Source organism: Pelobates fuscus, chromosome 2 (assembly GCF_036172605.1).
Source record: "Pelobates fuscus isolate aPelFus1 chromosome 2, aPelFus1.pri, whole genome shotgun sequence".
NCBI classification, from domain to species: domain Eukaryota; kingdom Metazoa; phylum Chordata; class Amphibia; order Anura; family Pelobatidae; genus Pelobates; species Pelobates fuscus.
This window is the reverse complement of record NC_086318.1, coordinates 102,790,261-103,078,618: the sequence shown is the minus strand read 5'-3', so window position 1 is coordinate 103,078,618 and position 288,358 is coordinate 102,790,261. Positions and strand designations below refer to the sequence as shown.

At 39.9% G+C, this 288,358-nt stretch overlaps 1 protein-coding gene across 3 annotated transcripts; it reads right to left on the bottom strand.

Annotated features, from left to right (window-relative positions):
• Nucleotides 1-148,503: 148,503 nt before the first annotated feature.
• NYAP2 (neuronal tyrosine-phosphorylated phosphoinositide-3-kinase adaptor 2) lies at nucleotides 148,504-276,112 on the bottom strand. Of its 3 annotated transcripts, none has more exons than XM_063442514.1 (8): nucleotides 274,890-276,112; nucleotides 265,277-265,520; nucleotides 196,987-197,285; nucleotides 190,032-191,123; nucleotides 169,468-169,680; nucleotides 167,233-167,336; nucleotides 165,403-165,423; nucleotides 148,504-148,955 (listed from the first exon to the last, which is right to left on the bottom strand). In XM_063442514.1, the coding sequence occupies exons 2-8, from the start codon at nucleotides 265,480-265,482 to the stop codon at nucleotides 148,728-148,730; spliced, it is 2,163 nt and encodes a 720-aa protein (XP_063298584.1). In that variant the 5' UTR covers nucleotides 265,483-265,520; nucleotides 274,890-276,112; the 3' UTR covers nucleotides 148,504-148,727. The 3 variants fall into 3 exon arrangements, with proteins under 3 accessions (XP_063298584.1, XP_063298585.1, XP_063298586.1); XM_063442515.1 differs by having other exon boundaries at nucleotides 265,277-265,515; XM_063442516.1 differs by lacking the exon at nucleotides 165,403-165,423.
• Between the last annotated feature and the right edge of the window lie 12,246 nt (nucleotides 276,113-288,358).

The window sequence follows — 288,358 nt, the reverse complement described above, 5'->3', positions numbered from 1 at the left end:
CACAGAAAAGAGGTGCACGCATAGGTCTTTATTCAGCTTGTTTAACATTTTCTGTGTCCTGATCGACGTTTCAACCCTGGCGTGCCTTTTTCAAGATCAACAAGCAAGTGTACATACACAAATATATAAGGATAAGTTAATTAAACTTACCAAACAGCAGTGTCTCATGAACCTGAAAGCATTCAGACCCGGAATTGAACCAGCAACCCATGTGATGTGAAGGCGTGTGTGTTCAAATGTTGTCATTGCTAAGCAACCAAGTAATTAACTCGATCGGTAGACAACCATAATAGGACTGTAAGGTTTGTAAGGGTCGAAACGTCCACCAGGACACAGATTGTTTGAATATACATTCTGGATAAAGACCTATGAGTGCACCTCTGTTCTGTGGTATATATATATATATATATATATATATATATATATATATATATATATATATATATATATATATATATATGTATATATATGGCCTAATACAAAAACACCATTCCTACCCAAATAGAGCCCTGTAATAGTCTAAATGTGTCCGGACAGTAGGTAGCCCCTTAAATCACATTACAGTCACTCCTCACTTATCAACTGGGTTTCGTTCTTACGACTCGGTCGTAAAACAAATTGGTTGGTAAGTGAGAATGCACTACGGAGCATTAGCACCAGTACAGGTCTATGTTTGGGGAAATTTCCCCGAACATAGACAAGCGCAGTAGAGCCGGGAATCCCTCAAATCTATGTTCGGGGAAAATTCCCTGAACATAGACCAGCTCTAACGTGGCAAATCCCTTGAATCCCCATGCTAGAGAGCTGGTCGTAAGTGTGAGCCATCGTAAACCAGGAAGGTCGTTAAGTGAGGACCACCTGTAGTATAAGTTTAGCTAGCAGATACACTGAAGCATCACTACCATAGAGACTCACAACTAAAACCTGCTACAGTACCCCCCAAAAAACCCTCACAACACCCTCACAATGTGAAGTTCAATAAATAAGAAAGAAAATGAAATGCGTTTCGGGACTAACAAGCAAATTCATCAGGAACCAATACAGGGTCAGCTGCACCTTGCAGTACCCTTTAACCAATCGATGGTCACTAAGTAACCATCGGTAGTAACACTCCTAAAGTGTCTGTCAAGGTTGCCTTGACAACTATGAATGTCTTCAAGTGCTTCTTGACTTTTCATATTAAAATGATGGGTCAGTGCATACTAACCTAATGGAACTTAAACCTAAGAGTCACTTTACCCCCTTTTTTTTTTTTTAATAACTTCCATGTTCTTGAACTTTTCATTGATTCGGTCTGCAGATAAATTAAAAATGTAAATATTGTTTGTCTTTTTGTGTGACCTAACAGTATTCTAACTAGAAAAGAATACCATGCTTTAGTCTCACCAAAAAAAAAGTTCAGGGAGATAACCATTAAATTATCAGTTAAAGTTGGTAATGTGATTGTTATGGATAACAGCAAATATATCAACATGGTCCATAAGGTAGTTGATGGTGATATGTATAAAGTACTTTAATCTGACCTCACCGGCGACATTTTAAATGAGTACAAAAGCTTCTTAATGAGGGCCACACTAGATGGTTGCTGTTGAGAGATGAATATGCATTTATTATTAATAGACGCCCTAGGATAGCAACCTTCTACTGCCTCCCTAAAGTTCAGAAGAGCCTAAGTGACCGTCATAGTTGACCAATTGAGTCAGGATATGACAACATGACACAGAATGGGAGTATATATATATATATATATATATATATATATATATTTGTGTAAGGGGCAAATAGCCGTATATGGAGTAAGGATCCAGCATAGGCGTAGGATATTATAAAGGGAGCAAGTCGGTTGTGGTGTGCCGAGACCGATGATACGGTAGGCCTGTAAATAAAGAGGGCCCACCAAGGAGTAAGAAAGTAAAGTAAATGGAAAGAAAAGAGAAAGTGTTGAAATGAGGAGTGGGTGGGAGGGTCATTCTGATGCTGACCTCAAGTGATATGAGTCAGGTAAGGGGTGTGAATTAATTTAAGCCCCTCCCACAAATACAGGCCAAACAGCCTTAATACTTGTGTAAGGGGCAAATAGCCCTATATGGAGTAAGGATCCAGCATAGGCGTAGGATAGTATAAAGGGAGTAAGTCGGTTGGGGTGTGCCGAGACCGACGATACGGTAGGCCTGTAAATAAAGAGGGCAAAATTTAATAATCAAAGATTTAATACAGTCAACAAATATATACAAATTAACCAAACATTTCCTTAAATGCATTAGAGTATAGTGGAAGGATTTTGAAGGTAGGAATCTAGGACCGAAAGTGGACACCATTTGTTGTGAGTAGGATCGTATGTTATCTCTACTGTTGGTGCATGTTGACTCGTTTTGGAATGTGGTAGAGCCAATAGGTAATGATATATGTGTTTACATAAGTGGGTTTGTTGAAGACAATGATCTGTCTGAGTGGTGGTGATGGTAGTGGATTCTCTGGCCTGAGAAAGGCATAGAAGGCAATGTGCATGGCTGGTAATGGCCGACTTGGTAGTATAATTGAATGGTTGTAGATCTAATAGGTCCAATAAGGATGAAAAGTTGGATGGCTATTGGTAATCTCTGAGAAGAACGTGAGGGAATGGATTCCTGAAAACCTCTGAGTATATTCTTGTCTGGTATGATAGCATAAAGTTATGGTAGTTTTGGCCATAGTTTATCCTGTGTTGTTGAATGCCTGTAAAATATATCATTAATGGTGTGTGAGATAGTTTAAGTTTAAGGTGGCAAAAAGAAGCAAAACCAAGGAGAAATGTTATGACATAGGTTGAGCTATGTCGTGTTCCAATGAGATTCTTTAAGCCAGGTGAAAAGCTGTGTTATGCGTTCTACAAGTATGGGACGGAAGTGCTAGGTGGGATAGTGCATGCTATGCTGCATGAGTATGTCTAATCCATGATTTTGTCTCTGGAACAAAAGAGTGTCCGTGACTGTATGGGTGGCTGTAGGAAGCGTATGATGAACATGCCTGGAATATAAACGAGACAATTGTCAGCAGGGATGTATACCCCCGCCTGGTACATGAAAGTAAAAGAAATGTGACAAGTGGCCAACCAAGTGAGTTCCCCAGAAATATCATGACCTTATGGATGATGAGTGGCGTTTGTTGATGATAGGACATGTGCTTAGTTGTCTGAGTAGCAATGGATTGATGACCCTGACCATGATTTACCACATGCCACAGCAGCTGCTACAATGAGGTAGATCCCCCAAAGGGGCTGAGGTCGTGGAAAAATTTCCAAACCTGGATGCCATGGCTAACAGCTCCAAAGCAATCGTTCCCAGTAGATCGCTGCCAAACCCATGTTAGACGCCACGTCTGACCATCTGGTTGGAGAAGTTTCAGACAATCCTGGAAGGAACATTTATGGGATAAGGGGTGCCCTCGAAGGCACAATAGGGACAGTAATCTATTCCCTCTCTCCCCTCACCCTACCCTGTAACATATTTGTCATTATTGCAGGAGTCTTTTTTCCACCATTGTTAGATATTTCATTTAACAGTCAGTTATATCTCCCTACCATAGAAGCTGACAGATACTTTTTGTTATATCTTTGGTTACATTCTTGCAGCTCTCCAGATACATAGTTGCCACAGAATAGTCAGAGGTTCTCTCTCCCTTTTCTGTCTACCATCTAGTTAGTATTCACCAATTTTTTTATGTCAGCTGACACTTTGATACTATACTATCTGACTGACACACCATTTAGTGATTTATGTTGTCTTCTGGTGATACTTACTACTATTTTTTCTGCAGTGTGGACCAGCCTCCACTATTTGTATTTTTAGTTATTTATTATATAGATTTTTTTGTTATGTCCATGTGTATATAGTACTATTAGTTGTGTGTTGTAGTCTGTCTCTTCTGTCTGTTGGGACCTTTTAGAGATTTAGACTTTTATTAAAAGTTAAGTTTTATCTTATACATATATTTCTTTAGTATTCCATTGTTATATAACATTGCATTCTCCGCCTCTCTTCTTTCTTCATGAAAAGCAGACTCCAGAGAATTGTTATTCAACAAGACCTTTGATGCTAATGTTCTCAACACAAAACTGTACGCAATCACTGCTTTATTCAAATCAAGGCTTTGTCTGCAGATCTAAATGCAGTAAGAAACTCTGTGTAATCTGGAGCAAGTGCTCTATCAGTATGGTGATTATTCAGGAAAAGCAATTCAGGAAAGCAATCTTGTATGTGTCAGTGTTATAAAACTGTGGGTTGATTTCAAAGTATATACCTGATTTAGGCAACCAGAACAAAGAATAAGAACCCCAACGTGGGCTACATCCTTGGTAGGGATTATACCACCTAAGTGTATTGGATTGAGCAAACTGTACTTTGCTCTTAAGCATGTGAGTAGGATTTTTTATATTTTTATTGTGCATTAGACTCCATATTTATGGTGTACACTATTGTGGTTGTATTTGTTCTTTTCAATATATATCCATGGAGAAAGATTATCTACACCTATATCCCTGAGTGGGGATCATACAACTTCACACGCTAATTTGGAGCCAAACGTACGGCTCCATTACATGTGAGTGCAAAATTTGGAGCTGTGTTTAAGCTCCATTTTTTAAATCTTTTTTATACAGTTTTAATATACTACACTATTACCGTATATACTCGAGTATAAGCCGAGTTGTTCAGCACATTTTTTGTGCTGAAAAACCCCAACTAGACGTATACTCGAGTCAATGTCTGTATTATGGCAATTTACATTGCCATAATACAGACAGGGGGCTGTGGGGGCTGCAGAGATCTTACTTACCTCTCCTGCAGCTCCTGTCAGCTCCCTCCTCCTCTGCGGCGGTCCGTTCAGCACTTCAGTCAGCTCCCAGGGTAAGTCTTGTGTGAGCCGCGGGGACATATTCATATAATAAAATAAAATAATATTTATAAAAAAATATATATTAAAATAATTAAAAAATAAATAATAATAAAATATAATAAATATTAATATTAATTAATTAATTAAACAAAAATCAAAATGCCCACCCCCACCAACACATACACAAACACACGCTGCATCACACACACTCACACTTCATTCATATACACACACTGCACACACACACACTACACACACACTGCACTCACACACTGCACTCATTATATACACACACTGTAAATATTCAATTAACAATTTTTTTAGGATCTAATTTTATTTAGAAATTTACAAGTACAAGCTGCTGCATTTCCCACCCTAGTCTTATACTCGAGTCAATACGTTTTCCCAGTTTTTTGGGGTAAAATTAGGGGCCTTGGCTTATATTCGGGTCGGCTTACACTCTAGTATATACGGTAGTTTATTCTGTTTTTTTCTGTTTGTCGTTACATATCTCCAAATAAGGACTATTTAGGAGCTGCACCTACCTCCTGCTTTAAACTACTGACAATGTATTTGGTTCCAGATGAAGGTGCTTGTTTGTGCCGAAATGTATATAACCTTTTTTAATTATTTCTTATGTGCTGTACTTTACATTATGAGGGTATTGTGAGGGGCTTCTCATGAGTACTATAGTAGAATTTAGTGGTGTGGGTCTCTATGGTATCTGCTAGCTGTCCTTGGACCAATGTAATATAAGGGGCTACCTACTATCAGAGCTATATTTAGGGTTTTACAGGTTTCTATTTGGGCAGGAATGTTCTTATTACATCTTCTGGTTTTCTAGCCTTACCTAATTCCTGTTGTAGCCATGTGTGGTCCTTATCCCCACTACCATGATATCTAACTATCATCTAATCCTAGCAGACAATACTCTGATATCTAGTTTTTGCTCTGTAGTGAATATAGGTTGGCAAGTGCCTTATTCTATTAGACAGTTTTGTGAGATTCATATTCGGCTAGTCAATTAAGATATATAGACTAGTGTTGTTTGTGTCAAGCTACTTAGTTAGCTAACATATTAGATACAATTTCAGCTGAACACTGTGTTACAATTGTGTTATCTATAAAGAATATAAAATAAAACCCTGTTTCTACTTATACATAAAATGTACGAGTTCCCTCCCCTGTAGAAATCCATGACTTTCTCACTCAAAGATTAAAAACTACCCTACCACCTAATGAGATGGCATTCCTGGATGACCCGATCACAGAGGAAGAATTTTACCATACGGTTAAAGGCATTCCCACAGGCAAGAGCCCAGGCCCAGATGGCTTCACAGGCAAATATTACAAAATTATGTCCCAGACACTAGCCCAACCATTTATCGAAGCCTTTAACTCACATAATCTCTCCTCTGCCATCCCCAAAGCCGCATTGGAAACAACCATTGCTTTAATCACCAAGCCAGGCAAAGATCCTAATAACTGTGGCAGTTACAGGCCCATCTTACTGATTAATATTGACTTAAAATTACTTACAAAAATTATGGCCACCAGATTACAACCTCTTCTTCCAGGACTCATACACAAAGACCAATAAGAATTTGTTCCAGGTAGGGAAGCGAAAAACAACACCACTGAAATCATACACCTGATGCATTGGGCACAAACAAACAAAGTTCAGAGTGTCCTACTGGCCATCGATAGTGATGTCGCGAACATGACATTTTCGGTTCGCGAACGGCAAACGCGAACTTCTGCAAACATTCGAATTTTAAAACCCACAGGGACTCTTTCTGGCCACAATAGTGATGGAAAAGTTGTTTCAAGGGGACTAACACCTGGACTGTGGCATGCCGGAGGGGGATCCATGGCAAAACTCCCATGGAAAATTACACAGTTGATGCAGAGTCTGGTTTTAATCCATAAAGGTCATAAATCAACTAACATTCCTAAATCACAATGGATATGGATTGACACCTGACAAATGACATAATGACACCTTGACATATGGATTGACACCTGTCCTCAGAGACCCTGATACACACTGACAGAGCAGAATAGGGACTGTTCCCCCTACGTAGGGTCACTTGGCAGATATGGACTTGGCAGATATGGATTGACACCTATCCTAAGGATCCCTGATACACACTGACACAGAGCAGAATAGGGACTGTTCCCCCTACATAGGGTCACTTGGCAGATATGGATTGACACCTATCCTAAGGATCCCTGATACACACTGCCACAGAGCAGAATAGGGACTGTTCCCCCTACATAGGGTCACTTGGCAGATATGGATTGACACCTTTCCTCAGGGACCCTGATACACACTGACACAGAGCAGAATAGGGACTGTTCCTCCTACATAGGGTCACCATTTTTAGCCCAAGGCAGTTCATCTCATCAGGCCTTTTTTAGTCGAATGTATCGCCCACTGTCAGTCCCTTCGGGATCCATCCCTCATTCATCTTAATAAAGGTGAGGTAATCTAGACTTTTTTGACCTAGGCGACTTCTCTTCTCAGTGACAATACCTCCTGCTGCACTGAAGGTCCTTTCTGACAGGACACTTGAAGCGGGGCAGGCCAGAAGTTCTATCGCAAATTGGGATAGCTCAGGCCACAGGTCAAGCCTGCACACTCAGTAGTCAAGGGGTTCATCGCTCCTCAGAGTGTCGATATCTGCAGTTAAGGCGAGGTAGTCTGCTACCTGTTGGTCGAGTCATTCTCTGAGGGTGGATCCCGAAGGGCTGTGGCGATGCGTAGGACTTAAAAAAGGTCCGCATGTCCTCCATCAACAACACGTCTTTAAAGCGTCCTGTACTTGCCGGCATGGTCGTGGGAGGAGGAGGATGACTTCCACCTCTCCCCCTGTTAGATTCCCGTTGTGCTGTGACATCACCCCTATACGCTGTGTAAAGCATACTTTTTAATTTATTTTGCAAATGCTGCATCCTTTCCGACTTGTTGTAATTTGGTAACATTTCAGCCACTTTCTGCTTATACCGGGGGTCTAGTAGCGTGGACACCCAGTACAGGTCGTTCTCCTTCAGCCTTTTTATACGAGGGTCCCTCAACAGGCACGACAGCATGAAAGACCCCATTTGCACAAGGTTGGATGCCGAGCTACTCATTTCCCGTTCCTCCTCAGTGATCTCAATGAAGGTATGTTCTTCCCCCCAGCCACGTACAACACCACGGGTACCAGATAGGTGACAACGAGCACCCTGGGATGCCTGTTGTTGGTCTTCCTCCTCCTCCTCCTCAAAGCCACATTCCTCTGACTCCTCTTCCTTACAATCCTCTTCCAGCGTTGCCACAGGTCCAGCAAGCAATGCTGAAAAGGCTGTTTCTGGTGGTGATGGTGACCACAACTCTTCCTCTTCACGCTCATCTACGGCCTGATCCAGAACTCTTCGCAGGGCACGCTCCAGGAAGAAAACAAATGGTATGATGTCGCTGATGGTGCCTTCGGTGCGACTGACTAGGTTTGTCACCTTCTCAAAAGGATGCATGAGCCTACAGGCATTGCGCATGAGCATCCAGTAACGTGGCAAAAAAAATTCCCAGCTCCCCAGAGGCTGTCCTAGCACCCCGGTCATACAAATATTCATTAACGGCTTTTTCTTGTTGGAGCAGGCGGTCGAACATTAGGAGTGTTGAATTCCAACGTGTCGGGCTGTCGCAAATCAAGCGCCTCACTGGCATGTTGTTTCGCCGCTGGATATCTGCAAAGTGCGCCATTGCCGTGTAGGAACGCCTGAAATGGCCACACACCTTCCTGGCCTGCTTCAGGACGTCCTGTAAGCCTGTGTACTTATGCACAAAGCGTTGTACGATCAGATTACACACATGTGCCATGCACGGCACATGTGTCAACTTGCCCAACTTCAATGCCGCTATCAAATTTGTTCCGTTGTCACAAACCACTTTGCTGATATCCAGTTGCTGCGGAGTCAGCCACTTTTCCACCTGTGCGTTCAGGGTGGACAGGAGTGCTTGTCCGGTGTGACTCTCTGCTTTCAAGCAAGTCAAACCCAAGATGGTGTGACACTGCCGTATCCGGGATGTGGAATAGTACCTGGGGAGCTGGGGGGGTGCCGTTGATGTGGAGCAAGACGCAGCAGCAGAAGAGGACTCAGCCGAGGAGGTTTTGGAAGAGGATGGAGTAGGAGGAGTAGAGGAGGTGGCAGCAGGCCTGCCTGCAAGTTTTGGCGGTGTCACCAACTCCTCTGCAGAGCCACGCATTCCATGCTTGGCAGCCGTCAGCAGGTTTACCCAATGCGCAGTGTAGGTGATATACCTGCCCTGACCATGCTTTGCAGACCAGGTATCAGTGGTAAGATGGACCCTTGCCCCAACACTGTGTGCCAGCCATACCATCACTTCCTTTTGCACAATCGAGTACAGGTTGGGGATTGCCTTTTGTGCAAAGAAATTTCGGCCGGGTACCTTCCACTGCGGTGTCCCAATAGCGACAAATTTTTGGAACGCCTCAGACTCCACCAGCTTGTATTGTAAAAGCTGGCGGGCTAATAGTTCGGACAAGCCAGCTGTCAGACGCTGGGCAAGGGGGTGACTTTGTGACATTGGCTTCTTACGCTCAAACATGTCCTTGACAGACACATGACTGTGGGCAGATGAGCGGGAACTGCTCAAGGCGGGAGACGGAGTGGCGGATGGTTGAGAGGGGGCAAGGAGGACAGCAGTGGTTGACGTGGCTGAAGATGCTGGACCAGGAGGAGGATGGCGGCTTAGAGTAGGCGTGCTGCTTGTACTCATGTGTTGATCCCATAGGCGTTTGTGATGTGCGATCATGTACCTACGCAAAGCAGTTGTACCTAGGTGGGTGTTGGACTTTCCACGACTCAGTTTCTTTTGGCACAGGTTGCAAATGGCATCATTGTTGTCAGAGGCAGACACACAAAAAAAATGCCACACTGCTGAGCTCTGCAATGACGGCATTCTGGTGGTGGACACAGCATGCGTTGATTGACGTGCTGTCGGACTGACCCCGGGTGGCGATGCATGCTGTCTGACTGTGCCACTAGCTCCTTGCGACGACCTCCCCCTGCTTCCAACTCATCTCCTCCCCCTCCTCTCTGTCTCCCCATCTGAACTTTCGTCCTGTTCTTCTTGTCGAGCGGGCACCCACGTGACATCCATGGACGCATCGCCATCATTAACCGCTTCACTTGTATCTGACAACTCAGAAAAGGAAGCAGCAGCGGGTACATCATCATCACACCGTACGTCCATGTGTGTAATGCTGCCTGCCTGAGACATATCCCTGATATCTACATCCTCTGGCAATAATGGTTGCGCATCACTCATTTCGTCAAACGGATGTGTGAATAACTCCTCTGACATACCAAGTAAAGCGACTGTGGTGCTAGTGTTGGTGGTGGCGGCAGGCGGGTGAGTGGTATCTTGAGAGGTGCCCGAAGCTAAGCTGGAGGAGGATGGTGCGTCAAGGTTCCGAGCGGAAGCTGTACAAGATTGGGTGTCCTGTGTTAGCCAGTCAACTAAGTCCTCAGAACTTTTCAAGTTCAGGGTACGTGGCTCTGAAAACTGGGCATTATTCTAGTGCCAAAGGGAATCACAGCACCACGACCACGATGGCCTGTGCGGGGTGGCCTGCCTCTGCCTGTCTTTTTTTTGGATTAGTGGTACTATGCGTGCAAGCTACTGTGAGACCAGATATTTGTGGCACTGTGCAGTGGCAGAGGTTGGCAGAGTACACGCTGTAGGCCTGACACACCCGCTTGAAGACAAGTAAGCTATTAGCTTACATTGAAAAACTTTTTTTCTTTTTAAAGGCACGCTATTGTCACACCAGATATGAGTGGCAAAGTGCACTTGCAGAGTTTGGCAGAGTACACGCTGAAGGCCTGACACCCGCTTTAAGGACACTGACTGCTATTAGCTTACAGTGAAAAACGTTTTCTTCTTTTTAAAGGCACGCTATTGTGACACCAGATATGAGTGGCAAAGTGGACTGGCAGAAGTTGGCAGAGTAGACGCTGAAGGCCTGACACCCAGACGCTTGCAGACAACTAACTGCTATTCAATCTATTACAGTGAAAAAAAAAATGTTTTTAAATACAAGCTATTGTGACACCAGATATGAGTGGTGGCACTGGGAAGTGGGCACAGTATCCACTGTGAGCCTGACACAGAAGCTGGCAGGCAGGCAGGCAGGCAACTGCAATTACATTACACAAAAAAAAAAAAAAAAAAAAAAAGCAGACTGATGTTCTAGCCCTAAAAAGGCCTTTTTGGGGTGCTGTCCTTACAGCAGAGATCAGATGAGTCCTTCAGGACTGTAGTGGACACTGAATACCCTAGCCTAGCTATCCATTTCCCTATCAAATGAGCAGCAGCTACACTTTCCCTCCTCTATCTAAGAATGCAGCTTCAGAATGAATCTAAAATGGATGCTGTACAGGAGGTGGGAGGGTCTGGAAGGGAGGGTCTGCTGCTAATTTGCTGGAATGTGTCTGCTGACCGTGAGGCACAGGGTCAAAGTTTACTCAATGATGACGAATAGGGGGCGGATCGAACCGCGCATGTGTTCGCCCGCCGTGGCGAACGCGAACACGCTATGTTCGCCAGGAACTATTCGCCAGCGAACAGTTCAGTACATCACTAGCCATCGATGCTGAATAGGCCTTCGATCGGGTGAGCTGGTCTCTAATGTTAACAACCATACGTCATTTGGGCTTTGGGCCACAATGCCAGGAGTGGCTGGCAGTGATTTATTCGTCACCCACAGCCCGACTGCGTATCAATGGCCAATTGTCCAACCCAGTCCTGATAACTAATGGCAAGCGACAAGGGTGCCCTCTATTGTCCCCATTATTCATCCTTGTTCTGGAACCATTATACAAGGAGTTAGAGATAACCAGCGGATCCAAAGTTTTTGAAACAAAGGGCACGAATATAAGAGCTCTGCGTTTGCAGACAATCTACTGTTCTCGATCTCAGACCCACTCAACACTATGCTCCTCATAATTGCAGAAATGGACAGATACAGTGTAATATCCAACTTCTAGGAAAACCTAACCAAGTGTGAAATACTCACTCTCTGCACAACCCCAGAAGTAGACAAACTCCTGCAACAAAGATTTAACTTTTCTTGGGCCAAGAGTTCAATTAAATATCTTGGGATCCACCTGCCAAAAAAGCTAGACCTGCTATACAAACTAAATTTTCTCCCACTGAATAGGGTCATTTCAACAGATACCAAATGTTGGGACAGACCTTGCTTCAGTTGGCTTTGTAAAATTAATATTCTTAAAATAAACGTCTTACCGCATATCCTTTATCTGCTACAGACTCTCCCTATCGAACTCCCGAAAAAATTATTTGACACACTCAGGGCGATGTCCACATCTTTCATATAGTCTAACACACACCCTAGAATAGCATATTCCACTTTAACCAGGAAATAAGAAATGGGGGGAGTGAAGCTACCTGACATTGACATGAACCACAAAGCCATTCATATGACAAGGATATATGAATGGATCAAGGAATCCCAAACTCAACAATGGGTTACCATAGAAGAATCATTCTCTGACATACCATTGCAGACGATACCATAGCATACAACCCATGAAGGAAAATCGGGGAAAGTATACAGACTCTACCACAACCAATCTTATTTGTCACTCCGAGATATGAGCAGAGCATAACAGAAAACCAATAAGTGAGTTGTTCACCATGACAACACCCACAGGCACTCAACAACTACACTACAACCAGATTACGCACTTCATTAGGAGCCTAGGTCTTCTACCCAAAGGAGACCGGGAACTCACAGAATTTGAACAGTTGTATAGCACCCACCCACTGGGTCCACCTATCCAACATGTACACACAAATACAAAACTCACATCCTCCTGTTCTCCCTCGGTTTGTGTCTAGGTGGACAGTGGAACTACACATAGACATAGCACGGGAACAATGACAAAACATTTTTATAAGGGTGCATAAAGCAACCACCTCCACCACGGCGCAAGAAAGCAATTACAAATGCCTCACGCACTGGCACTATACGCCCGTCAAGATCCATAAGATATATCACAGAACCCAGGATAAGTGCTGGAGATGTCTCCAAATGAAGGCACACCCGGCACACATCTGGTGGCAATGCCCAATAATCTTTTTAAGTTTTGGGAGTGTATCCACACGCTCATTCAGATAATCACAAACACAAAAATTCCATTCTCACCAGAATATTTCCTCTTTCTGACACCTCCACCTCACCACAGGAAACATGAGACAGTATTGATCTCTCAACTTATAATGGCAGCCACTCAGCTAACCCCCCTAAAGTGGAAACAGCTAAATCCACCATCCATTAGGGAATGGGTAGGGTCGAAGGAATGAAGCAGATGGAAGAAATTACAAATGCCCTATCAATTTTTTTTTAGCAAATTCACCAAAATATGGGAACCTTGGAATGCCTTTATGAAAGCAGGTACAGGGGCCCATTAAACAGTATCAGTCACATGAAATGGAACACTTGAGCTTATTCACACAGTGCATTGACACACACTTAAAGGTGGCTTGACACCCACAGGTGTACAATATTCCATGCACATAGTTAACGCAACAGGGACCTAATCAAGGTCCTACTAGTCTATGGTACCCCTGGGGTTTGAAAATTAACAAGATGATAATCTCTACATAGGCATATCAGAATACGGTGGGAGAGAGACAAGGTATAGCCTAAGGTACTACCACCTACTCCACAAGGTTGTTTTATTTTATTATACTACTAGAACATATTAAGAGTCAGCAAGAACCGCAGACTGAAATGTGTTACCCTCGTAATCTACAATCATCAACCAAAAATGTATTACGATGCAGTTAGTAAACGGAAAGGAAACTGCTAATATTATTGGATATGATTTTTAAGACACTTTTGTAAAATCACAAGTATGTTACACAACTTATTATGTTTTAAAAATCGTTGTTATATTTGCAAAAAACAAATAATAAATAAACGTATAAGTGCACTTAAACCGAAAGGGTAAAATTGTGGTAGAGTAAATGGTAGCAAAAATGCCTGTGTTACAAACCTGTTGCATCTCAAAATAGCCACAGTCATTAAATGGTTAAGTACAAAAACAGCTCATTTTGAAACAAGACCTAACAATCAATTTATCAGCCCTGGGAAAAAGAGATTCAGGTATGCATTTTCACACGCCAATGTGCTAAGTAAGCATTCACCAAATCTTTGAAATAAACTCATTATTCTTTAATGTTGGTCTTGCAGAGTATATGAAATTTAACCCCTAGTGTGAAACACATTTCTACAATACTGCTGATTAATACCTTGACATTGTTCTGCCTATTAACAGGTATCTTGTTCCTAAGTCTTTAGCATTTCTGACATTTCCTTTTGCTTTGAATCGAGTTAAGGATGTTATTAATTAATAGTTTATTGTGTTTTGAACAGAGAATTGAGTGCACAGTATTGTGTTACTTTTACATAGATATTTAATATCTGTTATCAGTACACAAAGTTCAGACTTTGCATTTTTTTTCCTGCTTATCTACTGCTTTCTTTGTATTTAGAACAGTTTCATCCCCTATGTTTATTAATCAAATAAATCCTAAAACAATATTTACTTGATATAGTTTCTTTTTGTAAGGAACTTAAACCACAAATGGAAACTAATAGAAGATTAAAATGACAATGTATTACTTTAAAAATAATTTATTCTATCCTACAACAATTTTACAAATCTGATATTTATTTAACATAAAAAGTAAAGTAAGGCTCCAGGCCAGGGGTCCTCAAACTCCAGCCCTCCAGATGTTACTAAACTACAACTCCCTTTGATTCTTTGAATTACATAGACTGCGAGAGAATCATGGGAGTTGTAGTTAAGCAACATCTGGGGGGCCGGAGATTCAGGACCCCTGCTCCAGGCAGTAGTTTATTTTAGTTGTCCAATCTATCTTAGCAAAATTACATTAAATGCTTTCATCTCACATGAAAATAAATAATCAAAATAATTGTTGTAGTGTTAAAAAGACATATAATGATTAGAGCTTTTTTATTAATTGGACACTCCACTGCCAAAATACAAAATAAAAATAATAAAATCGATACTTAGTAGATATAGCTCTATTTAAAACATTCTTGCATGCATGTATGCAATCTTCCATTCTGAGTGCATCTATCAACCACAAGCAATAGGGAAGCAAGACTTCCCTATGTATCTGAATGAGAAGTATGTGCAAGGCAGTTTCTCTGGGCAATTGCCTGCCTCTTGAGCTTAACTCTACGGAGCTAAACAACCAGACATGACACAGGATTTGTGACTAAATGGCTACTAAAAAGACTAGCCAACCAATTCACCAATTTTTGAATACACTGGGTTTGTACTTTTGCAAATGTAATACCATGATGGGGTCATTTTCTTTCATTGGGTGGCATATGCTCTCAAATACAATAAGCCCAGCAAACTAGCAAAATGTAATGTGTAAAAACTGAAATGAGCATGCTCTTTATGGTACCCGGTAACTTTCCATGGCAGCATGAAACCTGTACATGGGGCAGATTGTTGCATTCATGGGACATCATGAAGAACCATCACAATGGAATATCATCTAACTACCAACCAATCACTTGCCTCCCCACAATATGCAAGGTCCTATCAGGCATCATTGCCTCCAAGATCGATGGGTATATGAGTCAGGACATGAGCAATACTCAAAAGGGGATAGGAAACAACACCATAAGATCAAAACACCAATTATTTTCTGGTAGACCAATCAGTCATACAGGATTCTAAGACCAGACAAACCAGTCTGTGCACAGCCTGGATTGATTACAAGAAATTCTATGAAAAGGTGACATATACATGGATACTGTAATGCTTGGCTCTATAGAAGGTAAGCAAGACACTAAGAGCCAGCATCAAGAATCTGATGAGCAGATGCAAAACAACTATAGAAGTCACTGATCCACCTAATTTGCACATACTGCAACAACACCAGAATGTCATACAAACTAGATACATTTAGGTGGATGATAGCAAAAAGAGGGAAGATGATCAGGACAGAAGGTGTTCAAGTACCAGAGGGTCAAATATGAGATGAAGAGAACAGTTACAAGTACCAGGGGGTACCACAAACACGCAGTTATGAGGAAGAGGCACAGAGCATTCACAATTACAGCATGAAGATGGATCCCAAAGATGAACTGTTAATGGAATCCCTGAAACAACAACAGAAAGAGGATGATGAAAAGGAGGAGGTTCCATGGCAAGACAAACCTCAACAAGGTGTGACCTATCGGCAGATTGTGGATGTGGCTCACGTTCCAAAATCCTACCAGTGGTTGAAAAATGCAGGCCGAAAAGAGAGCACTGAGGCACTAATCCTAACAGCAGAGGAACAGGCACTCAGCACACAAGGCAAGACCCAAGATTCAGACTGTGCAATCCAACACATAGTACACCAGTGCCGGCCCATCCATAGGATGGACTGGAGCCATGGCTCTAGGCAGCACTTTTACAGGGGCAGCATTTTGCTGCCCCGGCCGTTAGGAGCCCAGGCCACCTCCGCTACATAGATATGCAGCGAGGCAGCTCTCTAATTTGGTGATTTAGGCGGATGCCTAAATCACCATATGGCAGACTGGCCTGGCGTCTTGCTATGTATGACGCTGGGTGTGGAACCCCTCCATTCAGCCTTCCGGGTGTGAGCTACAGACTATGGAATGGAGGTCTTGTAAGCTCACAGAGTGTTTCCGCACATTTCCATAGCAATGCTCTGACGGAGCTCGCAAGAACTCGAACACTTGGTCTGCAGCTCACACCCGGCAAAGCTGCAGACAGGACAGCGATCCCACTGGATCACCAAGGAAAGGTGTGTCAATGTTAGCATCCCCACACCATGTCCCCACAAATCACCCCCTACGGTCTACATCCCCACACCATGCCCCCACAGCCTGCATCCCCACACCATGCCCCCACAGCCTGCATCCCCACACCATGCCCCCACAGCCTGCATCCCCACACCATGCCCCACAAACCACCCTCCATGGCCTACATCCCCACACCATGCCACCACAAACCACTTCTCATACCATGACCCCACAAACCACTCCCCACAGCATGCCCCACAAACCACCCCAATGGCCTACATCCCCACACCATGCCCCCGCAAACCAAACCCCACACGATGCCCCCACAAACCACTCCATGCAGTCTGCATACCCACACCATGCTCCCATAGCCTGCACCCTCACACCCTGACCCCAACGACCCACACCATGCTATCCCAAGCCTGCCCTCCCACAGCCTGCTATCTCAAGCCTGCTCCTCCACACAATGCTGCCACACAGCCTCCCCCCCCACAGCCTGCACCCCCACAGCCTACTATCCCAAGCCTGGCCCCCCACACCCTGCTACCTCACAGCCTGTTCCTCCACACCCTGTCCCCCACAGCATGCTACCCCACACTGTCGCCCCCCCCAGAAACTGACCCCCACACTGTCACCCACACAGCCTGTCCCCACAGCGCCCCCCATACTGTCACCTTCCTACACACTGCTCCCCCAAACTGTCACCTTCCTACACACTGCTCCCCCAAACTGTCACCTTCCTACACACTGCTCCCCCAAACTGTCACCTTCCTACACACTGCTCCCCCAAACTGTCACCTTCCTACACACTGCTCCCCCAAACTGTCACCTTCCTACACACTGCTCCCCCAAACTGTCACCTTCCTACACACTGCTCCCCCAAACTGTCACCTTCCTACACACTGCCCCCTATACATTCACCTTCCTACACACTGCCCCCCTATACGGTCACCTTCCTACACACTGTCCCCCCTTACAGCCTACAGTTAAGAGGCAGGGAGAGGGGGAAAGCCTGATTTAATTTAAACTGCTCACTCCCCCCCAGCACTTATCCAACACCACACAGACACTACTACATACGCAGACACTACATCCACTACACTTTCGCTGCATCCGCTATGCAGACACTGCATACACCACACAAACACTGCATACACTACACAAAACACAGACGCTGCATCCACTTCCACACACACAGACAATGTAGTTAACACTACAACACTTCGACTACACAAACAGACATTTCATTCACTACACACACTGCAAAACATGATGGATGTTGGTGTGGCATGCTTTTGGCACAGGGGGGTGGGGAGCAGCATATTATCCTTGGACCCAGGCAGGACAATGTCTTGCACCAGCCCTGTAGCACACGGATACACTCAGAGGTCTCATAGAACACTGAATGGCCCCATTGTACACTAAGAGGCACAAACATGTTGCTTGGATTGTGCACTAAAATATCTGCACAGAATATGTGCACAGAATATCTGCACAGAATATATCTGGTCCTGCCTAAGTCATGATTGGAGATAACATAAAGAATAGTTGAGAATGACAGGGCTAAGATTCTGTGGGAGTTTCAGAACCAGGCAGACAAGCAAGTTGTGGCCAACCATCCTGACATCATGGTGATAGAAAATTAGAAGGTGGACACATAGGAAGGACTGAAAATTGAGTTATAAAGGATGTAGAAAATGAAGGCCCTAGTAGTCCCAGTTATGAAAGGAGGACTCAGGACTGTGGAAGTGGCTTCAGCAGATCCCAGCAGCCCACAAGAGTGCAGTTCTATTAACAGCTAAAATACTGTGCAGAACCCTCAGACACCAATCTTCACTGATAGATAGATAGATAGATAGATGCTATATAGATATAAATATTGGGACACACTTCTTAATTATTGAATTAAGGTATTTCAATCAGACCCATTGCCACAGGTGTAAAAAATCAAGCACCTAATCATGCAGTTACAAACATTTCTGAAAAAAAACGAGTCGCTTTGAAGAGCTCAGTGAATTCAAGCATGGTACTATGATAGGATGCAACCTTTGCAATAAGTCAGTTTATGAAGACCACAACGCCACAAAGCAGAAGACCACATAAAGCCACAGAGCAGAGGTCAACGAGTGCTGAGGCACATGATGCGTAAAAATCACCAATGCTCTGCTGATTCCATAGCTAAATAGTTACAAACTTCCATCAGTGGTGTAATTTGGATTTGTAAAACCAAAAAAACGTTACCTGCGCTCTGGCCTAAATCCCCATGTGCATTTAAACAAAATGGAGGCTCTTTAGTTTTATTCCAATGGCCATTTGAATATATAAGCTCACTAGCCACATCAAGGCAAGCCTCAATAGGTGAGTTCCTACACTAGCCATTAGATATGCTGATATCAGCCAAGAATCTCCAGTGAGACAGGAAGGGGTAAACCCTTTAACATTTAACCCTTTATAGGGCTTCTACACATACAATAAACTTTGCTGATATCAGACAAAGTGAGACAGAAAGGGGTGTTTTATAAACCCTTTAACATTTAACCCTTTATAGGTCTTCTAAACATTCAATACATTTTGCGACATGAAGGGGTGTTTTATAAACCCCTACATACTTTACCCTGAATAGGGCTATAACACATACAAATCACCTTGCTGGTATCAGCTAAAAGGCAAATTTCTCTAATGAGACAGGAAGGGGTGCTGCCCCTACATACTTGTAAAGTCTTAAAGGACCACTCTAGGCACCCAGACCACTTCAGCTTAATGAAGTGGTCTGGGTGCCAGGTCCAGCTAGGGTTAACTAATTTTTTTATAAACATAGCAGTTTCAGAGCAGTTTCAGCTCTTGCCGCGCGTGCGCATTCAGCCGACGGGGAGGAACGGAGGCGGAGAGGAGGAGGAGAGCTCCCCGCCCAGCGCTGGAAAAAGGTAAGTTTCCAGAGCCGGGCGGGAGGGGGTCCCTGAGGGTGGGGGCACCCTCAGGGCACTCTAGTGCCAGGAAAACGAGTATGCTTTCCTGGCACTAGAGTGGTCCTTTAATAAGACAAACGTGGGGAGGCTGGCAGCAATGTAACATAGCTGTGTGATAGGCACAACTAAATTTGCCCCACCAATTCATGTCAAGGCCATTTTTTTGACTGACAGACACACAAACACAGACACATATTCACTGACAGACACACACAAACAAACACACACACTCACTGACAAGACACAAACACACTCACTGACAGACACACACATTTTTATCATACACTCACCAATTATTAATATATATTTTTTACATTTAAAAGGACATAGCTCCCTCGCTGTCCAGCTAGAATATTAGTAGTTTAACACCCAGTGGGAGGCCCAAAGGTGGTCACCAGCTCTTGGGCCCCTCAGGACACAAGGCAAACCAGGCATTTGCCTGGGTGCTTGGTGCTGCGTTTTTGCTGCCCCTCTGAAAGTGCCACCCTAGGCAAATACCTTGTTTTCCTTGTGGTAAATACAGCCCTGACTTCCACTGGCATAAATTTCAACACCAAAACTCTGCCGAGTGGCAGAGCATGCAAACCTCACATGACTAAGTACAATGCCAAGTGTCAGATCAAGTGGTGTAAAGCACACAGTGACTGGACTCTTGAGCAGTAGAAATGTTTTCTGTGGGTGATCAGAGGCATCTCTCTAATTAGGCGGTTTAGGCGGCTGCCTAAGGCTTTGCGCTGGAGGACCCGACACCAAGAGGGGGCCCGGCGGCTTGCCCGGTATGCCGCCGGGTGCGAGGCCCCTCCTGGCTGCCCGGCCAGCCACTGCAGACACCGGTCTGCAGCTCCGCAGTGAGCAGAGGTGCAGACCATGTGTCTCACGAGAATTGGCCAATCAGAGCATTGCCGTGGATTACCACGGCAACGCTCTGACAACTCTGCGGAGCTGCAGACCGGAAGTAATGGCCACCGGATCACCAGGGAGCCCACTGGACCACCAGGAAGTAAAGGTAAGCTCTCACTCACCCCCCTCAGCCCCACCCTCCCACCACCACCCTCAGCCTAACCACCCTCCACCACCCTCAGCCTCACCCCCCCACCACCCTCAGCCTCACCACCACCCTCAGCCTCACCACTCCCCACCCTCAGCCTCACCTGCCCCACCCTCAGCCTCACCACCCCCACACCCTCAACCTCACCACCCCCCACCCTCAGCCTCACCACCCTCAGCCTCACTTCCCCCCACACCACCCTCAGCATCACCACCCCAACCACCCTCAGCCTCACCCCCCACCACCCTCAGCCTCACTACCCCCAACCACACTCAGCCTCACCCCCCCACCACCCTCAGCATCACCACCCCCAACCACCCTTAGCCTCACTACACCCCCACCACCCTCAGCCTCACCACCCCTGAACACCCTCAGCCTCACCACCCCACACCACCCTCAGCCTCACCCCCACCACCCTCAGCCTCACCCCCACCACCCTCAGCCTCACCACCCCCACCACCCTCAGCCTCACCATCAACCACCACCCTCAGCCCCACCCCCCTCAGCCTTACCACTCCCCAACACCCTCATCCTCGCCACCCCACACCCTCAGCCTCACCCCCCACCACCCTCACCCCTACCACCCTCAGCCTCACTACCCCACCACCACCTTCAGCAACACCACACCCAATCACCCTCAGTCTCACTACCCCCCACACCACCCTCAGCATCACCACCCCCAACGCCACCCTCAGCCTCACTACCCCCCACACCACCCTCAACCTCACCACCCCCACCACCCTCAGCCTTACCACCCCCCACCACCCCTACCACCCTCAACCTCACCACCCCCACCACCCTCAGTCTCACCACCCCCACCACCCTCAGCCTCACCACCCCCACCACCCTCAGCCTCACCACCCCCACCACCCTCAGCATGAATCACTTTTTTCTGTTTGGCTGATGGGCGAGTATGAGTTTAGTGGGTGCCAGGAGAACGTTACCTGTCTAAATGTATTGTGCCAACTGTAAAGTTTGGTGGAGGAGGGATAATGGCATAGGGCTGCTTTTCAGAGGTTGAGCTATGTTTCTTACTACCAGTGAAGGAAAATCTTAATGTGTCAGCATTCCAAGTAATTTTGGACAATGCTATGCTTCCAACTTTGTGGGAACAGTTTGGGAAGGCCCTTTTCTATGCCTTCATGACCTTGTCCCAGTGCACACAGCAAGGTCCATAAAGACATGGTTGGATGAGTTTGGTGTGAAAGAACCTACAAAGCCCTGACCTCAACCCCATGAAACACCTTTGAACTGAAATGGAGATTGTGAGCCAGGCCTTCTCATCCAATATCAGTGCCTGACCTCACAAATGCTCTACTAGATGAATGGGCAAACATTCCCACAGAAACACTCCAAAATCTTGTGGAAAGTCTTCCCAGAAGAATGGAAGCACATTTGTATGTCTATTTATTTAGAATGTGATGTCATAAAGTCCCTGCTGGTGTTATGGTCAGGTGTCCAAATACTTTTGTCCATATAATAAATAAATAAATAAATAAATATATACATATATACATGTGTGTGTATTAATGCATTTGCCTGTAATTGTGGGAGGGGCATGATTTCCATACTTAAAGGGACTCCTTACCTTGCTCCACACCGCTCTTGTTCTAGCGACTTGCATGTCCCTCCCACCACTCCCACTACTCAATCATAACCTTTTACAGGCCTACCAGCATACCAGCCTACCAGCATCATCGGTTCCGGCACACCTCAACCGACTTTTTCCATTCTGTATTACGCTAATATATATATATAATTGTATATAGGAAAATAAGGTAGTCAAGGTGTTCTAGATACAGCATTACAATCCACAAGATCTATCCGTTCAGTGATCATCAATTTGTCTCGACTGTCTACTCCTGACACACCATTTTTTTGGAGAGGGAGTAAATCAAATCACTGGAGAAAGTGACATTACGATTCAAGTTATGTTAAGGTGGTCATATTGATATATAATATAAAAAAAACAGCTAAAAAAGGATGAAAAAAGAAAATAAGATCATTTTCACAGTGTTATGATGTAAACACGTATATAAATAAATATAAGTCAATAGGAAGATCAGAAGTAGCTGATATTTTGTATCTTGTAAACAAGTTTTGTTTCCTCATCCCACTTTGATCCTTTAGTTGATTTGAGTTGCTGCTGGAGATGTAAATCCACCTCTGGCAGCATAATTTGCCGACCCAGAACGAGATTTTCAGGATAGTGGCTAATGTGAAAGCATGGCATACTGGTGACAAAGATTGCAAGATAATGTCTTAATGCCTTTTTATTTATAAGTGCAGAATGAGCAAATAAAAAATGTAAAATGTTTATTTACATTCAAATTTCAGGTGATCCTGACTAGCACATTTACACATGAATGTTGGTTTGTCCTACCTTAATATATATTTTACCAACTCGGTAGAGAATTGGTTAATCCATTTTGACGCATCTTTTGCAGCTGTTAATAAAGCCTAACATTCCTCCTCATTGCTTAGTGGACAATCCCTAAAGCCTAGTTGTAAAATGTGTTTATATCTGCTAACAGATATGTCTTAGCTATGCTATAGCTCAGGTTAAAGCAGAAGATCTCTCTAAAACTATTGAAATATGCAATAAAAAAGAATATAGTTACATTATATTTTCATTGTCTATATTATATAAACAAGATAGGTAGATATGTTTCCAATTGCTCTTGTATGCATGTTTATTGGGTCTATTAGAGTTATATATTAAACTCCAAATGGTAGCGAATTGAATTCCGAATGCAAAGTTGAGGTTAAAATAGCTACTCTGTGACAAAAGATGAGATGGAGAATCTTTCAGATCAGCTACTTTAGCTTAAATTGTGTCAAGTCAAGTTAATTTGCTTCCTTTCGGAATATAGCGAATAACCCTGCATGTGTCTATGCACATTGTCATACAGTAGCAATGCATGTTAGTGTTTAGAGAGTTCCATAACATGTCTTAACTGATAGAAAATTAAACATGTATGTTTATATTTTTATTATTGTGCACCGCAATATTTTTGTTCAGATAACAAACAATTAAGGCTTCTGGATATGGATTTCTAAACATAATATGGTTTTGTCCAGACTTACTATAGAATTCCAAATCCATGTATTTAAGATTCAAGTGAGACATCTAGAGGTGATTTTATGAATTTCAGTTTGAATTCATATTTTAACTCCTCATGCCATAAAATAATTTATTATTATATGTGTAAATAATGTTACTATGTTAATTGTATGCTTTGTCTGCTAACATAGGCAAAACATTTTAAGGGCTGTAGCTGGTCTATAACGCATTTTAGTGAGCCTCATTGCTAATAAAGCAATCTAAGATTTAATTTTACAATTAAAGGGATGTTGAATTAGAAGTTCATTATTGTTGTAAAATGCTATTTTTCAAAATTTGGGCTGATCTACTGAATTCTCGAACTATCAGCCGAAATGTCCCTAAATCATTTACCGAACGAATTGTGGAATTGATGAGCATGTTTCTTTTGTTTGTGATTTGTAAATCCACCTGTGGTGCCATAAAACAAAATTATTAATGAGTGATATAATTATTGATGGCTAGGGGACAGACACTAAACATTGATTTACAGATAAAGAGAGAAATGATAATATAAAATATAATATATAAATATAATTATATTTTTTACTGCTCTTCCTCTTTTTTCTGGTTACTTTTTGTCACTTAATCTGTGAATCAAATGGCTGAAAATTGTATATTTTGTTCTAACTGGCCTATTGTTGTGCACTTTTGATTTGTCTGATTCATTTTGGCCATTCTGAAATTTTACAATTTTTTTTAACAAAGTGTTTTGGCCCAAAACGATTGAACCTTCCATCTGACAGGCGTTCTCACCCTCCTCATTGAATCAAATTGGGGGTACTATCTGGCAACCCAGGCAGTGCCCCTGAAGCCAGTCCCACTGATCCAAGTCATGTGATTGTGATGACATCACGATCAAATGACTCGGGTTGGCCAGATTCCAAGACTGACTGCCCAAGTTGTCAGGCAGAACCTCACCATATTTATTAATTAAAATGACATAGTTATATATAAATAATACATAAATACAGTTGCAATTAATTGTTATATATATATATATATAAAATCCAGAAACACCTGCACTCCAGTAGCATACAAACTATCTGCCTGGTGCAATTTATTGCTGGTCCACAAAAGACACAGTAGTATTTTCAGTGATAGCACTTCAAGGACTTCCTTCACAATTGTAGTTAAAACTTAGCTTGTATTTCAACTTTGACAACATTTTTTGCAAAAGTTGACATTTCAGTTTACATAGTAAACTTTCATCAGGACAAAAGCCCTAATGAAAATTTTCGATGTAAACTAAAATGTAAACTTTTTTTAGCACAGGGTTTACTTTTGTATGTTTGCATTTGCATATGTAAAGCAGCAGCAACGTTACAATGCTGCTGCCCACCCCATGTTATGGTTAATAAGTTTGTAGGGGTTTGGAAAACTGCCCCTCTCTGTCTCATGAGATTTTGCCTTCTAGCTGAAAGCAGGAAGGTGAATTGTTAGTGCAGGACTCACCTAAGAGGTATGCCTTGACATGACAGGTGAGCTGACACCTAAATTTAACTAATGGAACAGCACAGCAAGAGACATGGGCATTGATAGAGCCAGGAGGTAGACATAGCAACCAGTTTGAATATTCTGGCAGTTGTGTAATTAAAGGGGTGGGGCTTAATAGGGATATATTTTGGCCATTTTATTCAGTGGCCATTTTAAGTACCTAAACTTACCTGTTAGTTGTCTTGCAGGCTTGTGTAGGCTTCTTCTTTGTTTTTCAGATGGATTCCATAGACGATTCTCTAAATGGTTTTCGGGCTGTCATGATGGAGAGTGCCTGGCTTCAAGAGAGGATCGGATCCCCAGGGCAATTGGGTGGGCCTGCGGCGGTTCCTGCATGCCGGCCCACGTGAAGGACAAGGCCTCCTCAGAGTCTGAGCCCCAGCATGGTGCCCTCGCAGAAGAGAAGAATGAGCCCCTTCGCAGGAAGAGTAGGCCCTGGTCAGGGAGGTCTGGAGGAGGACCGGAGCTTGTGACTGGACAGGTTCCAGGTGGGGGCAGCTTGTGGCACATGGAGAGTCCGGTGCAGGCCAGGAGCGGGAGACTCCATGACCCCATCTCCCTTGACGTGTTACGGAGAGCACCACTAGGATGGAGACCAATGCGGACGGCGCCACAGGCTCACATAGGGCTTCTGCGGCACAGGAAGTAACAGGCAGGCATTTGCAAAGGAGTATGAGTCCGGCTACTTTAGGCACAGCCCGAGCGGGATCAGAAGAGTGTGACATGAGTTAGCTCTGGGGAGTCAGTCTGCTGGCTAGTGGTGATGGGAGGTGTAATTCAGTGTGGGAGGGCAAGACAGGCCTCTTTCTGGGTATGGGCAATGGGACACCGGGTGTCTCAGGCCGGGGCTGAGGTGCAGAATCGTAACAGGGATGAGACCAGGGGCAGTGAAGACAGGCGGTCCATGGAGGGACAGCGCAGCAGGAATACGAACTCCTCTGTTTCTTATGACAGTATTGTTTTGTGCATGGGTCCTGCTGCTTCCGATCTTTGTGGGTGTACCTTGCAGTCATTTCAGTGGCTCTTTCTTTTGTGTTCCCATTGGAGGCAGAAAAGACAGTGGGACCTACCACTTGTCTCAGTTTTCTCGGGTTGGAAATTGATTCGGTCACAGGGGATTCTTGGTTACCTAGCGACAAGTACAGAAGTCGGTGGGTGCTGTTCGGGGGGGCCGTAAAGGTTACGTTGCGGGTGTTGCAGTTGCTGCTGCGAAGTCTCAATTTTGTGTGTTGGGTGATTTCAAAGGGTAGGGGTTTTAGTTGTTTCTTGGCCTGGACTACTTGAGTCAGGTACCCTCACCACTATATTCGTGTCATGGGTCCCATGAAGGAGGATCTGGGTGCTTGGAAGTCCTTTATGTGGGACTTTAATGGGCAGGTTTTCTTTCGGGGTCCTGCAGCTTTGTTGTGGGAGATTTATTTGGTTCACTGATGCTTCATGTGAGGTTTTGGGGTGTATTTGGCTGGCAGGTGAATGTGGGTTTTGGGGTGTATTTGGCTGGCAGGTGTTGTGCGGCTCAATGACCTGGAGTCGAGCACTCTGTCTTTTCTTGAGTTATTCCTGTTAGTTATGGTGCTGGCTTTATGGGACAGGGAAGTTATCTTCTTTACGGATAACATGGCAGTGGTTCACGCTGTCAATCGGTTGTCAGCGTCTTCTGTCCCAGTAGTGAGTTTACTTTGGCATTTTGTATTGTTCTGTACACCTTGTAATATTGTTTTTCAGCATGTGATGTGCCTGGGTTGCTGAATGTAGTGGCTGATACTTTGTCTCGTTCACAGTGGGAGTGTTTTCGGCTAATGGCTCCGGGGGGGGGGGGGGGGGGGAGCAGGGGGTGGGCAAAGCCTGTCCGGAAGAGATGTGTCGACTTGGGACGTTCTGCTTGGTGGTTTGATTATGAATTCTCTGGCACCTGGCACGTGGGCTGCCTATGTTAAGGTTTGGGGAGTGTGGGATGAGGCGATGGGTTGTGTTGAGCTTCCTCAGTTCATATGTCAGGCTTCTCCATCAGTGATTGATCGGAATCTGGAGGCTTTGGCTTTTCTTTTTAAGTTGAACAGGTGGAAGAACATTACAAAGCAATTTATGGTTCTTCAAGCGTTTTCAGATAGTTAAGAAGACGGTGGACACGAGGAGGCTGGTGTCTTTCGAGGTCCTTCGAGGTTTGGTGAGTGTTCTGCCGGGGGTGCATCTCCATATAAGGTGATTTTGTTTTTTTGTTTCTTTTGTGTGGGCGTCTATAGGGGCCTTTTAGATTGGCAAGCAGGTCAGCAGTAATAGGGCTGGTGTGGGTGGGGTCCAGTGACTGGATGTTGAATTGGGGTCGAATAAAGTGCCAATTCAGTTGGGCCATTCCAAGATGGATGTGTTTAGCAAAGGTTGTATAGTTACGTTGTTTTCACTGCCAGGATCTGATGTTTTCCCAATTTTTTGTACTGATAGTTATTTGGGGATTCGTCAAGGGCTTGAGGGTTCTGATGCATGCAGATGGTTCGGCGTTGTCTTGCTTTTAGTTTTTCAGGGTTCTGCGGATGGATTTGCAGTGGTTGGGCTTGTATTCGATGCAATTCGGGACCTATTAGTTTTGGATTGGTGCGAAAATGAAGCTTTGCGTCTGGGCTTTGTGGATGATCTGGTTAAGCAGATAGGTAGATGGGAATACATACTGTTTCGGTCGTACCTGAGGCCTGATCAGTTTGTGTAACTCAGGAGTTTTGAGCGGGTGATGTTTTCTGTGTCAAATGCTTTGTCATTTTCTCAGTTTTTGTTCTAGGTTGGGTGGCCTGGTTGGTAGGCCATTCTTACATCTATTGGGTGCAGAAGAGAGACATAGTTTGGAGACATGGAAGGCAGCTCTTGACATGGTGATGGTGGTGTGGTTGAGTTTTAGGGGTTTTGGTTGGCAAAGCATTAGTGGGCAAGCTTTTCGGAGGATAGTGTCATGGGTGGCAGTACGGAAACCGGCATCCCTGAGTGCCTGAGTGCCTGTGCAGGGTAACCACATGCCCCCTGGTGTTGAGCACCAGCGTTTGTGCAGCCACAAATCAAGACCCTGTTGCAGCTTAGTGTAAGCCTGAGCAGATGAATGCTGAGAGGTATCCAGTACTAGAAACAAGGCAAGACTAGGAAAGGCACCAAACATGAAAACAAGACAGAACTAATAGAACCCAGAACTGGAGCAGGACAGAAAGCAGAACCCAGAACATGTACACAAGACATGATGAAAACAAGAACAGGGCAGGACAGGACTGTACATGAACTGGGAATACAAGACAAAATAAAACAAGACAAGAGAAACAAGGCAAAACAAGAGGAGAAATAACTAAGTACTATATATGACAATCATGGGGATTTAGTCACATTTTATGATCATTGCATAAGCCTGCCAACAACGCCAATGTACCCCATATCTGGCAGGTCCTACTCTGCCTAATGTATACTAAAAGAACCATAAGAAACACATATATAGCACTTACCTGCAAGAAAGGGCAGAAGGCTTGAGCAGCTGCCTGCAGGACACTGAAACAAAAGGAATGATGGAAAACAAACAGATGTGGCAACATAAAACAAACATTTAAAGGAAACCTGGACACTGGGAATTCCAGGGACAGATTGCAGGAATGAACCCAGAAAAACCCAGCATAAAGAAAACCAAACATAGAATAGAAAACCAGAAAAACCAAGAAAAACTAAACAAGAAATGTAAAAGAGTACTGGATACCAGAAGCCAAGGCCAGACATCTCCGCAGAACATGGCATGATGTGACAGATAGAGGAGGGTCCCACTCCTGATGTGCTATTGATTCATGCTGGGGGTGATGATGTAGGGTTGGCCCCGCAGCGGGACTTGGTTTGTTATAGAAGAAGGATGTGAACCAGCTGAAGGGAGCTGGTTCCCGGGTGTGATGGTAGTGTGGCCCGAGATGGTCCCACAGTTTCACTGGAGGCACTCTAGAGACCCGGATGCGGTAACACGGTTGAGGCAAAATTAACAAGATGATGTCCATGTTTATTAGGAGGGTAGGGGGAGTAGCAGTGAGGCATTGGGAATTGGAAGGCATGCTTCCAGTATACTTCAAGCAGGATGGTGTGCATCTCTGAGATGTGGATGACCTGCTCAACCTTGGTTTTCATGAAGGGATTTACAGGACCCTGTTTTTGCTTGGTGGGGGGTGCTCAGGAGCTTTAGGAAGTCAAGTCCTGAGCTGTGGCGGGGAACGGCCAGGTTGAATTGGGCGGTATATGGACTATGAAGTGGGCATGTCTAGGTTGATTGTGAATTGTAGATTATGCTAGCTTTAGTGTACCTATAATCTTAATTTTATTAATGACAGGAGGCGAGTATTTGCTTAAGACTTTCTTTACTTAAGCTTCACAGCAGCACTTTTTTACTTAGTAACAAGGTAACCAATCAGAAAAAAGAGATAACAAGGTATATAAGTCCCTCCCAGTGATGTCATTTCCTCTTTCTGGCTGCGAACAAACAGGAACCGGAACAGAAGGAACCAGATGAGGAATTCAGGATGTCATACGAAAAGAGATGCTTGAGAGGGAAACAGGAACGTAGACTTGCGTTCTTGAAGGGTAGAGGTGAAGTTCGTGAAGGAACAGCAACTAGCTTTGACTTCTTAAGTGAGTTTTATGCTGAAACGAGAGAGCAGAGTCGAAACCAAGGATTAATCCGTGAATTGGACTTGGAAATCATGATAACCGGTTGTTATGCAACATATGTTATAATTTGTTACAACAGTTAACAGTTACTATACAGCATAGACAATAATAGCTGACCCCATGGAAGTAAGGTATAGTGTGTTCGTTCTAGCCTAGAACTTACCTTAGAAACTTACCTAGCGGGGCGAACCTAGGGTGGGAAAAAAACCGAAGGTAACAGTGGTGGGAAATACTCGCCTCCTGTCATTAATAAAATTAAGATTATAGGTACACTAAAGCTAGCATAATCTACAATTTTATAACATGACAGGAGGCTTCGTATTTGCTGTTTTAACGCTCCCCAAGGAGGGCTAAGGAAGCGTTCACAGCCGGACGAAAGTAGAAGTTGCGGAACGTCTGTTCTCGGGACCAGTCTGCAGATTGAAGAATGTCTCGAAGCGAGGCTCCTGCGTTGAATGCCCCCGATGCCGCCGCCCCTCTGATGGAGTGGGCTCCGAAGGAGGCTTCAATCCCGGCTAGGGAGAGTAACCACCTAACCCATCGGGCCAGGGTTGTGGATGACACTGGATTATGTGGCTGGACGTATGAGACCAATAGTTGGCTGGAAGTTGTGGAACGAAGTGGGGAGGTGAGTAATAAGTAACGAGAAAGAAGAGACACCACGCACAATTTTGGGTGGTTAGGAAAGTAAGGGTAAAATATAGAAGAAGAGTTCGATTTTGTTCGTCTGGACACGGAGAATGTGACACCCTCTGGGGAGAAATTGATAGCGTCATGGTCAAATGCTCGAACATCTGATATTCGTCTGAAGGACACTAAGCAAAGTAATAGGGTGAATTTTTCCGAGAGTTGACGGAGGGAGAGATCTTCGTTGTCCGGCCAAGTCTCAAGGAAACTGATCATGACATTAACGTCCCACAGATGGGAGTATTTCGGTTTGGGGGCACGAGCTAGTTTGATGCCCCGCAAAAGTCTACAAACCAGGTGGTCCTGGCCCACTGGAACTCCGTCTAGAGGAACATGGGCTGCCGAGATGGCTGAACGAGAAACGTTGATGGATCTGTATGAGCGGCCTAGATCGAAAAGATGAGAGAGGAAGTTCAAAATGTATTGTCTAGGGGCCGTAAGGGGATCGGTATTCCATTCCAGGCACCAATTGCACCAAGTGTTCCAGGAAGAAAGATAACATTTTCTAGTTCCAGGGGCCCATGAATCCCAGAGGAGTTCCTTAGATCTCTGTGATAGTTCTCCGAAGTGCCAGGTACCCCTGAAAGAGTCCAGGCTACAAGGTGGAGGTGGCCTTGCGTTATCATTGGATGAGGGTTCCCTTGAGGGTCTTCTAGGAGGTTTGGCCATGGAGGCAGAAGGAGGGGATCTTGGCAGGAGAGGTCCAGAAGATCCGGAAACCATGCTTGGCCCCGCCAGAGCGGTGTGAGTAATACAAGAGTGATCTGTTGTCTGCGAATCTGGAGGAGAGTTATGGGAATCATCGCAAATGGAGGAAAAGCATAGGCTCCCGTTGTCGGCCAACTCTGAAGGAAGGCATCTACCGCTAAACATTCTGGGTCTGGAAGCCAGCTGAAAAACCGTGGGACTTGAAAATTCGTCCGGGAGGCGAATAGGTCTAGGGTAAACGGGCCCCTGCATTTGGAGATGTGGAGGAAAACTGTTCTGTGTAGGCGCCAGTCGCTGGTGTCCCTCCAATGTCGGGAGAACCAATCCGCAGTGATGTTCGATTCCCCTGGGAGATATTCTGCTCGAAGTGTGATGTTGCGTTGGAAGCAAAACTCGTAGATGTCTTTTGTCACTTCGGAAAGGATGCGGGATCTGGCCCCGCCCAATTTGTTGATGTATTGGACAGCTGAGACATTGTCCATCCGAAGGAGAATACAGCAGTTCGAGAGGTGACTGGTCAGACTGCGAATTGCGAACGAGCCTGCGATTAATTCCAGACAATTGATGTGGAGAAAGTGTTCTGAGGTGGTCCACGGTCCTCCGGTGGAGGTCGTATGACAGGTTGCACCCCAACCTTGGAGGCTCGCATCTGATTCCACTACATAGTCCGGGGTGGGACCGAAGATTGCCTTGCCATTCCAGGCCGACATGTGACGGAGCCACCAAAAGAGTTCTTTCCTCACCTCTGCAGTAATCGGGACCCTCTGGTCGTATGATGGATGAGACCGGAGGAATTGAGCTTTCAAGCGTTGCATGGCCCGGTAGTGAAGGGGGCCTGGGTAGATTGCCTGAATTGAAGCAGAAAGCAGGCCTACAATCCGAGCTAAACCTCGAAGAGGTAAATCCTCTTGACGAAGGACTTTGCGTAGTTCCTTTCTGATCGCAGTTAACTTGGACTGGGGTAGGCGAAGAACACAAGTTGAAGAGTCGATCTCGAAGCCGAGAAATTGGATGACTCTGGATGGGGACAGTGATGATTTCTCTTGGTTTATGCTGAACCCCAAGGACTCGATTAATCCAGATGTGTAGTTCGTTTGTGAACGCAGCCTGGATGCGTCTTCGCAGAGAAGTAAGAGGTCGTCGAGGTAGATCAAACAACGAATGCCCCTTTCTCGAAGATGTGCGGTGACTGGTTTGAGTAGTTTGGTGAAGCACCACGGGGCGGAACTCAGGCCGAATGGAAGGCAGGTGAATTGGAACATTCGGTGGTGCCAATGAAAGCGGAGAAAACGCTGACTGGCTGGGTGTACTGGTACCGAGAGGTAAGCGTCCTTGAGGTCGAGGCGAGAGAACCAATCGCCTGGCCGTAGAATGTCTCTGAGGAGGTGAATCCCTTCTATTTTGAAATGTCTGTAGACAACGAAAGAGTTCAGTTGACGGAGATTGATTACTGGGCGAAAGTCCCCTGATTTCTTCCGGACTAAGAAGATGGAGCTGAGGAAACCTCCGTCTAGAGGAGCGAGTTGAATTGCTCCTTTTGTTTGAAGAGAACGTAGTTCTGAATCTAGAAGAAGGCTCTGAGACTTTGACATTTTTGGATATTGAGGAAAACCTGTTTGAGAAGGGAGAGAATGAAACTCTATGGAATAACCCTGAACTGTGTTCAGGACCCAGGTATCTGAAGACAGAGTCTTCCACATGTCTACACAGTGTGACAACCTGCCCGCATGATAAACAGTAAAAAGGTGAAGGGTAGGAAATCTCACCTGTTGGGTATCTGTTGCGTCCGCGGGATCTGTACCCTCTTCCTCTATCTGCCCTTTGGGCGTAAGAGCCTCTTGTTTGATAGTTGGGGAAAAAAGATGATGAAGTTGGGGTTCTCTGGCGTTGGTTTGTGGTCCAGAAACGGCTGACTGTACGACCCCTTGTACGGCCAGCCCTGCCAAAAACCCGTGAGGGTTGATAATGAAATACCCTTTTCATGGATGACTGCGCCTTGTTTAGCGTGGCGTATAGGTTTACATGCTTATGTAGTTCTTTAATATATGGTTCTCCAAACAATAGACCCTTTGCTTTGGGGCCCAATTCTTTGGTTCCCAAGTCAGCCAGCTTGGCATCCATACGCAGCAGCACTGCTTTTCTACGCTCAGTACAGAGAGATGTATTAGCATTGCCCAGCAGGCAAATAGAGCGTAGTGCCCATTCTCTAATCACAGATGGGTCTAGAGGGCCTTCATTAGATAGGGCTTCATCAGCCAGTAGAATAATTTTAGCTAGGGGTCCTAGGATATCTAGCATTTCGTCTTGGGTCAGGCGTAGGCTGCGCTCAATGCCCTTCTTTGGATCACGGCCCGATCTGGCCAGATATGTGTGGAGCAGCGTATCAAACTCTGGGGTCACCGCAACTCTATCCGGTAGAGTGGGTCTAGGACATTCTGCTCGTAGTTTTTTACGGATCTCCCGCTCTAAGGGTCTTCTGATCCAGAAGTGAATATACTGAGCAAGATGGTCTGGTAGTGACCATTCAGATGATCGGGGATATCTAATTTGCCTCGGGTCAAACAGAGGTTGGCCAAGCGCATCCAGGAAAGATTCAGCGTCCCCAGATGGATTCGATCCGGGTATCTCACTTTCAGTTGGGAGATCTCCCATGATGGATTGAGGGAGAGGAGCACCTTTAAAGGGTGCTTCGGGCCAGTCTTCCCCTTCATCTGAGGAGTGGTCAGCCTGCCATTCATCCAAGATGGCTAAGGGGTGTAGGTCGAAGGAGTCTTCCTCCTCTTCCAACAGCGTAGGCTGGATGGAGTGTTTCTCTCTAACATCCGCCTGTTTAGGGCGCTTCGCCGGCTCTTTCCCCTTACGTTTGAGTGGTTCAGGCCCATTCCCTTTCCAATAACGTTTACTGGGCTTGGAAGGGTTTCTATTTATGGAGTCGGAATCCTCTACATCTTCATCAGAATGCGGAGTTTCCGAAATTTTTGGCTCTTTAGAATCCACGGGCAGCACCCGAGCCAGGGCCTTTTCTAGTGAAGCAGCTACAGCTGCGTTAATAATTGCTTGCAAATTTTGGTCTTGATTTGAAGCCTCCATAGCAATAGTGTTGAAACCTATGGGGCAAAATAGGCCAGTGTTAGAATGTATTTAAAGGCCGTCACGGAATATTACAGTTTGTTATAATTCCACATTGCAAGCTGAAACTGGGGGTCACCCAGTAATAAATCACCTCAGGGAATACTTTTTCACACCCGTATAGAGGTATAGTGGCACAGACAAAGCGGGCCAATCATGGGCTGCATAAACAGACAGCAATCATATTTAATAGTTCATCAACCTTATACACATGAATTGTGTAAATTAGAGATGCATTAATCATAAATTATATATGTGGAATTGTTCAAAATAAGTATTTGAGAAATATGATTCCAGTTATATAGGAATAAATTGGTTTTAAATCCCAGTAAAACAGATGTAATATAAACTTATCCCCAAGGGGGAGCAAGACAGAGGTAAAGCTGTACCAGTATTAGTGGTGAAAACTTCCTTCATTAGTGAGGGAAATATGCAGGGAAAATATATATAACCTTAATAATATAAGTCAATGACGTTGATGTATTGAACTTGTGTAATGGAATCTGACCGCTGTGTAAAGCGGTATAATGGCCGCCGCACGGCCAGAGGAAAAAAGCAGATCGCGGCTCCAAGAAAATGGCCGCCGCGATCTCGCGCGTGTGCACTAGAGAGGAAGCCGTTTGGATCCCGCGGGGGAACGCGAGATCCAAGATGGCCGCCGTGCGCACTGAGGACCGTTGGAGGCGTTCTCCACAGTCCGAAAAGCCCGGGAAAACGGGGCGAGAATGCCGCCGAATAAAGCCGGGCTGGAGTGAAGGTAAAACGAAATTAAATGAAATAAAGAGTAAAAAACTTTACACAATAAATAAATAAGGAAATACTTAACAAAATAGTTATATAAGGAAAGAGAAAAAATATATAAACAAAAGATGAGTTTAGGAAAGTAGGTAGTAAGCTCAAAGGATAAAATAATATGTAAATAAATAACAGTGAAGGAGTATGACAGAAAAAATTAATAGATAAAATAATAGTAAAACCATAGAAACCCACAGAAGTAGGAGACAGTGGCACTCTGACCTGTACTGGTGTGAAGCAGCAAAGAAAGAGGAAATGACATCACTGGGAGGGACTTATATACCTTGTTATCTCTTTTTTCTGATTGGTTACCTTGTTACTAAGTAAAAAAGTGCTGCTGTGAAGCTTAAGTAAAGAAAGTCTTAAGCAAATACGAAGCCTCCTGTCATGTTATAAAATTAGTCACTGTTACAGTTGGTTTATAGGTTCGAGCTCGTCGGTCAGTTGGAAATGGGGCCGTTTAGTTGGCCATGTTAAGTTTCTGTCACAAGTTTGTGGTGAATGGGCTCTATATGCAGAGATTGTATATGGACACAGTCACTGAATTTAAGGTCTTTATTATAAAACAAATAAGTATATGAAAAACTCCCACTGCAAAATAGAAAAAATAGAAAGATAAAAAAATACTTTTTTTCTGTTCCTCCTGTTATGGGCAAATGCAAATATTACAAGTTTTAGAATGAAATGTTGTATTTCTTAAACTGTGTACTTTGTCTTTAACCCCTTAAGGACACATGACGTGTGAGACATGTCATGATTCCCTTTTATTCCAGAAGTTTGGTCCTTAAGGGGTTAAGAGATATTGCAAACTGACAAGGTGTTAGAAATGGAACATATTGTTTTTCCTAACTGTTTCTTTAAGCAATAACCTCAGTGCATATTATGTTTGCGCCATTTTGTCCCAGACGAATTACAATAACAATAATGCATAAACAAGCTTCAAGGCTATACTACGACTCTTTCAGTACACAATATACTGTGGTAACCCCAAGTTAATGGAACTTCCCCAAATCCGGGAATCTCCCACGACTGTGCACTTACGTCTTAGTATAAACAACAGATAAGCTATTCAGACTTTAAGATGCCATCTTGAACTAAGTCAGGAAAATTTCCATGACGTATGCACCCTTTAGTTATTACCTTGTATCTTTGCCAAATTAAGGGAGGTCCTAAATTGATTTAAAGTAGACAAGTTACTTTTTCATATATGAACTATGGTGACTCTAAAACGGAGACACCTAAGGTATAAATAGGTGTACTTTTAAATGTTAAGACACAGAGGAGAGACTTGGAGACAGACGCTGCTCCATCTTAAAATGACTGAGAGGCTGACATGATGACATGTTCAAAAGGGTATGTTAATCTATGAATGATATTTGCAAGCATTTAATTTCATCTTATAAACTCTGCTATAATGGATTTTATATGTCTATATTTATATTTTTATATAATAAATATCTAAAAGACAAAACTATTGCTTCCAAGACAATCCTAATTTTATATTGTATTCTCAATTATTTATATATTTAAATAGAGGATCTCTTACTAACTATATAAAATTATGGCTTAGATATCTGTATGGTTAGCCCTACTAAGTTCTATGCTTTAAGACATTATAGTGGTAAATAAGGGAACCGCCAGCGGTTACACTCCTTTGTCCCTCTATTGCTTTCTCTTTTGAACTGTGAATAAAATCATTTAGTGATGGTCACTTGCCATCAGTCATCCGTTTTTTCCAATCAATCATCTTTCTGCACCATTGATGGAATTCAGAATCACAAATTGAAACAAACTTGCTCGGCCATTGCACATATCGGTTGGTTCTTGATTTGGGTATATTAGGCTTCAGAGTTCAGGAATTCTACGGATCATCTAATCAGGCACTTTCCTTGACACATACATCCATTTATATGGGATACATGTCTCTACAATCCCATTACCCATTTGTATATATCTTTATATGTTCACAACCTGAAGGTAACTTGTAGCCCCGTCATGATTTGATGATGGGAGATGCATTGGTCTCTGCACATCCAGTTGCAGAGACCAGTCTCCTGTACTGTTATGTATCAAGGGCAGGGGAGGGCTGGCAGCCTTAGGCCTGGGGGGCAAAACCAGTCAAGTGGCCCATTGCGCCACCAAATCAGTTCACCATCCATGCCCACCTTTTTCTGGTTTTATAACGGATATTGATGTTATGCTAATCAGTAGCTCTTTGCCATACCCACTCCTTCACGGCTCTGAATTTCAATGTTGTCAGTGCACAGGCTGAGAATCTCTCAGCCTGTGCTCTGAATCACTAACTGAGCACCGGAACCACGAGGGAGAGGATATGATCTGACTGCACCTACTGCTGGTGCGCACCAGTGGACCACCAGCGAATCGTTTAAATTAAATATGCTGGTGTACCCAACTTGTGAGCTGTGTTGGCCGCCGGGCGCCTCTGTTGTCATGGCACCCTGCGTGACCGCACAGCTTGCCCACCCCAACGGCTGGCCCTGCTGACACACACTGATGTTACTACTTAGACATCCCTCAATATTAATACAGAGATGAGAGTAAACACCAATAAACTGTGGAAACAGAGCTGATCCCCCCAAATTTATAAAGGTTTGCTTAGAGGATTTATTCAAGATTAAATCATGCCTCCTCCTCTCTCCCCCAAGCGCTGCTCTGTAGGCTGGGAGGAAGTGAAGAGTAATCACAGTCTCCCAGCACAACGCTACCTGTGCTTGCAGGACGGCCAGCTGCCGCAGAACCTCTTTGTTTCCGTCTCTGCAAAGGGCTCCAGGCACTGCTTGTTGTGAGTGTGAGCCACTGTAAATTAGGGGCAGAGGGCACTTGCACTGCGGTCAAGACGGGTCTGGGCAGGAGGAGAGTGCAGTGCAATCAGTGCACTCCCCTCCTGTGGGTCACCAGTAGACTGGTGCACCTGCCGGTGCAAGGATTTTTGCCGCCCTAGACAAAATATAAATTTGCCGCCCCCCCCCATGTGACATCACAATGCCCCACCCATATGATCTGCCATATGAACTAACGCCAGTGCTGCACACAGTGTGTGTTTACATTAAAAAGCCTGCAGGGACCAGCTATAGACACCAGAACCACTTCATTAAGCTATAGTGTCCCTTTAATGTGAGGTAAATTATAGATTAGAAAAAACAAGAAACAGAGAGCGCTAGTACTAGATGAATGGCTAATATAACAACCAAAAGATATCTAGACAGTATATAAATAAATACCAATATCGATAGATAAGCTGCTAAAACAAAAGAAAATCCCAATTTCTAATAGACATGCATATTTGAAGTTTCAGCGCTTAGTAGATAATCCCCCTATTAGTAAAGAGGGTCTTAAAATAAGAAACAGTGGAAGAAAATATGTGTAACACTGTAAACCATATAAAGCTGAGAATAAATATGGATAAAGATAATAAATAAACTACAAAAATGAAAAAAGATATAAACTAAAGTGGAAAAAATCCAACAAATAAAAATCCAGAATCAAATGTGGGAAAATACCACTATTAAAAATCCAAAGTACGATAAAAAAAGGGAGATGTAAGTCCTGCACCAAAATCCTAATGTGTAGTGGAGAGTAGGGGTCCAGATATACGAAAATACCTTAGATAAAAGGGAAACAGAAACGGTATATAGTGTAAAACCGTAACACAATTTATTTAAATATAAAATCCCCCCCTACATAAATACTCTTACACGAAAAAAAGAGATACTCATCATATAGCAGACTGCTTCCATGCCCAGTAGTTTGTTCGAATGAAGCTGTGATTCCTCCAAGAAGACAGGAACTGCCCGGTGCACTCGGGAAAAAAATGTCTTTGATGCTGGCAGGGAAAAACAGCGGACTTGCGGCAAAAGCGGCTTGAGTTAGAAGCCGGTGAGGCAGAGAATGCTGCAGATGAAGTCTCAATAGACACCTGATCAACGCGTTTCGCCCCTACTACGGGGGCTTTTTCAAGATAGGTGTCTCATGCCTAGCTTGGCAGTTATATACCTTTGCCGGGCAAAAATTCATTTAAAATCTTAAAGGTATAGCTACAAGCAAATAAAAACTTTATCAACCAACATAAGCATTTCATATCAATTGAAAGGCTGTGACTTGAGATATACAAATAGCTGAGATGGTGATGTCTAAGCATCTTAACCCATGAAATCTGAAGTGTATCATAACAAAATTTGGAAAAATTACACATGTAACTTCTATGTGCCGTATTTCCAGTGTAACAACGTCTTAGTACATTTTCTATATAATGGCAACTAATGTATACTTCTTTTCTCCTTGAAGAGCCACAATATGTGGATACTATTTAAATATAGCGCTCTAATAACACCAACACTATAAAGTGTCCTATCAAGCTTAAAAACAAATGGAAAAAGATATATAATACATGCATAAAATAGAAATAAAATAAAATAGAATAAAAGTTAAATGTCTAATACAAATTAGGACCTAAGTGTTTGTGTATAACAGTGACTGTTGCGACAGTATCTGTTAGGCCATATTTAAATCCCAACAGTAGTAGGGGTGTATCTCCTAAACCCTTTAAGGACCAAAATCATAGAAAACGTTTAGATAGTGATATACAGATCACTATAGTATATTCATTAATTCCAGCTCTGCGTTTAGACCCCAGGGGACAAGGGTCTTCAAATTATAGATCCAGAACATTTCTCGATAAGTTAATATTCTACTCAGCTCTCCTCCCCTCCATGGCACTTCTAGTTTTTCAATGCCGCAATATGATAGGAGTGTGGGATCACGATTGTGATGTGTATTGAAATGATTAGAGAGTGTGTGTTTATCAAATCCTCTTTTTATATTATACACATGTTCCCTGAGCCTAGTTTTTAATGTTCTTTTGGTTTGACCTATATATTGGAGGCCACACGGGCACTCCAACTTATATATGACCTGTTTTGTATTGCACGTGATACAGTTCTTAATCTGGAATATTTGTTTGGTTGTTGAGGACTGAAAGGTAGTACAGTTTTTTCCTATCGTGCTTAATTTGCATATGTGGCAACTGCCACATTTATAGTACCCCTTTTGGCCATTTAAAAAATGATGGGATCTAGATGGTTTACTGTAACTATGAACCAATCTGTTACGTAACGTAGGAGCCCCCCTAAAAATGACTCTAGGTTTAGCTGGTAAAAGCGTAGCCAAAGCAGCATCTTGGCGAAGTAGGTGCCAATGTTTCTGTATGCTGTTTTTGATCTTATACGCCTGGGCACTATAGTTAAAAACTAGAGGACATAAATCTTCATTATTCTTGTTTGACTCTGCACTTTTTTGTTTCTTATGTAGGATGTTTACACGTTCTATATTTGTCACTTTTTCCAGAGCTGTATCCAGTGCTTTCTCGTCATATCTTTTTTCTATGAACTGATGTTTCACTTTTTGAAGTTGTTGGGTACATATTTCAGGGTCAGAACAATTTTTCTTGACCCTTAAGAATTGTCCAAAAGGGACGCCTGAGAGCCAAGTTGGATAATGGCAACTGGAAGTTAGAATGTAACTGTTGACGTCTACACTCTTGAAAAAGGTTTTTGACTTGAGGGTACTCTGTTGATCCGTATATAGGACCAGGTCCAGGAAGTCTATGTTACTGGAACTATACTTATATGTAAAGGATAGGTTGTATTCGTTCCTGTTGATATATGCCAGAAACTCTAGTAGTTCTGTTTCTCCCCCTCTCCAAACGAAAAAACAGTCATCAATGTACCGTCTATAGAAGACCAGGTTCGCCCCCCACTGGTGTCCTTGCCAGATGAACAAGTTTTCCCAGTATGCCATAAAGATGTTCGCATAGCTTGGGGCGAACCTGGTCCCCATAGAGGTACCATTGATCTGCAGATAGATGTCGTTACCATGCCAAAAGAAATTATTATTGAGTATAAAATCAATACATTCTATCAAGAATTCTACTTGTTCCACCAACATGGTGGGGTCCTCATAAAGAGTTTTTCTCACTGCTTTTAATCCCTGATCATGTCTAATAACAGTATACAATGACGTGACGTCGCATGTAACCATTATGTAATTCTGCTCCCATTGTAAGTTTTCAATATTTATAAGCAGATCCCCACTATCTTTTAAATATGATTTGGCCTTTTTCACAAAAGGTTGTAATATGACATCTATATACTGGGATAGGTTGCATGTTAAAGACCCTATCCCAGAAATAATGGGTCTCCCTGGGGGCTTTTCGAGGCTCTTATGGATTTTCGGTAGTTGGTAAAATACTGGTTTTTTGGGGTAAACCACCATAACATATTCCAGTTCTTTTTTATCCAATATATTTAGATAGCTACCTCTCTCCAATATGCTGAACAAATGTTTTTTGATGTCAGACGTGGGGTCTCCTCTTATCTGCTTATATGTGAGGGAATCATCCAAAATTCTCTTACATTCTCTGTTATAATCCTCAGTGTTTAGGACCACGATTCCCCCCCCCTTGTCCGCTGGCTTTATAGTGATATCTTTGTTGGCACTGAGCTCTTTAAGTGCTTTATTTTCCCATACACTTAAATTATGTTGGTGTTGGGCTACTTTTTTGGGGAGCTTCTCTATATCTGCCGCTACTGCCAGGTTAAAAGCTGTCATAGGTCCACTTATTTGATTGGTTGGACAAAAGGAAGACTTATTTCTCAGGGCTGTGTGTTGGAAGATAGTTTTCTCCGGTTTTTGTATCGCCGGGATGGGATTGTTTAAGAAAAATTTCTTTAAAGTTAGTTTTCTGATATATTTTTGTACATCTAGATATGCTGAAAAAGGGTCTGATGTGGTTGTAGGAGCATATTTTAAGCCTCTGTTAAGAACTTTAATTTGATGCTTAGATAAATTAACATTAGATAGATTGAAAATTCCCATTAGGTCTACCTTCTCATTTTCTTTTCTCCTGCGGTATCTCTCCCCCCCCCCTGCATCCTCTAGCAGGGGTCTTTTTTTGATATTTGATTGTTGGGGCTCTGTTCGGTACCGACTGAGGTATTTCCCTCTTGGTCCTAAAAAATCCTCACTGTCTTTGGGATATATTTGATTCTTAGGTTCAGCCTCGTGGTTAGTCTCCTCTCGGTTGAGTACGTCGAACCTATTATGAGAACGCCAATTCCGGGTGAGTTGATTTGCCCTTGGTGATTCTAACTGTCGGTTGCTCTGTGGTGTATTGGGGTTCCTTCTTTTATGGGTGACCCTAGTCCACTCCTTGTTATACACCCTCTGAGACTGAGGTGTGTGATATCTCTGTCTATGGTCCCCTCTTTCCATATGGTTATGGCCTGGTGGATTACTGGCAGTTTTATCATATTTGGATTTATTAGAGGTGTCGTATTTTTTGCCCCTTGATACATGTTTATAAGATCTCTCATTGGGGGTTCTCTTATAGTTCCTCACTTTATTTTCTCTAAAATCCTCCTGGTCCCTCTCAAACTTTTGTTTTTTCAAGGATATGGTATCCTCAAATGCAGAGGTCAACTTTCCTTTGATTTTGTCCATTAATTGTATGCACTCTGGTAGTGCCAGATGGGGAGACAACACTTCTTTTAAATTATTGATCTCCTCATCTAGGACCGCCAGCATACGTTTTCTCTTACATATAATATGGCTCATAAGCTCATATAAACAATGGTCTAAAATCCTGTCCCAAACAGTATTGAAATCCTCATCCTCTTTATCTGTAGCCGATTTCAGCATAATACGCAAACCTCTAGGGATAATGCGTTTTTCCCAGTATTGTTCTAGGGAGGCGATTTCTAGCTTCAGTTTCATTTCTTTAATTATAAGTTTCTCAAGCTGAAATACTTGTTTTCTCCAATGTGTGTCCTGCCTAATGATACATGCATTGCTATCATTATTTAAGGCAAGATCAATTTTACATTGTTCTCTAAACGTAAATAGGGACATGTTTGTATTGTACTGTGCAGCTACTCTTATATAGGGAAAAACAGAATACAAAAAACAAGAAACAGAGAGCGCTAGTACTAGATGAATGGCTAATATAACAACCAAAAGATATCTAGACAGTATATAAATAAATACCAATATCGATAGATAAGCTGCTAAAACAAATGAAAATCCCAATTTCTAATAGACATGCATATTTGAAGTTTCAGCGCTTAGTAGATAATCCCCCTATTAGTAAAGAGGGTCTTAAAATAAGAAACAGTGGAAGAAAATATGTGTAACACTGTAAACCATATAAAGCTGAGAATAAATATGGATAAAGATAATAAATAAACTACAAAAATGAAAAAATATATAAACTAAAGTGGAAAAAATCCAACAAATAAAAATCCAGAATCAAATGTGGGAAAATACCACTATTAAAAATCCAAAGTACGATAAAAAAAGGGAGATGTAAGTCCTGCACCAAAATCCTAATGTGTAGTGGAGAGTAGGGGTCCAGATATACGAAAATACCTTAGATAAAAGGGAAACAGAAACGGTATATAGTGTAAAACCGTAACACAATTTATTTAAATATAAAATCCCCCCCTACATAAATACTCTTACACGAAAAAAAGAGATACTCATCATATAGCAGACTGCTTCCATGCCCAGTAGTTTGTTCGAATGAAGCTGTGATTCCTCCAAGAAGACAGGAACTGCCCGGTGCACTCGGGAAAAAAATGTCTTTGATGCTGGCAGGGAAAAACAGCGGACTTGCGGCAAAAGCGGCTTGAGTTAGAAGCCGGTGAGGCAGAGAATGCTGCAGATGAAGTCTCAATAGACACCTGATCAACGCGTTTCGCCCCTACTACGGGGGCTTTTTCAAGATAGGTGTCTCATGCCTAGCTTGGCAGTTATATACCTTTGCCGGGCAAAAATTCATTTAAAATCTTAAAGGTATAGCTACAAGCAAATAAAAACTTTATCAACCAACATAAGCATTTCATATCAATTGAAAGGCTGTGACTTGAGATATACAAATAGCTGAGATGGTGATGTCTAAGCATCTTAACCCATGAAATCTGCAGTGTATCATAACAAAATTTGGAAAAATTACACATGTAACTTCTATGTGCCGTATTTCCAGTGTAACAACGTCTTAGTACATTTTCTATATAATGGCAACTAATGTATACTTCTTTTCTCCTTGAAGAGCCACAATATGTGGATACTATTTAAATATAGCGCTCTAATAACACCAACACTATAAAGTGTCCTATCAAGCTTAAAAACAAATGGAAAAAGATATATAATACATGCATAAAATAGAAATAAAATAAAATAGAATAAAAGTTAAATGTCTAATACAAATTAGGACCTAAGTGTTCGTGTATAACAGTGACTGTTGCGACAGTATCTGTTAGGCCATATTTAAATCCCAACAGTAGTAGGGGTGTATCTCCTAAACCCTTTAAGGACCAAAATCATAGAAAACGTTTAGATAGTGATATACAGATCACTATAGTATATTCATTAATTCCAGCTCTGCGTTTAGACCCCAGGGGACAAGGGTCTTCAAATTATAGATCCAGAACATTTCTCGATAAGTTAATATTCTACTCAGCTCTCCTCCCCTCCATGGCACTTCTAGTTTTTCAATGCCGCAATATGATAGGAGTGTGGGATCACGATTGTGATGTGTATTGAAATGATTAGAGAGTGTGTGTTTATCAAATCCTCTTTTTATATTATACACATGTTCCCTGAGCCTAGTTTTTAATGTTCTTTTGGTTTGACCTATATATTGGAGGCCACACGGGCACTCCAACTTATATATGACCTGTTTTGTATTGCACGTGATACAGTTCTTAATCTGGAATATTTGTTTGGTTGTTGAGGACTGAAAGGTAGTACAGTTTTTTCCTATCGTGCTTAATTTGCATATGTGGCAACTGCCACATTTATAGTACCCCTTTTGGCCATTTAAAAAGTGATGGGATCTAGATGGTTTACTGTAACTATGAACCAATCTGTTACGTAACGTAGGAGCCCCCCTAAAAATGACTCTAGGTTTAGCTGGTAAAAGCGTAGCCAAAGCAGCATCTTGGCGAAGTAGGTGCCAATGTTTCTGTATGCTGTTTTTGATCTTATACGCCTGGGCACTATAGTTAAAAACTAGAGGACATAAATCTTCATTATTCGTGTTTGACTCTGCACTTTTTTGTTTCTTATGTAGGATGTTTACACGTTCTATATTTGTCACTTTTTCCAGAGCTGTATCCAGTGCTTTCTCGTCATATCTTTTTTCTATGAACTGATGTTTCACTTTTTGAAGTTGTTGGGTACATATTTCAGGGTCAGAACAATTTTTCTTGACCCTTAAGAATTGTCCAAAAGGGACGCCTGAGAGCCAAGTTGGATAATGGCAACTGGAAGTTAGAATGTAACTGTTGACGTCTACACTCTTGAAAAAGGTTTTTGACTTGAGGGTACTTTGTTGATCCGTATATAGGACCAGGTCCAGGAAGTCTATGTTACTGGAACTATACTTATATGTAAAGGATAGGTTGTATTCGTTCCTGTTGATATATGCCAGAAACTCTAGTAGTTCTGTTTCTCCCCCTCTCCAAACGAAAAAACAGTCATCAATGTACCGTCTATAGAAGACCAGGTTCGCCCCCCACTGGTGTCCTTGCCAGATGAACAAGTTTTCCCAGTATGCCATAAAGATGTTCGCATAGCTTGGGGCGAACTTGGTCCCCATAGCGGTACCATTGATCTGCAGATAGATGTCGTTACCATGCCAAAAGAAATTATTATTGAGTATAAAATCAATACATTCTATCAAGAATTCTACTTGTTCCACCAACATGGTGGGGTCCTCATATAGAGTTTTTCTCACTGCTTTTAATCCCTGATCATGTCTAATAACAGTATACAATGACGTGACGTCGCATGTAACCATTATGTAATTCTGCTCCCATTGTAAGTTTTCAATATTTATAAGCAGATCCCCACTATCTTTTAAATATGATTTGGGAAACAGAACTACTAGAGTTTCTGGCATATATCAACAGGAACGAATACAACCTATCCTTTACATATAAGTATAGTTCCAGTAACATAGACTTCCTGGACCTGGTCCTATATACGGATCAACAGAGTACCCTCAAGTCAAAAACCTTTTTCAAGAGTGTAGACGTCAACAGTTACATTCTAACTTCCAGTTGCCATTATCCAACTTGGCTCTCAGGCGTCCCTTTTGGACAATTCTTAAGGGTCAAGAAAAATTGTTCTGACCCTGAAATATGTACCCAACAACTTCAAAAAGTGAAACATCAGTTCATAGAAAAAAGATATGACGAGAAAGCACTGGATACAGCTCTGGAAAAAGTGACAAATATAGAACGTGTAAACATCCTACATAAGAAACAAAAAAGTGCAGAGTCAAACACGAATAATGAAGATTTATGTCCTCTAGTTTTTAACTATAGTGCCCAGGCGTATAAGATCAAAAACAGCATACAGAAACATTGGCACCTACTTCGCCAAGATGCTGCTTTGGCTACGCTTTTACCAGCTAAACCTAGAGTCATTTTTAGGGGGGCTCCTACGTTACGTAACAGATTGGTTCATAGTTACAGTAAACCATCTAGATCCCATCATTTTTTAAATGGCCAAAAGGGGTACTATAAATGTGGCAGTTGCCACATATGCAAATTAAGCACGATAGGAAAAAACTGTACTACCTTTCAGTCCTCAACAACCAAACAAATATTCCAGATTAAGAACTGTATCACGTGCAAAACAAAACAGGTCATATATAAGTTGGAGTGCCCGTGTGGCCTCCAATATATAGGTCAAACCAAAAGAACATTAAAAACTAGGCTCAGGGAACATGTGTATAATATAAAAAGAGGATTTGATAAACACACACTCTCTAATCATTTCAATATACATCACAATCGTGATCCCACACTCCTATCATATTGCGGCATTGAAAAACTAGAAGTGCCATGGAGGGGAGGAGAGCTGAGTAGAATATTAACTTATCGAGAAATGTTCTGGATCTATAATTTGAAGACCCTTGTCCCCTGGGGTCTAAACGCAGAGCTGGAATTAATGAATATACTATAGTGATCTGTATATCACTATCTAAACGTTTTCTATGATTTTGGTCCTTAAAGGGTTTAGGAGATACACCCCTACTACTGTTGGGATTTAAATATGGCCTAACAGATACTGTCGCAACTGTCACTGTTATACACGAACACTTAGGTCCTAATTTGGATTAGACATTTAATTTTTATTCTATTTTATTTTATTTCTATTTTATGCATGTATTATATATCTTTTTTCATTTGTTTTTAAGCTTGATAGGACACTTTATAGTGTTGGTGTTATTAGAGCGCTATATTTAAATAGTATCCACATATTGTGGCTCTTCAAGGAGAAAAGAAGTATACATTAGTTGCCATTATATAGAAAATGTACTAAGACGTTGTTACACTGGAAATACGGCACATAGAAGTTACATGTGTAATTTTTCCAAATTTTGTTATGATACACTTCAGATTTCATGGGTTAAGATGCTTAGACATCACCATCTCAGCTATTTGTATATCTCAAGCCACAGCCTTTCAATTGATATGAAATGCTTATGTTGGTTGATAAAGTTTTTATTTGCTTGTAGCTATACCTTTAAGATTTTAAATGAATTTTTGCCCGGCAAAGGTATATAACTGCCAAGCTAGGCATGAGACACCTATCTTGAAAAAGCCCCCGTAGTAGGGGCGAAACGCGTTGATCAGGTGTCTATTGAGACTTCATCTGCAGCATTCTCTGCCTCACCGGCTTCTAACTCAAGCCGCTTTTGCCGCAAGTCCGCTGTTTTTCCCTGCCAGCATCAAAGACATTTTTTTCCCGAGTGCACCGGGCAGTTCCTGTCTTCTTGGAGGAATCACAGCTTCATTCGAACAAACTACTGGGCATGGAAGCAGTCTGCTATATGATGAGTATCTCTTTTTTTCGTGTAAGAGTATTTATGTAGGGGGGGATTTTATATTTAAATAAATTGTGTTACGGTTTTACACTATATACCGTTTCTGTTTCCCTTTTATCTAAGGTATTTTCGTATATCTGGACCCCTACTCTCCACTACACATTAGGATTTTGGTGCAGGACTTACATCTCCCTTTTTTTATCGTACTTTGGATTTTTAATAGTGGTATTTTCCCACATTTGATTCTGGATTTTTATTTGTTGGATTTTTTCCACTTTAGTTTATATCTTTTTTCATTTTTGTAGTTTATTTATTATCTTTATCCATATTTATTCTCAGCTTTATATGGTTTACAGTGTTACACATATTTTCTTCCACTGTTTCTTATTTTAAGACCCTCTTTACTAATAGGGGGATTATCTACTAAGCGCTGAAACTTCAAATATGCAAATTATAGATTAGTGTCACTAATAATATACTAGATTGCCTACTTACAATTAGATGAGGATGAGGATGGGCGGCAGTTTGGCTCCACTGGTCTGGTGTAGAACAGGACCTCTGGAGGCTGTTTGCAACTGTGGTCACAAAATTCAACGTTCTGGGAGAATTGGAAGCAGCTCCATTTTTTGGGGGCCTCTTACACAGCTCAAGGTCTGGGCCCCAGTGCCTGACGGTGAGTATGCCCATAAGGCCCACTCATAAGTCCACTTATATGTTCCACCCCCCCCATGAGCTCGCTCACAGGGAGTGGAGTGTGTAGGGGATGTGTTATGTGTTATCTAATATGTGTGCTTATGGTATGTAGTGTATAGGGATACCAGTTTGTGCAGGTGATGCAGTGTGTTTGTGTGTAGTGGAAGCAGTGTGTATTTGTGTATAAGGGATGTATTATGTGTTTCTGGTTGTGTGTGAGGGATGCATTGTGTGAATCTGTGTTTGTATGCATAAGGGATGCAAGGTGTGTGTCTGTATGTGTGTGCATTGAGTGTAAGAGATGCATTGTGTTTCTGTGTGTATGTAAGAAAAACAGTGTGTGTGTTTGCATGTGTGTGTAAGGGTTTGCATTGTATGTTTCTGTGTATGTGTGCAAATGATGCATTGTCTTTGTGTGTAAGGGTTGCATTGTGTGTGTTTGTAATGGATGCATTGTGTGTTTCTCTGTGTGTAAGGGAAGCATGTTCAGTTTCTGTGTATGTATAGGGATGCATTGTGTGTTTCTGTGTATGTATAGGGATGCATTGTGTGTTTCTGTGTATGTATAGGGGTGCATTGTGTGTTTCTGTGCATGTATAGGGATGCATTGTGTGTGTGTGTGTGTGTGTGTGTGCATAGTGTTAAAGAGCTCCCTGTCTTGCCCCCTGTCCTATAGAGCTGCCCCTTCTGTCCCTTAGAGCTCTCCCCTGCCCCTTAGTGGTCTCTCCTCTCCCCCACCCTCCCCTAGCGGTCTCTTCTCACACTCACCCACCCTCCCTGTGCTCTTCTCATCCCCCCTCCACCCTCCCTGTGTTCTTCTCACTCCTCCCTCTGTGTGTTCTCACCCCCCGTGTTCTTCTTACCCCCCCTCCTCCATGTGTTCTTCTTACTCCCCCCTTGTTCTTCTTACCCCCTTCTTCTTATTACTCCCCCCTTCTTCTTACCCCCTTCTTCTTCTTACCCCCCTTCTTCTTCTTAACCCTCCTACTTCTTCTTACACCTTCTTCTTCTTACCCCCTCCTTCTTCTTCTTACCCCTTCCTTCTTCTTCTTACCCCATTCTTCTTCTTACCCCCTTCTTCTTCTTACCCCCCCTTCTTCTTACCCCCTTCTTCTTACTCCCCCCTCTTCTTCTTACCCCCCTCTTCTTCTTACCCCTTCTTCTAATTACTCCCCACTCTTGTTCTTACTCCCCCTCTTCTTACTCCCCCTCCCCTCTTCTTACTCCCCCCTTCTTCTTACTCTCCCCCTCCCCTCTTCTTACTCTCCCCCTCCCTCTTCTTACTCTCCCCCTCCCCTCTTCTTACTCTCCCCTTCTTACTCTCCCCCTCCCCTCTTCTTACTCTCCCCCCTCCCCTCTTCTTAATCTCCCCCCTCCCCTCTTCTTACTCTCCCCCCTCCCCTCTTCTTACTCTCCCCCCTTCCCTCTTCTTACTCTCCCCCCTCCCCTCTTCTTACTATCCCCCTCCCTTCTTCTTACTCTCCCCCTCCCCTCTTTTTATTCTCCCCCCTTCCCCTCTTTTTACTCTACCCCCCCTTCCCCTCTTCTTACTCTCCCCCCTTCCCTCTTTTTATTCTCCCCCCCTTCCCCTCTTTTTACTCGCCCCCTCCCCTCTTTTTATTCTCCCCCCCCTTCCCCTCTTTTTACTCTCCCCCCTTCCCCTCTTCTTACTCTCTCCCCCCCCCTTCTTCTTACCCCCTCCCCTGTAGGTGGCCGAGCTGCACTCCGGTCCGCGGTCCCGGCCGGAGTGATAGGAAGGTGCTCAGTGTGCACCTTCCTGTCAGTCCGGCCGGGTACAGGAAACAGAAACTCCTGTTCTGCGCGGAACAGGAGTTTCTGTTTCCTGTACCCGGCCGGACTGACAGGAAGTGCACACTCAGTGTGCACCTTCCCATCACTCCGGCCGGGACCGCGGACCGGAGTGCAAGGGCCTGTTAATGGAGTGCATGGATTCATAACATCTTATTTCTGTGTTTATTATTAATATATTCTAAAACAGAAAATGTCAAGAAAACTATGACATTTCTGCAACTGAATTAGCAAAGATCAATGTAGCACCCTTGCAAGTACCACCACCAATTGTTGGAGATGACGTTTATTAAATTAAAATATATTTTTTCAATACATGGGATTGTCCTGGTCCTCAACCAAAAGGTTTTTGTGTCCCCAGAATGTTTTTATTTTACAGTATTCACTAGGTACATATGACATACTATCATCCTCAGTTGTTCCCTTGGTTTTAATTTGAAAAGTTTCCCCACAAATATCATGAGCCTTTATATGATATGTGTTAACTTACATGTATAATTATGTTACACAAGGCTGATGAATAAATCAGCAGAGGCAAGTAAAAAACCTAGTTACTTCTGTCATCTTATTTACTATGCCACCCCGTGATGCGTCGGTAATGGCGAAATTCTGTAATTGTGTACATGTAATAGGCCTTGAATACAACATTGAAATAAGTACCTATGTACACTTTTGAACACTTTTATAAAAGCCATTGGATAGGTGAAATGTGCTACTTGTATTTAAATATTATATAGTAATTAAAATTATATATATATATATATATATATATATATATATATACATACATATAAATATATATATATATATATATATATATTTTTTTTTTTTTTTTTATTAGTTAGCAAATCTAATAAAGTAGTTGTTTTTTAAATTGTATTCGGCGAAACCAAAACCTTAACCCTGATTGTTTGCGGAGCATTGGACCACATATTCCTTGGGTGGCAAAAATCATTGCCTGAGCGCTGTGTAGTTATCAATACCCTAGAAAAAGTGCAGAGGCGGGCTACAAAATTAATAAAAGGAATGGAACATATCAGCTCTGAAGAAAGGTTAACAAATTTAAACCTATTCAGTTTATAAAAACGTCGCCTGAGAGGGGATATGATAACATTATACAAATATATTCGGGGCCAATACAAACCATTGTGTGGAAATCTATTCACAAACCGGACTTTACATAGGACATGAGGCCACGCGTTTAGACTGGAAGAAAGAAGATTTCGTCTAAGGCAAAGGAAAGGTTTTTTTACTGTAAGAACAATCAGGATGTGGAATTCTCTGCCTGAAGAGTCCATACAGATGTTCAAACAGCTACTGGATGCATACTTGCAAAAACAGAATATTCAAGGATATAATCTTTCAATGTAGGGTAATAACTGCTTAATCCAAGGATAAATCTGACTGCCATTCTGGGGTCAAGAAGGATTTTTTTTCCTAGCTTGTTGCAAAATTGTGCTTCAAACTGTTTTTTTTTGCCTTCTTTTGGATCAACGGCAAAAAACAAATGTAAGGAAGGCTGAACTTGATGGACGCAAGTCTCTTTTCAGCTATGTAACTATGTAACTATGTAATTTGCTCCGTACTTCTAAGTATCTCTTCTATTTTTTATCAAACATATATTCGCTTACCTCTGACCTACTGTATCCAGTTGAAGGCCATTTGCACTATGGCACCTTAAAGGGACACTATAGTCACCTGAACAACTTTAGCTTAATGAAGCAGTTTTGGTGTATAGAACATGCCCCTGCAGCCTCACTGCTCAATCCTCTGCCATTTAGGAGTTAAATCCCTTTGTTTATGAACCCTAGTCACACCTCCCTGCATGTGACTTGCACAGCCTTCCATAAACACTTCCTGTAAAGAGAGCCCTATTTAGGCTTTCTTTGTTGCAAGTTCTGTTTAATTAAGACTTTCTTATCCCCTGCTATGTTAATAGCTTGCTAGACCCTGCTAGAGCCTCCTGTATGTGATTCAAGTTCAATTTAGAGATTGAGATACAATTATTTAAGGTAAATTACATCTGTTTGAAAGTGAAACCAGTTTTTTTTTTCATTCAGGCTCTGTCAGTCATAGCCAGGGGAGGTGTGGCTAGGGCTGCATAAACAGAAACAAAGTGATTTAACTCCTTAATGACAGTGAATTGAGCTGGGAAATTGCAGGGGAATGATCTATACACTAAAACTGCTTTATTTAGCAAAAGTAATTTAGGTGACTATAGTGTTCCTTTAAGATAAGAATACACCACATATCCTTAGCTGGATTATTATACTGCTCAGGCACATCTAGATCGAACTATCCTAGCTCTACAAACTGTGAGTGCAATTCCTTTCTTTCTTATTTTTAAACTGTCACAGTATATACTACACTATATATTGCTATATTTACTGTCTCCACATATTCTACTACTTCTGAAATCACCTCTACCTCAAGACATACACAAATGCGCTACTCCCTCTTTTTATCCTTTCGCACCTTGTGTTACCCTGCAGAGCATGCAAATTAGGACAAAAAGAACTACAAAGAATTTTACAAATGTGCACAACAAATAGCAAGCATTTAGTTAGTTACTTGGCTTTGCTAAAGTTTTAGATGGGACAGTTACTCTTATTTCCTCTCACGTATTTACAGACCTATATTGTTTATACACCTAATTTTAACCCACTTACTTTAGACTGTAACCTCATTTGAGGAACGTCCTTACCGCCTCGTATTCCTGTCAAGTCAAACTTTTTTTCATTTGAGATACCGCTGGCAAAGTTACCTGTCTGTAAATCTCATCTTCATTTTTATTCAATCTCACTCTATTGTACTTGAGTCATGAAGTCATGATAGAATTATGCAGAAGTTCATACAAGGTTTCAAACTACTACTACTACAAAACTTTGAGAAAAAAGTCAGATTTATTTTTTTTAATGAAATTTTCCATCAGGATGTGCATGTAAATATATCTTTGTCATGTTCACGGAGACACCTCATTTTTTTTCATGCTCGTTTCTAATCACGTTCATGTAAATTTTCCTTTTTCCTTTTTTATTTCTCAGATTTCAAAGACTTGATGTTTCAGTCGCAATGTACTGCTTACGTTATCCTGGCAAAAAGTGATAAACACGAATTCTCAATAGCGTCATTTCAATCCCTGGCAGTAATTTATACTCATTTTGCTATTTCAGATGAATAACTTTATCTCACTGTATTCCGGGCAATCTAGAAGCAGTATGTTAATATCAGTAGGCTTAGTGTTTTTTTTTTTTGCTTTGTTTCTGATTACTGATTATCATTTTTAGCAGTTAGTTAACTGCTATACAGTTATTCTATGATCACACTTATTTTACAGATAGATGTGTCTACTTTCTCATGGGTGGCCAGTCACAGTTTTAACGGTATTAACGTGATTTGTCTCGTCGATATCCTGGGATTCTTATTAACTATATAATTCTTGTGAAAGCCATTCTTATAAAAATTGATACAATAGTTTAGATATATTATATCATTTGGATACATAACCACAAATAAAAATTTCTAATAAGTTTGACTTAATCTAAAATAGTTCACAATTATCGCTTAGTTTGTAAGTAGGTATCACTTCAAAGAGGCACTCCACAACAATTCATTTTAATACATTGTATAGAAAAGACTTTTAAAATGATGCAAAAACAACCAAATCAAACATAAAGATAGATAAAACCGATATTCACTTTTCAGGCTCTTCTCTTTTGTGAAAATCCCTATACATTGCATTACTTGACTTGAGGTTTGCCCATACTTTGAATTAGTTTGACCAATAAGAAACCTCTTGTCCTAGCCTACAGAGTCTAAACTGCCAGACATGTTTAAGTACTGACAACAGAAAATTGCAGAAAAAGAATATATAGAATATATAATAGTACTAGGTAATAACATACTTACCATAACATAACAACTTACTATAAATCTATACACTTCCCGATTGTCTTCAACATTGTGTAGAGGGCTTTCTTTATAACCAGAATGACGTGTGCTCCTGATTTCTGAGAATTTAAATTTCCTGAAACTTTTACTGTACTTCCTGTTGGCATGTACAACTGTGTTATTATACGCTATAGTTCAGCAAGTAAAGACAGAAGGTGACCGTCAAGAAAGTAACATATTTGAATTAAAGGAACACTATAGTCACCTAAATTACTTTAGCCAAATAAAGCAGTTTAAGTGTATAGATCATTCCCCTGCAATTTCACTGCTCAATTCACTGTCATTTAGGAGTTAAATCACTTTGTTTCTGTTTATGCAGCCCTAGCCACACCTCCCCTGGCTATGATTGACAGAGCCTGCATGAAAAAAAAACTTTTGGTTTCACTTTCAAACAGATTTAATTTACCTTAAATAATTGTATCTCAATCTCTAAATTGAACTTTAATCACATACAGGAGGCTCTTGCAGGGTCTAGCAAGCTATTAACATAGCAGGGGATAAGAACATCTTAATTAAACAGAACTTGCAATAAAGAAAGCCTAAAAAGGGCTCTCTTTACAGGAAGTGTTTATGGAAGGCTGTGCAAGTCACATGCAGGGAGGTGGGACTAGGGTTCATAAACAAAGGGATTTAACTCCTAAATGGCAGATGATTGGGCAGTGAGGCTGCAGGGGCATGTTCTATACACCAAAACTGCTTCATTAAGCTAGAGTTGTTCAGGTGACTATAGTATCCCTTTAAAGAGGTGAAGCAGAGGATAGAAAACACAAAAATGAGATAAAAAAAATGCAGGTCATTTTTGAAGGCTAAAGCAACAAAATTCATAAAAATATGCATTATAAGTTGAACTTAATAAAATTTTAAGATTTAAGTGGGATCTCTCCAAATACTGGGGCTTCCACAACTTGCCAGATAAGTCGTCTCAAATTGACTGGAGTGCCCCTGTTGATCATGCTCTCCTTCTTCAAATTCTTCAATCAATTGTTCTCTGTGACTTTGTCCTCTTGTGTTTTTCCTCCTATCTTTCCCAACATTTATTCAGTGCCTCCTTTTCTAATTATACCTCCTTCCTTTGTCCTGTTTCTGTTGGAGTCCCCCAAAGGCTGCCCTTGGTCCCCTTCTATTTTCTCTTAATACTGCCTCTCTTCACAAGCTTATTACCTCACTTGGATTCCACTACCACCTGTACACTGATGACAATTAGATATATCTCTCCTCCCCGGACCTCTGCACTGCCTTCCTGCAATGTGTCACTGTTTGCCTTTCTTCCACCTCTGATTGGATGTCCTCCCGCTTTCTAAAACTCAATCTCTCTAAAACTGAGCTCCTTGTCTTTCCTCCTCCTAATACTGATACTCCTCTTTCTCTCTCTCTTCCAGTTAGTGGTATCCACATCAGTCCATCCTTGCAAGCGCGCTGTCTTGGTGTTATACTTGATTCTAACCTTACCTTTGAGCCTTAGATCCATTAGGTTACCAAATCCTGTAGATTCCATCTTAAAAACATAGCCCAAAGCTTGTCCATGCTCTAGTAATTTCTCGTATGGATTATTTTAACCCTCTCCTAATTGGCCTTCCCAAAAGCTATGTGACAAACTGCCTTTTGTCACTGTTTTTTTATGTGACCAACTGCCCTTTGCCACTGGCTTTTGGAGGAGCCTGGTTGCCAGCCTCCAGCCTTATAAATATGGCCCTGGGGTTTATGGCCCTTTAAAAACATAATTTAGGCATATTGGATTGTAACACACTTTTGCTGCCCCTTTAATTCCATGAGAAAATGTGCCTCTTCCCCTCCCCCTTTTTCCTGCCTACTGTTTGTCCCAGGGACACTGCCAGACCAGTTTAAACTGGCTGCTTTGTCCCTCCTCAATCTCTCATCAGCCCTTGCTAAACTTTTACCCCATGGCGATTTTATTCTCTTCGGATATATTGAGCGCTCAGATCCAAGCTATCTGGGGATAGGTTGAATGTGGGAGTTCTGTTCAGTATAATAGGAATTATGTATTCCCTGTATGTGGAGATAATTAAGTTACCAGACCCACTTAAGCCAATTATCTCAAGAATAGAGGAGAAGATAGACCGGCTGCACAGCCTAAATCTTTGGAACTGTTTTGGGCAGGAAGCAATGCTTGCAGTAGGTCAAATAGGACTTCCAACTAACTTTTGAACCACTGGACCAATTTGTATGATTTTGACATATGTTTGTATACTGCTTATGCTTGTTCAGAAAAAAAAAAGATTGTATGTATAGTTTTGAAGGTATAGATATTGTGTAAAAACTGTATATTTTCCTGCCTGTGATAATTACGTTAGCCCATTGTGTTTAGTAATTCCCAGATTTTACTATTAACATGACGTAAAGTCATGATTTTATTAAAGACACACAGAGGCGAGTATTATGCATAACTCTTTCTTTATTCCCTCAGCAGCAAAGATAGAGGAATATAAATATTATCAAAATGAAAGAAAAAACTGTATAGGTACACAGGCAACCAATCACATAACAGAGGAAGTGACTATAAAAGGCCTGTGTCTCCCACAATCCCACTCTTTCTTGCGAAAACCGAAGACCAGGGAACATAAACGATATCCCACTTGGCAAGAACAGGGAACAGGAACAAATCAATAACTTCAAGCTAAAAGAGAGAGAGAAATATGGTAATAACCAAACTCCAAACTGAAGACTTACCAAACAAACTGTCGGTTGCTAGCCAGGAAACTGAAACCTGTAATATATATATAAAAAAAAAGTATGATTAATATAAATTGTATCCAACCATGGATGCAAATCTAACGAACAAAGAGACCGCGTAGCCTCCAGATAAGCCTTTAGACAATCCACTGGACAGAGTGCCGGACTCCCTGAGCATCTAGGGTACACAAATGACTTATTTGTGTATCAAATAAATTATAGACTACGGTAAGTATATAAGATCTTACTATGGTAAAGTCATGAGAACTGAGATAACTAGTTAGGGTATATCTGCAATCTGAACAACCACATCTGTTACTTAGCTAGAATTCTTCTTATCCTCGGACAGTCTTTTTAAATTCTGCAACAGTTATACATGGGCTGCCAAAGTCTGTAGTCCATAAAAAAATATCATGCAAAAGCAAACTTCCTACCCTTATTTGTACTCTTTACATTCTTAACATTGTTAACGTCCTAAGCAATTATGTTGGTACCTTAGCCATCCTTTGTGTTCTCTACATCAGCACAGTATTACTTCTCACAAAAGAAGCAGCTTACTTGCTTGTTTAAGCATTTGCAATTTTTCAGGTTTTTACATTAGCACAAAGTGAAATCTTGCATTTGTCAATGTTATCAGAAGTGAGAAGACTTAGCTCTGTATGAGGCATTGCTTAGCACATCCACACTCATGCTGTAACTTTTGGCATTAAAAGAACTGACAGGTTTTAATTGGATACTGAATTCTACAATGTGTGTCCTTACTTGTCCTTTTTTGTGCTAAATTTAACCAAATGTTTTAACTTACTGCATGTCTGTCTGTGGACATTCCAGTCATATTACAGACATTGTTTGGTGAATTATTCCCTGTGGCAGGGCAGATGTTTAGACCGTTCAATCACTTTCAGCAGTACTTTTGCTGTATATTAATGTGATTGGATTAAACTATACCATCTGACATTTGTGTATAACATATATAGTGTACACAGATACAGTTTAACTGAAGCAGAATGTTCGTTGTTGATTAATGATAAAACATGTTACAATAATTTATAGGACAGATTTTTCCACATTATGCATCATAAAAATGCATGAGACCAACGTGTATTACTAGAATGAATACTTGGCTGTTTGTCTAATGCTGCTCTTGATTATTTCAATTCATATTAATATTGACATAAAACAAAGCCAATTCCTTTACTTTAGATATCCCCAAGGGAAGGGAAGCAATGATCACTAGGGGAAGATGGGTGGGTCACTGGTATTAAATCTTTCTTGGATGCTAAACTAGCAGATGTTTTCTACCAATACATCTTTATTGTTGTACATACAACAAAACACTTTCTGCCTTTAACCCCTTAACGACGAGTGACGGATGAGGTCCGTCACTCAGGGGAATGCGTTAATGACGAGTGACGGACCTCGTCCGTCACCCGTTAAAATTAACCCCAGATCGCCGCAATCGCGGCGATCGTGGGGTTAATGGTGCTCCGGTCGGCCTCTGCATTAGAGGCAGACCGGGAGCACAGGATCCGGCTGCCCCAGTACATGTGCCCACTCTGACAGTATGTCTGAGCGGGCACATGTGCTCTGTATACTCACCTCCGCCTCCCTGCACTTCCGGGTTCAGTGTGAAGTGCAGGGAGACGGATCAGTGTTGATCCTGCCCCCTGGTGACAAAAAAATTAAGTTTATTTAAAATCCCACCCCCCTTTACACCCCCTTTACCTATTTTAATAAAAAATGAACCCCTTCCCTGCCAATTGATCACTGACTACTACCTGTAACTAAATGAATTTATTTGTAATTACTTCCCTTAACCTGCACTAATTAGGCACACATTATTATTGCAAAAACTGTAAAAAAAATCAAACTTTTTCATTTTTTTTGCATTTTTCTGTATTTTTTTTTATAATAAATAAGCATGTATATATATATATATATATATATATATATATATATATATATGTTACATCAAATGAAAGCCCTTTCTGTCCTTTAAAAAACGGTATATAATATGCGTCGGTGCAATAAATTAGTCAAATGCAAATTGCAGTTGAACGCAAACAGCAAAAAATGCAAAAAATGCCGTTGTCATAAAGTGAAAGACAAGCTTCCGAAGCTCTGTCCTTAAGGGGTTAATTATTATTTTTATTATCATTATAAGACTCATGCATTCATATTCAATGTAAAAGAGGCAGAATTATTTACTCATAACCACATTCACAGTGGCAGGTCCCCTTACCATAATGTGACCTTAAATATATTTATATATCCTGTTTTTACCCCATTGTATTATGCTACAAAAAAATTCTGACATTTTGCAAATAAAGAAACTGTGGCCATTTTAGAAATACTTATTTTAAAATAATAATAATAATAATAATAATAATAATAATAATAATAATAATAATATAAATAAATAAATAATAGAATATTAAATGAAACCAAGATATTAAATAATTATAGTTTGGAAAACTAGCAGTTAAAGGGGCACTCGAAGCACAAAAATGTTAGCCTAATTAAGTGTTTTTGGTGTACAGAACATGTCCTGCAGGACGGAGCTTGATGGCAGAACCAAGCATAGGTATGTTAAATGAGCTCTGTGGCAATACAGTGAAAAGTGGTATTTCCCTGCAACCCAAACACCGACAAAAGTGACCCAATGACCGACAACCACCATGAACAAAAGCAAAGAAACAAAAATCGGACAGACCCAAAATGGAGGTCAGTATAGGGGATTTATTTCGACAGGCGCAAGGTGGGTACGGCCCCAAAATGGCCACCGACCTCGAGGGCTACTCTGACTCCTCAACGTATTTTTACCCAGATGAGGCAACAGGCAGCTTAACCCCTTAAGGACCAAACTTCTGGAATAAAAGGGAATCATGACGTGTCACACATGTCATGTGTCCTTAAGGGGTTAACCCCTGCAAGACCTCAACAGACAGCACCGAGTCCAGGAGAAACGGGACCAGTAACAGCAGTTATGTTAAAAACAATGTTGGGAGACTTACAGAGAATCCTCCAGGCGGACGTCGCGCAGCTGCGCACAGACCTCACAGGCCAAGTGGGCCGTATTGACGCAGTGAAAGCAACCTCCACTCGACAAACACAAGACATCACGGAGCTCAGACAAGAAATACAGGCACTTAACCAGCAGCAAGCCTAGAATGAGAAACACTTCACAGCAATGGAGGACGCAAGACGCCGCAATAATCTGAAGATCCGCTGAATCACGGAAGATATCCCTGCAGAGGAAATCCCGTATCTCCTAAGGCGGCTCACCGGAGCCTTACTGGCACCGAAACAAGCCAGACCCATCAGCTTTGAGGCAACATTCTGGATCCCCAAATCCCGGAGAGAGCCGGAGACGGTCCCCTGATACCTAGTAGTATGGGTCAAGAAGTTGGCCATCAAGATGGCGTTCCGCGCAGCCCTAAAAGGGTCTGCCACGTACAGCTTCAAAAATATGGTCTTGTCCTTTTATGCAGACCTGTTGGGTGACACCCTACAATGGCGCAGGTCCCTGCAAGCTTTCACCACACTGCTCAGAAACCACCACTGCAGATAACACATGACAAACAGGAAGCAACCACCCTGCGGCGCCCACCCAAACTGCCACCGGAGGGATTGCCAACCGCATTCACCTTGGAGCTGCCCACAGCCACAACAAAATCAAGATGGGACCCAGCGAGGATTGTCCCCTTCGTCCCACAAGAAGCAAGAAATACCGCGTGCGCGGCTGCCACCACATGAATGACGGACACCCATACTGAGATTTTTTCTTACAAGAAGGACATTAAACCAGCTGCGGTTCAAAATTGTTTATAAATTTATTTTTTGGAATTCCCATTTTAAGTCAGTCACTGGACTCACACCTGCTTTCGTATACCCAGGACATAATTGAAAACGAGAGAAATCTCAATGTATCTTTCCTGGTAAAATATTTTAGAAATAAATAATATGCCTCAGAACTCATTAGGCACACCCACGGTCATGCAAGGCCTCAGATTTCAAGACTCTCTGCCTCCGGCCACCACTTCACTCACTGTGATTAAATCTGCAGCTCGAGGTTTAATAAGTCCCTACTCAAAGTGGACAAAACCTTTCTTGCTATTGCTCTTTTGTTTTTTTAAATGTTATTACTAAGCCTTGTGACCTCATACATAACAAACCAAGCCCTATAGACATACCAATAATAACCACTCAACATGGACCAAGAAAAACCTTCTCTCAAGCAAAGCCCACGCACAACAGAACACTCGACCCACTCATGCTTGGGAGCAAGGTACAAATAAAGATTTTTTTTTTTTTTTAAAAGAACATGTCCTGCAGTTTCAGGGCTCAATTTTTTGCCATTTTGGAGTTAACTCACTTGTTTACTGTTTACTGTGACTCATATAGCCCACTTACACAGTTCATGAAAAAGAAGTCTAAATTGTTTTAGTTTCCCTTACTACAAATTGTGTTTAATTTCTCCTGCTCTGTTATGTGCCTGTGATAGCTTCACTGGCAGATCCAGGGGAGGGGTGGGGGGCTAACGGGGCAATTGCCCCCTCCCCCCCGAGATTCTCCCCTGCCGACTAGTGCATAGAGCGTTGCCACGGTTACAATGCCAATGCTCCAAATCTCGCAAGAGTGAACTCTAGTTCTGGAGCTATGGGCTAGAATTCACCTCACCACCACTGGGACCACCAGGGAATCCCCACCGGACCACCAGGGACTAAGAAATGTCCCCCTCCTCCCAGTAAAGGTAAGAAGGGAGGGGGGACATATATGTATTTAATTTTATAAATTCTTTATTTTTATTTTTATCAAACAGCTCCCCTACCCTCCTCACACACATTCACACATTGCCCCCCCACACACACATACACTGCCCCCCATACACACACCCCCCCATACACACACTGCCCCCACACACACATACACTGCCCCCACACACACACTGCCCCCCACACACACTCACTGCCCCCCCTCACACACACATACACTGCCCCATACACACACTGCCCCACACACACATACACTGCCCCCCCACACACACACACTGCTCCCACACACACATACACTCCCCCCATACACACTCTGCCCCCCCATACACACACTGCCCACACACACACGCATAAACTGCCCCCACACACATACACTGTCCCCCCATACACACATACACTGCCCCCCATACACACACTGCCCCCCCCCACACACACACATTGCCACACACACATACAGTCCCCCCCACACACACACATTGCCACACACACATACTGTCCCCCCATACACACACCATACACATTCACACATTGCACCACACACACACATACTGTCCCCCCATACACACACCATACACATTCACACATTGCACCACACACACACATACTGCCCTACACACACACATTGCCCCACACACCCTACACATTCACACACTGCACCCCCCCACACACACACTGCACCCCTCACATTACACCACTGCTCCTATGCCCTACTACAGTCCCATATCCCAGCAGATCCCAGGTAAGTTGTCAAACTGTTCTTAAACGGTTTGACTACTTACTCTGGGAGGGGGTCCCGGCACTCCTGGCACCATAACCACTACACAGAGCTGTAGTGGTTATTGTGCATGGATTATTTATTTAAATAATATAAAAGTGCCCCTCCCGAGATCAGTCTCTGGATCCGCCACTGCATAGCTTGCACGGCTTTCCTGTACGGGATTAAAGTTCAATCAACTTAACAGGAAGGAGTTTTGCTTGGGACTGCATAAACAAAATAATTGAACTACTAACTCACAGAAAATAAAGCAGAAAGGCTGCAGGGGTATGATCTATGCACCAAAACTGCTTACTTAAACTTAAGTTGAATTGGTGCTTACATTATCTTTTTAAATAATGACTTAGTAAATTGAGTGATCTAAAAAAATAGGTTTGATTGGTTGATGCTTAGTCTTGCTAGGCTACTGAGCACCGTCATTGTGTATTGTTGCTCCCTTAAGTTCAAGTGTCCCTGTTCCCTTAACCCTTCAGTGCAAAACATTGCAGTTTTAGAGAAACTGCAATGTTTATAATGTAGTGTTAAGACTTCCAAGTCTACCAGACAGCCACTAGAGGTGCTTCATGTTTTTTTTTTTTACAGAGTTTGACTTTATGAAATGATGCTGGACGTCCTCACACTTTGCATGAGGACATCCAGCATGTTGAAAACCACCAAAGGAAAGCATTCAGTCAATGCTTTCCCTTTGGGGAAGGTCTAACACACCAAGGAGGAAGAGTAGCCTGACCCAGCACTGGAACTTCTGGGACTGCAAAAGCAGAAGGGCACTGTAGTGTTAGAGACACAGTTTTGAATTCCTAACACTATTGTATTCCTTTAATACTGTGTTTTGATGTTTTAAGGTATAGCATTTTGTTTCATGAGTTTAAGGCAAACAATACCAACATCGTATTAAATTCACGTATGTTCATTTAGACTTTGGAGCTAAATTTAGGTTTTAATTTTAAGAACTATCTGTGTCTTGACAGTCTTTAAGTATTTAGAGTTTCTTCCCTGATAGAGGGTCGAGTGGCCCCTGGTATCTCTTCCGCTCATGCACAATATTTAATTACCTTGCAAAAGTAATTTTATGGTGTTAAAGGGTAAGTCTTCTTAACTACTCTTAAGACAAAGCAATCGTCACTTGAAATAAATAGGATTTATTTATGAAGATTAGAGAGCATGATCCTAATCCTCTTCTTAAGAATCTTCTGTCCTCACATGTCCTATATTCACTGTTATCTGCCTATCTGCCTATCTGCCTGTTACTACTATTATATATCTATAAACCATTGTCACAGACGACATAGCTCCAGTTATAATGTTAGTTTTTTTTAAACCAAATACTAATGCCTCTCTGTCATTTCTACCTGAGATGAGATCACCTGTGCAAACCAAATAACCTTTACCAAGCTAGGTGTATTATTATAGGATTACTCCAACCAAAAGATATTGTTTTCATAAAAGGCCAATTTCCACCTGCAGCCCGATACTCCTCTTCTGACGTCACTCCCCCAGTGAAAGGGCTGACAGCAGGAGATGGGCATCATGAGGGGCGATGTCTGTCACCAGTACGCTATGCATGCTGACATCATACATGAAATATGCACAGAATTAACATTAGCCGCCCAGAATCTTGCTCTTGAATTGCTAATGATGCCCCAATGACACTGCTGGAGGTAGATTTACACCTACGCAGCAGAAGGGCCAGACACTATGCAGACTCCAGACACTATGGCCACTTCATATTACTGAAGTGGTCATGGTGCTTTGAGCAATACCTTAACTGCAATTCATGTACATTTAACCCCTTTTGTGTTAGATAATATACCATAAATATCATCTTAGGGAGGAGTTTTGCCTCACCATTTGTTATAAAGGGGTTAAATTACAGTAAATGCACAATAAATGAATTTGTTCAAAAAAGATAATACAGTGTTCTTACAAATGGCTTATACAGTTGCATAGTAGCATTAATCTAGATTAAAAAAAAGACTTAAGTCTGTCAGGTCATATATTTTCTTTTATGCTGTTGATCCAAAACAGAAAGCAAAAATGTAGCTTGAAACAGTTGCCGACTGCGAAAACTATTCCGTCTTGATTTCTCTCTTGACGAACAAGTTGTTCCTATGCATTATATCCTTGAATTATATCATTATAGCCTTGAATTATATCATTATATCCTTGAATACTCTTTTTTTTTTTTTAATCACCTTAATTACATAAAATGCTATCAATTATCTAACCTCTCCAAAGTAGTTCTGGCCATGGTCAAATCTCATCCTCCAAAACTGAGAATAGAATATGGCGTATACTGCGCTCAAAAGTAATACGTACATACACCTCAGGGAGGGAGAGTTGGTAAATACCTCAAAGTAATAAAACAGAAAAAAACAATAATAGTGCAATACAGTATTATAAAGTGCAAAATCTTTGTTAAATGACTGTAGGAAAACCACTCACATAGGGTAGAGCTATATAAGAGCTCTGCTTTATTCCGCGTGGACGGTACAATCCCCGTCTAAGGATACAGGATGGTAAAGATGGTATTGATCCTCCAGATGCAAATGCAAATATAAAAGTGAAAGAGAAAAGCACTCTGATAGTGTAGTAAGTACTGTAAACCAGGATTATTAAAGAAAGTATTGTACTTACAATTGTAGAGCAAAACCTGCTCTAGTAATCACAGCATGGGTGGTACTATCCCCTCCTAAGGATATGGTGGCACCAGGTAGCCAACAGGATGTGGAGTGTAGGGTAAAATAATAAAAGATATATGTATAAGTAGAATAAAATTGACTATTTATTATAAATATAGCATATAAATATATGTAGGTACAAATGTCCAAAAAAAATGTCCCAAACAAAAAAAGTGTTCCTTTAAGTTTTGCAAAGTGTCTCCAAATAATCATCCATTGGGCCTTGGTTTTTTCCAGTATTTTAAACAAACTATAATTACTGTCAGAAGAATCTTTGCTTTACTACATTAGATTAAAATTATTCACCTAATTCTAAAACTGGGAAATAGCAAAGGTCTTAAATACAGCATTTTTGTGATTCATGCCAGATGAATACATGACTATTTAACACTATTTGATCGATATGAGTTTTTTTTTATTTAAGAAATGAGATTATAAATAATAAAGAATTGTTTCAGCCTGAGAATAGCGTGTAAAATTGATATTGACAGATTGGATTTCTGCCAAGGGTGCACATAAGTCTAGATTTTGTTTAATCCACTTAATTACACTCACAAACCTCCCAGCTTGAAGGTTAGCTAAGGACTTAATATATGACCATTTCAATGGTTTCATTACATTAAAATCAACCTTAAATCAGCATGTAACGCTATTTGTATATCAGCAGCCTACATTCTATCTCAAAAAACGAGGTGGAAAAAAATGTGTTTGGTAAAATTATTTTATTTAGTGTCAGTATATTATGGCTGTAGGGAAACGCCTACTACCGATCATTATATAAAGAATGAGCATTCTGTCTCGGGGGTCTAGAAAGGTATTTAGCAGCTTAAACAGCACATACTTTTGGAATTAAATACGGGTGCACAATATAGGTCCTGACCAAGCTTATTTAAAGCTTAACACATTTCAGTCAAATGGGTTCTTGTAATAATCTATAGCTGTAGATGTATATCAGTGACATGGTTGCATTACTTATATTTATAAATGGTGTTATATTTGTTATACATATATTCTGTGCATTATCCATGAACATTCTGTGCCAGCATATAGACCAGGTCTCAGTGAAATAATGGTGAAAGAATTGTCTGCATTATATACAACAATATGACTTTATTCAAGCATCTCTGTTGTTGATTGAACTTGTATTGCCCTTGGCATTTGGTGATATTTTCTGATATTTTCAATATTCTGCAGGTCATCCTCTTTAGGATATTCCACAATTCTCCCATGTACTCTTTATATATTCACATAACACATTGGCAAGTGAAAATTTAGCTCCAAAAGTAGAAATTCCCTGCTGTTGAGTATGCTATAACGTGCAGTGGTGAGGACTTCAGAATTTAATCCCGCCATATGCTTTAACAATAACTTTACTTTGTGACTATTCTAGTCTATCGTTCCTTTTTCTATTCACCACAATTCATTGCTTTCTAAGAAATAAAAACATAAATATTTGTTCTTTTTAAACCAACAATCTGCTTATAGCCGATATAGTGAGCGCAATGGAAAGGCAAACCAACACTACAAAATGACAAGCGGAACAACAGAGCTGCACTCACCTACTAATGCATACAACAAAAGGTGCAACTGGGACTAATTGAATCCAGTGCACACATATGTGTATCAGCGTCTAGTGAGTGCAGCCCTTTAACTCATTATGTATACAAATTTTGGGAGTCCAGATCATGTCTTGTAGCTTTGCACCCCTCCCTCTCACAGGTGATTCATTCCAGGGCCTTATTTAACCTTGCACTGCAGAGAGCCCTCGGAGGATAGATTTCCCAAGTCAATGGTTTCTATTACAAACGTCCAGAGATGAAAGTTTCTATGGCAACAACCTCTCCATCAATTAGTCCCACCCATATTTGTAATCAGACACACACTCACTGACAGTCATGCACTTTCACTGACAGACACACACTAACAGTCATACACTCTCGCTGAGAGAAACACACACTCACTGAATTATCACACACTGACAGACACACTGACACACTCTCAATGACAGAAACACACATTGACAGACACACCCGCTTACAGAAACACTCCCTGGCAGGCACTCAATCTCACTGATTTAAAAACACACTGACAGACACACAAATACACACTGATAGACACACTTACTGACAGACACACATTGACACACACACTGACAGACACACATACACACTCGCTGACATACACATTGGCACACACTCTCAATGACAGGCACACACTCTCACTGGTTTTAAACACGCTCACTGATCCAGCAGGGCAAATATATGGGAGGGAAGGATATATGGTCTGTATTGTGGGGGGATGAAGGAAGTAGTGTGAGGGGATACAGGCTGTATTGTAGGGCATGTTAAAAGTGCTTTACTGTGAAAATTAGGAACAGTATTGTGTGGGATAGGGGCTTTAGTTGGGGGTTAAAGGTAATTGTAACGGACCAGCTAGCACCCTGACTGGGCACCTCCGTCAACCAATGCCTCCTAGCGGACGCCGAGGACTATAAGCACCGCACCGGACACCATCAGCACCGCACCGGACACCATCAGCACCGCAGACTCCTCAACTGCCGTAGCTTAACTGGAATCTTGCCGTCTTCCTCCCACCTTGGACCAACCGCTGACATCCAGGACCGTGGAAAAGATCTCTCCTCCTGGAGAGCGTAACAGGAACAGCTCTTACAAGAGCTAGTGTTTATCCAAGGGTGTATAACGAGTATAGCAATCCCTGGTAGTGATATAGCAGCTCCCTACAATAAGAGACAGAACTCAGTATTGAGGGGGAAGAGGTCTGAAGGTTTATTGGTACAGGTTGAATCTATATACAATTCCTCAGGCCAGGGGAACATCCCCTGAACCTAATGGGGTACCGAATTGCAAAATGTACAGACCAATAAAAACAATGTAACAATGAACAACACTCCCACATACAGTAAAGAACCCCTCCCCTCTGCCTGTGATATAATTAAGGTAGTACCATAAGTACCCCAAAACACAACATATCCCCATAAATGTTACATCCTCTGATAGCTCTGATCTGGGTGAACATATCAAAATATCACCCAGATCACATCAGGGGTTCAGAAATTTTATGGAAGTCATATTTTTGCCCAGGTGAACCCAGGATTTCATTCCCAGAACAGTTCCATAGATTCACGGGTAAGTGCAGCTGGAGTATCGACCGGGAACCGCAAGGTTTTCATGAAGAAAGAAGTTCAAGGGCATTTGCGGCTAAGTCCCCCTAAAGTCTATTCGTGGTTTTAGCCCATGAGAACAAGATGGCCACAACCACGTGTTCGAATGTTGAATGGCGGCCACTTCGACTGTTAGGGAGTTCAAAGAAACATTTTTTAAAGTCCCAATAGGCACAATTAGGGTGTCTCAGCCAAAATAAATTAAAGGGGCCATAGTCACAGGGTAACAGGCTGGCAAGTAATCCCCTCCAAAAATGTCTTTCGTCACAGTAATATTGTGGGTAGAGTTGAGTGGAAACACCTGGATGTTCGGGTTCACCGGGTTCGGACGAACTTCGGCAAAAAGTTTGAGTTCGGACTCAAACTTGACCCGAACTTGACCTCGAACCCCATTGAAGTCAAGGGGGACCCGAACTTTTAGGCACTAAAATGGCTCAAAAAAGTCCTGGAAAGGGCTAGAGGGCTGCAAAAGGAAGTAAAATGATTTGCCTAAGTACTAATATACTTACCCAGTGGAAGAAGAATGTTACACTGTATACAATTTTGTATTCAATTTTAAATAAAAAGTATACAAACATAGCCAGGATTTAGCTGTAAGCATTTGCAACACTTACAACAATCAAGTAACACACATTCATATAAAATGTAAGTTACTTGGCCAGTCAATGTAATGACAGGAATGAAAAAGTAGATAACTCCCTAATTCCAACGGTATTAGAGAGCTATCTACTAAAAGGCTGAAAGACCTGCGCGGTGGGCCCTACATAACAATGAGGGGGGGACCTACTGTTCTCCCCCTGGCCCCCACCCCTGGGCGGCAGGTGGGGGCCATAAAGATAATGAGGGGGGGGAACCTACTGTCCTCCCCCGTGGACCCCACCCCTGCGCGGTGGGTGGGGGCCCTACATTACAACGAGGGGGGGAGACCTACTGTCCTCCCCCTGGCCCCCACCCATGGGTGGTGGGTGGGGGCCACAAAGATAATGGGGGGAACCTACTGTCCTCCCCCGGCCCCAACCTCTGTGCGGTGGGTGGGAGCCATAAATCACTGTGGGGACCTACCGTCCTTCGCCCCCGGCCCCCACCCCTGGGTGGTGGGTGGGGGCCACAAAGATAATGAGGGGGACCTACTGTCCTCCCCCCGGCCTTCACCCCTGGGCGGTGGATGGAGGCCATAAAGATAATGAGGGGGGGATACCTACTGTCCTCCCCCCCCGGCCCTCACCCTGGGCGGCAGGTCGGGGCCAAATATATAATGGGGGACCTACTGTCCTCCCCCTGGGCCCCGACACCTGCGAGGTGGGTGGGGGCCATGAATCGCAATGGAGGGGCTACTGTCCTCCCCGCAGCCCCCACCCCTGGGCGGTGGGTGGGGGCCACAAAGATAATGAGGGGGGACCTACTGTCCTCCCCCCGGCCCTCACCCTGGGTGGCGGGTGGGGGCCAAAAACATAATGGGGGGACCTACTGTCCTCCTCCTGGCCCCCACCCCTGCGCGGTGGGTTGGGGCCATAAATCACAATGGGGGGACCTACTGTCCCCCCCAGCCCCTGGTTGGAGTGTTCTTAGCCTAATTGCAGAGCGGGGCAAGGCTTTATAAGTGGTGGCTTTTTTCTTTTTCGGCAGGTTTTTTTTTTGCGCTCTGGTTTTTTATTTTATTTTAAGTTCGACGGGTATTATGTTTTTTTATTTGGCCTTTTTTGGGGCTGAAAAATTAAGATTTTAGAAGAAAGAAGGCATCACATGGTAAGTTTTATTTTTATTTACAGGTTAGTTATTTTATTCTCCCCTCACTATTTTTAGGGTGAGGGGGGTAGGTAGGGGATAGATTTTAGTTGGGTGGGGGGATGGGTGACTAAGGTTTTGGGGACTCCTAGTCACCTTTGAAGGGGGGGGGGTTGTCTTAGTGTCACGATTCTGGGAACCCAACACACACACACACACACACAAAAAAAGGTGCAGTACCGGACCTTAGAGTGGCCGGGCTAAGCACACAAAGAATAGTCAGGAGACAAGCCGAGTAAGGGGAACCAGAAGACAAAATAACGAGAAACAAGCCGAGGTCAAAGGGTAGGAGAAAGTCACAAAGTCAGATTAACAAGCCAGAGAGTACGTAACCAGAAACACAGTTCAGTAGCAATACTAGCAAGCAAAGACCACAACAGGGCAGGGAGGAACAGGAAAGGTAAGTATTTAAATCATAAGGTTACTTCTGATTGGATAATTTCCAATCAGAATTAATAATCACACGTGGGAGATATCTAAACCTCCCACTGTGATTGAGGCACTGTGCCTTTAACGCCGGGTCAGGTGACTGACCCCGGCGTGTAATATATTGGACAGTCTCCCAGCGTGCAGCGTCATGCATGCTGCCACTGGGGGACGTGGAGGAAGATGCGGGCGGCATCCGAGGCTGGAAGGATGCCGCTCGCCGAGCCCACGAGGTGGAGGGGACCGCGGACGGCTGGAGGGTGAGTACCACGAGCGGAGTGCAGCCTCCCCTCGCATCCGCCTGCGGGATCCCGACACTTAGGGCCCCCAACCGCCGCCCAGGGGTGGGGGCTAGGGGGGAGGACATTATGTCCCCCTGCACCAATTTGTATTTAGGGCACCCACCCACCGCTCAGGGGTGGGGGCCAGGGGGGAGGACATTGGGTCCCCCCTCAATTTTTATTTAGGGCCCCCACCCACCGCTCAGGGCTGGGGGTCATGGGGGAGGACATTAGGTCCCCCCTAATTGGTATTTAGGGCCCCCACCCACCGCTCAGGGGTGGGGGCCAGGGGGAAGGACAATAGGTCCCCCCCCCTTGTTGGTATTTGTGAACATCCCCCTGTCTTGGAACTATATTGCTATCCCATTTAATTTGTGTGGATTTGTATAATTTCCTGTCCGTACTTCCCCGTTCGTTTATTTTTTAATCTACCGAGCAAACTGCCGAACGGCCGGCCACCCAGAAGAGAAGTGTGCTGCTGGTTAACCTATTGGCCTCAATTAGAACATTGTGGTTAACTGCAGACACCTCTTAATTGAAACCGTATGCTGGGTGGTCGTCGTTCGTATGCCAACCATGAGGCGGCGGCCATCTTGGACGCATGAATGAACAGCTGTGTTCGACAACAATCTTATGGAACCCAAAACGGACACTTTTTCTCCTGAACACCGCTGAAACCGCCGACCTCTCTTCTTTGTCACGAACGCCGGTCCGTTCGGGACTTTTTATTTCACAAATGGACTTAACCCAAATATATGGAGCCCTTCGTATACCGAAAGAACAGTGTGAAAGACTTTGGCTCCATGGCGATTGAACTGTGTGTATTGGATTTTAACGCCATTCGGTAATCATGTGCGCTCAGATCTAGGCTGAGATCTGGCGATACGCTATATGTACTGAATACATTCGGTAGTTTTACAGTTATTGAATTTTATGGATTTTTATTGTATCCTGTAAAATGGCGTTTTGCCTCTCTCCATGGAGATAATTGGATTTCTTCCCAATTATCTCCAGGATAGAGAGGAGGGGTTTACTTGTACAAAGGGGAGTGTTAATGCCTGAGCCACTGTGATTGGCAACTATACTATACTTGTCCCAGTCTTCCATTTTATCCCCTAGGGGAGAGTACACCAGGTGGGAGACCTCCATAAATACCGGGAATGTAGCCCTCAAAAAAGCAGATTCCTGTTTTACCCTCAAGAAGGAGCTTGGTCTCGTGTTTTGGGGGGATTGCTACTTTGGATTATTCTTTTGCCTGTTCCAGAAGAGAAGGATTTCGTCTGATTCTCTATTCGGGAAATTGGAGTATTCGTGAGTTGCTGGTCCCGTATCAAGGAGAGAAGGATTTTGTGTATTTTTTCCAGTTCGGTGAATTGAAGTGTTCGTGAGTTGCTGTTCCCGTATCAAGGTGAATCCCTCATTCGGTATTAACCCACGATACCCGGGTTATACCGTAACAGTATTAAGGGCCCCCACCCGCCGCTCAAGGGTGGGAGCCGGGGAGGAGGACAATGGGGCCCCCACCCCCCGCTCGGGAGTGGGTGCCGGATTCTGGGTAGGTGTATGCAAATGAGCTCAACAAATAACTAAATTTTTGCCATATAATTACACTTTATACATGTATTCCTTTGAGTATGTGTCTGCTGTATACAACAGCTTATAAACACAACTCAGGAAAAGGAGCAAAGCCAGTGAACCACTCATGGACAGCTCATAAGCATGAGGTTGGTTACTGGATTGCTATGGAGGTTTGGCGTTACTTGTAAAGTACATACCAATAGATTTGTGGTGGGAAAAAAAGTGTGGCTGAAAACCCCTTCCACCTGAAGTAAGTGGATAGTTAATGCATTGCTAAACACAAATACACACACCAGTCAAGCCATAAGACTTGCTTTTCCCACAGATAATCTCACTTTAACAGTGCTCTCACTACTGCAAGGGATTCTGGGTAGCTGTATGCAAAGGAGCTATATATATATATATATACTGAAGTTCCGCCGGAGCTTAAAAACAGTTTTATTTGCTCAGGCATACGGGATGACATGAAATTTTTAACCTGGTTCAAATGCATGTGATTATAATGCTGTTGTGTGCTGGATATTGTTTTGCTTGTTTTTGATTGCTGGTATGCGCATCGAGACCCTATGGGTAATAAGACTGCGTTTCTTAAGAATTTTTAATAAATAAATAAATAAATAAATAATATATATATATATATATATATATATATATATATATATATATATATATATATATATATATTACACACAATACATGGCACAATGAGTTATGTGGCTGGCATAGATTTTTTTTCACAAGGTTGTTTTGTATCTCCAGTCTGGCCCTGCCAGGCAACAACTCTCTCCTTCCAGGCAGGTACCTTCCTTCTGCCTATTCCTCGGCAGCTCTCCTTCTAGGCAGGCATCCACAACTCTGTCTGTAATGTGATTTGCTACTGCCTTTACAAAGGCACGTGTAGCTCTCAGCCCTAGCTTTTTTTAAATGTCCCAGGCTACATGTACCATGCAACCAGCCAACAGGTCCAAAGACTCTACTGAGATCCGTGAAGAAATCCACAACGGACACACACTGCCAAAGGGAAATAACACAACACAGCTTTATTTTTAATTCAGGACTAGCTTATATGCACATAACATTAAACTTGCCGTGACAAGCTTAATATAATACAAATAACCAAATTATATTGGAAAACATTATAATAACATATTTATTAAGGGGATGGGGAATACAATAACGAACACTAAATATTTCTCCTGTCTGCATGAACCATATTATGCTAATCTTCCTAAATATTTAAACTACAGAGTCTTGCTATGCAAGTAGTGCATATAGTTTCAAACAACAGCAAGTAGTGCTACAAACAACTGTTGCAACTAACAGGCAACTAACAGGTGGCACTGCACATAACTGTATATAACTGTATATTTTCAAACAACAGATGGCATTGTACAGGTTCTACAGCCAAATCCTCCTAGTTAGTAGAAAGAGTCAGCAGGACAGGGAGAGAACACAAAACACAATATATTTTACACACCCTGCACCTATAATTGACATAGGGTGACTAAGACAGAAGTATAACCTGGGGACCTGTGGACCTTTATTAAGGACAACTCACACACACAAATATACAGTTTTAAATTTTACAAGGCTACTTTAAGTCACCTATCTTAGCAAACAAATATGGGGATTCAGTTGCAACATAAAGCCATATTGTGTTAAGCCCACCACTATGTCACAGTACCCCAATATCGGTGGGTCCTGCATTAATTTTAACGTGGGAGATTAACATGTTAACAGCAAAACTTGCCACTAAAATTGCTTTCAGAGACTCTGATCAATTTTATGTTTGATTGTGGCCACCTACAAAGGGGCACCTAAATTAATGGGGTCAGGTGCTCATTCCAAAAGGAATCTGGTCTGGATTCCCTAATTTGAATTTTGTATATATTTTGGTCTATACAGCAACACAACAGAGAAATGTATATTCCAGGTGTGCCCCCTCCCTCCAATTCCCCTTTTTTCTAGGTCCCCAATTAATAATGTATATAAACTAAATAGACTAAATATCTGGATGAACATCTATTCTTTTTTTTTTTTTGTCAATCTCTTTTTTTATTAGTTTTCACATTACAGAATACAGGTACATTGGAAAGTAGACAAATAGATGTACAACTTTCTTCACCGAGTTGTTGATGCTGCTGGTCATGTTTGAGTCCTTACTTGCAATGTAGGGAGAAAACTAATAGGAACATAACAAAGAGGGAGAGAAAAAGAAGAGAGAACATAACTTGTAAATTGCCATTACCACTACCCATCTCATCTAGAATGTTAGCTATGGTGTCTAAGTTGCTTTTCTTTTGATTGCGTGCTGGGCTCCTACAGGCCCTTGTGGTTTCCTTAGCCGGGTTTATCCCCTCCACCTCGACTTCCGCGGACTCTTCCGGTGTTGTCTGGTTTTCGAGGTGTGCTGGGTATTAGGTCATAATAAGGTCTGCTTTTCGGTTAGATAAGTGAAAGTCTGATGTCTAAAGGACCGAGGCAATTCTTGTGGTGTCTCCTACTGTGTTGCGTTAGTGCTATGGTCATGTCTGTGGGTGTTGTCTCAGTACCTTATGGTTCGTCATCCTGACCCACTTGCTCTCCTTCCTATTTTGGTTCTAACTGTCTCCAACCACCATGCCAACCAATCTGCTTTCTAGTCTGCCGTTCCGCCTCGGGAGCCAGGTTGAGTTATCTAGTTTAACCTGCAGTTAATAATGGGATAAAGACTTATCATTGTGGTTGGAGGGTAGTGTGGGTATGAGAAGTAGGACTAAGAATGTATGAACATCTATTCTGCGTAAAATAAATGCATTCACAGAGTAGGAATCTTTTAACCGCAAGATTTTTGTCAATCCACATAACTAATTCTAATTATGGGCATTCGTTTTTAGAAACACTTTAGTCTTTAGAAATACTACAGATATCTTTTTAGCTAGCTAATATGGTAGAGGTATTTCATTGAAGACCACCATTAAACCAATAGACACTAAATATAAGGTATTGCTGGTTACGTTAATCAGATTGCATTTGTAATACAATTAGAGCATGTGTATTGCAGTACTTCCATTCACCAGTGATTCTCTTTCAGCATGTGTAAATGCAGACACTGTATAGCCCTAAGTATGTCATATTGCATATATTTTTTATAGAATGTCTTAAATCATTTTTAAGGTAAACTTTCTTTCTTTGCATTACGGGTTTCTAGTACACAGACATGTCACTGCTTGTTATTCGTATCCTGGAAAGTCCCCTGGTTGTGTTTCTGATGGACTTATAATGCCATTGGGTTTTGTTTTTCCAGCAAAACAATCTGACATCCAGGAAATCGTTTTACTTTAAAGACATTCCAGGAGGAATCTCACAACAAGACAGGACAGCGCTAATACATGCACCTAAAGTGTCATTAGTCTATTAACATTCCTTACGTAAACCAGCAAGAGAAAGAATGTTTTGGGGAAATCCCAGTGATTGTACAATAATCTTATATACATTTAGACATCTAAATTCATGTTATGTTAAATAGGCGTGAACAACAAATGTACGGTGATTGGGCCACACATGGATTCCTATGAGAAAACATGAAACTAATCAGTAATTTCATGTAAAATGTCTGAAAAATGCTAAATATAAAAAAGGAGCACTAAATAAATTAAAATATTATTGCTAATATATTAACTTAAAAGTGTGTTAAGTTCCAATAAATGTGATTCCTGTAGAGGGATACTCAGGGCACCAATACAACGTTAAAGCATTTTATAGATTTTGGAATCATTAAAATGCTATATTTTTTTTTATTTTTTTTGCATGCTCAAACCTCGTGCTCAAATTTTGCATCACAGACCTGCCTCATTAGCCGCATCCCTCATGCCAAAAATATTTCCTAATCAAAAGTTTGCACACAGTCTCAGCCCCAACAACACTTGTTTTTAATTCACAACCTGGTTGCAGACAGTCAGAGGAACTATAAACAGGTAGCGATATGCCTTCCTTGGTGTCCTCTCCTAATGCAGGTTGCTTTCTAGTTTAGATCATTAGCAAACAAACAATATATAACACAACTAGAGCCTCAATAGTCCCTGCCAGAAGGAAAGTCTCCAAATAATCCTCCGCAAAGCAGCAAAATATACACTGTGTGTAAGTCAAATGTAAATTTATATGTGTTACTGGTACCTGGTGAATAACAATGATGGAGTCCTGCAGAGAGGATAAAAATTACTTTGCTCAAGGGCATAGTAAGTTACTGCAGAATGATTAAAAAAAAAATGTAAAAAGGTGCTTTATGCACCAAAACCACTTCATCTGAATTAAGTTTATTTTTTTGGTGCATAGACCATGTCTCTGTTGTCTGGCATTTCTTAGAAATTACAATGCTTACATTTTGCATAAATCTTACTTCTACCATATTGACAGCCACTTTATCATTTAAGACCTACGATTATTTTTTATTTTTCTTATACAGCTAAGGAACAAACTATCAATTTGCAGTTAAAGATTTAAGTCGATCCATGAATTTATGTTTCTAAGAAAGACAGAATGTGTGGTTTTACGTCCTGAGATAACTAATATAATACCTTGTCAATATATGGTTTTGTCTAAGGAACAATTTGTTATCCGTTAGTCTTGTAAAATGAGTCTCTTGGCGAGGAAACATCGAAGAGCCAAAAGCTGAAACTATTATTATAACCAAATTAGTTACATTGCTTCTTAGAACTAGATAGTGTATACTGAAAAATTAATAGTGTCATTTATATAGCAACATAATGGGGCATCTCCCTATTAACAGCAGCACTTACAATTGTATAAAAAGCTATTTAGTATTGAGAATTTGTAATTGTGACCTCCTAGACCTAGAGAATTGAATATAACAAGTTTTAGCTTCACCGCTTGGCTTTATTTCAATCCTCTACTCTTCTAATTAAATTAAACTTGGATGTATTAATATGTTTTCTTCATTTAGGTTCCTATCTCTTGATGTATTCAAATGCTCTATGCTATTTAGGGATTTTTTCAAGCCATTACATATAAATATATATTTTTTCTATTGTATCGGAAGCTCGAATATTTTCAAGTTTGTTTAGTATCAAATACTTATTCAAGTAATAACAACTGCATGACGATATAGGCACAATTTGTTCCGCGATGGATATTTTTCATTATTCAGCCCATAACTGTAGCCATTTTTTAAAATAATGTCATTTGTTTGGGGCAATTTAATCAAAATGGGACTTTGATATTTTCTTTTTACTATTCGTGGGGATTTTTTTTTCAGAAAGCCCCTGAACTTGAGTCTTATCTTGAAAAAGCCTCTTGAGAGAGGGCGAAACGCGTTGATGCAGAGAGAGGCTGGCTAAGTTCAGGCTTCTAGGACAGATCAGCGGCATGTGGCTTTGGCGTCCCTCCGCTCTGCAGATCACCCGTTCCGGCTGTAATCAGAAGACTGGCCAAGCTGAGAACATTGACTGCATGGTAACACTGCCGTGATATTGCTGATTTTGCTTATTTTGTGGTGATTGGACACAAGAACCACATGTATATAACGTAAGAGTTCCATTATGGAAAGGGTATTACATAATAAAGTTTTCAGTATTACACTATGTTTGCTTCTTTGTATCCTTGAAGGTATTCCAATTGTATACTTTTTTGTTTACAATTGGATACTATTGGATACAGGAGACATACTGTTACATTGGATACTGGAAGCACATACCTGGCTCCCTTGACTTCTTAATTACCTGTGTGATTGTGCACAAAGCATTGGAAAACTCTTATTATAACAGACTACAGTAAGACTTGTGTCACCTCTGATTATCTACCCAGGGGTTTATTCGCTAAGCCCTGACACTGATGTTTGCATTTTATGTTTGGTTGGAAAATGGGGAAGTTCCTTATGTGTTTAGCTGCTGATTCAGGAAATATTTTCATAGCGTTTGTAAGATTGTATATTTGGATATTTTTATGTGATCTCTTCTGTGATTATTTTTAGCCCCTAAACTTGTTTATTTATCTCCATCACTTAATTTTTCTCAACATAATCCATATCTAATGGCAGTGTTATAGAGTAAAATAGACCAACAATTAATTTTTTTTTAAAAAAATGTTTGGCATGTAATGTTTCCATCTAAAATACTTTAACATAATTTATCCTCTTAAATACAATACAGTTGAATCCAATGCAGCATGTATTTAGTGGAGATATCTGTGTAACATCATGGAGAACATTGTGTTTAATACCACTGAGGATTTCTAATTAAGTATATTTATTTCCAAAAGTTGTAAACAATCAAAATATCATATGAAGATTTACTACTTTGTATAATTTTCTCATGGGATAAAACGTTTCTTCAATTTTGGGGTCAAGCTATTTGAGGGAACTATGTGTAGGAGGCTGTTACATATTTGTTCCTTAGCAAGTAAAACAGTTAATCAAATTACAGTTCAAATAAACCAGTCGCACACAAGCTATTTAAAGTTGATTTTGGCTAGTCAATGTTCAAAATTAAACAGTCATTTGGAATGAATTGTAAATATACAGAGAAGAACATCTAACAAAGAGTGTGAAGAAATATAGCTTGGAAAAATCATTTCATTCTACTATAAGAATATTAAGACCTAGCAACAACTTGTGGATATGTAGCTGCTTCACAGTGAACCTCTGATATCTGAGAGTGTATGAGTAGTTTCACCTCTCTCAGCCAATCTGATGAAAAAGTGTATCAATGTTCAACATATCGGAAAGTTGTAGAATGCTAAAATGCTCCCTATTTTGTTTTTGGACTTAAAGGGATACTATAGTCACCAGGTCAACTAAAGATCAATGTAGTTGTTCTGGTGAATATAGACAGTCTATGCAGGCTATTTGCTGTAAACACAGTTCTGTTTTTTTCAGAGAAAACCCTACATTACATTACAACCTAGATATACCTACTCCTCAGATGGCTGCTAGAGGTGCTTTCTGGGGCAGTCCTGCACAGTATGCAGCACTGACATTCAGTGTCTAAACCCTCTGCATGCAAACACTGTATGTTCTTCATAGAGATGCATTGATTCAATGAGGAGATGCTGATAGGCCAGGGTGGCATTTGGCTCTGCCCCTGCTCCTTTGGGAAAGCATTGTGATTGGTTTATATAATCACTTCTGATGATGTCATCCATGGATGCAGAACAAAGGCAGAGTCAGCACCGGCAGACTGGAATAAAGGTAGGAATTTACTATATTTGGAGGGTCAAATGGGGGAGGGGGAGGTGGGCTAGGTAGTGTTTTTAACACTATAGGGTCAGGAATACATGTGTGTTCCTGACCCTATAATGTCCCTTTAACCCCTTAAGGACACATGACATGTGTGACATGTGATGATTCCCTTTTATTCCAGAAGTTTGGTCCTTAAGGGGTTAAATTTGAAACACTAATTGTAAATTTAAGTCCAGAAACAAAAATCACGTAGAAAAGCAATCAGTTCTGCAGAGGGCCTGGTGCAAGGATTTCTGCCGCCCTAGGCAAAGATCCATTTTGCCACCCCCTCATGTCACTCACTCACTCACTGACAGACACACTCTGACAGACACACACACACTGACAGACACACAGACACAAACTCACTGAAACACATGCACTCACTCACTGACACACACGCAGGCGTACACTCACTCACTGACAGACACACACACACACAGTCACCTACTGACAGACATACACTCACTCACTGACAGACTTACGTGCACTCACTGACAGACACACACACACACAGAGACACTCATTGACATACATACACTCACTCACTGACAGACTTACGTGCACTCATTGACAGACACACACAGACACTCACTGATAGACATACACACATATACACTCACTGACAAACACACATACACACTTAATGACAAACACACATACACACTCACTGACAAACACATATACACACTAAGACAATCACATATACACTCTTACTGACAAACACACATACACACTCACTGACAAACACACATACACTCTCACTGACAAAACATATACACACTTACTGACAAACACATATATACACTCACTGACAAACTTGCATACACATTCACTGACAAACACACATACACACTTACTGAGAAACAAACACATACAAACTCACTAACTGACACATACAATTTGTTATTTTTTTGACATGTTACTCCTCCCAGCCTCCATACCTTCGGGAGTGCTAGCATGGAGCCTCTACGTCCCTGTGGTCCAGTTGGGGCTGCTGTGCTGGACGGCGGGGCATACGATCAATGCAGGCACACAAGGTAGCTCTGATCTCCATGCTCTGCTCCCTCGCGCGCCTCTCATTGATGCCAGGTCCAGAGTAACGTCATATTCCGGTTCCGGCATCAATGCGAGGAGCTGAGCAGGAAGAGCTCAAGGGGAGAGTTCTCCCTTGCTGCCTGCCTCCATCCCAAGCAGATACTAGCCTTGGGAGGGGGGCAGGAGGATGAAAGGGGGTGAGGGAGGGGACCCAAGGTGGCCAGCCGGCCAGCTCCTGGCCCCCCTGAACAAGAGGTAGACAAGAGGTTGACAAGTTCTTCTCCATAAGCCTTTCCAATGCGGTGTCCAAATGAATGTATATGAAGGGGACGTTACATCACATGACTTCATATCCCCCTATTCAATATCCCACACAGCATCTGTATCCTGAAACTGCAACTATGAGGCTGAAATAAGGATAAGACAAAGGTTGTAGAAAGAAGAACTTTAGAAGGAAAGAAGGCTTTATGGAAAAGAGTGACAAATGGAAGCAGATATAAAGAAAAGGAACACATGGAGGAAGGTAATACAAAGGTAATAGGACAGAGAAAATCAGACACTGCCTTACATGACACATTGCATCCATAGACAGACATTGTCAATCCACAGCAGTACATCCTTACATTCACACAAAGACTCCACAATGCTACAAAATGCATATTCATTTAAACACACAGATTTGCTACATAGATACAAGCCCACAATCCCACACACATCCATACTCTACAAACACACTCCCACATTAACACACATTACTATTCTAAACAGAGAGAGACAGACAAGGGACAGGCATTTGCTTTTAGATGTAAAGCATGTCAGAAGTAATCTGTTTTGTTTAGTGAGATACTATCTTTCAGGGCGCTATGTTCCTCAATTACCAAAATGCAATTACATGTAATAAAAAAGGAGATTGCTTTTTTCAACTACTTCATGCCAACATTGGAAAAATGCAGTTTTAAGTCTGCTTTAAAAGACTGCTCCCTTCTGGTGTCAGTCTGACCCAGTAAGAGATCACAGTTACAATTAAACATTTACAATTTTGGATAATGTCCATAAAATGCTACATTTTTTATTTTTACTGTATCATCTTTTTTCCCTCATGAGATTGAGCGAATTAATTTTTCATATTCATAGGTGCTAGATAATAGAAACATAGAAACATAGAATGTGACGGCAGATAAGAACCATTCGGCCCGTCTAATCTGCCCAATTTTCTAAATACTTTCATTAGTCCCTAGCCTTATCTTATAGTTAGGATAGCCTCATGCCTATCCCACGCATGCTTAAACTCCTTTACTGTGTTAACCTCTACCACTTCAGATGGAAGACTATTCCATGCACCCACTACCCTCTCAGTAAAGTAATACTTTCTGATATTATTTTTAATCCTTTGCCCCTCTAATTTAAGACTATGTCCTCTTGTTGTAATACACTGTTTTTAGAGCTCATCAATGGCATGACCTCAAAATTACAATTTGTTTATACATAATCTGCAATTTGTATATATTTACAAAATGCAGTTAGGAAACAGTGCACACACAAATGGTTTTTTTGTTTGTTTTTTTGTTTTTTACCATTCTACTTAAAAATCACCTGTCTAAGAAAACAAATATTGGGATTCAGTTTCACGATATGGCCATATGGCATTAAGCCCACTACTATGTCACAGTACCTCAATATCAGTGGGTCCTATAGTAATTTTAACGTGGAAGATTAACATGCTAACTGCAATTCTTGCTGTTTAAACTGCATCCAGAGACTCCTCAATTTATGCTTTCCTGTGGTCACGTCCATAGGGAATCCCATAGTGGATGGGTGGGGTGCTCAGCCCAATGGGAATCTGGTCTGGATTCCAAATCTACACAAAAAAAAAATGGAATTGGGGTACACCTCTGGGATGGAGTGGATACAATCCTTGGAATTTTTTTGCTACGGTCTAGTGTGGCTGCTGTTATCTTTATGGTCATCTCAACTGCTCCCTTGCTGTTGCTTAGTGATGCTGGTGCCAGAGTGAAGTCATAACCCGACTGTCGGCATCACATGGTGCGAGGAAGCAGTGCTGAAAGAGCACAGACATCATCACTCCAATGATGCCTCCACCTCCATTCACCCCTCCGGATACAGCACATTTGGGCAGAGTAGGCACTTGTCGTATACTTTCAAAAATCATGCACAGCTTGATGTTGCTTAATGCTGTTAATTTACTGTAGATAAACAATGTATTCAATGTATCTAGTTGAGGTAGAGTGGTGTTTTCTATGCATTCTTCCTAAGTCACCAATGCTTCTCTATGAGAAGCACAGGATTAGACCAGATATCATCATAATGACATTGGGCAGATCACCTGTAATGATTAGAAAACAATGGTGTGACAAACACTCCTTTCCCTGGACATTTGCCATGAATTCATGGAGGAATGTAGAAGCTGTCCTCCTGCCCACCGGCTATGGGCTATATGCAAAGACTCTGTTCAGGAGTTCAATCTCCCCAACTGCCATTATTAGCTTCATGTGAATGGAACTGAAAGTTGGCTCTCTGGTGGCCAATCGCGTGAACCAAACCCATGAATAGTCCTAGAGGTACTTAGCCGCGACCGCTATGGAGCTAATTTCGGCATGAGGACTTTGTGGGTTCCCAGTCACCTCAGCGGGACTTAGCCGCGAATGTTATGGAACAGTTTTTGGCATGAAGTGACCGTGCGGTTCCCGGACAACTTGGTTTGCGGTTTTGAACCACTTTAAAATCCGCCAAGGGAGGGTTTTTGGAGGGATGTTGTCTGAGACTAAGGGGAACAAACGCTACCTAGGAGCCAGCCAGAGCACCCCGTATTGCGGCTGCAGGAGCTCCTGGAAGTTGACCGGCAAAAGCACCAAACACCCTGGAACTGTTTTGGGCACAGGACCATGTGTGCAGCTGGTCAGAACTTCCACACGGTGGTGTTTCCCCTTCACTGCATGGATCTGAGCGCTACTTGGAGAACTTGGGCACTCAGATCAGGACTATTTAACGATATATAATTTGTGGGGGTTCCTATTTGTTTTGTATGTAATTTTTATGTATTTTGATATTTTATGTTTTTATGCAGAGTAATTCTGACACAGGAATTTGTGGACATTTTGTAGGAGTGTTCTGGGCATGTTTTACTGCATCCTTGTTTTGTATATAAGTGGTCCATTTGACCATGATTAAACACATTAGTTTCTACCCTTCATCAGGTCTAGGCTTATGTTTGGGGAACTTGGGCTATAATCACTATTGCGCTTGGGGCTCGGGAGATTTATAACAAATATACTCAGCCGGAGTATCCCCAGCGCCAAGGAAGTCCGGCGCTGGAGAAAGGTAAGTGCTTAGGACACACACACTCTCTCACGAACAGACGCATACACACTAGCTAACAAACACACACATTTACTGGCAGACACACACTCAGTGACAGACATATATACTCACTGACAGACAGACACACACTCACTCACTTACAAAACACACACTCACTAACAGACACAGACTAACTAACACACTCAGTAACAGACACACACAGTAACACACTCACTGACACACTCTAACACTAACACACACACACTCTAACACACACACACACTCTAACACTAACACACACACAACCACACACTCTCTAACACACACACACACACACTCTAACACACACTAACACACTCTAACACACACACACACTAACACACACACACACTCTAACACACACACACACACACACTCTAAAACACACACACTAACATACACACACACGTTTTAAAAAAAAAAATTGCATCCCTCAGCCTCCCTACCTTTGGGAGTGCTGAGGGGATTCACTGTGGTCCAGTGGGGCTGCCCGGCGGCCGGTCCTGCGGGCAGGCTGGCTGGCTGGCGGGCGCACGAGGGAGCACTGTCCCCTGAGTGCTTCCTGTTCAGCTCCTCACGCGCCGCGTACTGATGCCGGAGACGGACTATGACGTAATCTTCTGGCTCCAGCATCAGTGTGGTGCGCGAGGGAGCTGAAGAGGAAGCACTCAGGGGACAGTGCTCCCTAACGCGCCCGCCAGCCAGCCCGGTGATACCAGGGCCAGCCTTAGAGCGACGACGGCATACATACCGGGTCGCATGGTGGCCCAGGTATGAACGCCGTCTTCGTCTTTGTAGTTAAGATCATTGGTGAGCCTGGGCTAAGATGTCAACGTGATGGGGTAAACAAACCATAAAGGGGTAAGTTCCCTAAGTAAGAAGGAAATAATGTAATTTATAAAGAATCAGAAGGACTGGGTGAGACCGGATAAGCACAGAACAAATTAAGTAACCAAAAAAGAGATGATCAGCCTATATTCTAGAAAGTGAGTTATGATTAAATTAAAGTTACAATTTATTCCAAAGGGAATATTTAATGCTGAGTATAATTATACCATTAATAAAATACATATTATCAGTAAAGAAGAAGGCTGATATGGTTAATATATGAATAAAGATGGAAAGTATAAAGAAATGGATGTGTTTTGGTGCCATCTTGTGCTGAAAATGAGAGTGAATATGAACAATATTTTTATTGTGGCCTTTTTGAAATGTTGACCGAGTATAAAAAGTAAAAGAGTGAGCAAAGTAATAAAAATAATACCAAAACAGCAAGCCTGTTAGGTAGGATTGATAGGAACATAATACTACCAGTATTTTTAAAATAAGAAAAACTACCACAACAAGAGGACATAGTCTAAAATTAGAGGGGCAAAGGTTTAAAAATAATATCAGGAAGTATTACTTTACTGAGAGGGTAGTGGATGCATGGAATAGCCTTCCAGCTGAAGTGGTAGAGGTTAACACAGTAAAGGAGTTTAAGAATTCATGGGATAGGCATAAGGCTATCCTAACTATAAGATAAGGTCAGGGACTAATGAAAGTATTTCGAAAATTGGTCAGACTAGATGGGCCGAATGGTTCTTATCTGCCGTCACATTCTATGTTTCTATGTTTCTATTTTAGGACATTAGCAATCGAGGGTTCTGTGGTTTTTAGGGAGAATCAAAAAGTTTTACTTTGAAACAATTTTTTTTTTATTCTTTTTTTTTTGCTGTGCAGGAGAGTACAATCAAGCTTGCCATACCATGACAATATGAGCAAGCAACAAACAGCATCTTAGCATTTGATAAAATTGCACAGTTTTTAAGTTATAGTAGACAAAAGTATCAGGCATATTGAACATTCCTAGCTGTTAAGCAGAATATGAGCTAAACATAGTTGAATGAGACAATTATGGCTAAACATATTGCAGAAACAAAGCTCTAAAATGCAGAAAACTAGCTAGACTTGTGGAATACTTGTAAATATGAGTTCACAGAAAGCATGTTATAGGCTAATTGTAGAGAAAAACTAAATCCATAGTATTACTATTTCCTGGCTAATCATGGCAGCATTTAACATATGGGTTAGCTCCTCCCTCCAGCCAATAGGACAGGAAAACCAATTAAAAAATAAAATTATCCCTGAGGTATAAGAGATCCCAGAAGACTAGATTCCTCAGTCTTTTTTTCCTGTCCTCCTAGAAATCCTGATAGTCGCTCCAACATACAAGGTTTTGCTAAGACATCGACTGATGGTACTCCAGACACTAGATCTTCCATGCTTCATGACAAGGAGATTTCACCCTCTGGCATATGCTCAAGATGCCCTTTCATCAAGATGGCCGTTTCAGCTGGCATATGTATTCCCTCCGATCCAGCTCATTCCCGCCCTTCTGAAGAAAATCTCCAAAGAACGATGCAAGATAATAGCTATCATCCCATTCCGTCGTCCATGGTTTCCCCTCTTGAAGAGTCTGTTGATAGACAAACCATGGGAAATTCCAGTCTTCTGGAATCTTCTGTCTCAAGGACCTCTAGTACACCCGGAGCCACACAAGCTGCGTCTTCATGCATGGCTCTTGAAAGGCAATCCTTAAGCGAACAGGGTTTTCCTGAAGAAGTTGTTTCCACCTTGCTACGTTTTCTACCTCCTCTACGTACTATAAGATATGGGGGGCCTTCGCGGAATGGCTTCATGAAGATGGGAAGGATTTAAAGTCACCTTCTATTTCCCAGGTTTTAGGATTCTTACAGGCTGGGTTGGATAGAGTAAAAATATATAGAATTTGTGTGCAATGGCGCTTAGAAAAGGTACAATTGTATAGAGCTGCTACCACCTAAAGTGCCGTCCTCTCACAGCTTGGCACTCACAGATACAATATGGTGAAGTTACTGAGTGTTATACACAACAAAACCCAGTGTAAGGTGGAGCGCTATGTAATAACTTACCCCCCTTGGGGTTCTCAGTAAACCTAAGGTGGGAGAAAAGTACAATAGTGTAGAGTATTAAGTACAGTCTGAGTGAAATAACCAAAAAATGGTTCACTCACGTGGTTCTGAGCCTAAACAGGACAGGCTCAGATCTCTCGAGCAGACGTGTCCTTAAGGAGACACGGACCCTTTAGAGGTTGGTTTTCTAAGTTTTCTCTCTGTGAAATATGTTAAAAAAACGAAATCTGGTGCAATAAATTCCGGATACCAGTGTGTGCAGATAGATAAATAGAACTGCTCACCTTTCATAGAGCCTCAGACTTGGCTCTAAGTTTTTCAGCAGATGTGTCTATAAGGGGACTTCAACCACCCTTCTTTGGTTGAAGCGGGAACTGTAGATGTAGACTTAATCAAAATCTCAGGTGGACAGATAATAAATAATAAGAGTATATTTATTGGTAAAAAATATTGTGTATAACACTATAAAAACAACAAATAATATATATATATATAGAAACAATGTCCAAACTTCTGAGATGATCCGAGACGCGTTTCGCCTGGTCGGCTTTTTCAATCGGTGTCTCTCTCTTGGTTCCCTATCTTCTTTTAAATGCTGTCTGTGGGTTTCATTGGTGGATAGTTTCGCGCCCTCCGGTTCCGGTTCAGCTGTAGTCATAATTGTCTCTCTTTCGTTCCGGTTTCGTCGCCCGGAAGTGACGTCGCGCTGGTCTCGTCGACCGGAAGTGACGTATCGCTCGTGCAAAGTCCTATTTCCTGATAAGTCCATTGGCGTCATTTTGTTTAATGGCAGCGATCTAATAGGAGGGTGATGCTCCCATAGGGATATAGTGCAGGAAAAATAAGGGCAACATAAAAACTAATTAGATCCAGATATAGCAGATATTGAATGTATCCAAATATTATAACGATCTTAAAGGTGCATTCTATTCTTAGGCATACAGGTACATATATGTTTATGTATATCCTTAGACAGTTATATTTCATCTTTATATTTAAAGTGCATAAAGGATTCTAGATTCTATATATTGAAAACGATTATAGTAGAAACCATAGTGAGTGGATAATAAAAACAATAAAAATCTGACACCTTCATGCTTGTAGTGCAAAAAGAGATTAAAAATACATGTGTAGAAAGGAATCTCTACCACATGTAGAGGCAGTGATAAAAGTGCATAAAAAGCTTATAAGAAATGACAAAGTTCGAAGTCATTATTAAGACCATGAGGTGTCAGTGTGTTCAAGTTAAAAATCCACCTCATTTCTAATTGCCCCAAACGTTTAATGAGATCCTCCCCTCTCCAGTTTGGTACCAGTTTGTGTATACCCATAAATTTCATATTATTTGGGTTTTTATCGTGTTTTTCCAGGAAGTGTGCTGATAAACTATGTTTTATAAATCCATTTTTAATATTTCTAATATGCTCCTGTATACGTACATTGAGGTTGTGGATAGTGCGTCCCACATAAAGTAAACCACACGGGCATGTGATGACATATACGACTTTTTTTGAGTAGCATGTAATTAGTTCTTTTATTTTAAAACGTTGTTTGGGATTTTTGGGATGGTTAAAAGTCTGTATGTGTCTTTTTGTATTTTCTGTGTTCTTGCATGCACCACAAGTGCCACATCCAAAGAAGCCTTTTGATTTATTTAGAAAGTGGTCTTGTTCCTTGGTTCTTATATGGTTATGTACTAAAGTGCGGTTTAAACTTGGTACTCCTCTATATACTATAGTGGGTTTCTCAGGGAGGATAGAGTTTAGTGTATCATCGTTTTTTAGAATGGGCCAGTGTTTGTTCAGAATTCTCTTGAATTGTTTACTTTTGCAATTGAAATCACAAACAAACACTGGTTCGTTTTTAGCTTCCTTTTTCTCCTTATATCTAATTAGAGAGGATCTCTTTTCTACTTTAACCTTGTCATAGGCTGTATTCAGCAGGTCTTCTTGGTATCCTTTTTCTTTAAAATTATCTAAGACAATCTGTGCCTGCTCGTAAAATGTTGTGTCCTCCGTACAGTTGCGCCTTATTCTAAGTAACTGAGCTCTGGGGGCATTGAGTAGCCACGGAGAATAATGGCAGCTGTTGTCCTGTATATAGCTGTTAACATCTACGATCTTAAAGAAGGTCTTAGTCTTAAGTGTTTGGTTCTCTACATAGATGTTAAGGTCTAAAAAGTTTACACATGATTTGCTATAGTTGGAGGTTAATTTGATTCCCCACTCGTTAGAGTTGAGGTGTGTAAGAAAGGTTTGTAGAGACTTTTCATCTCCCCTCCATATAAAGAACAGGTCATCTATGTATCTGCGATAGGTCACGAGGTTCGACTCCCATCTAGTGTCCCCATAAATGAACTCTTGTTCCCAATGGGACATGAAGAGGTTCGCATAGCTGGGAGCGAACCTCGTGCCCATCGCATTACCGCATGTTTGAAGATAAAAATTGTTCCCATACCAAAAGTAGTTATTGTTGAGGATCCATGTAATCCCCTCAACAACAAAATCTACCTGGTCTGGATGTAAGCTACGGGATTGGTCTAGAAATGTCCTAGTCGCCAAGCATCCTCTATCGTGGGGGATGATTGTATATAGTGAGGTTACATCTGATGTAACCAAATAAAAATTATCCTCCCATTTTATATTGTCAAGTATCTGTAATATACTGATCGTGTCTTTTAGGTAACTCGGGCATTCTCGTACTATCCGTTGGAGGTGTTTATCTATGTATAATGATAGTCTGCTAGAGATCGATCCAATACCCGATATTATTGGCCTGCCTGGGGGATTTGTGGCATCCTTGTGTATCTTCGGGAGGAAGTAAAATACAGGCACTTTGGGGTGTGAGATATTTAAAAACTCGTTTTCCTTTTTATTAAGTATATTTCTAGATTTTCCTTTTTCTATTAGTTGGTAATAGCTGTCTTTAATCTCATTTGTCGGGTCCTTCTTCAATATTTTGTATGTGTGTGGATCTCCTAGGATTCTCTCTGCTTCCTTATTATAGTCGGTATGTTCCAGTAGGACTATACCCCCCCTTATCAGCTGGTTTAATCACGAGGGTGTGGTCATTCTTAAAGGATTTCAATGCTGCCCTTTCTTGTAGTGTCAGGTTATGTTCAAATTTGTTAAGACTTTTAATTTTGTGGGTGTCTTTCATCACCATCTTTTCGAAAGTCACCATCTCTTCTGAGATGCATGACTTTGGAAAGAACTTGGATTGTTCTTTTAAATCTGTATGTGTAAATTCTGACTGTTCTATTTCCTGTATATTTGTTTCGCTTGGGTGTTTATTAAAAAAAATTTTTAAACATAGTTTCCTCTTGAATTTATTTAGATCGATATATATGTTGAATTTGTCAATGTCTCTAGAGGGAGCAAACTTTAGGCCCTTTTCTAGCAGTGTCCTTTGGGATAATGTAAGGGCTCTTTGCGTTAGATTGAAAATACCGTTCTTTTTAGGTTTTAGTGTCTGGTTTTCCTTTCTTTTCTGTATAAGGACTCCTCCTCTTTTTCCCCGTCTTCTGGACTCCTCAGTCTCTTTCCTGGGGATTTCAGTAAGGGTCTGTTCTCTTTGTGTTTGCCTCTTATGTGTGATATGAGAAAATCCTCTCCCTGTGGTGATCTTACTGAATGGTGGTGTCTGTTATGTGGATGATCCTCTCTAGAGGTTCGTGTGTGGTCTATGTGTCTAACCTTGTTGGCTTGGTTGTCTTGACGTGCGTTAGTGTTTCTCCTTTGTGTAGGGGTAATTATTCTATCGGTCCTGGTCGGTGTAATATGTCTTTTTACCATCTGTGCATACGAGGGTCGATGGCCTTCAGGTATGTTGTGAGGTCTATGTGTAGGCATTTTTGTTTTCTCAACTTCTCTTTGGGGTCTAGGTATGTAAGGTCTTGATACATAGTGTCTTATTTCTCTTATTTTCTTATGAGGTGTATATTTTACACTGTCATTTCTATATACTTTTTTGGGGGTGTGATCTACTCTATTACCCCATTCGACTAGTCCTTCTGTCTCTTTGGTGTTCATTATAAGACCTTACTTGTTTCTTAGAGTAGTCTAGAGTATCGCGATGATACTTCCGTTTTTTTTTTTTTTCGGTGTTTTGGAGGTGATTGATTTCTATGTCTAGTTTGGTTAGAGTCTCTTTTCGTCTTTTAACGATAAACTCCATGAGATTGAAAGAGAATCCCTCAAGTAGTTCCATCCATTCATCAATAAAATCATCCTCCTCTTGGTCAAAGGAGGGATTTTTAATGAATCTGAGGCCTCTAGGGGTGATTCTCTCTTTGATATATTTTTCCAGTGTGGCCACCTCCCACTTGATCTTTAGCTCTTTACTTAGGACTTTCTCCAGTGAAAATTGACAGTCTTGTATTTTAAAGGTTGTATCACTATTTACTGTGCTGGAGTTGGTCCCCTGGTCAGAGAACAAAGCATCAATGTTTTCCCCACATTTTTTTCTATTTTCGAAAAAAAAAATAAAAAAAAAAATGGAAGTATCATCGCGATACTCTAGACTACTCTAAGAAACAAGTAAGGTCTTATAATGAACACCAAAGAGACAGAAGGACTAGTCGAAGGGGTAATAGAGTAGATCACACCCCCAAAAAAGTATATAGAAATGACAGTGTAAAATATACACCTCAGAAGAAAATAAGAGAAATAAGACACTATGAATCAAGACCTTACATACCTAGACCCCAAAGAGAAGTTGAGAAAACAAAAATGCCTACACATAGACCTCACAACATACCTGAAGGCCATCGACCCTCGTATGCACAGATGGTAAAAAGACATATTGCACCGACCAGGACCGATAGAATAAATACCCCTACACAAAGGAGAAACACTAACGCACGTCAAGACAACCAAGCCAACAAGGTTAGACACATAGACCACACACGAACCTCTAGAGAGGATCATCCACATAACAGACACCACCATTCAGTAAGATCACCACAGGGAGAGGATTTTCTCATATCACACATAAGAGGCAAACACAAAGAGAACAGACCCTTACTGAAATCCCCAGGAAAGAGACTGCGGAGTCCAGAAGATGGGGAAATAGAGGAGGAGTCCTTATACAGAAAAGAAAGGAAAACCAGACACTAAAACCTAAAAAGAACGGTATTTTCAATCTAACGCAAAGAGCCCTTACATTATCCCAAAGGACACTGCTAGAAAAGGGCCTAAAGTTTGCTACCTCTAGAGACATTGACAAATTCAACATATATATCGATCTAAATAAATTCAAGAGGAAACTATGTTTAAAATTTTTTTTTAATAAACACCCAAGCGAAACAAATATACAGGAAATAGAACAGTCAGAATTTACACATACAGATTTAAAAGAACAAACCAAGTTCTTTCCAAAGTCATGCATCTCAGAAGAGATGGTGACTTTCGAAAAGATGGTGATGAAAGACACCCACAAAATTAAAAGTCTTAACAAATTTGAACATAACCTGACACTACAAGAAAGGGCAGCATTGAAATCCTTTAAGAATGACCACACCCTCGTGATTAAACCAGCTGATAAGGGGGGGGGGTATAGTCCTACTGGAACATACCAACTATAATAAGGAAGCAGAGAGAATCCTAGGAGATCCACAAACATACAAAATATTGAAGAAGGACCCGACAAATGAGATTAAAGACAGCTATTACCAACTAATAGAAAAAGGAAAATCTAGAAATATACTTAATAAAAAGGAAAACGAGTTTTTAAATATCTCACACCCCAAAGTGCCTGTATTTTACTTCCTCCCGAAGATACACAAGGATGCCACAAATCCCCCAGGCAGGCCAATAATATCGGGTATTGGATCGATCTCTAGCAGACTATCATTATACATAGATAAACACCTCCAACGGATAGTACGAGAATGCCCGAGTTACCTAAAAGACACGATCAGTATATTACAGATACTTGACAATATAAAATGGGAGGATAATTTTTATTTGGTTACATCAGATGTAACCTCACTATATACAATCATCCCCCACGATAGAGGATGCTTGGCGACTAGGACATTTCTAGACCAATCCCGTGGCTTACATCCAGACCAGGTAGATTTTGTTGTTGAGGGGATTACATGGATCCTCAACAATAACTACTTTTGGTATGGGAACAATTTTTATCTTCAAACATGCGGTAATGCGATGGGCACGAGGTTCGCTCCCAGCTATGCGAACCTCTTCATGTCCCATTGGGAACAAGAGTTCATTTATGGGGACACTAGATGGGAGTCGAACCTCGTGACCTATCGCAGATACATAGATGACCTGTTCTTTATATGGAGGGGAGATGAAAAGTCTCTACAAACCTTTCTTACACACCTCAACTCTAACGAGTGGGGAATCAAATTAACCTCCAACTATAGCAAATCATGTGTAAACTTTTTAGACCTTAACATCTATGTAGAGAACCAAACACTTAAGACTAAGACCTTCTTTAAGATTGTAGATGTTAACAGCTATATACAGGACAACAGCTGCCATTATTCTCCGTGGCTACTCAATGCCCCCAGAGCTCAGTTACTTAGAATAAGGCGCAACTGTATGGAGGACACAACATTTTACGAGCAGGCACAGATTGTCTTAGATAATTTTAAAGAAAAAGGATACCAAGAAGACCTGCTGAATACAGCCTATGACAAGGTTAAAGTAGAAGAGAGATCCGCTCTAATTAGATATAAGGAGAAAAAGGAAGCTAAAAACGAACCAGTGTTTGTTTGTGATTTCAATTGCAAAAGTAAACAATTCAAGAGAATTCTGAACAAACACTGGCCCATTCTAAAAAACGATGATACACTAAACTCTATCCTCCCTGAGAAACCCACTATAGTACATAGAGGAGTACCAAGTTTAAACCGCACTTTAGTACATAACCATATAAGAACCAAGGAACAAGACCACTTTCTAAATAAATCAAAAGGCTTCTTTGGATGTGGCACTTGTGGTGCATGCAAGAACACACAAAATACAAAAAGACACATACAGACTTTTAACCATCCCAAAAATCCCAAACAAAGTTTTAAAATAAAAGAACTAATTACATGCTACTCAAAAAAAGTCGTATATGTCATCACATGCCCGTGTGGTTTACTTTATGTGGGACGCACTATCCGCAACCTCAATGTACGTATACAGGAGCATATTAGAAATATTAAAAATGGATTTATAAAACATAGTTTATCAGCACACTTCCTGGAAAAACATGATAAAAACCCAAATAATATGAAATTTATGGGTATACACAAACTGGTACCAAACTGGAGAGGGGAGGATCTCATTAAACGTTTGGGGCAATTAGAAATGAGGTGGATTTTTAACTTGAACACACTGACACCTCATGGTCTTAATAATGACTTCAAACTTTGTCATTTCTTATAAGCTTTTTATGCACTTTTATCACTGCCTCTACATTTGGTAGAGATTCCTTTCTACACATGTATTTTTAATCTCTTTTTGCACTACAAGCATGAAGGTGTCAGATTTTTATTGTTTTTATTATCCACTCACTATGGTTTCTACTATAATCGTTTTCAATATATAGAATCTAGAATCCTTTATGCACTTTAAATATAAAGATGAAATATAACTGTCTAAGGATATACATAAACATATATGTACCTGTATGCCTAAGAATAGAATGCACCTTTAAGATCGTTATAATATTTGGATACATTCAATATCTGCTATATCTGGATCTAATTAGTTTTTATGTTGCCCTTATTTTCCTGCACTATATCCCTATGGGAGCATCACCCTCCTATTAGATCGCTGCCATTAAACAAAATGGCGCCAATGGACTTATCAGGAAATAGGACTTTGCACGAGCGATACATCACTTCCGGTCGACGAGACCAGCGCGACGTCACTTCCGGGCGACGAAACCGGAACGAAAGAGAGACAATTATGACTACAGCTGAACCGGAACCGGAGGGCGCGAAACTATCCACCAATGAAACCCACAGACAGCATTTAAAAGAAGATAGGGAACCAAGAGAGAGACACCGATTGAAAAAGCCGACCAGGCGAAACGCGTCTCGGATCATCTCAGAAGTTTGGACATTGTTTCTATATATATATATTATTTGTTGTTTATAGTGTTATACACAATATTTTTACCAATAAATATACTCTTATTATTTATTATCTGTCCACCTGAGATTTTGATTAAGTCTACATCTACAGTTCCCGCTTCAACCAAAGAAGGATATGTGTCCCCTTATAGACACATCTGCTGAAAAACTTAGAGCCAAGTCTGAGGCTCTATGAAAGGTGAGCAGTTCTATTTATCTATCTGCACACACTGGTATCCAGAATTTATTGCACCAGATTTCGTTTTTTTATCATATTTCACAGAGAGAAAACTTAGAAAACAAACCTCTAAAGGGTCCGTGTCTCCTTAAGGACACGTCTGCTCGAGAGATCTGAGCCTGTCCCGTTTAGGCTCAGAACCACGTGAGTGAACCATTTTTTGGTTATTTCACTCAGACTGTACTTAATACTCTACACTATTGTACTTTTCTCCCCCCTTAGGTTTACTGAGAACCCCAAGGGGGGTAAGTCATTACATAGCGCTCCACCTTACACTGGGTTTTGTCGTGTATAACACTCAGTAACTTCACCACTGGGTTGGATAGAGGTCTAAGTCTGAACACACTCAAGGTTCATTGTTCTGCTATCTCTGCCATGTCAGGTGTCAGATGGGCTGATAACCCCATAATAATACGCTTTATGAAAGCAGTTTTTAGGATTAGACCACCAATCCGGGCTTACAAATGTCCCTGGGATTTACCTTTGGTCTTACAGGCCTTGATGGAAGCCTTTCGAACCATTGGACGAAATCCCTATGTTATCCCAGACTCAAAAGACCCTGCTTCTATTGGCCTTGGTTTCAGCTAGAAGAATGGCGGACATAAGAGGTATTTCGGTAGAAGAACCTTATACCACTTTCTATCATGACAAAGTCATTCTCCGTCCCAGACCAGAATTTCTGCCTAAGGTGGTCTCTCCAAGAAATTGTTCTTCCAGTCTACTTTTAGAATCCGTCGAACGAGATGGAAGAAAAGTGTCACATGCTGGACCTTAAGAGGTGTCTTTTGATTAACATTCAGCGGACTAAGGCATGGAGGAAGTCTCCTCAACTCTTCGTTGTTCCTTTGGGGCTCCCGTAAGGGTGAAGCGGCCTCTGTTTCTACTCTCCATTCCTGGACTGTCTCCTCTATTTCGAGAGCTTATAAGGTCTGAGGAGTTCCCGTTCCAAAGAATATAAGGGCACACTCTACCAGATCGATTGCCACTTCATGGGCTGCAGAGTCTGGAGTATCACCAGAGAGCATTTGCAAAGCTGCTAATTGGTCTTCTATAGGGACGTTTATTAGTCATTACAAACTGGATGTTTCTTCAGATTCTAATCTGCAATTTGGCCTTTCGGTCCGAAATTCTTGTTCTTCTCAAAGCAAATAAAAATTTCTGAGCATCTATTCCCTCCCTGATGTATTTACTGCTTGGGTATTCCCCATATGTTAAATGCTGCCATGATTAGCCAGGAATAGGGAAAATGGATTCATACTTACCGTAATTTTAATTTCCTGGCTATTATTCATGGCAGCATTTGGGTTTCCCACCCATTTTTATTATGTCGGATCAGCTTGCTACTACACTGAGGAACCTAGTCTTCTGGGATCTCTTATACCTCAGGGATAATTGAATTCTTTAATTGGTTTTCCTGGCCTATTGGCTGGAGGGAGGAGCTAACCCATATGTTAAATGCTTCCATGAATAATAGCCAGGAAATGAAAATTACTGTGAGTATGAATACATTTCCCTAATAACACGCCAGAGATCTAAATAGAATAGACCACTGGAATGAAACAGAATATTGTGCAGCTGCACTACTGTAAGGAAACTCAAATATTATCAACAGAAAAAGTACCTATTTGCAGGGCTGAAAAGGTAGGTGGAACAAAATATTGCAGGCTACAAGCATATGCAGGTGACAATATATTGCATCAGGAACCGCCAACTTCCCAGAGTGGTAAGGGCAAGGTGTTGCCAGAAAAGTCTCCATGCATGTCTGCAGACTTATTCCAATGATGTACACTTGCCAGCATCAGGCCCCTATGGGAGCTTACTTCATCACCCCTGGTGCTTGAAAGCGCTCAATTGTTATTGTGTTTTCCCTTCCTCTGGGGCTATGAGGGACTGGCAATAGGGTGTCGCTTTCAGCTGCTGTGTCTCCTCCCTTGAGAATGCTGTAGAGAAGTAAGGCCTCTAGTGGCTCTTGGTCTACACTGGCCAGTGAAAAGCAGAGCAGACATTGGAGAGAGCTTCTTGCCTGTAGGGGGCTTTTCGGCCCTTCACGTCTTGCTTCCTCCTACTTCCTCCAAGAGACTATTGATAGTTTTTTCCACGCTCTCGTAGCTGTGCCCAGGAGCACCTGAAGATTTCCTCCAGCTGCAGTAGGCAGTAAGAAATTGAGTCTTTGAGTGTGATAGGCCCAGCTCCAAAGCACTTGGAAGAGGGACATTCACCATTTTGTGTTGATGAGTGCTGCTGAGACAGTTGATAGCTGTCCAGTGGGGACCAGGATAACCCCCGCCAGTCCAATGGAGGGTGAGTAGGAGTTCAGAACTGTGCACAGAGAGAGTGTAGGAGCGAGTAGAGCATCTGCCTCTTCCCAGCTCCAACTCTAGTTGACCACAGCGAGACTTTGACCTGTCCCTACTTTGAAACAATGTAATATCAGAAAGCATGTACTCGTCCTGTTAAAAACAGAAGAGAGAAAATATGTGACATTTTCCAGAAAGGAATAAGTGAGATCTGGTAAAAGAAAGTTATAGCTGAGTGTCATGTACATAGCTGGTACTGGAATAAAAAAATGTTCGGAACTTCGGCACTTCGGAACTTCAGAATTTCGTAATTTTGGCATTTTGGAATTTCGGGACTTCGCGACTTTGGCACTTCAGGACTTCGGATGTTCTCTTGCAGCCGCTTAGTAGGTAACTCCCTAATTCCCACAGTATTAGGGAGCTATCTACCAAAAGGCTGAAAGACCTAAATTGGTCTTTCAGCCAAATTTACTAATACTAAGTAAAAATCACCTAGTATTAGTCAATTCTGCCCCTACTCGCTAAAATCAGAGTTTTGTTATGAGTCAAATTACACAGCGTGGGAAAATTCCAAAGAACTTTCCCATGCTGTGTAAAATGACACAAAGCACTCTGATTGGCTGGATTTCAAGCTAACCAATCAGAGTGCTGTGACAGGTAAATGTAGAGACTTACCTGTCAGTCTCTTCATTAACCTTTCAGAGCACTCTGATTGGATGGCTTAAATCAACCAACCAGAGTGCTCTGAGACTAATTGCAGGGCGGGACACAGCTTTATTCGACCCTTATTCTAATTTAGGGCCCCCACCCACCACTCTGGGGAGGGGGTTGGGGGGAGGACAATAGGCCTCCCTTATTCTAATTTAGGGCCCCCACCCACCGCTCAGGGGTGGGGGCCAGGGGGGAGGACAATAGGTCCCCCCCTATTCTAATTTAGGGCCCCTACCTGCCACTCAGGGGTGGGGGCCGGGGGTGATGACAATAGGCCCCCCTTATTTTACTTTAGGGCCCCCACCCGCCACTCAGGGGTGGGGCCTGGGTGGGGGGCAATAGGTCCCCCCTTCAGGTTAGAAGCCCCCACTCGCGTGGCACGGGTGGGGGCTCGGGAGGCAGGACACTGTTTACTAGACATGCCCCTACTCGCGGTATAGCAAGGAGGGGCAGAATTTACTAATACTAAGTAATCAATTTAGGTCTTTCAGCCTTCGGTAGATAGCTCCCTAATACTGTGGGAATTAGGGAGTTATCTACGTATTCATTCCCATCCATTGACTGGCTAAGTAACTTACATTTTATATGAATGTGTTACTTGATTGCTGTAAGTGTTGCAAATGCTTAAAGCTGAATCCTGGCTATGTTTGTATACTTTTTATTTAAACTGGAATACAGTGAAACATTCTTCATTCTCCCAATGGGTATATTAGTACTTTGGCAATTCTGTGCTTCGGAACTTCGGCAATTTCGGAACTTCGGCAATTTCGGAACTTCGGCAATTTCGGAACTTTGGCAATTTGGAACTTTGGCAATTCGAACATTCTGAAGTATCCGAATGTCTGAACTGCCCGAAATTCGTCCGATTTAACATTCAGAACGAAAGGAATTGCATATGTCTAATATTGAGTACTTGTGTTGGTTTTATCATAAACTAATGTTACTTTACTTAATGTTACCTATTGCTTTTGGTACGGGTCACTGAATAATAAAATGGCATGCTGTGAACTGAACAGAAAAAAAAAAATCTTGAATTTTCTTTTTACTTTTGTACGGTTTATGTCCCCGTATAACCTAATAGATTTTCTTCATGTAAGTATATAATTAAGTTCAAGGTTACTTCAACTTTTGAATTCCTACTGCACATGCTCCACATTTCTTGGTTGATCTTTTAATCCTGAATGCCAAGTTGAACCCTTTGTTCTTCTATTAGGCATCTTTTATCTTCTCCTGAAGAATGTGTTGAATCTCCTGGGTGTCTCCTGCTCTTTGTTTGGACTTTAAAAGTACTTAACCTTTTACAAAACTATACTTCCATAGAAACAAAAATAAAACTTGTACAAAATGAACTTTGTAATTATGAACACAATAAAAACATTATTACAGTTATAATCTATATACAAAATATATTTCATCTTCAGAGGTTTGCATTGTAAAACAGGAATTGTATAAATATATTTATTGTACAGAAACATGTGTGAATCAGGTGTGTGATCTAAAGAAGCACAAGGCCATTGTGTTACTTTTTTGTTTTAAATGATTAAGAAAAGGGTTTTACATTAAACAGCAATAATTCAGTAAAAACTAAATATTATATGGTACAACAGACTATCAATAGGTATAACAGCATTCATGAGGCACAGACAATCCTGCAGTAGAATGCAGAATTCAAAAATAAAAAAAATGAGATAAAAATCTTTAAACATCTTTAAGATTTTAAAAAATTAGTAGCTTGGTAGTGTTGCCAAAATGGCATAGGATTTAGTTTAATGCCATAGCCTTAATATCGACTAATCTGATAGTAAATACAGAAAATGTATCCTTACTTTTTGTTATTTTTTTGTCCTGGCTATATTCTATGGCATCAGTGGGTAGATGATCCCCTCAGAGTTGATAAGTCAAGAAAAAAAAGTTAAAAGTATACGTGGGACAACCTGCACAGGAATCTCCCATAATATAACTGGCCTTAGTTTAAGAAAAGATAATATAAACATCCATTTGGAAGGAATCTCAATACTGCCGTGAAATATAGCCAGGAAGAGACATTTATTGTAAGTATGTATACATTTTCTGCTTGGTTACCTCTCCATAGTAATACTGAAAATATATAATACCCTAACAACTCTAGGGTTGGGATAGAAACCAAGGAGTCCAACTATCCCTAAAAAATCTTATAAAGTGATCTAATGCACTAGTGATCTAATCTATGCTTGGGGAAGTTTCCCTGAACATAGATTTGCAGTATTCCCCAAACGTAGACCTGCTCTCTTGCACATGCTCGCTAGTGCATCCTCACTCACCGGCCAATTCGTTTTACGACCGGGTCATAAGAACGGACCCCAGTCGGTAAGTGAGGACAGCCTGTATACGAAAAAGGCAGTAAGCAAAAATTATTTTCTATAGCATGATGTACTAATTATTAAAAGAGAAATTACAGTTTTTAGCTTCCATTAGATTACTCTCCCCAAACAGACCTTAAATTGCAGATCACGATTTACTTTTTATACATAAAACATAATTTAGCTTTGGATTAGGGAGTGCCAAGGAAAACCTGGCACTCCCACTGTGCACACCTATGTTTATAGTGCATATTTGAAATTCTGTGCAATGTGTTTTACATTCTTTCAGTTATTCTTTGGCACTGTTTGCTATCATTAACCATAAAAGTATACACTACGCAATGGATATATTGAAGCAAAGCCATCTGATTAGTACAAAACCTGTAATCAGCATACATCAACTACTCAATTCCACTGAAATTCTACAGGAATGCTACAGATCCAGTATATAATAATAATAATAATAATAATAATAATAATAATAATAATAATAATAATAATAATAATAATAATAATAATAATACATTTATTTTGAAAAACATAATGCTTTATAATTTTAAAAAATATATTTTTAATCTAGCAAGATCATATTTTTTTTTTTTTTTTTTTTTTTTTAATTCTTTATTTTATTCGTGCATAGCGTGAACAATCATGTTTGCACTGCCACAATAGCTGGTGCAAGCAAGTAAGTAAACATACATTAACATAAGAATGGCATTGAAATACATAGCACAGTTTTTTGTTTTTATAATCAAGATAGGAAACATGTTAACGATAGACATATAGACTTGAGGTGCCATGACAGCAGTGACAGTCATAGTGTGAACATACATCAAGATACTTTGTCATGTCATATGAGGAAATTGCTAATTTTATAGTCATGAGAAATCAAGCTTAACTGTGGGTTTGAACATTACATCTGGATGAATACGAGTTTAAGGAAGAGTAACGTATTGCTTGAAGCATGGTATATGCTAGGTAGGAGCTAAGTAGTGTTAAGAAAAATATACAATATAACATGCTCGGATTAACACTGGATATGTTATGCCACTGGCCTTCGGCATCAGCTATATATGCTTGGCAAAATGGGGCTCCCTGCATTACAACTGTAGCTAGCTGTGGTGTAAGAAAATTACTCAAGTCACGTGGGTAATAAATGAAAGCAAAAGAAGACAATGGAGCGTAAAAATTGCTCTGTGTGCCAGCTTGGCCAGCTGTGGTAAGTATCAGGCTAGGCTAGTTAAATATAATGCTGCTATGTGTGGCCTAGCATGGAGGGAGGCCTATGGCCGAGACAGACTCTGCTTTTGCGACTAACCGATGCCCATTTGTGGCTGTACATAGTCCCGGCCTGTAGAGAGCTGCAGTAGGGTTCTTCTTCTGTAGCCTTTGCCCCTGCTCAGTATCGCGGGAGAGTCTCTATGTTGTGTGGCCCCCGGTAGGTGTATCAGGGTATCCTCTGTGCTCTTTTCGGCCTGCCTGGGAGTCTGTCGCTGGTTTCCGCTGGTCTGGGCCGCAGATGAGGTTGATGCAATTTTCTTCCAAGTGCCGCGAGGATCTCGGATTGCCCGGCGCCTGAAACGGGTACCTTGTTTCTGAAGCCGTAGTCTGGGTATCTCGGTAGTAGCCGTTGTGGCCTTTTGCTCCCGTGGGTTAGTGACAGGGTGGGCTGGTGTAATTTCCCCGCAAGGAGGCCAGGCACTCCGAGGCCCCCGCCTCTGCTTGGTCTTCGATGTAAGTCTCTCAGTCTTGGACTGTGAGGGTAACATTTTAGCTTCCAGTTGCTGCCAAAATCTTTCGAATGCCTTATCTATGCGTTGCTGTATGTCGTCTGTGGAGATTGGCAGTATCAGCTCCTTCCCGTGCAGCACATGCCCCTGTTCAGGGAGCTCGTCCGCCATCTTGGGTGAGTGAGCCGGAGTCTCCATGTGGCAGGAGTCGGTCTGTTGGGTGCAGCATGAGTACTCTAGGCTGGCCAGTGGGGACCGGGATGACCCCCGCCGGTCCATAGGGGGGGGGGGGGAACCTTGAGTGATCGTCATACCGCCAGGCAAGGCAGTAGGAGAGCGGCCGCCTCTCCCCCGCCCGGTCGCTGGTAGGCCGCAGAGCCTCGAGGCAGAGTTTCCAGTGGCGGAGAAGCTCGAAAGAGGTATCCCCAGCATCACCGGCATGTCGTGAACACGCTTGGTCCTGCTCTGCGGTCGGGCAAGTTATCTGCTCGGGTGTTATGCCTTGTGCAAGATGTCGGTCGCAGGAGCCCATGTAGCACACGTCTTGCTCGATCAGTGGCCAGGCCCCGCCCCCCAATTTTGTGTTTTTTAACAGTCTACATAGGTTTGTTTTATTCAACAGTAGATGTTCTCTAAATGATTTGTTTTTCCTAATAAATTATGCTTTCCCTTTAATTGCTCATCTGATACAAGCGGTGGGCGCTTGGTCTGTGATTCATGGGCATTTGTCAGGTTTGCTGCTGTAGGTTATATAGGATACTGGAAGCAAATTTTATTTTCATCCATAAGCTTTTAAAATAATGGGATATGTTTGATTTCATTGAAAGGTCAAGTTATTTAATTATTAAAGCACTCAGAGTTTTCTAAATGCCTTAAGGCCATACATTTAAAAGCATTTTACGTACATGAAACAGGGTTAAATCAATGTCACTCAATCTTCATGCGCTTAATACCTCCTACTGATAGTGTACACCTTAATGCTGTAACAGCTTAGCAACTGAAATAAAATAAGAAAAATCTTGTATATTTACCAATTGTGTTATTGTATTTAATATACGTGTATACATATACGTTACCGTTATCTGCAATTATATTCTGATCTGGGTTCAATCTCTGGCCTGTAAATTGCAAAAATGAAAAAATTAAAGAAAATGTGCATATTCTAAAAAACAAAAACAAAAACAATAGTCACTTCTTTGGAAATTACGTAATTAAATAAAACGCTGAAACTCTCTTATAACTTGTGTTAACCTGTTTTTATGTAATGCTCTGATTTCTTTTAAATTCATGTTTTCATGGCAGGAGAAGAAACAGAATTTATTTTAATTTTCAGACCTCACAAATATATATTTGTTAAATATAGAAATAAGTAAACATAGGTTTAAAAATCCTGTCAAAGCTTTATTTCTCAGTCTCTGTCTGTACTTTGGCATTTGTCCTTACCGTCATATCTCATGGATAAAAGATTAAAGATTCCCCTTTATTTCTGGCACACTTATCTGAGATGGGGAGCAATCTCTATTCATATGAAGACAGGATTCATCCAAAACATTCTACTTAAAGGACCAGTCTACATCCATAATACTCCACACTTACATGAGTGAGGATTATACCATTAAAAAGACACTTCATAAAAGTGTGAATTTCTAAGATTATTATTAATGGAATGCTTCAATAGCTGTCAGTCAAACAGCCAGGGAGGTTTGCTTTCTGCTCCCTTGAGCTAACGGAAGTGGCAGTCACGCTAGAGCAAGTCTGTCACCCCCAGAATGCATTCTTCTCAGACCAGCATTCTTTCTGAATGCTGTGAGTGTAAGACAAAGCTTCAGAGGCTCATCCAGTACCAGTGGACTTAACGCGATAAGGCCCTGGGGAGATAGCGCAGCTAAGCGGACAAGGGCACATGTAGGAGTGTGGGGATAGATGCATGGGATTGGTTGGGAAGAATCTGTGGGTGTGATTATGTTCTGTGTAAGACAGTGTGGGGGAGGTCTTACCTCAGTGCCACTTGGGATTCGGGCCAGCAAACAGCTTCTGTCTCCAGCTCCTGTTTGCCTGGGCCTGCAGGTTACACAGCTTGATGGTTGAGGCTTCTGGCTTCCCTCAGGGCTGCTGCAGCGTGGATGGTGGCCGGCACCTGTGGGTACAATGGGCAAGCATTATTGAGGTATGGCTACCGGTGTGGCCCCCCCCCCCCGTGGCCTACCTCCCCCTGGAGCACCCCCTGTGGTCTCCCCTGCTGCCTCCCATGCGGTCCCTGCCCCTGGGGGCCGCAACAGCACTGGCAGGCGTTCCCACCCACCTGCCAGGCTCTTCCCTGATCCCACTACTCGGGCCCGGTTGATGAGGTGGAGCCCGGGCCCGAGGCATCAACAGGACCGCGTGTCTGGGGGCTCCAGACACGCGGCCTACCTCCAGTGGCTGTGATTTGCGGCCTTCTGCGGCCGCGCGCGTGGCACGGCCTTTTTGCCACGAGGCCTGCCACTGCCGCGCGGCCAGCCGCCTCCAGTGGCGCGCAGCCTGGTACTCCCAGGCCAGGGATGCGGCCTGGTACCGCCGCACGGCCTTCTGTTCCACAGCCACGCGGCCTATTGCTACAAGGCCGAGGATTCGGCCTGCTATCGCCGCGCGGCCTCCTGGTGCGGCTGCCGCGCGGCCTACACGTTTTTCTCCCTCCTTCACCATCCGCCCCGGCCGCCTGTGCTGGATTGCGGTCCGGGGCGGTGGGCGGCGGTTGAAGCAATCCGGGCGGCAGGCGGCCGCCCGGCAACAGTCCGGGTCCCCCCGCGGCCCGCGAGGTGGTGTGGTGGTGAGTAGGCCCTCGCGGGCCGCGCGGGGTACCGTGGTACTGCCGTTGGGGGTGCGTGGGGGGTCCCCTTGTGAGTCGGGAGCCTCCTCTGCCGGTGAGGAAGGCTCCCTGGGCTGTCTCAGCTGTGTCCTCCCCCCCTTTCCCCTGTTGGGCTGTCCGTTCCGCTGGGGGGCCCCTTGGCTGGTCCCCCCCCTCCTCTTGCCTGGTTTCCTCTCCACACCACCCCCGGTGGCCCCCTTTCCCCCCCCCCTTCATCTGCTCTCATTCCCCCTCCTGTTCCCCCTTTTCTGCTTTATCCCCCCCCCTCTCTGTCTCTCCCTGTCGGCCTCCCCTCTGTCCCCCCCCCCCTTCCTAGCCTGCCCCCCCCACCCTGTGTAGGTCACTTACCTCGGCCATCTCCTCTGGGGCGTGGGCTCTCATCTTCTCTGCTGCTTCTTCTCAGGATACTGCTGCAGTTCATGGACCGTCCAGCAGGTGGCGCCTGGATCACAGCTGAGGTCTTCTGTGGATGCTGGGACTGCTGTTTCTTCGCCTCAGCCTTCTGTGAGCGCAGTGCCGGGCTTGGATCGCCAGGCTGCGACCGGTGATTACGCTTCCCCCCTCCTTTTCGCGCTTCGCGTGCATACGTTGTTCCTTCCTTTATTCAGTCTGGTCCTCTTGCACACTCAAAAAAAAAAAAAAAAAATGAAAAAAAAAAAAAAAAAAGAATGCACTATAAATTGCCAACTGGAATAAATTATCCAAAAAAAAAAAAGAGAAAAGTAAAGTGCATACGACAAAAGTGCTATGAGACGGATGGGTACGTTTCTTTTTGGGTCCCGGGATTTGACTGCTCATATACATGTTTGGTTCCGTTGAGTAAGCGTTGGAATGGACTTCCTTCAGGTTTCGCAGCTCGATGGCTGTTGTCATTGGGAAGGGTAAGTTGGTTGAGGTTGGCTGTTTCATCGATAGGATCTGTGCAATTCTTGGATGTTGCAGGGTTGACTTTCTGCATCCTCCTGGGGTAGGTGGGATGCACGGGGTTATGGTTGGCTCCTACCAAGCTGTGGAAGTCTCTACCTACCTCTTTTGAAGTCTCGTTCCATTTTTGGTCCGCTTGGAGTTCCAGTGGAGAGTGGAGACGTCCAGCCGCCCAAGCTTATCCGGGCAGGCACTTGTTCTGGTGAGTTATTCACTTTGATCTTGTGAGTGCAATCTTGTATCAGCGCATTATCTTTTCTTTTGCGGTATTACACTATGTAATTTTTTTTTCTGTTCCTGTTTTAGATTATGTACAGCCGTATCTCATTCCCCTCTGTGTCTATGTATATGTTGTTAAAGGTCAGGAACTGGGCCACGACCTTGAGAGGCTGTTGTAACTACACCAGATAAGTGGGGGTATATCTAGATGCCATTGTCACTAATTTGGAGGTATCATATGTAGATATACTGTTTGTATTTTGTCCTAGCAAGCTGTAATGGGTTTCCAGGATGGTCTGTAATATACCGTTCCGATCGGGGGCGGTGCAGGGTTCCGTCATTTGCCTGTTTTCGTTGGGAGTACTGTTCCGTCACTGGGATTGTTCGGCCTCCTCCCCAGTTTGTTTCTCGGAGATGGGTTTTTCACCCCCGCGTCCATCTAGTTGGGGTGTTCCTCTTGGGGGCTCGACTTCCTGGATAAGGATGGTGGGGAATTCAAAGGGCATTTATTTTGGTTGGGGGCGGCTACAGACACCGCCAGGCTGGGCGTGCCTGCGCCGCTGGTTCAGAGGGCTCGAATGGCGGAGGTTCGGTGGTCTGGCTCCGGCTACGTGAAGGGGGTGTGGCTCCTCCTCATACGGGGTCAGCTGCCCCGCCTCATGGGGTACCAGGGGTTTTGTCATCCCTGGGTGGAATGACGTGGGTCGGTGGTGGTTTAGGACTTGGGTGCTCTTCGATCGGGACATGTTACGCATTCTGTTTCTTCCCTGAGGTTCCCAGGGGCTAGGCTGCGCCTATCGCCCTTTCCTGTTGGCAGTGCACTCCGCAATGTGAGTGCCCTGGTGCGCTGCCGTCGGTCAACAGAATAGATGGGTTTCTAGGTTTGTCATGGCCATGACAAAAATGACTAAACGTATAACGGACAAAATGAACAACTAAAACATGAACACTTCCAGTTCGCCTTTTGGGTTTGGCCAAAGGTGGCCTGGGTATCTCGAAGGGAGGGGTGCGCTTGCTGGAGGTCGGACTTGACCTCTGTTACTCTAGCGCTGCGTGAAGTGGTGGAACAGGCCATGACTGGTTGTGGTGGGGTCCCCCGCTGATTTAGGCGTAAAGCAGCGGGGTTGTGGCGGGGGTATGTCCTTGCCAATTGAGTTTGAGGTTACGTTTAAGTAGATGGAATGAGATGAACAAGTTTTTTAAGGTCTCAAACCTCCCCTGCTCTAAAGGTTTAACTTTAGGTTGCCTGAGGTCTCGTGCCCATCGAGCGTGGATAAGGTCGGCTGATGGCAGGCATTGGAAGGATTTTTATGATGAGGGGGGAGGTGAGAGGGAGTGATTAGGAACCACTCCATGTTTTTATTGGCAAGGACGGTTGGGTCACTGTATAACACTATGGGTGGAGTTATATATGTATATATGTTAATTTATGCTTATTTATGTCTAATGTTTTGGTTACAGAAAAGAAGAGATTTAATAAATAAAGTTATGGATGTGTTATGCAGTAATTTAGTTGTGATAATAAATGCTGTGGCCTGTTTCATCCATACTAAGTGGTCTGTCGTTATTGGGGGGTTTAATGGGGTTAGATTTTGTTCTAGGCTGCATCGTGATTCCCCACTACGTACATACAAGGCCCTGGGGAGATAGCGCAGCTAAGCGGACAAGGGCACATGTAGGAGTGTGGGGATAGATGCATGGGATTGGTTGGGAAGAATCTGTGGGTGTGATTATGTTCTGTGTAAGACAGTGTGGGGGAGGTCTTACCTCAGTGCCACTTGGGATTCGGGCCAGCAAACAGCTTCCCTCCCGCCCACCCTATACTATATTTTGTCGCAGCTAGCCGGGGGTATGTCCTTCCCAATTGAGTTTGAGGTTACGTTTAAGTAGATGGAATGAGATGAACAAGTTTTTTAAGGTCTCAAACCTCCCCTGCTCTAAAGGTTTAACTTTAGGTTGCCTGAGGTCTCGTGCCCATCGAGCGTGGATAAGGTCGGCTGATGGCAGGCATTGGAAGGATTTTTATGACGAGGGGGGAGGTGAGAGGGAGTGGTGATTAGGAACCACTCCATGTTTTTATTGGCAAGGACGGTTGGGTCACTGTATAACACTGTGGGTGGAGTTATATATGTATATATGTTAATTTATGCTTATTTATGTCTAATGTTTTGGTTACAGAAAAGAAGAGATTTAATAAATAAAGTTATGGATGTGTTATGCAGTAATTTAGTTGTGATAATAAATGTTGTGGCCTGTTTCATCCATACTAAGTGGTCTGTCGTTATTGGGGGGTTTAATGGGGTTAGATTTTGTTCTAGGCTGCATCGCGATTCCCCACTACGTACATACATGGCTGTGGTGTATGTTGGCTGTGACCTTTAGGCTAGCTGTGGACAACATACAGTTTGTCCTTAACCAGCTCCTGTAGTAACTGTTCAAGACATGCTGGAATGGACACACCTTTCTCTCTATCCCCAGTCCATGTTTGGGTTTTAGCCATGTTAGATGGATGGTAAATCAGGGATGTGTATATCAGAAAAAGGAATTGTACATGCATAATGTGTGAGTTGTGAACAATAAATATATGCTAGTTGTAACAGTGGCAGCAAGGATTTTAGGTTATTTTTTAGTTCTGTTTTCTGTTTGTAAGATCATTTTTAATCTTGCTCAGTTTGGGATGCTTCAACCCTTGTGTCTAAATCTTATATTCTGGTCTGCCAGGTTGGAGTGTTGCCCATGAAGTAAAGGTTGCTGTTTTCCAGACTGTTCTGGCTCAATATTCATATGGCATGCTGAAGGACCTGCTTTTTCCTGAAAAGCCTGCTTTGAAACCACTTGATAAATTTATTAAAACATACACAGATAATTACCAGCCCAAGCCACTGGAAATTGCTGAGATATTCAAGTTTTACAGCAGACACCAATCACCTGAGGAGGACATGAGAGCTTATGACATTGCCCTGTCTATACTTGCCAGCACCTGTTAGTTTGGGAACTTTTTGTCAGTTGTTCTCCGTGACATGTTTGTAGTGGGCCTCTATGATACCACAATACAGAAGCTGTTTCTGACATAGAATGGCCTTACTTTTATTAAAGCTATTGATATTGCTGTGGTAATGAAACTTGCTGCTAATGATTCTCATTTTATGCATGCTCATTCTAAACCCAAAGCTGCTTCCTTTAAGGCAGAGGATTTGTTGCAGACTATTATTGTCCCACCCAGGCCCTCAAAAAACTCCCAGAGGGATGTGAAAGGTGTGGTACCTCCTGAACCCCACTGTTTTTGCTGTGGCAGTATGACTCATAAAGCTGCAACCTGCAGGTTTAAAGAAGTGCAATGTTTCTACCAGTCTCCCATAAATTGTGCACCACAACCCCACACTCAGTGCACTTCAACTTATCATGGCAGCCTTCCACAAAAGCCTGGCAGTTTTAATCGTGATCCTTTTTTAGATGCATGCCAATATCTACAACATTATCTATGATTCAAAAGAATTGAAGATTGGCATTGTTTTAGAGAAGAAGCCTCTTCCAATTACATTGGATACTGGGGCTGCTGTTTTACACCCAGCCTCAGTATTGCTTCAAACTTATTCAAGAGAAATCGTATACCCTAACGGCATTGTGGATTTCTCTGTGTTTTGGTACACTATAATTTTGATAGAGAGGCCTCGTCATCATTAGGGCAGTCCGGAAGTTTAATATTTATCTGTATGATAGGCAGTTTGTGTTGGTCACAGACCATAAGCCATTGTTGTCATTCATCTGCCCTGATATAAGTATATCCACCACTACAGCTAATACTCTGACAGATGCTCTCAGTTTCACAGCAAAAAACATTGCTCAAGCAGGGGATTCAGATCCCCTGTTTCGCCAGTTACGTTCACTTATACAGCATGGCTGGTCTTGTAGCGTCTTGTAGCGTTTCAAACTTATATTCGTTGAAAGTGGGAACTAACAATTTATGTGAACTGCATCTTGTGGGGGTCCAGAGTTGTTATTCTAAGGAGATGGACATCTAGAATTTTACAGGTGCTGTACGAAGGCAATCCTGGAGTGGCATGGATGAAACAAACAGCTCAAAGTCATGTTAGATGGACACGTTTGGATAGAGACCTTGAAAAGTTTGTAGCTGCATGATTAGGGTGTGCACAATTGCAGAAGCCCAGACAAAAATGTCAAATACAAATGGTGGACTTGGCCTTCCCAACCTTGGTCCAGCCTTCACGTTGATTTTGCTTGTTCTGTCTGTCTTACCTTATAGTGATTGATGTCCACTCTGAATGGCCCAATATAATTCCTATGTCTCCAACATCATCTTCTATCACCATTAGGGCACTGGACAAACTGTTTACAACATTTGGTCTCCCAGAAAACATTGTTTCAGACAATGACCCACAGTTCACATCTGCAGAATTTGAAACATTTCTCTTACCAAAGCCCTATATCATCCAACCTCCAATGGCCAGGTTAAACGTTTTGTCTAAACATTTAAGAGTTATCTACAAATTGCCTTTACATTGGGCACAAATAAATCAGAGGCACTAGATGCTTTCCTTACTGAGTAACACAGCATACCTCATGCCATGACTGTTCTCCAACTGTTTCACTCATGGGCCGTCAGTTAAGAACAAAACTTGATTTTTTTCCACCTAGATCCCCTGAGTCAGACCAGGCAAAAATCAGAAGCTTACCAAGCTAAGATGTCTGCACACAGTTCAGTTCTCAGTCTGGTGCTACTGCCTGGACACAGAAAATTGGCCTGCATGCTCAGTGGCACCTAGCTGTGATTGTGCAGCCCCTCTCTTCTTGCTAAGTTTCTTTCAGGTCAGATGGTCAGATGATACATTGACCAACTCTGGCCAAGTTTTGTTAGCTGGCTGACCCTGAGACTGATGCAGGTGATGTAATTTGGCAAGGAGTGTGGCATGATTATTCTGCTGTGCCAGTTTTGCCTCAGGATTTCCATGATCAAGTGGACTTTTCTTCCATGAGCCCATCAACTCACCTCAGGACACTCCTGCCTCACATGTGCCCCCTCCCATAGCTGACAGGCCATCTGTGTCTTACCCGGCACCTGGACCATTGCTTTATATCTCCCATCATTCCCAAAAATGGCACATTAGCTCGAAGAGCTTGTGGTCTACAAGACAGTGATCCAGTTGCGGAGCCTGCAGAGACTAATTATTCCTCACATTATACTTGTTTCTTGTTCTCTGTTGTATATTTATTTTCTTTCTTTCACTCTGTTTGTTGATGTTGCTTTTGTGCTGTGGGAAAGAGATGTGATGTATGCTAGCAGTGACCTTTAGGCTAGCTATGCACAATATACAGCTTGTCCTTAACCAGCTCCTGTAGTAACTGTGCAGTAACTGTAGTTCAGCCTTCTTCAGATTTGTTTTTGCTGTTGATCCAAAAGAAGTCAACCCCCCTCCCCCCCAGTTTGAAGCACTTCCAATTTTGCAACAAACTAGGAAAAAAATCCTTCTTGACCCCAGAATGGCAGTCAAATTTATCCTTTGATCAAGCAGCTATTACCCTACATTGAAAAATTATATCCTTGAATATTCTGTTTTTGAAAGTATGCATCTAGTTGCTGTTTTAACATCTGTATGGACTCTGATAAAACCACTTCTTCAGGCAGAGAATTCCACAGCCTTATCGTTCTTACAGTAAAAAAACCTTTCCTTTGCCTTAGTCGAAATCTTCTTTCTTTCAGTCTAAACGAATGACCTCGTGTCCTATATAAAGTCCGGTTTGTGAATAGATTTCCACACAATGGTTTGTATTGGCCCCGAATATATTTGTATAATGTTATCATATCCCCTCTCAGGCAACGTTTTTCTAAACTAAAGAGGTTTAAATTTGTAAACCTTTCTTCATAGCTGATATGTTCCATTCCTTTTATTAATTTTGTAGCCCGCCTCTGCACTTTTTCTAGTGCCATAATATCCTTCTTTAGAACAGGTGCCCAAAATTGGACAGCATATTCCATATGTGGACATGTTAGGATGGACACTCCTCCATATATCCTCTCTCTCTCCTATCTTTGGGTTTCAGTCATGTTAGATGGATGCTACCCCAGGGATGTATATCAGGAAAAGCAATTGGGCATGCATAATATGTGAGTTGTGAACAATAAATACTTGCTGATTAAGAGACTGTATTCTCAGACATAACAATGGCCATACTGTGTAAGTGAATACCCATATTTTGTTTGCTAAGATAGGGGATTTTGAGTAGTCTTGTAAGATTTAAAACTGTATGTTTGTGTGTGCACTGCTGAAAAATGCACATTCTGGGTGTGCCATCCAACCCTACTTTTTTGGAATCCACACCTGATTCTTTTTAAATTTAGCTCCTCCACTATGGGTGCCCCGTTGAAGTTGACCATAGGAAAGTTTGAATTTGAGGAGAATCTCTGGAAGCAGTAAGTATTGCAGTTAGCATGTTCATTTCCCATGTTAAAAATTTGTATAGGACCCACCATTATTGGGGTACATAGTGGTGGGAGTAACACAATATAGCCATATGATCCACATATTTGTTTGCTTAAACAGGTGATCTTAAGTAGCCTTGTAAAATTTGAATCTGTAATTTGTGTGTGTGTGTGTGTGTGTGTGTGTGCACAATTACTTAATCTTTATTTTGTATATATTTGGTTTTGACAGCAGCACCACTACTGAGACATGCAAGTAAGTATTGCAGTTTGCATATCTATCTCTATTGGTTAAATTAGTGAAGAACCCACTGATATCAGGGTACTGTGACTTAGTGGTGGGCTTTCTTTAACTTTCTGTTTTGTCATTTGGTTGTCACTTAAAAATGGGAGATTAAATACTGTCTGTGAAAAGCTATTTGATCATTAAAACAATCTTACCATGAATTAGGATGAACCAGTATTAGATCTCACAATAATGTTGTATAGTGTCAAACATAATTTAAGCAATATAATATGTATAGTACCCATATCAAGAATTAACTTGTAAATAGTGTTGTCGCGAACCCGGAATTTTTTTTTACTTCAATGGGCAGGCGAATTTTAAAAACAACAGGGACTCTTTCTGGCCACAATAGTGATGGAAACGTTGTTTCAAGGGGACTAACACCTGGACTGTGGCATGCCAGAGGGGGATCCATGGCAAAACTCCCATGGAAAATTGCACAGTTGATGCAGAGTCTGCTTTTAATCCATAAAGGGCAGAAATCACCTAACATTGACACCTGTCCTCAAAGCCCAGCCCTGATACACACTGACACAGAGCAGAATAGAGACTGTTCCCTGTCCACAGAGACCATGATACACACTGACACAGAGCAGAATAGGGACTGTTACCCCTACATAGGGTCACTTGGCAGATATGGATTGACACCTGTCCTCAAAACCCCTGATACACACTGACACAGAGCAGAATAGGGACTGTTCCCCCTACATAGGGTCACTTGGCAGATATGGATTGACACCTGTCCTCGAAACCCCTGATACACACTGACACAGAGCAGAATAGAGACTGTTCCCTGTCCACAGAGACCATGATACACACTGACACAGAGCAGAATAGAGACTGTTCACCGTCCACAGAGACCATGATACACACTGACACAGAGCAGAATAGGGACTGTTCCCCCTACATAGGGTCACTTGGCAGATATGGATTGACACCTATCCTAATGATCCCTGATACACACTGACACAGAGCAGAATAGAGACTGTTCCCCCTACATAGGGTCACTTGGCAGATATGGATTGACACCTGTCCTCAAAACCCCTGATACACACTGACACAGAGCAGAATAGAGACTGTTCCCTGTCCACAGAGACCATGATACACACTGACACAGAGCAGAATAGAGACTGTTCACCGTCCACAGAGACCATGATACACACTGACACAGAGCAGAATAGGGACTGTTCCCCCTACATAGGGTCACTTGGCAGATATGGATTGACACCTGTCCTCAAAACCCCTGATACACACTGACACAGAGCAGAATAGAGACTGTTCACCGTCCACAGAGACCATGATACACACTGACACAGAGCAGAATAGAGACTGTTCACCGTCCACAGAGACCATGATACACACTGACACAGAGCAGAATAGAGACTGTTCCCTGTCCACAGACACCATGATACACACTGACACAGAGTGTCCGCGTGAAATAGGGCCGTGAGTAATGACGTCACGGGTAGCCTGCCCATAGTATCGCATAGGGTGGAAGAGCTGATAGGACATCTGAAACGTATTGGGATGGAGATGCTTAATTGTTCTCCAAAATGCTTGACACCACCCCATAGTGAATCTCTGCAAACTTTAATACCATCAGAGGAGGAAGAATGTGGCAGCCCACTGGGATTATTCGAAAAATTTCAAATTGATGATTTTCCAGACCCTGGGGTTGACATTAGTCCAGATTTACATCTTGTGACCCATGAGGATGTTCCAGGCACTACTTGTGAAATAAAGACAGATAATAAAGTGAATGATCCTTCTCCTTGGGACTTGCACCCTGTCGTTGAAGGTGGAGTAGGCAATGGCAAGAGCATGCTGTGGGTAGTCAGTGCAAACACTCTCTTCCCGGTGAATAATGAGGAGACTAACTATGATGACGTTATTTGCGTTGAAAGTAATGATGCCAGAGATCTTTTGAAACCATATGGAAGGAACGAATTGGTTAAAAGAAAGGCAAGAGACCACCTGCATATAGACAAGAATACGCATAAGAGAAAGAAGAGAACAGGTGAAAAAGAGAAGCTGCAGACTGCCTATCTGCAAATAGTTGAGTTATGTCCTGAAGATGTCCGTGTTACCACAGTGCAGACTCTGTTTGATACACTACTGAGGAGAGTCAGAGAAACCCCAGATCTTCACGTATTGGATGAGTCGGTGCGTGGAGTTGCAGAGAGCGTAGAACAAGAAATATTTAAACTTTTCCTGTGTACTGACAGCAGATATACATAGGGTCACTTGGCAGATATGGATTGACACCTGTCCTCAAAACCCCTGATACACACTGACACAGAGCAGAATAGAGACTGTTCCCTGTCCACAGAGACCATGATACACACTGACACAGAGCAGAATAGGGACTGTTACCCCTACATAGGGTCACTTGGCAGATATGGATTGGCAAATCCCTGACAAACAGCTACCACATGCAAGGAAGGCAGCAGGGGCGCAAATGACCCACTCCCGACGCGGGAAGGTAGTGACGACAAATAACAATACAGGACTCTTTAGAGGCCCTGTAATTGTAATCAGTCCACTTGAAATCCTTTAACTTTGATCAATTGGAGGGAAGTCTGGTGCAGAGCCACTGACCCATACGCAGGGCCAGCCTTAGGCCTTTGGGCGCCCTGTGCAAGAAATCTTCACCCTGTCACACCCATGTGCAAGAAATCTTCACCCTGTCACACACACACAGGCAGACAGCCATACACACGCACACACAAAACTGCGACTGACTAGGTTTGTCACCTCCTCAAAAGGACGCATGAGCCTACAGGCATTGCGCATGAGCGTCCAGTAACGTGGCAAAAAAATTCCCAGCTCCCCAGAGGCTGTCCTAGCACCCCGGTCATACAAATATTCATTAACAGCTTTTTCTTGTTGGAGCAGGCGGTCAAACATTAGGAGTGTTGAATTCCAACGTGTAGGGCTGTCGCAAATCAAGCGCCTCACTGGCATGTTGTTTCGCCGCTGGATATCGGCAAAGTGAGCCATACCCGTGTAGGAACGCCTGAAATGGCCACACACCTTCCTGGCCTGCTTCAGGACGTCCTGTAAGCCTGTGTACTTATGCACAAAGCGTTGTACGATCAGCTTACACACATGTGCCATGCATGGCACATGTGTCAACTTGCCCAACTTCAATGCCGCTATCAAATTTTTTCCGTTGTCACACACCACTTTGCCGATATCCAGTTGCTGCGGAGTCAGCCACTTTTCCACCTGTGCGTTCAGGGCGGACAGGAGTGCTTGTCCGGTGTGACTCTCTGCTTTCAAGCAAGTCAAACCCAAGACGGCGTGACACTGCCGTATCCGGGATGTGGAATAGTACCTGGGGAGCTGGGGGGGTGCCGTTGATGTGGAGCAAGAAGCAGCGGCACAAGAGGACTCAGCCGAGGAGGTTATGGAAGAGGATGGAGTAGGAGGAGTAGAGGAGGTGGCAGCAGGACTGCCTGCAATTCGTGGCGGTGTCACCAACTCCTCTACAATGCCACGCATTCCTTGCTTGTCAGCCGTCAGCAGGTTTACCCAATGCGCAGTGTAGGTGATATACCTGCCCTGACCATGCTTTGCAGACCAGGTATCAGTGGTCAGATGGACCCTTGCCCCAACACTGTGTGCCAGACATGCCATGACTTCCTTTTGCACAATCGAGTACAAGTTGGGGATTGCCTTTTGTGAAAAGAAATTCCGGCCGGGTACCTTCCACTGCGGTGTCCCAATAGCTACAAATTTTTTGAACGCCTCAGACTCAACCAGATTGTATGGTAAAAGCTGGCGGGCTAATAGTTCGGACAAGCCAGCTGTCAGACACTGGGCAAGGGGGTGACTTGGTGACATTGGCTTCTTACGCTCAAACATGTCCTTGACAGAAACACATGACTGTGGGCATATGAGCGGGAACTGCTCAAGGCGGGAGACGGAGTGGCGCATGGTTGAGAGGGGGCAAGAAGGACAGCAGTGGTTGACGTGGCTGAAGATGCTGGACCAGGAGGAGAATGGCGGCTTAGAGTAGGCGTGCTGCTTGTACTCATGTGTTGATCCCATAGGCGTTTGTGATGTGAGATCATGTGCCTACGCAAAGCAGTTGTACCTAGGTGGGTGTTGGACCTCCCTAGACTCAGTTTCCTTTGGCACAGGTTGCAAATGGCATCGCTGTTGTCAGAGGCAGACACACAAAAAAAATGCCACACTGCTGAGCTCTGCAATGACGGCATTCTGGTGGTGGACACAGCATGCGTTGATTGGCGTGCTGTCGGGCTGACCCCGGGTGCCGATGCATGCTGTCTGACTGTGCCACTAGCTCCTTGCGACGACCCCCCCCTGCTTCCAATTCATCTCCTCCTCCTCCTCTCTGTCTCCCCATCTGAACTTTCGCCCTGTTCTTCTTCTTGCCGAGCAGGCACCCACGTGACATCCATGGACGCATCGTCATCATCAACCGCTTCGCTTGTATCTGACAACTCAGAAAAGGAAGCAGCAGCGGGTACAACATCATCATCATCACACCGTACCTCCATGTGTTTAATGCTGCCTGCCTGAGACATATCCCTGTTATCTACATCCTCTAGCAATAATGGTTGCGCATCACACATTTCTTCAAACGGGTGTGTGAATAACTCCTCTGACATACCAAGTAAAGCGGCTGTGGTGCTAGTTTTGGTGGTGGCGGCAGGCGGGTGAGTGCTATCTTGAGAGGTGCCTGAAGCTAAGCTGGAGGAGGATGGTGCGTCAAGGTTCCGAGCGGAGGCTGTACAAGATTGGGTGTCCTGTGTTAGCCAGTCAACTAAGTCCTCAGAACTTTTCAAGTTCAGGGTACGTGGCTTCTGAAAACTGGGCATTATTCTAGGGCAAAAGGGAATCACAGCACCACGACCACGACGGCCCCTGCGGGGTGGCCTGCCTCTGCCTGTCATTTTTGGGGGGATTAGTGGTACTATGCGTGCAAGCTACTGTGAGACCAGATATGATTGGCAATGTGCACTGGAACAGTTCTGCAGAGCACACACTGTAGGCCTGAGACACCCGCTTGAAGACATGTAACTGCTATTCAATCTATAACAGTAAAAAACAAATTTTGGTTTTAAAAGCACGCTATAGAGACACCAAATATGATTGGCAACTGTCAAAGCACGCTGGAACAGGTCTACAGAGCACACGCTGAAGTAGGCCTGACACCCAGACGCTTGCAGACAACTAACTGATCTTCTATTACAGTGAAAAAAAATGATTTCTTTAAAATCTAAAGCTTAAGCTATTGTTAAAACAGATATGAGTGGTGGCACTGACTGTGCAAATGGGCAAGGCATCCAACCTGACACAGAAGCTGGCAGGCAGGCAACTGCTCTTCTATTACAGTGAAAAAAAAATATTTATTTTAAATGTAAAGCTTAACCAATTGTTAAAACAGATATGAGTGGTGGCACTGGGCAAGTAGGCACAGTATCCAATGTGAACCTCACACAGAAGCTGGCAGGCAGGCAACTGCTCTTCTATTACAATGAAAACAAATTATTTATTTTAAATCTAAAGCTTAACCAATTGTTAAAACAGATATGAGTGGTGGCACTGGGCAAGTGGGCACAGTATCCAATGTGAACCTCACACAGAAGCTGGCAGGCAGGCAACTGCTCTTCTATTACAGTGAAAAAAAAAATATTTAGTTTAAATGTAAAGCTTAACCAATTGTTAAAACAGATATGAGTAGTGGCACTGGGCAAGTAGGCACAGTATCCAATGTGAACCTCACACAGAAGCTGGCAGGCAGGCAACTGCTCTTCTATTACAGTGGAAACAAAATGTTGGTTGTAAAAGCACGCTATAGAGACACCAGATATGAGTGGCAACTGTCAAAGTACGCTGGCAGGGTTGTGCAGGGCACACGCTGAAGGAAGGCCTGACAGAGCCGCTTGAAGGACACTGACTGTCTGCTATTAGCTTACACTGTAAACCTTTTTTCTTTGTAAAAGCACGCTAAAGAGACACCAGATATGATTGGCAACTGTCAAAGCACGCTGGCACAGGTCTGCAGAGCACACGCTGAAGTAGGCCTGACACCCAGACGCTTGCAGACAACTAACTGATCTTCTATTACAGTGAAAAAAAAGGATTTCTTTAAAATCTAAAGCTTAAGCCCATGTTAAAACAGATATGAGTGGTGGCACTGACTGTGCAAATGGGCAAGGCATCCAACCTGACACAGAAGCTGGCAGGCAGGCAACTGCTCTTCTATTACAGTGAAAACAAATTATTTATTTTAAATGTAAAGCTTAACCAATTGTTAAAACAGATATGAGTGGTGGCACTGGGCAAGTAGGCACAGTATCCAATGTGAACCTCACACAGAAGCTGGCAGGCAGGCAACTGCTCTTCTATTACAGTGGAAACAAAATTTTGGTTGTAAAAGCACGCTATAGAGACACAAGATATGAGTGACAACTGTCAAAGCACGCTGGCACAGGTCTGAAGAGCACACGCTGAAGTAGGCCTGAAACACAGACGCTTGCAGACAACTAACTGCTCTTCTATTACAGTGAAAAAAAAAATATTTATTTTAAATGTAAAGCTTAACCAATTGTTAAAACAGATATGAGTGGTGGCACTGGGCAAGTAGGCACAGTATCCAATGTGAACCTCACACAGAAGCTGGAAGGCAGGCAACTGCTCTTCTATTACAGTGGAAACAAAATTTTGGTTTTAAAAGCACGCTATAGAGACACCAGATATGATTGGCAACTGTCAAAGCACGCTGGAACAGGTCTGCAGAGCACACGCTGAAGTAGGCCTGACACCCAGATGCTTGCAGACAACTAACTGATCTTCTATTACAGTGAAAAAAAATGATTTCTTTAAAATCTAAAGCTTAAGCTATTGTTAAAACAGATATGAGTGGTGGCACTGACTGTGCAAATGGGCAAGGCATCCAACCTGACACAGAAGCTGGCAGGCAGGCAACTGCTCTTCTATTACAGTGAAAAAATATTATTTATTTTAAATCTAAAGCTTAACCAATTGTTAAAACAGATATGAGTGGTGGCACTGGGCTAGTGGGCACAGTATCCAATGTGAACCTCAACAAGAAGCTGGCAGGCAGGCAACTGCTCTTCTATTACAGTGGAAACAAAATTTTGGTTGTAAAAGCACGCTATAGAGACACAAGATATGAGTGGCAACTGTCAAAGCACGCTGGCAGGGTTGTGCAGGGCACACGCTGAAGGAAGGCCTGACAGAGCCGCTTGAAGGACACTGACTGTCTGCTATTAGCTTACACTGGAAACCTTTTTTCTTTGCAAAAGCACGCTAAAGAGACACCAGATATGATTGGCAACTGTCAAAGCACACTGGCACAGGTCTGCAGAGCACACGCTGAAGTAGGCCTGACACCCAGACGCTTGCAGACAACTAACTGATCTTCTATTACAGTGAAAAAAAATGATTTCTTTAAAATCTAAAGCTTAAGCTATTGTTAAAACAGATATGAGTGGTGGCACTGACTGTGCAAATGGGCAAGGCATCCAACCTGACACAGAAGCTGGCAGGCAGGCAACTGCTCTTCTATTACAGTGAAAAAAAAATATTTATTTTAAATCTAAAGCTTAACCAATTGTTAAAACAGATATGAGTGGTGGCACTGGGCTAGTGGGCACAGTATCCAATGTGAACCTCACACAGAAGCTGGCAGGCAGGCAACTGCTCTTCTATTACAGTGGAAACAAAATTTTGGTTGTAAAAGCACGCTATAGAGACACAAGATATGAGTGGCAACTGTCAAAGCACGCTGGCAGGGTTGTGCAGGGCACACGCTGAAGGAAGGCCTGACAGAGCCGCTTGAAGGACACTGACTGTCTGCTATTAGCTTACACTGGAAACCTTTTTTCTTTGTAAAAGCACGCTAAAGAGACACCAGATATGATTGGCAACTGTCAAAGCACACTGGCATAGGTCTGCAGAGCACACGCTGAAGTAGGCCTGACACCCAGACGCTTGCAGACAACTAACTGATCTTCTATTACAGTGAAAAAAAATGATTTCTTTAAAATCTAAAGCTTAAGCTATTGTTAAAACAGATATGAGTGGTGGCACTGACTGTGCAAATGGGCAAGGCATCCAACCTGACACAGAAGCTGGCAGGCAGGCAACTGCTCTTCTATTACAGTGAAAAAAAATTATTTATTTTAAATCTAAAGCTTAACCAATTGTTAAAACAGATATGAGTGGTGGCACTGGGCTAGTGGGCACAGTATCCAATGTGAACCTCACACAGAAGCTGGCAGGCAGGCAACTGCTCTTCTATTACAGTGGAAACAAAATTTTGGTTGTAAAAGCACGCTATAGAGACACAATATAGGAGTGGCAACTGTCAAAGCACGCTGGCAGGTTTGTGCAGGGCACACGCTGAAGGAAGGCCTGACAGAGCCGCTTGAAGGACACTGACTGTCTGCTATTAGCTTACACTGGAAACCTTTTTTCTTTGTAAAAGCACGCTAAAGAGACACCAGATATGATTGGCAACTGTCAAAGCACGCTGGCACAGGTCTGCAGAGCACACGCTGAAGTAGGCCTGACACCCAGACGCTTGCAGACAACTAACTGATCTTCTATTACAGTGAAAAAAAATGATTTATTTAAAATCTAAAGCTAAAGCTATTGTTAAAACAGATATGAGTGGTGGCACTGACTGTGCAAATGGGCAAGGCATCCAACCTGACACAGAAGCTGGCAGGCAGGCAACTGCTCTTCTATTACAGTGAAAAAAAAATATTTATTTTAAATCTAAAGCTTAACCAATTGTTAAAACAGATATGAGTGGTGGCACTGGGCTAGTGGGCACAGTATCCAATGTGAACCTCACACAGAAGCTGGCAGGCAGGCAACTGCTCTTCTATTACAGTGAAAAAAATTATTTATTTAAAATCTAAAGCTTAACCAATTGTTAAAACAGATATGAGTGGTGGCACTGACTGTGCAAATGGGCAAGGCATCCAACCTGACACAGAAGCTGGCAGGCAGGCAACTGCTCTTCTATTACAGTGAAAAAAAATTATTTATTTTAAATCAAAAGCTTAACCAATTGTTAAAACAGATATGAGTGGTGGCACTGGGCTAGTGGGCACAGTATCCAATGTGAACCTCACACAGAAGCTGGCAGGCAGGCAACTGCTCTTCTATTACAGTGAAAAAAAAATGTTTATTTTAAATGTAAAGCTTAACCTATTGTTAAAACAGATATGAGTGGTGGCACTGGGCAAATAGGCACAGTATCCAATGTGAACCTCACACAGAAGCTGGCAGGCAGGCACCTGCAATTACATTACACAGGAAAAAAAAAAAAGCAGCCTGATGTCATAGCCCTACAGCAGAGATCAGATGAGTCCTTCAGGATTGTAGTGGACACTGAATACCCTAGCCTAGCTATCAATTTCCCTATCTAATCAGCAGAGGCTAAATTTTCCCTCCTCTCACTAAGCATGCATCTTCCGAATGAATCGAAAATGGATGCTGGGAGGGAGGTTGGAGTGTGTGGAAGGGAGGGAGTGCTGCTGATTGGCTGGAATGTGTCTGCTGACCGAGAGGCACAGGGTCAAAGTTTGCCCAATGATGACGAATAGGGGGCGGATCGAACTGCGCATGTGTCCGCCCGCCGCGGCGACCGCGAACACGCTAATTTCGCCGGGAACTGTTCGCCGGCGGACAGTTCGGTACATCACTACTTGTAAACAAACTATCTTCTTTTGTATGGGTAACAGGGATATTTACTAAAGTGATAATTCAAGGTGAATTCAAAGTTATGTTCAAAATCGCTGAACTAGCAAAATTCTAGAGGTCATCTATGCTTTCTGTTTTGGCTCTTCGATCTCACTTTGAATTCTCATTTTGTCTATTGATCCTTTAAATAACATTAATGTCTTTTGTGTTAAGATAAATGGCATGCACATCTCTTGTTTATTTATAGTAGAACAAATAAACAATTCGCCTCTATGTAATACAGCATTGATTTCATACACTATATAAAAAAGAGATGATGTATTTTGGATTGTTAAATAAACTGTTATTGCATGTCGCAATGTGTTACATCATTAACATAGCTGGAGTTTCAGAAGTTCAGAAAAAAAAATCTTGTAAGCCAAAATTCTGTTGGGCAGAAATTAGCACAAAGAATATTCTCCAAAGGATGACTGAAAATCAGTACTGGATATGTAGTTTTCACCTTTCCAGCAGCAGCAAATGAGTCCCCAAGTCAAAATTAATCCTTTGCTGTCAACCAGTTAGTTATAAGTATCATAGATCCTTAGTAAATATATACTGTGATATAAACACTTGATAATAAAGTAGGAGTCATTATATGATAATAGAAGTCATATAACAAAAAACTATTTGCATTTAATACAAAGTATCCAAAACTAACCCAGCATGCGGCATGTAAAACAATAATTTTAACAGCACAATTAAACAATCTAATATATTATCAATAAGAATTGATATTCCTATATCTATGGATATAAGTGGTAGACTTATACAAATGAAATGTTATTGTACAGTAAATAGTCATATGTTTTACAACAGCATCATCTGGTGGAGAATAGAGAGTAAGCAGGCATACAGTTTTGCCAAATCTTTTCCTGTTGGTTGATGTACTGGATGGTTATTTTAAGATAGACATTCATTTTGTTTTATTATAATTTAAAAAGGCATACGGGAGGGCCACCTGAACCATGTCGACTAAGTGGATCATGGCTTTATTTTTAAGTTGATTATATAGCCATCTATATCCGGAACTGTAACAATAAATAAATACATGGCTTGTCAGTTGTCTAAGGTCTCTCTAAGTAAAAACATAATACAGACATGGGCCCCTAGATGGGTAACAGCCACACCTCATTAACCCCTTAAGGACTGGACTTTTTTTGCGATGTTGTACATTTGCGACCAGGCATCTTTTTGACACTTTTGTGGTGTTTGTGTTTAGCTGTAATTTTCCGCTCTCTCATTTACTGTTCCCATACAAATTATATATTGTTTTTTTCAGGACAAAAGGGGCTTTCTTTACATACCATTATTTATATAATCTCATCTAATTTAATTTAAAAAAAATGAAAAAATATGATGAAAAATTGAAAAAAATACACGTTTTTTGAATTTTATGTGAAAAATCTTTTACTCATCTACAAAAGCGAATGAAAAAAACTGCTAAATAGATTCAAAATGTTGTCCTGAGTTCAAAAATACCCAGTGTTTACATGCTTTTTGCTTTTTTTTTGCATGTTATAGGGCTATAAGTACAAGTAGGATATTGCGGTTTCAAAACATACATTTTTAAAATGTATCAATAGTGACATTGTAACACTGTTATCTGTCATAAATTGCTAAATAACACCCCACATGTACATATTTTTTTAAAAGTAGACAACCCAGGGTATTCAATATGGGGTATGTCCAGACTTTTTTAGTAGCCACTTAGTCGCAAACACTGGCCAAAGTTAGCGTTCATATTTGTTTGTGTGTAAAAAACTAAATTGAACGCTAATTTTGGCCAGTGTTTGTGACTAAGTGGTTACTAAAAACGACTGGACTTACCCCATTTGCAATACCTTGGGTTGTCTACTTTTGCAAATGGTATGCCATCATGGGGGTAATTCTCATTCCTGGGCTACCATACGCTCTCAAAGGCAACGTAACCAACCTGGCCATTTTCAATGTAAAAATATTTGACCTATATATTTGACCCTGTAACTTTCAAAAAGGCTATAAAACCTGTACATGGGGGGTCCTGTTCTACTCAGGAGACTTTGCTGAACACAAATATTAGTGTTTCAAAACTGGAAAATGTATCACAACAATTATATCATCAGTAAAAGTGCTGTTTGTGTGTGAAAAATGCAAAAAAAGTCACTTTCACTGACCATATCATCGCTGTGATATGTTTTACTGTTTTGAATCACTAATATTTGTGTTCAGCGAAGTCTCCCGAGTAAAACAGTACCCCCCATGTACATGTTTTAGGGTGTCGTAGAACGTTACAGGGTAAAATACAGTGATAGCAAATTAAATTCTCTGGTCTTTCGGCCTGGGTTGGCAGGCAGGTCCCTTAAATTGCAATCAATAAAATAACTTAATTATGTAAAAATATTACCTAAATACGCACGTAGAATTTAAATATATATGCATATTTATATATTTGAAGTCTACGTGTATATTTATATAATTATTTATGTAATTTTGTATATCGACATATGAATAGTTCGCATTCTTTTTATTTATTTAAATATACATAGATATATATACAATTTCATTCTAAGTGTATTTTGATATAAATATATATGTATTAATATCAAAATACAGTTAGAATAAAATTTCGTATAGATATATAATTTTTTTTCAATTTTTTATTATTATTTTTAATTTTTTTAATTTAATTTAAATTATTTATTATTCGTATTTTATAATAATATATATATACAATATATATAGTTATTATATATATTATATATATACGTGTGCAAATTAATTATAAGTGTATTTTTATATTAATATATGTACATATTAATATAAAAATACACTTAGCATGACATTATATATATGATATATAGACATATATTATATAGGTATAATATATGTCTATATATCATATATATATACACATATATAATAATATTTTTTTTTTATTACCTTTCACTTTAATTTTTTTTTATGATTTTACACTGGCAGGGAGACTGCCTGTCAGCACAGACAGTCCCCCTGCAGGCAGAGACTAGGACACCTATTGTGACCATGTGGTCGCCCTGTTGGGCGATCACATGGCCCCAGGGGTCCTAAAGCGCCATGGGGAGACTGTCTGGGCTGCAGGCAGTCTCCCCACACCGGGAGCACCGCCGATCGCCGCCGGGGGAACGACGGCGATCGGGTAAGTACATTTTAAATTTAGGACGGTTCAGGACCGTCGTCGGTCGGCAACGCAAAAATGCCGATGACGGTCCTGAACCGTCCTGCGTCCTCAAGGGGTTAATGAGGCCCACCAAAGTCAAAACAATCTTCTGGGGTTGAAAAAAATATGTGTAAATACTGCACAAGTAATGTGAAAAAGTGCATACGTATACACTGATCAGAATATTCTGTTAACCTAACAAAGAGACAGATAGAGAGTTCAATGTGCCCTCCCAACTAACTCCAATATGGATAAACTCACACAGAAAGAGTGGCTGTGTGCCATTTAAATGGCTGGGCACCGTGAGGATCAAGCCCTGGAGATTGTTGGATACAAAGGAAACAGGTGAGTAACAATTCTCGGTGTAGATGACATTATCACCAGAATCTTAGCAGCGACAAGCTTTATTTCAAACCAAAATAAATAGAAATGAACCAAGTGAAGTGTATGAAGTCCTGTGCTGAAATACATAATGTCTGCAATCTAACAGGTCAAAAGTAGAAATGTCACAAAGCCGCTTTGTAGTTCTATGCTGGCGGAGAGAGACCTCAGTCTCCAGCAGAATGAGAGGCTCTGTCCATTTGAAGCCATGCACAAACAGGATGTATTTGTTAGTAGTTACATTTTTTTGTTGCAGGTACATGTTATAAATGAGTCTTAGGAGATTCATTATAGGTAATTTCACGAAGGAATGAGTAAAAATAGTGGAACTATATTTTCAAAACTGAGATAACTGCTCGGTAGGCGTATAATTTCAAGAAATTCCCAAATTAATTAACCACCAGCTCAAGGAAAATACCCATGCAGAAATGTGAGTGCTAGGGCTTCATAGCCAATGTTATGAACAATGCAATTGAAAGAGCCCAACTTTGAAAGACGGCAAATGGAGCTCATTTAAAAGATGTCCTCTTCCGTACAAGTCAAACAAATCTCCATACATTAAGCATTCATTGTATGTAATATCAATTAAATTGGTTTATTAAAAAAATAATAATTTACTTCTCAAACCCTACTTTGAATTTTACCAGTTTCCGGCACTCCTGGTTTAAAACCGAGGACTTTATCAAGCTCATCAAAGGGACTGGTGAGGCATAGAAGTTTTCAAAATGAGCCTTATTTGATATTACATTGGAATAAAGATTGTTCTGCAGCAAAAGCTGGAAACTGGATATAAACAAAAACGCATATATACTGAGCAGTTTCTTATCTGCTCAATGTTTGTGAGTGCTATATATATATATTTTTTTTTACTTTTGGTGTATTTGCAATATTACACTATATGTCTTTATGTTTTTATTTTTCATATAGAACTATGTGTTGTGGTTAAGTATTGAAAGGGAAGTATCAATACTTTTTTATAGCGTGTAAATTTGCACAATAAGCACTTTAAATAATTTTGTAAACATCTATGAATGAAAATTGCACGATATCAAATAGCACGATTTTGATATTAAGCACTTTGATTTGAATTGTAATGCACAATAGTCTGTTGAAACAGTTTTTTTTTAATTCTTTATTTTGTGTGAGCAATGAAAGAATGCAGACCATTATACAAGCTGTATATACATGAGGATAACAATGAAAACAGTGCTGTTGAGAGATTGTGCCCACTTTTATATTTATAAAAGAAAAATAGATATTGGCCTTACGGGGTTTAAAGGCTATCGTGTGCCTTGGGTAAATATGGTCAGTGGGGTCTGTGAAAGCATTCAGAATTACGAACTATAACGAGGAGATTCACTTCTCGAAATAATAATGTGATTTAAGGTGACCAAGAAGGGGGAGTATTGGGTAAATAAAAACATAGCCCTGAGGACTTAAGGAAGCAGACCTATAGGAGATCCACAGGGGGATAATAGGGAGATAGGACTCAGTCAAGATGATTTGCTATCGCTTGCATTCTGCTCAATAACCCCTGAGCGTCGGGGGGTGGGGAGGCAAAAATATATTCTGTGGTAGTGGAACTAAGCACGGGAAATAAACAATAATGAAATTTAAACATTTAAGAAGTAAAGCATTAAACTTCGAACATAAAGTGATCAAATTTGCATTCTATCACTGCAGGAGCCCCCAAGAGTCCATCCCCTCTTCAGCTGGTATCTACAGTGGAGCGAGGAGTAAAGGGTGCAATCCTGTTCATGGCCCAAGTGTGGTTCAGCCTGACAGTGCCGTCTGGGGGTAAGGTAAGTCTGAGTTCCCAAAGGAAGGCTGTGGAGTTCTCCACGGAGGAAAGCTGGTATGTGCGGCCTTCTCTGATAGCCATTATAATTTTTATTATTATTATGATATTTATAGAGTGCCGTCAAATTCCGCAGCGCTTTACAATGGGTGGACGAACAGACATGCAGTTGTAACCAGACAAGTTGGACACACAGGAACAGAGGGGTTGAGGGCCCTGCTCAATGAGCTTACATGCTAGAGGGAGTGGGGTAAAATGACACAAAAAGATAAGGATAGTATTAGACTAGTGACAGTTGCAGAAGAGGAATCAGTTGGGAGCTATTAACAGTTTAATTGATACGCTTTTATGAAGAAGTGCGTTTTTAACGATTTTTTTGAAGGAGTGGAGACTGGGTGAGCATCTAACGGAGGAGGGAAGCGAGTTCCACAGGAACGGTGCAGCCCTCGAGAAATCTTGAAGGCGAGCATCAGAGGTGGGAGTACGGACAGAAGATAGACGTAAGTCTTCAGCAGATCGTAAGGGCCTAGACGGGACATACTTGTGTATAAGGGAGGATAGATAGGTGGGAGCAGCATTATGTAGAGATTTGAACGCAAGAACCAGAATTTTAAATTGAGCTCTATATTTTATAGGAAGCCAATGTAGGGACTGACAAAAGGGTGAGGCATGGGAGGTGCGGGCGAACAGGAAGATGAGCCTCGCTGCCGCATTCATTATGGACTGTAATGGCACAATTTGGGAGCACGTAAGACCACTGAGAAGCGGATTACAGTCGTCAAGGCGAGAAAGGACAGTGGAATGGACCAACACCTTAGTCGCATCTGGCGTTAAGTAGGGGTGAATGCGCGCAATGTTTTTGAGATGGATAAGACAGGATTTGGTGATAGATTGAACATGAGGCTTGAAGGAGAGGTCGTAGTCAAAGAGAACACCTAGGCAGCGAGTCTGCGTGGTGGAGCTGATGGTAGCATCGTTGACTTGGAGGGAGACAGACACAGGAGTAACAACACTTGAGGGAGGAAAGACCAGAATTTCAGTTTTGGTCAAGTTTAGTTTAACCCCTTAAGGACCAAACTTGTGGAATAAAAGGGAATCATGACATGTCACACATGTCATGTGTCCTTAAGGGGTTAAGGAAGTGGGCAGCCATCCAGTTAGAAACAGCAGAAAGGCAGTCAGAGACACTAGTCAAGAGGGACGGGGAGAGATCAGGAGAGGACAGGTAGATTTGCGTGTCATCTGCATAGAAATGATATTGGAAGGAGCTAATGAGTTTGCCAAGGGAGGCAGTATAGATGGAGAACAGTAGGGGACCAAGGACTGAACCTTGGGGGACACCAACAGAGAGGAGTTGGGGAGAAGAAGCAGAGCCAGAGAAAGAAACACTGAAAGAGCGCTGGGAGAGGTAGGAGGAGCACCAGGAGAGAGCAAAATCTTGTAGACCGATATTGCGGATGATGAGAAGAAGCTGTTGATGATCAACAGTGTCAAAAGCCGCAGACAGGTCATGGAGAATTAGGATAGAGTAGTGACCACGAGATTTTGCAGCGAGTAGATCATTGGATACTTTGGTCAGTGCCGTTTCCACAGAGTGCTAAGCACGGAAACCGGACTGAAGTGGGTCTAGCAGAGAGTTGGACTAGAGGAAGGCTGTCAATCTCGCATACACAATTCTTTCAAGGATCTTGGATGCAAAAGGCAGTAGCGAGATAGGACGATAGTTGGATGGGGAGTTAGGGTCAAGATTGTGCTTCTTTAGAATTGGGGTTACAGTTGCATGTTTGAAGGGTGATGGAAATATACCAGAGGAGAGAGAGAGATAGAGAATTTTAGTGAGAGGTGGAGAAAGAGAAGAAGACAGAGTACGGATGAGATGCGAGGGAATTGGATCTAGGGAGCAGGTGGTGGGGCGGGAGGACTGGAGCAGAGCAGAAACCTCTTCCAATGTAGCGGGTGCAAATGAACATAGAACAGCAGAGGGAGTGAAGTTAGGGGAAGTATTGCAAGGGGAAGAAGAAATATGAGAGATCTCTTCTCTGATTGTAGAGATCTTGTCAGTGAAATGAGTTGCAAAGTCTGAGGCGGTCAAGTTAGTAGGTGGAGGAGGAACAGCAGGGCGAAGAAGAGAGTTACATGTGTGAAATAGTTGTTTGGGTTCGCGGGAGAGTGTGGTTATGAGGGTATTGAAGTAATTAACTTTTGCAGAGGAAAGAGCCAAGCTGTATGAGCTCAGCATAAATTTATAGTGGAGAAAGTCAGATGCACAGTGAGACTTTCTCCAACAGCGTTCAGCAGTTCTGTAGCATTTTTGGAGGTATCGAGTGAGCTTGGTGTGCCAGGGTTGTTGTTGGGGGGGCCTGCGGCATTTAAATGTACAAGGTACCATGATGTCTAGTTGAGAGGAGAGGGTGGAATTGTAGAAGGAGGTTGCAGAACTAGGACAGGTGAGGTTTGAGATAGGTAAAAGCAGAGTTTGGAGTTTAGTGGAGAAATGCTCTAGGTCAAGACATTGGAGGTTTCTGTGAGAGTGATGTTCAGATGGTGGTGTCAATTGGGTCTTAGGTATGCCAATGTCAAAAGTCAGCAGATGGTGGTCAGATAGAGGAAAAGGAATATTGGAGAGATTAGAGGCAGTACAGAGGTTGGTGAAGGCAAGATCAAGAGTGTTTCCTGCTGTATGGGTTGCTAAATTGGACCATTGCGTAAGGCCAAAGGAGGAGGTTACAGAGAGCAGACGAGAGGCATCAGTGCAATTGGGGTTATTGATTGGGATATTGAAATCCCCAAGTATAAGGGAAGGAGTACTAGATGAGAGGAAGTGGGGAAGCCAGGAAGAAAAGTGCTCAATGAATAGTCTAGGATAACCGGGGGGGTTGGTTTAAATAGGCGGACAGTGTGAACTTCAAAAGAAGAAAAGGATGGGGGGGTTATGATTGGTTGAAATGTACATTGAGGGGAGAGAAGGATGCCTACACCGCCTCCTTTACAGTTGAGTCTGGGAGTGTGAGAGAATTGTAGCCCACCAAAACATAAAGAGGCAAGAGTAGCGCTATCAGAGGGGGACAGCCAGGTCTCTGTAAGTGCAAGCAGTGTGAGTGAGTTTGAGATGAAAAAGTTGTGTATGGTTGTTGATTTTAAATTACTGCAGATGGAGCGGGCATTCCAGAGTGCACAATGAATTTTGGTAAGTGAGGGTAAAGGGCAGGGTATTGTGATGGGGTTTGTGGGGTTTCTGGTTGTCTTAGTGTGTGTAGAGAAGGTGAAGGGCCCTGGATTGGGAGAGACATCACCAGCTGCTAGAAGTAGGAGGAGTGAAAGTGACAGGAGGTGTGAATGGGTTTTGTATGCATGGGGTCTAGGATGAGATCGATTGTGGGTTGGAGTGAGAGAGTAGAAAAATTAGTGTAAGGCATGAGATGAGAGAAGGGGGTGTGTAGCAGAGAAGGGCAAATGTAAACGTGGATGGGGATGAGTGAAGTGGGTGTAAGGAGAGATTTTTATACTGAGGGAGACAGAGGAAATAAAGAGGAGGAGAAAACAGATCATTGCTAAACTGTGAAAAATGAAAATTGGAGATAATTGGAATATCAAGAGCCGGTGAAGGTAGGAAAATATGTTTTATGGGTTTAAAAAAGTGCAGGAGTATACTAATAAGAGGCAGGTTTTTTTTTTTTGGTTTTTTTTTAATACCCTAAATAAAATGTAGGTGTGACAGACAATCTATGAATGTAATAATGAGCAGGGGGTGGGATGGTGTGGGGAGGGGAGGGTGGCATCAGGCTTGCTCACTGAAGGAATGGGCCTGCAAAGTTGGGGAATCAGGCTGTTGAATAAAGAGATGTGAGGGTCAGAGAGCTTGCAATAAAGGTAAGGGAGGGGGAAATGTATCTAGGTACAGAGATGAAGAGATGGATATTCAAATAAAAACAAACATATCAATAAGAAAAGGGAGGGGTCAGAGGTCAGTCACAAATCAGAGGGGAAAAATAGAGGAATGCATATAGGTGAATAAAATAATTACATACAGGGCTAGCAAAACTATAAGCCATGAGGGTGCGAGACAAACTCCATTTATAAGAGATGTTCGCCATTCGTAGGGCCCTTGTGACTTGTTGGAAGGATCATCTCCAGTCTAAGACACACAAACACACATTGACAGCTACACACTCACTGACACACAGGGTAATTACTTTGCATATTTTAGTAAATTGGTGTAATATACAGTGCATTGAACGTTAAATTTCCCAAAATACCAGTCTTTTATATACTCCCTAAGGTACATAAAAACGCAGAGAAACCCCCAGGGAGACATATAGTCTCCGGGATAGGGTCTCTTTTAGCACCACTCTCTAAATATATAGACCAGTTTCTACAGTATCCAGTTAAGAAATGCAAAGCATATCTTAAGGATACCATAGGTCTCTTAAACGTTCTGGAAGATTTTCAATGGCAAGAAAATGATATAATGGATACTGCTGATGTGAGTAGTCTGTACACTAATATTGATCATGGAAAGGGCTGTGAAGCCGTGAAGTATTTCCTAAAAGAGTTTAGTGATCTATCTGATACTCAAATAGAGTTTATCATAGAAGGAATAAATATAATACTTACCAATAATTTCTTCTGGCTCGAGAATAAATTATATTTACAGATCAGGGGCAACGCAATGGGGACCAGATTTGCCCCAAGCTATGCTAATCTCTTCATGTCCCATTGGGAGGATTTTTTCATCTATGGGAATGGAGAGATTGGGGCAAATCTGGTCCTCTATAGGAGGTACATTGATGACGTGTTTCTGATATGGAAAGGTAGTGAAGAGTCTTTGATAACACTTTTTAACCAATTAAATAAAAATGAGTGGAACATTACCCTCCCACACGACATCAGCAGACAAAATGTCAATTTCCTTGATCTGACAATTTATATTGAAAACCAGAGGATCAAAAGCAAAACGTATTTTAAGTTTGTAGATGTTAATAGTTTCATAGATTGCGAAAGTTGCCATTTTAGACCTTGGCTGCAAAACATTCCAAAAGGCCAGATATTAAGAATTAGAAGGAACTGTAATGAAAATAAAGAGTTCACCCAGCAGGCAGAAAAAATATTGAAGCAATTTGAAGAAAAAGGGTACCAAAGTACTTCCTTAGAAAAAACTTTTAAGGAGATGGAAAAAATTGATAGAAGATCACTTGTACAATATAAAAAGAAAAGTTTGACCCAAAATAAAGAGGAGGAGGTACCTTTGATTTTTAATTTTAATACCCAAAATAGGAATTTGAGACAAATAATTAACAGAAACTGGCACATTTTAAGAACTGATGATAGGTTGACGAAATTTATAAAAGAAAAACCGAGAATTATTTTTAGAGGGGCCAGAAACCTTAAGCAAGTTTTAACTAAAAGCTTTTTAGATCTTGATAAAAAAGACAATACCAATAACTTTTTAAAACAACAAAAAGGCTTTTATTATTGTGGTGAATGTAGAGGCTGTAAAATAAGGAAAATTAAAAATAAAAAGATCTCCCAATTTTCATCTAATACTACTAAAAAAGAATATTCCATTATTATTATTATTATTATTATTATTATTATTGCCATTTATATAGCGCCAACAGATTCCGTAGCGCTTTACAATATTTTGAGAGGGGGGGATGTAACAATAAATAAGACAATTACAAGAAAACTTACAGGAATAATAGGTTGAAGAGGACCCTGCTCAAATGAGCTTACAGTCTATAGGAGGTGGGGTATTAGAAACATTAGGATAGGAAATATCAAGTAGGAGTGAAGCAGAGCTGGAGGAGAGAGCAAAGCACTAAATTAAATCCTTTATAACATGCAATAGCACTAACGTAATTTATATGCTTATTTGCACATGCGGATTGCAATATATAGGTAGAACCTCCCGTAGTCTTAAAATCAGAATTAGGGAACACATTTATAATATTAATCGACAATTTTTAAATCATAGTGTTTCTAAACATTTTAAAGAGTGTCACAACAGTGATTTAGACTTTATTGCTATTGAAAAAATTGATGTGCATTGGAGAGGGGGGATAAAGAAAATCTACTTAATAGAACGGAAATTATGTGGATTTTTAACCTGGATACTTTAATGCCAGAAGGTTTGAATGTAGACTTTGAGATTACCCCATATTATGACTTTTAAATTATTATTATATATATTATATATTTTTATATATATATATATATTTTTACTTAGATTTTTATACATTTTTAATCTATATTTCTGGGTTGATCTCAATTCTTATACTATGTACATTTTTCCTTTTATTAAATAATAATGGTTGTTTTTATTTTTCCCTCAGCAAACAGATATGTATTCTCTCCTCTTTTATATATTTTTATGTATATTGTGTAACATTATTATTATTCCCCTGTATATTATTAATATACATGGTATTGAACTTCCTGGAAAGTTTTCCGTTTAATATGTGATTATAGAAGGCTACAATGTTTATTTTAATAAAATGTGATGCTGCTGCCCATTCTGGACTTTGTAAACTCCATCTTTGAATTGGGCAAAATCCGGACGGTAGTAGGTCCCGCCCCCAATACGTACGCCACGACGTCAGCACGAAGAGGACGTCGTGACTTCATAACTATGGGACACAGAAGGATGCGACCGGAAATGGTAAACGGCAACCGGAATCAGCATAAAGAGCGCCAAAATACTGCATTTAAAAGAACAACAACGAAGATGAGAATAGAACTCTTGAGAAAGGCCACCGGCCGAAACGCGTTGAGTTTGTGTCCAGAGGACTTTTATACTTATATGTTTTATCTTTATTTTTATGTCCAGCTACCCTAAGTGTGTTAATAAATTCCTTTTTCAAATTACCCCTTGCATCCTGGAGTTGAAATAAGAAGGAGAAAGAACCTCAGAAGGGAACAAGCTTGGAGTTAAAGAAAATTCACGTTGTGCTGATTTGCTGATAGGCTGTTAGTCTGAGCCAGCTTTTTGAAGTGGCTCATGACCATGTGAGTTTTTCCAAAAAATCAATTGGATATATTGAACTATTACGTTATTACCCTATGTATTTTTATGCTTGTTTTTAGGTTAACAAGACAACTATATGTTACCAGAGAAGGGTAATATTTATTAGAGTGCTCTCACCGCCCACTATTGTTTGTATTTTGTATTATTTTATGCGATAAGTGACTCACATTGGTGATAGGAGCACCTTATTCTTAAACCATTTTAATCTTTAATTCTTTATTCACTAAAGTTCGAAAGTGTTGGCTACACAAATCCTTGACCTGAAATTCAATTTGAATCCTTCTTTTTACTGGGATGTGTAAGTCATATACCTACTTCTGGTCTCACCAATTTAAAGATGATCTCCTTACCTGAACTCCCTGGTTTCAAGACTTCCCACCTCGATTGTGTATCTCCAGAGCTGAATCTTATTACTTTTTCTATTCATTATTTCTCTGCTTTTATACATATCTTCCTACTTTTTCTTATACATAATTACAGCCTGGGAAAGTACAAACACATTCAGGGTTTTTCAAAGTGAATATAAAGAGAATTTCAAAACGTTGGCCAAGATAGTCAAATGAGCAAAATTCTCCAAGTGAATTTTATTCTCATTTTAGCTATTTTAGCCTTAAATTTGAAATTCGCTTTGAATTCATGTACAATTCCTGGCAATTCTCACTTTAGTGAATAACCCTGTTTGTGTCAACTGTGTAGATAACGTTGTGAAAAAAAAATGGTTCATCATAGTCATTCATTACCACAGTATTTGCCTTACGAGACAAAAGCTCTACAAAATCCCAATGAAAGAATTTGCAATAAAATTAGAAAAAGAAAAACATTTAGCAAGTGACCAGCATTTAAAGCCCTATTGTCTGCCTGAAAGAATTAATGTTGATGAGTCTATATATATTTTGAATGGGTCACTGGTAGTAAATTTTCAGACTTTTTCATGTTCATATCATTTGAAAGATACACTTTCATAAATGTATATAGTTGTGAATACATGCTCAATGTGTTTCTTAGCAAACACCGAAACCATAAACATTTTGGGATTATATGCTACATAATCAGCATGTAAAGATTAACATTTAATGCTTGCCCTGGACCTGCCACATTTGTAATTTCTGTAGCTGAATATGGAATCACTGACATAGAATATGCTCCGGACCCCTTGTTTTCTTTCTGTCTGCATGTGCATATTTCCAATGCATTGGAAAAGAATCCACAACTGATGTAATTGCGACTATCCTGGGTGAAGAAAACATGCGCATTTTGTTTCCAGGTGTTAGTAAAACATCCCCAGGAAGAAGGCAACAGCCGAAATAATGTTTGGTCTCCAGCTCTAGGTCAGTACATGTGAAAGAACACTGGTTGGTTTATATGCTTGCACGTTATTGATTTAAATACAATAAGAGAGCGCACTAAGAGTTATAATATACAACAATATAACATATAAGCTGCTAAACACAGAAAAACCTCCCCAAGTTTAAAATGCAAAATTTCAACTCAAAGTGTCAGTTCCTTGTGGGTCTACCCCTAAAAACTATTTGAGGTACCACAACTTTTCAATTGTAGACAAATCCAAGTTCCAATTTGGGGTATCAGTCTGGGTAATGTGCGAGTCTCACTCTTACGAAATTTCAATATTATAAAACACTATATCCACTTCTCAGGATGAAGTATCGTATCCACCTTAGAAATCACAGAGAAAATGGAAACTTAGTGTAAAACTGTAAATGTATTAACAAACTCTGTATTCCCCCCGATTAGGGAACTCTTACAAGATATTTAATGTTGATCCTTGTCTCCAAGATCTAATAAAAAATTCAATATGAACATAAAGCAGCAATGTGGTCGATATGTTACCAGTCCAAGTATGGCGATGCCGACAGCTCTGTGCACACGAGCCGGAATACAGCACTCCTCTATTGGAAGGGCACCAACTCCTCTTGCTGCTACAGGATGAAAACTCGTAGGTAAGGTAAAAAAAACTAAAATGGTAAGTCCAGCACTTTCAATGCGTTTCGACCATCAGATGTGGGCTTTCTCAAGAAATGCATACTTACAGTGTATTTATCTGTTGGTTATGCAATTTATATGTATGCACTTTATATCTTATATCAACTGTTTTGTGTACTAAATGTATTAAATAAAATCTTTTTTTTCTGGCACAGTTAGGTGTGCTATGGGTGCTTTATAATTTGTGTTAAAAAGGTTTTTTTCTAAATTTTAAGCACCCAATCTTAATTAAGTGCGTGTTACACTGGGTTACCCAAATGACAGTTCAGCGCTTACTATATAAATTGCTTGGTATGTTAATAAAATGATCCCTTTCAAAAATGAGGGTATGATAATAAAATAAATTGTGCAATCAAATAATGAATACTTTAAATAATATTTTAAAAACAGTCATACGGTAGCATAAACATAGTAATTCTTGTTGCTTTTTGTTATCTATATAAATACACAACACAATAAGTATTTTAAACTATTGCTTTTATTTTCACTGGAACACAAATAAGTACGCACATATTTATTATAAAATCGTCTCAATGCACCAAAGAAAGCAAATAAGATTTTGAAACAATGTTGCATTACTACTAGAGTATCAAAGTACATTTAAATACATGGTACTTAAAAAAGTAAGTACAAAAAAAACAGAATTTTTTTTTTCATTTATGCGTTTACTGTTTTGTAAAAATGGCTTTTGGCTGGTCAACCCTTTAAGTCCCGGATGGTTCACCTTACGGACGAATGCGTTGGACATTCTCCTCTGGTACTCAAAGGATTTTATATTTCCCCCAGCTCACAAGTGAATTTCAGGACATCCTGAAACCTTTCATGAAAAGTTAAATAAAAGTAATGACATTCAATTTTAGGATCAGTAAACAAATTACACTAAACATTTATACTGCTTTCTTCTTTTTTTTTTTTTCTTAAAAACCCTGTTAGTTAAAAATGTTGTGCCATATTAACACTAAAAACATATTTTCATATTATAGTACTTTACATTGTATATAATAGGCATTAAAAGAACATACATTGCTAATAATACACGTGTATAAATATAGCTAATCGTATATATAGATATATTTATACAAACAACATTTTAGTGCAAGAATAACAAGACCAGGGCTGTGACTATACTGTGCTTTATTAAAATCACAGCACACTTCACACATAATGCTACTCTAAAGATGTTTTTTTTTTCCATTTGTCGCTTAAGTGCATACCAAATAACTAAGTGAACATAGAAATAAATAGGAAAAGGGGCTGTGAATAGATAAGGTCATGTTCCTGAAGTCTAGTAAATGTTTGCATTGAACATCTCTGTGAAACATGTTTTAATGTAATGCTAAATAAATATTACTTGCTTTTTTTTCTCTACATTTGCCAGATAGTTGGCATTACCCTCTAAACAGTTATTAGCTAGGAAAATAGAAAGTGATGTCTGACATTATTTGTACTTAGTGAATAGGGGAAATGAGCAGCTACAATGGATAAAATGCATTAAAATTGTTACCAAGAAGCAGATTTATAACTTAGACTTAGGTGATTAAAGCATAAAAGGGCCAAAGCCCTATATCAGGCCTGTCCAACCTGCGGCCCCCCAGATGTTGCCAAACTACAACTCCCATGATTCTTTCAATGATAGCAGGTAGCCAGGTAATCATGGAAGTTGTAGTTCAGCAACATCTGGGGGGCCGCAGGTTGGACAGCCCTGCCCTACACAGTACACTAATATCACAATACATTCTTAAACTATATTCTTTCTATAAGAACCCAGTTCCGTTTTGTTTTATTTATTTTTTATGAAAAGCGATTCTAGAGCAATCTTCAAAACGTAGAGATATTACAGTGGAAACAAACTGAACGTCCTTGGTGATGTCCCACTTTTTATAACTTACCTCCAAGAATGTATTTCATAAACAATCCCCAATACTTTGTTTTTTTTAAAATACACTTTGCTTCAATCAAGTGATAAAGGGCACTATATATATAATATGAAAAAAAAAATTACTTATTTCTTTCTTCAAACTACTGTAAAGTGTTCTTGTATCTATTAACAATTTAAGGGAGACATATTAATATCTTGAGCTACAAACATTCTACTTTTTGGTTTTGTAATATATTGAATCTATAAACACAATACAAGTCTCACCAATTGGATTGAGCCTTTATAACAGTCATATATCCAGATATAAAAGGTTAAATACTTTGATGGATTTTAATTTGTAATTACATTTCAGATGGTTGGGAGTCACAGTTCTCCATCCTAAGCAATTCTTATGATTTTTTTTTTTTTTACTTTTTCTGAATGTTAAAGCTGAAAATGTTTTTACTTAATTCTTTTTTTACTTAATTATTTTTACATTTTTACATTTATCCCCCTTATTGCAGAATATATCTGCTCACACTCCAGCTGACTGGTAAAGCATGTAAATTACACAAACTTTAATTTTTAGCTACAAATATATATATATATGTTATAGTTAACATTAGTTAAAGTAATTATTCATATATATATGATATCAGCAAAAGAGCTAGAAGCTTAGGTTAAATAGCATTCCCTGCTTTTTCCTGAATGTATTGCTTTGAAATACCTCCATTGCGGGTTTGTGTGAATTAAAGCATTTTCACTTTCTCATACATCGACTTTTAAAACCACTTGCAGCTAATACATTAAAACATTTGGAGTGTTGACCTCAAGCTCCCAGATTGCACAGCGATGAAAAATAAGTTGGCTCTTTATAAATAAAGCATAATGAAATGATTTAGCAACATAAAGATAAATGAAAATCTAAAATAAAAGTGGATTTTATTTGGCCTATGTTTTTCTATATTTACCATACAAATGTTAGACATGTTTCATTCTTTGACATGTTTTCACCCCAAAACTCCTGGATTGAGCTGAAATTTTGACGTACACACTTTTAGGGCAAAACAAAATATTTAGAAAAGTATTTTATTTGTTTTAATTAAGGAAATCTTTAGCTTATTAAAAAATAACAGCTTAAAGCATGTCAGTCAGTGTTTTGAATGTCCCAATTTAAGAGCTGTTAGAGAGCATTCTTTATTGATTCAAAGCAACATTTTGGCTCTTTGGCTCTTTGCTTGAGTCTTTATCAAGCATGCTAAAAGCTCTTTGCGTGCCCAGACAGCTTTCCTTTTTTAAATTGAAGCTTTGCTTTTGAGTCTCACTAGGCTGGTCGGGATGCACCGTAGGTGACTGTACTCCTAAACATAGGGGTTCCCCTTCTGTATTTAGATATCATAGTCTTAAGAATGTTATGAGACAAGAATTAGAGAATCGCAAGACATAATATTCATGTAGACTATTACAGGAAAATTGCAAGCACCATAGCCATCCCAGCATGCTGTAGTGGTTATAGTGCCAGGATTGCTATGACGCCCCCTCAATGCAATTCGCCAAACTGTGTGCTAATGTTTTTACATCTTACCTGGGGTCCTGCTGGATGCTAGACTCTCTGCTAGCAGTTTCTGTTTGCCCTACTGAGCTAAGCTCTGCAGTGCAGGGCCAGCTAATTGGCTGTGAGCATCAGCTGATCACTCTCAGCCACTGGGCTAAATCCTGCACTGCTGGGCCTAGATCCGTGAAAAGAGCCTACAAATGCATAGAGGCCAGGAACAGCACCATCAGACCACAGGTAAGAAGTCAAATTGTTATCTAATGGTTTGACTAGTTACATTGGGTGGCACCAGGACACTCCTAGTACCATAATCACTACAGTGACCTGTATTTGTTATGGTGCTTGGTGTAGCCCTTTAATGGATAAATACTTAAAAGCTTCTCAAAACTAATCAGACAGATTAAATGGCAATCAGTATAACATAGATATAATACCTCACATGCATTATTCACACCTGCGACCGTCATTGTTACTTCTATTACCACTGACATATAAGCCAATAATAGTCTGTTTCTGGCAGTTTCATTGTGGTGGTCTGCAACTCCTAGGATGCTTACACCAGATCATATTGTCACATTTCTTTTACTTTAATACATCCTGTTCTTAGATGTTTTAGTGGTAAAGAGAAAGAAATGTTGAAAATTTAAAACAAATTTATTTGAAGGACAAACTACAGTAGTTATTGGACAATGTTCTACGTGTGAAACAATCACCATAGAAACTGACTGACTATACATAATGAATCCTAAAATATTGTAACAATGTCCTAGTATTGCTCTTCATGTACAATCCTTACATTCCCCAATAGTGATGTCGCGAACATACAATTTTCCGTTCACGAACGGCGAATGCGAACTTCCGCAAATGTTCGCGAACGTGCGAACCGGGCGAACCGCCATAGACTTCAATAGGCAGGCAAATTTTAAAACCCACAGGGACTCTTTCTGGCCACAATAGTGATGGAAAAGTTGTTTCAAGGGGACTAACACCTGGACTGTGGCATGCCGGAGGGGGATCCATGGCAAAACTCCCATGGAAAATTACATAGTTGATGCAGAGTCTGGTTTTAATCCATAAAGGGCATAAATCACCTAACATTCCTAAATTGATACCAAGCTAGCCATGTCCCGTTCCTTGTCCTCACTGATGTCATTGAAGGTCTCTTCCTCCACCCAGCCCCATACAACACCAAGGGTCCCCGAAAAGTGACAACAAGCCCCCTGTATTTTTTTTTTTAAATGTACACTACTGTTACACCAGATATGAGTTGCACTGGTGTGACACTGTGCCCTGGCAGGCCCTGAAACGCACACGTGTGAAGGAAACTGACTGCTATTATATTACAGTCAAAAAAGTTTTTTTTTTTTTTTTTTAATTCTTTATTTTGGTTGTGCAGGTGAACACAATATATGAACAGACGCCACAACAGCGTGTTACAAGGGTTACAGATATTAGACAGTGGCATAGAAATTTGCACATTTTTTGTTTTTAAATATAGATAACTTGCGTAATTAAACATTTGAGTTGTGAGAAGATGCATTACGTTCAGCAGGTTAGTTAAAGAGGACACTTCACACATAACTATTGAGATGACTAAGACATTACATTTGTATGTACATTCTGTGTGTATGGGTGTACGATTCAAACAACTATTGTCAAGGTACTTGCTTTACAAAATTGTTTCAAGTGTAGATTTCTCCACAATGCTGGAGAGTAACCACCAGGGGGCAGAGAGTTACTGAGCTTGTCGGACACAGCACATATGTGTACTTAGGCATTTTGCTATACAGTTCTGTAGTAATAGCATCAGTACTAGTAAAATCAGAAACAAGGAGATGCTAAACAAATAATATGCAGTGCTAGTATTATGATCAGATACTGTTAGCAGCCGCTTAGTTGGTCTTGCAGCAGTGCCGAGTTGGCTGACGTCCTGGCCCTGATCAAGTCCCCTGCGTGTCCCGCTGATTGCTTGAGGGCTGAGGTGCTTGGTGGTCAGGAGTGTGCTCGTTCTTTTATTGCAGCTGGCGTCAGTCTGGGGTCCAATATGATGCCTGCATGCTGTATCCGTTACTCCTTTTTGTGTGGGTGAGGTGGGAGCTCAAATAGGGTGCCCTGAGGTCCGCCGGTAGCAGTGAAGGGTGTTGTCTCCAACGCTTCAGGTGGGAGCGTGAACTCCGGCTTGTACTGGGCCCGGCGGCCATCTTAGATTTCGCCGTGCGGTCTCCATTCGAGCCGTTCACCGCTCGGTTAAAGGAGGTGGTCTCTGCCCTTCTGGTGAGGTCCGGGATAACCCCCCCGGCCCACAGGGGGGGAGAACGGAGCCCCAGTAGGCGCAGGAGAGGACCCGCCGGACTAAGCGCGGGAGATCGGCCGCCTCTCCCGCCAGAGCCTCGCGGCAGGCCGCAGTCCCAGCTGCCCAGCATACATCGCTGCCGGTAGGACGGGGGCCAACCCTGGGTAACGGTGTGGTAGCCTGAGTCCCTCTAGCCGTCTTGTGGCTGCTGAATGGCAGTTTGTACGGGGATTTCAGGCTGTTTGTTGGGGTTTAATTCAGGAGCCGAGGAGCCCCACGTCCATCCAGCTAGGCAGTCAGGCCCCGCCCCCCTTGTTTTGTTTTTTAAATACAAGCTATTGTGACACCAGATATGAGTGGTGGCACTGGGCAAGTGGGCACAGTATACGCTGTGAGCCTGACAAACACGCTGGCAGGCAGGCAACTGCAATTAGATTACAAAAAAATAAAATAAAGCAGACTGATGTTCTAGCCCTAAAAAGGGCTTTTTGGGGTGCTGTCCTTACAGCAGAGATCAGATGAGTCCTTCAGGACTGTAGTGGACACTGAATACACCAGCCTAGCTATTGATTTCCCTATTAAATCAGCAGCAGCTACACTGTCCCTCCTCTCACTAAGAATGCAGCTTCCGGGGGGCGGGGCCTAGCTTTCATGGAGGAAAGACGCACTTCGTGTGAGCTCCCTCAATATCTCACTTTAAGCAGCTATCAACAAGCAAATTTCACCCCAGAAGGGGATGACCCAGCAATGTTGCTCCTACCTGACCGACCCGACATGCTTAATAGCGGTCAGCAACTCGACAGAGTCTTACTTACCTCCTTGTGGCAAGTGTGGCCTGGTGCTCACCGGGCGGGAGAGGCGGCCGAACTCCCGATCCAGGAGCAGCTACTTCCCGGCAGGAGCTCCGTTACCCCCCCCCCCTCCTCGGGGTCTGGAGCTAATGGATGCACAGAGCACAGCCGCCCAGGCTGACATACTCATCTGCGACTCTCCCAATATGGCGGCAGACGCGTGTCCTCCTGGTACCAGCAAAGCATGGCAGGATATTGACTCTTTAATCAATTTTGGAAGCAAATAACAAGCAGGAAGCCCCAACAAGCTCCACCACAGCCCCAACAAGCTCCACCACAGCTATGCGACGCAGTCCCCATTAAAATCCACCAACGCAAAAGGCGTCGAAGATGGGACCGGAGGCACAAACAGAAATGCAGAGCCTGCCCCACGTCAAGCACTCGCAACCAGAATCCCGCACCGGACGTGAAGCACCACCGGGACAGATCCGACCACCCAACAAAACAAGCTTTCACCACCTCAAGCCGCGAACCCGGCACTCAGCCAGAGACTTGCCTTTGTTGTTCCAGGTATCAGGGACTCCCAGGGTCTGCACCTGGCGCCCAGAAGGGATCGGATGAGCAGAAGCAGTAAAGCCGATCCTCCACACCATGCCTTTGATCACATGAACTGCTCTCTGCTCATTAACTAATCGTAAAGTAGCAAGCGTTTAAACATGTCATTATTTAACCTCCTAAAGAGTTTATTGTCGTAGTTCCTTACATGCCTTTACCTTAACCAATCATGTATTATGTTATTCACTAGTCTCATCTCATGGGGCGACTCACACTTGATTTATAATTAGTGGTGGAGCTGCTGATATAAATACACAGTTGATAACGTGCAAGCTACACCCTAACCATGACAGCCATCTTTCACAACAATGTACTGCTATATACTCATACCCTCAGTGCAACTAGCCATGATATACGCACGTTCAGCCTAGCATGCTCAAATATAACACACTTCTGTCTAAAAAAAAAAAAAAGAATTCAGCTTCCGAATGAATCTAAAATGGATGCTGTCCAGGAGGTGGGAGGGTCTGGGAGGGAGGGTCTGCTGCTGATTGGCTGGAATGTGTCTGCTGACTGTGAGGTACAGGGTCAAAGTTTACTCAATGATGATGAATAGGGGGCGGACTGAACATTGCATATGTTCGCCAACTGTGGCGAACGCGAACAAGCTATGTTCGCCAGGAACTATTCACCAGCGAACCGTTCGGGACATCACTATTTCCCAATAATGAAACTATTAGATAAAGATTGTACGTATTGTACCACATCTTAACTAAATGATCCGAATGTACTTAAATAAATAGCCCTTTATACACTAAGATTCTTACAGAAGATTCTTCTTGTGTTTCAATATATATATATATATATATATATATATATAATGTATCCCATATTAAATATTTTTATTAATATTTTAAGTGCTTTCTCTACATGCATACAAACTTAGTGGAAAAATGTAATTGAAAAGTAATTGTGTGGATAATTATGTTCTATTTTGTGTTTGTCTAGCAACCAACGTGATTTCAGTTTGATGTCTGGTTGAGTTGCACTTTAGCACCATTCTATGTTCTATTATGGCACATTATGAACATAATTTGAGGTATCAGGCATAATATTTTAGGTCATGTTTCAGTTGTACACGTTACATCTCTAGCAAGTGCTTGGGATATATCATCCTTGTGTACCTCATGTGTATCAACTGAAAATAAAAAAAAAATAGGAAAAGAAATTCACTTTCTTAACCCTTTGAAGTTCCTTTAAATAACATATATTGCCTCATCAAGGAAATATATATAGTTATTCTAATGAAATTATAAAGTACATTAATTGGCTTATGAATTGTACGGAATAAATATGCAGTATGACATGGAATCTGTGGGAACATTCCATTTGTTTCTATGGTGATTGCTCTTAATTTAGAACTTTGCCCACTTTGTATTAGTTAAAGAAATATAGATCACTTCTAATGTACTATACTATGATGGACCCAAACTTCCTGTAATAGATATCTCTTATGTTCAAAAGTCCTACAAGAGCACAGTGGTATTTAATTAATGAATTTATTTTAAATGCACCAATCACCAGAAGGAATCTAAACAGTGTCAGGACGTGCATTAATACAACAAACATGAAGCAATGATTATAGCTACCTCAAGGGAAATTATATAATAGAAAAAAAGAATGTTAATGGTAAAAAAAGGATTGCTCTCTGGCCTGAAGAAATTATTATGAAAATGTAAAATGATCTTGGAATTGTTGTTTTTTTCTGTTATAGTCTTATTGTTTGTATAAAAGGAATTAAGCACCACCACTACCAAATATAAATATGTTTATGGTTACATGGCTAATGATCCTGATTTGCAATTTTTAGATTTAATTTAATGTGGAAGCTTTGCTAAGGTCCTGACTAATCCATGCCATACCAAAAGCATGTTCATATTATTTTTTTTTAATTCTGTCATTGATGAAGTGAGCATATTTCAGAAGTAAAACATCTTTCAAGACTGTCCAAGTTTCAGCACAGTATTACAGCAATTATTGTTTTTATTTGCTTTTTGACTGTTAAAAAGCAGTCAAAAAGCAATTCTAACTTTGTCGCAAAAAGTTTTTTGAATTGTGAGTGCTGTAACATCTAATAATATCTGTACATGCAGCAGCTACATATCATATCTCAAAATGAATTTTTTTTTATTTGTATTGTGAATTATTTTCCCTCCACATGCAGAGAGTTGGCCAACATTATGCTTACAGTATGTGCTTCCTGGATATGGAACAAAGTTGCATTTTATAAACAGGAAATGCAGCCTAGTGGCACTGTCACTTCGTGTCAGGGATGAAGAGACTACCGCAGTAAGGCAATCATCACAGTTACATCCTGAAAACAGAAAACTTGAAGAAAAAGGACTTATAGCACCCTTAATGGAAACATAATACCTTACAAGACAAATTTTATGATATATATATATATTTTTTTTTTTTAAATCATGTGGGTTATTTTGTGATTTAGGAATATTTCGGAAATAGATTAATATATACAATGTAACATTGTCAGTTTAAGGTATCTGCATTTTTATGCAAAGTTTCCCTCAAGAGGACATGTCCACTGTTATGGTGGCACCCAGGGGACAGTCGGTAGGTAGAACTTCTCCCTCCTTGGCAATGCCATCTTTCTCTCTAGTCTGCCAGGAGTCCACATCCCTTGTGCATTCTCACACATTCAAAAATAGAAAACCCAGAATACAATAAGATTGTGGGATATTTCTCGGGTCATTTTGCACATGTACACTGAGATGCCATCATGAGCAGCCTGTCTTAATATCATCCCTTTGCCATGTTTTGCCCCCCCCCCCCCAAAAAAAATGTACTATAACTCCTATAGATATTTTCTAATTTTGTTGGAATGTCAATGAATTTCCAATGCAGTCTTTATTCCATTATAAATGCATTGCTATTAAATATCCAAAAGTGACAGTGCTGCTTTTAGTGATTTCAACACAAACACACACAGTAATATGTACCTCAGCTTCTTGAAAACAGGAACCTTTCACTCTGTCAGACAAGCATAAATCAGACGTTGGTAGGTTTTCAATTTGGTTTGAAATATTGCCAATGGGGAGAAAAATGTGGAAATCAGTTACTTTTTTAACTAGTTAACAACATAATAATTTGTCTATCCCCTGTCATTCAATAGTTTGTATAAATTTAAATAATTGATGTCTGTATGTGGGCTGCTTATTAGTATGTGACTTTTTGTTCATTTAGTTTCATATTGTGTATGATGTTCATTTTCGTCACAGTGAACTATGGTCTCCTGAATTCTTGAAAAACAAATGATATAGTTTAAATCATAAAAATTCCAAATGATATACTAACCTCCATGTCATAATAACAAAACTGGGTTGCATTTACAGAAGTGTTATATTTAGGTAGTGTGCTATTTCAGACTGTTTATCACTAAACATGAAATGTAAAATAAAACATGGAGGTTTTACTTATATGTCCCACATATCTGTTTCTGTTTTTTTTTTCTTCATACAGTATATAATAAATATATCTAGATTTTGTAGTTTCTGTCAGCAAAATAAACGTCTGAATAAACAAAAAATGCATTCCTCATAAAAAATTCCAAAGCAAAGCAAGATGAAACAAAAAGTCTCACATAAAATAGTTTTTAAAACAACATTACAATTATTACATTACACAAAATATCAAAATTATTCATAAATTTAATTATATTTGTCAACTTCTTTTTAATCATAAATGGATTAGGTATTTACATTTAATTTTTTTTGTATACATCTGCAAAAAAAAAAAAAAAATCTTGATTTTTTTTGTGACTTGAAGTAGGTAGGTCTGTCTTCTTTGATTTGTAATACGTGAAAAACAGCCTAAGAACTGTATTTCAACTACTGGTCAATTTCATGAATGTGTTGTCTGCACATTTTATTTTGCAGAGGGTTCTTACACTAGGTCTTTGTTATATAGCAGTATCCCAGAACACAGTTTGCTGCTTGGAATAGGGAGGAGGGCTGTATTTTTTGGATCCGTTGGTCTTTTTCCAACTTGGCAGAATGGGCATGCTTTCTTGTTTACACAGTCCCTTTTCAGTTTTTTGCCTCGCTTTTATCTCCTTGCAAAGAGTACGTTTTTTCTCAATCATTTCCATCATTGTGTGGTCACCATATAGCCACTGCATAGACGTTATCTGTTAAATAAAGTTATGGAAATAACGTTTTAATAACTCGCGCCACAAAATAAATCTTTACGGATTACAACTATACTAAGTAGCACAAACAGGCTATCGATAAAGAGTCTCAAGTTTCAAAAATGAGTTAAGGAGTAACCCCTAAACATAATTTTCTCATAATTAACATAATTAACACGCTGTGATATCGAGCTCAAGTTATAGTAACAGTCAATTTTGTGTCATTTTTTATACATATTGTGAAAACACAAGGTTTAGAAAAAATATTTTGAACAAGCAAAACTAAGGTCAAAAAAATGAAAGGCACAACAATGAGAGAAACAGTTGTTCAAAAAAAATATAATTTTAATATATACATTATTATACAACTAAAAACAATTAACATTTAATTAGTGAACGCTTTAAAAATTATTATAGCACGGGGGGCAGGGCCTGCCTGCCATGCTGACCGGTCGCATGCGGGAGAAGCTCCTGCAGAAATTGGCCTTTTCGACCGAGAATCGAGGTTCACAGCCTTAATCACAACCGGAGAGGAACTGCATTGTGCTGGAGCTGAAGTTGGCACAACAGCAGGCTCTAAGATCGGGAGTTCTGGGGCCCCACGGGCTACACAGGGCTTTGGAGCTTGCGGCCCTCTTGTGAGAGAGGCGGGATGGACGGCCGCCGCCCCGCTAACTCATCTGGCTGCCATACAACGGCTCTGTGACACATCTCACAGGCCCCTTCCCCCCCATTGGACGGGGGGGTTATCCCAGTCTCCACTGGAGGGTGCCGAATCGATTTTCATCGAGGCCAGCAGGGCACACACCAATGCCCCAAATCCAAAACGGCCACCTGAGAAACCCCTCACTGCCTCAATGGGACTGAATAAGCTCCCGGCCCCAGCAACACATGTAACCAGCTATGGGTTTTACCTACCCAAGCCTTAAGCCAGGAGACATGGCACCCCACATGGCAGCGCAAGACCCTGAAAGGAGATCCACCGGAACCGAGCCGCCACCGACCTAATCCCTGGTAAGTTCTTGATCAGCTGCTCCTCTACCGGGCTGAGAACACATGAGACGCACGTCCTGCTCTTGGTCCCCAGCGACCACCCACTACACCACATCGAGCGCAAGACTGGGAGAGGTAAATGCCATACATGAAAAAGGACGAGATGGCACAACATGACCAGCAGGGATGAACCGCTCGTTACACTCGACTACCTAATCTACTCTGTGTCTTGTGCCCAGCGGACAGATTCATAAGCTATCATATGATTATATTAGATACATCTATGTCCAGCTGGTTAGCCCTTCTTATTATTGTTCTCTTCACACTGCTGATTTACATTATATACCATGGGCAGGGATCTTTCCTTTATACATCACTTCCAGTGGTGCACTTACTATGAGCAGCCTAGGGTGCAGGGAGCTGAGTCCTATTCTTGTGATTTGAAATCAAAAGTGTGTGGTACGGAGTGGAATACCAACCTGTCACAGTTTGTTAGCACGCCAACTTAAACCAATACTAACTTGCACCTCCATGCCTGACTACTTATATAAGCCATTAAACTAACTGTATGCATCCCTAGTTAAACATACTATGCTAGATTATATTATATATGCTACCCTGTTTGAACTAAATCTTGTATAGACGGCATATTGACTTCTCTGATAAACCTGTTACTTGCTTATGTTAAAACAAATGAACAAAGGGAAAAAAAAGCGCAACAACCCCTCTTTACTGCTTCAACTCATGTAACCTGTTAAATGTTATAACTCCACAATGTACCTGATAATGCGCTTCAAAAAAAAAGAATAAAAAAAAAAAAAGAATTATTATTGCACACAAAAAAGTACCCATTACTCTTACAAACTATGAAAATGTTTTCTACCTGGTATAAAAGTGTATATTGGTAGTTTGTCTATATTAATAAATAACTTAAATATTGGTAGTTCTCATAGTTACAAATCACAATTAATGATCTTGCAAAATTTACCTAACATATCAAAATGAGCGGGGCTGAAACAAAGGGTTGGAGGAAGTAATATATGGTAATAAATCTCTAAACCTATACAAAAATGCATCAGACATTCTAACTCAATAGTAATGTTTAATTTATTAAAGGATGATACATTGTAGTGTAACTGTGATATAAAATGTGGTTCTGTTCTTCAGTTTATTCCTGTTTAATAACAGCATGATCTACTTAAAGGAAAGTGAAATGTCAGGTTTATATTCTTATGTCATGTATTTCTCATGCAAAGACATTTTCTTGTTAAATCCGTGGAGGTGCTTGTCATGAATTTTGATTTAAAAGTTTGCTATGCTTTGTCAAAAGTAATTGCTTGGGCACACCAGCCCAATGGCACACTAGCTGGCCACTCTTAGGATTACAAAGATAGCAGAAAACTATAATGTTAGGTCCCCCCCCCCCCCTGCACTACAGGGGTTAAACAAATAACTTACCTTACATGCACTTTCAATCATTACCATACACTATTGCTATTTACATTATATATAAACCTGTAGAAACAACAAATAAAACACTGAAATGGCGGAGAATTGAGCAGTGAGACTGTGCGTGGCGTGATCTATACATTATTTCCCATAAGAATTCATTCACCTGGGATTTACCTGCAGAGTCTTATTTACTAAATAAAACTGCAGAGGTAAGTCCTGGATGAACCAATGTGCCTAGGTGTGGATTAAAGGGAATTTGATTTAGACTAACAGACTGAAACACATGTTTGCACTATTCTACCATAAATTGTATTTTGCCTTGAAGACACTAACATGCTTATTCACAAAAGTAAGAATTGGCAGAAATTCAAAGTGAATTTAAATATGTGTATTTTTTTTTAATTTAGGCTAAAATAGCAAAATTAAAAAAAAAATCAAATTCAATTCTTTGTTACATAATTACATAGGCTGAAAAAAGATTTGTGTCCATCAAGTTCAGCTTTCCTCACATCTGTTTTTTGCTGTTGATTCAAAAGAAGGCAAAAAAACAAAACAAAAACATTTTGAAGCACTTCCAATGTTGCAACAAACTAGGAAGAAATTCCTTCTTGATACCAGAATAGCAGTCAGATACATCATTGGATCAAGAAGCTATTACCCTACACCTGAAAAATTATATCCTCAAATATTATGTTTTTGCAAGTATGCATCTAGTTGCTATTTAAACATCTGTACAGACTCTGATAAAACTATTTCTTCAGGCAGATAATTCCACATCATTATTGTTCTTACTGTAATTAAAACCTTTTCTTTGCTTTAGACTAAATCTCCTTTCTTCCAGTCTAAACGCATGACCTCGTGGCCTAATTATAAATAGATTTCCAGACAATGGTTTGTATTGGCCCTGGATATATTTGTCTACTGTTACCATATCCCCTCAGGCACCTCTCTTCTTAAACTAAAGAGGTTTAAATTTGTTAACCTTTCTTCACAGTAAAAATGCTCCATTCCTTTTATTAATATTGTAGCCCGCCTCTACACTTTTTTCTAGTGCCATAATATCCTTCTTTAGAACAGGTGCCCAAAATTGCACAGCATATTCAAGATGTGGTCTTACCAGCGATTTATAAAGAGGCAAAATTATATTCTCATCCCGAGAATTAATGCCCCTTTTAATACATGACAAAACCTTACTGGCCTTAGCCACGGCAGATTGTTCAGTTTGACAATTTTAAATTCACTTTGAACTCCCAGCATGCCTTGTGTAAGTGAATACCTCTGTAAATTATGTTGAGAGATATCAACAAATTGTGTTGCCTAAAGTGAGAATTCAACGTGAATTTAAAATTTAAAGTCATGGTAGCAGAACTGAAAGCACATCTGGCTTACATAATTTTTCCAGTTTGGCTATTTAGATCTTATATTTAAAAGTCAGTTTTAATTCTCCCTTTAGTGAGCAACCCTGCCAATGTTATGTTCTATGATTAATTCCCAATCAGGTCAGTCTGCCCACGGATATTTCCACGTAAAATAGTGTTAATGAAGGTGACACTTCCATTTTAATTTCTAATTTAGATAATCTGAGCTCAGATTGGAATTATAAACACTCTGTTAGATTCCTTAAATATTTTTTTTAATGTAATTCTTGTCTCTACATTATTTAATTCGTTATAGCAATCTGAACATCTTTCAACTTCTATATCCATAATGGGGAATATTCACTTTTAAAATTCACCATGTCACTCACAGTCTCACATTTTATCCTGGGATTCTTTTAGCTTCACACTTTCATTAAGTAATAAAGGAATATATAGAGACTCAAACTGACATTTGACAAGATTCCCATCAAAAGAAAATGTTTATCCTTAACTAGAATCTTCACTTACCGCTAACAACCACTCTTACAAAGCCAGTGACTAATAATAGTCAGTGAAAAAGTGGCATTAAATAGGAGAAGCTACTTAACAAGAACCTCAAATTGAACAGTCTTTGTCCCAGTAATATATTTTATATTTTACATTAGATAAAATTGCCCTTAAAAAATAATAAAGTTTAATTTGAAAGTGCATGGTTATTATTAAACATATTATCCAAATGTTCCACTTTTTAATAGTGCAAGTGTCCAGGATAAAGCACTAGATATAAATGAAATATGGGGTAAAACCACTTTGCTGCCTTAAATTCTGTCATATGTCTTTAACATATCTCTGGATTGTAATTGCATATTTTTGCCGGTATTTGACATTTGGATTTGACTGTCTTACTGAAAACATTGTATAATATATGTTTTCACAGTGAATTGTGAAATAAAATTGATGTGTTTGAAACATAAAGCATATTTTGCCAAATTTAAAACTTAGTGTTTATTGTGTACATACTTGAGTTTCTTGTGATGGAGAGGTGAAAAACTAATTCTGAAAGAAATAAGTTCAGAAATGTAATAATTCAAAGTTCTGCATCTACTATATTTCTATATTATTAAATATATATAGTTAGGAACATTAGCATGTTTTCTAATGCAGGTTTGTAATGGTCCTAGTTTTTGTATATTCGTGCTGCAGAAGTTCAAGATTAGTGATCAAAGGCCACATAGTCCTGGAAGACCATGCACAAGGGTCAATAGGGAGCAGAATACTGCAGGTACGCTAACAGAGCACAGAACACGTGTATAGGGATGAAAAATCCTCAGTGCTGACTTTGCTAACCAGAGGGAAGGAAGGCAAGTGCCCTAATTTCTCCTTTATTGTAATAGCCAATCTTTAACAAATACATGTTAAAGCTCAAGCACAACCAACTTTTAAGTAAAATTGCTACCCTGACTCATTTGCATTCTTCATTTAAGCACTAGATGAAGCAAATATTTTTTAGTGTGTCATCCCTGTCATAGTATTCGTCCTGGAAGGGGTTAATGTTTTCTATCTTGTTTGTTCCAAGGATATTTCCCAGTATACCTTTTCTGCAGACTCAGCTATTTTGTTTTTAAATTTTTCTACGTTTGTTTTAAATTGCAGCCACTGGGTGGCACTCTTTCCATAGTGTACTTAGAAACAGAACACAGATTTTATCTCTTGGTTGCACTGGCACCAATCTGATGCACTCCTGCGTAATTCTAGTGTTTAAAGTGCTTATGTCATCAAAAAGAATCCACACTTATTTAACCTATGTATTGCGTAGTGTTAACTAAATTGCAAGAAAACCCACACATTAGAAAATATATTTTCAAAGAATCTATTCAATCAACACTGAGGTACGCAATGTTGCCTACAAGTGACTTAGATGTACATCCACAATGGACCACTCATATATTTATAATGCATTGTGATGGAGTGCACAAATCACCACCAACAAGTTATATCTATAAGATTTCAAGGTATACATTTACTAAGGTTTTTGAAATAAATTCTCCTTTACCAACAAGAAGATTGCATTTATTTTAATAACCTATACCACAGTGGATCCATACTGTTGCACCCTTTATATAACTGGCATGTCACAGTTGTGAATATTTTACCATGTTTCTTTTTATATATTTTTGTTGTTGAATTGAACTGTGTATGACCTCAGTTTTATTCATTCAGTTTCAGATAATAGACCATGGCCATTTTTATGGTACGGTTTTGCCCCTAATCTGCTTGTCTTGACCTTTAAATCTAGTGTAAAAAATAAATAAACGTTTAGGCACTCCAAGGTCCAAACAAGGCAAGTTTAATTGAACTTGAGAAAGACCTTAAGGGTTGAAACATTGCTGTTTGTTATCTGGTTGCCTATTTTGGACCTTGAAGAGCCTAAACCTTTATTTATTTTTAACATATGGTATCTGGGACCTAGTGCTGGACCTTGGTTTGGTTGCACCCTGGCCCAGAGTGATAGGACTGATTGCAGTTCCAAAAAATTGACTGCTTTGACATTGACTTGTCATCTATATTCATAGCTTTCAAAATCGTGATTGCTTGGTCGTATCAAAGTAAAAAATAAAAATAAAATACCAGATTGTTCACATACCAGTTAGGATATTTAGTAAACAATGGTATATAAAATGGAAAGAGAAAAAATCAGCGCTAGATTGCCACACAAGAAAATAATAGTAAGGCTGCAATCCTTAAAGGGGAGTCCCCTATAATCCCCTAATGATAAGAAATGATGCAAAATAGAACAAAAAGAGGTTGCGCCTAAAATATACAGTAAAACATATAAGAGTGTATATAATAAATAATATAAAATAATACAATTTAATATTGAATGTTAAATGAAATATAAATGGATAATTGGCAATAGTCCAAAGCACTTATCATAAGTCCATAATGGTAGATGCCGTGTATAAGAACAGGGATCCTGAGGCGTAAAATGGGGTGTGTCTTCACAAATGGGTACTTGCAATCCAGGGAGGTAATATGTGAAGAAAAAAACAAGAGGAACTCCAATGGCACAGTATATAGATGAATAAAATGGTAAATAAAATAAAATAAAAGTAGTCTTACTCACACTTTTCAGAGCTAGAACCTAGCTCTGATATAACGCACGTGAAGTGGAATAATCCCCACTCAAGGATATGCGGCGTAATATTGATTGGCGAGTATCTGGCTCAGATTCAACGTCCAAGTTGGTATTATTCGACCCAGGGAGATAAAATAAAGTATATAGTGCTCTCTGTATAGTAATTAAAAGGTATAAAAAGAGAATAAATATACTACTCACAGTATATAGAGCAGGCTTGTACTGCTCAATGTAGGCGCTTGGGTGGTATCATCCCCACCTAAGGATTCTTTAGGCTTCTCGTCAGGTAGATAGTATATGTATAGTCCGGTGAAAAAGAAATCAAAATGGCTATAAAATGTTTTATGCCAAAGTATTTTCTTTATTGTAAAATAATAAAATTAATATCTAAACGCGTTTCGCCGCAAGGGCTTCTTCAAGTAGATAATAGTAAAAATATTATATTACTATATTATTATATTACTATATATTACTATTATCTACTTGAAGAAGCCCTTGCGGCGAAACGCGTTTAGATATTAATTTTATTATTTTACAATAAAGAAAATACTTTGGCATAAAACATTTTATAGCCATTTTGATTTCTTTTTCACCGGACTATACATATACTATCTACCTGACGAGAAGCCTAAAGAATCCTTAGGTGGGGATGATACCACCCAAGCGCCTACATTGAGCAGTACAAGCCTGCTCTATATACTGTGAGTAGTATATTTATTCTCTTTTTATACCTTTTAATTACTATACAGAGAGCACTATATACTTTATTTTATCTCCCTGGGTCGAATAATACCAACTTGGACGTTGAATCTGAGCCAGATACTCGCCAATCAATATTACGCCGCATATCCTTGAGTGGGGATTATTCCACTTCACGTGGGTTATATCAGAGCTAGGTTCTAGCTCTGAAAAGTGTGAGTAAGACTACTTTTATTTTATTTTATTTACCATTTTATTCATCTATATACTGTGCCATTGGAGTTCCTCTTGTTTTTTTCTTCACATATTACCTCCCTGGATTGCAAGTACCCATTTGTGAAGACACACCCCATTTTACGCCTCAGGATCCCTGTTCTTATACACGGCATCTACCATTATGGACTTATGATAAGTGCTTTGGACTATTGCCAATTATCCATTTATATTTCATTTAACATTCAATATTAAATTGTATTATTTTATATTATTTATTATATACACTCTTATATGTTTTACTGTATATTTTAGGCGCAACCTTTTTTTGTTCTATTTTGCATCAATGGTATATAAAAATATAAGGTGTCATAACAGAAATCAACATACATACAGTTTTAGTTTGACTAAGAAAGAACACAGGAGCAGATGGTATGTGGCCGACAGATACATGGTAATAATTTGCAATATTAATTTCCTTAACATGACTTCAGTTTAGTATGCAGGATACGAACATCAAAAGAAAAGAATAAAATCCAACTCAACTCAACTAAATAAATTAATTGTGTTCAAAGGATTCGCTTGTAACCTTAAATGACCTGAAATCAAAACAATCTTACCAGTCCTTAGTAACCTATAGTAGCCCAAGAGAGCAATTATAAGGAACTTATTACTTCCTTACGATAAGTGGAGTACTTGACAGGTTAATAAACTGGGCCTAATCTTACTGCCTCTATACTATGCCCAGCCCTATGTTGTACGTTCCATGTCCTATCACTCCCCTTTTATACATATATATTTAACATTACTGTTATGCATCACGTACATATCTCGAGTTGGACTTTGACAATTCCTCTTAGACACAGAAACTTAAGAATTCATGTTTCCACTAGCCTTGTGCATGACAAAAAATTATATATTTTAGTCCAAATCCCTTCTAACAAAAGAAAAAAAATTAACATTCAGAACGGTTGACATTCAGCCATGGTTGTTTGGCTCAGCCAAATCCAAATTTTGTTAACAAAAACAGATACATAAAAAGATAGGCACATTATTTCCCCATTTGGTTCAAAGATCAGCTGAGAAAAAGTAACCAATGCATTAAATATATGGGTACTTCTCACTTGATCTGTGAATACAATCTATATTTAGTGAGTGTTCCCTAACCATTAACCATCTTTTTTCCAATCAATCATCTATTTTTTTGGTCAGCTGCCAGCCTGACCATTCTGTGCTGCTCAGTCTAAGGAGAAAATATTAGCCCAAGCAGCCATACTAACAGTTATGATCAGAGAGTGTCAGCGATCACAGCCACCAATTTCTGTAATGCACTTGAACTCTCAGTGCTAAACTACTCAATATCAGTTATATAGAAAAAGTTATTGTTAATTAAAAGGTGAAAAAGGTAGTGTTCCCCAATCTGCATGGTGACTGGCTAGGTACACTCCAGGAACCAACCTCAAAAGGATGTGTTGCAATAGGATAATTCTGATAACATTAAAAGTCCAATCAGGAGAAAGGCACTCATCCCAGCCAATGTCCCAAGCAAGATTTCCACCAGAAACATGAGGTAAATAAATGCTGGCACTCTGGACAATAATATTGCATATTTATTTAGCCACCACTAAAATGACTCAGAAACATTTTGGCAAAGACCTTGGCAAAGATCCGTCATAGGTTCGACGCATTGCCACAGGATGGCTGGATAAACATCCATTTCTATTTACTTTACCAGGTCCTCTAGGACATTTTTAAAAGTGATTTGTATCATATAACCTGTTTTTCTTTGTATTAAAAGTAGCAGAGATGTAGTCAATGTAGGCAGGTGATGTCTCTGGGTATTCCCGAATTCTCATGTTGCACTGTCTCCCTGTTGTCTAGTGTGTGCCTGGATTTGGATGCTTAAGTCCTCATCCATTGTTTCAGCCACTACATGAGTATGCCTCTTTCACATTCCCTGAACTTCCTCCTCAATTGTTGTCATGTGGCTTGTGATCTGAGACATTTACAATTATTTATTTGCAGCATCACCTTAATATATCATATCAGAGGATACGTGCTAGAAGTGGTAAATTGGGTTAGTCATTTAGTTCAGCCAGGTCTCTGTCCTTGGAGAAGGTTAAATAGAGGCTTGGTCTGAATGGTTTTTAACTGTGTGTACCATTAGGCCATATTGACATAGGGGCTATTAAAGAAGAAGCTCCAGTCCCATACCTTGCAAAAGGCTCACTCTGCCTGTTTTTCTTTGTTTACTGATATGCTCTTAAGGGTATAATACCTATTTCATAGTGTGGTACCAGGGAGGCTCAGATATTCTCCTTGGCTTGGTAAAGTAACATGGAAAACATCATCTCATAAAGTCTCAAAGCTCACTTTGGAACTGTATATACAAACGTGTGGCCCATAACGTTAATGTGTTATTTTTACAACGCATTAAAAAAGAACAGAGAAATCCCAATTTCAAGTACTGCTTTAAATCTTCCTTACTCACGTTGTAGCTCTCTGTACAAATCACTGAGTCTTCCCAGAGGGTTAACTGAATTAGTTCTCAGAAATGACTTAAGGACTGGCTGCTCAAGCAAAAAGGATTATCCATTTCCTAATCCAATTATCTTAGGTCATGGCACCATATTAGTGATGAGTGAATGTTGCAAACTATTTGCAAACATCTGACATTAAAGGGATCCTATAGTGCCAGGAAAACCTGTTTTCCTGGCACTATAGGCTCCTGGAGTGCCCCCCCCTTCCTAAGGGGAAAATCTAATGCTGGAGGTCCTCATGCAGAGCGCGAGGACGTCCAGCGTCAGATAATGGACCAAAAGTCTGTTTGGATTCCAGAAGCCCTCTAGTGGCTGTCTGGTAGACAGCCACAGAGGGCAGACTTTGAGCTGCAATGTAAACAGTGCAAAAGGGACACAGCACCCAGACCACTTCAATTACTGAAGTGGTCTGGGTGCCTACAGTGTCCCTTTAAAGCTTAATGTAGTTGATCTGGTGCATATAGTCAGTCCATGCAGGCATTTTCATGTAAACACTGCTTTTTCAGAGTGTTTCAGAATATGACTGCCTCCAGTGGCAGTCACTCAGATGGCCACTAGAGGTGCTTCCTGTGTCAAAGCTGCACAACGAGATGCTGAACTTTCCCCATAGAAATGCATTAATTCAATACTTCTCTATAAGGTGATGCTAATTAGCCAGAGACCGCCTTCTCTGCCCCTGCCCCACCTCTCTGGCTGAAATCATCAGAATTGACGATTAGCTTAGATCGGGAATTCTTTTGATCTCAGCCAATAAGGCAGGGTGGGGGTGGAGCCAGTGTCGGTAGACACTCGCAGTGCTGGAATAAAGGTGAGTTTTACAACTTTTTCAGATGGGCAAGGTGGGATTCCTTTGTACCCTGACTCAAAGTATGTGATTTTGGCCATACTCTATGCTCTTAGTTTAGCAGTGACTCACACCACTATATGTACTATTTGTAACCATTATTTCCTGACCATATACAACATCTAAAGCTCCTCATTTCCTCTATTGCATTGCCCCATTTTTACAATTAAAATAACCCAAACCATAAATATTAACCCCTTAAGGACTGGACTGTTTTTGCGATGTTTTACATTTGCGACCAGGCCTCTTTTTACACTTTTGTGGTCTTTGCGTTTAGCTGTAATTTTCCGCTCTCTCATTTACTGTTCCCATACAAATTATATATTGAGGGTTTTTTTCAGGACAAAAAGGGCTTTCTTTACATACCATTATTTATATAATCTCATGTAATTTAACTTAATTTTTTTAAAAAAATATGATGAAAAATTGAAAAAAATACGTTTTTTGACATTTACTTGAAAATATTTTACTCATCTACAAAAGTGAATGCAAAAACCTGCTAAATAGATTCAAGAGTGAGTTTAAAAATACCCAGTGTTTACATGCTTTTTTGCTTTTTTTTTGCAAGTTTTAGGGCTATAGGTACAAGTAGGATATTGCGGTTTCAAAACATACATTTTTAAAATTTATCCATAGTGACATTGTAACACTATTATCTGTCATAAATCTCTGAATAACACCCCACACGTACATATTTTTTTTAAAGTAGACAACCCAGGGTATTCAATATGTGGTATGTCCAGTCTTTTTTAGTAGCGACTTAGTCGAAAACACTGGCCAAAGTTAGCGTTCATAGTTGTTTGTGTGTGAAAAAAGTAAAAAATTAAATTGAATGCTAATTTTGGCCAGTGTTTGTGACTAAGTTGCTACTAAAAAAGACTGGACATACCCCATTTGCAATACTTTGGGTTGTCTTCTTTTGCAAATGGTATGTCATCATGGGGGTAATTCTCATTCTTGGGCTACCATATGCAACGTAACCAACCTGGCCATTTTCAATGTAAAAATATTTGACCCATATATTTGATCCTTTAACTCTCAAAAACATTATAAAAACCTGTACATGGGGGGTACTGTTATACTCGGGAGACTTTGCTGAACACAAAACAAGAAAACGTATCACAACAATTATATCATCAGTAAAAGTGCTGTTTGTGTGTGAAAAATGCAAAAAAAGTCACTTTCACTTAAAATATCATCGCTGTGATATGTTTTACTGTTTTGAATCACTAATATTTGTGTTCAGCGAAGTCTCCTGAGTAAAACAGTAACCCCCATGTACAGGTTTTAGGGTGTCATAGAAAGTTACAGGGTAAAATATAGTGCTAGCAAATTACATTCTCTGGACTTTCGGCCTGGGTTGGCAGGCAGGTCCCTCAAATTGCAATCAATAAAATGACTTAATTATGCAAAAATATTACATAAATATACACGTAGAATTTAAATATATATGCATATTTATATATTTGAAGTCTATGTGTGTATATATTTATATAATTATTTATGTAATTTTGTATATGGACATATGTATATTTCATATTATTTTTATTTATTTATTTATACATAGATATATATACAATTTCATTCTAAGTGTATTTTGATATAAATATATATATATATATATATATATTACTATCAAAATACAGTTAGAATAAAATTTCATATAGATATATAATTTTTTTCAATTTTTATTATTATTTTTACATGTTTTCATTTAATTTAAATTACTTATTATTTGTATTTTATAATAATATATATATATATACACACAATATATATAGTTATATATATTATATATATACGTGTGTAATTTAACTATAAGTGTATTTTTATATTAATATATGTACATATTAATATAAAAATACACTTAGTATGACATTATATATATGATATATAGACATATAGATAGAATATATGTCTATATATCATATATATATATATATATATATATATATATATATATATATATATATAAATATATATACACATATATAATTATTATTTTTATTTATTAATATTAACCTTTATTTTTTTTAAATTTGACACTAGCAGGGAGACTGCCTGTCAGCACAGGCAGTCCCCCTGCAGGCAGACACTTGGACACCTATTGTGATCATGTGACCGCTCTGTTGAGCGATCACATGGCCCCAGGGCAGTCTCCCCACACCGGGAGCACCACCAATCGCCGCCGGGGGAACGACGGCAATCGGGTAAGTACATCTGAAAAGTAATGACAAATAAACCGTGCTTTATAGGCGCTCAAATTTGTAATGTAGTGAAGAACCTGGTTCCACTAAGCAGCTCAACACACGTGAAGGTACCTCCAACCTTAACACAATAACATGCAGAACAGAATGAATAAACTGAATAAACTCACCCTTTTATTAAGGGATATGTAATATGAGAGAATCTAGAGGAAATAAATATTTCCTCTAGATTCTCTCATATTACATATCCCTTAATAAAAGGGTAAGTACATCTGACCATTAGGACGGTTCAGGACCGTCAGCGGTCGGCAACGCAAAAATGCAGATGACGGTCCTGAACCGTTATCGGTCCTGAAGGGGTTAAATATTATAACATTTCCATCTTGTTTGAAATATAATTTTTTTTTTTTGTGTAAGATTAAGTACTGCAGACTGGGTAAGTACTCTACCACTGTGAACTGGGATCATGCATTTTTGTAAAAAAAACATTATAATATTTTATTACCTCTCCATTTCACAAACCAAAATATGAAGTGAAGAATCAGCGGGCATTGCAAGGTCCCATTTAGGATATTATTAACCACTCACTATCTGTCACTACATGTAATGAGAAAGGGACTATTCATCAAGAGGTTTGCTTTGATGTGGCGTGTGAGCTTACTTATTAATGGTCATTAGAGTGATTATAAAAACCTCCAGTTATTTTGGATGGCGCGCAGGAAACTTTTTTTTTTTAACTATTCATCAAGCCCTATGGTTACTAGTCGTGGGTACTCTTGCTCAACTTTTCTATTGGAACAAATCTATGCTTGGTATGGAACCACTTTTCTGTAGCCAGCATATAGTCACAAATGTACAAACATTTTCCAAAATTCACTACCTATGAAGTGAATGCTCCAAATGTATAAACAAATTAACCAAATGTTTAGCATTTATTTTAATGGACAAATCCTTAGCCTTAAAAAAAAAAAGGCTACTAGCGAACACATATACATTTTTAATGAGCAGGAAAACTTTGCTTTGTGCTCCCAAACAGTGTGCATCATTTTGGGTAACCTCTGTGAATAGGAGAATTTTTAGTGCTGCAGATCTCAAATGTTATAAGAAAAATATTGTTGTTAGATGAGCGTAGGCTGAAGTGAGACAAAAAAAAATTAAAGTTATTAAGAAATCATATCATGCTGACAGACCCTATGTTGAAAGGAATTCTGATGAAGACATTTTAACCTTTCTAAGGAGGTCACAAGCTCAGGGTACCAACCAGACATTGGGTTGCCCCCATCTGCTGGCTACACAGTGTATCCATCTACAGACTTCTGATTGTTCATTTTAATTTTGACATAATTGTCAAAACCTACACAGTTAATAAACCTTCTTGTCCTTCTACAGCTGCACAATATCCATTAAATGTTGCAATGCTCACTTGCATATATGGTTTAAATATGCATATATACCCATTATTTTAATCCGTGAATCTTACTAAATATGGTAAAGTATACTCTCCTATAAAATTAGGAAATTTGCACTCTTTATTTAATATGCTATTTCTACACCTTTCAATAGCTGTAGAGTTTTCAGCCATTCTCAATTGTTTTATAAATTCAGTTTTGGCTTCTTTACACGACTAGGGCCTTCCTAAGAAAAAAAAGGGTAATTGGGTTGGGACATGGACTTTTCGTTCACTGTGCCTTGAGGGTATCAGCTACAAGCCACTTACAAAGTGTGATTGTGTACTTCTTGCATAGTGGACCTGAGCTCTGGAATGCCCTTGATGTGCCAATGGTATAGGTTCTCTCTGTAATGGTGCAAGTATGCTAATATTTCAGGTGTGAGACCTGAGCATGGAATAACCTAAGGACATTGCTCCTTCACATTCTTCTCACAGATTCTCTTATGGCTTCTTAACAGGGAATGTGAGTCTCATGGGTTATAATCCAAAGACATCTAAAGGCGTATTAATCAAACTTTGATTGAATGCAACCAGCAGCAATAAATATTGTTTTTATTTTTACTACCTATGATAGTTGTATCAACAACATTCAGCCAAAGGGTACATTATTTCTAATGGTTTCGGTTACTCAGTATTTATGAGTTATGCTCTTTCTGGAAATTAAGAAAAGCCAAAGAATAACTTTCACTTAATGGTTTGTGATCTATGATTGGTTGCTTTAAAAGGATTAGGTTTGCATTTAAATAAGAAAAAATCAATAAAACCAAGTACACGTAAAAGGGTGTCATGACCCATAACAGCATTACTGCATGCTATTTCTATACGATAGTTTAGCAAACATAGAACTGAAATTTCAGTTTCCAATACAATTGGATGCCAACTCTTTTTCTTATTCGGTAAATAAAAGTATCAGTTCTGATTAGTGGAATTTTGTATGTCTGTACATTCTCAATTAACATATTGTTGGCACGTGGAAGAAAATGAAACAGTGAGGCTACAGTGGTCCCACAGACTCATAACAAGTATTCAGCTAAGGATGCCTCATGCACCAAAATGGAACTCCGATTCCCACCCATTGACCCATTTCAATTATAGCATATCAGGGTGAACACTTCTCATTTTGCCAACATAAATTTATGGGAACTTAAGTCGGTGTATATATGTGTATATTGTGGACCAGGATATATAAATACAAATATTTTCCCTGTGATTTTCAGTACCAGTGAACAGTCTCTAATCTCTAAAAGAACCTTGTTTGAGTAGGATAATTATCTGGCGTCATTGACAAGGCTGATAGCATTTGAGCATCAACGTAAAGAAAGAGTCCACATTGCCTTCTCTGTGACATACCATTTACTAATGTGATACAAACAAGGTGTATTGTTTTTTTTTCAAGGAAAATTTATGTTTTAAAGCAAAGTAATTCATAATATTTATCATAACATACAGTAAAAAATATAAAAAATATATAAAAGGCTGATACGTAGCAGCTAATTAAGAAGGACATCTTTGTCACCTGTAAGAATCTAATCATTCTTTGAAAATACAATATTACCTTCTTTTGGAAATTCCATGCCTCGTAGAAAAATAATAAGAAAAAAAAAGTCAATATTGAAATCTCTTGAACCTGTCATGTATTACAAGGATTAGCAACAGTCACAGTGAGTACAAAGTGTACATGTACATATTTTGTTACTAACAATTTTATAATTTTTTTCAGATGGCAATTCATTGATAAGATCTACTTATGGCTGTATGTCTCTTTAACCGCAAAAGGACCAAACTTCTGGAATAAAAGGGAATCATGACATGTCACACATGTCATGTGTCCTTAAGGGGTTAAATTGTCATTTGATGAGCAGTACTTACAGCTTTTGTATGGATGACAAATTCTACCTTTTCTGCAGAATAATATTTGCACAACATATTTATAGTCAGAAGGTATCATGGTTCAACACGTTTAAAGCAAACAGGATGTTGAAAATATATGTAATGAGTACATCATTTCCTATAGTAAATGCACTGTAAAATATTTATTTTATAGGTAATGCACTTTAAATATTGTGTGTATAACCTGGTAAGCAGAAACCTGTTGACATTACCAAATATAAAATATGACAATTCTTCTTTATACGTGAATATTATCTATATAATACATATTGTGCCCAAATGTCAAAAGTCCCTTGAACTCTTACCTGTGTTTTTGAGCCTTTTTTTAACTGAAATACTTAATTAGTTGTTTAATTAACATAACACACTAACAAACTGTGGACTTTCTGGTGTGTTTCTGATGTGTGAAACTGTACATATAATGAAGAACAACAAACATTTAATGAAAAGATTTTACCAGACTCTAACTGCTGCAGTTAGCTTGGTAAAGCATAGCAGACAAACAACCCATGCACTGAAAGGAATAAGATATCAGCACAACACAAGTGTGGTCCAATATTTTGATGCTGTCTTTATTTGATATTTGTTTCTCAAGATGATAATATAGATATGGATTTTCATGCACGAACACTTACATGTCATGTTTAGAGATTTGGCAATATAATGGATTGTGATAAGGTTCTTTTATTGCTAGTGGGGTCTACAAAGCAGAGTAAAGCTCGATAGGTCTCTCTTGCAGAGAAAAGGGGTAATGGCAATGAGCCTTACATATCAAGGTAACAGTGGCTATTCTATATGTTTTAAAACCACAAAGGTCAACAGAATAGCTTAGTTTAATTAATTAATTAAGAAAAATTAACCTTGCTTCAGTTTTGCCTTGGTAAATAACCCCCCAACATGAATGACTTGGTTACAATATAATCCAGAAATAATATTGTTTATTTTGACGCCCAAGGGCAGAAAAGTGTTTAGCTGCCGTTTTAATGAGACTGATGATTGTGTAGGCATTTTGTACAGACAGTGACACTGTATTACAATCATGCACCAAGACCAAAAACAAATTTAGAACCATCACACATATTACAGTATAATACGGAGAATTGTAAAATGTATGTACAAATCATTAACAACAATGTGTCAGATGTTGCAGACAAGACAGAAACAAAGTTGTGGAATTTATCAAATGCTGATAAATTTGTTGTAAAACAGTAAAAATAAGTCCACAAAAAAATTAATTAAAATTTAAAAAAGTACAATCCTTGAATGTTAACAATCAGATTACAGAATGAATCGAAATTTGAGTCAATGCAGCTTTGAGAACCAAAGCTTCTCTTTGAACGAAGAAAGATGACTTTGTTTGCTGATGGTAGACACAAACTGAACTAAACGAAGACAAACACACAGAGTTGACGGCAACAGATGACAGACAGAGAGGTGGAAAGTATTTGGCATGTTGCATCATAAGACGTCATTCACTACTGGGTAACGTTGGTACCTGGCTCTGTGGTTGCTGGCTGGCTTGCCTGAGGGGAGTAACTGAAGGAGGAGGCACACCTGAAGTGGAAGCAGATCGACCTAATTTGCAGCTTATTTTCATTTCTGTGGAAGAAACAGATTGCAGATGCTTAGAAAGAATATTATTATAAATTATTATAATAATAATAATTATTGCCATTTATATAGCGCCAACATATTCTGTAGCGCTCTACAATATTAGAATTCACATGACAAACTGACAATATACGCATAGTCATAAATATCACATATTATTTCACAATTTTTATATAAGCAGATTACAGCAAAATGTGCAGAAGTCATGACAGATCAACAGATAGTTGTTCAAGAGTTGTCCTAAAAGCTCTGATAGCAAAGTATGTTAGAATCCAACCCTCACATTGCATTGACTAGCAGAATATTCTATTACTACACAAGCATCATGCAGATGCATTTATTTGTCCATGCACCAGTGACTTCCACTTGAATTATGAGAAGCCATTTATGTGTATACTTAGCAAGTATACACAGCATACATGATACATGAGCAGTATATTTGCAATGGCTTTCCATAAAGTTAAGTAGGAGAAACACTGAACATGCCCAGTTTTCTCCCATTTAATGTTATTAGCAAAACGGGCATGAACTTAATGATGCTAGACATCACAAAAACAGCATTGTAGCTTGATAAAAAGCTGCATACTGTCATGAGGGCATTTATCATTGATAAAGGGACAGTTGTCCCGAAATGTCTGTACTTTGAATGCTCCTTGAATAAATTTGGTCTGCACTAGTGGGCTTCTATAACTAAGCTGCGCTTTATGGATGAATACTTTGGATTACATACAGTCATGGGGGGGAAAGTACACTGTCTTTGAATTCTATAGTTTAACATATCAGGACATACCGTAATAACAATCATCTATTTCTTAGCAAGTCTTAAAATTAGGTAAATGCAACCTCAGATGAACAACAACACATGACATATTATACCGTGGTATGATGTATTTAACAAAAATAAAGGCAAAATGAAGAAGCCATGTGTGAATTGATTGAAGATGGTTGTTATTGTGTCCTAATATGTTAAGCCATAGAATTCAAAGATGGTGTACTTTATTTTTCTTATGACTGTATTACAGTCAATAAAAAGTATGTTTTTTTTCCTCTTTTGTTTGCTTTGTCTTTTAAACTTCCTGCAGATTAATTTTGTGCATAACGACAATGTTCTCAAGTCAGTTCTCTGGCCACCAGTCCCTAACCAGACTGAACAGTTACAACATTTCTCCTGTTCAACTACTGTGGCCAAGATACACTTTTGTGGAGTTTTTCTGGAGTCGGCAGAAGAAACACACCAGAGGATGTTCCATAAGTCTGCAGCATGGTCATGCTCGCTAATTATTTTAAAGGAGATGGTCAGAGGGGGAGTAACTTCCCCAAGTGCAGTAGTGCACAATTTAGACATTGATTAATAAAAGATATATAAAAAAAGCAAATCAATAAATGTTTGTAGCTAATGACAAGGCCTGTAGCTACCCATTTTACTAAGATTAAATAATAGGCTTTGTGACTGTCTCACAATAAGCAATGTCTACAGAATTTGGAATTTTCTTTCTAGTCATCCAAGCAGACTTAAAAGAGTATCAAAGTTGACTGTATTATGGAGATGATTGTTTAACAAAATAATTGGCGATTGGTGAGGCAATGTTGAGATTATAACAATTGGAGAGGACAATCTGGGTAAGTTACAGTTTGCAGGGGTTCTGAAAATGCAAAGAAAGATTTGATGGAAAATATAAGTGTAATAACAATGTGTAATTTGGCAGCTTGCTATGGAAAGATTAGTGAAGAATAAATATATATTTACGGCTTAGAGCACATATCCCTTTGGATAAAGGAAGAGGACAGACAAAAGAAAATAATATGTTATTTAAATAACTTCAAAATGTATATTGACTTGTCTTAGAATCAGGAATTGTTTTGTTCTAAACATACCTGTATAGTTAATTTTTTTTCTGCTTGGATAGTTATAATTTTTGCTCCACTAACATGGTTGCTAGTCACTAACTAATTGATATGAAGCTCCACTAAAAAACAGATCCTGTCCTTATTATAAGACCAATCATTTTGTGATAAAAATTGCATTTTAATTGTTCCTTGTGTGTGAAAGATTGCATGTCATTGAGAATACATAATGTTTAAAAGTATATGTATTGCTTAAATAGATATTGTTTTGTACCTGAGCTGTTATTTCCTGCAAGCATTGTTGGACTGACAGATGATCTTCCTAGTCTACTGGATACATGTGTCGATCCTGTAGTTCCATCCCATTCCTGAGCTTTTATAGACTCTCTGGAGGACGGTGATGAATGGTGACTAGATCGATCTTTGCTTTCCAACTTTGGTAGGGGTTCTGTACTGTGGCTCCGGACCTTCATTTCTTCGGGTGGTTCTGTAAATGTAAAATGAATGAAAGTATAACTCACTAAATATATATAATTAAGGAATCCATGTTTAAAAGGAATGAGGCAAAAATGTAATTCTTTGTTGAACTAATTTGCATATGTCCACCCAGAATCCTTTACGGTAGTAACATCACTGCAGATTTGTGATTCCTGTGGGTAAAGGTCTTATGGCTTGACTGGTGTGCAGATTTTTGTTTAATATTGTATTAACTAATATATATATATATATATATATATATATATATATATATATATATATATTCTTTATTTTCATATTGGCAAGACATGTGATAATAGTACACTTTGCTACTGCACTATGGTGCACGTAATGAGAATAGGAAGTGCATAAATAGCATCAGGTGTCGCAGCACCCAAACAATGTGCAGTACATAACTCAAGTGTGTACATTTTGTTGGCAACAGGCATTTACACTGTGTATAATGCATAGCTGGATAGTGTAACTTTTGTATCATCTGCGGCTGTCCACCAATAAATCTTAACTGGAAACATAAAAAGCTAACACAAGGGCAAAGCATGAATGTAAGTGGTGATTGTGATAGGTTAGCGGTGCATTCTCAAGCTGAGGTGCTGCTCCCGCTGGCCCATGAGGCCTCATCGTGCCTTAGAACCCCCGCGTCTTTCATGGAGCCGGATGGGCAGTTATACTTAGTGTTGTCCGTCGGAGAAGAAAGGGTTACAGTACTAGTAGAAAAGGACAGTAGAGAGGGAGGAGAGTAAACTGAGGAAAAATAAGTGAGGGATGTCTGTGGCAGAGATCCCCTCCCCCCCCCCAGCCCAGGGCGCAATGTCGTGTGCACAAGATTTATGGGGGGGGGGGGGCAAAGATCTCCTGGGGCACCCATCCAAATGTTTTTTTACCGTGTGGGAGAATCTGGGCTCCGCATGCCCACACAACCCTCAACTCAGTCGCTTATGTCACTTTGTAACCAGGGCTCCCAAACTTTTTGAACTTCTTTAGAGACCCTCGGGTGATAGTCAATTTGTCCACGAGGCAAGTATCTGTTTTTTGTATAACTAAGGATATGGAGGAAGCATCTTGTTTGAGTCAATTCTGTACTAGGGCAAGCCTGGCAGCTAACGTCAGTTTATGCAGTTGTCGTTGATCAGGTCTCGACCCAAGGGTCTATCTCAATGTTGCATTGAAAAATCTGTGCTATTTGGCCTTATATATATATATATATATATATATATATATATATATATTTTTTTTTTTTTTTTTTTTTTTTTTATATGTGTAAATCGACAAAGAAAAACAATTTGAACATTAATTATAAAATTTTGGACATTGTACTTGAACAGGAAAATTTTAGTTCCCTAAAAAAAATGTTCCACTGACACATTGCTTTGGCATTTTTTAAACATTGCTCCATGCATATGTTGTGTACACAAGTGCCCTACTGTTGATCCATGCCTGATGCACAATAGAATGCTGGTCATACTTTAGGGCAGTCTAGCAACAGAATGCCAGCTAGGTGCCCTCTGCATTGGTGACTATGTTACCACAGATATGTATTTTAGAATCTAGTTCTCAAGCGTCGTTGCTAAAATATTTAAGTCGTATTCATTTATATCACCTCTGGTAAATAAATATGAGTAAAAGGTTATATTAAAAAAAAAAAAGGTAATAAAGAAAGAAAACCTAGACCTTTCTTTTTATCATTAAGTACACTCCGTAGCAGTATCTTCCTGATAATCAATTTATTATTAGACTTGTGTACCATTTTTGCAAGGACAGAAAATGTTTTGGGACACCCAAATATTAGCTATATGCCAGTTCATCTTGGCTAAACCCCTTCAGTCACTTACCTGAATCCAGCGCCGATGTCCGTCAGCGCTGGGTCAGGCTCTGCCCATGCTCCTCAATTATTCAATGCTTTCCTATGGGGAAAAATCTGATGCTGGATGTCCTCATGCAGAGATTGAGGACTTCCGGTGTTGGATAAGAGACCAAAGGTCCATTTCAATTCAGGAAGTCCCTCTAGTGGCTGTCACATATATAAGGCCTCATAGCACAGATTTTTCAATGCAACATTGAGATAGATCCTGGGGTCTTTTTACTATCTAGACCTAGGGATGACTGGACGAGACCTGAGCAACGACTACTGCATAAACTGACGTTAGCTGCCAGGCATGCCCTAGTAGACAGCCACTAGAGGAGGAGTTAACCCTCACAGAAACTGCAATAATTACCACTGTAAGGTTAAGGGACATGGGACATTGCACCCAGACCACTTCAATGAGCTGTGACAGTGTCCCTTTACGTGGAAACGGAAAAGAGGTAACGTTATGGAATCATAATCCAACAATGACTGATTAATCAGTAGTAAAACCACAGAGAGCTATTTTTTGATGGGAAGTTACATTTCAGAACAAGAAGATAGCATTTTAACTGTGTCACATCCACTTCGAACTACTTAAATACAGCATTATATAACAGAAATACATACTGGATGATATGTGCTATGAAACAGGGCAAATCAGTACAGACAGGCTCTCCAACTATGATGTTTCCCACAATAAATCACAGAAGAATATCTATCATTCACATTGCTGCAGTGTTGTTGTTTAGCCCAGTTTTAGTAACTTCAACACTAAAATGTTGCTTTGTCCTCAATAATTCTTCCTGCACAAGGACGACGTATGAAATAAGCTATTAATGAGCAAGGCACCGGGAGTAAAATGTTAATGCATGTACAGTATAAAACAAAAGGATAATCTAGCGAGAGTATAGAAGCTGTTAATGCTGTCCTTTCCCCTTCCTAGTTTGCTGTGATTGCCTGGATCCAATGTTGTTTAAGGTACCAGATGATGCTGTAGACTGTTAACTGCTGCCGGGATCATTTGAGGTTGCCTGGCTCCCTGCCAACATGCTGGTTCAGTTTTTACATCAGGATTCTTTCTTCCTAAATGAAATGCCCTTACCGCAGACAGCCTCTTGAGGCGTGTGGGGACAAAGATACAAGCAAGCCCTTCAATTCATTTGACCCTCGGCTACTGCAACTATTTTGAAGGCTAACTAGTCAAGGAAGGAGACGTGTCAGACCAGTTTTACTTGTCCATTATGGCTTTGCTTTGGTAGTAAAAGTACTTAGCAAGTAAATGGAATGGTATGTTACAGAAGGACCTTGCCAATTATAGAACACACTCAGGACAAAACATATAAGATGTGTTCATTAAAGTCTGCAATTCTATCAGCGTTCTAAATTGTTTCTCATTTACTCACTGAATTCCATCCACTCAATAAAGGTAACATTAGTAGCAGGCTTTTGGTATAATACAATAAAGGAATAAAATAATAAGAACGAGCAATTGGTTTGTTGGTATGTAAAAACAGGGTGAATGAGAAAAATACAAAATATTTTTTTACAGAATTACTCACCAATTAACCTAGAAATTAAAGTGTATTTCAAAATAAACATCAAAATAGCGAAAAGTCAGCTATGCTTGTAGTTTGGCTACGTAAGCCTAAAATGTGCAATTCATTTTGAATTCACTTTGAATGCTTACTTTAGCGAATAACCCTGTTAATATGTTCTTAATAAATGATTGACAAATCTATTTTTGATATTCTACTGTAAGCATTAAATGGATAGTATAAGTGCCAGGAATTCAAAGCTGTATTCCTGGCTCTATAGACCCTCTAGCCTCCCCCCTGCGTTGCACATGCCCTACCCCAGTGAATAAAGGGTTAACAACCCTTTATTTACTCACCAGATTCCAGCGTCGATGTCCCTTGGCGCTGGGTTGATCTTCAACCCTTCCGACATCCTGCGACTAGCGGGCGCTAATGCGCAGGAGCAGCAAATGCTGCGTGTGCCTTAAAACCTCCCAATAGGAAAGCCTTGAATCAATGCTTTCCAATGGGGAAAAAATCTGATGCTGGATGTCCTCAGGCAGAGCGTGAAGACGTCCAGCGTCAGATACCAGACCAGGATGCAGGAAGCTCCTACAATGGCTGTCTGGGAGACAGCCACTGGAGGCAGAATTAGTACTGCAATGAACTGTGGAACTGCACTGTTTAACATTGCAGCACTAAGGGCAAAAGGGGCACTGTACCCAGACCACTTGAATTAGCTGAATTGGTCTGGGTACCAATAGTGTCCCTTTAAACTCACCCCTGTCATTGATTCCATAGTATAGAACAGTATCAGTATATTAAGACAGAATTATAACAAAAATATTACCCCCTCCACACTACTGTATTAAATAGTAAGGAATTGATATTAAACATTGTATTTTCTCTTCTGCTCCTTACTGCTTTACTGCTATATTGTTTCACTGTGTTAATTTCATCGGTTGAAAATACAGCATTTCCATGAAAATTGAGTAGAATGTACTCGTCATTTCTGATTAAAGGGAAATAATATTCTAACTTGAATAATAATGCTGAAAGAATTCATTATATTATATTTACTGCAGTACTGCTTGCTAAGAGCCGCATCTCTTGGCTGCAATTCACAGTGACAAAGGGTTTATATTGACCTTCAGCATTGCATATCATTAGTAAAATCTATTTAGAGCATGCATCAGCTCACACAGCACAATGAATGCTCTCATACTGCAACAAGGATATAAATTACAGTCACTTCTGAGCAGACTCATACAAAAATCAGGCTCATGATTTGTAACATTTCATTTGTGTCAAGCTGAACTGGCTTCCATTAATTATAGGTGGATTCATTTTGACATAATGCATATGTGAATAATTTACAGTAGGATGTAGAGGACGTTAACTAGTTACCAAGGTTTCAATATAAAAATTAACTATTTCATCTCTTCTTAACTTGCTCTTGAAGAAATTATGTGAGATGCCTTTTTCAGTTGTTCCAAACATTAACCCCTTAAAGAGACGCTCTATGGCTGAAGGCATGTTTGTAATGCATATACTATGCAAAAAAATGCACTTGCTAAAATTTGCACAAATATTTTCTAAGCCCTAAAAACTTACCATTCTCCACCTGAAGAACTAGTTTCTGTAGTGCCTCCTCTTTGCCCAGCACTTTCATCTTTCTTAGTGTTGCTTTCCGTTAAATGCTTGACATAGTAAATTACTGACCACCGGTTAAAAGCTGTGTGGTTTTTATTAACATCCAGGGATTTTATATAAAAGATATTCCTACTTTAGGGCTGCATTATTAGAAGTGCCATTTCTTAAAGTGGCACTGTTCCCGTCTGAGGGCTTTGTCGAATTCGCAAAGACCCACGTTGATCCCACAATCCCTCGGCACTGGGTCGCGCTCTGCATCCTCCGATGTCAGCTGATGGGAGGCCTAATACGCATGCGTGGCGAGCACCTTGTATGAATTAGGTCTTCATTATAGGAAAGCATTGCCTCAATGCTGTAGTTTTCCTTGACACTGGATGTCCTCATGCAAAATGCAAGGACGTTAAGCATTGTCAAACTCTGTGAAATTCCAGGAACCGCCTCTAGTGGCTGTCTGGGAGAATGCCAATAGAGACAGTCTTAGTACTGCAATGTAAACATTGTAGTTTCTCTAAACTATCTAATGCACCCAGAACACTAAACTGACTAAACTGACACTGCACCCAGACCACTTCAATGAGATAAAATGGTCTTGGTGCCTAAAGTGCCCCTTTAAAGCATTTGTCTGGATAAAATGCCTTAATGACTAACAAATATATTCAGAAATTCTTAAGCAACCAAATTGTCCAATAATACATGGAAAGGAGCATGGTTTTCGAAAATCGATTTGTTCGAGATATTTTCAAGGCGTTCTATTTAGACAAATGTCTTAAAACTTATTTTTGTACATGTCTAATGAAACTAGTAGTATTAAATATTAAGTATTATTTTTATCATATTTGTTCTACAGATATATATATATATATATATATATATATATTTTTTTTTTTTTTTTAATTCCTCAACGAACAGGACCAATGTTTTTTTCTTTATCAGAGTGTGAGATAGATAAATTCATTGAGAACGAGATAGCTTGTTTGTGTACCTCACCCAGCTATGGGCAGCCTGTCCAAGATGTCTGGGGTTAACATTCTGTGTGTTTAGTTAGTGCTGCATGCGTTGGTTCTTTACATCCACTTTTGGCATGGAATGCCCTGTTTATTTAGTCTTTCTGTTCTGCACAACTGCAGACTCTGCTCATGCTAGATAAAGAATTCAAATGGTGCACAGTCATTAACAGTCAAATGGTTGTGGCATGGAATGACACTGGTGCTTAAGGGGTTAAAGAGGGAAAAAATGGAATGCGGTCTAATCAGACTGTCCAATTGCTACAAGAGTGCAGAGTTTGACCTTCAGGCCTATTTACCTGCTAACACAAATCTTCCTTCCATGGCACATTCTTTAAATTAGCCCTCTAATTTGCACAAAAGGTTTAAGATCCAATTACCTACACTGCTCAGCAACAACTGTATTTAGGCTGTGTAGTTAGAACATTGAGAAAGCTTTATTAAACATGTCCAGTGAAACATTAAATTACAACTTCTCTGCTTTACTGGAAGAGTACCCTTTTGTAAAATTAATTGTCCTGTTCATTTGGTAAACGCACTCAGCCTTAAAGAGACTAATTCACCATACTATTAATTATATTTTACTGAGTGCCCTAACAGGAGATTTTTTATATAAACATAAACACATGAATATGCTATGCATATGAGCTCTGATTTAGTTAAAGCTATAGTAGCAATTTACTGCACGTTCAATAATTTACAGAATAATAGGTACAAAATTAACGGTCTTTAAAAAAACAAAATTTTACTACATAAACGTAAAGAGACTTAGACCACTTAATTTTTCTCAAAAATGCCTTCACTGAAAGACAGACAGCAGCCAGCGACCTCGCACTAAAATAGATTGAGATATTGAATATATTTTACATCTGCGGTAAGCATATTAGACTTTTCCTTTGGTAAATTTCAATGCTCCCCACCCCCCAAATAATTATTCTAGCTAAATTTGGTGAGGAAATAAAAGATTACAGAATCTGATGAACAAAACAGGCATGAAACCAGGCCAACCTGCGACCTGCAAAATAAAAAATAAAAAAATCTATATGTATATATTTATATATATATTTATTAAATACATACTGCATAAATATATACAGATGTATTTACTGCTTCTCTTTTTTTCCCCATTTGTCACTTTCATCGTCTTTTTTTCCCATCAATCCTCTCTTTTTTTTTTGGCACAGCAGGCAAAATTCAGAATATTGACACAGCCACACTGCCAAACATATTGACCGTTACATGGTCCAGGTGATCAGTAATTTTGCTCCATTTCAACTAGGATTTAGCAAATTCGTCCGAACACCAGATTAGCCCAAATTCAAATTTACGATCAGTCCAAAATGCGTCTCCAAGTCAATTTATTCTCATTTTGAGTGTACCTATTTGTTTTTTTTATTGCAGCATATCTTTTTGCATGGTGCTGGTCAATAATGAGAGGGAATTAATTGAAGGACCACTAAAGGCACCTAGGCCACTTCAGCTCAATGAAGTGGTCTGGATGCCAGGTCCTCCAGGTTTTAACCCTGCAGCTGTAAACATAGCGGTTTCAGAGAAACTGCTATGTTTACACTAGGGTTAATCCAGCCTCTAGTGGCTGTTTCACTGACAGCCGCTTTAGGCGCTTCTCACTGTGAAAATCACAGTGAGACGATGCTGACGTCCATAGGAAAGCATTAAGAAATGCTTTACTATGGACTGTTTGAATGTGCGCGCGGCGCTGACGTCGGGATGAGGAGGAGAGTTCCACAGCACCGAGGGAGCCCGATGCTGGAGAAAGGTTAGTGTTTAACCCCTTAAGGACACATGACATGTGTGACATGTCATGATTCCCTTTTATTCCAGAAGTTTGGTCCTTAAGGGGTTAACCCCTTCAGCCCCCTTGAGGAAGTGGGACCCTGAGGGTGGGGGTTACCTAAAGACCCTATAGTGCCAGGAAAACTAGTTTGTTTTCCCGGCACTATAGTGGTCCTTTAAATGATCATAAATCATCTATTTTTTTGGGCGCATAGGCAGAATTCAGAATCATGAATTATGATTTAAAACGAACATGCTTGCCCATAGCATGTGTTGGTTTGTTCATGCTTCAGCTACCTTTCGGCTCGGAATTTGCAAATTCAAAAGATCACACGATTGGCCCAAATTCTGATGAATTGCTGTTCATAATGAAAAAAATATACAAGTCTAAAGCATAAACACCAGTTGTCATCCAATTCTGTTCTACGATTGGGCTGCAGTGAAAAATCTGTCTCAGTGCAAAAATACCAAGTAACTATTTCTTTCATTATTTCAATTTGTGTACTGCACAATGTGTTTTATAAGCATTTTGCACTGGGGGACACATGCATTTCAAACTAACTGGATCAAGTGAAAGTTGCATTCCAGGACAGCAGCTACTATTTGCAACTACCACCATTACTTCAGTGTCTCTTCCAATACTGATGCCATCATAGGAGTTGGGAAGACAGAGACAGTGTGCTTCTCTCCCTAGAACCTATCTCATAATATTACTAATGAAAGCTGGGTTGACTGATGGACAGCAGCTTAGTGTAGCTCCCACTAAGCTATTATAATCCTGGTGGGATAATTAATATAATGATATTATTATCTGAACATTACAAAAGTTATAGTTTCATTATTTTTAGTCTGTTCAACTTGGGTTTCATTATTTTTAGTCTGTTCAACTTGGAAACACTTAAACTTGTAGAAGATGTGTGCGATGAGGGCAGGAGAAGCTTTCTCAAAACTTGAGGTCTTAAGAAAAGTCAGTGTATGGAAACCTGAATGTTGACATTGGTTTGAATATGCAAAACCATTGGTTTGAATATGCAACATATATTACTAAAACGTCCAGTGAGTGCTTTCCTTATAGATTGTATATGAAATGGCCAAATTAGCAACCGTGGCATATGTTTATTGGAATATTCAAGGGCCAGACACCTTGGAACTATTTATATATTTCAGCAAAAAAGATTAACGCTTCTACCTCATGGTCTTTATCAAGATCTTGATAAAGACCGTATAGGTCGAAATGTTAATCTTTTTTGCTGAACTTTAATACACTTATTAGCATTATGGAATTCAGTGAGTGCTCTCATTTTTGAATTGGTATATGATATTATACAGTTGCAAGAAAAAGTATGTGAACCCTTTGGAATGATATTTGTGCAGGATTTCTGCACAAATTGGTCATAAAATGTGATCTGATCATCATCTAAGTCACAACAATAGACAATCACAGTCTGCTTAAACTAATAACACATAAAGAATGAAATGTTGGCATGTTTTTATGGAACACACCATGTAAACATTCACAGTGCAGTTGGAAAAAGTATGTGAACCCCTAGACTAATGACATCTCCAAGAGCTAATTGGAGTGAGATGTCAGCCAACTGGAGTCCAATCAATGAGATGAGATTCGAGGTGTTGGTTACAGCTGCCCTATAAAAAACACACACCAGTTCTGGGTTTGCTTTTCACAAGAAGCCTTGCCTGATGTGAATGATGCCTCGCACAAAAGAGCTCTCAGAAGACCTCTGATTAAGAATTGTTGACTTGCATAAAGCTGGAAAGGGTTATGAAAGTATCTCCAAAAGCCTTGCTGTTCATCAGTCCACGGTAAGACAAATTGTCTATAAATGGAGAAAGTTCAGCACTGCGCTACTCTCCGTAGGAGTGTCCGTCCTCTAAAGATGACTGCAAGAGCACAGCACAGACTGCTCAATGAGGTGAAGAAGAATCCTAGAGTGTCAGCTAAAGACTTACAAAAGTCACTGGCAAATGCTAACATCCCTGTTAGCGAATCTACAATACGTAAAACACTAAGCAAGAATGGATTTCATGGGGGGATACCACAGAGGAAGCCACTGCTGTCCAAACAAAACATTGCTGCATGTTTACAGTTTGCACAAGTGCACCTGGATGTTCCACAGCAGTACTGGCAAAATATTCTGTGGACAGATGAAACCAAAGTTGAGTTGTTTGGAAGAAACACACAACACTATGTGTGTCGAAAAAGAGGCACAGCACACCAACATCAAAACCTCATCCCAACTGTAAAGTGTGGTGGTGGGGGCATCATGGTTTGGGGCTGCTTTGCTGCGTCAGGGCCTGGATGGATTGCTATCATCATCATCAATGACCCAAAGCATAGAAGTAAATCAACAACAGAATGGCTTAAACAGAAGAAAATACGCCTTCTGAAGAGGCCCAGTCAGAGTCCTGACCTCAACCCGATTGAGATGCTGTGGCATGACCTCAAGAAAGTGATTCACACCAGACATCCCAAGAATATTGCTAAACTGAAACAGTTCTGTAAAGAGGAATGGTCAAGAATTACTCTTGACCGTTGTGCACGTCTGATCTGCAACTACAGGAAACGTTTGGTTGAAGTTATTGCTGCCAAAGGAGATTCAACCAGTTATTAAATCCAAGGGTTCAAATACTTTTTCCACCTGCACTGTGAATGTTTACATGGTGTGTTCCATAAAAACATGGCAACATTTCTTTCTTTGTGTGTTATTAGTTTAAGCAGACTGTGATTGTCTATTGTTGTGACTTAGATGATGATCAGACCACATTTTATGACCAATTTGTGCAGAAATCCATATCATTCCAAAGGGTTCACATACTTTTTCTTGCAACTGTATGTATCATACGTATGCTATCATTTGCATATTCTCACAGATTGTTGTGAATTGTTGACGGATGCTGTACCCTGAGATATAAAATGCATGGGAAGAAGATAAGATTAACACATGTGCTATTGAAGCAGCAGCTCAGGGCTCATGATTTGGAAAAGGCCTAAATCAACCATAATATAAATATTACATTTTTTTATTTTTTTTGTTAAGTATTAAGAAATATGCTGCTGCCACTACACTCGACTTGCTGGGTTTTTATATTGTATCCTAAAGATATTACATTCCCAATACAGCTTGTTCACACTTGACACACATTATTCTCCTTCTCAGTTACAGCAGCTCATTCATGAGTCTTACACATACCCACATTACATCCTTACACAGTGATATGTTTAGAATTCAGTCTGTTCTAATCATATCCATTTCTATATTCTGGCAGGCAGAAATCACCTAGTACCTTTCTCAAATCCACAAATATACTACTCAGTTTCATAATATAATAGCCGCAGAAACAAACTTATTTGGGCTTAAAATAGATTTTAAAAAATAAAAGAATATAAAACAACAAATATAACTCAACTAATGCAATGATTTATTGTGCGATTAAGCATGCAAGTAATATAATAAAACCCACCAATAGATATTTAGCTTTTCTGAACTGCATAGCATTACTTTTGTATCACCTTGGGCCAACATCATTCATCAACTGTATGCAATTTGCTCTTGTAATAATTGCTCTTTAACAACACAATTCTCTACACAATACATCAATATGTATGATAAAAATAGAAGTTGTGTCAGTTGAAGACTAGGGAATAAAGTAACATCTTAAATAAACACTGAAATCAAATGTTCATTACCCAACATCTGTAACGTGCACCTGTCAAGTGTCATGCCTCATTAGCTAGCAAAATATTCTAATTTTATATATTGTGTAACCCGCATAGGTTCAATAGTTTAATTTCCTGGGTTGATTGCAAATTATATAGTGCGTACTACTCAGGTCAAACACTTATCAAACAAAAAAAGTCCGTATTTAAACAAACTCATGGTACAATGAAAAAGGTGTAGATTTCAACAACATAGCAAAATATAACCACTCTTTGTAGAACCCTAGTCCCAATGTGGATTAATGCACCATAGTGACATATTTAAATGAAATACAATGCAGTTTTGTTTAATTACACCTATCATGCAAAACGTAAAACCTAGACTACATTTATTTATTCTTGAGAATTTAAGATTGCATAATAGAGTGTTGAAGAAAATTAACAATACTCTCTCATTGAAGCACCTAGAATGGCTGGAAAATCCCATCCATACCTTATCTATGCATACGAATTAGAAAAATCTGAAAACAAGTATATTTTCGTCTTACATTTTCAGTTATATAATGGGACTAACTCTTGCTTTGAGTGTCTCTATAATTTTTCAACTTCATATTAATAAGAAAGACCCTGGAAGTGGCAGTTGTATGACCTTTAAGGCCCAAGTTATGGACTACTAATTTAGTGGAATTCAAAGACAGAAATACACTGGATGGGGAGTTATATTTACTGTGCCCACCGCGATGAATTCAATTTCTTGTACTGTGTTGTTTCCTATAGTATATAAAAATACGGCTATTGTTTCAAAATAGCTCAATTCGGATTCTATTGTATTATTCTTCATTGTGCATAGTATAAATATGCCAAACCAACATTCACTGAATCTGAAAATACCAACACTAGTAATAGCAAGCTATTGATGAGAGCAAATATCAAAGCTGCATATCATATAGGGTAGGAGGAAAGGAGAGTGGAGATTAACCCCTTAAGGACACATGACGTCAATATTCCTTCACGGTTCTATTTTATTCCAGAAGTTGTGTCCTTAAGGGGTTTAACAAAACAAGTCTATTATCAGCTATTATAGTAAAAAATGACCCTAAATCTAAAGGAATGGTTGCATGTTCAAGCTAACTGAAGCCAGGACAAAAAGATCACAATGAAACAACTGGACGCTAACTAGTGTGCCTATCTATTGAACAGCTGTCTGAAACGGAAAACGAACATGCAAAAGTTAGATTAAAACCTAGAAAAGATGCAAATCAACTAATGAACTGTAATTTTGAAAGTTAACCACAACGCTTTTTAAATGAAATGAAACCAAATTATGCGAAAGTGAAAAAGTCAGTTGTAAGAAAGATTTATCAAGAAGACAATGGACATGACATAAATAATATGTGTTTGAGTTCAGAGTGACTAGACTACAAATACTATTAAATCAGCATCACTACATGTGTGTATGGGCATAAACTTTACGAGGGACCCAGGAAATAGGCAACTTTGCATGCAAACCTTCCCTATAATAAATATTAATAAATATTTGACTTCAGCTTTTTCATCTGTCCTGAAAGTATTTAAAGCAAAAAAAGACCCGATTGTCATGCAGCACAAACATTCCATCAGGAAAGTGTGTTTCGAACAACAATTTCATTATAGCATCAGACTTACCAGACATCTAGGAAATCTGGTTTAAGCCTGACAGCACACAAATGGTTTAAACCAAAGAAAACTGTTTATATATTCGTAAAAGTCTAGTACTTTCATATTTCATTATCCCCAGCATTTTCTCAGATTTTTTTCATTTTATAGTCTGCGCGTTATCATCAGAAAACTAATAATGGCAAAACGGAGCAGTTGATTGGATCACACTGTAATATCCTGGACTACAATGCACATCTCAGATTACAGTCAGTAGTTTGATATTGATCGGTCACAGTCAAATATAGTAATTTTAGTCTGATGCTACAAATGAATAAAATGAAAAATGGATTGGAAATATAAAAAGGTACCAAACATGCATGCATGCATTCATTAATTTCAATGTTTAATAAAAAGTTTCAAATAGGATTTAATTTAAGGCCATCTCTAATAATATTGCTTTATGGACCCTACAAAGTGATGAGCAACCGAGATTAGTGGCTTAATAAAAGTCAAAGGCCATAATCATAATCAGAGGCCCCAAGGAGTATATAACAGTTCATAAAAAAATAAAAAAATTACTATACCTCCACATTTTTTCTAGCTTTTTGTTTCCTGAGCTATAATAATTAACTTACTGTTCAAATCATCACCACATTAGCAAAGGGGCAAATGGAGCTGAAGCTCTAGATCCATTGATTAAAAAAAAAAAATGAAGATTGCACTCACAGGACTAATTTCGAGTTATCATAACTGCCTTTATTGAAGCAGATTCAGTGTCTCAGCAACAAATTCAAATTTTCAGTCCTAACGTGGACTTTTATCAAGATAAAGTGGACATGTCTGGTAAAGTCCTTAATTTACATGGGCACACCCTGACACACAGATACACACTGACATATACACACACATGCAGATGCACACCCTGACATACAGGTACATGCACACTGACACACACACACATGAACCCTGAGATGCAGATGTACACACGCTGACATGTATACACACACAGATGCACACCCTGACATGCAGTTGCACACACACTGACAAATATAGTACCTCACAGATGCACACCCTGAGACACAGATGTACACACTGATATGTATACCTACACACAAATGCACACCCTGACACACAGATGCACACATACTGAAATGTATAAACATACACAGATGCACACCCTGACACACACACACACACACACACTACATACTTACACAGATACACATGCACATTAATAGACATATACACATAGACACACTGACAGATACAAACAGAGAAACACCTTGACACACACACTCAGACAAACACACTGATACATGCAAACACCCTGACACACAGATACACACACTGACATATTAACACACGCAGACAAACACACACTGCGACACAGATACACAAATACACAATCTGCCATAAACACATAAATGTAACTTTTTATATTTGCAGCCAACCTCCTGTTAACATACCTTTCAGAAGCAAAGGTAAGGGTCTACTGCAGCAACTTTCTCGCTCCCCTTATGCTGCCTGAGCTTCCTGGGCCACCTCCTCCATTCCCACGTGGCACTCAGTAAGGGCTCCTGTTCAGAATTAAAGTGGCCCAATGGAAACCCAGAGCCAGCAGGCCCGGTGCAGGTGCATTGGCTGCACTGATGGTAGTTCCGCCACTGCTCTTCGGTCCTCCTCTCCTCTAAGTCTCCTAAAGTAAAGTGCCAGTGGGCCAGTAAAAGAGACCGTTAATCTCCCCACCAGCCCTTGAAGGTGGCTCTTCATGGACTGACAGGGGAGATCCTCTGATCCTCCCTGTCGCTTTGGCTCTAGGTAATTGTGGTGGCTCTTAGGTCTGCTCTTCGGTCCTCCTCTCCCCTCCGTCTCCTAAAGTAAAGTGCCAGTGGGCCAGTAAAAGAGATCGTTGATCTCCCCTCCAGCCCTGGAATGTGGCTCTTCATGGGCTGAGCGGGGAGATCCTCTGATCATCCCTGTCGCCTTGGCTCAAGGCAAATGTGGCCTACAGCATTTGCCGATGGCCAGTCGGACCTATATATAGTTACAGTTGCAATCAAAATTATTTAACACTGATTGAAAATCTGGTTTGCTGTCAAACTCTACAGACTTTCAACATGTTTTGCATTGTGAAAAGTCCTGCAAATACTACCAACTGTCTCCTCTCCTTCCACATCAGCATCTGTTTTGAGGTACAAAAGCTGGACAAAATGAAAATGTGCCAGGCAGAGGCTGTAATATCAAGGCATCAATGAGGTGGAAACTGATTGGTTACTTTACATTCATCCAGGCTTGCTTTCATAAATATGGAACATTATGTTCTAAGTTTAATAGACTGATTATTTGGGAGCAAATTGGTAATACAATATTGTTAGAAACTGATTTTAAAAATAGAAATCCAGCGCACTCACTTGTCAACTAAACAGCTACTTTGATGCTGACAGATTTGACTAGTTTTATTAAAAACACCTAATCTAGGCAAAAAATAATGGGGGTTTAGTTACACTATATGATCATACATTGCATTAGCCTGCCACAAACGTCAATGTACCCCAAGACAGACTACTTTGCATCATCTGGCACTGGAATTCTGCAACGTGTGAAAGGCAAGATGGATTCATAGAAGTATCAGGAAATCCTAGGAGAGAACTTCATGCCATCTGTGAGGACACTGAAGCTTGAGCATCATTGGACCTTCCAACAGGACAATGATCCCAAGCATACCTCAAATCCCACCAAGGCTTGGTTGCAGAAGAAGTCCTGAAAAAATCTACAGTTGCCATCACAGTCACCTGATTTGAACCTCGTAGAAAATCTTTGGTGGGATTTAAAGAAGGCGGTTGCCGCATGCAAGCCTAAGAATATTACTGAATATTACTGAACTGGAGGCCATTGCTCATGATTCCTCAGTAACGCTTCCAGAAACTGGTATCTGGCTATGCATCTCATTTGCAGCAGGTCATAAAAGCAAAAGTTTGCTCTACTAAGTACTAAAGATGCTTCCCGTAAAGGGGTTGAATAATTTCGAGACTGGAGAAGTCATTATAAGTTGCATTTTTAGTTGAATTTGGGGAAACCACTAAAATAATTTGTTGTGTTGAGCTATTTCAATTGCTTTTGTTTGATTTGTTCATAGCAAACAGCTGAAAGTCTGTACGTTTTGACAATAAACCTGATTTTCAACAGAGGTTGAACAATTATGTTTACAACTGTATATATTTTAAGGCTGATGCAAGTCAGTTTAAAAGACTACAGGTGTTATTACTAAAGTGAAATCTCTCTAGATTTCTATAGTTAATTAAATGTCCCTTACCTCCTTTACCTGTATCACTATGAAATAAAGAAAGTCTCTATTTTGTGTGCTAAAATCAGTTTCTAACCATATTTTATTACCAGTTTGCTCCAAAATAATCAGTCTATTAAACTTAGAACACAATGTTCCATATTTATGAAAGCAAGTCTGGATAAATGTAATGTGATCAATGTATTCTTTATTTTTTTTTATTTTTTTGAAGGCTCCAGATTTACCAGTCAGTTTCTGACTCAGAATTACTTAATTGATGCCTTGATATAACCTCATATATTACAGTCTCTTCCGTGCCTATATGTAATTTTTCAAGTTTTTGTACCTCAAAAGTGATGCAGACATGGAAGGAGAAGAGACAGTTGGTGGCATTTGCAAGACTTTTCACAACGCAAAACATGTAAAGATTTTAAAGAGAGTATTTTATTACTAGTGTTCTAAAAACAGTTATATTGATGGGATGATCATTCACTAGCATCTGCAGATTCTCAATTTAGCTATTGCTCTCTTAAGAGGTCACATTTAAAATTATAAGCATGAACTATCCTATTTGCTTTGAATAATCATAAACCAATAGGCAGTCATTCAATTGGACATATTTTTAAAAATCAAATGTGAATGCCATTATATGATACATGTCAAATACATTCCAGATTTACTGTGGGTGCTGAGACTTACTAAGCTATCACATGTCGTGATATGATGATATAGCTACATGAATCTACCAATGTGCTACATACAAAGCATTTCGAAAAACACTTTTTTTTAGCTTTAGTTTAATAGCCGTTAACAGTCAGTTTACACATCAATGGTTTACTATGAAGTTTGATTTCTCAAATGCTTTTATCTTGACAAACACTTCAACTAAAAGCTTCATGGGAGCCTTGCAAGTCGAAATCCACTTACCAAGTACACAAAATGGCACATGTGCAATTATATTAACTACATGCTGCATGGCGCCAAAAATAAACGCTAATGGAACAAAGCAGGGGTTATGCCGGGGTTCTATGACATTCCAGCTAAATTTGTGTTTCCAACTTAGTCAAGACTGGGAAAAAATATGTTTTTCTTTCCAATCTCAAAAGAAGTCTTTCAACAGAATGGTTGCTCGTGTAAAAAAAAAAAAATAAATAAACTTTTCGACAACTCTTTGACTCTCTATCCTGTGTGCATAGAATGAGTATTAAAATAAATGGCAAATTATGTTTACCTATTGTACCCCACACTTTTGACTTTGGATAAAAGAGTGATAGAGACATTGATCTTTGGATGCCCAGTTTTCTGGTCCTATACAGTTCTGATATTTACTATGAAATTCCACAAAACATGTTAAGACCTTTACTGCTGAATACTGTGGAGGCAGTAGTTAAAGGGAAACTCTAAGCACCAAAACAACTATGCTTAAGTGTATAGATTATGCCACTAAATCCTCATTGATTAATTCTCAGCCATTTAGGAGAAAAATCACTTTGGTTATGCAGCCCTTTCCACACTTACTGTGGGTGTGATTCAAACATCCTCCCTGCATATCTGAAAAAAGGCTACATTGCTTAGCTTCTTTTATTGCACAGTGTGTTTAATGGTTCATGTAGTGGTTCTGATTTCTCTAGCCTGTCCCTGCAGGCTGAGCACTATAAACATTTACATTGTTGCCAAAGAACAACTCTAGAGGCAGTGAATCAGACGTTCAGCATCTCCACACTCTGCATGGAAGAGCTGAATGTTCCCCACAGAGATGCACTGATTCAATCAGGACCAGATTTCTCATAAGACCACTGAGGGCATGACCTCTGGGTGGAAGGCATGAGAGGGGTGGCATGGCCAGTGGAGAGGTCAAATATCTCCCTCAATGGCCACCCTAATCTCACGCTGAGGTGGCCGGGCACTCTGGAGGGGTGTGCACCAATTGGAGTAGATTGGGTGGGGCTGTGACATCCATGTCATAACCCCCATGCAACCACCTTCTCTTCTATGCTTGTAAGGTAGAGGGAGGGGCCAATAAAGCACAGCTTGCACAAAAAGGAGCAGGATTTACAGACCTCCTCTCCCCTACACTTCCCTGTCCAGCAAGGTGCAGGTGCATGGGTCAGTGTGAGTGTGCCTGCATGGGTCAGCTTGTGTTTTTGCATTGCTCAGAGTGTGCATCTCTGCATGGGTCAATGTGAGTGTGCCTGCATGTGTCAGTTTGTGGGTCTGCATGAGTCAGTGTGTGTCTGCATGGGTCACTGTGCATGTGACTGCATGGTCAGTGTGTGTGTGTGTGTGTGTGTGTGTGTGCATTAGTCAGTGTGTGTGTGTCGGCATAGGTCAGTGTGTGTGCGTGTCTGCATGGGTCAGTGTGAGTGCGCCTGCATGGGTCAGTGTCAGTGTCCCAACTCCCATCACTTCATGTGCAGAGGAGGGAGATTTAATAATAGAATAGGGATTCATCAGTGGACCTTGGTCTTTAGGGGTATCACCCCCTAGTTTTTTTTTCCCATTTAAAAAAATCAAATCAATTGGTATGATGTAGATTAACAATGTGCTAATAAAGTAACCCAGATGAGACATGGGCTCATTCATATTTGGTAATCTGAAATTACATAATACATTATGTAGCCATTAACTTCAAAGAAACAACAATGATGCTAATAATGCTGCTGATGATAATTATAATAATAAGAAAAACTAGCAGCTGTAGTAGTGATTACAGACCTAGTGGTATGATAAGAAGAGAAAAACATTCGTGAAAATCATTGAGGTAATATCTTATAAATCTCATATCTCTATGTGTCAATAAAATAATAAACACAGAAAATGTTTTTTTTTTCACATGAGCAAAGGTAGTCCTATAACACAAAGCAATATATTTCCTAGATCATTTATCTAAATAAGATTAATAAAGCTACATACTGCCACTGTTCTGCTTCATCAAGTTATTTTTTCTTGGGAAATTGATTACTACTCATCAAGCAATGTTTTGTAAACAACTATATAGTATATCATATGTGCAACTGGGACTAAAGCTGGTTAAAACAACACTTTGATTAATATAGACCCAAGCAATAAGAAATAATGTACTATACCTGTTTGGATATATAAACAATTGAATGCTCAAGAAACTTGTTAAAATTAGCAATCAGTCATGTGTACGGCTGCTCCTTTGACTTTATGTGACATCTGTAACGTTTTGTAAATGATATCGTCATGTATATCTGCTTTCATTGTTACACCGCTTTGCTCTGGCCCAAGTATCATTTATGTATGATGAATATAAATAAAAAAACTTTAAAGTTTCAAAACCAAGCTGGTTAAACCACAAAGCCAATAGGGTTATTACTGGATGCAAAGATCCCACTGAACATTGCACATGATAGGCAGATCAAGACTCAAGCTGTCAAAGTCTCCACTCATGCACAACCTACATACACAGAAACATATTCATATTTTTCCTTTAACAAAATATTTAACTAATGTATCTGAAATTTTCCATGCCCTCTTCTATCAGTAAATCTGCCCAACAATCCTTATTAAATAAATGCAAATTTGCTGTTTAAAAGTTTTTTCCACAAACTACACTAACGTAAGAGTGGTTGGGTTGGTTTATTTTGTTCTATAAAATAGCAATCTACAACATTACCAGTTACCTATATATACACCAAATTGTCCCATACATGGTCACTGAATAATTATATGAAGATTCATAAAGATATTTTGTAAACGGCGTGTGTATGTTTTTTGTGTTGGTAGCTGTTAATAATAAATAATGACTATTTTGTAGTTCTGAACAATTACATACAATTATATAAACATGAGAGCCATTAAAAAGTTTGCAAACCTATGTGTTTAGAATTTCCTTCCCTATAGTGTACAAGCAAATTTTATTGAAATCAACTTAAATCTATATCAAAATGTGTACTACAAAAAAATCTTACTCTCAGAAGGTTCTTTAGAGCGTCTTCCACTGGAGGGCTTCCTAAGCAGGCTCCTTCCTGAGGTAAAGAGGCTAGATAATTCTTCGAGGGGACTTGTTGGTGTTCTGGAACGTGAGTTACTTTGAGATGAACTATATGTTGTAGATGCATTAACAGACTTTGATTCTTGCTGTGTGTTTCTGATTGTAGAATGAGGCACTGATGTAGAGTTTCTTGATAGACTTCCTGTATGCACAGAATCATAGGGTGGAGGTCTTTTGAGGCTTAAAGGAGTCAGTGACCTTCCCATGCTCACAGGAGATGGAGAAGCAGAATGGGATTTAGGATAACCATGCGGAGACTGTGTTCTGTACATGGTAGATGGATGTGGTGGTGAAGATGAATGTCCAGATGAAGTGCTTCCATGTGACACTGGTGACTGATCTTTTTCTGCTTTCTGATGTCCTGGAATATGTGATGGAAGAGATGGTGGTGAGGCACCAGCTTGCTGCTTGATATAAGACACATTTTCCAAAACAGGAAGTTTTGCAACCTCAAGTGGAGTCAAAGGAGATTCATCAGAATTTGGTGAACACTGTGCTGGTGCTGGCGGAAACACCAATAAAGGAGGCCTTTGAGAAAGTAGATTTGGAAAAGGAGGGGGAATGTCACAAACCTGGCCCTTTGGCGTTGATGGCACTGATGACTTGGTGAATTCTAAGTCAGGCACTGTAGGAGTAGCACACTGAGAAGAACAACTAACGTGATCTAAATCATAAAGACTTCTGGAATCTTGGACTACATCATCAAATATTGGGTATTTCATTTCTTCATACACTGCCTCACTTTGGTCTTCCTCATCTCTCTTAAAGTCTCTTATTATATTTCCCACCATTTCTATGTAAACCGGTTCTTCATCACCTGTGTCAAAAGCAGTGCTGCAGATGTGAGATGAAGAAGATTCTCTAAACAAAGCACTCTTCATGGAACCATGCTTTCTAATATACGTCTCATCAAATGATGTGCTCAGATGAGTGTTTGGATTTCTCTTCGGCTTGGGTGGTGGAATCTTCTTTGTATATTCATCACTATGTGGCCTCTGTTTTGCTGCCACTAAAAATAGGAAATAAAAATGCATTAATATTGGAATCATATCTAGCATTCTCCATGGATTATAGAGCATGACATTTTTTTAAATCTATATAAGATAAAATGTGAGTATCTATAGCATCTAATTCCCATTATTCTGTAAGCGTTGCGCACAACAGAAATAGAAACATGATCAGAATACTGAGCCATACCTATTTTTAGATTCCATTTGCCAGCACAGACTGGTTAACTTTAACCCCTTAAAGTGCGAGTCTTTTTTTTTTTATTTAAAAAAAGTAAATTCGAAGAACACCAAAGTGTACCTCATCCCCTGCACCTCCCCCACCCCTCCATCTCTCCCCCCCCCCCCCCCCCCCCACACACACACACATATTGTAAAGGGTTAAATAACCCTTTATTAACTTACACAATCTACATCGGTGCTGGGTTCCGGCATATCTCCTCCGACATCATCTGGTGGGGGACGTAATGCACATTGCCTCATAGCTTACTTATGGGGTTTTCTCCAACACTGGACATCCTCATGCAGAGGTAAGGACATCCAGCATCGTTTCACAGAGTCAAACTCCATGAAACTCCAGGAAGCACCTGTAGAGGCAGTTTAGAGCCCACTAGAGGCAGTCTTAGTACTGCAATGTTAACATTGCAGTTTCTCTATAATTTCAATGTTTTACATTGCAGGACTAAGGGGGACAGGGACACTGCACCCATACAAGAGATAAAGTGGTCTGGGTACCTATAATGTCCCTTAAATGAAAACCACAGAAGCCAGTATTCAAGCTAGAGATCTCTTTAAAATTTGTGTGCCCATTTATACTATTACACATAGGTCTACATGGGCTTTATTTATTTCAGGTTAAAATTGTAACGTATAAGAGAATATTATCCCCAATGGGTCAACCAACCAATGCTTACAACAACAAAATCAAGAGAAGCAAAAAGCCTATGCCGACAAAAGCCTGTTGCATGTGTGACCAAGACTTCTTCTTAGGAAAAAGTAATCTGTAGGTGTTCAGTAAATAAAACTCCCATGTATTGAATGGAAATTGATTGGAAATTGAGAAGATCTCCTCAAAATAAGTGAGTGCCAGATGACTACCCTTGTGCTGAGGAATAAGGGTTAACATAATGGCTGAGTTATTGGTGCTACACATCCACTCTATCCTTCCATTCACTGTGGATATTGGGTATAAAGGATAATATGAATAAAGATGGGATGCAAGCTTCCCATGCCCCCATGACTTAATATTGTCCCATCCCCAGTTTGTTTTACACAGTAGATCCATTGATACTGAAACCCCTCCAGAGGTATGCATTATGGAACTAATCAACAACCAGTACTTACATATATAATACATGATAGATTTAAAAAACAACAATTCTAATATTTATTGACCAAGTTCAAACTGTTTGATTTTGCATTTTTGCTAAAGTGCTTTATTTAAGTTGTTTTTTTTACTTGATCAATTTTACAATCACAGTAATGCTATGAAGTTCCTGTGTGGTGAATTAGCACAGAGCTTACTTCACTGCTGGGTGTTTTAACTACCTGGCTGAAACTCTTGATTGAAGAGTTTTTCCTTGATTTTGGAAATGTTTCAGCTCCTCCGAATCGTCTGTGAAGTGTTTTTGTTATTGTTTGTTTCAATTACCTGCTGATATAACAGTATGTTCTTCATAACCATTTAGCCTCTAAACTCTTAATATGCATAAAATCTCATTTGCAAGACGCTGCTAAATAGCATGTGGTAGACAGACTCGTACTGTGCGGAATTTCCATAGGTTTTCAAAAGTATTTGCTAATTACTCTCGGAAATAGCTTCTATTAGGGAATCTTCTCAAATGGACTTATTCTAGTTGGTGTTAATTGTTTTGCTAATATGATATTGTTACCAACCTGTACAATGCATCAAAATGTGATATTATGTAATTAAAGAGACATTATATGCACCATAACCACTACTGGTCACTGCAACAGTTATAGGGCTTGGTGGACTTGGACCTTTTAGTAAAGCCATTTTGAAGTAGCTGTGTCCAAATTTAGAAGGCTCATTCCCTATTTTGAACCCAAATCCCTCAATCCCCATTTTCTATCCTAATGTCCCTATTTTCTAAGAGCTTCATTTTGCTGGTGTCTGAGTGTATAACAGAGCTCCAAAGCAATAATGCTCACAATAATACATTTTTAAATTACAACAGATATGTTTAGAAATCAGTTTGTGTAAAAAGAAACATACATTTTAATTGCATAAATTGTTATCAGTAAGTCACCTAAAATTTCTCAGGACAGCCACGCGCTTGGCGTGAATTAGAGCGTCCCTCTTTGTCCATGTGAAATGATGGAAGGTATGATACACAGGGGCGTATTAGCCGCGAGGCAAACAAGGCATTTGCCTTGGGCGGCATTTTCCAGGGGGCGGCAAAAAACGCCGCCCCCAAATGCCCAAGGCAAATGTCTTGTTAGCCTTGCGGCTAACAGACATGCTGGGCTGGTTGCTGGGCGGCCGGCGAGGGAGCTCTTCCCCTGAGCTCTCTGCTCTGCTCCCTCGCGCGCCGCCCGCAGAGTGAGACTGGGAGCCGGAATATGACGTCATATTCCGGCTCCGCCTCCCAGCCTCACTCTGCGGGCGGCGCGCGAGGGAGCAGAGCAGAGAGCTCAGGGGAAGAGCTCCCTCGCCGGCCGCCCAGCCTGCCCGCCAGTGCCGTCCTGCAGCCACTGGACCACCAGGGAATGGGAGAACCCCCCCACCCCCAGCATTCCCAAAGGTAGGGAGGCGGGGGGGGGGAGTAAATAAAAAAAAAAATGTGTTAATGTGAGTGTGTGTGTCTCTGACTGTGTGTGTCTGATAGTGTGTGTGTGTCTGATAGTGTGTATGTGTGTGTCTGTTAGTGTGTGTGTCTGACTGTGTGTCTGACAGTGTGTGTCTGTTAGTGTGTGTGTCTCACTGTGTGTGTCTGTTAGTGTGTGTGTGTGTGTCCGACTGTGTGTGTTTGTTAGTGTGTGTGTCAGACTGTGCGTGTTTGTTAGTGTGTGTGTCCGACTGTGTGTGTTTGTTAGTGTGTGTGTCCGACTGTGTGTGTTTGTTAGTGTGTGTGTCTCACTGTGTGTGTCTGTTAGTGTGTGTGTGTGTGTGTCCGACTGTGTGTGTTTGTTAGTGTGTGTGTCAGACTGTGTGTGTTTGTTAGTGTGTGTGTTTGTTAGTGTGTGTGTCAGACTGTGTGTGTCTGTTAGTGTGTGTGTCTGTTAGTGTGTGTGTGTCCGACTGTGTGTGTTTGTTAGTGTGTGTGTCTGACTGTGTGTGTGTGTCCGACTGTGTGTGTTTGTTAGTGTGTGTGTGTCCGACTGTGTGTGTTTGTTAGTGTGTGTGTCTCACTGTGTGTGTCTGTTAGTGTGTGTGTGTCCGACTGTGTGTGTTTGTTAGTGTGTGTGTCCGACTGTGTGTGTTTGTTAGTGTGTGTGTGTGTATGTTAGTGTGTGTCTGACTGTGTGTGTGTTAGCTAGTGTATGCGTATCTCTCAGTGAATGTGTGTGTATTTAGAAGGCGGGGCAGGGGGGAAGGGTTGGGTGGGGGTGGCGCGCGCGGGAGGGGAGGGGGGGTGTCTGAGTTTTGTCCTGCCTAGGGCAGCACAAAACCAAGATACACCACTGATGATACATATGGCTAGTGTGAGCACATCCAACGCAAGGCTATAAGAGTTGGGCTGTAGCAAGGTTAGGCAGATATAAATCACTGTAACCTTTTCTGAACTCCCAAACTGCTGTTTTCTTTACGTCTAATCCCTTATTATAGCAGGGATGTCAGAAAGGGGCTTATTGGAATTCAGAGTATTTTTTGTGAAATGACTTTAAAATGGTTTGATGTAAAATGGAGGGACTGCATCCACCTACAGCCTCCTTAATAACCTGTAGTATTTAGACTGCTGATTAATAAATGGACCTAAACCATATTTATATTGACAAGTTAGTGAATATTTTTGCACCTACCATATTTAGTGATGTAACATCTTAAATTTTATCAACAACAAATATAATCAAATAAAGAAGTGAGACGAGTATTTTAAATGTGAGACTAATTATAGTACATCTAAAACGACAAATGTGTTTTGTTTGTTTAATTGTAATTGTTAATGGAACATTTTAGTGTTAGGAATAGAATGAGAATGTATTCCTCATGCTAAAGCTTTACCCTGCCTATTTCCCTTCCTGTGAGGGTTTAAAAGGTGAGTTTTATTTATTTTTACTGCCTCGCTGCACTGGCCATGCTGCAGCTGTTCAGCCTCCCTTAATGAGATCATTTAGATTGATGATCTCAGCCAATCGACTGCTCCCCCATAGAAAAGCACAGAGAGGCTAGGGCCCAAGGGCAGCAATCGCCACACAGCACCAATCAAATGCTTTCTTGGACAGAGAACCAAATCTGACTCTGTTCTTCAGGGCATGATCCTCTAGTGACTGTCAGAAAAACAACCACTAGAGGTGTGTTGAACCCTGCAATGAAAACATTGCAGATTGTACAAGACTGCAGTGCTTTACATTGCAGGGTTAAAATTAAATGGCCACAGTAGATCATGCCTTCAGTGGACCTTTAAGCCTTTTTTTTTTCCATTACATACTGTAAAAATGAAGTCACTGTCTTGTATGATCATTTCTGTTTCTGTACATGTCACTTTCAATATTTTTCTCCTTGTGGATATATTTTGTGTTTGGCAATCATATCCGTTCAATAGATTTTTTTAATTTAACAACCATATAAGCAAATTAAATCATAATTTTATTAATCACACTATTTTTGTAGGATATGTTCTAAACTAAATCATTATCTATCTCACATTAATATATTTGCATCTAGGTTTTAATGACCTGAACATTTCTCAAAATCTGTAGCTACTAAATTCACAATTTTACTTAAAATGCTGTAAAAATGATAACATTGAAATCTGGCAACTAGAACTTGGTGCAGAGAAGATTTGATTGTTATTTTAGTGGGTTGGTGCCATTGTATAACTTGATGGTCAAAATTCCTGCCAAGCTGACCGAATCTTATTCTTGCTGTATCTGACATCATTTACATTAAAAGGGTATCTAACTTTAATTTCAAATGTGTTTTTTATTAACTTGAAACATGCTTTTTGTCTTACAACTAAAAATGTGCAAAAAAAGCTGAATTTTTACTCGTTAAAAAAGTCCAATAATTTAAATTACAATGCTCTTCAGAAATGAAACTATGCAAATTCTTAAAAAATACTGTATGAATTAGTAATTTTGCTTCTTGTATAAAGAATTAAAAATACTTTGGTTTGTCAACTGATGCAAGAGCCGAATGGGAAGCATTGTGCATGAGTAAACAACTTTGCTTTTGAAAAAGTGTATTTGCTATATGTCGCTACAGATAACAAGCATACCATGTACGCCAAGTAGGAGAATAAATATAAAGCATGCATGTTCTTAATTGGTTCCCATCAGTCTCACACCCATTTTTACTTTATGGCAGATTTACATGTATAAAGAAATAACAGACAAAAATAACAGACAAAAACTGTTGTAATCAAATAACAAAATGACTGGAATCTGAAATAGGTTAACAGGGTTATTAACTAAAGTGAGAATTCAAAGTGAATTCAAAGTGAATTGCAAATTTAAGGTCAAAATATCCAAAATGGAAACATTCTCTAATTCAGTTATTATTCCAGCTGAGCTACTTTGGCCTTAAATTTAAAATTTGCTTAAAATCCTCACTTTAATGAATAACCTTGTAAGACTCTTCTATATCCAATATGGTCATTTTGCAACAGGGAATAAGGACTTAAATCAATGTCAATTGGAATGTGTGCGTGATATACATAACATCATATGACGATAACCTACCATCTGTCCTGTCTGTGAACTTTGGACTCTTGCCTAGTGTTCCAGTGTTAACAGTCTCAGATGAAATGCTCAGCTTGGTATTCGGATCTCGTTTTGGCTTTGGGGGTGGTTGTTTACGAGAACAACCACTGTCATCATCGGCTCCTCCAACAGAATGAAGTGACTGAGAACGCACAGAAAATCCGCTAGAACATGGATGCGGCAGCCTGTCTTGCGGTGCTGGCATGGTCATAAATCCCATACGGAAATGCTTATTAATGTAACTTGCCTCCGTTCCTCTTACCACTTCTCCACCTATTCTGTAAGAAAAAAAAAAAAGGAAAGAAGGGTAAAAAATGATGCTTATTTTATTACTTTTATTTTCAAATTAATCGTTAGTTCCTTATAGACCACATCCGGTAACTAAATTTCATTTAACCGTCTATTTATCACGCCAACATGCAATGCTATAGATATTCTCGATTAAATAAAGTGATTGTGTGCTTACATAAAAAAGATCTGCACCTAGTGAAGTTCAGGAAGACAAAACTCATGAAATACATAAAGCCATATATTATGCATACAAGGACAACTGTCCCATCAAAACAATTTATTCTCTATCCTTATTAAAGAGAGTGATCTGTGCCAGTTTTAAAGCCAATCAATGGCTTTGGACTTGCATTGCCAATTTATATATTCCACTACTATTCTAAATATGTCTGACAAGTAAAGATTTATAAGCACTTCATGAAATGACGGAGATTATAGAATGCAAGTTCTAACTGATAGTAGGTGCAGCCCACACTCTATTAAGATGTGACAGTGAAAAAGCTTGCATGTATAATACGATATCTATTACGTTTCATAAGATCAATTTAGAAGATTGTCATACAGAAAAGTTAATTAGTGCATATGGAAATGTAATATGAATATGAATTTGTAGCTTCAAAATGTCAGACTGGTTTGCTGCTGTGAAGGTTCTGGGGGAGATTTAAATACTTAAATGAGTATGATGATTCCATTTACTGAATTTCATGAACATTTTAAAGCACAAATAGCTAAAAGTATGTATTTCCAAGCCACAGATGTCATACTGTGCTTTCTGATCAAAGCACTTCAGTGCTTTGATTAAGAGCCTATGATTAAGTACTCCAAGTCTCTAAATCCGTAAAGCCAATGCTCTGTGCTCTGCCTCTCCGCTGCACTACTATTCTGGATTGGGTATAATACGGAAATACATCTTTAAACAAGAACATAGCACATCTTCTTTCAAACAACGCAGAGGTGGCTTGAGCTGAACACCAGTAGCTTCAATTCTTGTGTTCCAAACCTTGACAATGTTACTTTAGAGCTCATAAACTTAAATGCCGTTGGGATAGGCTGGGCTAATTGTTTTAAATTACCGAAAGAAGAGAAATCCAACAGTCAATCACTGGTTGACATTTGTATAAAAAAGTCCTCTGTGAATGCCTGAGGACTTTAGTCATTTGGCAACAATCACTGGTTAAAGGACCACTAACGGCATCCAGACCACTTCACCTCCAGTGATGTGGGTGCAATGACCCTTTAGGTTTAACACATGCAATCTAAAGAATTGGGTTTAGTAGATATGGCAATGTTAGGATTGAAGGGTTAGGCTGCTCCCCCTTCAGTTAATTGTTGCTCGTAGAGAGCTTTTGATTAGCACAGCACAGCTATTTGTCATGCATGCACAATAGCCTCCGAATGCTACCATATAGAAGATCTTTGGATTGGCTGAGATTTCAGCTTAAGAGGCAGGACCAGCAGCGCGGTTTCTGGCATGACGAGGGTTACAAGGTGAGTAAATCGCTTTTGTTATTGGATATGGGAGAGTGGGGGGGGGGGGGCAGACTGTTAAATATTTAGTAGAACACTATAGCGTTAGGAATACATGATTGTATTCCTAACACTATGGTGTGCCTTTAAAATGCTGTAAGTTGGGGTATGGTTTTATTGTAGACAGGACACACGGTCACTATGCCCAATCACTTCATAAAAGGTGTTGAACAATAAGAAGTTTACTTACCTTCCCAAAAATAGCTGTAGAAATTATTTAGCAAGACCAAAATATGGAAAACATAGAGAGAAATATCTGTACTTTACCATGTAAGAAAATATGCATACATATAAAATGATTGCCTTATGTGCTAATGAGTACCTAATGTATCAGAGAAAACACAGTCACAATGATTGTTCTCCCTAGTACTTTGTAATTCTCACTGCTTGAAATGCTAGAATATAGCACATTCCACTACAGGCAGGTACAAAGTGACATCATTTTTATAAATGAAGTATTGAGGACATACTTGAAAACGAGAGAAATCTCATTGCATCCTTCCTGCTAAAATATTTCATAAATAAATAAAATATTCCTGAAAATGTATTCAGGTTCAAAAATATAGCTTCAGATCAGATGAGTATTTGAAATAGCACGAGTAGATTATAGAATAAAGTGATATTAAAGTTGTATTTAGGAGTTATTTATTTAAATAGTAAAGTACCTTTTTAGAGGCTGATTTAAGAATTGAGAGCACAGCTTAAATACCCATAAATTGTTAAAACTTGTGAGATTCCAGGCATCTTCCAGAACTCTTTCTACACCTTAGTGAGACCAATCATATGCATGATCAAGATATGTTATTATTTTGCATTAAGACCAATTTCAATTTCTTTCAACGTGACAGTGAAACATGCTTATGTGGAAAGGATAAGGGCACTCCAGAGGTTAAATTTCAGGTAATTTTATTGTCACCAGAATGTGCAAAACAAAGTTTCGACCAGTGTGGTCTTTATCAAGCTGGTCTAAATGTTGTTTTGCACATTCTGATGACAATAAATTGCCTGAAATTTAACCTTTGCAGTGCCCTTATCCTTTCTTTTGAAGTATTGCATTTGGGATTTGGTGATGAACCTGGATCTGGCTGCACCCTGGTTCTAAGGTTGGAAGATTGAGTGCAGTTCCTGTGTTACGTTGAGTTAAACATGCTTTGTGATACAGTGATTGTTGTTTGCATGTTAATTTATTTACATCTAAGAGTTTAATTTACAAAAAAACGGATTTGGTGATGACAAAACTACCCCCCTCTAGCCCCACCCCCTTCTCACTGGGCCACTGTGATTAAAAAATTCTCGGGCCAAATTTCTTTTCCAGTACAGCCATGGTGGCAACATTCCATATAATTATCTACAGATTGGTCTCAAAGCGTGGAACATATGGCTACCCTATTTTGATTATAGCACACTGCACACTTTATAATCTATATACATCCAGAGGAGAGTGCTGTAAACTGGCGGTAGATGGATTATTTTATTGACTCTCCTCCTCTTATTTTTTGTTTTTTCGTTTTTGATAGAAGGGTTAAGCCCAGGATACATCTGGTAGTATCCTAAGATTTATCTTTGGAACCTTTCTTTTTGATTTTAAGTTGAAAAGTAACACTAAATGTTTTTTTTTTTATCTAAGGCAGGAAAATGGACACAGTTCAAAGTCATATTTTCATAGAAAGTGAATTTTGAATTTAAGGCTCAAATAGCTGAATTAGAGAATGGGAACAGCTAACTTAGACATTTTTTTCTAGTTTGGATATTTCGGTCTTACGTTTGAAATTCACATTCAATCCACTTTTAATTCTCACTTTAGTGAATTGGGACTTTGCTTTTGTATTCTCCCAGTTATACCTTTCTCTTTTGTAAAAAAATACTTTGATTTGCTTTGTAATCCTGTCGTGGCATGACTATCTTACTTCATTACTTTCTTATATATTCATATGTGTAAAATTACATTGACAGGTTAAGTCAGATAACCTGCAGCGTTTGGAAATGTTATACATTATATGCACAGGCTATTTCAGTTTGCCTTTACTTTAGTGTATCCTAAGGCAACCTGCAAAGTCCTTCAGTCCAAAGTCCTTCTGTTTGTTTCAGATCTCACAGCACTGGTATGCACAGCTATTTTGGGAAATCACATATTAAATCTGTCACTGTTCATAGACATCAGGGCAACAATATTTCCTCAGGTTCTAAGCTCCCAGCAAACACTATGGACCTTTTCAATGGCTTTCAAAAAGTTTGATAGATTACGGAAATACAAGAAAGCTGCACTTAGCTCTCCGGAACTTCAAAATGTTACATTGTTATTTAATGAAAGTGAGTTTCACATATTGGCCCACAATTGCTGAACAGGAAAATAGGTGACTTGAAGAATTTCCACAATTTGGCTACTTTGGTCTAAAATTTTCAACTCATTTTGAATTCCCAACAACTCAAACTTAAGCGAATAACGCTGAATTTTTTTTTGTTATTGTTGCTAAACATGCACAGGGCACTATTTTATATTTCTATACCTAGTAGAGTATCAACTGACAAGTGTTGTCATTTTGCAATATGATTTGGCTTGGTTATTAAAAGACGTGCCATTTTCGTGAAAGATCTTATTTGTTGTGGCACCCATATTCAAAGAACTGCCATCTCTCTAGCAGGAGGCTACAAGAAGTAATTAAAGGATGGCAATGCCTCTTAGCTTATGTCCTTCATAAAATAAAGGTCACAGCTAATTCAAATGAGTGACAATCTTCATTTTATCATATGCTAAGCGTGCGATGAAGCTGCCATGGATGTTTGAAGTTTACACTAATGCTTGGCTTTCACACAGTTTCTTTTTGTAAACCCATTTTCTTCCACCTCTGTGTGAAGGGGTGAGAGGAAATTATGTACCAGTTATGTGCATGCCAAGTGGCTTGTTTTTAGAGTCTGTGAATCGTTTATACTATATTACAATCCACAAACTTACCCAACTGAGTCAATCAGTGTGATAGTACCGTAGCGGTATCGGGTTAAAGGGATTTTCTACCCTTAAAGCAACTACAGTACATCTACAGGAAGTTGTTTTGAGGGCTGGCGTCTCTGGCGCTGATATAAATGAAGGTCTACGAATGTTTTGACACTAAAGAGGCTCTGGGCACTCACACACATAACGTTTTCCCTTCTGTGCTAGCCCACTATGAGCAGAGAATGTAATCATGGAGAAGTATTGGGCACCAGTGATTGGTTGAAAATGTCAGCTGATGCTCTCAGCCTATCACTAGCTGCCCATTGCAAGTACAGCCTTTTCAGACAAATTGATCTCACTTCCAAATATCATTTATTAAAATGCTACTCACTGTTTTTAAATTGCCAATGAATCCCTTTTGCTTACCACCAAGGTTGTTTTTTATTAACCATTGCAAATTATCTATAAGGAGAAGTTCAAGTTAAATTATAACACAACATAACAGAAATGTATACACTCACACTCCTACATTCTTCTAGTTAAAAAAAAAAAAAAGTAATGCATTATAGAACATGCTGCCTGTTAATTTATCATACAGTTCCAAAATAAGAAGTATCTCTCGTTTGACTGATTTCTTCATGGCCCTGCTGACTGACCCTAGTATCCCCGCAAAGTTTGATAATATTTGCATCCTTTTAATAATGTCACTGAATTCTAAGATTGCTTTGTCGTAGATGCATGCACTATATGTTTCTTCTGAAAACTAGGCTATTATACTTCTTCCTGCTTTAATTTTTAATAATATACGTTGGAAGATAATGTTTTCTGGCAAGGACTTGTCAGCAAACAGACAGCCTTATGGCGTTCTATAAAGAAAATAGGTCACATGCAATGTTTATATCACACGTGATCAATGAATGAAAACAAATTAAGACAGCATTCATTGTGTCTTGATTTGCAAACAATTGCCTGGAAATTCAAGACAGACGATGTTTGTACTTTTTCTGTAAACACACCTTTTAATGTGTGGCATCTTTTCATAAAACACATTAGTTAATACCTTCTTCAATATAGAATTGAGTTAATTTTTTTTGTGTTTTTTTTAATGAATCGCAGAGATTATTAAATACAATTTTTTTTTGATGCACTATACTACACTGTGTTACAGAAAACTTTTCTCTTCAATTTAATCTAATCTCTTAATGTATCTGAAGGCTTCTGTCAGACATTACAGATCTTTGCTCTAAGGTATACAAATTGAACATTCATGTGCACAGCTCAAACTGAACATTGCCCCCAGAAGATATTTTATTACAGTGTCGATAGGTAATGTTACTGTATTGGATCCCTTGAGTTTTGGTTGGTTATTAAAGCATGTATAAGTATTGCTTTAATGATCTGACTAGTACATTTTTGAACCTCTGGCTATCAGGACATTGTCACATGGCAAGGGAATCTACACATTCTCATAACTACTCAAATTATGGGTTACTGTCATGCTTTTGATCAGGTCAAGATAAGAGACTTACACCGGGGTTAACTTTAGGTTCTTTATTTGTAGACTTGGTTTGACATGGTTTGTCAAGAAAAACAATAAGTGTAGCAGGACTTAAAAGGAAGTGGAAATAATATAGACAAAGGGAGAAAGCAGAACATAAAAGCGAGATTATAGGTAAGAATTTGAGGGATAAAATAAAGAGTTTAGGCAATAAACCCCAGACAGGTTGTTAGTTATCAGGAAAACCTATAAGTGAGATTAAAATAAAAATGTTTGCATTGCATTGATCTCACACATGATCATTATTTTCATGTCACAATAAATACACAATAAATATACAATTATTAGTAAAAAAAATTAAAAAAATAAGTCATCGCTAAGCTGGAAAACATATTCTACTGAGATAAATGAAAGATTTTTTTCTCAATTTAGCTCTTAATTTCGCTAGAAAGAAAACGCTTCAACTTTGTAAATATCTTATTAGGAAATAACACAAGAAGAAGCCTTATAACTTATTATATTTCATTGTTTAAGGTCTATATTTGTATGGATGCAAATCAGATGTTTAAAAAAGCACTTTCCCCCACCTCTCCAAAATGAGTATTTCATAAAGATAGAATTCTTATGAACTACTCAGGTTAACTGTGTTGGAAGGGGATATTTTCTCTCAGCATTTTTCCTATGCTCGACAAAGCTCAATAAAAAGCTGGCTACCATGGTCAAGAACTATCATTTCCCCCAGCTGTCACCAGTGACAACTGTTTGGAAATTGGGCTTTTTGTTTGGTAAATTTAGAGTGCCTGTGGGATGCTCCAGATACGTCAGTGCTCTATTCTTTCACAGGGAGAGCATCAGGAAGAGGATGGTGATACCCATGAGGGACAGGTTCAAGTGAGTAAATCTCCCCTTTGCCTGCCACCCTCGGCCACAGGCCCGCGAATGTCAATGTTACCACCCCAGACAGACATATCCACTTTAAATATTTGTAAACCATAGAAATATAAAATAATACAATCTAAGTGTACTTTTGTTGGTCAGGAACAGAACCCGTGTTTATTACATTGTGTCTATGTGAAATTAGTTCTCACTTTATGAACTCTCACTTTATGAACTAGGCTTCGGAACCAATTAGTTCATAAAGTCGGGAACTACCTGTACCTACAATGAAAAAGTGAGTGATTTGTTTTTATTTGTGCACTATCTAATTTAATATGTAAAGCCTCCCGAACACAGCACTTTTGGGAAAAGATGGAATGATAGGTAATGCATAATCATACTGAATCGAAATCCTGAAGAAAATGTTTCAACACATTTTGAATTCATGTTGCGAAGAATCAAGATGAACTGTATATAAAAAGTGGACCCTACCTAATACCCGTTAGAAGTATCTTATAAAGTTCTTCAGTTTCTGTTCACTCAGATAGATAGAGCTGTTTCTGCAGCGCAGCCTTAGCCTTTACTCCCCTGATTGTGACGCACATAGTATGCACTTTCAGTATGTTTCATTTAAAAGTGTGTGTCTACTGCACTGTCAATTGTCTGCTACAACTTGCAGCAGCCTCCGGTGTATGATTAAAGTTCAATTAACAAAGCAGAACAGAAGAACATTAAAAATGTTATTTAATTGTTAATGTTATTTAATGCAATATTGACAGATTGAGCCAAAACAAGTATTGGTTGCTGTTTTACCTATCAATATCAATGATTAGGTATAGTTGGAAACCAAAATAAAACTATTGTTTTACCCACAAGATGTAGCTTAAAACAGCTAATAACTACAAGATTAACATTACAATAATGCATTACAATAATTTTACCTACTGAAAAAAAATTAATTGTATTAAAAAATCATATATACAGTTGTTTGTTTATTTTTACCTGTTTAGAGAAAGCCATGTTTTATTTATCTAGTTTCATAAACTAAAGTAATTAATGTAGCCTACTTTTATTTTAAAACTGCCAACGTATAAACTGCTAAAAATAGTTTCTGAATTTCATGAATATTAATGATATGCCCAAGGCTTTGGAAATTTGGGGAAAGCTCTCAATTGGATGTTACTGTGTTTACTTCTAAATAAATCTAGCAGTTGCCAGGTTTACTCTTTTGACATAGATACATTATAGTGCATATAATGAATAGGTTGGGCAAAGGCTCAGCATTTAGTTCATTTCTATAGAACATAGCAAGATATCATCTTGACGGCATAAGGGTATTTAATATTCCACTGTAAAATATTATCTGTTCGAAGAATAACATTTTAGAATCCTCATTAGTAAAACAATAATAATGTCATCAGTAATTAGTATTTTGTCTATTATTTCAGCAGTTCCTATAGAGGGGGCTCAAAATGTTCACTAATTACTAACTAGGGAGTATACAGTTAACCTTGGAGAGAGGAAATTCAGTTCTTGCAATTGAGTCATGGACCATTTTGCCTGTAAAGAAGGATTGTTTGATAGTAGCAATTTCTGTAACAGTGACTGCATTGCTGATATAAACTCACTGTGATCTGCTTATAAATTATGTACTACATGATCACAATTTTACCCAACATTTTGCATCACTTTGTAGAACCGAATATATTGAAAAGTACCATGCGTTGTATGGCAAAACAGATCAACTAGCCCAGAGGCTTACATTAAAAAAATCAAAACAGGTCTGAGATCCCCCCCCCCCTTTTACCTGCCAGCTAAAAACTACCACAACAATGTTGGGGGAGGTAAGGGCTGGTGTAGATTTATTTCCAGGGCTGGTTTTCATCCCCAGCCCTCTCCAAAGCCTTGAATGATCACTATTCAGGTATGTCATAATGACTACAAAAGAGTGAACATGTAGGCTTAAATAAAGTCACTTTCTTAGCATCTCCCAAGCTTACATACGATCACGTTTGCTTCCCTCTAATTTTATATACATTGCAAAAATGATAAACCATATACAGTGCAACTGTGAATAATATAATACCAATACATCATCATCATCATCATCAAGAAGTAGTGATGTCCCGAACTGTTCGCCAGGAACCGTTCGCTGGCGAACATAGCTTGTTCGTGGCGAACGCGGCGGGTGAACATATGTGATGGTCGATCCGCCGCCTATTCGTCATGGAGGTGGGAGGGTCTGCTGCTGATTGGCTGGAATGTGTCTGCTGACTGTGAGGTACAGGGTCAAAGTTTACTCAATGATGACGAATAGGGGGCGGACCGACCATCGCATAAGTTCGCCAGCCGCGTTCGCCACGAACAAGCTATGTTCGCCAGCGAACGGTTCCTGGCGAACAGTTCAGGACATCACTATCAAGAAGTATTACAGAATTTTTTACCACCTTATTTTAAATGTTACTTACAAACATTATAGGTCTGGATATACACTGTATCCAGACCCATAACTGAAAGGATTTAGACTAAAACTTAATTGAACTTTTACCTTGCCCTGCAGTCATGCTGTCTCTCAAAAAGCATTTTAGAAGGTTCCATAAAACATGGTTTCTGAAAGAGACTTGCTATTCTATTTTATGTGTATTAAGCTCTGTGAATAAATTTGGCAGTCCTCCAAATTTATCTCCGGGAAAATTAGGCTCTTAAGGCAGCTTATGGAAAAGCAGTTACTATTGCTGTAATTCTGACACTGCCTAGCAACAGGAAAGCTATCTGTTTCTCAGGGACACTGTCCTCACATCTCTCCACAAAGTCATTCCTACCACTGCAGTGCTATTAAAATGACTTTACTAATATAATGTTTAGTCTGCACACATATCACTGCAGTCCTTGTCCACTCCCACTGCCATAAATGTATAACATACATTCAAACAGCTTGCTCAGCTAAGCAAGACTAATGCAGGTCCAGTGGATGACTCTGCTGCCAAGCATCCATCATGGATTAAGGGAATAACAAATGAATGTCCAACCCTGTGCAAGTTGGGAAGATCTAAGGAGTACAATGGAGACTGAGTTAAAAGAGTAACATGTTTCTGTATATGGTGATTATTCTATGACACCACTTTATGAAGCTCAGATTTATTTTTATAATAATCTTTATGATAGTTTCTCTTTTTCTTATTTTTTTTTCAAAAGTTCAAAAGCATTATTAGATTAAATAATTGACTTCTCCGAGACCCCCATAAACCATTTGCTACCTGTTTCCATCTTTAATTGTTGCTAGGATTTTATGTCACATGGTCATATGAGGTTATGGTGAAGTTCTGAGAAAGCTTCCTTCACATGACTACGAGGTATGACATGAGGCCATCCTCACATTCTAGGGAATGCTGGCATTCCATTGGTACTTGATACTTAGTTAGGACAGAGAAAAAAAATGATTTTACATTCTGAAAGAGGTTATTTAAGGCAGAGGATCAACAAATGTTTATGGGATTGTGAGGGAGAGATAGAGAATGATATCTGTTGGGTAAAGTGAACAAATTATTTTTGGGAGGAAGAACAAGGGGCAGTAGAATTATTTCAGGTGGATTACAGGGAAGAAAATGTAGATAATGCATGGGGTACAATTAAACTCAATGGCAACTTAAAGGAAATAAAATACCATTGCATCCTATATTTTGTACAGCATGCACTGAAATGTTTAAAAAAAATAAACTGAGATAAACGTAAGTGGCTAGTTAACTACATTTTTTTTAATGGTTCTTTGAAATATGCATGATATGATGTCAACTGAAATAGTCTGAAATTACAAGTAAAAGATGGTAGAATACTTATGTGGTTATATGACTGTGAGATTATAAAGAAGTTTTAATTATTTAGCCTAACACACTGTAGACCTGTGCTATTTTTATACAGAATGGAAAGCATTAATATGGACTATATTTGAACAAATCGTACGAGTACGAAAAAAAACAAGCTCTCTTACTCTACTCAACGTGAAATACTGCTGCTGAACCATTTCTTAATCTGCTTTCCCACCTAATCTTTTATGGACTCACTCATCCACATCTGCCTGATCAACCTACTTTTAAGAAGCGGAAAGGGTGGGACTGGGTGTAAGGGAAGAAAAAATGGGAATAAAAGGAGACTGTCAGTGGAGGAAAAAGAATTCGAGAAAATAAAAACCTTGAAAAGAGAAAAAAATAATAAATGAATGTTAGGTCACTGTTATAATGAAAAAAACTGCATGGCCCTATAGTATATGTGGTCTATCAATCTCTTTCGAGATCTGGCAGTATTGTTTTTTATCTCCTGTACTCAAATGGATAACATCAGTTAACGTTCTCACAAAATGTACCTAGCAAGAACAAACACTATTGAGGATTGGGCTAGATAGTAGAGACACAAAACAAATTAAAGAAAGAAGCTCAATTGTAAAAAATATATATTTGTTTACTTTAATAAAAGTAAAATTGATTGAACATTTTCTCCAGTAAGACTTGCGAGCATAGCCAATCACAAACCAACACAGAATACCTCAAGTGGTGGTGGGCCCAGCCAATCACCTTACTCTTAACTTAACCTCCGGGTAATTCCCACCAAGATACTTATGTATTCCCTGAAATATTTAGCAAGTCATGTTACCTAGCACAGGCACACCAGGGCTGTCCAACCTGCGGCCCCCTAGATGTTGCTGAACTACAACTCCCATGATACCCTGGCTATCTTTTTAATTGAAAGAATCATGGGAGTTGTAGTTCAGCAACATCTGGAGGGCTGCAGGTTGGACAGCCCTGGTGTACATAATGCTGTTATATTTTGTATGTTCAATTATCATGATCTTCATAACAATGGTTATATAGTGGGCATTTTTATTGATTTCAATAAATATTTCAAGATTGTATACACAGGGGTTACGTTAGTTGTAGAAACCAGAGCTTTGTGAATCGTTACAAAATGACTTGCATTAGAATATGTGGCACATACATCTAAACAGTTTACAAGAAAAGTAAAATGTCTCCAGACATACTCTTCAGTCCAAAGTAACTTTATTTGGATTACAATTTAATAATTTTCAATGCTATCCCAAACTTTTGTATGTATCTATTATTTGTTGCTTGGGTTCCCAAATGCACTTTGATATAAATGATATTGGGGGCATAATACATAATCTACAACTGGACTTGGATGCCCCAGTGACCTTTAGTAAATTGGCAGCCTTTACATTATTGATCCTGTGTTGTTTTTCTGTTCCTTTTCTCATGCAATTTCCCATTACATATATCGATTTGCATTGTGTTATGAGTCACTGCTGATGTACCAAGGGCTTAGAGGATGGTAAAGTCACACCACCTTTACTGCTGGTTTAACACTTTAGGCCGTGAAGGGACTAGTAAATAAGTGTGTTTATGATGTTGCATAATATAAATATTCCAGGAGTTACCCTACATTCTCTAGGTAAACAAGTTGACTGTTGTCAGTAAATCAAAATATAGGAGAGACAAGTAATGTTTAGTCCTACCCACTCCTTAAAGGTATATTGCAAGCACGCACCAGGCACAAACACAACAAATACATTTGAGAATTTTTGGGCTCATGTTGTCTTTTACATTACATCCAAATATCCATAGTTTGTGCAGCAATTATTAAGCCCAAGATAGCTTTCACTATTATGGCTGTTACACAGCCAGTGGATGATGATGTAACTTGTTATTTCCCTTTTGCTGAATACAGCCGAACAGCTTCGATCCGATTCATCCCCATAAAAAGCAGTAAAACTAACCAACATAACGGAAACAGGCTGTCAATGCTCACTACTGTCAATGCCAATGCTGTCAATGCTCAACTTGCAGGGTGATGCTAGCTGATTTGATTGCTATGTGAACAAACACCAACCATTCTAGTGAGAGTGGTCTAGGGTTTGTCTGACAACTGATTCTGACCAAAGATCACTCAAAATGAATGCTTAGGAGAAGTGGATAGTAATAAAATCAAACTATAATAATAAAAAAATCAATACAGGTGAATAAGGAAAAGTATGAAAACATAAAAAATAAATGCCTCAAGTACCTAAATAGTAATTGGTGTAATTTTTTTTAACTGTTTTTGCCTTTCCTAATGACCCCTTTCCTCTTTTACACACCAGCCCAGGTATTCATACACCCTCTTAACCACTCACTGACTACTAAAAACATTTTATGTATTATAACATGCTTTTAAAACACTCATCGGGAGGAAAAGTTCACAAAACCCTGTATGCTCCTGAACTGCCAACTCTGTCAATTATCTATAATTGCCTGATCGAGTTCACTTGCTCGAGAAACCATCTTTAAAAAATATTCAGTCTGGAGTTCAACCTCTTTTCGATATTGAAACAATCAATGTCTTTTTAGATATGGTATCTAATGTTCAACTTTCTCCTGAAATACTCATTGTCTTCTCTGCCGCCATGGTATACTGGTCATTACCGATTTCTTTTTAGGCAATCAAATTGTGAAACAACTTTGCCTTAGGGTAATAGCTTCCTGATCCAAGGATTAATCTGACTGCCATTCTGGGGTCAAGAAGGAATTTTTTTTCCTAGTTTGTTGCAAAATTGGAAGTGCTTCAAACTGGGGGTTTTTGCTTTTTTTGGATCAACCGCAAAAAACAAATGTGAGGAAAGCTGAACTTGATGGACACATGTCTCTTTTCAGCCTATGTAACTATGTACAACTATGTAAATATACTTCCATCTTTCCTGCCCGAAAATTTTTTTTCTGTCTACTTCAGTAATAAATAAACTTTTCAAATGATTCAAATTTGCTAGAAAAACATTCCAAAAATCCGCAAAAAGTTCCCATAGACATAGACTTTAAAGGTGATCGATGTGGATAAATCCTTTAGAAAGTTTTTTTCAAACAGATTAGAATCATTTTGAAAGCTTTTTAAATTGAACCTTATGTTCTATACTGCTCTTGTAGGTCAGACAATTGCTGAACATATTGGTTTTGCAAGATTGCTAGACTGTGTTTTTTATTTTGCATGAAATAGTCAAACTGACTAAAAATTAGGTAGCCTGGTATACTTTTGACTGTGTATCTGTATATTAAGCAACTACAGTGCATTTTGTCTACAGAGGGTACTTAAATGATATTTTATAATCAGTAAAAACTAGGAAGTACAAGATGTTAGGAATATGGAAGCATGGGGTTTGCATTTTTGATGACCACTTTTAAAATGAATATTACACCATTGTAAATTCAGCTTAATCAGCCGTTTCAAAAGATATGTACCACAAATGGGTTTGTTACCACTTTCACTTGCAGAATGAACTCTTAATGCAGCACACCGCTTTAAATGTATCCATAGCAACAAGAGGGTGAATACATAACAAAGTAAGACTTTGTAGTTCTGTTTCAGGAATATCTTTCCCATGTGGCTTGGCATTTATCGTTTTCAGCAAATTTTTAAAAGATTTCCCCTTCACGGGTTCTTGAATATTTAACGTCAATGTTAACTATCATCATTGATATTTAATTATTGTGCACCTTCAAAAATGGACATGCTACATAATGCAAGTCATTAGCAGAAACATCAAATAATCCTTCATAATTCATATCAATCATCTGGAGACCTGACCTGCTTCCAATAGTCAGCAAACTAACACTATCCTACCAATGCCCTACATCTTACTGAGATTACAGAAGGCACAAAGAGCACTAATAACATGTATGCAGATTGCATGACAGTGTATTTAAACAAAAATACAAACTACAGAAGAAGAGATACATGTGTTACTATATTTGCCAGAACTATATAGTTTGTAAACTGAAATGCTAAAAAGCCATTATGTTATTTATCTGTAGCATTTTAAAGGTATATGGTTGACGTGAATTTAATATGTCACAGTTCCTTTCCACTAAATTATTCAACTGATGTTACATTTAAGACCAAAATAACGGAAGTGGAAAAATTACCAATTTAGTGAATACAGTGAGGGGGGAAAAGTATTTGATCCCCTGCTGATTTTGAACATTTTCCCACTGACAAAGAAATGGTCAGTTTATAATTGTAATGGTAGGTGTATTTTTACAGTGAGAGACAGAATGATAAAAGAAAATCCAGAAAAACACATGTCAAAAAAGTTATACATAGATTTGCATGTCAATTAGTGAAATAAGTATTTGAACCAGAATTATAATTCTCCCTTTTAAAGGGAGTGCTCCTATTATCAGCTCGTTGCCTGTATAAAAGACACCTGTCCACAGAAGCAATCAATGAATCAGATTCCAAACTCTCCACCATGACCAAGACCAAAGAGCTGCCCAAGAATGTCAGGGACAATATTGTAGACCTACACAAAGCTGGAATGGGCCAAAAGACCAACCAAGCAGCTTGGTGAGAAGGTGACAAAAGTTGGTGCAATCATTCGTAAATGGAAGAAACACAAAATAACTGTCAGTCTCCCTCGGTCTGGTGCTCCATGAAAGATCTCACCTCGTGGAGTTTCAATGATCAATAAAATGGTGAGGAATCAGCCCAGAACTACACGGGAGGATCTTGTTAATGATCTCAAGGCAGCTGGGACCATAGTCACCAAGAAAACAATTGGTAACCTACTACGATGTGAAGGACTGAAATCCTGCAGCCCCGCAAGGTCCCCCTGCTCAAGAAAGCACATGTCCAGGCCCGTCTGAAATTTGCCAATGAACATCTAAATGATTCAGAGGAGAGCTTGGTGAAAGTGTTGTGGTCAGATGAGACCAAAATTAAGCTCTTTGGCATCAACTTAACTAGCTATGTTTGGAGGAGGAGGAATGCTGCCTATGAACAGAAGAACACCATCCCCACCATCAAACATGGAGGTGGAAACATTATGCTTTGGGGTGTTTTTCTGCTAAGGGGACAACTGCACCACATCAAAGGGACAATGGACAAATCTTGGGTGAGAACCTCCTTCCATCAGCCAGGGCATTAAAAATGTGTTGAGTATGGGTATTCCAGCATGACAATGACCCAAAACACACAGCCAAGGCAACGAAGGAGTGGCTCAAGAAGAAGCACATTAAGGTCCTGGAGTGGCCTAGCCATTCTCCAGACCTTAATCCCATAGAAAATCTGTGGAGGGAGCTAAGGTTCGAGTTGCCAAATGTCAGCCTCTAAACCTTAATGACTTGGGGAGGATCTGCAAAGAGGAGTGGGACAAAATCCCTCCTAACATGTGTGCAAACCTGGTGGCCAACTACAAGTAACGTCTGTGATTGCCAACAAGGGTTTTGCTACCAAGTACTAAGTCGAAGGGGTCAAATACTTGTTTCACTCATTGACATGCAAATCAATTAATAACTTTTTTGACATGCGGTTTTCTGGATTTTTTTGTTACAGCTTAATGTAGTAATGTACTAGTTCTGGTGTGTATAGTGTGTCGGTGCAGGCTGTTCAACTCAACTTTGCAACTATTATATAAATTTGTTTTAAATGTTTAAACCCCAATAATATCTATCACTAGGGTATATTTGTTTAATGTAGGCACAAGTAAACATAATATAACAAATTATCTTAAAGAAGTTCCCCTTTAAGCAGTGGATGAGACCAGGGCTGTGTCACATGTTCCATCAATATGTTTTGTACTGCACACAGATTTGATTGCATGTGTGTAATTAAATTATATTACATTAAATTATCTTTTTTAAATTGAAAGATTAATGGATACACTATGTTTTCCTCATAAATGTTGAGGTTTTTGTTCTAATATGTTTTTAGGGTGTATAATGATTGAAAAAAATATATTTTTTTCCTTTTTCCTGAAAATTAACTATTTTTTTTAATTTATTTTCCATTTTGTGTGTGAATAATTTAATGGCTAAGCCTCCTTGGAGTTAAAGTAAATAGATTAATAAAACGTAGGGTAACAGCTAGCTCTTGGCTTGTATTGTTATAAAGTAAATTGAAATCTAATACTTTGCTCCAAAATATTTCACTGCAACCATTGCTCTTTAGGGAATCTATACGAAAGAAGTAATTTAAAAAGAAAACAACTCCTGTGTATCCTAATCCTTAATCATGTGATCTAGTAGTTTTTCTAATAATTAATAATATTTTTAAACAAACAACAACAAAAAAACAATAAAACATTTCATCATTAATATTGTAGTACGTATGCAACTCTATGAAGTGGTCTGGGTGAAGTGTCCCTGTCTTTTTAACTCTGCAACGTTAAACCTCGATGATGCAGATGCTCTCAAATGAAATCAGTGACTCAATGGGAATGTTTGAATGCATTCCTGACACTCACCGTACATGCGCATTCGGTCCCTAAGGAGCATTGGATTTGACCATCACTGAGGAGGCCACGCCTCCCCTCTGACAACACAGGAGGCGGGGATGTGAGCAGCACAGAAAATATCTACGCTGGAAAAAAGTTAATTAAACTTATTTTTTAATGCAAGCATGGAGAGGAGCTATGCAGATCTAGGGACACTATAGAGTTAGGAATACAGGTTTGTATTTGTAATGCTATAGTCAGTGAGGTACATACAATCCATGGGGCCCTGGTGAAAAACTGATCCATGACAGTCTCAGCCAATCCAATGCTTTCCTATGGAAAAGCATTGTGATTGGCTGAGATCATGACTTCTGATGATGTCATCCAAGCAGGCAGATCAGGGCAAGAGCCAGTAGCAGCACACTGGAATAAAAGTAAGATTTTACTGCATTTAGAGGGACAAGGGGAGGGCAGATATTGTGTTTTTAGCACTATAGGGTCTGTAATACATGTTCCTGTTCCTGACCCTATGGTGTGTCTTTAAAATAGATTAAGGCAGGTTGACTTGACTTATACAGATGTTATTTTCTCGTTCTCTCAAGTACACAATACTTTAAATAAACAATAACGGTTTAGAAGTCCTGAAACTACCAGCACTTTAGTAAATCAATCATCTTTATATTTGAGGTTATGTAATTAAAATACCCATATGACAAATTGAAGTTATTAATTGAAACTCAAAAAATATCTGAACTGATATAACTCTGATTGATGGAAATTCATATACATTTACCCAAAGCTAAATGGACCTTAATTAAGCCAATTAACCCAAAATTTCTAAAGAAAACTTTGGGAATTGCCCCTGTACTAACTAAAAAGAACAAACATTATAATATAAATAGTTAAATACTAGGTTTAGATGATGCATGAGCATGCAGTGGATATTTAACCCCTTAAGGACCAAACTTCTGGAATAAAAGGGAATCATGACATGTCACACATGTCATGTGTCCTTAAGGGGTTAAATAAATAAATAAATAAAAATGGGAACCAGTGCCCAGGGTATCCAATAATAATTAAAAGGGGCCCCACTGTTAACCAGAGGGACTAGCACCATGGTCTCCCTAATCCCATTCACATGTGATCAAGAGCAGGTCTGTGCTCCTTCCAGAAAATATATTAGAAGAGTGACATGGTTTTCCTAGGAGTCATCGAACGAATCATGGCAACCACTACTGGTATTTCCCGACTAACAAAATAAATAAAGCCTCTACTTCTTGCATATGCTTACGACCATGTGTGCTTATCTGCTTTGCAATTTAAATGTTTAAACAATACAATTGTGCACCTTTATAAAATGTCTTCTTTTGCCCACTACTTTGAGCATGAGCTATACAAATAATAGGTTATGTTGTAAGTGGTGATGAGAATTTTAATTTTTTTTATACGGAGAAATTTGCGTTTCGATTTCACTCATCTTAAAAAAATTCCCAACAAAATTATCAACCCCTCCCGCCATCCCAATACTATTCCCTGTTTCAACCTGGCAGACATGGATGAATATGTTGATACAGACAATGATCAAGGCTTGATATAAATAATTGCAATAATGCAGTTAGGGTAGTAACTACTGAACTATCACAGAGTCGACATACTATTCTATTTATCAAGAATCTCAGAGCTGTGATAGCGTACAGGTATCACACATCCTGTTTTCTAGAAAACGTGTAAACACTTGCAGTTCTGCTGCAATCAATGACATCCAGTCTCACCAAACATGCTGTATATTCACAAGCTAAGTGCTACTCACAGTTCTGCCACTTGTTCCTTCAACATACTGTGGATACTGGCAAAATGAATAATTACATGTCCTCTTGGGATTCGCTTTGTCTAGTTGAGATTTGAGATTGTCCTGGGGTGCTCTTAATATCTGAATTCACAGCAAGTGTTCCATCCAAACATTTATCAGGAGCATTCTTCAATTTCTTAAAATTGCTTTCTGTGTATAGTTAAAGGGTCATCCTAGAACTCATCGAACTACACTGCACACAGAAAGTAAATAGCCTCACCTCGCTGAAGGTTTGCTCTGTCAGTCACATGTGCTGTATTTGCACTGTGAAATTAATCTACAGGAATACAATAGTTCATGTTCATTTGCATATTAGTTCTCTCTTGAAACTAAAGCTGAATCATTGTGGGGAAAAAAACTTCTGAATGCATTTGTCAAATACATTATTATTAAAAATATTAACGTTGTTAAAAACCCAAAGGTCACCAAATTTTCCACCAGGTGATTTGAGTGTCATTACAGTAAAAATGAGTGGGCTCTCAATAACACATACACAAAATAGAAACTGCTCAAGGGCATGTGATTTTTATATTTTTTATTTTTTTATATTTTTTATTTTTTTATATGTTTTATTTTTTATATGTTTTATTTTTTTATATTTTTTATTTTTGTTGTGCATTCATTAACAAGGCAGCTTGCATTGCCACAACAGCAAAAGCAGGCACTTTGACATCCACAGAGTGTAACATAGGTATGGCATTGATATTGCAGCACAATTTTTAAATATAAGGAGAGTAACTAACATGCGTGGAGACATAAGAAAACATGGCACAAGTGATGTAGTATATGCATTAGGATCCATCATGTGTCAGGAGAAGTAGATGAAGTTTACTAAAGTAAGCAGTGTCTAAACCTGACTCATACTGCTAGGCAATGCCCTATTTTCTTCTGACAGGTAATTTGAAATAGGAAGCTAGACATAGCATATGTACATAGATGGGGTCCGCTGAGGACATGTATCTATAGACTCGCTACCCTGACCATATATGCAAGTAAAATGCGAGAACAGTGCTTCAAAGAGATAATAATGAGAAATTGCTCATCGTATACAGGTAGCATCACGATTTTGGGGCAGTATTCAACCGAATCCTTTGGGTGCCAGGATTGGATGCAGTCCAGTGGTTTGACAGACTCTTTTGCGCTTGGGCATAGGGGTGGATGTCCCCTCTATTTCCAGACCTGAGTGAGGGCCAGCGTTTTGGGTCCAAAAACTCTGGGCCACCTGGCTGCTAAGACTTTTCCCCTGCATGGGGTAGTCGGATGATCTTGATAGGGAGTGTTTGCTGTGGCTGTAGGGCTTTGGTCGGCGTAGTCGACGTTTGTAGGTTTTGCCTCCCCACATGGACTGGTGGATCGCTGGATTGAGTGCAGGTAAGCCTTTGCCAGGAAGGATACATTGAGATTTATCTTGTTTTCAAGTATGTCCTGGGTGATATAATTACAGTTATATTTTCTATTGTTTGTGTCTGTAAATTACAACTATTTCAGACACATTTCTAGCTATCTATACTACAGAGACAAAATAAATTACTTTTTCTTCATATTTTTACATTGTAGTCATTGGTTTATGTTCATATTTTATATTTTTTATTAGAGATGGAAATATGGAAATATTTGTTTCAGTAGACACACTTATAACTAAAAAAAATTACTTTATTACTAGGTATTAATATCCTTTCTCTTTTTTGTATTATGTGCAAGGAGTTAGGTGAACAAAATGATGGTGTGTGTGTGTGTGAGTGTGTGCGTGTGAGTTTTCTACATCTTTACACACCTAGTTTATTATGGACATGTATAGTTATAATGAAGGGCAACAAACTTGAACCTCTTCACTCTAGAAAAAAAGCAACTCAGAGGTATATTATAATATTATGCACACAAAACACAAAAAGCATACCCTCGCCAATCTGTGATTAGTGTGGTTAAAAAGACTTATCTTATTAAAATTTGAACATCTTCCTCTAAGGGTATCTCAGAAAATATCATTTTTACAGCAAATACAACCAAATACAGGAGGATACAGCGGAAGGTCTACAAAACAGAAAATACAATAGTGTAATACAGTATAAAAAGCAGCTATTTGGGCTGAATAGAGTTACACTCACAGGATGCAGACTGGTAAAATCACCTAAGGATATCTCAGAAAATATCCTTTTTACAGGAAATACAACCAAATACAAGAGGATACAGCGGAAGGTCTACAAAACAGAAAATACAATAGTGTAATACAGTATAACGTGCAGCTATGTGGGCTGAATAGAATTACACCCTATAGAATTACAGTCACAGAATGCAGACTGTCAAAATCACCTAAGGATATCTCAGAAAATATCCTTTTTACAGGAAATACAACCAAATACAGGAGGATACAGCTGAGGGTTTACAAAACAGAAAATACAATAGTGTAATACAGTATAAAGTGCAGCTATGTGGGCTGAATAGAATTACACCCTATAGAATTACACTCACAGAATGCAGACTGTCAAAATCACCTAAGGGTGCCTCCCCTTGGGGGGCTAATCCAAGACTCTTTCCAGGAGTCTTCACACCAATATGGAGGGCAGGACTCAAAATATTATCCAAATCAATATCTGCATTATTTCATATACCAAATATAAAAAGTGTACATAAAATAAAAATAAAATAATAATTAGTCCAACATGTTTCGTCCCACTGGTGGGACTTCTTCATTGACCCAATAAAAAAAAAAACGCAATATAAACAATCCTGTAACAGGAGCAAGCAGTACATGAAATAAAGCAGATCTTGATTTGGATAATATTTTGAGTCCTGCCTTCTGTATTGGTGTGAAGACTGACATTAGAAGAGAAGAAGTAATGGATTAGGCCCCACCATTCTGAGGGGAGGCAACCTAAGGCAATTTTACAAGTCTGCATTCTGTAAATGTATATAGCTGCACTTTATACTGTATTACACTATTGCATTGTTTGTTTTCGTAGATCTTCAGCTATGTCCTCTGAATTTGTTTGGTGGTATATTATAATATTATATGAATATATACAAGCCCTGTACAAACAGCTCTGTGGCAATCTATATATTTAGATAAACAATATCAATATTGTTTATTTAGATGTAAAAAAAAGAGATTTTATCTAGGGCAAAGGAAATAATTATTTACACTATGAACAATTAACAAGTGAAATTCTCTACATACGGAAGATATCATATGGATACATATTTGAAAAACCTGAATATTCTGGGATAGAATAGTAAACAGGTGGACTGACAGTTTGTTGAAGGATAAATCTGATTGCTACTTTGTTGTCAAGTAGGAATTTATACCCCAATTCACAACAAAATTGGAAATTGCTTTAAATAGTTTTTTGTTTACACCTTCTTTAGGATCAACTGCAGTAATAAAGATATGTGAAAGGCTGAACTTAATGGAGTTTAGTCTGTTTCAGCCAATATTACTATGTATCTAAGCAAGGAGTTAGAGCTAAGAAAGAGAGTCTAGGCCCAAAAGATTTTCTTATGGGTCCATCTATAAAAAATAAAAAGTGTATGTAAGTTAAGAGTTTAACATTGTAACTCATTCAGGGACAGATACTACATATAAACAGGATCCTCTGACATGATAATGAGCCATGTCCAGGCTCTACATAACTCATATGAGAGTGTCTAACAAAGTTCAAAATGCTAGAAGTAGTGGAACCAAGATAATGATGAAATCAAGTATGACTTCCTACGTTAGCAAAATGGGCCGACTTATGGTTCTGTAGTATCGCATAACAGTTTTTAACAAATATAATGACAATATTTGCCAATTATATTACAATGCACTATAAATACCTAAAGCAGTTAGTGGTACAGACACAAGTAATATGGGAATTACTTTTATCCAGTAGACTATTCTATTAATTCCCAGGTTATATCACTTTGCGTACTTTGGATATATTTCACACTTACAGACTTCTTCAAGGTAAAGTTGCCAACAGAAGCACCATGATTACATCAAATTCTTAAAGGGAAGAACAGAACAGTTTCCCACATCAAAGACATTGCCATATTGTTGGTGTTGTGTGCTGCTGACTATACCTGCCAACATTTGTTCATAGAACGTTTGTACATGATTTTTTTCTATTACTTCCGATATATATGAAATTATTATTACTGCCTATTAATGTGTGCCTTGCCCTTGTAGGAAGCGATCGTTGATTTTATGAACAGGTATTTTCCACGACTTTGAATTGATTGTTTTTAACCCTTAAAGGGCACCGTGATATGAGTTATTCTGAGCCTGCACATGTCTCCTTGACATATGAGTGGATCCATTTTATGTAAATTATCTGTCCCTGAATAGTACAACATATACTATTAGTTTTCTTTATGTATTTTGTTATTAGTGTCAATTTTCCTGCATTTCTCTGATATTTTAAAATAAAGTGACATAATGTGGTGTTTTTGTGAGCATTAGTTTACTTTTCATATTTACTTATTATCTGTTGAAGCAACAGTCCATAATGGCTTTGCATTTACTATTTATGGACAGGCTTTTCAAATGACTTTGTATATTTAGATAATTTTTTTTAACATATTTTTTTCAAAATATTAAAATGTAAAAAAATATCACATATGAAAACATATCAATATATAAAAAAGAAATATTTTTCAAAAGAATAAATCACTTTAAAGGTTTAAAGTGACCTAAATCGAGACTTAAGCCACAAAAGGGTAAAAAGGAAAATCCTTCTTGACTCCATAATGTAATCAGATTATTTCTTCCACATATTACTTATATCCTTGAATAATCTGTTTTTCAGTAATAACAAAAACAAACATCGAAGCCTTTTTTGAAATATTATTGAAAGAGTCTGATAAGATGACCTCTTTAGTCAGAGAATTTCACATCTTTATTGTTCTTACTGTAAATGACCCTTTCCTGTGATGTAAGTAAAAATGCCTTTCCGCCAGTCTCAATGGGTGACCTCTTTTCTGCGGTATATTCCGACTAATGGACAGGTGAGATCAGATAGCAGTTTTATATATTGCCATCATATCCTCTATGAAATGTTTATTTATTTTTTTATAAAGAAGACAAATGCATTTTTTGTTTGCCTTTCTTCATAACTAATGTTTTTTTGTATCCCTTATTAATTTCTTAGGTCACCTTTTCTAGTTCTCCAATATCCTTCTTTAAAACTGGCACCTAAAATTGAACCACATAATTAAACTGTGGTCCTACCACTGTTTTATAATTAGGTAAAATATAATTTTGATCATGCCAATTAATGCCAATTAATACCACTGTTTTATTATACATGACAGCACATTGCTAGCCTTTACCATTGCAGGCTGGCAAAGCATACTGTTGCCACGTTTGCTATCTATAATTGTTCCCAAGTCATTTTAATTTAAGGTTATCCCTAATTCAACCTCGTTCTTGTTATTATCAGATACTTTTCTCTAGCTAAAAGGTTCTATAAAATTGGAGGCTGTTTTAGGATATTCCTGGGAAAAGGACACCAACTAGAAGATTTGGATACATTTGTTGAAGTTCGGGGGCTTCCTAAAAAGGTTGTTTTCTGTTGGAATGTAAAAATTTCTCACTTTCATTAGAGAATTTTGTATTGGAAATAGAATAACAGAAAAGTCAATAATTAATCATGTAGAAGTATGGTCTATACTCTATAACTAAACCGTGTAGACAAAAATGCGTATTAAGTAGTGTACAGAAATAATACTAAGTGCATATGATGTTTTTTTTAAATAAAATAACAAGCTTTCAAAATTATGAAAATATAGTAAGGCAATGCAAGCTAGAGGCAATTTTTTCACATCAATAATTAATTAAAATTTTCATCTGCACTAGCTACAATCAGTTAAGGATAATTCCATTTTTTACACACTTCTAGGAAATACAGAATCACAACATTGTTATTACAATTAACATACACTATTTAACATACACTTTTCTTTTTATAATTTAACTATTTTTTTTTACTCATTTAATATTAAAAAAGTATTTAGGCGGAATCTCTTGTACTCATTGTTGAACCAGTTGACAACTGAAGTGGCATTTCGCAGGTAAGTAATTTAAAAACCATAGTCAAATTTTAGTCATTTAAATGATATTTTTCTGAATGACACAGAGTCTAAAAAAATAACAAATAAGGAAATTGCCTGCAACACAGGCACTTTTAATCCACTAATTGACAGAATATATATTACAGGTCAATACCTCACCTAACAATACTGTACAAGAAATCGGAAAACTTCCACTTGGGAAGCATGAAATTAAGTCTTTCTGCCCTAATTACTTTTCTCTTTGCTCCACCACTGATCCTCACCCAGCAAAAAAACAACAATCCTCTTTCAAGTTGCCTATTTCTCCCAGTCGTTGAAGATGACTATATTTGCCAAAAAGCCTGCTCCTTCCATCCTCTACAGGCTTGAGAAAGACTTGGAAGCAGTCAGATGTTGATTTTACTTTGTGATATTGAATTCCTGTAATACAATTATCGAATGACTGGTGTCCTTTATATTTATTGTATATAGCTTGGCTGGTCATTGCATTGTGGCTCTGGACTATGTTTTTCTATTACAAATGCCATTTTCTTCTTATACAAATATATTCAACCCTGTCTAAAATATTGCAAGGTAAGAGATACTCTATAATCACAGAAATAATGTTATTCCCAATACCACTTTTAATGATGAATCAATATATAAAAAAAAAAAAATTTAAAATTATGTAATATGGCATCAGTTACATTTTTTGTTATCCCTGAGCACCTATAGATACATTATTAGAATCCCATGTTTATATGCATTTCCATTTTTATAGAAATGTTATGCTATTTTTATTTTTTTCTAAATTAAATGAACTTGAATGAGTTAAAATTTACCCCTAGTAATGTGAAAGAAAAATAGCTCCTTATTCAATGCCTCAAGCCAAGGTACAAGTAGTAAATCTAATAAAAAATAATGGCAGCAAAAAAAAAAAAAAATCAGTTTTGCCTCCGTTTTAAATGAGCTTTCCAGTCCCAGTAGGTAGGGTTTTTTTCTAGGCCCTGAACTATCTAGCACCAACTTAACTTTTTTAGTTCTGGATTGCAAGAGAAGGAAATGAAAGATTTCTGCGGCAATACTGAAATAATTGCATACAACTAACTTAATACTTTTCAAGTCATTGTTGGTAGTCCCCATCATCATAAAGTTAAAAGGTACCTGTCACTAAACAAAAATCAAAGAAACAAATAAAATAAAAAGGGTCATCAATCTATGTTTTAACCATAGAACACATTAATTTTCCCTGAAAAAAAAAACAGTACCTTCCAAATTCCCCATAAATGAGAAAAACATGGCCTTCTAGTCAAGCCTTGCTTAGTTGTGAGCTCACTATTGTTTTTTATTTAATTGTTTATTTTAGCCAAAGGACTGTTGTGTTTGGGTCGTTTTCAGATACAAATGTGATGTGCAGAGTAAAAAAGCTGGATGTTCTCCCTACATATACAGCTTCTGGTGTAACATGTGCAATTGCAACGCATTTTTTTTTTTTTACTTTAAGTATACATTGCAGGTATAACGGCATAATCTCTAAATATAATCAATCAAACTATATTTCTCATCTGCATTTGAAAGGTGTCTACAACCATTATGTTAGAATACAAAAATGACAGCAATATATGCAAAAAAAAAAAAAACCTATATATACACCATCAGTTCGCAACGACTCTTTCTTCACCTTCATTTGCATGCTTCCAGCTATAATTATTGCTATTTAATAGTGAGCCGAGCAGGCTCCTGTACAGTATGTGGACCTAACATCATTTTTAAATTTTTTTTGTTTTTGTTTTTAAGGTTAATTAAATTATTCTGTACAGTGCAAACACAAGACGCATACTGTGCAGTATATACAATTTGTTTTTGAAAAATCTAAGGGAAGCAACATGAAAGAAAAGAGAGCAATACATAAGAGTAAGACGGTTAGGTGTAGAAATGAAAGAAAAGGTACCAGAAAATATTTTTACAAGAGAAAAAAACAAAGTTATAAGGACAATGTGTGTAAATGTAGCATTTATTGCACTAGAGTTTATCTTGGTTGAGTTTGGACATGCATAGCAAGGTAGGGCTTCAGTAGAATGTAATCCCGCAGGTCTGTGCAATATGTAGACTAACAAACAACTAGTAACAACAATACAAGTTGGACGAACACAAACAGAAGGTGCCCTGTTCAAATGAGTTTATGCTTTGCTAATGCAGTCTACTAAAGATTTTAAAGCTCTAGAAAGTCTTGGGGAAAGAATGGTAGGGTGAGCCATTTATTGTAGAGTCCTTTAAGTGAATAGTAATAATAGGATTGAAGGAAAAACACTAATTGTCTTCAGAGTGGATTGACTATAATAGACATAGTTGGTAACTGGGAATTAGGGAGGAAATGCAGCATGGACTACATCCAGGTTTGTGAAAGAGGACCAGGGATGCTTAAACAGAATATTAGAAGCTGAATATTTCCAAAACAGAACTTCTTGTCTTTCCTCCTCCTAATATTAATCCTCCTCTCTCGCTCTCCCTTCAGATTGGTGGTACCCATATCAGCCCATCCTTACAAGCACGTTGTCTTGGTGTTACTTTTGATTCTGACCTCGCCTTTGAGCCTCACATCTGGTCTGTTGTCAAATCATGCCAATTCCACCTCAAAAACATCACCCGCATCCGCCCCTTTCTTACACAAGATGCTACTAAAGAGCTTGTCCATGCTCTAGTAATCTCTCGCATGGACTATTGTAACCCTCACCTGATTGGTCTTCCCAATAGCCGTACTGCCCTGCTACAGTCTGTAATGAATGCTGCCGCCAGACTGATTTTCCTCTCTAGTCGGTCCTCTCACACCTCACCCCTCTGTCAATCCTTACATTGGCTTCCTGTATACGATAGGAGTCAATTCAAAGTGCTAACCCATACCTATAAAGCACTGAATAATCTTAGCCCTTCTTATATCTCCTCACAGATCCATAGGTATGCCCCTTCTCAGTCTCTCCGCTCTGCCCGTGACCACCTTCTGTCCGCTGCTCGCACCCATACAGCCAACTCACGCTTGCAGACTTCTCACGGGCTGCTCCCTTCCTATGGAATAGCCTGCCTACCGCCATCAGACTCTCCCCTTGTCTTCAATCGTTTAAGAAGTGCCTTAAAACCCATTTCTTTAGGAAAGCCTATGGCAACCCAGACTAACCTCTACCTCACAAACCTTTCTCTTGCTCTCTCCTAAAGGGCAGCACTCTACTCTCTCCTCCAGCTCTGTTTCACTCCCACCTAATTTGACTGCAATTTCCTGTCCTAATGTGTTTTATACCCCACCTCCTATAGACTGTAAGCTCGTTTGAGCAGGGTCCTCTTCAACCCATCGTTTCTGTAAGTTTTCTTGTAATTGTCCTATATTGTAAAGCGCTACGGAATCTGTTGGTGCTATATAAATGGCAATAATAATAATAATAGAAGAAACAAGCAGCCATTGCAATTTGAGACACAGTGATAATGTATTATTAAATGAGTTTCCGATAATTAGCAGATTACACTACTGTCAATATCTTCTGACAGTATATGATTAATGTAAACTATGATTTTTGGATGGAGCTGGCACAATGAAGATGGTGAGTTGAAGTAATGAATGAAAGAGAAGTCCCCTTGAAGACCTTGGTTGTGGCTAAATGTGTGTTGGGACTTGGTCCCTGTGTGTGTTGTAGTTTATATGAGGGTCGATTGCAGTGGTTAATGATCCTTTATTTTTTAAGCTGATACTATGTGATTTTCTCGTTCACACACAGCGACTTTGAGTTTATCTCTCTCATTTATATTTCCATCCCTTTCTTTGTTAGGGATGGATGTCTCCTCTTACATATTATTTTTTTTCTCTAGCTGAACTAGATGGATGGCATGGGTGTGTGGTGGAGGAGGGGTGCCCTCAAAGGCACTGAGAAGGACTGTATATTTATACATCTACTTCCAAGATTACTCCCCCATTATTCCTTTATGGTATTGGCCCCTATTCTACATATCTTCCATGTGTCATGTGTATTTCCTATTTTAACATTTGCAATGATCTAAACAACAATACAACTAGCTTTAAAAGGAAAGGACACTCAGGGAGATATATAGTAAGGATATCACTACCTGTTTGCTTGACTGTCTGCAGCCAGGTTGTGAAATAAAACTGTCTCACTCAGTGCTATTGAGGCTAAGACTGTAAGCAATAAGCATACATTTGATACGGAAGTCTTTTTGGAGTGAGAATGTGTGACTAAGAAGGCTTATGGTGCAGCATGATTTCAGCATACAAAAAATAAAATACATGCAGTAAGATTGTTTAACATGAGAGTAAACAATCTCTGGAACCCTCCTAAACACAGAAAATGTCACTTGAATTAATGTAGTTGCCATTGCTTGCCTTTGTCAAAAGTATCAAGTGATTAAAATCTAGATGGGACCATTCGGAGAAAGCTATGGACTAGTGTGACCTTGAAAACAATTATTTGTCAACTTTTTCTTGTAGGAGATCTATAAAGCCTGTGTGCCTTAACATGTTAGATGGACATGTTGTCCAAAAACAGTAGGATTAGGGAGGGATCAATGATATGTAGAAATGACTTTATTAGAAGAAGCAACAATATCCAAATACAGGACTACAAAATATGTCTTCTAAAACTACATGAACACAAAAAGTGAAGTAGCAGTGTGGAATAAAAGCATAAGTGGCCTTCAACAATGCCTGCAAAATGAAGGGAATAATAGACCAGAATAGTTAGAAATCAGTAGTAGGTACCCTTTTAATAACGGAAAACATGGCCTATCAACGTGAACAGCAATAAGACAGGCTTAAAACTACTCCTAATTTGCCAGTTGCCCACGGTGGCCACAAAAGTATAATGCAATGGGTCAATGGTAGACGGAGAATGGTAAGTAATGCATACTGGCACTTCACATTTTATGTTCATGTAGTTTTTGAAGACATTTTTTGTAGTCCTCCCTTTGGATATTGTTGTTTCTTCATTCTAATATAGTAATGTTATGTCTACGTATTATTTATCCCCATAATTCTACTGGTTTTGGACAACTTTCGATCTCTTATTTATGGTACTTGGGTTATGACCATTTTCGGGATTTACGGGCAGTGACTACCCTTTTCTCCTTTTTCACCCACGCTATTCTCAAAAAATGTTTTAGGGAGTATCAGTGAAGGAAAACTGGTTACCTATTGCATTTGTGTAAAATATGTTAAATGTGTTCTCTTTTTTCCTATTGTATTTGTAGCCTTTCTAGTTACTGTAAGCCCTTTCACCAGAATGCTACTGTACACAGCACAGTCTATTTTATCAGTATGTACTGAGATGAAAATTTAATAAACCATGTATTTGACATATTCCAACCACTGACACATTTTAATGTTAGATATTTAAACAGGTTGCGTGTTGTGGTCGGTAACAGAATTTTTTTTATTAAATAGTACCACTGAGTAAATATGTCATGTCTACCTTAGAAACTAATAACGCTTCTCATTTCAAAAGATAAATGTATACTACTCAATATGACCTTTCAACACTTCCCATGAGATCAAATCTATTGTACAGGAGATGTCACTCAAACACCATGGCATAGCTGCACTGACAAAAACTGCTTTATTAAACCTTATATTATGATATACGATGGCATAAATATAGGTATCAGGAAAACATTGTCCCAGGCTCAGTGATGCCCACATTAAGTGGTGATAGCTACCATATATATAAAAAAAAATATATATATATATATATATATATATATATATAAATATATGTATATATACGGTATATATATATATGTATATATATATATATATATATTATTTTTTATTTTTTTTTACATTTTTTTTACATAGCCAGATAAACTAGAGTTGAAATAAGGATTCAAAATCACAAATTCAAGGTACTCAAGGGAACAAGAAAGAAACATAGATTTATTTCTCATATTGACTGCTGAATGCTGGCTAATGTTCCACAAAACTGGTTAGTTTTAGGGTCAATTGATAATACATAAAGACATTCCTGATGGGTTGATAGACTGAGTTTGTGGCTTTATTCTACTTATCTTGAAATGTTTAGAAAGCCAGCAATGTCAGTTATTTTCACTAAAAGTGAATTTCAAATTCAAAGCCATGATAGCTTTGCTTCTAGTTTTGCTACCTTGACCTTAAATTTGGAATTAAAGGAACACTATATGGTCAGGAACACAAACATCTACTCCTTACCCTTTGGTGTTAAAAACACCGTCTAGCCCCTCTGCCCCTCCCCCCCCCCCCCCCGCCCTCCCTAAATATAGTATTATCTTACCTTTACTCTAGTCTGCTGCTGCTGGCTCTGCCCCTGATTTGACTGCTGTGCTGACATTGTCAGAAGTGTTGATCTAAACCAATCAGAATGATTTCCCATAGGAAAGCACTGGATTGTCTGACACTGTCAAGGAGGAAGATCGGGGGCAGAGCGAGCACATGCCAAACACAGCCCTGGCCAATCAGCATCTCCTCATAGAGATTTTTAATGTGCAGCACTGTCCCAGGAAGCACCTCTAGCATCCATCTGATGAGTGGCCAGTGGAGTTATCACTAGGCTGTAATGTAAACACGTTTTTTTCCTCTGGAAATACACCGTTGACAGCAAAAAGCCTGAAGGGAATGATTTTTATTACGAAAACAAATACATTAAGCTCTAGTTGTTCTGGTGACTATAGTGTCCCTTTAAATTTTGAATTCTCTCTTTGGTGAATAACTCTGACATTGTCAGAAGTGTTGATCTAAACCAATCAGAATGATTTCCCATAGGAAAGCACTGGATTGTCTGACACTGTCAAGGAGGAAGATCGGGGGCAGAGCGAGCACATGCCAAACACAGCCCTGGCCAATCAGCATCTCCTCATAGAGATTTTTAATGTGCAGCACTGTCCCAGGAAGCACCTCTAGCATCCATCTGATGAGTGGCCAGTGGAGTTATCACTAGGCTGTAATGTAAACACGTTTTTTTCCTCTGGAAATACACCGTTGACAGCAAAAAGCCTGAAGGGAATGATTTTTATTACGAAAACAAATACATTAAGCTCTAGTTGTTCTGGTGACTATAGTGTCCCTTTAAATTTTGAATTCTCTCTTTGGTGAATAACTCTGCTTGAAAGTTTACAAAAAGGGTACAGTGCCACTCCTCTCCCTGGAACCAATAGGGTTATAACACTATGCACAAGTACCATGTACTGCATCAGACAAAGAATAGTATTTTACACATTTTTTGCATTTTAACCTTTTAGAGTCCTTCAGCAGAAATGTAGAGGTCAGAATTTGTGGTGGTTTATAACGCATTGTAGACTTTGTATTCTTACTTGTGTTTTGCATTGCTTTGCTATGCAAAACAAAATAATAACCAAAAAATAAATTTTGCTGGGAATGATGCTGTTAAAGTTTACATATCATGATATATTTCTAGATCCTATCCTAGATTACGGTACATCTTTCTTTATACTATAACTTAGTTAAACTCAGCTTTGTTGTTGACAGTCAGTCTAATTCTTGCTAAAATCTACATTTAAGAGCAAGTCAGAATAAACACACTACAGGGGCCTTGCTGCCATCAATCTGCATGTATTGGGCAGGAGTGTGTTCTATATTGCAGACAGGATTATGGTTTAATGCAAAACGCATGTTGTCTTTGTTTTGTTGTTCATCTAGAACATCATTATTATTGAGGCTATGTAGGACTAATATTATATATGCACTCATGCATGTTACAATTAGAGGGCAGCAGATATAAATGCTTCATTTTCTATTGATTTTTTTTGTTTGTTTTGTTAATACTGTACATATAAATCCCTTGCATGCTGGAAACTCCTTGCATTCTATATTTAACTACTGTAATAAAATCAAAGTCAAAGACTAAAGTAAAAAAATAAAAAAAATAAAAATTCCAAAAGGAATTCACGATTTGCCTAGGGGTAAAACAACATATGAAACAATAATAATTTAGTTACATTTTTATCTACAGCTAGAGAGATATTCATGTTTTAGTCAATTATGCTAGCCTTTTGGCCTGTCAACTTTCCCAGCCAATCCCATAATACAAAGTATTTAACCCACTTACATTTTGCATTCAATGATTCAATTAAAGCATGTTGAAGAAATTAAATTAGAACATAGGATTAACCAAAGCTGCTATACACCGCTGTATTCTCCAAAGTCACCTATGACTGTACAATTAAATCAATCAATAGTTCCAAGTATGTGTTCTGAAATTTAATAATTCAGCTCAGCCACCAAGGAATATTCTGAGTGTGAATTAAAACAAAAAAGAGAGAAAATGAAAGGAAAATCTTTAGTGTCTCAAAATTATTATGTGTAATTAACTACAAAATCAAAGTACCGTATATACTCGAGTATAAGCCGACCCGAATATAAGCCGAGGCCCCTAATTTTATCCCAAAAAACTGGGAAAACTTATTGACTCGAGTATAAGACTAGGGTGGGAAATGCAGCAGCTACTGGTAAATTTCTAAATAAAATTAGATCCTAAAAAAAATATATTAATTGAATATTTATTTACAGTGTGTGTATAATGAATGCAGTGTGTGCGTATGTGTGTGTGTATGAGTGCAGCGTGTGTGTATGAGTGCAGTGTGTGTGTGCATGAATGCAGTGTGTGTGTGCATGAATGCAGTGTGTGAATGCAGTGTGTGCAGGGCCGGTGCAAGGATATTTGGCGCCGTAGGCAAAACATTTTTTGCCGCCCCCTCCCCCCCCATATGTCCTGACTTCCCCTCCTCCTCCCTCAGTGGTCCTTACCTCCCCACCCCCGTGTTCCTTCACTCCCCCCCCCCCAGTGGTCCTGACTCACCCCTCCCCTAGTGGTCCTTACCCTCCCCTCCCCTAGTGGTCCTTACTTCCCTCTCCCCTCCCATAGTGGTCCTTATCCCACCCCCTCCCTCTCATAGTGGTCCTTATCCCCCCCCTCCCTCCCATAGTGGTCCTTATCCCACCCCCTCCCATAGTGGTCCTTATACCCCCCTCCCTCCAATAGTGGTCCTTATCCCCCCCCCTCCCTCCCATAGTGGTCCTTATCCCCCCCTCCCTCCCATAGTGGTCCTTATACCCCCCTCCCTCCCATAGTGGTCCTTATACCCCCCCTCCTTCCCATAGTGGTCCTTAACCCACCCCCTCCCTCCCATAGTGGTCCTTATACCCCCCCCTCCCATAGTGGTCCTTATCCCCCCTCCCTCCCATAGTGGTCCTTACCCCCCCCTCCCTCCCATAGTGGTCCTTATACCCCCCTCCCTCCCATAGCGGTCCTTATACCCCCCTCCCTCCCATAGTGGTCCTTAACCCACCCCCTCCCTCCCATAGTGGTCCTTATACCCCCCCCCCCTCCCATAGTGGTCCTTATACCCCTTTTTTTGTTATTATTAATTTTTTTATTATTATTTTATTTCTTATTTTATTTATATATTTTTTTTCGTCCCCCCTCCCTGCTTGATATATGGCAGGGAGGGGGGCTCTCCTTCCCTGGTGGTCCAGTGGCAGTTCAGTGGGGGGGAGAGGGGGGGCTGGCAGAGCTGTAACTTACCTGTCCTGCAGCTCCTGTCAGCTCTCTCCTCCTCTGCGCCGTCCGTTCTGCTCTTCTGTCAGCTCCCAGTGTAAATCTCGCGAGAGCAGCTCTGCCAGCCCCCCTCTCCCCCGGTCTGTATTATGGCAATGCAAATTGCCATAATACAGACCTTGACTCGAGTATAAGCCGAGTTGGGGTTTTTCAGCCCAAAAAATGGGCTGAAAAACTCGGCTTATACTCGAGTATATACGGTATTTATAACAAAGCCTACATTTTTTTTATCCAGAAGATTCTATATTTTTTTTGTGTGTTTCTGCAATATACTGCATAGCACAAATGAATGAAAACTACGAATGTTCCATATCCTTGCAATATTTACACTGTTTAATGGAACTCTCTAAACACCACAACTACTGCAGTGGTTACTGAGCTAGCAGTGTCCTGCACTCTCTCCCCCCATTTTGGGGGGTTGAAAATGTGTTTGAATTATGGGATTTCTCTCCTGGGGTCCAACAGGACCACTCCACTGCCCTCCTAGTAATCAAAGAGCTGGAAGTTCCAAACATAGGTTTAACACAGGAAAGCTAGAAGAAGTTGCTGCTTAGTAGTAAAGGTGAGGAGTTGCAGGAGTTGCATCAAACCGTTCAAAAATGGGAGATGACATGAGACTCCTGGCACCATAACAGCTACAGCAATCTTTAGTGGTTATGGTGCTTTAAGTGTTCTTTTAGACACAGAGTAACACAACTAATGAGTGCAAGCAACGTAAATGACTAGTTGAATATATTAACAGGTTATACGAGGCAGTGTTAAATCATATTCTACAATGGTAAATTAATTAAATTAAACCATTTATGTAATATTTTTTTAAAAACTGTTGTGCGTTTTATTTTTATTTGTTATTATTTTAAATAATGCACTTCCACATAACTGCCTGGAATATTTTAACATACCCTATCCTACTACCCTACATGATACACTGTCTAGCCTTTTTTTGTAAATGTAGCAAAGGGAAGCACTTCCAAAAGGAGGAAACCACAATTGTAGAACTGAGAGAGAATTTGCTGTGAGAAAAATATTCAAAAATTGCTGAATTACTTTAATGAAATCTAAAGTCATATGGCCAACTCTGCAAATCCATACCTAAACTATGTAATGTCTCTAGGACATCCATTGACTAGACAGGTGCAGGTGCCATCAGTAGTGATGTCCCGAACTGTTTGCTGGCGAATAGTTCCTGGCGAACATCGCTTGTTCTCGTTCGCCACGGATGGTCATCATTGAGTAAACTTTGACCCTGGCCTGTACCTCACAGTCAGCATACACATTCCAGCCATTCAGCAGCAGACCCTCCCTCCCAGACCCTCCCACCTCCTGGACAGCATCCATTTTACATTCATTGTGAAACTGCATTCTTAGTGAGAGTAGGGACAGTGTAGCTGCTGCTGATTTGATAGGGAAATTGATAGCTAGGCGAGTGTATTCAGTGCCCACTACAGTCCTGAAGGACTCATCTGATCTCTGCTGTAAGGACAGCACCCCAAAAAGCCCTTTATAGGGCTAGAACATCAGTCTGCTTTTTTTTTTCTGTGTAATGTAATTTCAGTTGCCTGCCTGCCAGCCAGCCTGTGTGTCAGGCTCACAGCATATACTGTGCCCACTTGCCCAGTGCCACCACTCACTCACTGGTGTCACAATAGCTTGCATTTAACAAAAAAAAAAAACTTTTTGGACTGTAATATAATAGCAGTCAGTTTCCTTCACTAGTGTGCGTTTCAGGGTCTGCCAGGGCACAGGTTTACACCAGTGCAACTCATATCTGGTGTAACAGTAGTGTACATTTTAAAAAAAAAATACAATTTTGACTGTAATAGATTGAATAGCAGTTAGTTGTCTGCCAGCGTGTGTGTGAGGCTCACAGCGTATACTGTGCCCACTTGCCCAGTGCCACCACTCACTCACTGGTGTCCCAATAGCTTGTATTTAAAAAAAAATAACGTTTTTTTGACTGTAATATAATAGCAGTCAGTTTCCTTCACTAATGTGCGTTTCAGGGCCTGCCCAGTGCCACCACTCACTCACTGGTGTCCCAATAGCTTGCATTTAAAAAAAACTAAACTTTTTTGACTGTAATATAATAGCAGTCAGTTTCCTTCACGAGTGTGCGTTTCAGGGCCTGCCAGGGCAAAGTGTCACACCAGTGCAACTCATATCTGGTGTAACAGTAGCTTGCACGCATAGTACCACTAATCGAAAAAAAAATGACAGGCAGAGGCAGGCCACCCCGCAGGGGCCGTCGTGGTCGTGGTTCTGTGATTCCCTTTGGCCCTAGAATAATGTCCAGTATTCAGAGGCCACGTACCCTGAACTTGAAAAGTTCTGAGGACAAAGTTGACTGGCTAACACAGGACACACAATCTTCTACAGCTTCCGCTCGGAACCTCTACGCACCATCCTCCTCCAGCTTAGCGTTGGGCACCTCTCAAGTTACCACTCGCCCGCCTGCCGCCACCACCAACACTAGCACCACAGCCGCTTCACTTGGTATGTCAGAGGAGTTATTTACACATCAGTTGGAAGAAATTAGTGATGCGCAACCATTATTGCCAGAGGATGTAGATAACAGGGATATGTCTCAGTCAGGCAGCATTACACACGTACGGTGTGATGATGATGATGTTGTACCCACTGCTGCTTCCTTTGCTGAGTTGTCAGATACAAGTGAAGTGGTTGATGATGACGATGCGTCCGTGGATGTCACGTGGGTGCCCGCTAGAAGAGAAGAAGAAAAAGGGGAAAGTTCAGATTGGGAGACAGAAAGGAGGAGGAGGAGATGAGTTGGAAGCAGGGGGAGGTCATCGCAAGGAGCTAGTGGCACAGTCAGACAGCATGCATCGGCACCCGGGGTCAGCCAGACAGCACGCCAATCAACGCATGCTGTTGCCACCACCAGAATGCCGTCATTGCAGAGCTCAGCAGTGTGGCATTTTTGTTGTGTGTCTGCCTCTGACAACAGTGATGCCATTTGCAACCTGTGCCAAAAGAAACTGAGTCGTGGGAAGTCCAACACCCACCTAGGTACAACTGCTTTGCGAAGGCACATGATCGCACATCACAAACGCATATGGGATCAACACATGAGTACAAGCAGCACACAAACTCAAAGCCGCCATCCTCCTCCTGGTCCAGCATCTTCAGCCACGTTAACCACTGCTGTCTTCCTTGCCCCCCTCTCAACCATCCGCCCCTCCGTCTCTCGCCTTGAGCAGTTCCTGCTCATCTGCCCACAGTCAGGTGTCTGTCAAGGACATGTTTGAGCGTAAGAAGCCAATGTCACAAAGTCACCCCCTTGCCCGGCGTCTGACAGCTGGCTTGACTGAACTTTTAGCCCGCCAGCTTTTACCATACAAGCTGGTGGAGTCTGAGGCGTTCAAAAAATTTGTAGCTATTGGAAGGTACCCGGACGAAATTTCTTTGCACAAAAGGCAATTCCCAACCTGTACTCGATTGTGCAAAAGGAAATAATGGCATTTCTGGCACACAGTGTTGGGGCAAGGGTCCATCTGACCACTGATACTTGGTCTGCAAAGCATGGTCAGTGCAGGTATATCAGCTACACTGTGCATTGGGTAAACCTGCTGACGGCTGCCAAGCATGGAATGCGTTGTTCTTCAGAGGAGTTGGTGACGACTTGCAGGCAGGCCTGCTGCCACCTCCTCTACTCCTCCTACTCCCTCCTCTTCCATAACCTCCTCGGCTGAGTCCTCTTTTGCTGCTGCGTCTTGCTCCACATCAACGGCACCCCCCCAGCTCCCCAGGTACTGTTCCACATCCCGGATACGGCAGTGTCACGCCGTCTTGGGGTTGACTTGCCTGAAAGCAGAGAGTCACACCGGACCAGCATTCCTGTCTGCCCTGAACGCACAGGTGGATCAGTGGCTGACTCCGCACGAACTGGAGATCGGCAAAGTGGTTTGTGACAATGGAAGAAATTTGTTGGCGGCATTGCATTTGGGCAAGTTGACACATGTGCCGTGCATGGCACATGTGTGTAATCTGATCGTACAACGCTTTGTGCATAAGTACCCAGGCTTACAGGACATCCTTAAGCAGGCCAGGAAGGTGTGTGGCCATTTCAGGCGTTCCTACACGGCCATGGCGCACTTTTCCGATATCCAGCGGCGAAACAACATGCCAGTGAGGCGCTTGATTTGCGACAGCCCGACACATTGGAATTCAACACTCCTAATGTTCGACCGCCTGCTCCAACAAGAAAAAGACGTTAACGAGTATTTGTATGACCGGGGTGCTAGGACAGCCTCTGCGGAGCTGGGAATTTTTTTGCCACGTTACTGGACGCTCATGCGCAATGCCTGTAGGCTCATGCGTCCTTTTGAGGAGGTGACAAACCTAGACAGTCGCACCGAAGGCACCATCAGCGACATCTAACCATTTGTTTTCTTCCTGGAGCGTGCCCTGCGAAGAGTGCTGGATCAGGCCGTAGATGAGCGTGGTGTCCACGCTACTAGACCCCCTGTATAAGCAGAAAGTGCCTGAAATGTTACCGAATTACGGCAAGTCGGAAAGGATGCAGCAGTTCCAAAATCAATTAAAAAGTATGCTTTACACAGCGTATAAGGGTGATGTTACAGCACAACGGGAATCTAACAGGGGAAGAGGTGAAAGTAATCCTCCTCCTCCCACGACCACGCCAGCAAGGACAGGATGCTTTACAGACGTGTTATTGATGGAGGACATGCAGAGCTTTTTAAGTCCTACGCATCGCCACAGCCCTTCGAGGTCCACCCTCAGAGAACGACTCTACCGTCAGGTAGCAGACTACCTCGCCTTAACTGCAGATATCGACACTCTGAGGAGCGATGAACCCCTTGACTACAGGGTGTGCAGGCTTAACCTGTGGCCTGAGCTATCCCAATTTGCGATAGAACTTCTGGCCTGCCCCGCTTCAAGTGTCCTGTCAGAAAGGACCTTCAGTGCAGCAGGATGTATTGTCACTGAGAAGAGAAGTCGCCTAGGTCAAAAAAGTCTAGATTACCTCACCTTTATTAAGATGAATAAGGGATGGATCCCGAAGGGACTGACAATGCATTACATTCGACTAAAAAAGGCCTGATGAGCGGGACTATTTAACACACCACTCCTATCTGGTGGCACATTAGATTGCATGCGCAGTGCCCCAAATTTGAAGTAGGAGGACGACCAAGCATCTTTTTCTATCTCCCGCTTCCTAAAATCGATGCCTTATATACACGTCCCCTGATAGGGGACGTAACAGGGATTAAACTAATAGGAATAGTACAACTTAACACACCACTCCTATCTGGTGGCACATTAGATTGCACGCGCAGTGCCCCAAATTTGAAGTAGGATGACCGACCAAGCATCTTTTTCCATCTCCCGCTTCCTAAAATCGATGCCTTATATACACATCCCCTGATAGGGGACGTAACAGGGATTAAACCTATAGGACTAGTACTACTTAACACACCACTCGTATCTAGTGGCACATTAGATTGCACGCGCAGTGCCACAAATTTGAAGTAGGATGACCGACCAAGCATGTTTTTCCATCTCCCGCTTCCTAAAGTCGATGCCTTATATACACGTCCCCTGATAGGGGACGTAACAGGGATTAAACTGATTGGAATAGTACTACTTAACACACCACTCCTATCTGGTGGCACATTAGATTGCACGCGCAGTGCCCCAAATTTGAAGTAGGAGGACCGACCAAGCATCTTTTTCCATCTCCCGCTTCCTAAAATCGATGCCTTATATACACGTCCCCTGATAGGGGACTTGTGCAAATGGGGACTTTGCAGTTGTGCAAATTGACTCTTTGCGGTTGTTTGCGGTGCGTTAAACGGGGAGTTTGGTCTGTCACTGTGAAGCGGGCGTAACCCTTACACTACCTGATCGATACAACATCATACCTTATGTTTTAAAGCAGGTTATTCCAAAAAATTTAGGAATGTTAGGTGATTTATGCCCTTTATGGATTAAAATCAGACTCTGCATCAACTATGTAATTTTCCATGGGAGTTTTGCCATGGATCCCCCTCCGGCATGCCACAGTCTAGGTGTTAGTCCCCTTGAAACAACTTTTCCATCACTATTGTGGCCAGAAAGAGTCCCTGTGGGTTTTAAAATTCGCCTGCCAATTGAAGTCGCCCGTTCGCGAACATTTACGGAAGTTCGTGTTCGCCGTTCGCGAACCGTTCGCGACATAACTAGCCATCAGTACTCCTTCTCCAACTCTTATAGGGAGCAGAATGGTTATAAGAATGAGTGGGATGCTTTTCATAGGTCAACCTCATTGTCTTCAGCCTGAATATTAAGTTGTGTGATGGGTCTGTGTAAAACATTAAATGCACCGACGCAGATGAAGTTATGTGGTGCCTATAGTACTTACCTAGACATCCACAATTCTCCTAAACCCTTGAGAGAAGCAATGGTAGAGATATCTGTTGTCTAAGCACGGGCTCCCTTATGTCTTTTTACCTAATGTGTGGGAGGGTTAGAATTTATGGGAAATAATACATTGTGGATCTGTAAATATGTATATGTTAAGGGTGATTAGTATAAGTCTTTTTATGTATATATCTTCTTCTATAAGTGACTTGCTGTGATATATCCTTCTATATTATCCAATAAAGTCCAGTGGAACAGCATAACATGGTCCTTTGTCTACTGTTCTTTAATAGACATGACTATTATGACGTCAGAACCTTTAGCCATTTATGGACCACTCCACTCTTCCAACCCACCTCCCCTCAAAACCTCCCCCCCCACATTTTAGTATATATACCCCCAATGAATACATGCATGCATACTTTTAGGTATGTTTTCATTGGGAGTATCGTCTAAAATAGATTACAAAAGCTGCAGTTGTTGTGACTTCAGCCTTTGTAAGCCCCTCCCCCTTTTTCCCCCGGACGAGGCTTTCTGTCTCTTCACAGCAAAATAACCAATTGAGAAGCCTCTGACTTGGTCCACAAGTGCACAGGCTCGCTCGTGCACGTGAACTGGCTCGTGCACACTCGCGCACCGCAGCATAGCATGCGTGGCTGCTGCTTGTGCACTGCTGAAGTTGGTCTGAGGTCTGGAGTGGGAGGCAGGCACACTCAAGTAGAGCATAACTGACACTTCCGTTAGCTTAGGGGAGCTAACGGAAGTAGGAAGGAATCCTCCCTGGCTGTTTGATTGACAGCCAGGAGGAGTTCCCCAGTTAATTTATAAAAGTGCTGATTTGTCATAGAAATCAACACTTTCATAAAATGGGACTAACTGAGGGTACTCCTCACCCATAAAGCACTTCAGCAAGCTGAAGTGCTTTTGGGGTGTGGAGTGGTCCTTCAAGGACACCTATGAAGACATATGACGACCCTTGACCCTCTTACTATACTATACACCCACATTCCAGAGTTCGCATGATACATCATAGCAAATTACCATCTGTTCTTTTTAACCCACTAGACATCCATATCTAGTATGAATACAAACACAGGAACATAGCTTATGTAATAAACAACAGGTAACCTGTGGAAGATCCTCTTTTTTAACATTTTACTACCCGTGCACGGAGTAAAGGAGGAGGAGGGAGACAATATCTTGTTAAGAAAAATGTATAGATGATAGAGTCCTGGTGATGTATATGGGTATCTCTTCTCTGTCCCATACCTCCCAACATTTCTAATGGACAAAGAGGGACACTTTAAAGGAATACTTTAGTGTTAGGAATACATCTTTGAATTCCTAACACTAAAGTGTCCCTCAATCCAAGCGCTCCCCTCCCTGTCCATGATAGGGTTAAAACCGCTTACAGTCACTTTCCTGATTCCAGCGACAAAGTGCCTCGGCACCAGGTTGTGCTCCTCTTCCAATGTCATCCAATGGTGGGGACCTATGGGGCGAGTGCATTATGCATAGAAAAGCATTAAATCAATGCTAGCCAAAAGGGATTCAAACAGGTTGTCAGACACTAGAGTCAATGTAAAACTGCAATGTTTTACATTAAATGACTACGGCGGACAAGGACACTGTATCAATGAGATGAAGTGGTCTGGGTGATTATAGTGTCTATTTAATTGTAGGGGTGTGAGTGGTGGTGTGGCCCAGGACAGGGCTGTTCTGAGAAATGTTAGTTGACTTATTAATAACAATTTATAAGGCACAAATGCAATTTCAGAACAAGAAGATTATTTACACAGATGGATTTCTAAACACATTTATTTTAGTTTAACCCCTTAAGGACCAAATTCCTGGAATAAAAGGGAATCATGACGTGTCAGACATGTCATGTGTCCTTAAGGGGTTAAAGACACATTACTGTGAGTATTATTTCCGTTATACATTCAGACAAACCAGCATTATGGAGATCTTAGAAAATAGGGACATTATGATAGAAAAGATGGACAGAGGAATGTGGGTCCAAAATAGGGACTGTTGGGAGTTATGCTGCCCTCATCAGCATGTTTTTATTTAGTGTTTTACTTGAAATATTAATTCTATAAAATACTATAAAGTATATAAAATAATATAAATACTAAGTACTGTAAGAAATAAGTAAAAATGAAGTAAATGAAGTAAAAATGAAGGAGTGTCTATGGCTCAATTATTTTCTAAAGCCCAAACCACTTTAATGCATTATTGATTTAAGGCATAGTACACTGTAATCAAATGCAAACAATACACATGAATTCAACAGTGTTCTTCTTTTGACAAAAATACTGATTTTATTTAATAGCAAGGTAAATAAATAGCTTCACAGCTGGCTTGCCTAGTTCAAAGCCATTTTGAAATACATATCTATTGTGGGTCAGAAGAAGTCAATCTGTTTTTATTGAACAGACAAGAGAATTGCATCTTTTCTGCAGTCATCATGATTGCCACTTGTACTAAATTATGTATGGGTTGTCTCACGAAGATGACTTTTCAACATATACAGTATAGTTCTGAAACGTGTTTTAGTCTGTATTCAAAAGAAGGTCATTATACAAAGTACTACTGCATTCAATCATTCCTGGGATGAAGTTTACCATCTCACGCTGTAAATAACATGCAGTGAACTAGTCTATGAAGCAAGGAGGCAATCATTTTTCTTACATATCTTGTACAGCTGTCAGCTTGAAGTCAGCACAGACAAATGTTCTCCTGAATTTAGTGAGATGTATCGCTCTATTTTACTGTGAAATGAACATCTTCCGTGTTAGACATGTCTTTGGGGAAAACAAGTTTGTAATCAGCCTCTGTGGAAAGTGTCTGTCTCATTCTCTAAAGTTAATGCATTTATTTTGACACAAATTCTTAAATGAGAGGTATTATTTTAGAAAACAAGCAAACTGCTACTTTTTCTCTGTGCTATCATTGCCAAGAATAGAGAAAGCTGGGATTTGTTGAGAACTGACAAGAGAATGGCACATTTAAGGCTAAAAATAGCTGAATTGGAAAATTAACTGACTCTGCTTTTTTCAGCTCACCTCTTTTCACCTGAAATTTGCAATTCCTTGGTCAAATCTCCATAATTCTTTATTAAATGAATAACCCATAGAAGTAATTCAATTTTTCAAATCTTCATTAAAGGAAAGCTCCAACGTGGATTTGACCACCCATGTATTATTATAAAACCATTTACAAAAAAAACCAGAAAAAAACTAAACATTTATATGGTTATAAAACCATTTACAAAAAAAAAAAAAAAATGAAAATGTAAATAGAAAAATATAGATGCAAGCAAGGTCGTAGGTGGAAAAATATATGAGCGTGGATGCAGAACATGCGCAGAAAGATATTGCAAATATTGTATATTTAACAAGTTGTAGCAAATTTCAGCAATGAAATAAATGCAGCATGTTGTAATTGCATAAACATTTTGCAAAAGACTAAAAGCTTGCTAGACCATGCATCCTTGATGGCCAGGCACAAGAGCAGTCACGGCACATTAACATATGCTGAAGATGTTTTGTTCTTCAACAAGTTGTAGTAGTGAAATAAATACAAATTTATGTAGCTGAATCAAATAAGAAGGCACTTTGATGTCAAGTTTGCACATAGATGTACACAAACACACACACACACACACACACACACACACAGATACACTCGAAAAGATACACACAATAAGAGATACATACATAATGACACATATAGATTCATTCAGGGACACACTGACATGCTAATATACACACAAACTGACACACATTAAAGTAAAAAAGAATGAAAATATTTCTATTCACCTTCCTGTTGGGCCTGGGGTGACAACATTGACTGCCCCACTGGTAGTTGTTCCCAAAGAATGCAGGGCATGTCCTGGGAAATGTAGGGCAGTTAGCAACTATGTAAATAAATGTTACTGTATATTATGGTCTGTACTTAGATGTGTGTATGAAATAATGTATCATACTATGAATGAGATTTGCAGACAGATTCAAAAAGCAACAGAATCCCATCCAAAATCTTGAGATTCTGTATAAAAGGAAGATGAATGGTATATAAATGAGATAACATTCTTCGGTTTAACGTGGAAGACAAGCTTTAAACTTCAAAGCACTTGTACTTCAAGGATATGTGGTAAATGTACATTGAATGTGAAACTACTCCAAATACGTACAGAGAATTTTGAAACTGCAAGAATAAATCAAAATGTGTTCAGTTCAGAGATACACCTTTGTTTAGCAGATTTGCAATGTGTCTGTCTGGCATGTTGACAGATAGACAGACTGACATATAGTTAAACATATGTGAATCCTGCTTATAAACACTGGACTCCTTTTGCTTTATTGTATTAGTAGCGCATATTTTACAGGTTGTTGTAGATGGACTCTTTATTTTATTGTATTGTTAAGATAAATGTCCATTTTTTTAAATAGAGATCAATATAACTATAAAATTGAGTTAAGTGCAGTAGCCACATTTTGCTTTGCCCAATTGTGAGTCTGACATTATGCAAAGAAATTCAGAAGTGTTCTCGTTCAATCTTGCTCAATTTAGTGTGTCTTTCTTTTATTTATAGATACACAGTGAGAGATTGTATGCTTTATCTTATTTTTGTATAGATTGAAACATATGTAGTTTGAATGTCAAAATGCATTTTAATTTAATACATTTCAGGACATGCTGAAAATGAAACTCAACAAGGATTTTGTTTCCAGATTATGAGGACAATTTCATAGTAAATATCACCTCTTTAATAAGCAGAAAAATACAAGTTTTAAAACTGCATAGAAACATTCTGGTTTACAGTGATAATTTTAAGAATTATAACACAAGATGCTAAAGACACAAAAAAACATTTAATGTCTCGTTCTCAAAAGCAGGAATTTTTTGTTGTGAATAATTTAGCAGGCCCAGAATCTTGGTCTTCAGGCAAATGGACAATTCTATTGAAGTCTGTACTTATCACAGGAGACATGCAGCTGTTGAACATGCTGCCTCTAGTGTTTTGAACTCTGTACTATAAAATGAATTTCTAGAGGAAGTCTGGAGGGAAAACATAGCTACTACAGCTGCCTAAGCGGAAACAAGTGTTATTTGTGATGCATGTGACATGAATGATCTGATATTCGATGCTTGGTGATTCACAACACAGAGCTTATAGTGCTTACAACATGAAAAGAAACAAACAACAATCTTATAAGTCTTAAAATATCAATAATACTAGAATTGTGAACACTGTAATGTTTTTTTTTAAATTTAAATGAGATGTTTTTTAGATGTTTTACTTCCAAATTTAAGCTATTACTTATATATTTGGCTGTACTGTATAATATAATAACATGCATTGTTTCTGTACTGGGTGTAGATCTAGATAGGTCTATATGGGGAAGATCTATGTTTCTATTTTAGACTGCAAAATTAAAGCATCCTGTGTATACTTGGTAGCTGGGTTATCATAGCAAGAGCACTACCGAAAAGGAGATAACGTAAGGGAGAGCTAAGAGAAGGCTAGGAAGATTGACAGAGAGAGAACTGGGGCATTGTACAGAGACGTGCTGTGTGGAGATCTCTGTGTTGCAGCCATCACATTGATCCTGGCTGCGAGGGATTGCAATGAGAATCTCCTTATTGTGCCCAGCTCAATGTGTTATTTCTCTGTATTTCACTCGGCTCTACCTGTTATGAGTATCTCTGTAGTCTACTCAGATTTGTGTATTGTAAAGGTATCTTTGTGCTTTGCCCAACTCTGAGTATTTTATCTGAATTTTTCTCAGCTTTGTTTGCAAAATAGTTATCTTCAGGACCGGACTGGCCATCAGGAATATCGGGCAAATGCCCAGGGTGCTTCGATGGCCATGGGCCAAAGCTGTCAGGAAGATCCTTTCATCTCCCCTGCCGGCCCATGCAGATCATGCCATGCTGTCTGCTGGCCCATGCAGAGCTAACCTTGCTGTCAAAGATCTCCCTGACAGGCCCACTGGCACTTCGTTTCAGGAGAGTGAGGGAAGGAGCACCAGGGATACTGAATATTCCTCCAGCGAGCAAGCACTTTGGAGCATTGTAATGTGTTACCATGGCAACGATCCAACACAGCACTGAGCACATGAGAGGAGTAAAGTTAGTTGGCAGCTGAGAGAGCTGCAGACAAAAGTTCACTTAACACCACCAGACCACCATGGATTGCAGTGCCCCTCCTCCGTGGCCAAAGGTACAAAGAAGGGGGGACATAAAGTTTTCTTTTCTAAATAATAAAAATATATATATATACATTTGCTTGCTCACATTTCACCCCCTTACACACAATAAAGACCCTATGCACGCCTCACACACACTGCACTCCTATACACACCGTGTCCCTGGAGTGTTCCTTTAATAACATTTTAACTTCCTTTATTTTATACTCCTTTGGAAATTACATAACGTAACATTCAATCTATGTTTCTATCAGTTATTTGCCTACTCCACAATAAATAAACCTATACATATTTAATATATGAAAATAAAACCACAAATATTAAAGTGGCCATTTTCAGTAACCTGCAACTGAACAATCTGCCTCGATAAGGGATATTACATTGGGTTTGTGCAGTATAAATGCCTTATCCTTGGTGTGACTGGACTGATACACACTGTTGCACATGACTATGTATTTAATAATGAAGTATTAGTTATCATATTGGTCACAGTAGAGGTGACTGACTTAAGTATACATGATGTATTAAAGAACACTTTCTAACATAAAGTATACATTTTAAAGTTGTAATTATAGCGTGCACAGTAATTAAGGAAATACAAAGCCAAGTTTTAGTGAAAACCAGTTGTGCAGATTGCAGATCACAGGACCTCATAGAACCTCCTTGGCACAATTCATACTTTACAAATAGTGCATTACATTTATAGTATTTGTGCAGTAAAACATGTATTAATTATTTTCTTGTTGGTAGTATAAACTGGTAATGAAAAGTAGGACATTACGATGACCATAGTAAATCTATTACACAATGTAGCCGATTTTAAAAAAAAGCATTACCAATGAAATGACTCTAGCGGCAATCACCAACAGAATCCTTCATAATCCCTGTAGTGCAGCAATTTGTGAGGCTTGGACTTAATCCTACTTATATAGTACTACGCTTGAGTAAAAAAATAAATAAATAATGGATTGTCTTTTGTTTGTTTTCGAGAACTGAAATGGACTTTCATTCAGAAATAAAAGTGACGTTAACATATAAATAGGGCGCGCCTGACTATATATTTATATGTTCTACGTAAGTGGACGGGTATGGTTTAAATCTACAGATAGCTCTGCATCCAGTTCTTGGTTGCCATCTTATTTTAAACCCATAGCAACAACATTTTGCAAAAAAAAAGGAATGATGTATAGTTGCTCTGCTTTTAGAAGCTATGGTGTACGTTGGCAGATGATGTGTAGTGACATGTGAAATCTATACCTTACCAAGAGATTCCCATGTACTAAACCTTCACAGTACGATGCTTAATGTGGCTTTCTTACCAAAAAGAAACGTTATCTTATCTGCTTCTTTATAGCTACCTGTGTCAAAATCTGTTTGTTTGTTTGTTTTTTTCCCAGAGCACTCCCGTTTTTTTATGAAATACATACTGAAAATTAGGAACCACTTTTGTATATAATAATAATAACAAAAAAAAAAAATAAGACAAAACCTGACAATGGGCAAAACTTAAAGGTTACTCCAACCACCATGATATGTAGCACTCTATCTTAAAATTTATCAATGCCTGGGTGTAGTCCAGAATGGTGCACCCTCTGGTCTTCATAATCATGAAACAAAGGTAGCTACTGATTGGCTTACAGTGTCAGCACCGAGACTCCCTCAGCATTGCTGGCCTCTCCACCATCAGCGATGTGATTTTCAAAGGTATTGCTTCCTCCACTGGTCCATTCTAAAGCTCCTCAAAGAGACCTGATTGAATCGAATTCTTTCTTGTAAGCGTCAAGTTTATGTGAACAAGTTTTACTTGGTCAGTTCAGCAGAAATACCTCTAGTGGCTGCCAAAACGACAGCCACGAGAAGTGTGTTTAAACCTTCAATGTAAACAATGCTCTTTCCTTGAAGGGTAAAACATACAGGGCCAATGAACCCAGACCACTTCAGTGAGATGAAGTGGCCATTGAGATGAAGTGGCCTGGGTGACTTTAGTGATCGTTTAGCATAGATAGTATTACAATGATGATTTTAGATAAAACCTTGACTGGAAAAAACAAACACATTCTACAAATGCATTAACAAATGTATAAGCTGAACCTGGATTGTCATAATTGTTTGTTAAAAGAATAATATATTAGTAATTGGTTTGATGAGATCAGATAGGTGTTGATTTGTGTATTACAGCTATGTTTTTGTCAGTTGAAACACACTCAAATGTATGAACAATTATATATTTTTTTTATATATTTTTCTCTCAGCAGCAATATATATATGTTCCCACTTTTATAGGCTTTTACTGTTGGAAAAAAACTTTTAAAACAACATCTCAACAGAAGATCCAATTAAAGTCAATGTGATTTTCTGTAGATAAATCATTTGGCAGGGTTTTCTAACCGTATTAAATCATTTTGAAGCTTATTAAATCAGTACCAAGGATGTTGAGAAGAACAAGAGAACTGACCAGTATCGGTAAATTAAAAATGACCTTGGATTGATAGGATATTCAACCTTTTGGATTTCTTCAGGTGTATTTACTCCAAAGAAGATGCTGATTTATGTTACAGCTTTAACTGTTCATGACCAGGAATTCCCAAGTTAATCTTCTCCCTTGCCAATGGTCATAAATTACTGCAGAGCAGTATCTCCTTGTAATAGTCAATATTTTCTGCTATATCTAGGCGAACATCACACCAATAATTGGCAATTGTCAAGGAGAGACTGTACAGCCCCACATTAGTCACTGCTAATACATAAATACATGCATAATTTATATATAGTCTGTATTAAAATCCATTCTTTAAAACCATTTCTGGCAGTAACAGAGTAGATTCCAGTATATAGAACTAGCATTTTTTTTTTAAAGTTATATCTAACTATATGTGCTTGGCAGGTGTTATTTTGTGCTGTCCTATCCTTTGAGTTCAGTGTTCTCTACAATTATCCTAAAAACAAAGAACATGTACTAATACCCTACAGGTAAGTAATAGTAACTAAAGATAAGCATTAAATAAAAACCATAACCACTTATGAATAGGTTGTGTACTGATCGTTCTTCTTTTCCTTTTACAATCTCTGTAGCTATGTACTCACTCATTCACACAGATTTCATATATAATATATATAAATATACACAGATTTCATATATAAGATGTATATATAAATAAAATGTTTCATTTATTAGTTGTTTTTATTATTATTGCTATTTATTTTTCAAATATATATATATTTTTTTGCCTAAGCATACATACACTCTTGAGTATTGAATTTGTAATAATTAAATTGCAATCTGTGACAAGCTTGTCCTGCATCCCCCAGTTGTATGCAATAGTCTATAATCTCACAGTATATCACCCTATACCGTTTCTCCTTGGCTTATGCTCCTTGTCCTCAAGAAGTCAACGGCAAAAATACCAATCACATGAACACTTTTTCTTTGTTCAAATTTTCATTTTGTTTTCTTTCTAGCATTACATTTTGTTGTTTCTCCACAGTCATTGGAACTTCACAGCCATAAAAGTGACAGCAACTTTTCTGCTTTCCTCTTGCCAGGTGTAAATTGTATTTTGTATATAATCAAATTTTTATGTGTTTCCTAGTTTCTCTCAACCACTTGATATGTTCTACATTTCCTCTAGTAGTATACACAAAAAGATCCCGCTGTCTCGCATACATTTCAGGTGGTCCAGGTCCAGGGTTGGCAAATCCCAAGTTAGCAGATATGAAGAAAATCAGGTCCAGGCACTCAGGATTTTGCAAAAAGTAGATTTAGGACAAAGGAGCAATGTGCAGGCTGAAACATTGCTCCTTTGTTCCAATAAATCTGCTTTTTGCTAAATCCTGAGTGTCTGGGCCTGACTTTCTTCATATCTACATTTCCTCTAGTCTTGGTTCTAGTTTGATGTTTTATATTCCATATTTGATAATCCTATTTTACATTTCCCCCATAATAGCATGCGATAGTTGAACTCATTCAAAAAAATAATCATTGACCCTACTTGTTCTTGTAATTAGCATTTCATCTCTTTCTTGTATTTAGCCTCCTAACCCTTATAAGCTTTCTGTTTTAGCTTCTTGATTAACTAACTTAGCTTCTGTGACCTCTGGGAGATTTTTAAATTTGACTATCATTTTGTATAATCGAATGAGGCGGTATTATTTTTGAGAACAAATATTATTCATTATGCCAAATGGAAAAATAATATTTTTCATTTGTAAAGGGATCAAGTGGAATGGATGACTGGAACCAATGGCTATCAAATAGTGTCTTTACAATTTATAGCAGTTTTGCCAATTTTTCCTTAAATTTTCTGGATTTAGTCTACATATAATACCAAACCCTGTTCTACATTTTCTGTTTAGTTTTGCATTTGCCTTTTGCAAAGATCGGTATTGTTGGTAACATACCTCCCAAATTTGGGTGGTTGGACATATAAGAAGCATGCCAGTGATACAACGTGCGTCACTACTTGGGACAAACCCACCTGATACAGGGTCATGCTAGACTAGCATGAATGCACGCCAGACTGACTGACAGCCTGGCTGGCTGGCTGGCCCAACTCAGGGCAAATGACCTGTGTTTAATCTAAATACCCTTGGCTACTTGGATTGGTGGCATTTCCCTTGTGTCGTACTTCAGGGGTCACCAGGTCAGCAGCTTGCATTTGGGACGGTTTCACAAAACCCAGGGAAGTTAGAGAGTATGTGGCACTATTATTGCATAAGTACATCCATCCCATAATGCCATGATTACCTCTATGAGGTGCATTGAGAGGGGGCAAGAAAGGGATCTATGTTGTCACTCACAAATGGTTAGTTCCCCTGTGATTTAAAACATCACTTTCAAGTATAGGTGGAAAACAGCCATGATGAACTTGTGTTACTCTTCAGAGTGACATATATATCTCAGAACATGAACATGAAAGGTTATTATTTACAACTTTTCTTATCAAGTTAAATTTGGTTAAAAACAAACAGACGAAGTGTTATTCACTAAAGTGAGATTTTAAAGTGAATTTCAGTCTAGCTAATCTTACCTTGAATTTACTTTTAATTCACTTAGACTTCTTACTATAGTAAATAGTAAATACCCCTGGCAATATCTATGAGAGAGACAAATGTAGAACACCATTGTGTGCTGGGTAGAATCTGTTTTTATCCATGTGTACAATAAGTACACTATAAAAGCCACAGTCGTATGGTTCACCTGTTGATAAACTGCAACCCCTATTATCCACAGGCAGTCACTCAGATCATGATCTAATTATTATATATATACTTGGAGTAATAATAATAATAACCTTAGATCTCAGAGCGTTGACGATCACCTCTCAGTGGGGATTTAGTAATGAGCTGTTACATTACGGCTGTTTGGTGTTTTCACACTAAGTCCTTGGAGTTTACCTTTCCTGTCTCTCTCCCTTGTTTTTCGTGTATGCATCCAATGCAGCGCTGTCAAAAAATGCTCCGCCTCCCTACAGCATCTGGATGTTTACAACAACTAACGAGCAAGCAGAAGGCATTCAACTTGTAGTAAGGGGGAAGGGGAAGAGATTTGGCAAACAGCATATCAAATATGAAAGAGAAGGGAAATGAACAAAAAATAGATTGATGGGATTAAGGTAATCTAAGAGAGTGCTTGGGTAAAATATCTGCTGGTTGGAGATCAGCAGATACATAACATTGCTTTAGCATTGCTTAATGCGGGGCAGCTAATGTGTTAAGGAGCTTCCCTTTAATTTACCTGATGTCATGTAATGTAATTAATCCACAATAAAGCTGTCTAACTGTCTTTTCAAATAAACTGTCACTGGAGTATGTGTATTGAAAACATCACAGAAAACAATTACTGTGAAGGATGACCAGGCGGCAGTAAACTTTGGGATACGATAAAATAAGCTTATAGTTCTAGGATATGGGTTCAATATAAACAGTTTTAGGAGATCACTAGATAATTCTAATTATCTGACGGTCACACACGGTTTTAACACTATTGTATTTTAGTTTTTTTACATTCCAATTTACAGAATAGGTTAAGTAACAACAAACGTACCACTAAACAAGGTATAGTGGAAACCCCAACAAAATGTGTAGGACCAGCTCGAGAACAAAGTGTGCATTCTTCGGCTTTCTTATATCCAGCAACCAAGCTTGAGATACACACACCTACTGCTTGTAAAACGTGTTTACATATATCTACATAGTTTCTATATCATGCAGCATCAGGTTATTTTTTCAAGTTATTTTTTTAAGTTCATGTTTAATTTAATATACTATCTTTACCAAACTTCCATGTTTTTCCTAAACCCCTGTGACCCACCTATTACTACTGACATTTCCAGCCTACAGACTGTTAAGACAACTATTTTTTTACAGCCTCCTACACAAGAGACTACTGGCTCCCACAGGGTATATAACACAAGAATCTAAGGCACTCACTGTGACAGGAACCAAGCAGATTTATTGGATCAAAAAGAAAACCACAACGTTTCGACCTGTAACCAAGTCTTTATCAAGCTGGGTATAGGTCGAAATGTTGCGGTTTTCTTTTTGATCTAATAAATCTGCTTGGTTCCTGTCATAGTGAGTGCCTGAGATTCTTGCGTTTTGTACTGTATTTATGGGATATGCTGACCCATACTCAGTTGCACCCTGTGGCTTTATGATTGAGTGCAGTCCCTCTTTTTTTCCCCTGAAAATCCATCCCACAGGGTATATGTCAGAATCGAGTTGTTACATATTTTAACATTGAGTTTATGTTAATGGAATGCCTCTTGCTTTCTGTCTTTTACATTGCTTATACTCTCCACCCATTCCTCAATCAGTGGTGGTTTTCAGATGTGTACTTATCATCTTAGATATCAACCCAATGACTAATAATCTCTCTCTAAAATGTCATTGCAAACGATTGTTCTTAATTTTCTTTTACAGAGTATCTGTATGCTGTGTATATAAAACATAAATAAATTGAGCGCTTGCTATGTATTGCTGTGTGTGTTGCAGATAGACACCACCTTGGTTGTGACTGAATTTCTAATTATGTCAATCAAGCAAATTGCATTAACAGATTCTAAAATGCCTTGTGCTATTTCATACCTTCTTTGCCAATAACATAAAGGTTGTTTCTGACCCTTAACATGAGCAGTGTGGGAATGCCAAAGACAGCACTATATCTAATGCAAACAGACATCTGCTAATTAAAAGTAAATTGTTCTGTCTTCCTTTAAGGAGAAAAAAAGAATAAGTACTTGACATAGCTTTGTGCTATCAATATGGCATGCATTCTCTTAACAGCAAGTGATTCATATTTAAAATGTGTCTGTTTTTGAATTTTCCTGCTGTTGAAGATGTAGAATTTTTACTTTCTTTCCATGCAATAATGTATGCATTATATCCAATTCAAACAAACCCAAGCTTTATTTCCAGAAATGTACATATTGTCAACATAGCTAATCCCAAGTGCTATAAGATAAGTATTTTCAGCTAAAAACAGGGCGCACGAGTATACTGAGAACGGGCAGCAGCTGAAATAGCCGGCCCTTCGGTGGGTCCCCGCTCAGAACTCAAGCTAGTTTTAGCTCATCTTGTGCCATTACAGAGAGAACATCTCTGAAACATATCAGACTGGTCCCAGCCATTCGGGCAGTCCAGATCCGAAATAATAATAATAACAAAGTATTTAACCAAGAAAGGTACATTACTCTGGTTTCCTAGTACGTCCTGGGGATGTTACCTTAGCCCAACATCCAGGGGTTGTTACTATCACCCAATTTAATGGTACTCATTTTATCTACCCTGCTGGGATTTGACCCTGCAACCCAACAGATTCCACTGATGCATTAGCCCACTGAGCTATTTCACCAGCCTAAATGCCTGCAAGTTCCCTCTGCACGAGAGACACAGAAACCCCAGACGATCGTTTCAGCCTTGTTAGGCATCATCAGTGAGGCATAGCTGGTATCTCTCTAGGCACCGTGAGCAAGGGGTCCACGTCTGGATTACCCTTTAAACTAATGGAGAGCAAAAAACAGGGCGCAAGAGTATACTGGGAACGGGCAGCAGCTGAAATAGCCTGCCCTTTGCTGGGTCCCCGCTCAGATCTCAAGCTGGTTTTAGCTCATCTTGTGCCATTACAGAGAGAACATCTCTGAAACATATCAGTATTTTCAGCTACATCCTAAATGACAGTCAAAATATAACTTTCAATTAATTATTTGAAAACAAATATTCATGCTTTTTTCTTATTCTTAGTTTTTTCTTCTATTTCCTAGCTCCAGAATAATGATCCACTTGCCAATATGTTTACTGTTAACAACAGTCACTAAGAATCTCAGCTTAGTTATATATTTAAGAAACAGAATATGGCCTTGTTTTGGTTCTAGTCAATGGTCTACAAAGTGGGATATTATGAGGCTTATTTTTACTATAACTGCTTGGAATCACACAAACAATGGCTGAACTTCTACATTCTGGTTGTAGTAAAATGTGTCCATAGAAAAGCTGGGTAGCTGCACTGCTATTAGCATTACAGTTAGACAGCATAAGTAATAATGTATTCTGGTGTAAACCCTCCGCCAGTTAAGACAATGATCACTCTGAAGCAGCGGTAGACAACCTTAGGTACTCCAGATGCAGACTACATCTCTCCTAATGCTTTTTCAGCATTATGGCAACAACATCTGGAGTGCTAAAGGCTGCCCACCCCCTACTCTAAAAGATTGCTGCCAGACGGGTTACTTGACGTAGCCTGATTGAACATGTGCTATTACATTAAAATGTATCCTATCAATGCTCAGCAGTATTGTGCTCTGCTTCTGCTACATTCTGGTTCTAAAAATGCTTTTAAAAAAAATAAATTATTAAATAAGCATTTAAAGGATCCAAGGGACATTTTCACCCAATGTGAGATGGATTACAAATCTGTGGGGGAGGTGTTCCTGGTGAGTTCCTGGGATCCAGTATGGACTCTCATGGTTTAAAGGGGAGTTGACAAATTAAGAAAGTCCTGTGTTGGACATCACTAGGAAAGGTCCTCAGAGGTGTTTTTACAAGGTTCCGGGAGTTGCTATGCATCCCCTGGCTTATATGTAGCACCCTTGTTTGTTTTTACTTGTACTTTGTTGATGCAGGGATACTGTCAGTGGCTCCTGGCCTTTCAGTAGTGGCTATCAACTTACTGCAGGAGATAGAAAAATCACCTCTAACCATGCCTAACGGAAGTGCTATATCAGCGCTGGTTGTAAAAGCTTTCAGGTTCCACATGTTGTGTGTGTCTGAGAGTTTAAAATAAAACACAATGCTAGCAAGGACATCCTGAAAGACATGGCAAGGAGATAACAGGAGAGGACAATGATAAAGATGACAGGCAGCTGACAGTGTAAAAAAAAGGTCATCAGTAGAAATGATTGATAGTATAAAAGGAGCTAAGAGGAGTCAAGAATATGAACCCTGTGTATATTCCTATTAAATGGTTTCACCAACTCAGCAGGATTTGTGTGGTTTGCCCGCTATTCAAGCACTTTATTAGGTTTGAGAACTGGACTTGTACCATCAGTGAAGATCATATAGTGAAGACAATGTAGTCTAGGCCCTCAGCAGTCTTACTGGAAAAACACGGCACAGCTTGACAAAGATCCAAGTGTGGATTGAAACGTTGCTGTGTTTGCCATGTTTTTCCAATAAAACTGCTGTTTGAAAAAGACCCTGAGTGCCTGGACTACATGGTCTTCACTATAGTGAATGGGGATTTGCCAGCCCTAGGTACAGTGCACCGAGGTCTACAAATGATTAGAGCGATTGCAATCAGTGAATATCAGGGAAACCACTTATGTAACACCACACAATCTCTGCCTCCTTAACCTACAAACAATTACTAATCATCAGAATCTGGTGTATTGCTGATGGATGAAAAGCAATTATAAAAATAGTTTTTGGCATACATTTTAAACATTTTAAACTTTAATAGTTTTTTAAGGAGTTATACAAATGCTATTATCTCAGAACAATCATGGTATATGTGCGTTGTGTCATGAAGGGGTTAGAATTGTTATTTATTTGTATTTTCTACTCAAGTCCTTATTGTGTCCAGGGAAGAAACCCTCCTGTATCCAAAAGGTATGGAAAAAAGGAGGGTGGTTAAAAGTATAAAAGTTAAATAATGACTTGTGTTTGTATCAGTGTGTGTCTGACAGTGTGCATATGTATCTGCATCAGTATGAAGTGTGTATCTGTGTGTGTGTGTGTGTATATGTATCTGTGTCAGTATTAAGTGTGTATATGTGTGTGTGTCTGTCAGTGTGCATATGTGTCTGTGTCAGTATGTGTGTGTATGTGTGTGTGTCTGTCAGTATGTATATGTATCTGCATCAGTATGAAGTGTGTATCTGTGAGTGTGTATATGTATCTGTGTCAGTATTAAGTGTGTATATGTGTGTGTGTCTGTCAGTGTGCATATGTGTCTGTGTCAGTATGTGTGTGTATCTGTGTATGTCTGTCAGTGTGTATATGTATCTGTGTCAGTATGAAGTGCATATCTGTGTGTGTGTCTGTGTGTATGTGTATCTGTGGCAGTATGTGTATGTATGTATTTCCCCACCCTGTGCTGCACCCAGTAATACTCCAGTTGGTCTCAACTCTAAAAATTATGGTAAGCCTATTTATAAGACTTTGGTGCTGATAGGCTTCTCCTATACTGTAGACTGTTGGCTTTAAATTAATAATATTTGATTGTCTGTCATCATCAAGAGAATTGTAAAGGTCAATTCAATGTGAATGAATGCAATCTTTTTATCATGCCTTTTTCTGGCAATTGTAGGTATACACCAGCTTCAACCACCCATTTTGGATTGACCATATCTGACTTTTTTCACTTTAATTTAAAAGAAACATATTCAATACTCAATATCAACAAGCTATTGAACAAAAACAATCAAGGCATAAAAGGTTGAGGTTAAGCATCAGGAGAGAAATTATGTTCAAAAACTGCATAGTCCTTGAAGCACAGCAGTTGTATTTATTAGACTTGGAGATTTGTTTTGTTACAAACGGCAATTCGTCCAAAATTGACTGATTGAATGAAATCCTGGACTCCGATGATTGATGGCTAGGGACACTAAATGCTGATTTTATTCACAGAGCAAATGAAAAGTGACCAACAGAGAAAAAAAATGAAGATCAGTAACAAAAAAAATCTTAACATATCTTATTTAATACAATAAAACAATATATATATATACATACACACACACCTTATTTACTTGAATTTGCGTCATTGAAACTAAAGCGCACCTCAATTTTTGAAACCTGGAAGGTGACATTTTTTTTGCTGGCAAATGTAATGCCCATTAATACAAGAAGATACTACTATACTACATTGTGCTACAATAAAAATATTTATTGCCATATACCATAGTAACATTGATGGTATTTCAATTTTAGTGTTACATGTTAAGTCTATTCTTTCTTAAAGGACCACTATATTGCAAGGAAAACATACTCGTTTCCTGGCACTATAGTGCCCTGAGGGTGCCCCCACCCTCAGGGTCCCCCTCCCGCCGGGCTCTGGAGAGAGGAAGGGGTTAAAATCTTACCTTTCTCCAGCGCTGGGCGGGAAGCTTTCCTCCTCCTCTCCTCCTTCCTAGCGACGTCATCGGCTGAATGTGCATGCGCAGCAGGAGCCATGCGCGCATTCAGCCAGTTCATAGGAAAGCATTTACAATGCTTTCCTATGGACGCTGGCGTCTTCTCACTGTGATTTTCACAGTGAGAAGCACGCAAGCGCCTCTAGCGGCTGTCAATGAGACAGCCACTAGAGCAGTGGTAGTCAACCTTTTTCTACCTACCGCCCACTAATACATCTTTTTGGTTGAAAAAATTTCCTTACCGCCCACCAGTTTTCGCGCAAATGCTGAATATTTTTAAGAAAGGAGGGTGTTTTAAAAAAAATAAATGTACGTACATTTATCTTTTTATTTCTACTTAATGCAGGTTTATAAGGTTTTTAACTTTATAAAGTTTAATAAGAAAACAATAAAGTAAATTGAAATTACCTTTACTAGTGATTAATGAGATCCTTGAGGTTGATGCTGCGAGACTAAATATTTGATATCTGGTTCAATTTTCGTAAGGAACAAACGAAGGTCTCTTTCAGTGATATTCAGACGACTTCTCTGTTTGCGCATAATATGATTTCTCATTTGTGCGTCAGCTCATCTCCTCTCCCCAATTCCCCTCCCTTTTTAACCTTCCTTATAGCAATGCCCAGTAGGAAGGCTGAGCTAGGTAGCCCACTATAACAGACAGGCACACATACAAGATGCATACATACAAACACGACACACATACACAGACACAGACACACACACAGACATGTGTCACATACACACACAAACAGACACACACACATAAGACATACATAGTGTGAGGAACTGACTCTGCTGGGTTTCGAACGCTGGTTTACATGCTGCTAAACCTCTTCCTTACCACTACACCACCCTGCCTTTTGCAAATGTACCTGAGATCTGGTAACCTTGACTCTATAAGCATTGGTATCAGTGACAAGTCTCTTCAGCTGTGTCTGGTCATGTGTCTGGTTCTTGGCCTATAAAAGCCACTTCCTGTCTCTGTACCTTTGCCAGATTATTGTGGTTCCTGTACTCTCTAATCAAGCTTGTTCCTGTTTCTCCTACCTGTTGCTGATTTTGGACCGTTTTGACTTTGCTGCTTCTCCTTCCCACTGACCTCGGCTTGCCTCACTACGATTATCATCTCTCTGTTCCAGTCTCCCATCTCTGCTTAAGACCAGAAGGCCACTCAAGGCTCAGGGGCTCAACCACTGCTGATCTGGCTACTGGACTCCAAAACTTTGTAACATCAATATCATTACAGAATAATCTGGCCCATTCATGGAGACCGTCGGATCAGATTCTGCATTGGCCCAGCAGGTTGCTTTTAATGCACAGACCATTCAAGTGCTGCAGGATCAGGTAGCTGAACTGCAAAATGAAGTTCGATCAATGCATGGTGAGCTTACCAGCTACAGGGCACATGATGTTGCGGCTGCTGCTGCTGCTACTGTTACACCTGCACAAGATGCCCGCTTGCCTCTACCAGAAAAATTTGGAGGAGACCGCAAAAAATTTAGGGGTTTCCTAAATCAATGCCGTTTGCATCTTATGATGTTACCTAACCGTTTTCCATCTGAAAGAGAGAAGGTGGGATTTATTTTCTCCCTATTCAAAGATGAAGCCCTGGCTTGGGGCTCCCCTTTTCTGGAACAGGACAGTCCAGTCTTGGGAAATGTAAAAGACTTTCTTGAGGCCATGTGCCTAGTTTTTGATGACCCCAATCGCTGTGCTACAGCAGAAGCCACTCTCCTTCATTTACATCAAGGGAGGCGCTCTGTGGCTGAATATGCTGCTGAATTCAGACAGTGGGTTGCTGATACTACTTGGAACCAATCAGCCCAGAGGTTCCACTTCAGAAGGGGTCTCTCAGAAGCTATAAAAGATGAGTTAGCTCGTGTTGATCTTCCTGTTGAGTTTGATGCATTTGTGCGGTTGGCTATCCGTATTGATCGGAGACTTTCAGAAAGAAGATTGGAAAGACAGGGCTCTTTTAAACCAAGTGTTACTCCTACTTTCTATTCAAGAATTTCTACTCCGACCCCACAAACACCTACAGAATCTGAACCTGAGGCTATGCAGGTAGATCTAATAAGAGGGTCATTATCCAATGAAGAAAAACAGTGGCGACGCACTCACAATTTATGCCTGTATTGTGGTAGTGCAGGGCATTATGCCATCAATTGCCCTAGCAAGTCTAAAAGAACAATAGCTATGACTGCTGAGGGTGCACAGATTCAACACCAATCCCAGATTTCAGACCAACTGGATTCTGTCACACAACCCTTGTTTTCTCTGGCTCAGGGTGAAGAGGGTATGATGACTCAACATCCTCATTTGGTGGTGCCTATCACTTTGCAATATGGTGATAATAAAATTTCAACTACAGCTATGATAGATTCTGTAGCAGGTGGAAACTTTATGGATATCAAATTTGCAGCAGGAAATAAAATTCAGTCTATCCCTAAATCTTCACCTGTGTTAATGGAAACAGTAGACGGTTCTCCACTCACGTCAGGCCCGGTTACACATGAGACTGTGCCCTTAAAATTGATGCTGGAAGTGAATCACCATGAGTCTATATCTTTCCACCTAATTTCCTCAACACAGTTTCCAGTGATTTTGGGTATACCATGGCTTGCTCTGCATAACCCACAGATTGATTGGAAGACTAAAACTTTGTCCTTTCCTTCAGAACACTGCTTAATAAATTGTCAACCCTCTAAGGCAACAACTGTTGCCACAACAATTAATGAAATAGTTGATACAAACTTAACTAAGCTTCCTCTACAATATCAGGATTTTGCAGATGTCTGTGATAAGAAGAATGCTGATCAGCTTCCACCTCACAGGCCTTATGATTGCCCAATAGAGCTGCTACCTGGAGCTGCTATCCCATTTGGCCGTATATACTCCCTTTCTGAGCCTGAATTGAAAGCACTTCGTGAATACATACAAGAAAATCTTTCCAAAGGCTTTATTCGACCATCTACTTCTCCAGCAGGAGCTCCTATATTCTTTGTAGAAAAGAAAGATGGCAGTCTACGGCCATGTGTCGATTACAGGGACATTAATAAAATCACTGTTAAAAACCGCTATTCCTTGCCTCTCATTCCTGAACTTCTGGAAAGACTTCGTTCAGCTAAAATATTTACAAAGCTTGATCTACGGGGGGCATATAATCTGGTTCGCATAAGACCAAATGATGAATGGAAAACAGCTTTCAGAACCAGGTACGGACATTACGAATATCTAGTAATGCCATTTGGGCTTTGTAATGCCCCTGCAACTTTTCAGCATCTAATCAATGATGTACTACGGGATCTCCCTGATCAGTTTGTTGTGGCATATTTGGATGATATCCTGATATTTTCTGATAATCTTGAAAATCACAGAAAACAGGTCTGCATTGTTCTTGAGCGCCTTTGTACCCACCACCTATACATTAAACTGGAAAAATGTGAGTTTGAACAAACAGAAATTCAATTCCTGGGATATGTAATAACTCCTAAAGGTTTAAGTATGGACGCAAGTAAAATTAAAGCTGTGCTGGACTGGCCCATCCCCAAGAATGAAAAAGATATTCAGAGATTTGTGGGGTTTGCCAATTTTTACAGGCGTTTCATTAAGAATTTCTCTGCCGTTATTACACCGATCACTGAACTTACACGTAAAGGGACTTCTTTTCAGTGGTCCAATAAGGCTGACACTGCATTTTCCAGATTAAAGACTCTGTTTACATCTGCCCCTATCCTGGTACATCCTCAGCCAGAATTGCCATTTACTGTAGAGGTAGATGCTTCTGATTCAGCTGTTGGGGCTATACTGTCTCAAAGGACTGGACCTAAGATGTTGTTACATCCATGTGCCTTCTATTCCCGCCAGATGTTACCAGCAGAAAGAAATTATGACATAGGGAATAAAGAACTTTTGGCTATAAAAGCTGCCTTTGCCGAATGGAGACATCTCTTGGAGGGAGCCACCCATCCAATTACTGTCCTCACAGATCACAAAAATCTGGAATGTATTCAATCAGCTAAGAAACTGTCAGCCAGACAAGCACGCTGGTCCCTATTTTTCTCAAGGTTGAATTTTTTGATTTCATACCGCCCTGGTTCCAGAAATGGCAAGGCAGATGCCTTGTCTAGGATAGCTGACCCCCTCCATACTACAGTAACCAAAGCCACCATCTTGCCTGAGAGTAGATTTTTAGGAGTAACCTTTCCTTCTGATCTAATGTCTCGCATTAAAAAGGGCTACGCTGATGATCCAGTTTTTCGTGATCCTCCTCGTGATCTTCATATGACCATGCTTAATGGGTTTTGGATTTTTCAACAACGTCTGTTTGTTCCAGAATCAGTGCGACTGGACGTTTTACGTCTCTACCATGACTCAAAACCAGCAGGTCATCCAGGAATCCGAAAGACACAAGAACTACTTACCCGATCCTTTTGGTGGCCTAAATATTATGAGGATGTTAAGAAGTATGTGTCCTCTTGTGATGTATGTGCCAGACATAAGACTCCTCGCTCATCCCCTGTTGGCATGCTTCAGCCTCTTCCTATTCCTCATCGTCCCTGGGGATCTATATCCATGGACTTTATTGTGGAACTACCTCCCTCTAAAGAACACACTACCATTCTTGTTGTTGTGGACCGGTTAACTAAGATGAGTCATTTCATACCAGCTCGTGGTCTCCCTTCAGCTAAACAGACTGCTGACCTAGTTATTCAGGAAATATTTCGCTTGCATGGAGCGCCTGATGAAGTAATTTCTGACAGGGGAGTGCAATTTACATCTCATTTTTGGAAATATTTTTGTTCTATGTATTAATGTAAATCTGTCATCAGCTTTTCATCCACAAAGTAATGGACAGACTGAGCGAACCAACCAGACGTTAGAACAATATTTGCGGTGCTATATTAGTTACCTGCAGGATGATTGGCTGGATTTTCTACCCACGGCGTAATTTGCCTATAACAATGCCCAACACTGCTCCACTTCTCTGAGCCCATTTTTTGCTAATTATGGTTACCATCCAACCTTTCTAGTGAGTCTCCCAATTACTACTTCCATTCCTGCAGTCACTGACCGGCTAACCGCCTTACGAGATTCCCAAGAACTGTTGAAGAAGACTCTTTCGGAGGCTCAGGAATGTTACAAAAGAGCTGCTGATAGGCATAGAAAGGAGGCCCCAGTTTATCATGTTGGTGACAAGGTTTGGCTGTCAACAAAGAATCTTAAACTTAGGATTCCTTCTCATAAATTGGGTCAAAAGTTCATGGGACCTTTTGAGATCATCGCTCAGATCAATGCTGTCACCTTCCATCTGCAACTTCCATATTCCATGAAAATACATCCAGTGTTTCACGTTGCACTGCTTAAACCTTTTCATGAAAATACTTTCCCTGGTCGAGCCCTGCCTGCCCCACCACCAGTCCTCGTGGATGGTGAAGATGAAGTGGAAAAAATTCTTGACTCCAGGATATTCCACAACAAGCTTCAATATTTGGTTCTTTGGAAAGGCTATGGTGAAGAGGATAGATCATGGGAACCAGTGGACAATATTCATGCTCCTGATCTTCTTCAGTCTTTCCATGCACAGTACCCTGCTAAACCAGGAAATAGGGCATCCAGAGGCTGCGCCTGTAGAGGTGGGAGTAATGTGAGGAACTGACTCTGCTGGGTTTCGAACCCTGGTTTACATGCTGCTAAACCTCTTCCTTACCACTACACCACCCTGCCTTTTGCAAATGTACCTGAGATCTGGTAACCTTGACTCTATAAGCATTGGTATCAGTGACAAGTCTCTTCAGCTGTGTCTGGTCATGTGTCTGGTTCTTGGCCTATAAAAGCCACTTCCTGTCTCTGTACCTTTGCCAGATTATTGTGGTTCCTGTACTCTCTAATCAAGCTTGTTCCTGTTTCTCCTACCTGTTGCTGATTTTGGACCGTTTTGACTTTGCTGCTTCTCCTTCCCACTGACCTCGGCTTGCCTCACTACGATTATCATCTCTCTGTTCCAGTCTCCCATCTCTGCTTAAGACCAGAAGGCCACTCAAGGCTCAGGGGCTCAACCACTGCTGATCTGGCTACTGGACTCCAAAACTTTGTAACATCAATATCATTACACATAGACACACACACACACATGCAGACACACAAGGCACACATACAATGACACATACATACAAAGACAAGACACACATACATACAGACAGACACACACACACACATATAGACAGACAGACACATACACACACACACACACACAAGACATACATACAAATACACATACAGACAGACACAAACACAAGACATACAAAGACACACACAAACAAGACATACCTACAAAGACACACACACACAAACAAACAAACACAAACAAACACACACACATTATATTTAAGTCACCCTCCTGTTTCCTACCTTTAAGGTGCAGGAGGGTGACTTTTCCTGGGGTCCAGTGGTGGCTTAGGTGGATGGGAGTCATAGTTCCCACTCTGACTCCCTCTGCTTCCTCCCGCGCGGCTCTCAGTTTTAGCTGGGAGGAGTGACCGGGGAATCACTTCCTCCCAGCTCTGTGATGTCATCACAGGGGGCCCGGTCATGCTTTTAAAGCGCACAGCGCTGACCGGGCCCCCTTACAATCCGCATCCATCGGGTGGCCCTGACAGCATGGGCCACCCGATGGACACTTTGGAAGGCGGCCCCGGCGGTTTACCGCACGGGCCGGAGCCGCAAATGGTCACAGCGGTACCCAGTCGCACGGGTACCGCCGGCTCGCACCCGCCCGCCCGCACTATCAACCTGGAAATCCCTACCGCCCAACTGGAATCCTGAAACGCCCACTAGTGGGCGGTAGGGACCAGGTTGACGACCCATGCACTAGAGGCTCTAGAGGCTGGATTAACCCTCAGTGTAAACATAGCAGTTTCTCTGAAACTGCTATGTTTATAAAAAAAAAAAGGGTTAACCCTAGCTGGACCAGGCACCCAGACCACTTCATTAAGCTGAAGTGGTCTGGGTGCCTATAGTGGTCCTTTAAGCCCTCTTTCAGGAACAAAATTTGCCTGTGTCAATTTGCCAGAATGAAATTCATCTGTGTGAATTTGTCTGTATGAATTTGCCTGTGCGAATTTGCCTGTGTGAATTCCCTGGAATGAAAGTCCCCTGTGTGAATTCGCCTATTTGAATTCACCAGTTTTAATTCTCCAGTTTTATTTGGTCTGTTTTAATTCATCTGTTTACGTGTGTCTGTTTAAATTCACCAGTTTTAATTCACTCGTTTTTTTTTTTAATTCACTAGCTTTAATTCACCAGTTTTAATTCACCTGTGTGAATTCCCCGGAATGCAATTCGCCGGGAAATTTTGAATTTTGCCCGGAATGTAAAGCGCCATCGAATCTAATGCGCGTTTACATTTTGGTAACTTGATTTTCTAAAAAAAAAGGTGCGCATTAGATTCTAATAAATACGGTATATTATTTTTATCTCTATCGGTTACTTTTTCTCAATTGATCTTTGAACCAAAGGGTGGAAAAATTTACCCCAAATCTTTTCTTTTATTAAAGAAAATCTGATTGGGCCAAACCACAATATGGATGAAATTCCAGATTAAGTGGTTCAGCCAAAACTAATTTTATCACCATGCGCAAGTAAATATAGTGTTAGGCAGTATAAAAATAAAATAATGTTATTCTCAAACACTTTATTATCATTTATTTTTAAATAGATCATGCATTTTCAATCTTCTAATGGGAAACTAAACTAACAGTAAAAAATGTAAACCATTTTTATTCATCTTGCAGAAAACGTGACCACATTAATTTATTAAATTCAATAGCTGGTAGATGCTTGGAGTCTTTCCAATTCCTCCTTTTATTCGATCAATTCATAAAATATTAGTTCTCTAAGTACTGGAAACCCAGCCTTTTGGCAGCAATCTATTAAAGCATTATACTACCTTGGCCAGCTATGTTGAGGTTGCATTATCATTTGGTCTGCAATGCTATTCCAGCATGTCTTGCTGTCTGTTACTATGGTAACCAGAAGGTTACCCAAAGGCTCCATACCAGCTCCTTATACTGGCACTGTCATCCTAGCTATTGTCACAATAACACAGAAATTCATTAGACATCTCCCACCACTTCATTATGACATGATTTGTGTTATTATGCTTCCCTAATACGTTTCTGAATTATGACACGTATGTGGGATTGGGCTGTCTAAGTCAATAGTGTCATAAAGCAGATTAAGGCCTAAATGTGAAATGTTGAAAGCATTTCTATTCATAGAGACACTAGAGCTTTGTAGCTAACCAATACTCTGTAAAACACTACATTTATTTATGGAGACACATTCTTTTGTGCAGCTATTTAATGACTGCAAACATGTTTGTTTTAACCCCTTAAGGACACATGACATGTGTGACATGTCATGATTCCCTTTAATTCCAGAAGTTTGGTCCTTAAGGGGTTAATTGAATTTTAAAAACTCAAACTTACAAACAATATTAGCATAGGCAATCATACAAAAAACGCCAAAAGAATCTAATACTCACATATGAAAAACAAATCCTGCATGCGCAACATCTTGAAGACACCTAGGAACTTTAAATAATGACTATCTTAAAGGGTCCCATTATCAAAATACATATTGGTTCTACTCTTAAGCATCTTAACCTTTAGATAGTAATGATTAGTAATGATTGCCCCCCTTTTTCTACTCACTGATAATTCATCTCTGTTGTGCTCCTTCTAAATCAGGTATATTCCACCTTTTTTAATGTTCCACTAGAAGATGATGGGCAGAACTCTAATAGTATTCATAGCAGCTGGAAGAGGAATATTGTACATACTGCGCATTCATATTTGATAATGGCTAAGATAGTTTAGCAATATTTAAAGTGCTACTGAAACCGCAGCAGTCCAAGATTTATTGAATTCCCAGTAGTTCTTAAACAGGAAAATCCATAACTCCTCGACTGTTTGGTTCTTAAGGATTGGTTTTCAAACCATTCGTAAAAAGTTACAACAAATTGGGAAATTAACAATTTCTTGACTTTGGTTCTCTTAAGTATTGGTTTATAAACCATTCACAAAATTCTATATAAAAAAAAAAACAAACAGCCACAAACACACAGAAGTATAATCCCTCTCACCGCACCACGCACAATATGCAATATATAGGACGATTGCTGATGCTTACCGTTTAATCACCTCCTCTTGCTTCCTGCGTTTTTCATTTTTTTCTTTCAAGTAAGCCAGGTTTGTTTCGTTCCTCATTCTGTCATTCTCTCTGGCAATGTCTGAAGCGTTTTGTATAACCAAACCATCATAAGCCTTCAATCCCATATCTTCAATATACTGGAGAAATGTTTCCAGTGTATCGTCCTCTTTGCTTGAGCCCATCATTTTGCAGGAGATAATTCAAAATAAAAAGATGTTCTGTCCTGTCAGCAAAACAAACATACACCATTATAGACAAGAATACATGCAGACGTATCATAGTGAACAATATTTTAGTCACACAGAATATTAAAGTTTATTTTAAAAGTAAGCTTCAGATATCCGCATTGTCCGTCTTTTATGGAGCTTGTCCATAATAATATATATATATATATTATGTCAGCTGAGGGCAACAGGAAAATACATTTAAAACAGTGAATCTATTTTGTTAATCAAATTTAGAAGTACTTAGCCCTGGGAAAATAACACAAAGCCTCACTGACAAAGCCAAATGTGATTATGTAACTATTAGAATGTTTCTAGTCTACCCAATGTGTTGAAAATAATGATCCTCTAAAACATTTCGAGAGTCACAGGAGTTCACATACAAGTCTTGGAGCATAGTTGAAGCTTGCAGTAGTATGTGACCACTCTAGTAGACATATACTGCACGAATAAGTATTATCACTTATCAAAAGGAAAACTGCATATTCACTGCTCTCAGGTTTTTTCGGAAGAAGCATATTTACTATATAAACACAGAAGAATTTCCAAAGCAGATAAACATAGTGTACCTGCTGCACTCTAATAGTGTTGGCATTTAAAGCTGAGCAAATGCCATCATAATGGTAATCTTCATCACTTCAGTAAAGTGACTATTTCCATACCTTGTGACAATGATACCGACTCTATCTACTGATCAAATTAAGTAATACCATATAGTGCACAGCTACCATGAAAAAAATAAACAATGCAAACAGCACATATTGAATAATATTTAAATTAGGACCTGTTTACACATTCACTTTTAAACCAACCTCAGAGTTATTTAATCTAGTGCTAGGTAGAAAAACAACTTGTTTCCTGAATCCTGATTCTGCCATTCTAGAGAAGACCCTAGTGCACAGTTTTTCTTCCTGTCTGTACACTGCCACCTATATATATGTCTTGGATAATGTGATATGCATGATTTACAACAAACCATTAAACCGAAAAGCTACAATGCATCAAGGACATTCAGAGACTTTGGGTTCATTTCATATGCAGTTCAAAAAAGTACATACAGTCAGGTCCGTAAATATTGGGACATCGACACAATTCTAATCTTTTTGGCTCTATACACCACCACAATGGATTCGAAATTAAATGAACAAGATGTGCTTTAACTGCAGACTTTCAGCTTTAATTTGAGGGTATTTACATCCAAATCAGGTGAACGGTGTAGGAATTACAACAGTTTGTATATGTGCCTCTTGTTTGTTTAATTTCAAATCCATTGTGGTGGTGTATAGAGCCAAAAAGATTAGAATTGTGTCGATGTCCCAATATTTATGGACCTGACTGTATATTTGGCTCTGGGTTGATTTAGGAAATGGAAGGGGCACCCTCCCTCTGTCAAGGTTATTTATGGCAATTTCTATCCATCATATACAAATCATGAGATGGAAAATGTATTGAATAAAATCCAGGTTTTTCCCTCTGATTCACCACAAATTAGCCAACAAGTAAATGTTATATGAGAAAAAATGTTGAGGGATTTAAACGCCAGTGTTATTCTACATCAGTCTTAGGTAATAAATTCAAATGCATTTTTTTTTTTTTACCATTCTGCAATTATACACATGTAAATCACGTAAAGTGTTTTTATTTCCTGACCTCTACATAGCCATATTGAATGATAAGGTAACATTTATACTACCCTCAGATGCAATCTCTCTGCAACCAACAAATATCAAAGATTTTCTGTTTATTGTAACACTTCACACCATAGTATACCGTGGGGATCAATGAAGTCTGCACTATAATTGTTCATCTGGGATATAGTAAAAACAAGAGTTCATCCACATTTCACATTTATGTAGAGGCTGCTCTAGTCACTAGTATATTTCAGTCTATAAATTGAAAGCACCAAGATACATGTATGCATGTTTAAATAAGGACACTGTCATTTCATATTTCTCACTTATGTAGATTCTCCCCCTCCCCCCCTAAATGAGTCAGTGCTTATATAAGTCAGAATTACTATCATCACCATTAGAATTTTTGCACACAGCCCAATCTACTATAATCACCAAGATCTAATTTGTACATTGTCCACTGAAAAATCGACATCATTTTCGCTGTGACTTTATTACTATGTAACAAATGTTTACTTATTACATCATTTTATTTTTTCAGTGAATAAGTGTCCCTAATGCAGATTATGTTTTGCAAGTGTTTCATTATTATTACAGTTAAATTAATCAAATGAAGATGTCTTATAACATGCAATCTTGTTCAAGTGTTTTATATTAAGGAGCAATACCAACTAAGGCCAGATTAACATAGGGGCAATTAGAGAGGCAGCTCCAGGTTCATGCATTGTGATAAGCCCAAACAGTCACAATGCAGATAGTCAGTTTTATTTTTTTGTCCACTTATTATGAAATAGGCTACTGCTATTACAGTGGTACTCCAATCATATAAATATTTATTTTTCTTTATTAACAGTATCCCAGCACTCAGCCAATACTGCACACAGATGATGGGTTTAATATTATGTGAGCAGCTTCAAGTCTATATATGTGACATTATAATCACAGAGGAAGGGGTACAGATATTTTGGAAACCGGTATATACATCACTCAGACAGTCCATAAATGCTATGAAAATGGTAATGGTAATTCAGCTTCTCTTATTAGACTTATTTTTTATCAAAGTCATTATTAAGTCATGCTACTGAGACCATTTTTTTTTATTTATTTATTATTCATTATTATGGTGCATCAGTAACTAGAAGTGGGTCAAGCTAAGTTAGAGCTGGTATTTGATAATCAAGTTGTATCTGTGGCAATTTTACAAATGTCCAGCTAGGCTAAACCTTGGAAAGTATCACAGATGTTGAAGCTCTACAAGAGCTCTTTACATCTCTAGTTATATGCTGTTTTGACTTTTTCTTTTAATTTTAAAGATAATGGGACAGGATGAACAATTAATAAAGTGTAGGGTAGGATGAAACACTGGTACACAGTTGCCAAAATGATAAAACTGTAGCAATTCAGGGAGTCTATATTAACTTGTAAAATCATATGTGACATTGCTACAGAAAAACAAAGATGTGCGTCCATGCAACATGGTAGAAACATAGAAACGTAGAATGTGACGGCAGATAAGAACCATTCGGCCCATCTAGTCTGCCCAATTTTATAAATACTCTCATTAGTCCCTGGCCTTATCTTCAGTCTAGGATAGCCTTATGCCTATCCCACGCATGCTTAACCCCTTAAGGACACATGACATGTCTGACACGTCATGATTCCATTTTATTCCAGAAGTTTGGTCCTTAAAGGGTTAAACTCCCTCACTGTGTTAACATATACCACTTCAGCTGGAAGGCTATTCTGTAAAGTAATACATCATGATATTTTTAAATCTTTGTCCCTCTAATTTAAGACCATGTCCTCTTGTTGTGGTAGTTTTTCTTCTTTTAAATATAGTCTCCTCCTTTACTGTGTTGATTCCCTTTATGTATTTAAATGTTTCTATCATGTCCCCCCGTCTCGTCTTTCCTTCAGGCTGGATAGTTACTGGACTCTAAAGAGAAAACTATCTGGGCCTCATATTATGTAGTATTGAGAGGTATGTAAGATTTAAAACATTGCTAAGTAAGCTGACTAAATGGCACAGATTGTTTGGGCTGTAGGTGCATGTGGTGTAGTAGAGGTAGACCACGTTTCCATAAAGCTAGTTGCAGATGTGAGGTTACGACCTTCCCCCACAGTGGGCTTAATATTGGACTTATCTATGACTGAAGATGAAGCTAAAGAAATATGACATAGCAGCACTCTTTCATATGACCTTATTCTTGGTCACTGGTAGAAGTACACTATGTATAGTTTCCTTGATATTCACAGTCGTTTCAGTGCACAGTTTTTGCACATAGAACCACAATGATAAACTAAAGTAAAAGACTGTCACTGTCTTGCTTTTTTGATAGAGTGATTGTCTTAGTGACAATGTTCAGTTTAGATTTCATATCGAGGACTGAATACAAAATCTGTGGGCTAGCATGGACAAGGAGAATGTAACCTCCTCTGAATTGATATTAAGATGGGCCCCAGTAATGTGCAATAACCAACTAATCTCTTTCACACTGAGACAAAAATGAGATCTTTGCTGGACTTCACATGCTAATAAGACAAACATTTAGCAGTACAAACTCATAGCATTATGTCTGTTACAAATTTTATTTGCATAGACTTCTATTTGCATAGATTTTTTTTCTACTTTATTTAAATATTTAGTACCTATATCCCCTATATCCCCTATAGCCCTCTTTTAAATGTACCCATATAATCTGAGTTTCTGGGTTTGCATTGTAAATATATTTAACATAAAATGTAATCATTCTTGGAATTTTTATTATTATAATTTTATTGTTTAATTTATTATTTACATTTTTTTTTGGAAAGACATTTCTCATACATAATCTCTAATCCCACTTTTTTGTTTTATAATCAAAATGTTTGAGAATGATAGTAGGGATAAGGTTAGCAGTTTTTGTTATTTGTTTTGTTTGGGGTGGTGGAGGGGGTGACCAAAACCTATTGTTTATGGTTTAGTAGAGTATTATGTTTTTACATCTCATTAAGAATGCAGAATGTACATCTCTCTTTTTATCCTCTTCCTGCAAGTTTGTGTCTTCTCCCTCCAGCTCCACTCTCCCCTCCCCATTACGGTTACATTGCTGGGATGTTGACATCAGGACTAGAAGCAAAGACACAGATGCTGTTCATTAGAGAGAGTGCACAGAGACATGTTCTTTCTTGGCATGTTAGTGCATGCATAATAATGTCCCTTGTGGCCAAAGCTTTAAGTATTTAGCCACCCACTTCACAGTCAAAGAAGACACACACTTCAAAGCCAAAGCAATGTGTGCATGTTGTATACATGTATAAACTGCATTGAAAATATTTATGAAGATAACTTAGATTATGGTGTGCTGTTTTGTGGTTAACTTACATACATACTAACAACCTGTTACATGTAACTTAATTAGTGGTAAATATTAAAAGTCATGGAAGCCTCATTTGTAGCTTGTGGTCTTGTTCACAAGGGTGCACAAATAATATTTCCTTATATACCATGGCAAGAGTGCATTACAAGTTGGATTTACTCATTAATTTATTACTTGAGTTTATTCACTAATTGGCATTTTTGCACAGAGTTGCCAATGGGCAAACAGAAATGAATACTTTAACTAAAACATTGGACCCTTGAGAAACCAGAATGGAGTAGCTGTATGCCCTATAACATGTTCAGTGACATGCGGCAGTAAAAATACGAAGGCTCCCAGAGGCCTATAATTAACCACGGATACATAATAAATGCATCCAACCCTTCACTCACATTATTAGCACTGGAGTAATTATAAAAAATAATACGTGCAAAAGCCCATGGCCACTGCCACAGCTCACTATGGCCTGTGGGTGAGGGTTTTAAGAAATGTATTCACTTATCATTTCACCTCTTGTGTAGTGGATGGGTGGTTAATAAATCAGAGCAAGTATGATCTTCAGTCCTCAACATTTCGGCCAAGATAACCAATTATATCTGTAATTATAAAACTGGAAATGCTTAGTCCTCCTTACACTTAAAGTACTTGTACCTTAGGGTATTGTACCAGGTGGTTCAGGGTTAAGTTTACCTGCCACTAATAGTTCTCAGTTGCCAAGCCACTAATGAAGCTACTGACACTACTAATGCCCATACCTCTAAAGTCATGTGAGAAAGACATACTTTGCCCACTTGGTACTGTTTTACCCGAAAGTAAAATATGATGTATTTATTATAACTATTGTCTTTCTTGGTAATGACAGCCACCTACAGGTATGTGCCCTAGTCAAGATGAATCATGTGTGTCATCACTTAGCTTCAATATCTGATCTAAGAAATACTCTTTTTATCTTTCAGACAATTATAAAACCCTATGTTGTCAAGGTTAGTCAGTCAAACCACTGACTGTCAAACAGAAATTACAACATACTGGTCACAAAGTTACCTATATTGAACATTGAGTTTGGCTGAAAAAAGGAATTAAAAAGAAATTGTTGTTCATTAAGCACCAACTTTTTTCCTATGTGTGTAAGGCATGTTAGTGGTCAAGGTGCTCCTGATATCTCGAGATGAAGAGGTCATTCTCTCTAATGGACTATGAATGCATTCTTGAGATTTGTTGAGAAATACATCTATTCTCCTGGGGTTCTACACTGATGATGCATTCATTATTTTTCACTGATATTGAGCTGTGCTTATGAGTGTACTTGTGTGTGTATTTGTGGGAAGGGGGGAGAGTTCTGCATGTAAAAAAAAAAATAAAGTTTTTATTTTTTATTTCAATTAATAATTTTTCCATGGATTAGGGAAATGTTTCATTGTTAGAAAGAGAACTCATTAAGTACATAAGTACATTATAAACACTGTTTTTTCAATAAATACCCATTTCATTTCTAGGTTTCAATAAACAATCACAAATATTAACCTTACTGCTATCAGATAAAAGAAAGTATGGATGATCACATTAATTTAGATTGATGTTTACTAGTCAAATACATCTTATATGTATTAACTAATACATCAGTAAAACATGTAGCTTATGGTAAAAAAGCTTGTGTTAGAGTGAAATGTTAGTGTAGATGCAGAAATACAATTTTGGCGTGACTAAGTAGATAAACAAATGTGGTCAGATACCTTGATTCTGGCTATTTGGAAAGAACCTGGTATTTTGGGGTTCCTAAAATTCCAGCAGATTGTAAAACTAATGCCTAACTGGGGGAAAATATTCACAAACAGTAAATATAGCCACTAGCCTAACACTATGTATCTGTAATACAGAGGAGATTGCAGGCTGTTTTCACAGCCTGTATAGAAGGTCTGTAATATAGACAAAGCCTTGTCATCTTCCAGTCCCCTTCCTTGCTTCTAGAATATTGTCATGTACAGTGACATTTTACAGGTGCATTTATATATGTTTCTCTATATACAATTCTGTTGGGATATATAGGTGATGCCTAACCGTGATACCAGAGTAGTTTGTGAACTGAAGGATATCTAGGTGTTATGTTGTTTACATACCTTTCTACAGTTAAGGTTTGCCATAAGTGCTATATACAATTCTTATACAAATGTCCTATGTTTTTATTATAAGTGCTAAAATGGGAAAGGTGATCACTGTAATTTGCAATAATGTTTGTGTCCTAGCTTACTGCATTTACTTTTGCAGTTATAAACACAGTGTAACTATGTTCTTTCTAAGCAAATGTGTAAATATTTCCATTAGCACTACTTTCATTCTGACCTAAAGATGAGTTATGAAGGCACTATACATGCAAAACACATAAGCTAAGGGGTGTATTCACCAAACAACAAGTAGTAGGGTGTTAAACTAACTTACAAACATTTGGATTTAAAAAAATAAAAATAAATCCCAAATGTCGTCAACGCTAATATTTTATCAAATGTCCTATTTAGTAAGTAGACCACTATTAATTTAAAACAGATCCCGCCATCAATTAGCTAATCCTTTTAGCAAATCTAGAGCACCATAGAAATCTATTTGTTTTCTGGCCTCTTGCATACAATCAAAACACAATGTGGTATTATTTCATTTATAACTATACATGGGAAACTGGATATATATGTCTTGTTTTATATTGTTTACTGGATGGTTTATTATGCTACAATGTTACAAAGTGATGATTTGTTTTTTGTTTAATATGGACTTTTGCATGTTTTATAGGGCTTATATAACTCTTATTATTCACTAAACGTTTGGCTCATCATTTACACTACAACAAAAGAAATAAAATACAATTTCACATTTCTGGCTTTCTTTTTCTATTTTGTCAAACATGTGTCTATCAGTTATTAACATATTACTATTATATTGTTAACTGAAAATTCCCAAATGTGTTCCCTTAAAAACTAAAAAGTGTGAGTTTACTAAACTGGAAAATACCCATATTGGAGAATTATTTATTTTTAACTCAGGGACTTTGCCTTATAATATACAGTCTGATTTTATTTCACCATATTTAAATTATAATTTAATATCAATATATCTAAAATATGTAGAATAGTATGTCTGGCTTTCACTTCTTCCCTACTATGCCCTTGGATGGAGAAGTTCATTGTTTAGTAGGTAAACCTCAAAGTTTTCAAAGATGTTATTTTTCTAAACAATAAAGAATACACATCAACATACTGTATTATTAATGTTGATAGTAAACTGTGCCAAAGAAATTAAAACATAAATAGCAAACAAAGCAAACAAAAAAATAAAAGCATTTTTTGTTTAACTATTTAATTGCCAGGGTTCAGGCACTATAGGGAATTGTGTGCAAAAGGTGTCATCAAAGAGGCTATGCAAGGTAAACATGATACAGAATATGAATCACCTATACTAAGGTTCTGTTATTAGACAAGTGTTCATCCTTTATTAACCTTTAATTTTAGGAAAATGGTAGTTGCATAATTACAAGTCTGTATAAAATGGAGATAGTTTCCCATATATTATGCAGGAACAGTGAGCATTAAAATGGGTCTGTGCATCACTGCCATGATGAAGTATAAGTGGCTATTAAATGTGTGTTCAAGCATGACACATATTAGAACTACTAATATTCTCAAATGATGCACGGTGGACAAAATTAGCAAACCAGTGAATGTGATTCATCAAACTGTGTTAGTTATAGTGTATCCCAGATCTACAAGTAAAAAGTGATAAAAAGTAGACAAATAAGTTCCATCATGTGCAACCTTAACCTATGACCCTGTTTCATTAAGGAACAAGTGGCAGAAGTGCCACTGGTGTTTAAGAAAGACAATATTAACCAATTGATCAATAGGTAGTTTGCATGCTCCTATTTACCAGACACTTTGTGAATAACATCTTTGTTCTATTTAAGAGTAACATATGGGCTTCTGCCAGATGTCATCTCCCATGTACACTGAGCTGTACTGATATAAAAGTCAACACATATGTTTCATACATGTATTATTAATTCCAGAAGCACATCATCTTAAAAGATATATATGTACATATAAACACACATATTTATATATTTCTCATATGAGTGACCTTTTTTTGTTGTTGTTAAGTAACTAACTCAAAGAAATATATGCACGGTCAGTAAAGCATAAATTACTCTCACAATTTAAATTTATTTTTTTTAAATTCATTTACTTAAATATAGGGACATGTTTTGATTGCATCTACCATTAATGACACAATGTAAATAAAACATTAAAGAACACATAGACTGCATTAATTATTAATACATATTATTATATTTTTTTTATTAACATGCACAAATAGCCATAAACGGTGTACCTACCAAAAACAATGTCTATTTGCTTTGCCAAGGGTGAAAATCAAAGGTGATTTTGCATCTATTGAAGCTCTTCCCCGGGTCTTTGACTCAGTGCAATCCTGAAGAGTGTTTCAGCACCATAAAACAGACTTGCAGTAGGCTGTCTTTTTTTTTTTTTTCTTTAATTTAAAGTGCATTTAATGCTAAAGTAGTTCACAGCGTGGAATCTTGCATCATTAGCAAGTGTTATCTTATAAATCACCCGGAATAAAGGCTTTGGCCTTCGAAGTTGAATACAAAATGATGAAAAAGAAATAAATGCACTATTTGATGCTCTTTAATTCCAGATTCAGCAATGCCAGGGCTTAGGTAATGGGTATGTATGAATGACACCCTGAAATGTTGTCCTGATGTCTCCCCACTTTACTACACAGAAACTGATAGCACCACCAAATGCAATCACACTCAGCTGTCTGTGGTGCCTCATTTGAATGTATTCCGGATAGGCAAAAATATATAGAAAATATGGGATAAAAAAAGATCCATTGAAATGGCTTACTCCAGGTGAAATGATGTTTCTTTCATTCCTGCTATGGATGCAGACGGTCTCAAGCAGTCTGGCTCATCATACACTCCCTCCCTTGTGACTGCCGGCACACTTGATCTTTCTCTGTGTAGCTGCTGTAGTCTGTTGCTGTAGTGTAGATTAATCAGGGAGAGTGAAACAAAGAGAGAGCCTACCTTGCTCAGAAAGAGACAGTGCTGATCAGCCTCTTGTGCGGCTCTCCAATATGTTCCCTTCCAGTGCAAAGAGCAGGGAGAAGCGAGCATTCCAGCACCTTGGACAGCTCCTGCTGGTCAGGCCCATAGGAAACGTGCAGGGCAGGTGCTGATGAAGACCACATCCAAAGCACAGAGCGGCAACATTCTATTTAACGTTCCAACATTCCATCCATTGAAAAACACCCTATTCTAACATTCTATTTCTCTTTCTATATTAGCAAGGGTTATGTCATTCCCCAAAATGCTGCAGCTGCAATATATACTGAAACGAGTATTTCTTCCTCTTCTGATTGCAAATAAAAGCTCCCAAAATATATGTTTATGAATAGAAAAAAAAAAAAAAAAAAAAACAGCAGAAACTGGCCCTTAGCTGATGATATTTGTAAATGAAATGAGCAAGCAGTAAAAGGTCTGGATCTCAGTACAGTCCTTCATCCTGTAACACCGTTTGCACTCTCTTCCTCATGGTAAAGCAGTGTAATGCATACAATTCCTGCTGACGTCTAGCAGGCTGCTACTGCTGCTGCTGGGGTAAAGATAGGAGGAGCTGTGTAACCTCGTCAAAACAACCCCCCACCACCTGCTCCCACTGCATAAATACAGAAGTGCTCTGCAATAAAGCTGCATATATTATCCGGCCAGTCTGAATACTGCTGCTTTAAACAGAAGTGAAGATCTCTGCCATGCACATTGATTTCACGCTTTCAATTGACAGAGTTCAAATAGTGTCTCTTTGTATATCCTTTTTGTGTGTGTGTTAATATGGTTATGATTATTTTTAAAACTCACTGACTTCTCATTTGCCTCTGTCTTTCTCTTCTATGAAATTTAAGGTGAAATTTTAGATAATTCAATTATTTTCCCTTCTTTAATTACATTTGTATACACACTTTAGAATTTGTAGTCAGAATTGTAAGGGAAGCCAATACAATATATATATATATATATATATATATATATATATATATATATATATATATATATATATATATATATATATATATATATATATATATATATATATATATATATATATATATTCTAAGGAAAGCAGAATTTGTCATTAAGTGCGAACAGGATTATTCTCTATATTATGAACTGACCAGCATTGAAAGTAAATTTACAATTTTGGTCAAAATAGCTAATTGGAAAAATTCTCCAAATTAGCAGTGTTTTCGGTATTTCTCCTCAGTGCAGATGTATGTTGGGAGGGTACTCTATTAAACAGTGAAGTGAAATCAAAATTGCAAAAGTCACGTTGAAATAACCCAAACTGTGACTGAAGCTGAGTAAGATTTTTTTTTTTAAATAAGCACATGTCTAAACAGTTTGTAGTGAAGAAATCCCAGAGGTATGTTCATATGAATAAACATATATATTGAGTAAAATAAGTGAAAACATGTATTTATACATAATATTTATTTTTAAGCACAAGACTATAAAAGTTATATTTTTAAAGTAATTTAAATACATAAAAACTTCTCTTTTAATCTTTATGCTCATTTAATGAACATTAAAACATCTAGCCAATGCAATATTAGGGTACTATAACCCTTAGTTCTAAAGGTTTTCTAGTCCATTACTGTTTAGTTGGTAGAGAGGGTGCAGCTTGGCAGAAGCTTGATGAATCCTGTTCTTTTGCAGATGTACATAATCTAGGATTAGGTGGAACACTAATCCGTACACGTTACCACCATTCCAAAGCCTAATGGGTTGAAAAAATTGCATGCATTCATAATATGGCCTCTTATGATATATTAACCCAGGGGTCCTCAAACTCCGGTCCCCCAGAAGTTGCTGAACTACAACTCCCATGATTCTCTGGCTATCTATGTAATTCAAAGAATCATGGGAGTTGTAGTTCAGCAACATCTGGAGGGCCGCAGTTTGAGGACCCCTGTATTAACCCCTCACCTACACACGAAGTAGAGCCGGGTCAGGCATCTAAAAGGAGGTCCTGAAGACCACTGCTCACTGCAGGCACTACCTCTTGTTTAAGGAGGAAGCATTAGTGCATGATTTATATTGATTGTGGGGACCCAAAATAGATGAATTTGATGTGCATACAGTATGGAGAAGAGCCCTTCTTACTTTTATAGATCTCTTAGGGACTCACCATTAATTTATATACTTGATAAATAATTGGATATACTGAGAGAAGTAGATACCTAGTGATTCAGGAGGACCAAAAAAAAAAAATATATATGGCATTTGTACCAGTCAGAAAAATAGGAAGCCCAGACATTGTATTACATTTTCACCACTTGCAGCAAATTCCCAGACTGTGTCGTTTCTGCAATGAGCTGTCAAAAAAATCAGGAAGTGACTTTTCTACAGCACTGCTGAGCTTCTCCAATGAGCGGTACTTTATGGGAACCTACAGGGGCATTCTCAGGTGAATGCAGGGATGCATCTCACCATTTGAGACAGATTTACATTGGAGGTAACATTGATACTTCTTCGTAAAACCACCTCCTGTTAACAGAGTAATTCAGTAGGAGGCTATAACGAGTAGAGGTAAGAACCATCACCAATACAAGCTTACTGAAATTGAGCCACCAGTTTGGTAATGGGATAAACTAGTTCTTGATTGAAAAAGTTTTTTTTATATTAAAATAATGCAAGAAGAGGAGCTTTAAAATAAATAGTGTAAGCCTGCTACTACTCCATTACAACCGTGAAATCCTGAAACTCCTATTAGGAACACTAAATGAATAAAATATAGTCCCTGTCATTGATGGGGTGTGGAAATATGATGTCATAACAGGTGTCCTCCATAAACAGCTTTTTTATATGGTAGGCAGAAGGAAACCTGTGACAAAGATATAGACTTATCATTGCTCAAACAAAATTGTAGAAAATAACACAGGGCGAATTTATATAATAAGTAATGGTGCATTCATCCAGCTGTGGTGGTAGATTAAACATTCAACATTCCAGCCTGCATTAAGATTAAAAGACTAGAATTACACAAAGAGGCCCGTACTGTAAATCTCTCAGTAGATATATGTTTGTATGTATGGGTATGTTTGTATGCCAGTATGGTTGGCTTGACATCCTTGTATATATATCAAAATGACTATGTGACGGTGTGAATAGAAATGTACATGTGTAGCCAGAAGTATGTAGGTAGAAATTACAGTGTGTGGGGTATATACAACTGAGTGGATGTATATGTATGTCGGTGTCAAAGCATGTCTGTTTGTGGGAAGGTATAAAAGTGTGAGTATGCGTGGGTAGGAATGAGAGTCCTTTATCTGTGTTTGGAGAATGTTTGTAGGGTTCTCAAACTTGCAGATCACCTATGGTGCTCAGAATTACTGACTCTGAATATAACCACATACTAGTTGTAATATCCACCCAGCAACCCTTCAACTTATGTACAGCCACTCACCTATTCAATATAGCCACCTACTCACAATCACCAACAGTCTCTTACCATTTTCTAAACCAAGTTAATTGGCCAGCAAATCTTACCAAGCAACTGACCCAGACACATAGAGCAGCTTATCCATTCACAGAAAACCAACAATCCAGTCACATTCACCCATCCAGTCACTTACTTACTTACTTCTACATTATGTTCGATATCCTATATACACATCATACAAAAGCTATCCATTAAACATGCAGATTGTGAAAGAGAAGCAAGCAATGTTGGTTTATGAAGCAAACGTAAATATAAAAAATAATCTAAAGATTATTAAAAGCACAATAGAGTCACCAGAACAACTACAGCTTAATATAGTTGTTCTGGGATTTATAGCATGTCCCTGCAGGCATTTTAATGTAAACACTGTCTTTTCAGAGAAAAGGCAGTGTTTACGTTATTACCTAGGAACACCTCTAGTGGCTGTCACTCAGATGACTGCTAGAAGATGACTTCAGTGCTGCATGCAGGCACTGAATGTTCCTCTATGACTGGCGCAGTGCAGCATTTTGCCACGCATGCGCATTAGCCTCCCAATGCTTTCCCAGGAGGTAGAGCTGGGGTGGAGAAGGGATGGAACCATCCATGAGGAGATTTGCTTGGCACTTGAAAAAGGTGTGTCAAATCACCTTTTTCACAGGGGCAGGGTGAGGGCCAAGGGCCAGACAGCTAAATGTTGTTTTCCCAACTATAGTTTCAGAAATACATGTTTGCATTCCTTACACAATAGAGATCCTTTAATAATAAGAAAAAAAAAACTCCCAGCACAGCTTACCGTAACATAACCTATACGCATTGAACCAAAACTGTATGGGTGCCTAGAGTTTACTGGAATATAGGTTGCAAGGATTCCAAAATGTGCAAATAAGTCTTTGAAGATATTCCTGAGACAAATCTCAATTAATCTTAATTAAATGTTTGTTAAGAGGTTTTCGCCTTAGATCTGCAGAATTGCCTGGTAAATACACTGAACAAAATTATAAACGTAACACTTTTTTGCCCTCATTTTTCATGAGCTGAACTCAAAGATCTAAGATTTTTTTATGTACACAAAAGGCCTATTTCTCTCAAATATTGTTCACAAATCTGTCTAAATCTGTGTTAGTGAGAACTTCTCCTTTGCCGAGATAATCTATCCACCTCACAGGTGTGGATTATCACGATGCTGATTAGACAGCAGGATTATTGCACAGGTGTGCTTTAGGCTGGATTATCTCGGCAAAGGGGCAGTGCTCACTAGCACAAATTTAGACAGATTTGTGAACAATATTTAAGGGAAATGGGCATTTTGTGTCCATAGAAAAGATCTTAGATCTTTGAGTTTCTGTCAGGGTACCTGAGGTCTCTACCTCCGAAAGAGCTAGAGACTTAGCCGTTCATCCATCCGGACGGTCTGATTTCCCCCTTCCTCGCGGTCTATCCGGTCATGCAAAGCCGGCCGCGAGGGAGTGACTCCCTTTTATAGCATGACGTCCGGAACTCGACGTCAGGACGCTAACCCGGAACGACCTGTCACTCAATTGCTTCAGGACCAATCAGGACGCCTCGGAGGCGTGTTTACTTATCTGAACAGGGCATTTAACAGTGCTTCTTTCATTAGCTCATTGCCCTGTCGTGGTTCTAGCTTGTTCTAGTCACTCAGTGCTCGTGTATTCTAGTTATCCCTTTTGGTTTTGACCCGGCTTGTTTGCTCTACTCTGCTTATCTCTGTTACCCTTGATTCGGCTTGTCTCTCGCTTACCTGTCTTCTGTTACCCTCAACCTCGGCTTGTCTTTGACCATTCCCTACTGTACTACTTACGTTAGTCCGGCCATTCTAAGGTCCGGTATACGTATCTGGCTACTGTTTGTACTCTGCGTGTTGGATCCCTGTCCAGATCCTGACAGTTTCGCTCATGAAAAATGGGGGGAAAAACAAAAGTGTTGCGTTTATAATTTTGTTCAGTGTAGTTCTAAATACCACTAAAGTTTATGGAAAAAGCAAGATATGCAGAATTATGAGGTAAATTACAATCTATTGTTTGATAAATACTAAAATGTTACCAGTTACAGATGAGCAATTCATGATGTCAAAGAAGGCACAATCACACAGTTTTTAATACTTTTCTACAGCACTTTGACAATTAACATTTTGAAGGTCTTCTATACTATTAAAAGGAAGCCCTCACTTTCCAGGATTTTTAATATTTGCTTATCTCCTATATTTAACAAATATCTATTTTTGGGGTGTGAATCTCTTTATCTTGCAACTCGGTACTTCCATCTTAGCTTCTTGTCAATCTTTGTTAGAAGTTATATTCCTATTTCTCTCATTTGCAATGTATGCCCTGGCTGGACTGAACTGGATTGTGCGGCAATTTTTTTCCCCATTCTTTACTTCATGACAGGCACCCACAGAGTGACATATTACATCATGGTTTATCATTGCATACAGTACCAAGTTTTCATTTTTTTAACAGAACAAACAAAAAATAGAAATACAACTATCAAGGACGTGTATGGGTTTACACGTGGGGAGTGGTGGGCTGGTCTTTAGTCTTTAGGTACTTATTCCATTTTTTAAAAAAATATATTTTAAAAAGATTTAAAAAAATGGAGCATCACACGTACAAGCTTAGCACAAGTTATAGTGATTTTTAATGTTTATGAACTGGTGTATTTTGCAGAGAAGCTTAAGCAACCACAATCTTTCTGAAGACGAGTTACCAACATCTTAATAATGGGATAATTGAGTGCTTAATTTTCTAACAATTAACCCCTTGAGGACGCATTACGGATATATTCCGTCATGATTCCATTTTATTTCTGAAGTTGTGTCCTTAAGGGGTTAACCAATACCCTAAAATATGTTCAAAGTTTTGTCCTCCCCCCTGGCCCCCACCCCTGAGCGGCGGGTGGGGGCCCTAAATACCAATGGGGGAGGACTTATTGTCCTCCCCCCAGCCCCCACCCCTGAGCGGCAGGTGGGGGCCCTAAAAAAAACAATAAGGGGGGACCTACTGTCCCCCCCGGCCTCCACCCCTGAGCGGTGGGTGGGGGCCCTAAAAATAACAATAAGGGGGGGACCTACTGTCCCCACCCCGGCCCCCACCCGTGAGCGGTGGGTGGGGGCCCTAAAAATAACAATAAGGGGGGAAATACTGTCCCACCCCGGCCCCCACCCCTGAGCGGTGGGTGGGGGCCCTAAAAATAACAATAAGGGGGGACCTACTGTCCCCCCCTGCCCCCACCCCTGAGCGGTGGGTGGGGGCCCTAAAAATAACAATAAGGGGGACCTACTGTGCCCCCCCGCCCCCACCCCTAAGCGGTGGGTGGGGGCCCTAAAAAAAACAATAAGGGGGGACTTACTGTCCCCCCACCGGCCCCCACCCTAGAGCGGTGGGTGGGGGGCCTAAAGATAACAATAAGGGGGGACCTACTGTCCCCCCGGCCCCCACCCCTGAGCGGTGGGTGGGGGCCCTAAATACTAATAAGGGGGGACCTAATGTCCTCCCCCTGGCCCCCACCCCTGAGCGGCGGGTGGGGGCCCTAAATACAAATGGGGGGACCCTAGTCACCCCCTCCCTCCCCCCAAAAAATTATCCCCCTACCTACCCCCCTCACCCTAAAAATAATGAGGGGGGGACCTTTAACTAAAACCTGTAAAAAAATTAGATAAAAACAACTTACCATTCGATGTTTTCTTTCTTCTAAAATCGTATTTTTTTCAGCCCCCAAAAAGGCCAAATAAAAAACCATAATAACCGATGCAATAAAAAAAAAAAAAAAAACGAGCGCAAAAAAATAATAATCCATCTTCACCCATGGAGGGCTCTGCGCAGACTGAGCTCTGCAGGGCGGGGGAAGGCTTATAGAGGCTGGTTTAAGCCAATCAGAGTGCTCTTTGTCATTTTACACAGCGTGGGGAAATTCCAAAGAACTTTCCCACGCTGTGTAAAATGACACAGAGCACTGTGATTGGATGGCTTGAAATCCATCCAATCACAGTGCTCTGTGTCATTTTACACAGCGTGGAAAAGTTCTTTGGAATTTTCCCACGCTGTGTAAAATGACACAGAGCACTGTGATTGGATGGATTTCAAGCCCACCAATCAGTGTGCTCTTTGTCATTTTACACAGCGTGGGAAAATTCCAAAGAACTTTCCCACGCTGTGTAAAATGACACAGAGCACTGTGATTGGATGGCTTGAAATCCATCCAATCACAGTGCTCTGTGTCATTTTACACAGCGTGGGAAAGTTCTTTGGAATTTTCCCACGCTGTGTAAAATGACACAGAGCACTGTGATTGGATGCATTTAAAGCCCACCAATCAAAGTGCTCTTTGTCATTTTACACAGCGTGGGAAAATTCCAAAGAACTTTCCCACGCTGTGTAAAATGACACAGAACACTGTGATTGGATGGCTTGAAATCCATCCAATCACAGTGCTCTGTGTCATTTTACACAGCGTGGGAAAGTTCTTTGGAATTTTCCCACGCTGTGTAAAATGACAAAGAGCACTGTGATTGGATGGATTTCAAGCCATCCAATCACAGTGTTCTGTGTCATTTTACACAGCGTGGGAAAGTTCTTTGGAATTTTCCCACGCTGTGTAAAATGACAAAGATCACTCTGATTGGCTTAAACCAGCCAATCAGAGTGTTCTTAGCCTAATTGCAGGGCGTGGCAAGGCTTTATAAGCCTTCCCCCGCCCTGCAGAGCTCAGTCTGCGCGGAGCCCTCCATGGGTGAAGATGGATTATTTATTTTATTTTTTTTATTGCGTCGGTTATATGGTTTTTTATTTGGCCTTTTTTGGGGCTGAAAAAAGAAGATTTTAGAAGAAAGAAAACATCGAATGGTAAGTTGTTTTTATCTAAAAAATTTTTACAGGTTTTTAGTTAAAGGCCCCCCCCTGATTATTTTTAGGGTGAGGGGGGTAGGTAGGGGGATAATTTTTCTTTTGGGGGGAGGGGGTGACTAGAGTCCCCCCATTTGTATTTAGGGCCCCCACCCGCCGCTCAGGGGTGGGGGCCAGGGGGGAACAGTAGTTCCCCCCCTTATTGTTTTTTTTAGGGCCCCCACCAGCCGCACAGGGGTGGGGGCCGGAGAGGGGGAGGACAGTAGGTGCCCCTCATTATCTTTATGGCCCCCACCCGCCGCCCAGGAGTGGGGGCCGGAGAGGGGGAGGACAGTAGGTCCCCCCTCATTATCTTTATGGCCCCCACCCGCCGCCCAGGGGTGGAGGCCGGGGGGGAGAACAGTAGGTCCCACACCCTCATTATCATTATGGCCCCCACCCGCCACCCAGGGGTGGGGGCTGGGGGGGGAGGACAGTAGGTCCCCCCCATTATCATTATGGCCCCCACCCGCCGCCCAGGGGTGGGGGCTGGGGGGGGGAGGACAGTAGGTCCCCCCCATTATCATTATGGCCCCCACCCGCCGCCCAGGGGTGGGGGCCGGAGAGGGGGGGACCTACTGTCCCCCCCTCATTATCTTTATGGCCCTCACCGGCCGCCCAGGGGTGGGGGCTGGGAGGGGAAGGAGAGTAGGTCTCCCCCCCCCTCAATCACTATTGTAGCCAGAAAGAGTTCCTGTGGGTTTTAAAATTCGCCTGCCTATTGACGTCTATGGCGGTTCGCCCGGTTCACCCGGTTCGCGAACATTTGCGGAAGTTGTAAGGGCCAGCACATGGCCAGTGACCTGCCCCCAGCCTCACATTGCCAAATATGGCAAAATAATGCCAAAAGGCAATTAATTAATACATTTTCCTTTTTTTCCGGTTTTCAAAATGGTAAAATGTTGTATTTAATATCAATTGAGTTGGACATTACTTTTGCACAGATGTTAAAAGCAGGGGGGAACTTTCAAAACTGGGGAGAAACCCTAAGTCTGTTTAGTTCAGTTTACCACTACCAAAGTAATCCCTCCTTATGTGACTTCACACATCATGCTTTAATCTGTTCACTTTACAATCACTTATACATTTTACATTTATTTAATCATTAATCGTTAATCATTAATCACAGTGAATGTGCTGTGTAATAACTGTTATATCCATAATGGAAATAAAACTATATTAAAACAAATTGGCTTTCTGGTAATAATTAAATATGCATTTTACTAAATGAACTACCGTGGTAATGCTTTTGAAACTTCACTAGAAATTTTTCATTCCTGGTTAATCCTAGAAATAACAAAATTTCACACAAAAAGCAGTAAAACAGCAGTATGGTAGATAGCTGGGGTCTGAGCGCACATTTTGTGAAAGTACCGCTCAGATCCCAGCATAAATAACCGAATGCCGCACGAAACCAACAATATTTATAAGTTGCCTTCAAACTACCGATTGACTTTAGGGAACCACTTTACCGAAGGACCGGGGCTCCCGAACGTCTTAGAAGTCCAGCGGTATTCATGCCGTTGAGTAGCCGATTTTAGTTCCCTGGCGCTCAACGACAAAATACCGCTGGGCTAACAAAGGATCCAAGATGGCCGACCGCCGCATGGTCGGTAGCCGAACGGCGGCCACCCTGAATCCTTCTAATTACCGATTGCAACAATGTTGCAATCCTTAATGGGAGCCACACGACCTCCTGTGTGTGGTCTCCCTTTGGTGGTTTGTTCGTTTCACGAACAGTGTTGAAATTCACTGTTCGTGAAACTATTGTATGAATGCTGGCGTTTTTTTTTTTGTAAAGTCACTTTTTATTGTGGTCTGTTAACAAAATAAAGGAGCAAACAAGACTGTCAAACAATATAGCAGTGGGACACGCAGGTCTCCAATTAAGATACATCAGCGATAGGAATGATGGATGCGCAGATCCACGGCAGGTAGGCTTACAGATGGATGTAAAGCGAGAATGGCTGCCTCACTCTATATGGTCCTGGTGTGTATAGGGACCAGTTTGTCTTTATACATATAAGAAAGCGGTAAAGAACAACATAGTCGTCAATGGATAACGGGACGCAGATGTCCCTAAAAGGGTAGGTTAAAATGGCTGTAGTAAGTGGATCGTAGCGATAGTAAATAGTAATTCAGTATTAATTTCAACAGCTAAATATTAGTTAAACATGTGTGATTGTCGTTGTCGGCACGTTCAGTGTGGTCAACTTGGAGCTTTGTGTGGCGTCGCCGCCAGTTGTGGTGGTCAGTGTGTGTGGTGTCGTGTCTGAAGAGCAACTAGCCCTGCGGAGCATCGTCACCCTCTGCTGGGTTTACCCTTATGTCTATGTATCGAATTTGTCGGTTATCTCAACCCCAACGGGTCGGGGAGAAGGGGGGGGGGGGAGGCCCAACCTCTTGCGTCTGCTCTAGTGGGGCTGGTGTTGGGGCTATCATGTGAGAATCAGGGTAGGGTCAGGTCTGTCTCGGGTGTCCTGTTTTCCGCTTAGCCCCCAAGGTCACGCCAGTGTCAGATAGCTATGTGGGTGTAGGGGTAGCCGTTAGGTATGGGCTTTGCCTGGTGGAGCTAGGTGTATGCTTTGTAAGCTAGTGGGATCGTCCACTGTAGTCTCCCTTGGAAGGCCTCGAGATTTGAGATGGGGTCGTGGGTGCGTGAATGCTCTTGGGTAGATATCACGAAGGTCGTGGTAGGGCGTCTTGTGTGTCTCCTAGGGTATGGTAGTCTAGTGCCAGTGGGCGCTGTCATTGCTAACCCCGGGTAGCCCCCCCATACGTTGGGTGGTTGCCCCTTGATTCAGGGGTCATGTATGTATCCGCCAAGTTGGTAGCTAGAGATAGTGTCCCCCACTCTCCGCCCCGGGTTCTTGACGTGTCCCTGTTGTCTAGCATTGGGATCTTGCGTGGTTACTCATGTGAAATGGGTATGTACCCCCAGGGGCGGACTGACCGGTCGGGCACTTCGGACATGGTCCGAGGGCCCGGCCGGGAGGGGGGCCCGTCATCAGGGGGCCCGCCCGCCCTTAAATGCTGCAGCCGCCTGAGCGCTCTCTTAAGAGCGCTCAGGCGGCTGCAGCTTCTCCCCTCCCCTGTAGCTGTGCGGTCCGCGGTGCCCGGCCGGAGTGATAGGAAGGTGCTCAGTGTGCACCTTCCTGTAAGTCCGGCCGGGTACAGGAAACAGAAACTCCTGTTCCGCGCGGAACAGGAGTTTCTGTTTCCTGTACCCGGCCGGACTGACAGGAAGGTGCACACTCAGTGTGCACCTTCCTATCACTCCGGCCGGGCACCGGACCGCACAGCAGCTCGGCCACGCTACAGAGGAAGGGTGGGTAAGAACAGAGAGGGAGGGGGTGGGGGGGGGAAATGAATAGAGAGGGAGGGGGTGGGGGGGGAAATGAACAGAGAGGGAGGGGGTGGGGGGGAAAATGAACAGAGAGGGAGGGGGTGGGGGGGAAATGAACAGAGAGGGAGGGGGTGGGGGGAAAATGAACAGAGAGGGAGGGGGTGGGGGGGAATGAACAGAGAGGGAGGGGGTGGGGGGGGAAATGAACAAAGAGGGAGGGGGTGGGGGGGAAATGAACAGAGGGGGTGGGGGGGAAATGAACAGAGAGGGAGGGGGTGGAATGAACAGAGAGGGAGGGGGGATGAACAGAGAGGGAGGGGGTGGGGGGGGAAATGAACAGAGAGGGAGGGGGTGGGGGGGAATGAACAGAGAGGGAGGGGGTGGGGGGGAAATGAACAGAGAGGGAGGGGGTGGGGGGGAAATGAACAGAGAGGAAGGGGGTGGGGGGGAAATGAACAGAGAGGAAGGGGGTGGGGGGAATGAACAGAGAGGGAGGGGGTGGAATGAACAGAGAGGGAGGGGGGGAATGAACAGAGAGGGAGGGGAGGGTGAACAGAGAGGGAGGGGAGGAATGAACAGAGAGGGGGGGAAATGAACAGAGAGGGGGGAATGAACAGAGAGGGGGGGAATGAACAGAGAGGGGGGATGAACAGAGAGGGGGATGAACAGAGAGGGAGGGGGGAAATGAACGGGGGGGGAATGAACAGAGAGGGGGGAATGAACAGAGAGGGTGATGAACAGAGAGGGGGGAATGAACAGAGAGGGGGATGAACAGAGAGGGGGGGATGAACAGAGAGGGGGGAATGAACAGGGAGGGGGGGAATAAACAGGGGGGGAATAAACAGGGAGGGGGGAATGAACAGGGGGGGAAATGAGCAGGGAGGGGGGGAAATGAACAGGGAGGGGGGATGAACAGGGAGGGGGGGAATGAACAACGAGGGGGGGAATGAACAGAGAGGGAGGGGAGGGGGGTAAGAAGAAAGAGGGAGGGGGGTAAGAAGAGAGAGGGAGGGGGTTAAGAAGAGGGAGGGGGGTAAGAAGAGAGAGGGAGGGG

Coding starts and splice junctions, on each gene's coding strand:
- NYAP2 (XM_063442514.1), bottom strand. CDS start 265,482: ATGATGGGCTCAAGCAAAGAGGACGATACACTGGAAACATTTCTCCAG. Junction 167,337..169,467: donor TGCAGGAAATAACAGCTCAG/GTACAAAACAAT, acceptor TTTCTTCCACAG/AAATGAAAATAAGCTGCAAA. Junction 148,956..165,402: donor CATGGAATTTCCAAAAGAAG/GTAATATTGTAT, acceptor TTTATTTAACAG/ATAACGTCTATGCAGTGGCT.